Source organism: Battus philenor, unplaced genomic scaffold, assembly GCF_028537555.1.
Source record: "Battus philenor isolate CCGP_79_NKW_IND1 unplaced genomic scaffold, ilBatPhil1.0.hap1 SCAF_20, whole genome shotgun sequence".
NCBI classification, from domain to species: Eukaryota; Metazoa; Arthropoda; class Insecta; order Lepidoptera; family Papilionidae; genus Battus; species Battus philenor.
In genome coordinates, this window is record NW_027181683.1 from 1687955 (window position 1) to 1972323 (window position 284369).

General features: G+C 35.6%; 7 protein-coding genes and 1 non-coding gene across 9 annotated transcripts; 5 read left to right on the forward strand and 3 right to left on the reverse strand.

Moving 5' to 3' along the window:
* Positions 1-501: 501 nt before the first annotated feature.
* Positions 502-82349, reverse strand: LOC137922831 (homeobox protein PKNOX2-like). 2 transcript variants are annotated; one of them, XM_068765918.1, is made up of 11 exons: positions 82051-82349; positions 13834-13941; positions 11498-11687; positions 10259-10388; positions 8671-8747; positions 7034-7127; positions 5593-5667; positions 3434-3597; positions 1600-1735; positions 1391-1471; positions 502-875 (listed from the first exon to the last, which is right to left on the reverse strand). In XM_068765918.1, exons 2-11 carry the CDS (start codon positions 13908-13910, stop codon positions 751-753), a joined length of 1149 nt encoding a protein of 382 aa, XP_068622019.1. In that variant the 5' UTR covers positions 13911-13941; positions 82051-82349; the 3' UTR covers positions 502-750. The 2 variants fall into 2 exon arrangements, with proteins under 2 accessions (XP_068622019.1, XP_068622018.1); XM_068765917.1 differs by having other exon boundaries at positions 8662-8747.
* Positions 82350-83702: 1353 nt separating this feature from the next.
* LOC137922743 (importin subunit alpha-1-like) lies at positions 83703-99722 on the forward strand. Its single transcript, XM_068765793.1, has 11 exons — positions 83703-83880; positions 88411-88564; positions 89763-89910; positions 90883-90964; positions 91686-91903; positions 93233-93324; positions 93884-94062; positions 95871-96064; positions 96468-96639; positions 98245-98346; positions 99262-99722. The coding sequence occupies exons 1-11, from the start codon at positions 83818-83820 to the stop codon at positions 99388-99390; spliced, it is 1533 nt and encodes a 510-aa protein (XP_068621894.1). The 5' UTR covers positions 83703-83817; the 3' UTR covers positions 99391-99722.
* Positions 99723-109213: 9491 nt separating this feature from the next.
* Positions 109214-118231, reverse strand: LOC137922775 (putative ankyrin repeat protein RF_0381). Its single transcript, XM_068765838.1, has 9 exons — positions 118121-118231; positions 117509-117663; positions 116120-116252; positions 114225-114407; positions 114037-114142; positions 112548-112688; positions 111980-112071; positions 110825-110974; positions 109214-109847 (listed from the first exon to the last, which is right to left on the reverse strand). Exons 1-9 carry the CDS (start codon positions 118229-118231, stop codon positions 109527-109529), a joined length of 1392 nt encoding a protein of 463 aa, XP_068621939.1. The 3' UTR covers positions 109214-109526.
* A 7663-nt stretch (positions 118232-125894) lies between these two features.
* TRNAK-CUU (transfer RNA lysine (anticodon CUU)) lies at positions 125895-125967 on the reverse strand. Its single transcript has one exon. It is a non-coding gene; the product is annotated as a tRNA-Lys (tRNA).
* Positions 125968-139268: 13301 nt separating this feature from the next.
* On the forward strand, positions 139269-147274 carry LOC137923077 (arylalkylamine N-acetyltransferase-like 2). Its single transcript, XM_068766209.1, has 4 exons — positions 139269-139449; positions 139835-140007; positions 141050-141216; positions 147073-147274. Exons 1-4 carry the CDS (start codon positions 139269-139271, stop codon positions 147272-147274), a joined length of 723 nt encoding a protein of 240 aa, XP_068622310.1.
* On the forward strand, positions 144231-145607 carry LOC137922931 (leucine-rich repeat-containing protein 34-like). The gene has a single exon (XM_068766042.1). It carries the CDS (start codon positions 144231-144233, stop codon positions 145605-145607), a length of 1377 nt encoding a protein of 458 aa, XP_068622143.1.
* A 93644-nt stretch (positions 147275-240918) lies between the features above and the next one.
* Positions 240919-281027, forward strand: CdGAPr (GTPase-activating protein CdGAPr). The gene is made up of 26 exons (XM_068766039.1): positions 240919-241560; positions 247475-247572; positions 248484-248560; positions 249877-249980; positions 251676-251817; positions 252733-252925; positions 253378-253556; positions 255028-255119; positions 255263-255320; positions 257536-257680; positions 259250-259428; positions 264650-264851; positions 265984-266115; positions 266975-267125; positions 267445-267534; positions 267709-267800; positions 268462-268621; positions 269076-269136; positions 270499-270623; positions 271441-271568; positions 272528-272663; positions 273100-273206; positions 274106-274225; positions 275149-275220; positions 276517-278613; positions 279475-281027. Exons 1-26 carry the CDS (start codon positions 241507-241509, stop codon positions 279554-279556), a joined length of 5076 nt encoding a protein of 1691 aa, XP_068622140.1. The 5' UTR covers positions 240919-241506; the 3' UTR covers positions 279557-281027.
* Positions 261665-263535, forward strand: LOC137922858 (uncharacterized). The gene is made up of 2 exons (XM_068765948.1): positions 261665-261849; positions 262494-263535. Exons 1-2 carry the CDS (start codon positions 261717-261719, stop codon positions 263159-263161), a joined length of 801 nt encoding a protein of 266 aa, XP_068622049.1. The 5' UTR covers positions 261665-261716; the 3' UTR covers positions 263162-263535.
* Positions 281028-284369: the final 3342 nt, after the last annotated feature.

The following is a 284369-nucleotide window of genomic DNA, read 5'->3' on the forward strand; positions in this document are numbered from 1 at the left end:
GGTAGAAGGGGTAAGCTCCCCACTAGATGGATCGAAGACAATCAAAAGGAAGTAACTGAATGCTGGCAGCAGAATTATGTTTACAGTTTTTGACCAATTTTAATTTTAAACAAAACGAATTGAGAGCCCAGATATCGAACCCACAACCACGAGGAAGTCGCAATCTTTAGCCATAGGCTATTACAGGCTTGCTTGGATTGCTTGTCTGAAATGGCAAGTGGCATATCGCTCATGCAACTGATGGGTGTTCTGGTCGAATGCTTCTCGAGTGGCGACCACGAGTTGGTGGAAACAATATGTTTTGACGCCGGTCTAGTTGAGCCGACTAAAGAGTCAAGATCACGGGATGCGATCAGCGCTAGTCCGGAACTTTTGGAGAACCCTATGCTTTGCAATGTGAGCATATCATCTGTTGTGATGATGATGACAATAACTGTGTAAATTAAGACATTAATTAAAAACATAAAGCCTCCATGGTGACAATGAAACCTGTAAAACTTATTGTCCCTGGTCAAACTATATTTTCATTAATTCATTTCAGCTGATAGACGTTCATTGCAAGACATAGGTCTCCCCCATAGTTCGCCGCTATGGTCCTGGGCATCGATTTCCCGTGACCTTGATTATAAATATTAACCAATTTTTTTTTTATATAAAATCAGGCGCCATTTTAATCAAACGGTATATACTTACATTATCTGTGATTTTACACTTCTTTATACAATTTCGGTAAAGCCTTTGCGGCAGAACCTAGTGCATCGGCTGCTGGATGGGAGGGTAGTTGGTGTGTTCACTGGTGTCCTCACTCTGAGTCTCTTGTTCTTCGCCTGATTGTTCTCCATCTTGTTCTTCATCCTCCGACGAGGATAGCAAGCCTGGAATTATAAACATATAATTAAAAAAGGTCAAAAAGAATTGTCCGTTCAGTTTAATAACTTATATCATCATTAATTAAACCATTAATTATGATAAGTTAACTTAAGTGAGGTTTAACTTTAACCACAAGTAACACCGGAACTGGAAGACTTCATAAACATTTAGAGGATTTTAATGTGTTTATATTTCCTATACATTACAAATCATATCATCTGCATTTCAACCATAAGACATCAACAGCTGGACATAAAAAATACAAAATATGAATAAAAAGTGAAAACTGAGAGGATTATCGTAACGCCCCTCCCCCTCCACCTTCCATTTTTTTCTACCAGCTACCACACCCATAAAAAACTTATGCTTCCACCAGTGGGATATATCTCCTTAGCTCATCAGTGTCCAATATCCTGCGGTGAACACCTCGTGTAGAAGGCCCAAGCAGTGAAGAGACATCTAGTGAACAAATGAGGTCCTACTATATATTCACTCAGAAAGAAGTTGATCAGTTCCTTACCAGCAGTGAACTGCGGGTTTGTGAGGGCGTCCGGCCAGTACCTCTTGCTTATGGAGGAGCCGTTTTTACTCTTTTTGCCTCCTGGAAGTAATAAATGAACATATAGAACATATATAGGATTTACTGTATATTAATTGACAGTAAATGAGCTATTAGTTAATTTGTTGTTGTTTTTTTTTTAAATAAAATGTAACAGAGTAGCGACTGACCCGGCTTGTCGGCGCACTCGAGCATGGGCTGAAGAATGCGGCGTCGCGCGTTGATGAACCAGTTGTTGACCTGCAGCAGCGTCAGCCGCGTCTGTGCTGCCAGGGTTCTCTTCTCTTCCTCCGTGGGGTACGGATGCTGGGAACGCAGACCATAGTATTGTATACACCAATACCTCGCTTTTTTTCGAAGTTTCATCGCTGGTTAATTAGTACTAATTTTCACTGTGCGTCGTTAGATTTTCGAGGTTGCGTGGTTTTGGGTTCGAATCTTTAATTTTTAATTTATTTTGGAAATTATCTTTTATTTCTAAATGATGGCAACACTAGTTTCTAATTGCGCCATGCCATCAAAACTCGGGGATTCCCATTCTAACTAAAAATCAACGCAATTTGAATACAGTTATATTTTCACTTTGTTTAGCTAATTTTAGAGTTCAGTTTCAAAGTTGTAAATATTATTCCAATATATTTATTGGCAGAGTTATATTATTTTTATTTTTTAAATGTTTACTTTGATCAAGTTTCTTTTTAAAAAGTAGTATTTTCGTAACCCTGAAACCTATCTTCGATCTTTACATGGTTTGCTACAAAAAATCTTAATTCACTTTGCGGCGTTTCAATTTGCGTCGTGTTTTTTTGGAACGTAACCACAACGCAAAGTGAGGTATTGATGTATATCTGAACACTGTTACTTCGGATGCTAATAGATGGCGCTAGGAGCGGATTGCCTCGCGCTACCGTGTAACCAATATCGCTTATGCGTCTTTTTGTCAAAAGGTCTAATTATCCCCGAGTTACGTGTAAGCAGTGTATCTTGAACACCTATAAGATCCCACGCCTGTGACATAAAGATAACTAATCTATGGGGCCGCGTGAGTCTGGACTCGGACAGTTGTATTACTTATTCTGTTGGATTTAGAAGACGATGAGCTTGGGTCTCTTATTTAATGGAATCAGGCGTTACCTTGCGGAAGTCCATTCTAAATAAGAAAAGGACCAATATTTAGCCACTTCCGCACTTGCACATGCAGAAGTAGTCGTGCAATAAAGTGCACCGCCCGCCAGCCTGCTAATAAATGCGTATGCGGCAAACAACGACAACAAACAAACACCGATTAATGCCAACTAGTCACTCTGTGTTTGACACTAATCGGTGTAACATAACTCCTGAAGATGCCCCGTGTAAGGGTGAAACACGTGTTGAGTGATTTAACGGTGGCAGTTGTGTAATTCGCATTGTTTGCCGCATACGCATTTATCAACGGGCTGGCGGGCCGTGCATTTTATTGCAAGACTACCACTGCATGTGCAGAAGTGGATAAATATTGGTCCTTTTCTTACTTGGGTCTCTTTGTTAGATGCTCAATAGAGTGAAATAACGGAGTCGACGTGGCCGGGTTTCGTGTTCCACACAAAGCGTTTGGAAAGACGACAACACGAAGTTGTCTCGTGTTGCTGCAAGACAGAAATGTTACCAAGTAGAGTTTAGCTCCTCCGTAAGATACTCTGATATCAATCCAAAAGTACGTATAACGACCATCGAAGGGGTCTCAGTGGGTAAGAATTCCATATAACCTTGCCCCATTCCCAAAGAATAGAGCATCTTGTATGTATCGACCTCGACGACTGCATTTTTGATGAGAGGAATCTCAACACACTCAAAAGAGCTACTGGACGCAAAGAACCTTCGACAGAAGTCTTAACGTTGAGGAAATCTCAGAAGCCTTGGATCAAGCTGATCGATGTTGGAGTATGTGCATATGTACATATATATGGGCACGTGTGCGCGTGTGTGTGTGTGTGTGTGTGTGTGTGCATGTTCTCGTCTGCTCACCACGAGGTGCTGGAAGAGCCAGGCGCGCATGGCCTGCGTGGCGTGTCTCGGCAGCACGCCGCGCTTGCCGCCCTCCTCCTCGTCGTCGGGCGGCGGCGAGCCCGACACGGAGGAGCACGACTGCGTCGACAGCCCCGACTGGTTGGACGTGCTTGAGTTCGTGCCTACGGGCAGACGACATGCTCACTTATAATATTTCTCTTTATCAACATATAATTTTATCTTTACTTAAAAAATCTCACGGAGTTTGTCACGGGCTTTTAACGAGCACATATAATTTCATGATCATAAACAAAAAAGTACAATGGGCCGTCTTATCACACGAGGTAATCTCTTATAGACGACCATAGTATGGGATAGGTAGAAGTATATATAACGGGTAGTTAACGTGTACAAAATCATATGTATATACACCAACACCTCGCTTTGCGTCGTTTCGTTTTGCGTATTTTCAAAGTTGCGTCGCTGCTTAATTAGTACTAATTTTCACTGTGCGTCGTTAGATTTTCAAGGTTGCGTTGCTATGGGTTCGTGTCTTTAATTTTTTTTTTATTTTCTTTTTTTTTCTAAAAGATGGCAACACTTATTTCTAATTGCGCCATGCCTAGAAAACTTTGGGATTCTCTTTCTAACTAAAATCAACGCAATTTAAATACAGTTTTATTTTCCCTTTGTTTTGCTAATTTTAAGGGTTCAGTTTCAATAACATATTGTGTTGTAATGTAGTGTGTTGTGCTTTTTTAAAGGAGAATTATAAATGTATATAAATTTTTATGTGTTGTTTCTGGTTACAAAAAATGTTAATATTATTCCAATTTATTTATTGGCAGAGTTATATTATTTTTGTTTTTTAAATGTTGGTCCAATTTTCTTTTTTAAAAGTAGTATTTTCGTGACCCTGGAACCTATTTTCGATGTTTACATATTTTGCTACAGAAAATCTTACTTCACTTTGAGGCGTTTCAATTTGTGTCGTGTTTTTTTTGGAACGCATCTACGACGCAAAGTGAGGTATTGGTGTAACATATATATTTATTAATATTAGAAGTATAAATCCGCAATAAGCCATTTGCTGTGTTTATAACTACCTAAATAAATAATGTGCAATCTATCGATGTGCAAGCTAATAAAGAGATAACATATATTGTTTCGCGAAGCTGTCAGAAGATTGAGTAAACATCCGATTTCCTCTTCGAGAAAAATAACTGATCATCGGAAGAGATTTCGTATGGTAATAGAGACAGTTCTCAGTTAGGTACCATGGGAAATTATTTAAATGTATCCTAGGGTGTACAATAAAGAATATTAAATAAATAAACTTATTTGTACTTTTAAAATCCCAATTCCCTGCGTACTTAAGAACACAAATCAAGCTTTTCTTTTATTTTTAAACACTTTTGAAATACATGTTATTATTTATCAGACTTAAAGGTTTTAATGTGGTATAAATAGCCAATTTATTGACTAATAACTTAAAAGTTTTTACACCCTGTTTCAACCGTATATATTATAATTATTTTAGATAATGCCTGTGGTGTATTAGGTTTTAGGTACATATAAAGATGTACTTTGGATATATAAATAAAAACATTTGGGACGGTTAAGTATAATTAAAAAAATAAATACATTTAAAAAACTTTTAAGTTAAACGGTTTTTTGATACCCATATTGTGGTGGTTGTGTAAAAATATGTACCTAGTCCGCCATACTGGAACGGCGTCCATCTTGAATATTAAATTTTGACATAATCATCGTGTTTTATTAGTGTAGCTCTTTTATTTGATGCCCATATTGAGGGGGTTAAGGAAAAATATGTAATCCGCCATTTTGTATCGGCGGCCATCTTAGATTTATAATGTTATTGATTTTATTATATTGTATTGTCATCTAAATTAAATGTTTGTACCAAATTTCGAATCAATCTGACAACGGAAAGGTGCTTAAATTTCAATTTCTAATTTTGACCCAAATAAATAAATAAACAAATTCCGTACGGGTCAAACTAAATAAAACCGTTTAATAATTAAGAATGGGATCAATATATAGCTACTTCCGTTATGCATAGAGGAAGTAGCTATATATTGGTCCCTTACTTAGTTAGGATGGACTTCCGCAAGGTGACGCCTGAATCTATTAGATAACAAAATAATGTTACTGACCTGTAAAAGAGTCCGCGGTGATGAGACCGGCTCCGATCTGGCTGATTGGAGTCGAACCTTGCACAACCATGGACGCTGGAAGTCATCACACACTTACCATCAATCACTATTCAAAATAGAGCAAATAAATATTGGCTTTGCTTCTCAATTAGTCATCTTAAAATCCAATTTATGGAAAATTTATTACATCACACAATCAATTTATTACCCACAGTTGCAATTATTGTATTTTTAAAAATACAATAATTGCAACTGTGGGTATTTCATAGACATCAAAAATAGGCTATTATTGTTTTACTTGCGCATATGAAATTGTCTATAGGTTGAGCAATTGCAAAACGTATGTATGTACAACTGTATGCATAGGTTACAGCGCGATACAAAATAGGCTTTTACAGCTTCATCAAATATAATTTACAGAAATCAAGGATCACAGATGATAAATAGAAGAAATAAAAATAAAATCGAAAAGCATAAATTTCCTTTTCATAAAGTTAACAAATACTTCATGACTGAAAACTGAAGAAACTTCTTCAGCTCGGTACATTTAGGATCATTTGGTGACAGTATGCCTAGAAATATCCAATAAAAAAGCATTATTATCTTAGTTTTGAATCTAAATTTAAAACTTACGGTTACTTACGAACGCTAATGTCTGTGGACGATGCCCAACATCCTTATAATAAAAAATAAAGTCTAGAATGCTATGATAAGATTCAATAACATACATTTTAAATTTTGATTTAAAACTAAGAAAATAATGCTTTGTCTTTTGGATATTTTTAGGCACACTAGCACGGAATAACCTTAAACTTTTCAAAAAAGTAAAAAAAGGACCAATATTTAGCCACTTCCGCACATGCAGTGGTAGTCGTGCAACAAAGCGCACCGCCCGCCAGCCCGCTGATAAATGCGTATGCGGCAAACAATGCGAATCACACAACCGCCACCGCCAAATTACACAACACGTGTTTCATCCCTCCACGGGGCATCTTCAGGAGTTTATTTTTATGTTACACCGATTAGTGCCCAACACAGAGAATGACTCTGGTGGCTAAATATTGGTCCTTTACTTACTTAGGATGGACTTCCGCGAGGTAACGCCTGATTCCATTGAATATTGAAAAAAGTTTATGAGTACCAAGCAGGAGTTTCTTCAGTTTTCAGTAAAGAGGTTTTATCGGCAATGAAGGACGTCCACCTACAAGCATGATTGTGAACAGGTAGACCTAACTTGAAGTCAACGGGAGATGTCGCATCGTATGTGTATTTTTTATGTTGATGCTGAATGTACATGATGCGCGTATATTTTACTTACAATAGTTTTGCGGTTACGTTCCCGTGTGCATGTGTTAGTGCCACTTGCGTATGCTGCAACATATGTGTGTGTCGAAGTGAAGCGTTAGACGTGTGTGTGCGTGATGCGCGTGCGCATACTTACGGGTATCGCGGTGCGGCGGAGGGTAGTGCAGGTCGGCGGCGTGTGGCGGGAACACCGGCGGGTAGGCGGGCGCAGCTAGCGGCGCCGGCGGGGACTGTACAAGCGAAACAACGATTTTATAACGAGAAATCAATTGACGTTTTGCGAAATGGTAATAGTGCAATTACCCTGGTAATACAGGAATGTAATGTAGCATTCTTAATTTAAATTTACACGTCAACATTCTTAACAAGTTTTTAATTTAACAATATATTCAGCCTCGTTATCAACAACCTTTTACCATCTAGCTTACAACGTCTTCCAAGTATGTAATAAGCTATCAAATGACAATCAAATATCGACATGCGCAAAAACGAAATTACTTTCCTATTCCCCTAATAGAAACCGATGAAGTCGAAGAAGGCTGTATTGTTAAAAACCATACAGTACCCGGCGATAATTTGCACATCGACTTTTGGAAAGAGATAATCGGTTAATTTCTTCTTCGTAGAGCATGGATGCACAGACCGCGGCCCGCCGGTCGAATACTGGTGGCCCGCCGACAGCAAAAATAATACTCTCGTACATTCGAAAAATATTGAATTCTATTCCAGAATAAAACCAAAAAAAAATAATTACCTATACTTCTGGCGGCCGGCCCGCCATCAGTTCATGATTTGCCCGAGTGGCCCCTAGTCTTAATAAGTCTGTGAAACCATGTCGTAGAGCATAATCTCTGTCTCACACTATCTACCTATCTGACGTTTTGTAAGTCGTATTTCGTGCGACAGAGATAACGCTCTACGAAGCCGAAATTAGCCAATTGTCTCTTTCCAAAGGTCGATGTGCAAATTATCGCCGGGTATTCTACATTATTAGGGCGTATTGAATAAAATAGTTTAGTTTGATTTAGTTTAAAATAGTTTAAGTTTTAAATTAGAAAATTATTAAAAAAATGGAAAATAGAGGCACGGACTCTGATATCTATGGAATATAGATCCTAACAATTCGCATTGTTTGCCGCACGCGCATTTATCAGCGGGCTGGCGGGCGGTGCACTTTATTGCACGACTACTGCCGCATAGCGGAAGTAGCTATATATTAGTCCCTTTCTTACTTACTTTTGTTCGTTTAAAGATTTCATTTGAATGTATCTTGTAAGACAAATTCCCGTGTATACATTCCTGAACATTAGGACATGCTGTAAAGGCAGGAGTTTGTGAGTGGTACACTGTTAGGAAATCAGACCAACAATAATTGACCATTGTTTGGCTTAATTAGTAACAGAACATTATTATTTAGTAAATAGTTGCAACCTCTTTTCGTCCAAAATATCGCAATGTCTGAGAATGAAGGTCTTTGACCATTATGAGTTGCTGGTGATGCCACCTTATAAGAAGGCTCAGTCATCCAGAAAGCAATGGACTATGCTAGGTGTTTCGCTGCGAGATTTAATCAGAAATGAAGCTCGAAGAATTGTTCGTTTATAGTGGCAGTGAACGGGGAACATTACTCGTACAATCGGCTGTTAGTGGCGAAAGGTCCTCGAGTGACAACCATCAGCTGGTAGACGCGAGGTAGGTAGAAAAAAAGAAAAGAAGAAATAGAAGGAAACGCTATTATTCAATCTGTTATCGGTGTGGACATACTTTTGGTACCTGATACTGTGGTGAGTTGGAGGTGCTGGAGTGGTCGTCCATCGTGCCGGACAGGTTGTTATTGCTTTCTATTCCACCTGGAACACACACACAAATAGTTGTCACTATTAATACATAAGAGAAAAGAAAATCATTTTTTTGATCAATATATTACCCGTTTGTCAGAACTAAGTTATATTTTTGTTTCATTTTAAAATGACATGGCCTACAACTTCCGGCAGTACTAACTCTGAAGAGACAAATAGTAAACAATAATCAATGTTAATATGTATTAATATGAATTCTGAAATCGCTTTTCCTTACTATATTATCATTACGCTACTTATTATTTCTTTTTTATTTTTGGATAAAGTGTACCATAAATTAATAGACCCAAATGTGCTATACATTCACTGTATGTATGTATGTATATATATATGTGTATATATATACATATATATATGTATATATATATCTATACATATATATATATATATATATATATATATGTATATATATATATATTTATATATATATAGCCAATCACTCTGTAAATAAAGATCTAAGTAGAGAAAATAATACGTCATTGTCTGTAAAGTCGCACAACTGACAAAACGTCACACAGGTAGTGTGGGACAGAGATAATGCTCTACGAAGCTAAAATTAGCCGAATGTCTCTTTCCAAAGGCCGATGTGTAATATTTATCGTCAGGTACTGTATGTAAGTTTTTTATCTTAGTGACTATTTTCCTTTTGAATCTTGATTTTACTTTTTTAATTTTTTGGTGTATTTTATTAATTTATCTTGTTACAACTGCCTTCATTAATTTATCTCTGCGCCGCCTAACGGTCAATCGGTAGAGAATGCCTTCGTCATTAACTTCGCCGTTAATAAGAAATATTAAATAAATAAACGCTTATTAAAGATTAATCGATAAATAAAGAACCACGCCCTCAAGTTATATGACCATGGCGTCTGAGCTCACGGCAGCAAGTGTGTCGTGGAAAGGTACACGTGGAAATTTCCGACAGTCGCGCGTGCGCATTTAAAATGATCGTGTATGCCTTAGCAGTTTTAAATAATCAGACGAGTTGAGGGTAAATGGAGTATAGTCAACATATTAATAGTAAATCTATTTCAACAATTTATTTTTCTTTAATATATAACAACATTACAATATTATCAATGTTCATCGTCATATATTCGTTTTGTAAACTCATGGCTTTGGCGATTGGATGCGAAATTGTTTTTTTAGTCGTTCCCCCTTCTTTATTTGAGGTAGGAATTTTAAAATGCAGATGTAAATCATTTTTCATTTTCATTATAATCCTTGCTCTCGTACCAAGCAATGATCTGCATGTGAATATGAAAAATTTTTGATGGTTGTCGATGTAGGATTGTAATGCCCTGTCCCATAAATATGATAGGGGTGAACGTGAGGCCCCGGATAGCGGGGGCCATTTAAAAAAAAGCAATAGTCTGCTGTACTAGATCAGAAATATAGGACAACATTTGTCATTGCCCATGACAGGGAGGCAACACTTTCCTCTTCCACTTTCTTACTTATCTCAACCACGAAATCACTTTTGTCCTATCAAACATTCTCACCTGAAGTGTAATCGGTTCTCAATAGATTCTCGCTTTGCATCTTGGTCTTCAAACATGCGATGTAGCGGCCGCAGAAGTCACGGCACAACTCCTGCACCTTCTCCAGTTCAAGCAGATGAATCCTGAGCACCTGTAAAATCAAAAATAGCTAGGATCTATACGCATGCTTTTTAATAGCAACAAACAGAAGATCCAGGAACTGAGAAATGAATTACTCGACTCCGAATAACATACCTTACAGTACCTGGCGATAAATATTGCACATCGACCTTTGGAAAGAGACAATCGGTTAATTTCGGCTTAGTAGAGCACTATCTCTGTCCCACACTACCTATGTGACGTTTTATCAGTCGTTGTATTTCGTGCGACAGAGATAACGCTTTACGAAGCCGTAATTAGCCGATTGCGTCTTTCCAAAGGTTGATGTGCAATATATATCGCCGGGTACTTTACAATTTTTTGGCCTAACGATAATGCAATTGTTATTTAAGACGACAGAAGACGACGAAATTCTGCAGTTCGATGCCCGACTATAAAACTAGGGTTTTTGTATTTAAATTTATATAGAAAATTGTAGAAAGTTCTGGATCAAAAATAAAGGTTAAGCAGAAAGGAAGATTTAGTGGTTTAAACACCATCCATTATGCATTAGAATAAAACTATTGCGTTCACAGCGTCATGTATCACCATTTACAATTGTCAAAGAAAGCAAAAACTATCCAGAAGTTTTTGTAATAATAACAATATATATTTATTGCGCACAATAATTTCAATAATTTAATTTATGGAAGTAGACACACACAAAAAACGATACTAATTATAAATAGACACACACATGTAAATATGAAATCGGATCTTAGAGGTCGGAAATCTTCTAGATTGACACAAGATACTCTTCCATGTGAGGGAGGACATGGTAATGTGGAATTTCTGCCCACTAAAAACCTCCTTGGTATTCCTCGTCTACATTGGTGTGAGGGGTCACAGTAACTATTTTGGACAGTGCGCTGTTTTAAACAGTCTATCCCAGGGCATACGTTTTTATCTCAGATTGTGCTACCACGATGGTTCAAAACCATGTCGAACTATCGTCCTCGGAATCACTGAAGCATTCCACATAATCCTATCCTAATATAACAAGTTATATTGTGTTCTCGAAGGTTTCTTTCCAAAACAAAAAAAAGACAAGATCGCATATGAATTTATTAACTAAGATGTTGTAACCCTGGTAGTCGATACCTGTATACTTTTGATCATGAGGCCGTCAATTTCTGGATCGTCGACGAGGAAGGGTCGCCGGTCGCGGCGCTGGTGCTGCACGAAGGCCTGCAGGTCTGCCCCGAACGCGTCCGCGGCTGGAGGCTCCGCCCCCGCCGTGGCCTGCTCGCATCTCTCCAGCAGTAATGCCAGCAGGGGGAACAGGGGATGTCTGCAATACAATCGCACATTTAACTTACCAAGAGTAACTTAGCTAATTTCACTTAATCGATAATATAGTCCACTTACAAGGTGGAACAGATATAAGATTTTGCTAAGGTCTTTTAATGCAACCTGCTCTAGCTCTGCTGCTCTCTCCTATTGGAAATCTACTGGGAAGTCTCATGTCCAAAAGTGAACGTTCTACCGCTTAAAGTGATGATGAAAATGAGCTTTAAAATGTTTCGATAGTAATGTATTATATCCTTATTGTCAAGCATTACATATCAGCGCGATCGCATTGTACAATCGTGTAATTGTTGAAAACTAATTATTATAGGATTATAAACCATTTTACACATATAAACACCTGATTATTAACAAGTAATTTTTGATGTTAAACTTAACCCTTTCCACTCCAATGTCGAGTGTCACTCGACACTGATTTTGTTCCACAAGCTCCACTGTCGAGTGATACTCGACATGGTGTAATACTTCTTTTTGCGGAAAATTTTAAAACAGGAAAGGTTTTTGTTACTAAAATATTTGAATCACGAATAAATGAAACATATTCTAGAATCGCAAGATACTATAATTCAATTTAATTTTATCGATGCGACTTAACTGCCTTGGAATGGAAAGGGTTAAGCACTGTTAAAAGGCACTGTACCCCTAGTGTCATTACATACTCATCGTGGGTTCGAATCTGTAAGTACGAGGGAGTATTTTTTAATATAGTCCCCGCTTTGGAGACCATTCATGCTCCACTGCCATGTGTAAGCAAGGACATTATGTACAAAAGACTTTTCACAAATTTCCACTCTTCTTTCATACATTTCTCTATTGTTCTTCTCACTCTCTTCCATTTCTTTTCATACCTTGTTACCTTTCATACATTGCCTCACTTCTTTCGCTTTCCTTCTATAATAAATACTATAAAAATTCTAAATTTTTATTTTTTATCTTTATGTTCCTATTTTCATATTTACTTGAGTTTTATTTTGTATTCATTATTATTTTAAATACTTTTATATACAAAGTTTTCTCTAACGTAGTCAGAGTATATATTTCTAATTACAGTTTCTAGACGAAGGGGGAAAATCCTACCTAGGACGCCTGGGAATGGAGGGCCCAGGCAGTGTCAGACTCTTACTGTATCCATTATTTTATTATCCTTTACTATTACACATTTCTATACAATACATATCATTTAGGTTTTTCACAGTTTGTTCGCAATAAGTTGTAAGGGGTATGTAATGGAATTAGGCGTTACCTTGCGGAAGTCCATCCTAAGCAAGAAAAGGACCAATATTTCCCCCCTTCCACGGGGCATCTTCAGGAGTTATGTTACACCGATTAGTGCCAAACACGTGTTGAGTGATTTGACGGTGGCGGTTGTGTAATTCGCATTGTTTGCCGCATACGCATTTATCAGCAGGCTGGCGGGCGGTACACTTTGTTGCACGACTACCACTAAATGTGCGGAAGTGGCTAAATATTGGTCCTTTTCTTGTAAGGGGTATGACGATGTCGAAGGCTTTTATCTTTAAACCTCTTTTAAGACAACGAAAGTCGAAACCTCCCTAGCGAGCTTTGGCTCGGGCCGTTACATACTGCAGGTATGCATCGAAATGGAGAATTGTCGAGCGCTTAGATCGCTTAGATGGATGCTTCATGGCTGATTAGGTTTAAGAGATCTAAGAAGGTACTTCGAATCCAGCTGTCACTCGATATCCGTGTGTGTTTCACACACGTGTTGAGTGATTTGACGGTGGCAGTTGTGTAATTCGCATTATTTGCCGCATACACATTTGTCAGCGGGCTGGCGGGCGGTGCACTTTGTTGCACGACTACCACTGCATGTGCGGAAGTGGCTAAATATTGGTCCTTTTCTTACTTAGGATGGACTTCCGCAAGGTAACGCCTGATTCCATTAAATACTCGATATCCATTTAACATTCTGATTCAAGTGCGCCCGAGGGGACTGAAGCTGGATGCGGTCGGTTGCTATTGCCTGGCTATCACTGACAATTCTACAAGCGTTACCCTGGGAGATATGACGGAAGAAAATCCAACAACGCTTCATTCTAGAACTATCAAGAGTTAGGAAGATATTCCAGCAGACGGTAAGTGGTCGATCGTGAAGACAAGAGACTTACTTGTAGACGGCGCGCTTGTCGGCCTCGAATTGCGCCTGATCGGCGTCCGCGGCGGGCGCTCCCCCGCCGCCCTGCATCCCGCCGCGATCACCAGCTGCGCCGGCGCATCTGAAATAGCACCAAGCTAAAGTCACATGCACCGAATGGCAAAGATCCCGAGGTCATGCAGCTTTAAGACGTAAGGAAGACCTTTACGGTATTGTCCCTGAATTAGTGCGCATCCCAATAACAAATATATTACCGTAAAACATTCATATGATCGATCCAGAAACTTTTTTGTGAAAATTATTATTATATAAGTCCACGTTCAGATTACTGCAGAAGTCACACGGGCGTATGATGAGCGTCGTATTGAGTAAGATTTAAATAAATTATTATTTTAAATAATTGTTTTATTATTATTTCAAACGCACTGCATCTTCAAGTACCTTTACCTATATTAAAATGCCAGTCATATAACAGGTTTTAAAATCTATATATACTAAGAACCAGAAGTTATTTATGTAAACAATTTTAATATAAATACCACAATATCAATTCTTTCTTAGAACATATTTTTGTTGATTATAAATTCGTCCACGTTTCAGTCCATAGACGCCCGCTGCAAAGTTTAGACCTCCACCAAAGATATCCATAGGCAGGTTGACGATCGCAGTATGATATTATGATACGCAGAAGACGCTGCTGCCCATCTTCTGGAAACTCCTTTTTAAGCAGTGACAATCCTATATAATTAATAAACAAAATGTGAATTATATAAGATTGTATCCCGGGAATTGAACCTACGACTTACAATCGCAGGTCTCATCTTTTTGTCGTCGATTATAAGAAAGTCAAACTGTCTAAAACAGTGATTCCCAAAGTGGTCTATATCGACCACTAGGGGTCTATGACAACCTGCAAGGGGTCTACGTCAGCGAAAAAAAAATCTCAACACATACACTGATAGTACCTATTTACTTACATCATACTATCTTATAATATCAAAACATTTACATTATTTATAAAAATACCTATGAAGTAAAAAAAAAATTATATATGTTTATTAAAATTGTGTAAGTCGTATGATGTTGGTATTCTCTTTGTGGTCGCAATACATTTTCATAACATAACATGTGTTTTTACTTTGTTTTTAACACTAAACTTCACTACAGTATGAAATTTACAGGAAATCAATATCAGGTAAGTAGGGGGTCTACTCAAAACGGAAAACATGCCAAGAGGGGTCTACGACACAAAAAAGTTTGGGTCTGAACTCTGGTCTAAAACATAACGGTTATAAGTCATGTATGTGCTTTCATATAATTCTGTTTTTAAAAAAAGAACTGCCAGCCATGAAAGGAATATTCCAATCTTAAATTAATAAATCAACGTAATGCTTCAATTGAAAGTCAATTCGTTGCAAGACCGGAGCGACCTCAGAGTGCAATAACGTTGAATTCATCGGGCACTCACGTGTCCCTCCGCGCGCGTCCTGCACCTGTGTGCGTTGAGACACATTCAATGAAGCTTTATCACATGCTGGTGATTAGTTATAATGATCACTATATACAGGTTGATTTAAAATAGACACAACAGATTTTGAGTTATCGCTTTAAAGCATGGATACACAGACCGCGGCCCGACGGTCGAATACTGGTGGCCCGCCGACAGCAAAAATAATACTATTGTACATTTGAAAAATATTGAATTCTATTCCAGAATAAAACCAAAAAAATTTAATTACCCATACTTCTGGCGGCCGGCCCGCCATCAGTTCATGATTTGCCCAAGTGGCCCCTAGTCCTAATAAGTCTGTACAACCATGCTCTAAAGCACATTTGCTTGGTTTCGGTTGAAGTTGATGCTGTTAGCCCAGATCTTTTACAGCTTCACGGAGCGGAAGAGTCCGTGAACTTAAAAATAAAACAGAAGCTAGACAGACGCATTCCAGTTGTACGATGAAGTTCGCACGTAGTAAACCGCTCTACCCGAGTAGAGCTGTGTAGTGTTGATGTTGTGTATATGCTTGGGACGGCAGCGTGGATCACAGACGAGCCAAGGATGGATCCGAAACCTCGGTTCACCCACGCTGTAGTTTTTACACATATTTCCAATCAAACTGTATAAAGTTATCACTCAGATATATCATAGAAATTGAATACCACAATAAAGCACTGTGGAGAAGAATGATAATAATAAAAAATATGAATAAATTACTAGAATTAAAAAGTCCCTGTCCCACACGAGATAGCGGAACGAGAGGTCCCCAACAGCGAGGACCATTAAAAAAAAATAAAGCACTGTGATCGCCAAACCGTCTGCCGAGCATAGCTACTATGGTATATTCTTCAATAGATATCTTTGGTAGAGTCATATACTTTGCAATGTGCTGAGAGGACGATATGTTAGCGCCAAACACCGAGAACCTGTAAAAGACCAGCTCGCCGTGACTTACCGTGGTCCCATACTGAAGGTCCATTTTCACACATATACAAAACATAATGTAATACACATATAAACATACACGAATGCCATTCCATTCGGAACAATTATAAAATGTTTCGTGTCTATTTATTATCACTATAGTTTTTTTTAAGTGTTTGTATCTTGTATTTTAACCCTTAATAGCCTGATTTACAAAAGTGTTTTTTTTAATATTACTGTGTTTGCTCGAGGGTCTAGATGAAGGGAAAAATAGATATTTTTTTAATTTCGTTGGAAAGAATATTATACAACAGTAAAATACGTACAGCCATTCTATAAAAAAAACTAATAGTAATGTGAACATTCGGTTTAAAAGATTGGTATCAAAATTGAAACTCTAGGCTATTAAGGGTTAATATGTTAAATTACTGTCATTATTTAGTCCAATAAATATATATATTGAAAAAATTATTATGAATGATTTTTTTTCATGAACTTAGCAATTCGCAAATGTATCCAACCAATCCGGCTCAAACAAATCCATCCAACAAAACAAACTATCATAACAACGCAATAAAACATTGCCAAACGCGAAACAACACCCGTAAACAGGGTATAAACACAACATGGCAACTCCGACTCGACCCCGCAACGACAGGGTTGCCAACTCGGTGAAAAAAATATTTTTTTCAAATTAAACTATAATATCTTTAATAATTATTATTAAACGTTTTTAAATAAAGTATTATACGCATTATATCTTCTCTAATAATAACAATGCTATGTTGGACAGTCTTTTTTTTTTGGACAATACAAATAAATATTTCTTGGTAGATACATTTACATTCACTTTAATGGATATCATAGTTACGATAAAATTGTAAAATATTAAACTCTCGTTAACCTGCCTTGTTTCTTGTGTCTGTTTAATCTATGTTTAAAATACGATCTCAAATCCGTGTCAAAGTCCACGTAAAAATCATAATTTCACTCAAATATTGTCACATTACGAATTTAGATGACCAAAAAAAACTTTACAGGATGAAAAAAAAAACTTTTAACTTAAATAAGCACGTGTGTTTAATTATCGATAATTATTTAAATAAGCTGTTTAATTGTATTTATTATAAAGCAAACAAATTACAGACGACGTAAAGATTAAGTTTTTTCTTTTTTATTTTTTTTTATTTAATATGATATCTACTTTCAATTAGTGTAGGGTATCTACAGAACTTACAATCTAGCTTTTTAAGCATATAAGTAATTTAAATATAATTTAATTTTCAAGACATATTAATAACACCTCCATTAACACTTTTCTTATTTTCTCTATTAAAGGTAAGTCACTTTTTATTGTGTTCTTTTACAGTTCATAAATACACTACACCTTCACTATACTAACTCACACGGCTTTGTCTGTTTCAGCCTGCACACGGCATCTGTATGTTCAAGGAGCTGAATAGCTTCTACATTTTTCATTACAGCATTAGTGAAGCCATCTGGTAAAACATCCCAATATAAGAAAAACTGCTATGTTTGTCCATTATCATATATAATAAAATACCATTGCATATAAGGAAACTACCGCAAATGCTATTTTTACATAATTTAAGGATATGGTTAGTAGATAAATGCTACTATACTGTTAAGGATTTTTTAGATGATATTGAATAAATACGTAATGTAATTTAGTAGTTATAAGTAGAATTGTTTTAAAACAGATATAATACATACTTTTGCATGCCGATACTGGCTAAAAATATGATACTAATGTTTATAAAATTGTAACAAACTTTTAACCATGTTTACTAAACAAAAAATAATTCATTTCAGCAAGTAAGAAAGGGACTAATATATATATATATATATATATATATCAGTCCCTTTCTTACTTAGGATGGACTTCCGCAAGTTAGCGCCTGAATCTATTAGATATATTTCATTTCACGCACATGATTGTAAAGTCTTCCTTCACGAGCTTCTGCGCACTTCTTAATAATATTACAGACGGGTTCCACCTTATTTTTTATTAATAAAATAATGTTTAATCGTGGATTAATCAGTCTAGATTACGGAATCAAAGAAATGATCAATAAAAAACACTTCGGAAAACCATATTTTCTATTGATCGTCTGATAATCGGTAATCGATTGCAAATTTGATTCAGTGTTGCTTCAACAACTCAAATCAACATTGTTTGACAACGCAAAACAATCGTAAACTAAAATTCATCGTGTTTGTGTGTCATATTAACACGCAACAGTCAAAATAACATAGTTTTTAAGTTTTTATTTCTCTAATTGTTATTAAGTATGATCAAACTGACTGTAAAATAAATAGTCTTTGGTATTTTATCTTTCAGCAATCGTTTTAAAATAATTTTCAATGTCTATCTTCCTAAATCATTTCCTCGTTTAAAAATAAATAAAAGTATGTTCCTAATTTGAATAAGAACTCTTACACTTACCTATGCAAAAGAATGACGAGTTCTTTCTACCTTTACATCTTCACCGCATGTTGGAGTTCGGATGAAGCTTAGCTTGTACCTTTAAATAAGCACGAAGGCCCACCCTACCTATGTGACGTATTGTAAGTCGTCATATTTCGTGCGATGGAGATAACGCTCTACAAAACCGAAATTAGCCGATGGCCTCTTTCCAAAAGTCGATGAGCAATATTTATCGCCGGGAACCGTATGTTGTCACGCAAGCTGTATATTATAAATATTTTCATTCATTTCATCACCAAGAAGTAAGAATATGTTTCTTGCACAGATCGTGCGCTCACGTTTAATTGAAATGCGATACAGTAGCGAATCTGTCGAAGAAACCTGTTAACCTCTTCGGTGTAGCGTCAGATGAATATTTAAAAAAAAAAACGTCATAAACTTTTTAAATTTAGAATTACGTTGACTATAAAACAGCACTGTGGCATGATTAATCCATTTCTTATATTATACTTCTACCATAAGCATGCTCCTCCTCAAAACAAATCTACGGGAGATACGTACAATGCTTACACTTGAACATGATCGTATGTATGAAAGATATTTTCAGCAGAAATCTTTTGCACACGTCACTCGTATATAAAATATTCAGGTAAATTGCGAAACGATATTTTTGATTCACATTTCAGTTGCGAGCTTCGAAAGAAAAAATGAATACGGGATTAAAATTGGTTCACAAATTTCCGCTTAATACGTGACAGGAATACTAATAAACGTTTACATTTTAAAACAGTGTACAAAATGTGAGAAAGCTTCGCACATACGACACTGTCCGCACAGATGGAAATGGTACCTAACTTTAATCGTGTTCATTTGAAATAAATTTACTTTACTTTATTTACTTGGAGATAGACAGTAACAAAAGGCAGTAACATAGTACAAACTTAGAAGCTTAGAAATATAAAATTAGTTACAGTTGTTACCTTAAAACTATCTCACTGAGAACATATAATTATTTATAGTCAAACAATGAAAAAACAAATAAAAACAAAAACATTACTAAACAGGGATCAAAGACTATGTTTTATATATTTATATTATTTTGTTAACTATAGAATTACGTGAATATTTATTTTAAATTAAAATATTTTTATTACGTCATATTTTTATTCAGAACCATATTTACATGTTGAGCGATTTTAAATGTCTCGGCTGATATTTGAGAACTTAAGGTTTTTTTAAAAAAAAATCATTCAGAGATTCTAAGCACACATACAATAGACGCTTACACAGGCCTATGCTGATCTTTTTGCTTCAAATTAAATATTTCGCTCTCTGTATCATGTAACTGACGTAAATCAATGCTACATAAATTTAAAATATCATTGAGACAAATATCATTGGCGAATATAAAGCTCACGAATCCGCTGGCTTGGTCATTTGGAGCGAATGGGATCGGATCGGAGCGTGAAGGTAGCGTACCTAGAAAAACCGAGGGGTCGAAGACCAGTGGGTATACCCAGGTATCGCTGGATCGATCGCGTTGAGGCAGACTTGCGCGAATTGAATGTCAACCAATGGCAGACGATGGCGCAAGATAGAGGAAAGTGGAAGTCTATCGCTTCGTAGGCCAAGACTTTGGGTCACTGAGCCAGAGGAGTAAGTAAGTATTGAGACAAATAAAATTTTAATATATTTGTGAGGATGCAGAATAAAAGTCACAACGCAATAAAACAACCTACCATAAAGACTACGTTTCATGTAAAAATAAGCCCTCAAATATTTATTTGTCTGGCACTGGTGCATGTTAAAAACATAATTTGAAAAAAGAACAGTGACAAATATACATTTAACTACGCGAATCGCCTAGCTACGGACAGTGCTATCCTAGTGGTAGAGAACGGAGAATTGCGATAGATGGTCGCGGAATCCATTCCCAGTATACAGTTTTATATAATTCACACTTTGTACGTTTATTGTACCGTATTGCCACTGCTCACATACAAGTTTCCAGAGGATGAGCAGAAGCGTCTCCTGCGCATCATAATATCGCATTGCTAACGCCAAACAGCTCATATATATATTTAATGGTATCAGGCGTTACCTCGCGGAAGTCCATCTTAAGTAAGAAAAGGACCAGTATTTAACCACTTCCGCACATGCAGTGGTAGTCGAGCAATGAAATGCACCGCCCGCCAGCCCGCTGATAAATGCGTATGCGGAAAACAATGCGAATCACACAACCGCCACTGCCAAATTACTCAACACGTGTTTCACCCCTCCACGGGGCATCTTCAGGAGTTATGTTAAACTGATTAGTGTAATTCACTCTGTGTTTGGCACTGCATGTGCGGAAGTGGCTAAATATTGATCCTTTTCTTTCTTAGCTCATATATATCGGCGTCTATAGGCTGAGAGACGATGCTATAATGAATAAAAATATGCACATTGATAAGTTTGCAGAAAATTCCAAATTATACCACTTTGCTATCGCCAACACGCATGCCAAGCATGGCGATTTTGGTATATCCTCCCTTAGATATATTTTTCTATGCCTTGCAGTGGTCGTCTATGGGCTGAAAAGATGAATTACATACTTCAAAAGTCTTTAGTTAATTACCCGAATATCTGCGAATATCAGCAAACAATATAATAGACATTTTATATTCAAAAAGGTATTTCTAAACTAGACATTGTCATGTTATCCTAGTACCGGATTGGTTCATTAAACCTGATTCAAAATATTATTAAAGCAATGATAAATTAAGACGTGTTTTAAGGTAAATAATATTGTTGATCTAGCAACCCTGGCGTCTATGAAACTTGTAGGAGGCAATAAAAAGAGATATTAAAAGCGCAGAGAGCGCATTCATCACAAGTGTTGCCCGTTAGATTGATATAAGATACCGCCGCCGGCCTGCCGCTACTGTATCGTTTAGCTCAGCTTTAAAAGGGGGAGCCATCTTTATTTAATAACTCCTCCGAAGGTCGACTTCAGCGTTTTGATCGCCTCGCTTTGTTGTAATTGACGTATCTTCGTTCTTTCAAACATATTTTTCACTCGTAGCAATGTAAACGTTATGAGTTAATATTTCATTGAATGCATAGTTTCTTTTATATTTACCAGTAACGAAGAAAAAACCTCTTCAGTCGAAATTATATGTAAATGTTTCACAACCTTTTTGCAAAGCACATAGTCACTTAACGGGCCATAAAAAGGTTGTATGTTTGAACCTAAACCTATACCACCTGTAGATACCTCAGAAAATCCCCCGTGCCCCGTGAACATCTGGACAAGACACGTGTCCAGCTGAATTTTCCAGGATATGCGATAAGCTGATTCGGCCATCGTAACTTCCGATTTGTTTTGCGGTTAAGTGCCTATTTAACCCTTAACTTAGCAGATTTTTTTAATATTACATTAATATTCATACCACTTGACTTTTAAGACCTAAGGATGCCAACAGAAAAAAACTGAACAAGCGTTCGAAAATTAAGAAATTACCTAAACATTCACATACAAATGATTACTTTGCGTTTAAAATTGATGCCACTATTTTTTTTTAATTCTGTTGTATCTCTATAGATATGTTATCAAGAAAAGGGTTAAAGTGAATAAATAAAATTGAACATATTATTCGACGGCGTCACGAAAAGTCAGGACATATATTAAACTAGCTGATCCCGCAAACGTTATTTTGCAAAAAAAATTAAAGTTTTTAATTAACAAATGTAAGATAAGGGTTGATCGTAGAGGGGTGAAAATTTAGGGTTATATGTATTTTTGTATGCTGTATCATAATAAAATAAAAACCAAAAAAAATTGTCTAAAAAATTAAAAATAAAATTTAGGGGTGGACCACCCTTATCACTTAGGGGTATGGAAAATAGATAGTAGCCGATTCTCAGACATACTGAATACGCATGTAAAATTCGGTCAAGCCGTTTCTGAGGAGTTCAAGTTCGAACACCGTGACACGAGAATTTTATATATAAGATATAAACATTCTTTACACCTCAACATTTTGTAAAAATAATTCACGATAACATTCTAGATAAATTCTCCGGGTACGAGCGTTCAACAAAATCGGATCGAACGCGACCGCTCGCAAAATTGTCTCCCTCCAATGTGACTTGGGCGCACGTCAGGTGCCCGATATTGGATTAAGTTAAAACTTATCAGCCCCGATGTCTGTTATTACCTTTAATCAAGACTGATTAAGAAAATGTATGATTTATGTGATACTTGTGTAAATTCTCTCGTTTCTCTGAAATTCTAACCAATCGTGGGAATATTGCGACATGATATAACAACATTAGTAAGAAAAGGACTATTATATAGCTACTTCCGCTATGTAGCAGTAGTCGTGCAATAAAGTGCATCGCCCGCTAGCTCGTCAACGGGCCATAAGTGAATGCGGACAGCCGTCTGATGAGAATGTTTTGCATAAGTGGACAATGTTTGTAATTAAGACAGCGTTTGTTTTTATTTCGATGTTTCATTATGTTGAAATTGATCTTTATAAATGTAAAATATGATAATTGAACTTGAAGTGATTGATTTATTCTACTTACATTTCAAGATCATCTTAAAGAGTATTACAATGAATGTTATTATTTGATTTCAAACCAAACACATCCTGATCAACGCATTACCTTCACGTAATGTAATTATAATAAAATGTTATTGAAGAGATAAGTTCGTTTCTTAGTTCACTACTAAAGTCCACTCTCTGATGTGGGCACACCTTTGTGGTCGACGAGCACCGTATCGAAGTAGTGAAGAAGGTTCCAAACGCAACCTGGTCTTCAAAAATATTTTACACTTACTTGCCAATTATCAAATTGCACGTAATTATTTCAACTTAACCAGGTGAACGCCCTGAACTTTCCGTATAGTGTCTCAGTCTAGACTGCCTTTAAAATACTGTCCCGGCAATGTTTATAAAGTTTTATTAAAAACTTATTATTTTTCAACAGCGTTACTGTATACAAGTCCCTGTCTATCTTTTGGGATTAGTATAACAATGTGCAGTAAGTATGGCGTATGATACTCATCAAAAGTTTTATAAAGAATTACGTGAAAGAAAATATTGTAAAATACTAGAAAAGTAACAGAAATGTCTATAATAAAATAAACCTTGAAAAATAACTTTTAGATTTGTAATATCTACAATGATACAATCTCCAATAGAGAGGTTTTGGATACACATTGTGAAATTTATTTATTTATTTATATTATCCTACTACTGTGTACGTCAATCTATTAGAGCCCAATTTTTTTATTTTGTTCCATTTTGTTGGAACCAAGGTTTTGTTGGGGCAATAATTTTTTCAGCTCTCTTTTTTTTACATTTCTTTTCTCTTCTTTCAGTCTTTAACAATTACATTTTTCAACAGTTACATTTTTCACTTATGTTTATTCCTTTTATTCGTCACCTTCCACCCTACCCTCAGTTACTACAGTTTAGGTGTATTTTATTATTACAATGCATTACATTTTAATTTTGATTATTTATATATACATTTCTACAGTTTTTCTTCACTTTCTTTCATTTAGTAGTTTATTTAAATTTTGTTTTGTTTCCTTATTTTAATATTACACATTTACAATATTATTGATTATTACTATTTACTATTAGCCGAACGTTTTAACCCAAGTTTTATTTCTTTCTATGATATTTTCTACGACCCTCTAGCAGAAATTGAGGAAGGATGTTCTGCTTTTTTCATCTGCTATTATGGAGGCAATTCTCACCTCCTGAATCTTTATACCTACTCGGCATTCGATCTCGATTCAGGCCCTCCTGAATGCAGGACAGTCAGCAACTAGGTGAATCACGGTCTGGCTCACACCCGGTTCACAGAAGCACGAGGGGTCCTGAGCTTGAACCGTTGAAGGAATTCAGAGAACAGAGCCCAATTTAATAGAAAGTTGAATCAAAGTAATCTCACTTATACACCTATAAAAATGTTTCCCAATCTGTGTCCCGTGCCCAACAAAGGTGCAATTTGATTGGATTGGCGTAGAAATTTTAGAAAGACTTAGGTGGTGCATGGCGTTATAAAATGTTGGGAAACACTGTACTATACGGGCACGAGCGATACAGGCGTACTTACAACTGAAAATAACCTCTTAAAAATATCCCTAATCTAATTGAGGTTTTTTGTTATGAGAATTATTTAAAGTTTAAAAAGAAATGCTCTACGAAGGTTTTGTCCCAGTAATATGACTGCCATCATCATCACCTTATCATTTGCTATGACATCACCTTTAACCCTTAAAGGCATGGCTTATATTTATACTTTAAAAAAATATTTACCTTGCAGATAAGTACACTAAAATGCAGGGAAAATAGAAAAAAATGTATATTACTACTTACTACTACTTATTTTTTTAAAAACTTTAAGTTGTAGATATACAACACTGGGCATTTACTTTTAAGTTTAGTACTCATTTTACGTTTAAGTGGTATTTTGCAGTTTTACATCATTATGCATTTAAGGGTTAATATGATGGGCCACATGGCGCGTATAAAAATTACAAATTCCACATTCTATATGTTTTTAAATCTTTATTCAAGTAGGATATACACGCAGTTTTGAATCAACAATTATTATTTTAACAAGTAGTAATCTACATTCGGAATGCTTTGGAACTCGACAATTGCAAATCTTTTTAACCCTTAAATGCATGACTTTTATTTAGACTTAAAAAACTATTTACCTTGCAGATAAGTACACTAAAATGCAGGGAAAAACAGAAAAAAATATGTATATAACATTTTTATACTCATTTTTTAAAAAAACCTTATGTTGCAGATATACAACACTATGCATTAACTTTTAAGTGTAGTACTTATTTTATATTTCAAGTGGTATGCTACAGTTTTACATCATTATGCATTTAAGGGTTAAATGAAAAACATTCGTTCATAGCATAACAAAAACATTTCCATTAGGTATTATTATCGATAGCACGCATCGTACGACGTTATCTAAACTCTGAGATTATCCTGCCAAATTAAAACAACCCAAGTTGTTAAGTGAGTCCGCCTTCGCCCTCGGCGCTCCTAGGTCGGACGGTAAGCACCCCTGATGGGTTAAGTTCGGCGAATTCAAGACAAAGCGCGCCGCCCGTGGGTTTAGCCGGCGAATCGCTTCAACTAGCTAAATTAACTAATTAAGATATATTTGATTAGTACTCGTTGTTTGCTTTATCTTCATCTTATATTATAAAGATATACGTGAAATGTTTAAGTTTTGCTATTCGCTGGAATAACCACCGTTCCCTTATGGTACGATAATAAATATCAAGGCAATTACTTTACACCGATGTTTCTTATTCTTCAAACCTCATGTACTTTACTAAGGTTGTTGAACGTAAAATACATGAGGTTGATGTATTTTACGTTCTAAAAATTCAATTTGCCCCGCGATTACATTACAGATTGCAGATTATTTTTCTAAGCAACAACAGGTTTAAAAGCCTTTAAATGGTTGAATGTATAGCTCGTTTACTATCAATTAATGTACAGTACCCGACGATAAATATTGCACATCGATCTTTGGAAAGAGATAATCGGCTAATTTTGGCTTCGTAGAGCGTTATCTCTGTCACATACCACCTATGTGACGTTTTGCCAGTCGTAATATGTGCGACCGAAATAACGATCTACGAAGCCGAAATTACGGAAGGTAAGTAATTTTTTCTAGGTTGGTAGAACTGTCTATAACATTTGCCAAGCATCTACTTATCAAAAGGTTTAATCAACTCCGATTTACACGTGTTTTCATCAAATGTTTCAATTTTATCAAATGCATCAAGTCTCGATTGCCAAGATCGCTCAATTTTTTAATCAAAAAGTGTCAAAAACTCGACTCATATCGTTCCGGAACCACATTATTCGCCTGATTTGTCTCCGTACGACTTCTGGCTATTCAGCAAACTCAAAACGCCAATGCGGAGACATCATTTTGACACGGTTGAGCCGATTCGAAGGTCTACTTATTTATTTATTTACTTTATTGGAGATAGACAGTAACAAAAGGCAGTAAGAAAGTACAAACTTAGAAATATAAAATTAGTTACAGTTGTTACCTTATAACTATCTCACTGAGAACATATAATGATTTATAATCAAACAATTAAAAAACAAATAAAAACATTACTATACAGGGATCATACTATGGTGTATATATATATATATATTATGTTTGTTTATATATTTATATTATGGTTTAAATTGCATTGTATGTGCTCAATAATTTCGAACGAAATTGTTTTTTAAAAGATACGACAGAGCACGAGAATATATCAATATCACTAACATATGATTTGTCTAGTAGGTTATACCCGAAAAAGACTCTTCTGACTGTTTCCAGGACTGGACTTTTTAGGGGACGAAATTGATTTGTAAGAATAAATAAAGAATTAACAAAAACAAATTCACTATACTTTTTGATTACAGTACTATATCGACCTTATACATCATATAAACATATGATACGAATTTCTGGATTCAATGATTAATTTCTATAAATCTTTTTACAAAAATAGTAGAAATAAAAATCGATATGAACGGGCCAGTCATAAGTGAATATCTGTGCGCGGTCCCTCGCGTAATGTCGCCGCCATCGATCGTTCCGCTATTATATTTTAGTGCACTATTAAATCGCATAGTTGTGATAATGACTGAGAAAATTGTACATCACATCATGAGGGTAGATAATGTATGTCAATAGCGTTTAGCACGTGGTAGATATGTAATTAAAGGTAATAACTTGCATGTATAGCGCATTCCACTCTAGATATATATATATATATATATATACAGATAACACTAAATAAATTAAAAGTTAAGGTTCACAAGAATTGTTCATCAGAAGTGACAAAGGGCGGGACTAATCGCTAGTGTAACCGTTGAGGCTAAAGGTTCCGCAACCACAAGACGGTAGACGCGTATCAGCTTCACCTTCTACTGGGCTGACGTATGAAACAGTAAAGGTGATGGGAAGTCGATAAACGCAGGCAGCGCAAGAGCTATCATCGTGACGATCTTCAGGAGAAGCTTACGTCTATCAGCTGACGTGAATAGGCCTCCTAGTAGGTTGATATAACAATGAAGTTGGTTGTCGTTGGACCCGGGCAACGCTAGTCCGGTCATCCATCCATCTTTGGATGAGGATCTTGCGTCCATCTTTACATGATGATGATGATGAAATCGGTACAAAATAAGCACAGAAATAATATTCGATATCATATCATATGTTTTCTATTTCGTTCACTGCTAAGCTAACAATAATAACAATATTCACTGTAATACTTTATATGCGATGATGACATTATACGTTTGTTTACATACTATATTTATATATATATATATATATATATATATATATATATATATATATATATATATATATATATATATATATATATATAGCTTCCCTCACTAACAACGATAAATAGTCGTTATATGTGCCCTAAACTGTTGACTATCTGCTAATCTTACTCCTCCCCTCTCCTTATATAGTTAAGACATCTATTTTTCTAACGTCATGACAGGCTGTGCGATTTCGGTCCTTATCCGCATCATAGATTTTATAAAGGTAGTTAGACTATATTGTTTTTATCTTGAGCGTATATTCAACGATAATCTTAAAATAAATTAAAATAAATAAACATTCTTTTATAAAAAGGTGTTTTATGAATTAACACAACAAAAAAAATAACCTAACGTACCCAAATTTATAAGTAGTTTTAGTAATCACTTTTATAGATGAAAGCAGAATACCGGATAAAACCAAATCGATATAAAATAGAAATAATTCACATCTGCCGCGGGAGAGATTCAACATCAATATTACAAAAAAAAAAGTATATTATTTTACTTAAAAATACTATACTTCTGTTAATGCATGGAATTAAATGTTGTTGATGGTCACTTAAAAGCTAATTATTGTCGCGAACTCTTTATAAAACTATATTTGTAAAGAGCAACTGTTGAGTTTCTCGCCGGCTTTAGCAGAACTGCCTTCCGAGCCGCGGCAGCCTCCTTTAGGGACAACAATGTCGATATTTTATGTTGATTGACGATACTAAAGTGCTTATAATGCTAATTCTAATAAAGAATATTTTGATTTTTCATTGATTTTGATAATTTTAGTTCCTCCATCTTGATATGTCCCTATAAGTCAAGCCACAAGGGTTCCAAACACGCTCCGATTTAAAAAGAGTCTATAACTATGTTGTTAATTTATATAAAAAATCATTAACACTATAGTTTCATTTTGTAAATAATTTTAATTTGTCGAACACTTTACATTTGTCGTATGATAACATTTAATATTACCTGTAATACTTAAATAAAGACATCGTTTTTAAACAAGGGAGAGTAATTTAAGAAGCTCTTCTACCAAAGGATTGCATCGTAGGTTAAGTCGATGAGGAAAAAGAGAAACTACATGTGGAAGAAATTGGTAGAGATTTAGCAGTGAAAGTATATGGAATGGTAAATATAAAACTTTTATAATATTTTCTGTAAAAGAATACTAGATGGCGCTACCCGATAAGCTTTATAGACGTAGTACTGATTTACCGACGTTTTGATCTCTTTAAAACCACTCTGTATGCGTGTATTACGTGCTCCAAAATTAAATAATTATATTAGGAGAACCGGAAAGTAATGTCGCTTTTTTAAGTTAAATTCACTCGACTACATTATTAACAAGTTTCTGTTTCTAATCAACAATATATTCACCGGTCACCAATTTTCGGTTAGATCGGTTTCTCTGTAAAATATGTCGACAGAAATGACATTACTTTCCGGTCCCCCTAATATATAAAACATCTCTGATCTTGAACACAAATTTTTATTTTAGTGCGTACTTGTATGTAATGTTAAAAATATTTTATATTGGGATATTTTAAATTTTATTGAAACAAAATTATACAACAGTTCCACCTACAACCATAGAATCGACATATAAAGTATATTGTAAACTTACTTCTGTTTTTTTATAACCAAATAAGAAGAAGTTATATGATAAATCAAAATAATGACAGTCTTGTCATTGACTTGATATATATACATATATATATATATATATATATATATATATATATATATATATATATACATAGATATATATCAATAATCTGAGCGCAGTACTGAAAAGATTAGAATGTTTTTACACAAAAAACTAAAAGGCCCCAAAAAACACAACATCGTTTACGTAAATAAAAAAAAAACAAATATATTTAGTTTTACGTTATCTGTGCCTTCATCGACACGGAGGCGGGATGGACGCCAAAAGCGCGGGAAAACTACGCGCTCTTACTCAGCAATTTGTATGCTCGGTTCTGAACTATAAACACGGCCTAATTCGCTCCCTTTCCACTCATTTCCGGTGGAGCGTGAGGGAATAATTATCTTCCGCTTATTCCTTGCCGCCATGAAAAAAGAGAACGAAACATTTGCTTGTTTGTACCGAATCCTTACTAAAGGCAATGGCACACATAACATCTTATACATTAATTAAAACAAGGTGTTGATTTACAGGTGTAAAAGGCTAAAATCTACCTGTAGTATTGTTAGAACAAATTTACCACCCAGGTATTCCTTCAGCAATTACAACCAGTGGCAATATTTTGTAATTTACCAATTGTTTTAGTCTAACGTGGATCGACCCCGCTATAGATAGAGATCTCTCGGTCGATCCTTTGAAGTATTGTTGGACATTAATGCTCTACACATATTCCAAAGCATTTACTTGGAACATTCAAAAAAATTACTGAACTCTTTATATATAAAACTCTCGATAAATTATATCACATGATGATTTACATGTATTTAATGGAATCAGGCGTTATTTTGCGGAAGTCCATCCTAAGTAAAAAAAGGACCAATATTTAGCCTCTTCCGCACATGCAGCGGTAGTCGTGCAACAAAGTGCACCGCCCGCCAGCCCGCTGATAAATGCGTATGCGGCAAACAATGCGAAACACAACTACCACCGTTAATTTACTCAACACGTGTTTCACTCCTCTACGGGGCATCTTCAGGAGTTATGTTACACCGATTAGTTCCAAACACAGAGTGACAAAAAAAGAAGATTTACAGGTGTAAAACTTTTAAAATGGTAGAGCGCATTTTTCAACAAAAAGCGTTAAAACTTTTATACCAAAATCCAATCATAGTGTATAAGTTGATGGCTCTGAAATATTTTTTTTGCATGGACCCATTGTAAAAAAAATAATTTTAATTATATTAAGTAATTCGAATTTTGAAAATGCTTTATCTTACTAAAACATTACATTGTTTATTATTTCTAAAACCATCGATTTTTAGGGTAGGGTGTACATAATTAGCTATGAATTCACCCCTTTTACTAATCACTCTATAAAACCGCTTTTGTAGTTTTTTTGTTAAGGTGCCTTCGGAGCAGAAAATGTTACAAAATATCATTAACAAGTGTGAACGCTGTCTTTGTACACATTCTGTATTTTAATTAACTAATTGTGCTCGGTGTGCCCCCGCCCCGTTACGCAATATTTACCTAGCGGAGAGCGGAGGGCGAATGGGATGAACGAAGGCAAGCGGCATTGTTAATAACGAAATATAATCTTTCGGCATAGATCGGCAACAACGGGGTGTTTCTCTACCCACTATTCGTGATGCGATCTGCTCCCAACTCGGAATAAGTCCCGTTTTGAATTCTCTTGTATTGAATAGTTATATTAAACACCGCATTATCTGAAGACGATGATCTTTGAACAGTGCGTTTCCGGTGATGATTATGGTCGCTAAGATGAGCCTTATAAAAGAGAACACTCAAAGTCACCTGCATTGGAAAAGGCTGTACTCGGAGTTGACTAAAAAATGAGTAGATCCGCGGAAGAACTAATCCATCGATGTAACTCAAAGGATTGCACGTCTAAATTGAATGAAGACATCTCTGGTGTGGTCGCATCTAGTTCACGAACCCATTCGCTCCGTGAACTCATTACCGATGAAACTGTAGTAGCCTTAAGGCTAACAGCATTAACATCTTCAGAAACAATACAAACAATACATGGTGTGGTCGAACGATGATAGGAACGAAAAGGTCAAAGTCAAAGAGGAAGTGGCCAGTAGACGTGCCAGTGGCCAATAATATGAGCCAGTAGACGTGGCGCGAATAGGCCTCCCAACTAAGTAGCCTCACGACATTGTCAAAGTCGTGGATAGTTGATATAAAATAAAATTGCATTAGGCGTTTATCAGCTGACATTATGATGAAACAGTTATAATATATCGCTGTACAATGCTGACGGAACATGATTTCTCGTGTATTATGTCAATGTTCAGTGATGTTGTATGTTAAGGCTTTAAAATACTAAGTTAAACTTGTAATTATAACTTACTTTGATTCAAGCATCTGCCAATGTAGCTCTGCTTATTGTTATATACGTCGAATTTTATACAAAGATTTAAAAACAAAAAATTTTCGTTACTGTTTGTCATGTCAACACACAATTCACTATATTCCCTCGATTTGATTTTAATATCTATCAAATTAAACTAATTTGACATTGTCCTTAAGACGTATACTATAAATCACAATATTTTTAAATGCATCCTGAGTAACATACATAATATTTTTTAATTAAAAATTGAATTGTACCTTTTACAAACTTAGATGATAGGTTTTAGGAAGAAATCAATAGGAAATTGTTAACGATACGCGGTGAGTAAATTTTCAAAACTCATATTCAATTTTTAAATAATTTTAGTGAAGATTTATTTATTTATTTTAAGTAGATCCTTGCGTTTGATGCTGGCTGCTCATAGATTTTAAATTAGGTTCCTATTACTTTTTTTTTTTGTTAAACTCGATACGACTCCATATTCAAAATGCCCTCCTGTGGAACGTGGGCTCCACGTTGGGAAACACCACTATAAATTATCTTAAACGTATTATAATACATGAAGTAATGCAATTTTTACAAACTCTAGTTTATAGCCGTATAAAATCGCCGTTAACTTCTTGGATAAACGTCATCGGAACAGGAAACCTTTCACCTGAATTCGAAACTGGTAAAATGCACTAAATTTACCCGGCTATTAACGTCAATTTAACAAAAAAAGATTAAACACTCACCTTTTAAAGCCGGTTCTTAAACTCGATTGAGATTATAATTGGCCCTTAGTAAACCATAATTTAGAACTGTGTAATAAAGTTATTACTCTCTGAAATACATCTCAAAAATTCATGTACCTCTAACGTGTCTTTCTTTGGCGGTTAGGTATTATACTGTGATCAAAGAGTAAAATGAAATTCTTTATCAAATGCAATAAAATTCTTTCAAATTAATCCCCGTCTGATATAACGCACTTTTGCCAATGCTTTTTCCAGTCCTGGAAACAGTCCGAATAATCTTTTCCAGGTACAGCCTTCAAAAATCTTCTTCGATTCGGTTTTTATCTCCTCAATTGTGTGCCAACGTCACAGGCCTTTTAAGTTTGCTGAATAGTCAGAAATCGCACGGAGCCAAATCAGGCGAATACGTTTGTTGAGGAACGACACGAGTCGAGTTTTTGAAAAAGTCGCGAAGAACCAATGCAGTATGACAACGGCCAATTGAGACGTTGTCGCAATGATATTGCAAAACATCATTAAAAATAGTTTGAGCTGAATCAAATGATGTTCCAACTTTCGACAAATAAATAAACGTTCGGCAAATGTTGAAGTCAGTCCTACCACTTAAGAAAAATAAATGACAATTTCACTTATGTTTTGGTACACCAAAAATTGGTCAGCACCTTGATAACCTTAGTAGTTCTAATTTTCAAAATTTAATTTAATTTTCGCGTGCAAAACGTAATTAAAATTTACTGACAACATTTAAGTAAAAAAATAAAACATGTATTACTTTTAAATATTAAAATTAAACACATGTATTTTACTTCTGTTAATAATTCTTTAAAACTTGCTGAATAATTGCCATCGATCAATCATCTTCTCAGTATATTCTTTCATACACTTGTTAGTTAATACTGATCGGTTCTTCTTGACGATACAGTACATATATAATAAATACATTTAAAAAACTTTTAAGTTAAACGGTTTTTTGATACCCATATTGTGGTGGTTGTGAAAAAATATGTACCTAGTCTATATTGGAACGGCGTCCATCTTGAATTTTAAATTTTGACATAATCATCGTGTTTTACTCTTTTTACTTTTACTTTCATTCAATCTTTACTTTCATTGTAGCTCTTTCATTTGATACCCATATTGAGGGGGTTAAGGAAAAATATGTAATCCGCCATTTTGGATCGGCGGCCATCTTAGACTTATAACGTTATTGATTTTTTTATATTGTATTGTCATCTAAATTAAATGTGTGTACCAAATTTCGGATCAATCTGACAACGGGAAGGTGCTTAAATTTCAATTTCTAATTTTGACCCAAATAAACAAATTCCGTACGGGTCGAACTAAATAAAACCGTTTAAAAATGGAAGGTTCTGGAGTTACCAGGAGCAGGTAGACGCGGCGCTGGCTGAAGGTACCGCAACACCGGTCTGTTGCAATCTTTGATTAAGGTAACCTTGGCATAGGTGTCCACTGGCTTACTCTGGTACTTACAGCGTAAGTTTAAAAAATAATCCTTCAAAAATCCCCATGTTTCGCTCCCCGTTTCCTCCGGTATACATGCTCAACAAAAACAGACGACAAATAAAAACACAAGTCCCGAGTTAATTATGCAAATTAAACTTCTATTGCAAGCGGACAGAGGAAGCGAATGACCCCTGCACTCAAATTGGACCGAATTTACATGTTAGGTATTTTTAGAATAAAACGGGAAAAAAATAAAATATTTCAAATAACTTCTTACTAATTCAAATGCTTACATAATTAAGCAAATTTGGAATTTTAGTTGCACGACTGACAAAACGTCACATAGGTAGTGTGGGACAGGGATAATGCTCAACGAAGCCGAAATTAACCGATTGTCTCTTTCCAAAGGTCGCTGTGCAATATTTATCGGCGTGTACTGTAACTGCGTTAAATACCTTGGCATTTATTTGGAAAGGCGTAAAAAAGATCTTGTGAAGCAATCAGAAGTCTTAATTGGATGCTCGGTAGAAAGTGAGTGAGTATTTAATAAAATCTTGAAGCCTATATCAACTACGGCATCCGGATTCGACGAGACACCGGCAAAGGTCTGAGATTAAGATTCAATGTATGAAAAGGACCAATATTTAGCCACTTCCGCACATGCAGTGGTAGTCGTGCAACAAAGTGCACCGCCCGCCAGCCCGCTGATAAATGCGTATGCGGCAAACAATGCGAATCACACAACTGCCACCGCTAAATCACTTAACACGTGTTTCACCCCTCCACGGGGCATCTTCAGGAGTTACGATACACAGATTAGTGCCATCACAGAGTGAGCTCACTCCGTCTCAACCACTCAGAGTCACGTGACCGATCACATGGGCTATTTTTATTGTACCCTCTCTTACGCGTAAGTTATATTTGCGATTTAAATAATAGACGAGTGCATTAAATAATAAAGAGTCAAATAAGGTAAGTCCGATTTGAAGAAAGAGTTCGATCGTAAAAATAAAATTCGTCAATTATAAAAATAAAAATATATAAAAATAAGCGAGTCGCCTACACAAAATTATCAATACATAGTACGGGTTAAATTGTACTGTAGGTAGCCGAGTAAGGGTTCCAAAAGTGTTGGTACCTGTGATCGGTATGTGTGACAGGGTGATTGAAATGAATCACACAAAGCTATTTCATCATTTAAAATCACACTACATTAGGATTTACTCACGTTAGTTTAAACAACATTATTAAACTAACTCAAGTTAGTTTAATAATGTTTCGCAGACGTTCCACTGTAGCAATAGTATGTCTGCTTCTAGGCTCGATTCCTGGGATACAATGTTACATAATTCAAACTTTGTACTTTAATTATGTAGAAATGCCACTGCTCACAAACAAGTTTCCAGGGGATTGTCAACATCCACTGCATACCACAATATCACACGCGTTCGTCAATCCGCTTGATAAGCGAGACGATTATGATATATCCCAAGATGGAGGTCTTTGACGACACTATTGTAAAAGCTTACACAGATACCTAAAAATTTTTAGAGCCTAGTGAAAAGTATAACAAACTTATCTTTATTTCTAGATTTTACGTTATGTGCATCGCTACATTTTTATTGTTTTATTGCAAGGATACAATTTGTCATTTGACCATAAATCATTAAATGTTCTCAGTGAGATAGTTATAAGGTAACAATTGTAACTAATTTTATGTCTAAGCTTCTAAGTTTGTACTTTCTTACTTCCTATTGTTACTGTTTATTTCCAATAAAGTAAGGGATCTACATTTCACATGCGTTATTGTTCGTGCATCTATTCTAACATGTACGTTTAATTTGTTTTTGTTATCGTTTTTGCGTTTTAGTGTTTACTAAGTCTCTTTATCTATCTTAGCGACGCCCTAACAATGTCCAGTTTTTAAAATTAGGTTTTGGTTCGACCACTTCCTCATCCCTACTCCGTATTGGCATCCTCAGGTTGTGCGCCGGTGTGCGGCGGTTGCCGTATTCGATACATCGATGAATATCGCATTCCCGTCTTGAGTCTGGACATGTAAACACACGTACGAGTTACTGTGACGTGATGTCGCCACCACCGCACGATGGACACTGTTATATAGCTCCAGGTTACCTGTTTTCTTTTCATGCCTTCCTACCCTGTGATCACCACTCGCCATCGATTGCACGAGCAATATAGCCATTTCAGGCTAGCAATTCTTTAAACAACGTCGATGATTCCTCTGCGGATCTCTTCATTCAATCCTGCACCGAAACTCCCAGCTAGTTAGATATCTAATATATAAAATTCTCGTGTCACGGTGTTCGAACTTGAACTCCTCTGAAACGGCTTGACCGATTTTTACCAAATTTTATATGCGTATTTAGTAGGTCTGAGAATCGGCTACTATCTATTTTTCATACCCCTAAGTGATAAGGGTTGTTTACCCTTAACATTTTTTTTTATTTTTTTGACGAAATTTTTTGTTTTTATTTTTTTATGATACAACATACAAAAATACATACAACCCTAAATTTTCACCCCTCTACGATCAACCCTTATTTTTATTTGTAAAAAAAAAACTTTAATTTTTTTTTGCAAAACAACGTTTGCGGGATCAGCTAGTATTATATAAAGTCCATATTTTTTGTATTAATGTGTATTTTTCATACAACATAAACCTTTCACAAGCTTCACTAATTCAGTTAACTCCACCTCGTGTCTCATTTTTGAACCAAAAAAGTATAGATCTCATTTCATTAATACGAAAACTTTTTGTTTACACTTACAATTTATAAATTTGAGTAGAAAACTTCTAAAATCCACTCTTTATCTTTTTCTAGCCGAGGATGGCAAGACACAATCTTATTAAAAGGCGCAAATGACAACATAATTTACTCGAGAGAGAATTCAGATGGTAATGTTATAAAAAGGTATCACTTGATCATTCACGGTCGAAGAACCTTCGAGAATATTCTTAGTTTTTGCTGAAAATGCGCGCACTAAGTGAAACTAAAATATTCGCGCCGCTCTGCGAATTCTTCGACTAGACGTCCGTTTTGACTTTGATGAACATGTACGAAATTTCAAGGATAATATTCTAGAAGTTTCTTTTACAAAAACTTTATAATGTCGTATTTATCTTCAAGATATTTTAGTAACTTTGTAAATTTATCTACAGTTTATTCGTTGGACGTAAATATTAACTACTCCATATTCACTGTGCGTGTCAACAACTCTATATAATTTAAAGATGTGTTCACATATGACTACTTTTTTTGAATGTATGCAAGTAACTATGCCTGGTATTTCTCTAAGAGAACAACAGTAACCGAGATAACCCAGCTGATTGTCAACTTGAAGTGACAGGTTACATAGCACGCAGAACAGATGGCTGCTAAGATTTTTAAGTTCTAGAATCGTATACTATTTATAATTGAATTAAAATCAAATGTAGGAGATAGGTCGTTGAGTAAAAGTTCGTCAAACGTATAAGATATACTGGATTTAATATTGTTATTGATTTGGTACTTCATTCTCCTCTGGCTTGTAGGTTACAAACGTACGTACGCTTCTTTGTTCTTTGCTTTTCTTGGCTTTTTTATTTTGCCGCTATATACTTTTTGCGTAGTACAACTAGTGGGTGATTGAACCCGTACAGGTCTGCGTATGGGTAGGTACTGTGCGGTAGAGACAGCACTAGATGTTAACGTTTGACGTACTATTGCTTGATTAGGTGATCCCCATATAAACATTTTTTAAAACATTTGTGTCTTGTTTACTCTAAACAACGCCCTAACAATGTCCAGTTTCTAAAATTACAGTTCTTGCGTCCACTTCATCCATACTCCATTTTGCTATCCTCGGGTTGTGGGTCAGTCAGTATCTGTGCGGTTGCCGTATTCACCACATCGGTGAATCTTGCGATCGTGACTTTAATTTCGTCCGTGCAATACACGCACGAGTTCGTGTGACGTGATATTGCTACCACAACACGACGAACACTTATACAGCCCGAGAGTGTCTTGTTTTTTTTTCATCCGTCCTTACCTCTACCGTCAAGTGACAGAGACTTTTTATATGTAAGGTTTTTCATATTTATACTTATTTTTTTTACTAGACTAACCAACCCTCTAAGCTTTACTTTGTTATTTTACATTATACCTTCTCTTGGTCTAATTTTAATTTCTGATTACTAAGTATTTATGTCAACCTATCTTATACATTATTTATCTTCTTCTCTTTGTCTGCTTTTGTATCTGTTGTTCAACGAACAACGATGACCGCCTCGCTCCTTAGCTAAGCTTTGTGGATACCTGTCTTTGTACCATAGTCGTAACTAATAAGAACTTGTTTGTCTGCCTGGATGTGACGCTTAACATGTTCCAATCGCTGAGAATAGCCCATAAAGTCTTTAGAGTTATTTTGTGATCAGAAACATCCTTTATACAGTAATTAAAAACATTATATTAACAGCAATCAAACTTAACGGACACAATTAAATTCATATCGATAAGTCAATGAAGCGTAAACAAGACAAGGCAACTGTAGCATCGAAAGTGAAATCGAAAAAAAGTTTCGCGTCCATCCGCCATTTTGTATCAGGCAACGAACACCACTCGCAATTATATGACGATAATGTAACAATGTGTATGTAACAGACATGATGTACAACAAAATATTACAGATATCTAAATTGGAACTTAAAAAAAACCTTCTGGGTACAAAGAAATATCTGAATTGAAACCCGAGTTTATTTTCATCGTTTTAGCAATAGGAGTTCCACTTTTTTAAAATAATTGTAATTTGTTTTGCTAGGGTTTTTTTTTTTAATTTGCTTTTATTAAACGCAGACAGTTGGGAGAGGGTTGTCGCTATTTGATACGGATCTTTCGTCTCCCAGCTGCGAGGCACGATGCGGTTAATTATTATTTACAATTTTTCTTATAAAATCCACCCATCCATAAGAGAACATGGATAAATACAGCTAAAATTTATACATATTAACAATACAATTTGGAAGTTTTACTCAATTATACATTAATTGGCACATTATTTTATTTCAAGTAGCTGCCAAAGCGCTACAGACCGTTAAATGCCTTGAGGTTTAGGACAATGTGCTGGGCCAACTCATCGAAAGATTCTGCCTCAGATTTTTTCTTGAGGTCATGTAAGTTGTACGGAGGTATATTAAGGTTTTCACATAAGGTCACGTGGTGGTAGAACGTGCACTACAGTACATCGCCCTCTTCCATAGTTTATCAAAAGCCCCTATTGAAACAGCAAGCATCTAGCACCTTTCGACGAACTAAGTTCAAGATTGTCAATCATACGTAGACATCTATACAGCCAAAGTTATTCTTTACTACACTATACACCTACACGGGTATAGTCCCCTTTCGTATGTCTTCGATGTAACTAAAATGCGATTATCCAGTGTAATTTTTTTAGTCCGCGGGCCACCTGTATATGCAGACTTAATTTAAATGAAGCTGCACAAAGCCTAAATCGACTAGCAGCATAATTTAAAATACTTTAAATACAAATACAAAGTTATAAAGTTTAGAATTTAACTTTTGACTTAAGTAAGCGACGAAACCTACCAATGATTAAAATAATAATGATAATTAGTTTACTTCAATTTACTTTAAAATAGTTTAAGACACTAGAGCAGTATTTTTCAAATCATTTTGTGCCATGCCTAACCTTAGCTTTTCTAAAATTCTTCGCCTTCCCATGTAACATACGTAATTTTTATATTAAAGCGAAAGAGTTAAACTCGTGTCGAGTTCACTTTCAAATCGCCCCTTTAACAATTAAAATGCCCCCTGTGAAACATTAGTATAACTTAGCTTACTAAACACTATGACATTCAGATGGTTGTGCAAAAAACTATGAAAATATTAAATGTAATTGTAAAAAGAAGGGCACGGACGCTAATCTTAGTTGAAATATAGATTCATTAATTTAAAAGAAAGCGAAAAAGCCTAGCAGAATTACTGCCTTAGGTCGCGGAGAACAGAGCAGCTGAGACCTTAATGGTCTAGAGTAGATACAACGCAGTGTAGAACGTCCACTCACAAGGTGGACATTCAACTTTGTTAAGGTCCTCAGAAGACGCTGGAGGTAGACCGCTTCTTTTTTATGACCCCCGCTATTGGGGGCCTCTCGTACCCCTATTTATGGTGGGACAGGGACTTTATTTGCAATTTAATTTTTCACATAATTTATTTTCTTTCTCTTCTTTCGAACTTTACTTTCTCTTTCGGTCTATTATCTATCTTTCATGCTACAGTTCTTCTATCTTTCCCTTTTGCTCTGTTCAATCTTTCATATTTTCCTCTTTTCTTATTACATTTTTATTTTACGTTTTTATTACTTATCCTATAATTATTTTCTATCACAATTTTTATGTATCACTTTGGTTCTATTTTATCATTTTTTATCTATTTTCTATTTATTTACTGTGTTTGCGTTTTGTTCATTTCAATGGCACATTTTGCGATTTTTTTGCAGAGGGATATGAATGAATTTTTATCTATTCCGCTTATCAGGGAGGCTTAGAGGTAGACCGCTTTCAACCAGTCCTATTGTTAATCCACGTGGGAGGTCTATGACCAGTAACAGACATATTTCGGTTGGAATGATGATGACAGTAGTACAACTATAGCATGTTTTCGAGAAGTCGTTTTCGAATTTTTGTGCTCTCTACGGACCCCACAATCGCACGTAGGCGAGTGAGTAACACGGCCGTTTGGGTTCAACGTGGCACGCGTTCGTTGCGTTAATACCCGCCGTGAATATGCCGTGGAAGCGGAGGCGCCAACGGCATCCGAATTGCTAACTTATCTACATTCCTATAGTGATGCGACGCCGATCCCTGTATCGATACGCGACGCATCGACTCATCTCTGCCTAGCGTTTGAATACTAAGCAATCACTACATTTGTATTAGTACAGGGGAGTTTTACTTGCAACAAAGTTCAGCCCAGTTCAGTTTATACAACGACATCTTTATCACACATTTCTGACAACTAAACTGAAATTTTTGTTAAGGATTATGACTAGCTTTTTCAGCTATTGAAGGCCACATACTACAGACGTCATTTTCAAATAGCAATAAATTAGTTGGTCTACTTTCTTTCTTAGGTGTTAGTTTTTTACAATTTTGGATAATAATTTATATTTAATTTGTATTGAGTCCTTCAGGGTAAAAGTCTCCTCAAAAGCTTTCCATTTTTCTCTATGTTTGGCAACCCTCTAATGGAACAGATAATAAATAAAATGTAACTGAACTTCCCTTTCAAAGCTAATATATATATATATATATATATATATATATATATTATTAGAGTTTCCTTACACCAACGTCTAAAGTATTTCCAAAAAAAATAGGATATCTACTCACAAAGCTAACAAACCATATTGTTAAAGTCGTGGAAATCTATGAAGGAACCCTGTGTCTATTACATCTACCTTTATAATTCTTTTTAGTATTACTCAAGAACTTCGCCCTCTGCTTAATCGGCATATTTAAATTCGAAAACCAAAACAGAGAGCCTATCAAACAACTAACATCTAAGGAAGAAAGTAGACAAACTTATTTATCGCAATTCTACATTCTACAATTTTCCCAGTCTTTCTCTTTCATTCCATTAGCCATACATCCATCCTCAACCACTACATTTTAGGATTCCTTACTAAGCCGGAAAGTGGGCCATAAGGTGGACCACGGTCTGGACGTCTCCAGTCAGAGACATGTAATCTGGGAGTAAATTTTGATAAGGAACATGGGTTAATAAGAAACTCTGGCCAGCAAGTCCAATTTTTAGTTAAATTTTTTCATCATATCAAACGATACACGCTAAACACAGTATGTTGTCGGCCCACGTAGTGGCAGGCCTAACCAAGCCAGGTCTACAGGCGCGTGGACGCTAAGAGAGCCTGTCGGCCCTAACAGCCTTCGGTTGCGTGAGCAATGTGCTCCGCTCCTGCCAATTTAGACTAGTAATTATTCGTGCTACCTCGATTCAATTACTTGCCTGAAATTGTTTATTTCTTTAACTAGTTCTCGTTTTACTTTTTGATTACATTTTAATTTCATATTAAACAAAATATTAATGTTTTTTTAATCACTTTCCAATACAGATCCCTGAAAAATATTCTCAAAAAAAAACATATTTTTAATTAATCATTAACATAGTGTGCACAAAAGTGCTTATCATCTTAGTTATATATGAAACGAATAAAAGACGCACAATATATTATTAGAACACACAGCCTAACGTTCCTCAACATCCCACGTCTTATAACAAGGTAATGATTTTTATCTTTCAAACTATTATATTTCCGATTAAACTTAGATCAACCCCAATCAATGCATTTATTTTTTAATATCGATCGCGAACATCACTAATAGTTCTGGTGTTTAATGCAATATGATTCAAAGAAACAAATTAACATATAACATTATATAATGAATTAGATATTACGCATTTAAATAATTTACGCCGTGCCGTGGCTCATGCATAAATCTTTTGAAACGCGATGAGGAATCATTTAGAAACTATAATAGTGAACCGGAAGTTTTTAACTTCGAAATAAAACCTGGTCATTTCTTATCCATGCCAATTAAAATGTTAAAATTTCATTACCAATTTTTCCATTCATTAACTAAAATTTGTAGTGTTTACAGTATCTATAAAGATTATTACAGTACCCAGCGATATATATTGCACATCGACCTTAGGAAAGAGACAATCGACTAATTTCGACTTCGTAGAGCGTTATCTCTATCGCACGACTGACAAAACGTCACATAAGTAGTGTGGGACAGAGATAGTGCTCTACGAAACCGAAATCAGTCCGATTGTCTCTTTCCAAAGGTCGATGTGCAATACATATCGCCCGGTACTGTATGTTACATTGGTTATTTAAACTAGTTATTTACATCTTAGTTATAGATGTAAAACGTTTAAGAGATGAATATAGCTAATCTTAAATTTTATTTAATGTCGCAATACTTTCAGTATTCTATATACACATCCAGTAATTGCTTCAGCAGTGTTTTTAAAAGCATGTCAGCAACATATACATCTGTAGAGTAGTTGGTTATAGGTTTAAATAATTTAAAAGGAAGAATGTATATCATCTAGCTCACTTGCTGTCAACTAATGTATGGTACACCCTATCCAAAGACCTACGGTTTCAGAAACAATAAACAGCAGTGTGATATTTTAGTAGGAAAAAACGTTTTAAAAATTATAATTACTATACAATAAAATAAAATATTGTTAGCTTATTAAATTCGTACTGCCATAAGTGAGTGGCCTGTACCACCAGTAAAAAAAAAATAATGGAAATAGGAGTAAAAGATTCAAAGCTTTTTCGTGACAAATGTGCTGATGACAATGTCTGGTAAAAAAAACCGTTACCGACTTGAATACTTCACTACACTGTCTTGGTATGTAATTTTGCCACATAACATTCTCCGTTGATTTTCTTTAAAGTTTATGGCACCTGGCAATATGTTTTGTCAGGTACCGTAAATATACCATAAGCACCGAGTAGTGTGATTCGCTTTGTTTGCCGCATACGCATTTATCAGCGGGCTGGCGGGCGGTGCACTTTGTTGCACGACTACTACTGCATTTGCGGAAGTGACTAAATACTGATCCTTTTCTTACTTAGAATGGACTTCCGCAAGGTAACGCCTGATTCCATTAAATACCGTAAGCATCATTACAGCTTCACTGTCAGCAAGTTAGATTGTTACTTCACGCGATGCCAGCCCCGTACTGGCTTATAAAAGTTGATCGGAAGGTATCTCTCGCCGGCGCGAGACAGGCCCCTCTCGGTATACCTCGCGAGACCGCCAGTTAAGTTATTAAAATACATTAGATTTGTCATTTGAATGTTGTTTACATTTATATACATAAACTATTATAATGTTTCGGGTCTCATTTTGTCAATGAAACACAGTTTTACTATTGTAATAAATAATAATGCAGACGGAATATCAAACACGTCCGCACGCCGTCACGGTCGGTGCGCGAGTGTCGTAGTCGAGTTGCGCATACACTACAACTACCATGAAGTTTATATATTTATATGTATAAATTTAAATTACCTGTAACTTCTTAATTACATTATATAAGAGACAAACATACCTGATATTATGCTGATTTTCATGTGACAAAATGAGGGATTTTTAAAATAAGAACATTCTAAAATGCTTTTAAAAGAATAACGCGTTTCTTTGCAGGTTCTTATTCATATAACCAACACTCTAAATCTAACAGTAGTATATACAGAAAATGGGGACCCTAATGGTATGTAACCGCCCTCAACAAATAAAATGTTTAGTCTGAAAATGCAACTTTTCAGGAAAAGCCAAAAACTAAATAATGCTTATATCTCAAATATTTTGGCTACATTAAGCGGTGAAAATATTTATAAGAACATACTTGTTTGTATTCTTAGCTTGCCGAATAGGAGTAGAGTTTTTATTTATATCATGTTTGTACTTTACCTTGTTTATTTAAAAAAAAATAACTGCCTATCTCCGCCATTTTTAGCCAAAAAAATTATGAAAAAAATTAACAAGGTATATTGTAACTCGTAGATTGCAAATATTTAAAAACTCGATGAAAATGAAAAGGGCGATTGTATTTTATTCTGTAGAAACTGCGACATACAAAAAGGTACGTAATATCATTGTCTTGGGTTTTTGAAAGTACTAAGCAAAGTCTACTAAGCCTTATAATTATTCTTGCACATCAAAATTCAAACACAAGTGATAAATACAAATCGACCCGACAAGCGAAGGCTACTTCGAAAACGTATTCAAAAAACAAAACCGACAGCCGCTCCATTCGTTTTTTGTTCCCTCTCTAAATTCGAGCGCACTCGAATTAAAAGCTCTCTTAAATGCAGCGAATACGATAATTAAAAAAAAAATCATTGGACGCCATCGTTCTTTCGGGGAGTCCGTACGTTCGAAAACCCTCCACGCTCGATGTTGCCTTCGCAATTAGTTCAATTTCTGAACGGACGTCTGTTTTGCGAAAGCGAAATTCATTTTCGACGAGTAGTGTTCGAGTGGCGATTAGGCTTTTATATCGGAGGAACCGAGTATTTGTTTCGCCTTATATACAATTGAGATTTTAATTTTTCAAAGTGAATAAACATTCTCAAATCTTAGTAAAATATTGAAACTATAAAAACTAACAAAACTTATATACCAGACCAATTGGCAAGGATTATTTTTCTAAATTTTTGTTACTAATTATTAATTGTGCTGATATTACTATTTTAACCTAGGGTATCCATTATTATCGTCATCTCCGCAAATGGACACCCACTGCTAGGCATACCAAAGAACGCACTATGACTGGTCTAGTGTTGCCCGCATTCAGCGACTTTCCGCGACCTTGGCAATGTTGTTTTGCTAGGTTTTCTCTAGAACATGAGTCTTCGCCCGAACTTTTCTCCTTCCATCAACATTCTTCTCTAACCACAAAGTTAACTTACCTTGTGGTTAGAGAATCCTTGCTTCCATATTTTAACTTGCCCTTTCACGTCGTAGGTACCGACGGTAAACCTAATGGGCTTATAGATAGGGCTTATACACGCTGGTACCAATGACACAAATTTATTTTTACCATAGATATGGGGGAGACTATTTCGAAAATAATTTGTAGTATTATTTGTTTTTGTCTTATGAAATTCAATAAAAATTATGGAAAAAGATGATCAGTGTTTATAAAATGGCGATGTATGGGCATGTGCTTTAGAACTCCGACAACCATTCATCAAAACAAGCTCTAGTCACAACCGGCCAGCAAGTGATAGCACGGTTGACCTGTGCCAGTGACGATCAGCCTAGAAGGTGGCCTCGGCGTGTCTGAGCTGGCAAGAGCTAGAGCGTACGACATTGTGCATCACTAGTAATGGGCGACTGCATAATTTCATCACCATCATTCTGGCTAAGTATTGTAAGAGCTATAGCTTGAAAATATAACGTTATTTTAATGAACACCCCTTACATAACTCTTAGAGAGTTGAATTTATCATTTGTTAACTGATCTATACTCAATTAAAGGAATATTCCTACTAAATTACAAATCTCTAAACCTTATGGTTCCAGAGAAATCGTGATATGTCAGTACATAGGTGGATATCTCTTTCCGTTTGTTTTAATACAGATAAATAATACAGGAGGTTTATCTAAAATTAATGGTTACAAAAATATTAAATGAAGTTAAGGTAATAAAGTAAGAAAAAGCATTTAAAAATTCCGAATCAATGCATATTAAAACTAATTGGTGTTTGCTATCTGTCGCTGCAGACCGTACTGTCAGAAATTATTAGTTTGTCGCATTACAATACAAAAAATAAATTCATCATTTATTTCTACGTCGTCAAGATGGGGGGCAGACGGCATCCACGTCGCCATCCAAAGCAATCTTGAGCCTCGCGCTTGACTTCGCTCCACGTCATTCCAACTGCCTTCTCTTCTGCAATGATCGTCCGCCGCCACGTTTGCATGTTTATATCTCATAGTAATCACTTTATATAGATTGATTTTAAATACGTATACAAGCTTTAAACAACTGATAAATCAGCTATACATTCACCGCTTTAAAGTTTTTACATCTATAACCAATCAACCTGTATCGTATATAATCTTTTTACACAAAATAAAATGTAATTTGTGGATTATCTAATAAAAAAAACATCCGCCATTTTGTCTGTCAAAATGCGCGGGAAAGCGTCCGCCATCGCGCGTAAAGCGATGCAGGCGTGCCGATCAAGCGCTTAGCATAAATCGACAATAAAGCGACTTAGTGCAGAGGTCGCGCGTGAGCTAAATACTGTTCGCTCGTTTTACGACACGCCGCTCATAGATACGTGCACAATTTTTAGTTTTTCCTTTAAACAGCTATCGATCTCATCGGCAATTGACATTTAATAGCATTACAGTACCCGGCGATAAATTTTTCACATCGACCTTTGGAATGAAACAATCGGCTAATTTGAGCTTTGTAGAGCATTATCTCTATCCCACACTACCTTTGTGACGTTTTGTCAGTCGTGCGACAGAGATAACGCTCAACGAAGCCGAAACTCGCCGACTGTCTCTTTTCCAAGGTCGATGTGCAATATTAATTGCCGGGTACTGTAGTTAATTATTAATGCATTGTCCTAGAAAATAAATCTAAAATATTAGTAAAGATCTCGGGGAATGTATCGCGTCAGATGAAATTTATAATAATTCGAACTGCTAATTGCGCCGCAACGGTTTTAGACTACCCGCGTGCTGTGAATGTTAATTGAAAAGCGGCGGCGAGTGACGTCAATGCTCAAACAGAGGCATTTTAATAAGTTTTTTCTATTATATATGAATATTATAGCAATTAATGTCCTTGTTTATCACACAATATCGTTCAAAAATTAATAAAATCCGCATTGTAATTTTTTTAACATAAGTTTTAATTATTTTCACCATTTTTAAGTGTGAATATATCTAATATATTACTCAATGTAATCTTTAATTTCTTTAGAATTTTCAAAACAATCATTCTAGTAGAAGCTAAAGAATTGGAGAACATATGAAATCTTACGCAGTTAAATAAAGATTTAAAAGATATAGAAAAGTGTATTAAAAAAATACCCAAATTATATCTCGTCGTTTCAGCTCACAAACGCCAAAGGTATCTATGGTTGGGTTATGGGTATGGTTGGGTTAGGTTAAGTTATGGGTTATACCATAATCGCCACGCTTGGCAGGCGGGTTGGCGATCACAGCGTAGTATTATTGTACGCAGAGGACGCTGCTGTCCATCCTCTAGAAATTTTTTTGTGAGCGGCAACCCTATACAATGAGTGCTAAGTGTGAATCAAGTGTCATCTCGGGAATTGAACCCGCGACCTACCATCGCAAGTTTCAATCGCTTCTACTGCAAATTATATTTATTGACAACATATAAACGAAGTATAAAATGTATGTATACCATTTCACTATTAATTTTTAAACACATATATTTACCTATTTTCTACATATTGTGTCATGGCGGACTTAATGCCTTATAGACATTTTCTGCCAGTCAACCCAAACGCAGATAAACCCATAAAGAGATGGAAAATCCAGCATTTATTCACATTTATTGATAATTGTTTAAAATTATGTCAAATCACTTCACAGTAATGCTTCTACCCGCTGGTTGCTTAACACCGATATCGTTATATAAATTTTTACTATCAAAAATTACTACTGTAATTTCTATAAGCGAGTACATAGTATATTTATTTATCACTTGTTTGTCAAAAATAAATAAATAACACAAAAATGAACTCTGTTGCATTTAGAACAACAAATAATCCTTTAAAAAGCCGCAGGTTTGCACCCCTTATAAATACTTTATAATCTAATTCACTATTACCTGGATTAGAACTTTAAGAGAGTAGTTTTCTTCGTAGCTGAAACCAGAGCTTATCCTCATCAAACGCTAACTGTACTGTTTTAATGATGTAAGTGCTGCTAGCCCTAAGGCTTTTACAGCTTCATCTGACATGAGTTCACGGAGCAGAAGGGTCCATGAACTATACTAAAAACTATAGCATTCGTGTTTCAGAGACTACATTTGACACTGCGATGGAGGTGGAAGCGGTGAAGACAAGGGTTACCTGCTCGTGTCAATGTTGATGTTGGTGTAGTGCGTGTGGAGTGAGAATTAGTAGGCAGCGTGGACTACTCGGCAATCTAAGGTAGGAATCTAATCCTACCTCGGATTGCCCACGCTGTTCGCAAATACATGGTCAGGCGGCCGACATCGTTTTCGTTTCGGTCGTTGGAATTCAAACGCTGTTTGGGCATAGCTGGTTGACGTCGTTACGTTTCTCCTCCTTAAGCCAAGCTTACCAGAGGCTTGATGTTTCTCCCGTTTTTATGACGCACCTGCTTCCAGGTGCTGGTGATGGATTTGAGCATTCTTTATCTTGCACACAATTAGGTGATCCATTTTTATAGCATCAAGTTAACATGCTGAAGAGGGAAGTCTTTTGCAATATGGAAATCCGCAGACAAACTAAGGTCAATGCCGTATCTCGAAGAATCACACTGAAGTAGCAGTGGGCGGGAGGATATTGCTGGAAACCGACAGCTATTGGAGCTGAAAGGTTGCATTGCGACCACAAGCTGTTAAACGCGACGCCGTCACCCCCCCCCCTCCCCAGGTCAACAGTCTACATAGTTTTCTGCCTTGCAGTGTGCATCTATCGGCTGACATCATGATGAATGAGAAAGTCTAGTAAATTTCTAGTGTATAAACAGAAGTAGACATTTGATGCTGCTAGCTGGTGTAAGCTTTGTGCAGCTTCATCGATATTAAGCTATGTAATTGTATCTCAATTACATCGAGGTGTACGCAGAAAGAGGGACTTTACCCGTGTGTGGGACTATTCAGCAATCGGGAGCGACGCCGGCCTATATATATATATATATATATGTGTGTGTCCGGTGCAGAGTGCCCGATAGGTGATCAATGTGTGGTGAGGTTGAGATAGCAGAAGTATAATTACACATACAGCAGTACAAACCAGTGCGCCGACAGCCGTGACTGTAGAGTGCTAATTGCTGCCGCCAACAAGCACAACGAGCAACCGCCCACACGCACCAACGTATTTACGGACCCGTACACTTATAACCGAACTAGCTCATACGATCGCGGACCTCTGTTAATTTATAAGAAACATCGCTATGTGTGTTCCGAGCTATAAGCGGAAGCGATTTAAAAAAAAAGATTTTTTCAATCAGAATCAAAGTATCGGAAAAGGAACGCGATTATTATTTAAAAAATCGGTGCTGATTTCCCTTGGAACCTTGGAAAACTTGTCTATGTTTCCTGACTTAACCTACAACAAAACACTGTAACTTAAACACGAGCATATATTTAATTGGATAACAAATCAAATTTCACTTATCACGCAAAAAGAATTAGGAATTATTATTAAAAACTCAAGACAATTTTTTTCTAAACAAAAACAGATCTGAGTTTAGTTTCTATAAACTTTGTAAACGACTCAAAAATATTGCATTTCATGTAGCGTTCAGATTGAAGTAATTTAACAATACGAAAGAAAAGCAGTGTCATGAAGCCGAACCTCTTTTGTCTACATAGATAATCTTATTCAGAACACAATAAGAGTTGGCGGCAACTTTCAGTCGCTAATGGCACGACTTGAGCTGTGCCAGACGTCGACCGGGAGACCTGGACGCCTTCCATCTTTAACATTTCAATCGACACGGTCATTAGCGCGAACATGTTTTTAATGGAATCAATAGTGGCCAAAAACATACGCATTTTTATATATTAATCGGAACTCTGTTGTATCAACCGGCGTCAAGAGATGGCGCTAGTTGTTCGTAAACGTATAAAAGAGGCCACCGCGCGGTAGAATCGACATTAACGAAGAAGACTCGACAATGAAATGACGTTCAATACCACGTTCCACGAAAATCGAATAGGTAAGAAACACGTTGTGGGCCTAGGTCCTGATAGAATTGTACGCTCTCGTACTACTAAGGGGTTTATTACACTAATGGGATATTAATTCGAATGAAAGGTACTTGGCTTGTTAAGCGGAACGGCGTTAAGCGGAGCGGCTTGTTAGAAGATAAAGTAATTTCTAATAGATCCAGGCGTTACCTCGCGGAAGTCCACCCTAACTAAGAAAGGGACTAATATATATCTACTTCCGCTATGCAGCAGTAGTCGTGCAATGAAGTGCACCGTCCGCCAGGCCGCTGCTAAATGCGCGTGCGGTAAACAATGCGAAAAATAACTACCACCGTCATCTACCGGTCTAACATCAACCCCGTGGAGGGGTGAAACACGTGTACACGTTTTTTAAGCACGCAATTAGCTTAACATGGTTCGTTTGTTTTAATCCATACGCCATACTACAAGGATTTGGCCTTTTTTTTATCCCAAAGATATCTATATGGTGATATACCATTATCGCCATGATTTGCAGGTGAGATGGCGATCGCAGTGTTGTACTATGGTACGAACATAACGCTTCTGCTCATCTGGGAAATCTCTATGATCGCGAGTCTTTGTCCTCTACCGATAAGTATTCTACTACTTTAATTAGTTATAAGTTTAAAATTAACAAAATGGAGGATCGGAAAGGGATTCGGAGTTATTACTTATAAAATTGTATTTAGGGAATCGAACCTACGATCACTAGCCTCAATTCTACCGCTAACAGCGAATGCATACATTCACCCTGTATAGTTTTGTGTTTTATTTTAACCCTTAATAGCCTAGAGTTTCAATTTTGATACCGATCTTTTAAACCGAATGTTCACATTACTATTAGTTTTTTTATAGGTTGGCTGTACGAATTTTACTGTTGTATAATATTCTTTCCAACGAAATTAAAAAAAAATCTATTTTTCCCTTCATATAGACCCTCAAACAAACACAGTAATATTAAAAAAAATCACTTTCGTAAATCATGCTATTAAAGGTTAAACTACAAGACTGTCACTCGCTTGTAGTTTGTAGTTTGTAATTCATTGACTTCCTTCGATCGACCACACACCGCAGCAATTGACTTCCAATTAGCGAGCCAAAACTCACTGATGGAAGTTTTAAAAGGTGTAAACCTGTGTTAATTACCGCCAACAATGTTTGCTAAGCATCCAGTTTGGAAGACGTGCGCGCTACGCAATTGCCGTACCAGAATTTCGACCAGTTTAATCATCGCCCGATTGTTTCGAGGTCGGCTTTACGTTAAAACTTTTTGCTCGAAGCAATCCTTAAGCGCAAACAGCGGCATTTTCTGTGCTAATCTATAAGAAGATATTTTAGACATCGAATTATACATGATGATTATATAAAGTTGTAATTTATTTAAAGGGATGAATGTACACCAATTAGATTTAGAGACAAATGAACTATATATTCATCAACTTATTGCTCTTACATTTATTTCCAATCAACCTGTATAAAGTGACCACTAATTAGAGTTACAGATGTGATCAGTCCAATATCTTAAACAATAATCAATTTTAACATGTAGTATCCAAATTTTCAAAAAATACATTTAAAAAACTTTTAAGTTAAACGGTTTTTTAATACCCATATTGTGGTGGTTGTGGAAAAATATGTACCTAGTCCGCCATTTTAGAACGGCGTCCATCTTGAATTTTAAATTTTGACATAATCATCGTGTTTTACTAGTGTAGCCCTTTCATTTGATACCCATATTGAAGGGGGTTAAGGAAAAATATGAAATCCGCTATTTTGTATCGGCGGCCATTTTATATTTATAATTTTATTGATTTTATTATATTGTATTGTCATCTAAATTAAATGTGTGTACCAAATTTCAGATCAATCTGACGACGGGAAGGTGTTTAAATTTCAATTTCTAATTTTGACCCAAATAAACAAATTCCGTATGGGTCGAACTAAATAAAACCGTTTAAAAACAATTGTTTTTGTGCTTTTCTATCTTTACGTTATTTATTACTTCCTGCAAATGAGTATGCATTCTAACTTGAAGGCACACGGGCACCCCGGAAGGGTTAACCACAGCTCGGTTGATTGCTGTTATCTAATATAACTTCTGCATCTAGACTAACGGAAGAAGTAGAATTGCCTGATCATACAAAACTGTACTTATTCACGCATTTCAACATTACAATGTAAATTTAAAAATAATCTAAAGCTACGAGGTTAATGCAATGGGTCAATAATTACGTGTAAGAAAATTCGTCTTATGTGACACGGCCTTTAAACCGCTCTGACATTTTCCATCCAGTGTGTCATCGCTTCAAATATCGACACGAGGTAAATGAACAATAAATTCATTATATAACCTACATTAATAATTGAAATTGATGTGTGATTAAAAATTTCCATCAGAAAATGGATTAACATCTGTGTAACCCAAACACTCAGTATTATACTGCAACTGGTACAGTTAGCTGTATTTCCTATAAAAGAAATCAATTTCTATTACAACTGAATTAAATTTTTAAATACAGAATAGCCAGAAAGGCTATTGATAAAATCTTTTTTTTTTCTTGAGAATTATTCTAAATTCACATCTCTACATGATAATGATATAGCAGTGGTAGCCCGGTGGTAAGGCATCGAAAATTTCTATCTTGTCTTGGGTTAAATTCCCAAAATACAATCTAATAACATTTATATTTTGTCCCTATGTTGCCCACGAATAAGTTTTCAAAGATGGGCAGCAGCGTTCTCTGCGTTCCATAATATCATACTGTGATCTCCAAACCTTCTGCCAGGCGTGATGATTATGGTATATCCCACCATATATATCTTTGGGGGAGGCCTAAGACATGAACTATAGACTCCCTATGGGTCTAAAAGACGACTATGTATATATTTTTACTTTCTGTTTGAGTGGCCAAGTGTGGTATGTTCGATTCGACCAGCTTCTGGATCTTGTCCACAGAGATTTCTAGTACGAAGCGAGGAATCTTGCGGTGTTGGAAGGTCACCGTATATTACGTAACATTCTCATACCTTAACTGCATAATTATGAACCTAGTTTTAGGAAGTCGGCGCCACATCACATATAACCCACCCATGCGTATTTTGCAATTGTTAACACAATTTTTAATAAAAAACTGGGGGTACCTCATAAGCTATGTGAACGACATTATTTAAATTAAATTTAGATCTAGATTCGAGGAGTCAGTTTGTTTGAAGAAGAACACATCATACATTTTGAGATTTTTAGATTAGATTACCAATCTCAACTTTATAGCCGTGTCTTCTTCTTCTTCTTCCTTCCCTTTTCCCTTTATTTAGGGTCGGGTCTCCTTATCAATTTGCGCCAGGCCACTCTATCCTGGGTCGTCTCTGCATCAAGTTGAAGGGTTTCCAGTTCCTTTCCGATATTAGACCACCACGTAGCTTTTGGACCCCCTCTTGGGAATTAGCGTCAGGCGGCAGCCGGCTGTAAAAACCCAATTGCCATAACAAATTCTCCTTAACTTTATAGCCGTGTATTTTATTAAAAAAAAAACAGTGTCCTTATAAATACTCAAGTGTGTTTGTACATGTTAGTATAATTTACATTTTCATATATTATTTCATTTACCCGTCTTATATCATTTATCGTGAACGTACGCATACTTCTAGAGAAGAATTCCAGAAGAATACGATTTGATAGAAACTAGTTTCAAATAATTCTCCTCTATGACATACCCCAATCTAAAATGAACATATGATGAGCACCAAACGCGTTCTGTTTTCAAATCCTAGAGGCACATCAACCATCGACACACCTGAATCGTGCCCACAACAAAGTATTCCGTTCGGAATTTATTTGAATCAAAATTAGAAATTGAAATTTAAGCACCTTCCCGTTGTCAGATTGATCTGAAATTTGGTACACACGTTTAATTTAGATGACAATACTATATAATAAAATCAATAACATTATAAATCTAAGATGGCCGCCGATACAAAATGGCGGATTACGTATTTTTCCTTAACCCCCTTCAATATGGGTATCAAATAAAAGGGCTACACTAAACACGATGATTATGTCAAAATTTTGAAATTCAAGATGGATGCCGTTTCAATATGGCGGACTAGGTACATATTTTTCTACAACCACCACAATATGGGTATCAAAAAACCGTTTAACTTAAAAGTTTTTTAAATGTATTTATTTTACTAAAACAAATAATGTCTTTAATTTATTTATTATATAAGATTTTTACAGACATTTTAATAATGAAATACATCGGATATAAATCTTGCATGATTTTATAATAGGAAGAACTCATAAATGTCTAGGCGCACGTGTTGAGACTTGTGGATGCGTCTGGCATTTAAACTATGCGTTACCCGTCATTATAATGAACGGAATAACTTGTCGGCGACACTGTACCCGGTCGAGTATAACGTGGATCTGTTCAATGCACAAATACAATTGCTTTTCAGAAATCAATTTTTTCAAAGATAATATCTAATAGATTCAGGCGTTACTTTGCGGAAGTCCATCCTAAGTAAGAAAATCAATAATATACAACTACTTCTGCTATGTAGCAGTAGTCGTGCAATAAAGCCAAACTCTGTGTTTGGCACTAATCGGTGTAACATTACTCCTGAGGATGCCCCGTGGGTGAAACACGTGTTGAGTGATTTAACGGTGGTAGTTGTGTAACGCATTGTTTACCGCACGCGCATTTATCAGCGGGCTGGCGGGCGGTGCACTTTATTGCACGACTACTGCTACATAGCGGAAGTAGCTATATATTAGTCCTTTTCTTACTCAGAGATAATAGGTAAAGTAATAATTTATAGTAACAAAAGGCGTTTTTAAAATTGGATTGTCCTTCTTTTTAACCTATAGACGCCCACTGCAAGGCGTAAGCCTTCCTCAAAGACATGGATGCACAGACCGCAGCCCGCCAGTCTAATACTGGTGGCCCGCCGACAGCAAAAATAATACTCTCGTACATTCGAAAAATATTCAATTCTATTCCAGAATAAAACCAAAAAAATTTAATTACCTATACTTCTGGCGGCCGGCCCGCCATCAGTTCATGATTTGCCCGAGTGGCCCCTAGTCTTAATAAGTCTGTGCAACCATGCTCAAAGACATCTATGAAGGAACATACCATAATCACCACGTTTGGTACAGTGTGATATTATGGTGCGCAGAGGACGCTGCTGGTCATCATCTGGAAACTTGTCTGTGCACAGCGGCAATCCTATATAATTAATGCATTCTGAATTATATAAGTTTAAATCCCAGGAATCGAACTCGTGACAAACCATCGCAAAATTCAGTCTTCTACCACTGAACTACCCGCTGCTATAAAATCCGATTACTACATGTTAAAACTAATTAAGTTAACCATACTTCGGCATACTAGGTCTCTTAAAAATACATACATCAGAAATTTCACAAATATTACAATCTCTAATATATATACTAATCTAATATAATATATATCTAATATATATAATATAATATATATCTAATATATATAATAATAATTACAATATCTAATATATAAAATTCTCGTGTCACGGTGTTCGAACTTGAACTCCTCCGAAACGGCTTGACCGATTTTTACCAAATTTTACATGCGTATTCAGTATGTCTGAGAATCGCTTACTATCTATTTTCCATACCCATAAGTGATAAGGGTGGTCCACCCCTAAATTTTATTTTTAATTTTTTAGACAATTTTTTTGGTTTTTATTTTATTATGATACAGCATACAAAAATACATACAAACCTAAATTTTCACCCCTCTACGATCAACCCTTATCTTACATTTGTTAATTAAAAACTTTAATTTTTTTTGCAAAACAACGTTTGCGGGATCAGCTGGTATATATATATATATTTAAAAAAAAACTTTTGACACAAATCAGCTATAATTTCAACAACACGATGGTCACCTGAACGACCTTCTTCAAAGTGAAACTCGGCGAAAGTAATTTTTAATTATAATTAAAATTGAATTTTTAATCTTTCGCATAATTTAAAGTTTCACATCGATAATAAAATCATTACATTAAAGAAACATAATGGTAACGCATTAGCGGCAAACTCTGTAATTACGCAACACTTAATTTGCGCAATTACCCGCCTAAAATAATTACTTCCGGCCAATAAATATGTTTGAAAATAAATTACATTTTGAACGCAGCCACCGACGTTTCATAACTTGGCGTTCCAAAGAAACGCGAATCGCTCCGCTCACTGATTTCTATCGACGGCATATAACATATGTACTTCAACGTGCATACAGGATGATACTTACTGCTAATAAATCATGCAGGGTTCATCTTCATTAAAAATCTTTAAACCTTTTACAACTATTTTCAATCAGCCTGTATCAAGTGATATCTCTGAAACGTGTAACATAAATTTATTATTTCCATTAAAACTTGAAAGACAGTACGATCTATAGGAGCAGATAATAATAATAATAATAATAATAAAGCTTTATTTTATTCCACAAAAATAAATATAAATCAACTATTTACAATTTTAGATATTAATTTTAATAATGGCAACCCTCTATAGGAACAGATAATAAATAATAATAAATTTTAATAAGGAATAAAACGAATTTTATAAAACGAAACTTGCCATATTATCGTTATGTTATTCATTATTTCTGAAACCATTAATATTTATATAGGGTGTACCACACATAAATTAACAGTATACAAATATATATATATATATATATATATATATATATATATATATATATATATATATATACACATATATATATATATATAATAGGTTGTCAAATATCTCCCTTCCGGCTTTTTGTCTTTTGAATTTCGCGGCTATGTACTAAGCGCTACAGAGCTAGTATCTGGCAATACTATACATAATTTGAAAGGTCTTGACATAACCTACAAAACGACGCTATGCATGATTAGTTTGGATATTGCGTTCAACAATTATAGACGTGTAAACATGGAGTTCACTAACGCCGAAATTCGCGCTATTTTAAAGTTTTCCTTCGTTAAAGGCAAATCCGCTAGAGAAACGTTCCGTGAGATTAATGGTGTTTTGGGGGATGGTACTCTATCACTTCGAACCGCGGAGGAATGGTTTCGACGATTCAGAGCCGGCGAAAACGACACCATGGATAAGCCAGCCGGCGGAAGACCTGTGACAACAAATACCGATCAAATCATGGATTACATCGAGTTAGACCGGCATGTGGCATCTCGTGACATCGCCCAGGAGATGGGAGTTAGTCACCAAACCATTTTAAACCATCTGCAGAAGGCTGGATACAAAAAAAAACTTTGTGTTTGGGTGCCGCATGATTTGACGCAAAAAAACCTTCTGGACCGAATCAACGCCTGCGATATGCTGCTGAAACGGAACGAACTCGACCCATTCTTGAAGCGGATGGTGACTGGCGACGAAAAATGGATCACATACGACAATATCAAGCGAAAACGGTCGTGGTCGAAGGCCGGTGAATCGTCCCAAACAGTGGCCAAGCCGGGATTGACGGCCAGGAAGGTTTTGCTGTGTGTTTGGTGGGATTGGAAGGGAATTATCCACTATGAGCTGCTCCCATATGGCCAGACGCTTAATTCTACCATCTACTGCGAACAACTGAACCGCTTGAAGCAGGCGATCGCCCAGAAGCGTCCAGAATTGGCCAACAGGAAGGGTGTAGTGTTCCACCAGGACAACGCCAGACCACACACTTCGTTGATGACTCGTCAGATGGGAGGTTTTATCACATCCACCATATAGCCCGAACATAGCGCCAAGTGATTACCACCTGTTCCTGTCCATGGCGAACGCCCTTCGTAGTGTAAAGTTAAACTCAAAAGAGGTTTGTGAAAAGTTGCTGTCCGAGTTCTTCGCAAATAAGGAGGGGGGCTTCTACGAGGGAGGTATTATGAAGTTGCCGTCTAGATGGAAACAGATTATCGAACAAAACGGCGCATATTTGAACTAAATCCGATCACTGTAACACTTTTTATAAAGCATTGAATAAAGAGCAAAAAAGCAGAAGGGAGATATTTGACAACCTATTATATATATATAGCTATAACCTATCATCCTGTATATTAGTCAAATTAAATCGGCCGATGAGGGGCCTTATTACACAACCAATACGTTCTTCGCAAATTACGGTATGTTAAATAACTTTTGTTGTCTGTTAACAGGTATTTTTCTCTTACTTAGGTAAAGCATTTATTACCGCGGTAGTAAGTAGTATATAATCGGCATTAATTACCGCTGTATCTGATATTTTATTATACCAATTCACTGCTGTATCTCTCATTGAGCCTTTTCTTATCCTTTATAAATGAAGTATTTGACCTCTGTCTCGTCTTAATGTTATGTTGAGGTCTACAATTGGTACATGCTTGCCTAGAAGGAACGCATTCACTCTTCCCTAGAAGGAACGTATTCACTCTTGCCTAGAAGGAACGCATTCACTCTTGCCTAGAAGGAACGCATTCACTCTTGCCTAGAAGGAACGCATTCACTCTTGCCTAGAAGGAACGCATTCACTCTTGCCTAGAAGGAACGCATTTACTCTTGCCTAGAAGGAACGCATTCACTCTTGCCTAGAAGGAACGCATTCACTCTTGCCTAGAAGGAACGCATTCACTCTTGCCTAGAAGGAACGCATTCACTCTTGCCTAGAAGGAACGCATTCACTCTTGCCTAGAAGGAACGCATTCACTCTTGCCTAGAAGGAACGCATTCACTCTTGCCTAGAAGGAACGCATTCACTCTTGCCTAGAAGGAACGCATTCACTCTTGCCTAGAAGGAACGCATTCACTTTTTTTGTCTGGAAACAATGACGTCGGTAGGTTGTTTCACTCTTTGGCTGTTCGAAATATAAAAGTATTAGCAAAACGCTTAGTGCGAGTGAAAGGAATTTCAACCGTGTACGGATGTCGTGAATCCGTACGTCTTGTCCGATGAGAGAAAGGATATGGGGGAATTATTTGGTGTAATACCGCTGCACACTTTTCAAAATGCAGTCTGTAGAACACCAATAAACTGGCAACTTTTACGCTTAGCGCTAACCAAAGCGTCGTTACCAATCAGCCTCTTCGCTCTTCTCCGTATGGAGTCCAAACCTTCGCTGGTACTTCGTTCATCCATCCTACAGGTGGCAGTAATGAATCTCACATATGGCCAACTGCTTAATGTGTCATGGACAGGACTATGATCGGAATTTCTCTACGACGTCGAAGTGGGAATTTGGAGATCTGTAGACGGGCTTATTTCTAGAAAACATTAAAAAAGAAATAAAAAATAAGGGTTGATCGATAGAGGGATGAAAGTTTAGGGCTGTATGTATTTTTGTATGCTGTATCATAAAACATAAAAACAATTTTGTTTAAAAAAAAAATTTAGGGGTGGACCGGACCACCTTTAACATTTAGGGGGATGAAAAATAGATGTTTTCCGATTCTCCACCCTGGCTGATATACACATTAAAATTCACTAAAATCGGTCGAGCCGTTTCGGAGGTGTTTAATCACGCACACCGTGACACGAGAATTTTACACAAATATATACACACACATACATATATGTTTTTGTTCATATACTTATTTTTAAGAAAAAAATTTATTGTCACCCTTGTCATCACCACACTCGTGCGCTCGTAACAGTTCAACGCCTACGGTGTCCAAAATGTAGTCGTGTCCTCGGGCAATAAAATTATAATGTTCAAAATAATTTTATTTCTATATAATTTTAATAATTAAATTATTCATTACCGACTTAATGACATGTTAGTGTTTGACCTCGTCGCGGGTCCACAATATTGCCCTCGAGCTGTATAATTGGTGAGGTCAAAGTTAAAGAAAAACGTAGTTTTACGATTACGAAAATTTAAAAATAAAATTGCTAAAGATATTTTTATATATATTCTGTGAATGAATATGACTGGAAAAATAATTTATAGAAGAAGTCCATGTATAATAAAAGATAAGAGTAGCGAGAGATCCCAAGAGGTCATGAAAAAAAGGATCCTATCGAAAATTTCCGAAGGAGAACTGTGTCATACAGCGGACTTTCTACAACTTAAATGGTGATGACAATTCACCAATATATTTTGTAAGATTATATCTATTAACACAAGATCCTTGAGTAAAGTTCGATATAATCTGTATAACTACGCAAAAAAAAATTCCAACACTAAAACTTTTGTTGTCGACTGTACCCGATTAGATTTACGAGGCTGTTTTGACTCAGGGCAAAGGATTGAACGACCCTGTCGCCGTTAATCTTACACGAGTAACGCCGAGAGTAATTATTTGCTGAAGAAAACATTTTTATGATAATAAAGTTGGACGCCTTCATGACAAATGTAAGGATAGGGAAAGATATAAAAGTGAGGAACTAGCAAAGATGGCGTACGGATATCCCCGAAGATTATATACGAATCTCTGCTATAGATTATAATTAACTGCTAATTTATTATCTCAGTAAAAATGTATTTTATTATACGAGGAAATGAGTTATAGGTAAAAGCTTCAAAGGGTTAAATGTATCGCTCATTCGTTGTCAATAATTGCATGGTTAACCACATCCAAAAGGATGCAGCAGGGAAGGTACGGAGTCCTAGAGGCAGAGAACTGTCAATAATATGCCACCAATGTAATAACAAAGAGGATACAGCTCAGCACACGCTTGAGGAGTGTACAGCTTGGGATAAGCTGCACCAAGCACTCCTCGACACAGTTGTGAATGACCTATTGTTAATAAGTTTCGTTAAGACGTTGGTACAGAATTGACAGTGATGAAGCGCTTATATAAACTTCTACGAAAAAGTGATGTTGCAGAAAGAAGCAGCGGAAAGAGAGAAAGAACATCTGAGGTCCCCATCCGCATTCGGAGACCTGGACGTTGGAGGTTGTTATACCGCGTCCTTCTCCAAACCCCTTATCATGTCCTTGGCGACGGATTCGGGGTGATATGCCGCAAGTAAGGAGTTGAGGAACTAAGCCACCGCCGTTTAAACTACGGTAGTATATGAAAGCGTTCCCCTAGTTTTAAGAAAAGGCGTTCAAGAAGATTGTGGGGTTATAGGCGGTAGGAATCCGGCATAACCCTTTCGTGACCCCCGCAACGGAGGGCATCCCATGAAGGATTTCCCCATGAGAAAAAAAAATTAGAGAAATCAGTCGGGGTTGACTGGTAACAAATGTCACTCAACCACCAAAGCGAAAAACTTAAAATAAACCCTAAATCGACTGGACTATTTTTTTATAATTCTCACGATGATCTAGATTTAATTAGAAAATAAATAGATATATTAACAGAATCGTAACTAAATGATCATCCTTTAATTTTTAATAGGATATTCAGGATTATCTCAACTTTTGAATCAATCAGACTTAAAACTGCGTCAGACGTACGCGGATCCGCGAGGTGAAGAAATCAAATCAAGGGGGGGCGTGAGGGATTTAAAATATAATCACTCCCGAGGGGGCCGCCCGACTAATCAACTCCCCTTTCTTCTATTTGACAGTTACATACAGTTATAACGCATGTTATCCACGTTTATACACGTGTACGAATTACCTGGGAATCCCCGTATTGAGTCGCATGATTATTTTGCATTACATTTACAATATGACAACCTTATGACTTCAGAGTTTCTCTGTTCTAAATATTTATAATGAAATACGATTGAGGTTAGTAAACTGCATAGTTCGATACGAATTGCTTGCAACCGACAGCTGTTGCAGGCGAAAGTGGCGCCCACGAGTTGGTAGACCAGGTGTTAGTGGACCTCCCCAATTAATTAGACCGATGATAAATATTCAAGATCGCGAGAAGTACATACGGACAACGCTAGGCCGGTCATGGTGGTGATCTTTTGGGAAAGAAATGCGTTGCAGTTTACATGATGATGATATATCATATATTGGATTGCAAGCGAGCACGGGTATCTTACATGTACCGGTTTCTCACATTATTTTCCTTCTCCGTATGACGAACTATTGAAAATCGCGAATATCTATACCGAAGAAAAAAATTATACATTATTTCTGAACTATACATACTTTCCTTATATTCCTTATACCGTCATACCTTACTTAAATATACGATCGCCGGCAAGTAGAGACGGTTCATAGTTTTATAAGTGGACTTAGGCTCCACACCAGCTCATATCTAGTGCAGCTGCACTAAACAACATTCGTTCACGACAAAAGAATATTATTCCTTACATTTCGGTAACCTTTGTACCCAAGTAGTTGAGGACCAAGATTTGCAATCGTTGGTCGCAGGTTCGATTACCGGGATATAATCTTATATAATTAACACTTTATACTTTGATTAAATAGTTTTACCACTGTGTCCTCTGTGTATCATAGTACCACATAGCGTTCCTCCTGCAAAGCGTGGAGACTATTTTATATCCTAAAAATATTTTGGGGGTGGCCTATGCCTTGCAGTGATCGTCTTTGGGTTGAAACAACGACGAAGATGAATGCCATTTGCTGGCCTTTTAAGTTCTGGAAACCACGGACCAGTAAGCGCTGCCTTGGATACCTCCCCTGACTTCAACATGACCATCTGTCCAGTCGGAGAGATCGAAGTCCAGCAGTTGATGCTCTACGGCTGAAATAATGATGATGACCATATTTTAATAGATCATCATGTAGTTTTAAGATTCAATAGTGTATCGTATGCGTGCTGCATCACAAACTAAAAAGAAATAGACAAAAACTTTTTTAACAAACAAGATGAAAATACTTTTGCGCGATTCTTTCGCCGGGTAACCCTTTCAAAATTTATGGTAATATTCGTTAAATAATAGAGAAGGATCGTATTAAGAAACAAATTCTTGTTTCGGTTCGCGGAGGGGCCGAGGGGGGGCGCAGCGCTCGGACGAGGCGTGGAAAGGGTAATTTTTGGCGAAGGGACGTTCATATATCGATATCGTATCGACAACACTTTTAAATTTACGTCATCAAACAGTTCATCAACGTTAATCAACATCAACGTTATCATCAAACAGAAAAATAAATATTTAAAAAACACTATTTAATGTCTCAATTAATAATTTTCACTATGAATGAATTGCCTTCTAATTCCAAGAAAGTGTGTAGAAGGGACCAATTTTCTTTTTAAAATGACCGCTTCAAGCTAATACGCAATACGAGATCCATTAACGCAGTGATTCCCAAAGTGGTCTATATCGACCCTTAGGGGTCTATGATAACCTGCAAGGGGTCTACTATTGGATTCGGCGAATGATCACTTTCTTGAAGTGCGACATACCATATATCTTTCTCAAAGTTAATCTTAATCAATATAAAAGAAATAAATGAAAGAAAAGTTTGCCATATTTGTATGCACCTGAATTTAGTCGGATAATTAAAATAACGACTAATTGTATCAAAGTGTTAATATTAACTTAAGTTGGTTGGGGCTCTATATTCTTTACATTATATAAATGAGATTATTTACAATAGTTCATGAGAAGAATTCTATAAGAAATCGTTTGACTTAACAATACGTGTACTAGTCAACAAGTGTCCCATAAATCAACGTCAAGGTAAAATCGTTTCCTAAACAACGCACAGGCTAATTACAGGGAGGGGAGCTACATCTGTAAATTATCTAAAAGTGAACGTCTTAAGACTGATGTGATGATAATTGTATCGATAAACAAAAATCGATATCAGAACATGGACCATCACTAGAGAGGGTAGCGTCGGCATTTCCATGTAGGTCGCATAAAAATAACATTTTCGCCTGCCCCCTCCCCGGCAGCACATCTGCTCAAATATTGAGTTGCGCTCGCCGCCTGCGGAATAACAGATCGACTCCACTGTCTTAAGATTGGCCCCTCGTATTTACAAATAACGAATAGCATCGAAACAACAAACCGAAGCTTACCAAGTGCACACACACGGTGCGATCAAAAAGTAGCTCTTTCTCAATTTTCTTTTAATATAAGGGCTTCTACAATACGACGGAAGCCTCTCTTTCTTTGCGAAATAACTTAATTCATATCTATCATTCATCATTTCAAGCATAAGATGTCCTTAAGAGCATAGGCTTTTCCCATAGATTTTTAATAGCATCTACTGGAAGCGACCAGCACAAGTTCTATGTTGTGAGTGGAAGTCCACGCTGTGGCGATCCATGATCATGAACGGCTACATGACTATGGTACAGAGACAGGTTCGAGAACGCTCACCATCCTCGAGGATCAGGGGCTAAAGAACGAGGCAGTTATCGCTGTCCAAACGGTGTGGTGAATATCACGTCACACAAATTCGTGCGTGTATTGTACGCACAGAGACTCAAGATGCGATCGCAAGGTTCATCGATGTGACGAATACGGCAACCGCCGCACAGACACTGGCGCACAACCTGAGGATGCCAATATGGAGCAGGTATGAGGAACTGGTCGCAGGAAACGTAATCTTAAAAAATTGGATATTGTTAGGACGTCGTTAAGATTTTTAATAACACTGTAATATGCAAAAACGTGAGCCAAAAAAAATGGAAATATTAATCGTAATTGTAAAACAAAGGCACTGACGCTAATGTGTGTTGAACGTCAATCCTAATAGGATAGCCTGTAGTTTTGTTTTTACAGTCTTATTTTAATACTACCAATCCAATTCTGAAGGTAGACAAATAAAAAATACAAAAATCAATAAAATCAATTAAGCTGTTCTCGAGTTAAAAATCACAAACGAGAAATGAATCACAAAGTCAAGTGAACACTTTATAAACAGAAGTAAAGTCACAGTATTATCATAAAGTGGATGCTATTTCGTATGCTCCTTTGCAATATATATGAAATGTATTGCACTTGGCGGGTAACGAATACAAAAATATGGATACTTAATATTTTAATATACACAACAGGGGCACGCGCGGAGTACAGAGTTTGTTCGTTAAAATTTTGAAAGGTTTTTCAACGAATTCTTAATAAGAATTTTTAACGAACATTCTATATTCTATTGTCTCACATTTGACGTTATATAACCACTGTTTTTTTTTAAATGGTCGCCATTTTTGGGGTCTTTTCGTACATTCCCCCGTCGTTACACAGGGACAATTTATTTGCTCACTCTTCTCATATACTTCTTTCTTCTGTTCTTACTCACATTATCATTCATTCCCTTTCATTCTTTTACATTTCATACAAATCCTCTATTCCTTCACCATTCCTTCTGCTACTTTACAATATTTATTTTATTTTCTATATATATATATTTATATATATATATTTTTTTGCTATCTATTTACTATCTTTAATTGCATTTTATTATTTTTAATTCATATCCTTATAATCTTTCGACAGTGATTCAGAAAGATCTGGCTGTTCTCCCTTTTGTTCACCAACGAACTGATGTTCCATTCTTCCAACTTTCGTGCAACCAAGACTGACATTCAACTCTTAACGCGACAAATACGAAATATAATCACTGCTAGCAATGGCGTAGTCTTAGACCTTGTGGTCGTCTGAAGATCCTGGACGCAGGTCCTTTCCAACAGGTAATACATGAAGAACCATGTCCAACGGTGGACATATTGATGATAAACTAAATCGTCATGCTTTTATAAACGTTCTCAAATATTTTTATTAAACATTTTTTATTCGAATAAAGAAAAGAAAAACTCGGCCGAGTGATAAATCGTCCCGAACTAAAACTATAACTTAAGCGGAAAGTCGGCGAAGTTAACATTTGAGAAGATAAAACTTGATGAACTGGTGCCGTTTTAGCTTACAGCTCATAGCTATTTTCGAAGCTATCTTTTTCCGTTTTATTTTTGTGAGTAACAAGTTGAATTTTATGACTCAATATTTGGTGGAAGGTATAAAGGTAAGTGGTAACGTGTAGTACATAAGACTGTAATATCACTATCATAGCATAGTGGAAGCATGATATACATTACAGTCATTATCAGTGAGTGCAAGGCATCACTGATATTCCTTATGGATAAAGCTTAGCCAAACTGAAATAGCTGATGATTAGATTCCCTCATTATTTTCACCGGTATTATATACAATACATAAGTGTCAAGTATTATATACAATATATAGAACTTTGTCTCTAACAACTATAAAAAAGTAAACCAAAAATTTACACGCAATAGACATTTCGCAATCAGTCATGGCGTCTGATTAGCCGGCGAAATATAAAATCGTTTGACTTGAATTCTCCGCAATACTATCATACTACTTAATTATATCACATTCTCTGTCAATTTTTTTTTAAATATTTTATATTTATGTGGACTTGTTTAAAGGCCTCTCGTTCATCCCCTAAAAGTATAGACAGAGACTTTATTATGTTTTAAGATTTAAAGAGCTTTTCCGTTCTTACTTTTCACTTCTGCTATCTTCCTTTCATTCTTAACACTTCTTACATTCATCGCCTCCAACTTCTCCACGATTCTTTTGATATCATAGATGCAATGCATGTCTTATTTGTTATGTTTGGTTTTTCCTTTAAATAAAATTATACACATATTTTTTTAATTTTTTGTTCCGATATGACTTATACTTTTCTCCCTTATTAGTTTTCTTACTTGCTCTGCATCGTTTTTCAGACTATGTCTTACCCGGGCTTACTTAAGTTTATTGCTAATCATTCTTTTCTTAAACATTTGTTGTGTTGAAGTCGTTCATCATGTAAGCCGGTAGACGACACCCGCTGCAAGGCATGGACATTCCTCAAAGGTCACTACAATGACCGCTCTACTGCCCGTATCCATCATTCATTAATAATATATTAAGTACAGTTAATAATAAATTATTCTTGCTTACATTAAGTTAAATACTTTAGTTACTATGAGTACAATGATAAATATCAACAAATGCAATCAGGCAATAGAAATACATGAATTATTTTAAAAGATTTTTCACCTTCATTAGACATGTGTTAATAAAAAAAAAATACAAATCAACTAAAGATGTTCCAACATTTAAATGCAAGTATACATCAATTCTTATATCCGCTTGGCAAAATTAATCAATATATAAAATTTCCGTTACAAGTCAGCCCGGGAGGTTAAACGGCAAAGTGAAATCGTCCGAAAAACAAAGCTCCAAATCTACCCTCAGAAAGTCGACTCAGCATCCCTTCCGATCCAATTTCAAATTTGAATTCGAAGCTGCGCTTCCGGTAACGGAAGGGAGAAAAAAAAAACAGCAACCGTACTCTGCCATTTTCGATCTTTTATATTCCTACTGCGTCGTACGGCATGTCATTTTAATTTTGAACGAACGTTATATATTCCTAAAACTAAACTTGACTTCTTTATTGTCTGAGAAGATCAGCTCAACCAAATCAGCTGTTTATTTTCAGTTACCACAGTTGTTTTTTTTTTCACACACAAACCACAAGGACTAACACACCTTATCTTCTCTGTGACATAAAGTTTGTGGACGATTTCGCATTGTCCGAGCCACTAGCAAAGTGATGGTGGATATAAGCAAGTCCCTGAACACATGGGCACTCGCGGCTGCGAGATGTAAGCGTTACATCGTACACAGGCTTTAGTGCGTGTGCGTGCGTACCTGCAGAAGGCGCCGCGCCTGCTCGCGCGCGCTCTTCGCAAGTTTTTATTACAATGAAAATATAATCATGTACAAACTGCCTTATTCTTATATATGTACCATTGGCACTTGAAGGTGCACTGCATGACACAGGCCTCTCTCTGAGATATATATATATGGGAGAATATGCCATAATTGCCACGCTTGGCAGGTGTGTTGGCGATTGCGATATGATACTATGGTACGCAGAAGACATTGCTGCCCATGTTCTGGAAACTTGTCTATCGGCATTGCCATCGTATACAATTAATGCACAAAGTGTGAATATATAGAATTGTATCCTGGGAGTCAAACCATACGAGACCTAATATAACCTGCTCACAGTATAAAAGGTGACCTGTAAATTTACACCTGTTTCAAATTCTTCATGATTCTTTAGGCAGTATCATCGAGAGAGTATTGCCAAAACTTCTTGTTACTTTTTTTAATTACAAATTCCAAAATTACTCACACACGTCATCGAACAAAACGATACGTATATATCATAACTATGATATATACGTATCGTTTTGTTATTATATATAACTATATATTATATATAACTATATATAAACTTCAAATTAAAAAATCACGTCTCAAATTTTCATATAAAATACGAAGAAATTTTTTACCCCGCCCTTTTACGTTGTATTCTTTTACTTATTATAACATTTCTTTAACTATTAACCTTTAACTAGTATCTTAACTTTATATACAATTTACTTAACAACAATAAAATCGGGTCATGTCCGACAGTCAGTTTCACGGGCATAATTTTGTACACAGTAAATTTTGACTTTACTTTTGTTTTAACTTATATGTACTGCTGGTGTTAGTGAATAAATCTAATATATAAAATTCTCGTGTCACGGTGTTCGAACTTGAACTCCTCCGAAACGGCTTGACCGATTTTTACCAAATTTTACATGCGTATTCAGTTCAGACAATTTTTTTGGTTTTTATTTTATTATGATACAGCATACAAAAATACATACAAACCTAAATTTTCACCCCTCTACGATCAACCCTTATCTTACATTTGTTAATTAAAAACTTTAATTTTTTTTGCAAAACAACGTTTGCGGGATCAGCTAGTAAATAGATAATAATTCAGAGCTAAATAGAAGCTAACATTTTGTATAGGCTCTCTCATTAAGAGTGTATTCTGGTGCGAACTTAAGTCTCCAGTCCGTCCGGCTCTGTTTTAATGATGTACATTTTGTCATTTTGTTTTACATCCGCCTTTGAGCTGTCCAGCCGCTTTGCTCCTGGACAAAGGTCTTTTTCATTAGTCACTCTAGTTCACGGTGCTGTCGCCCCTGCAGCTTCTTAATAACGATCTGTGTCGCTTCGCGGGACGCATTCAGAAATAACAAGCTCAACTTTTTTTTTTGCCGCAAACTTGGAATTAGAAAATTTTCTCGTTTCGCGAAAATATAACTACAAAAACGCTAGCTACAAAGGCAGGTGGAGGGTCAATGAAATAGTTGTTTACTAGAAAACAAATAATAGTAGGAGATTAGATTTGGTTCATGCAACACAACTCAATATTCAAAGAGTTTTTTTGACTCAAGAGTCAAAAAAACTGTTTCTAAAATAAAAGTTTCATTTTCGTTAATACTGTACAGCAGACAAATTTAATACTTCTGTACAAACTATAGATAATTACCTGAAAGGAAAAAAACATTCAATGCATTAACACCTATTAATTAGTTTTAACGTTAATTCTCGCGATTAAAGATTATCAAAAAAAAACAAAGTTTCTTTCGCACAAGTCATTGACACATTGACACTTTGACATTGATAGGTAAGAAGTTATGAAATTATAGATAATTGAAATAAATTAATTATTATGGAAAGTATGTTTGCCTTATATCTACTTATAGAGATAGTTCGACTGATTTATTGTACTCACGAAATCTCTGGAGCCATAAGACATTTCAAGACCTCACATACATTCCCCTGTCTTGGGTACGCAGGGATAATTTTTGACTTTTTTATTTTTGTTCACTCTCTTTCTTTTTCCTCACATTATCTCTTATTTCTATTCATTCCTTTACCTTTCATACATCGCCTCTTTTTATTCACCATTCGCTCCTGACTGCCACTTTACATTTTTGATTTTTTTCTCTATATTTATTTAACATTTTACAATTCATTTATTATTTATATAACATATTTTACTATTATTGCGTTTCATTATTTTTGGTTACATTCCCTATAATATTTCAGCAGTAATCCAAAAAGATCTGGCTTTCCTCTTTGTTCACCAATAAAACGATGTTCCTTTCTTCTATCAACCGAGACTCGCATTCAACCCTTAACGCGTCTGCTATAAAGCTGATATATTATATATTTTATATTTTTCGCCAGTTTTACCAAAGCAAATAAAGTCAAAAAATGTATATATTCAAACTATAGCTCTCCTATAGGTATAAAAACGAATTCCGACATTTTGTTAAAGATGACAATCCGAAACATGTCAAGCGGGCGCAATACCAGCTGCGTATTAGTATTGGAGATGGCTGAGGGTAGATGGTGACATGAATAAACCTGGAACCCAAGGGAGTCTAGCCTCGGGTAGTTGCATAGATATTTTACTAACTTTTAAGGAGATACAGCACTCGTTCTAAAGGTAAAATAACGATGATGATTAACCCTTTCGTTACCAGCGCCGGAGTTAGCCGGCGTCCACTGGACGACCCGTGTGTACCAGCGCTGGAGTTAGACGGCATCCACCTTGTAATGTGGGCTTATGTGCAGATCCATGTTTTAAGATTTATTACAGCCAAATAAATTACTAACAATTATCCTAACTTCTATTTTCAATTAATGTACCAGTAAAATATTTAAATATGTAACACAAATGAGAAAATTCGAACATCAGCTTACCGCCATACAATGTGCGCACTTAGCGGCAATCATGCCCGGTTCAGTAGCGTCAATTCGGCGGAACGGACTGCCGTAAGGAAAGGCTTAATACAAAAGTAAAATAGATCACACTTAATTAGCACTAGTTAAATACACGATTACATAACACGTAACGTTCATAAAACATTATTAAACATTAAAAAACACACGACACTTGTTTCGTCTGCACAGATAAATGAGAGCACAGAGCATAACTTGCGGTATGGCGTTTATTAAATCTGTCCATAACTCGCGCGCTCCAATTATACCGGCGGCCGAGGCGTCACTTGTCTATAATGGTCTCCGTTCCCGCCTTTTTCGCTGTCAAAGCATCTTTTTTCCGCAACAGAGCTGTGGAAAAATCCACCGCAAGGTTTCTTGCACTCGTGACAAAAACCTAGATGCATGTATATTTAAATTAAAGTTTTATTATGAATTCCTTTAACATGTGTATAGAAGGAAGTATGGTTTCGAAGAAATCCATATTTATATTATACTAGCAGATCCCGCAAACGTTGTTTTGCAAAAAAAATTAAAGTTTTTAATTAACAAATGTAAGATAAGGGTTGATCGTAGAGAGGTGAAAATTTAGGTTTGTATGTATTTTTATATATATCATATAAATCATAATAAATAAAATAAAATATATCATAATAAAATAAAAACCAAAAAAATTGTCTAAAAAATTAAAATTAAAATTTTGGGGTGGACCACCCTTATCACTTAGGGGTACGGAAAATAGATAGTAGCCGATTCTCAGACCTACTGAATACGCTTATAAAATTTGGTAAAAGTCGGTCAAGCCGTTTCAGAGGAGTTCAAGTTCGAACACCGTGACACGAGAATTTTATATATTAGATAAATATTTTAGTAAAAAAAAAATTGAAAATTACATTCATGGACAACTATGAGAATAGGTATATTATGGGTAATAGTAACATCCTTTAATATTATAGGTATGTGGATGATATTCTTACATGCTGGACAGGTACAAGGCAAGACTTGGACATTTTTGTAAGTAATTTAAATACATTTCATCAAAAAATTAAGTTTAAAAAGTGAACTTGAAAATAAAAATTCAATTAACTTTCTTGATATCACGATCACCAGTAAAGATTGTCAGCATGTTTTTGAGGTCCTTGATCCTCTTCCTGTCACCCTTGGCAACATAAACTAGCGGCTTTTAATTCATACATAAATAGATTAATGACATACCCATTAAATGTAAAAGCTTATAACAAAAAAAAAATATTGGTCCTTTTCTTACTTAGGATTGACTTCGGCAAGGTAACGTCTGATTCTATTAAATATTATATTTTACATTTATTACGAGCAAGATAATAACTTTTGAAATGGCAGTTGACGGCACATCGCTCGTGCAACCGATGGAGGTTGGAGCCGAAAGGTTCTAGAGTGACGACCACGAACTGGTAGACTTGTCGAAGGTACCTGCCCATTATGTGGACCGACTACATAGATAAAGTCACGAGAAACTTCTTAATGCTGGCAGTGCAGGACCAGTCGCTTCATCGTCACGATTTTTGAATTACGCCTATGCCTGTGAATCGTCGACTATTTTAAGTAAGAAAAGGACCAAAGTCGTGCAACAAAGTGCACCGCCCGCCAGCCCGCTGATAAATGCGTATGCGGAAAACAATGCGAATCACACAACTGCCACCGCCAAATCACTCAACACGCGTTTCACCCCTCCACGGGGCATCCTCAGGAGTTATGTTACACCACATTGTTATATTTGGTGTACTGCTGCTGCATGTGCGGAGGTGGCTAAATATTGGTCCTTTACTTAGGATGGACTTCCGCAAGGTAACGCCTGATTCCATTAAATAGTAGACTATTTTAACATTGTAAGCAGCAAGCTATCACAAGCTCGGAACGCTGATCCGTTGAGAAGAAGACAGAAACTCAACAGTTGCTCTATTAAGTGATGTTTTACAATTATTTGATGTTTTCATTATATTAATCATATAAATACATTTAAAAAACTTTTAAATTAAACGGTTTTTTGATACCCATATTGTGGTGGTTGTGGAAAAATATGTACCCAGTCCGCCATATTGGAACGGCGTCCGTCTTGAATTTTAAATTTTGACATAATCATCGTGTTTTACTAGTGTAGCCCTTTCATTTGATACCAATATTGAGGGGGTTAAGGAAAAATATGTAATCCGCTATTTTGTATCGGCGACCATCTTAGATTTATAATGTTATTGATTTTATTATATTGTATTGTCATCTAAATTAAATGTGTGTACCAAATTTCAGATCAATCTGACAACGGGGAGGTGCTTAAATTTCAATTTCTAATTTTGACCCAAATTAACAAATTCCGTACGGGTCGAACTAAATAAAAGCGTTTAATAAATGAGTCAACAAGTTAATACAATTGCTATTTTTTCTTAAAACAAATAGTCGCTATTATTATTTGCGTACAATACATAGATAAATCCAAGAGTCGTCTCATCGTCGAGGACGACAGGCGGGTAGATATAATACAGAGGGTGGGCGACATTCTATTGTGTGAAACTTTGCTCCGTGGCTGCCAACATCGCTCCCTTATAACAATGATTGTTATAGTTCAATACAAAAATCGCTTAACTTTGTTTATAATACGTTTATTACACTACATATTAAAAGTGTTACACTAGAGGTCCATTATTAAATATATAAAAGTTAAGTTTTTTTAACATCCTACTCTTCAATGTATTTTAGACTCTCAAAATTATCAACACAGATTATCGTATCAAAAATAAAAAAGATTTTTTTTTTTTTTTTAACGGAAGAATCGGTGTTTATTATTATTTTTTATACTCATTTAATTTTACTTTTATTAGACTAGTGACTGGCCAGTACCTTACGGTATGGAATACAGTACGAAGTATAATAAGTACATCATTTACTGTCAATTAATGTACAGTATACACTGCCTTAAACTCAATGCTTTCTGACATTAATAACGTAATGAAAATAAAGTCTGAAAAAGCGTTTTCAAAATTAGAACATTAAAATTATGGTTTACTACCTGTCCCCGCACAAGACCGCAGACTTTGCACAACTACTTGCCAGAAGTTATTTGCCTCTCGCGTTCGTAATGTATATATTATGTATATACTTATCGTAACGAAGGCATCTCCTTTTTTACATCTGCGCGTTATTTATCTATTTTAAATGCAGTGATAATTTTACCATTTAACAAAAAGCTGTCCGGACAGACTTCGTACAGCCAAAATTAATTGGCCTGTCGTACTTCAATAGAAATCAATTAATGTTAGAGATATTCTTAAACCACAACACCCGTTCTTGGAGTCGCTCGCTCCCTAACCGCGAACAGCATATATATATATATATATATATATATATATATATATATATATATATTAACGAACTTGTCAAATAATAATAGAATATAAGACAAGTCTAGCAATGTATTAAAAAGTTTAAATCCAAACAAATCTGTGATAACAAAAAATAAAGATAAAAATTGGAAAATAAAAATGTACCTAGCCACCTAAGAGTAAAAAGATGTGGAAAGGAAGGCGATGAAAGCAAGAAGGATGAAAGATATAGTGAAGGATAAAAGGAAAGAATAAAAGAAATTGAGAAGTATGAAAGTGAGTGTCGAATAAAGATAAAACTGTGAAAAAATTATGTGTAAATAAAGTCCCTATCCCAAGCTAGATAGGGGGTACGAGAGGCTCCCAATAGCGGGGGCCATAAAAAAAACCGCGAACAGCGTGGGCGAGTCGAAGTTGGATCCGGATCCATCCTTGGCTCGCCTGTGGTCCACGCTGCCGTCCCAAGCATATATACAACATCAACACTACACAGCTCTACTCGGATAAAGCGGTTTACTAAGTGAGAACGTCATCGTACAACTGGAATGAGTTTGTCCAAATCAAGCAAGATATTCCATCTGCCTTCTCCTTCAAGTCCTTGTATACTTGTACAACTCTAACCAGACTAAATAATACAAACTCACCTTTCAGTGATCTTTGATTTGACGTTCAAAGTTCGTCAGTCAGTTGAGTCTAATTGACCAACGTGCTCCGTCGCATGAACAATCAAACAATAATAGAAATCGTTTTATTAACTCGCATACAAATCATTTCAGTTTCCTTCACTTATTGCGTGTTACACTGCAGCTGTGTGAAATTATATTTCATTTATTTTTACATTTCTTCATATTATATAAGTTAAAATTCATTTATTGAACATTGGAAATTTTAACAAATCTTTTTTTTTTCTATTACTTCGCAAACAGGAAGAATCTCCACAACACGTTTCACTTGTGAACGTAAATAAAAATACCAGAAAAGCCAATTTTGATATAACATAATAATAAACCGAGGTTCCTTTTGCGTTTGAGGGTATGCTGGGATCTCTCGAGGAGCTGGGTTGGCTTGATAAAGACCACGACGCAAAATGAACACTGTACCCCATGGTTGCGGAAACTATCCTGCTGAGACATGATAAGAGGTCCATTTTAATGACATCCTTCAACCTTAAATCAGGTCAATTTCAACTAGTCTTACTGGAAAGTCTACGAAGGAGACCTTTGTCCAAATTTATCTTTAGACATTCGATTAAAATATGAAACAAGTGTCTAATCTTATCGTTATAAGCGTTTATCTGAGGTCATAATTATAAAGGTTTATATAGGGTGGTCCAAAATTTTTTGCAAATAGCACCACTTGATTTCTCCAAAACCGTGAGAGAAAGGGGCGCGCGGGTGGCAGGGAATTATGCGTCGTTTAATGCAATTTTAGTCACGATGGAGCGCTTCACGGGGGACAACAGCGTGCTTTTTGCGTAAAACCATTTTACAAAAACAACGATTCCTACGTTGCAAAAATTTATGGCCCACCCTATATTTCTTCAAGAGACCTTCATTTCCAGAAATTTCTCTCCCACTCCAATCAGAGTGTATATATGAAAGTATTTTATAATCGATGATAATTTATATTAGGATGCGGGCGATGCCACGTACCGATCCGCCCGGTTGACTCTAGCCCCGATATCTAATACAGCATAGCGGTTGCGCATTGCATCATCTGACACTAGCACACTTGTACCATTTTAAAATTTCATTAAAACTCTTCAAGAAAAATCGATTTTAACAATAGCTTACGCTACACTCTAGCAAAAAGAGTAACTAACCTTTAAACTTTTTTTCGGTCTAGATTGTTTTTTAATAAAGAAAATGAAAGTGGTCATACTTTTTTTTTAATGTAATTACCAGTATAGACTCTTCGCGGGCCAGTTTACTGTTCTTAGCTCTGTCTCTTCTCATGACACTGGATCGAAACCACGATAGGGCGGGTTTTGGAATTTTTTTTTACTTTTTAATGCCAATCGATAGACCTAGTAAAGCTTATTCGAAGTAATATGAAATATTTTTTTATATACCTGGTAGTTTAGGCAAAAAAAATTTTTGTTTTTCTTGTATGCGCACAAATAATACTTTGATCAATTTGAAAATAATTATTTCACATAGAATAACTATTTTTACAGTGCTCTCCGAAGCGTGTCAAAAACTACTACCACACTGCGTAATTGTAGTAGCAGCAAATGTGACGTTGGACCTCTAAATAAGAGGTCAAATATATTATTTAATCGAAAGTGCAACACGACTGAGGGTAGTGGTGAAAATGTGAACTGTTTCTGCTCCTGGTCATGGTACTTCCCGCAATCCGTGGTCCAATACTGCACGAGCGTGTGGCACGAAGAAGTCCCGCTCATTGGTAAGATGTGCACGAGATTTATGTTGGTTTCCTAATTCTTTTGGTCACGGCTATATGTAAGCGGTGAAATGGAGAAGAACACACAGGTTTTATAGTTCTTATAAGAATTTGCTGACATCGAGTGTTCCAATTGTTTCTGATAAGAACTTAGTAAAAAATATACAATACGATACATACGGAGGCAAGGCAGAAATATAAGATCGTAAGATCCAGTTGTCCTGTAGATGAACGGTGCGATGAACCACCGATGTCGGTATAACCAATCCTTGACGGAACTGAACGGTAGGTATGTCCCTCCTCGATCATGGTCACTGCCCTAACAACTGAAATAGCTGGTAAATCAATCATTTTGTATCAGAACAATATGCGCTATTGAAAGCAAACAGTTAAATGTACCACTCTCACCACACACAGCATTCAAAGTTCTTATCAGAAACAAATAGAGCACTCTATGTCAGCAAATTCTTAAAAGAACCATAAAACCTGTCAGCGCACTTGAAAAGTTAGATTTTGTTATCGTATGTTATTTCTTAAGAGGGTACTTACACGTTAATAAAAACTAGATCTCATGATTTACAAAATATTTAAAAAAAATCTAACTTTGTTTTGTGTTCCCCTAATTGTGCAAGTGTGTACTTAAATATCACAAAAAAAACTCTCTGAGTTTATTATGTACCACTCTCAGACCACGGGTTGCAGCTAATTTAATTCTTATCCAATTGTTCTCTACCCGCATTATTCTCAAGATGTACCATGTAGTCACTGTAAACCTATCTCTGTAGATATCATTAATAAATATCTTAGTTCAAACGCGCCATTGTTATATCAACTAAGAGATATATCTCATTTATCGTGTTCGAGATTTTGTATTTCAAAAATATTCATCTACCCACATATTCGTGCCGGTATTCACACGAACATTTCTTAACCTCTAACATACGTAAAATCACATTAACATTCAACTACGCGATTCATTAAGAAATCGATTACCATCTATAAAGTATCGATACATATAATTTTTATCCATTAAACACATCGCCGCCCGTGCACCGAGCCTTTTAGACCGTCGCGCGTTGTCGCAATTGCTTTCATAACGTGAACGTTAAATATAGCTTTTCAAATTTCACATCTCCATTGATCGACATGTATATTTCCCAGTTTATTTATTTCATGGCAACAATGAAATTGTTAAAGACTTTTTTTTTATAGTTGCATATACGTGGTAAAGATTAAAACAGGTGAAGGTATTTTCATTTTCTGTTAATAAAAATACGGTAAAACCTATGCAGACTGGTCATGGTGGCTTTCATTGGTTGTGCGACGGGAAAGATTCCAGGGTTCGGCAGGAGCCAAAAGACTACATAACTTAGGTGAACAAATACTACGATCTAGTTAATGAAAATTCTAGGAATAAATTCATAGTTAATTTGTACATGGTTGAAGTAGAATTATGAGGAATATGTATCAACTCATTTCTGGAACAATCTTCTAAAGCAGCATTGATTATTTACAATTTTGAAGAATCTGATTGGTGAATGTGAACGCCAATTGGATCGTATCCGACCGCTCTCCCAACAATACGTACATATGATAGAAAAATGGACACGAAAGGGAAAGTTAGAAGAACTGTAGAAAAAAATAAAACAAAGGAATAATAGATCATAGGAGAAACGATAGAAAAGCGCGAAAAAAAAAATTAAATAAAAACAATAGATAGGAGTACAAGGGATCCCCATAGCGGGTGCCATAAAAATTACATACATCCGTGAATTGCAAAGTAATTACATATCTAGATTATAAAACCTGCCGGCATGACATATCACCGTTTGACGTAAATCACCCTACTTACAGCAATCACTGTACTTATCACACTACTTACATTTGATACGATAACATACCATGATTTTCGTATCGGATAATAAATTTACAAAACCTACGTCATCGAATTACAGTTCCGTCTCCGTACTAGGTTTAGGTGCTAAGTAAATGTAAACAAAATTCAAATGTCAGGCTTGATATCATCATCATACCAGCAACGGTCACCCGCTGCCCGCGTCAAACTTAATATATTTATTAACAATCTAAATAGAAATAAATGTTATATGACAAAATGTATATAGCACGATAGTATATTGAGAATAATTCAGGTCGGCAACTGTTATACGTATGTTATGTTTTAATGTCTTCTTTGCATATATTTTCGTTTTTACTAACTACTTTCAATTTTCTTGTTAGTTAAGCTGAATCACAATATTAACACCAAATATAGATTTTAACGCTAATTTTTTTCAAATGCGTAATATTTTTCTTTAAAAAATCGATTTCGGAAGCTATAATTATTTTTTAAAAATCTTATAATCTATACAGTTTAAACGTAAAACCAAATATAGGTTTTCACGATAATCGTTTTAAAAATACGTCATATTTTTCTTTTCAAATTGATTACGGAACCCATAATTATTTTAAAAACATCTTCAAATGTATATAGTATAAACAAAACTTAACGAACTCAACCTATGGCACAGAAATGGCAGTAATTATGGTACTTCTCAATCTGGAACTCCATAATACTTGAACAATCTTGCTAAATATAAGCAACTCTAACAATAATCACTTCGACAATTTCTTCACTCTGCCATCAACTTTTTTATACTGTGGTCATGTTCAAAATGTCAGAGTGACAGCTGTAACTTTGCTGATCACTCAAGATGTCAATAAATGCTATCAAAACTACATGCTTGTAGCCTTCTAGCATATATAGTATAGAGTAACAAAGGACATTAAAAACTATTTTAGTATTATTTGATATTATAACTATACCTAAACACATAACATTATTTATTGTATTAAAATTCTTATTTACTTAATATGTTTATTTATTTTAAAAAGTACTTATTAATCAAAACAATATCACACAGATATCAAGATGGATAACTATAACTACATATGCAAGTGATTAGACAAACCACATCTGCATGTGCACAGATAAAATAATACCTTTTATCTCAAAAATTGCTAAGATTGAAATTTCATATGAATTTTTCGACAAAGATTCCTATAACCATAGTAAAAAGTGTATTCCATTTAAGATAATCAAGATCAGTATTAGCACATTATTACATTATTTAATGAGATATCATAACATTGAAAGAGTTTCATCTTCAAAAACCAACACTAGCTGATCAATCAATTTTATTAAAGCCTAGCTAACTATAATTTGGAGTCAAATCCACAATTTTCAAGACTAAAAATAACTAAATAAATATCCATTCAATTATACTTACTCTATAACATATAAATGCAATAAGTACTCCAAAGAATACTTATTTTATTGTTAAAACTCCTTTAAAGACAGCACAGATCAAAACATTCTGTCTTAGGCTATATATGTAGATTAAAAAATCTAAAAATATTTATTCTGCAGACAACTTATGGTATCTTATCAATATGATAAATTAATGATATGTTGTAATACCTAGCACTTGTTTATTGTATTTCTACATAATATTGTTTTAAATTGGTATTAACAACCGTTACTTATGCTAAATTTATGTCACACCTGCCTTTTCAATTAAAATGATTATTTACATTTTTCAAAGGGTAACATACCATATTTGGCCTTATTTTAATAATGGACACCTTGTTGATGGTCAAATAAAATACCTGATGGGTTTTTTGCATTTATGATAGGAACTTGTGTTTTAATATAATAAAATAAAGATTTTAAACCATATACACATCAACAAGTTTTGAATTTTATACTTCTGAATTTTAACAATGATTATCCGTAAAAGGTTACCCTCATGTGATAAGAAAGAAAAGTACAAAAGTATTAATATTATCTCTCTCATACTCAAATTAATAACTTTTGCAATCATCTAACTTTATTATCACTTAAATTTATTATCACTTAAAACTAATTAATGTAAATTATAAAAGAAAATTTTACTTTTTAAGTATATTTTACACTAAAACAGTATATATTTCATTGTTTTTGCATTAAATGAGTAAATAATTGTTAAATAATGTCCACCTTAATTTTAAACTAGATTAAATTTATTTTTCTTTCTATGCATTTATTTATTATCTATGCAATTTTACAGGTTTTTCCAAAACCAGTCAATTACATTTATTAACAAGATATGACTATTATTGTTTTGGTGTAATATAACAAATCATACAACCATTATTATTATTTTTAAAAAAAAAAAACTATCAGAGTATGTATAGGACCAAAAATATTATTGATGGTTTTTAAAGCAAAAGTAACGCATTTTTGTTTTTTCCCCTATATAAATTAAAGAATTGAATAATTATCTATTTAAATTAACAATATTAAAATTAAAGTATTATTTTTATTTTAAGCATACAACCACTGTCCATAAAACGATTATAAATTCATTTTCAACAAAAGAACATTAAATTTTAGGAATTTAAAATATTTATAAAAACGACGAATCGTCGTATCTTGCGTAGTGATGCGAAATAATTAACTCATTTAAATAGCACTGCTTAAAAAAAAACTCAAAAAGCTATTTTAATCGACATAACAAACGTCGCATAAAAAGAAAGCTCAACGACTCCAAGCCACGTGGGGCGCCAAGGTCGAATTTATGTTTTCAACTTGTCAAGCGCGGAGTGTGATAAATTAATTCCACTGCCTGTTATCGCCCACAGCATCTTTCTATTTTGAACCTTAGTGACTCTGCTTTAAGATATATATTTCATTGCGCAACGAATCCACGCATAGTCGCCAACCCAGGCAATATATCTTAGGCCGTGTACTGCCAGTGACAGTTCGTAAACAAACTGGAGCTACCGCAACAATGGATTAACGTCTATTGTACACAAAAAATGCAATGATTAGAATACTGAACAATATCCCTACAATCAAATTTCCAAAAATAAATAATGTATTTAATTAAAATGTTAAGACATTAAAAAAACAAAAGCATATTTGGTTATTACTCACCAGAAAAACAATGCACAGCGAAATATATTGCAGAGTCATCTGTGATACGTCTTGCACATATCGATTCACAGTCTTGCAGTTCTCTTAAAAAGCACAAGTAAAAAAAAAACGAAGGTTAGCACCAAAAATCGAAGTCCATACACCCGCCTATCACTCGTCACGTAATTAATACAATAATTGGTGTTAATTTAATACAAAATTACACTACGAGGTGAAATGATCAAGTCGCTGAATCACAATAAAAATAAAAATAATACAGCAGACGCGGTGTCCCCGGCCGCGATGCTGTCTACTGTCAATATTCGTCAAAACGAAAATGGCGACACCCTCGACAGAATACGATCAACGCCGGCCTGTTATACGTATCTCTCTTTCCTACTCGTTCATTAGACAGGGACAGACAGTCAACATGTTATCTTCTGACTGATTTGTGATGTCACGCCCAACGGCGTATCGTTCGCGTAATTATAAGTCCACGATTATTCGTAAGCTTGTTTTAATAACGTTAATTTACAATCGTTTCGTATATCAGGTCGCTGGCGGAAAATATCGGTAGAGGTATTGGTTAATTATGGTGTAATCCGCGATTTATTTGCGGTAATACGTCTTTGCGCATGTAGGCCCGTCCCACCACTCAATATCTGTCGTAAGAGCGCCTCCTACTTCTTCTTATTTTATTCGCTATTTCTTTTTTTAGGTGATCCTCTCGGCTGCATTAATGCGATGCCCCTAGTTCAGTCGCAATGCAGTTTGATTAATAATGAAGTTTCATTGATTGGCTTTCAGAAATCTAGTTTAACATGTCTAATATTATATGTCTTCGCTTATACGTAACATCGTATCGTCGTTGTTAAAACAATGCATAATAAGTGTACTTTCTGGATATATTGTTAATTATATACTAGTTCACTATATAAATTTAAGTACATATATCGTAAGTACTCTAACGTCACTCTGAAAAAATATGTTATGTACTTAATTTTTTTTTCTATTATTAGACAAGGGGTGTTAGACATTACTAAAGTATACTCTTTTTATGAAAAAGATAGTAGACAGCGGTGTTATATGGCCTACATTGATATAAAACCAACATTTCCAACCATATATTTAATAACTATGTAAGGTTGCTATTATTGTGAAAAGAAAAGTTACATATGTTATAATTACTTATCATATGTTAGCTTTAGGAACGACAGCTGCTTTTTTATATTTATCAGCCTGGGGTAACTTTAAGGGGACAATCTCTAATTTATAAGACAGACTAATAAATCTTTAATTTATTAGTCTGTCTAAAATTATCAGTTATGTTTCAAACTACAAGTTACTTAGCTTTTGTTATATTATAAAAATGTTATTTATCTCCATGACACAAAGTTACATTTACCTTACGAAGCTGTTTACGTCAGAATTTTTTTAAACCAGATGACCGTAGAGCAAGACTTCATGGACTTAAAATGTTTATTACAATATTTGTAATTTTGATTCAATAATTTTTGATACCTAACTAAGTTTTATTAATTGTAATAATTATTAGCCATGTTCAAATAAATTGAAAATAATTATTAAGAACATACAAAAAAAATCATCTTTTCTTTTATTAAGTCGAAGTATGTGAACACCAGATCGAGTGTAATACACTGGCAACACCAATTTCAAATTTTATACGTTGTCCAGTTTTCATTGTTACATTTTACAAAATTAGTTATCGTTAGTTTTAGTAGCAAACATTTTTATATCTGTCGATTAATTTAATAACTAAGATTAAACATGGGTGATAAAACACATAACTCAAGGCTGACGTCGTATAAAAATGCCGGCCATGGTACTACTGTAAGTTTTAATTTTATAACATGTGGTTCAGATTTAGTAGATATATATTTTATATACCAAAAATATAATAACTATAATCATTACATATTAACAATTAACTTAATCACACATAGGTATACTGTATAGTTTATCTACCCTCTTAACTCGAATTTTTATTTATTATTAGTCGTTGATTTTATATTTTTTATAAAAATAAACCAGTCTTCGAAATAATTCTACTTTTTATTGTTAATTCACACAAAGGCGCATTCACGTATCATCTTACTGTGTATCAGCATCCTGATATTACAGATATCCATTGTTCACAATCTTGCCTAAGATCTAAGTCTGCAGTTTACATAAGCTCGCACAGGTTTACAACCCTATCCAGGTCTAAATATGCCCCATAACGTATATTTGTGTTGCCAAGGAAGAGAAATCAAACTGCAGTATTTAGTTCTAAAAGCGGTGTAGAGTAATTCCAGGACTAACATGTCCTACAATGCCACAAGATAAATGCCTATATAGTGTTACACAGAATGCCGTATATCAAAATCTTGAAGGCTACAGTTTTGTGATAGACTATATATCAATTTTGCTAACTCAAATACTTGAATCACCAATTTCAAGTGTAAAAATTAAAGTATATTCCATTTATTTTATCTTTAATTCCTTAATAAATGTATTGGTACAAAAATTGAGAATAATTTCTTCAACCAACATAAAATATGGATACACTTTTTTTCAAACTACCTTTTTGTTTTATTGCAATTAAGTATATATTAGTGAGACCTGAAAGTAATGTTGTTCAATTTAAATCTACTTGATTACATTTTAACAAGTTTTTATTTCTAATCAACAATATTCACCTTTGTTATCAACAACCTTTTGCTATCTAATATACAAATTTTTAATGCCAGAGCAGTTAAAATCATCTATTATTTGTATAAAATATGTCAACAGAAACAATATTACTTTCCAGTTCCCCTAATATATATATTGTTAACAAAAATGCCATAGATATAACAATAAAACCATGAAACTGTTTAGCACATAAAAATAGCCTTCTTTGAGTCTGATCATAATCATAGCTTAAAAAAGGGTTAGTAGGTGAATTAAAAAAATGTACGTAATGTTAGTTCCATTATTTCTCTTAAACATTTACCCAAAGTTACAGTCATTTGAAATTTAAGGCCAAGACATGCTTTGGTTTATAATATATATTAGTTTTAATTATTCAAAAAAAACTTTTTAGACGCATCTACATAGATATCAAAAGCAAAATATTTTAGCCCTAGGCCTACCATATAAGTGTCCCCAATGAATTATCAATAGGATGTGAAGCGGCCTGTATCCAGTACCTCCAGGCTACATTAACAAGGTTGTCTATCCATCAGTACCTAAAGGTCTAGTCTTGTGTCTACAGGCTGGTTTCCGCAACTATGCAGCTAGCTATGCTTATATTGCATTGGGGTTAGCCTTACCCAAGCCAAACCAACTCCCATGAAATTCCAGTAGACCCTTGATGTTGCCAGCAATTTCGGGGAGGTACCTCGGTGACCTGAGATGGATAGCCCTGAAGAGTGCTACCCCAGTTTCTAAGGGATATATATGGACATTTTTTTTATTTTTACCCCTCTCCCAGATAACTGCATACTTACCTTCCTTCTTATTAAAACTTATCTCTGAGTTTATCTCCATCTCTACCTCCTGTAAATCTTTAATTTCAAATACACTTATTATTAATCCCAAGTTTTATGAATCCCTTTATGTAGTAGAATAAAATTTTAGGATTTATAATTGTGGTTTTGCAGTGAATTTCAACAACTTTATTTTAACACAGCATTGGAAAGTTGCTAGTATATAAAGATTTTAATGTTATGCTATCTTTTGTTTACTTTTTATATAAAAGGCCAACAACAAAACAACAATAAGTTCCAACTTTAGTCAATATGTTGATTGTGACAATAAACTTACAATTTCATCATCCATAAATATTGGATGTGTTTTAAATCAAAGTTGTCATTGCTAAATAATTATGGAGGTGGCTTTGATAAGACACTGTTTATATTAACAAAGGAAACTATTTTAGAATTTTCTGCATATTAATGGATATAAATGACGATGAATATTTTCTCCATTAGAATCAGGAAGCAAACTTAACTATGGTGTGTCAACTGTTAAAAATGTGTAAGTTGCTGTGCAGTTATAAATCTGGGTGCACCAAATTGTATTATCATATCCCGTTAGCCCATTCTTTATAGTAAATTGTATTTGATTTAGAACAATGGAAATAGTTATCTTTTATATACACAATTGGTTTTGAGGACTTCATATAAATACCAGTTGCATGTTTATAGTAGTTTGATTTGACAACATAAGACAGTACTACAAATAAGGTTTAAATTTTTCACATTCCTTTGCTTTAAAACCACATGTGGCTCTTTTATTTTTTTCAGCCCTGCCTACTTCCTCTTAAAATGTTTGCGGTAGACTAAAAAAATAATTTAGTAACATAACTTAAAATAAGGTGTAAACTGATTTTTAATTACCCTCAACTATATTTTTGAAAAATGTAAGGACAATGTTTCATTTATTTTTGTTATAGAAAAGATAAAACAAAATTATCTAAGGCAACCAAAGTTCTTCTATGACATCTTAAGCATTCTACCTCACCCTCTTGACTCAGTTGATATTGATATAACAGCCACATGTTAATCTTTATCTGGTCCATTGATAGGAACATAACATAAGAAACTGTTTAAATCAGGGGTGTCAAACTGAAAAGGTAACATGGACCAAATAAAGTTGAAATTTAGTTGGGTCACAAAAAAAATATTAGAATCAAATATTCTTATTTTCACAATAAAAGTTAAGTTTAATTATTGTTGAAATCTTGATACATTACATCCCTTCTCTGATACAGCCCTTCCAATTTCTAAAGAAATTTAATGTGCAGACAAATTAACAATGATGCACAGATTAATAATAAAGTATATCATAATTTGATGCCCTGGTTTAGTTTCTGATTCTCATTTCTACTTTACCTGGGATATATTGACTAGGCTGTAAAAATGTTTATCTTTGGGTCTGCAGGCCGCATGTTTGACACCCCTGGTAGGGAAGATGCTATAGTAGATTGCCGAGGTAAATCTTAATTTTAAATCTTGAAATCTTATTTCTTACAATTGTGGACTCACATGCCTCCTGTATGTGATCTTCTATTACAAATTCCTGAATGGCAACTCATAGGTAGGACACATACTAGCATACATATACTGATCAGCCAACAATGATCATGATTGAAGATCAGTATTTCGCTCACAGGATGATTCTCGTCACTCAACAGTGTACGCTACTGCAACACACATCAATTAAACCTGCGGATATATTTTAATTAATCATCAGTCATATTATATACCTTTAATGCCTTTTTTTCTTCATGTTTAATTTTTTGATATTGTTTTGTGTAGTCAAATTAAAATCTATTAAATTTTACAATTTCAATGTGTTTAATTGAGAACTGATTAGTGTGCTTTTTAAATTTGGACGGTGATTCTCTGGGAGATGCTTTTACAACTCTGTAAGCCTTACAAAGTTCTCTGGTGAAAAGCAATTCTTCGGGAACCTAAGTTACGATTGATTAAACCCTCATCCATTGTACTTCAAGTGGTCAACTTGTTATTCTCATGATATTGGATGTTTATATGACACTTAATATAGCTTACTTGCTAAAGTATATTTGTAAGAAATGTATGTTATCACTTATTTAGTGTGCATTGTGCAAATGTGCATTGATTTATAGCAACAAGTATGTTGCATTTATAACTACAGTAAAAGCTTTTTATGCCGCAAATACTGAAACCGTGAATACGGAATGGTAATATATATGGGATTATATGGAATAGATTCCTAGGTAACAAAATTAAAAAAATGGAAAAAGATGAAAAATTAAGTTAATTTTTAACATTTTTAATTAAAAAAATCCAAAGGCTTAACAGTGGTTTGAAGAATTTTGTGATTTTCTCTTGTTTGACGGTTTTTAAAAGCTCCTTCAATTCAAACTAACACACAGCAGTGACCTTAGCAATTTTTCTCTTAAAAATAACAGTTGATGGAACAGTTATTTTTTAGACGAGTCAATGTTCGTAAAGAAATCGCAAAACTCATTTGCCATTCTTCAACCTTCACTAAAAATTTTCAGATTTAATGACGTTTTTCCAGTCCTTGTTGAATCCTCTTCTTCAATGTGCTGTTAATTTAACATAACTTTTTTTATTAGTCCATTTGACGGCATTTGCAAAGGAGATTGGATACCTATAGGATTTTTTTTTATTATGTATGTACTTATTAGATAAGGAAATATTAGCGAATAAAGGAATAAAGGAATTTGTAGTAAAAACGTGAATGAGAAGCTTCTGTACATGTAAACAATGTATAAATTGAATGTATTAGATATATACATTGTTGGTCTATACATTTAATAATAATTGAAAGTAGTATTTTAGAGTAAAATTATCTTGTAAAATAATATCTACTTTTTTAAACCAGGACCTGCGCCGCAAGAGGGCGGAACTGAGCGTATCTCTGAGGAAACAGGCCCGAGATGAGCAACTCCTGAAGCGCAGAGCGATGTCTCCAGAGGCAACTGATGAAATACAGAAGGATATTGAACTTACTACTAATCCAGAGGAAATTGTGCAAGGTAATTTTGGTTCATAGAGTTTTATGAGCAGTGGTAGTTCAGCGGTAGAGGACTGCAACTTAATATTGTAGGTGGCAGGTTCGATTTCTAGGGCAGGTACCCTACAAGGTAGACCGACGACATAGTTAAGATAGCGAAAAGTCTCTTAATGCGGGCGTGGCAGGTCCTGTCATCTTGGCGACTCTTGGGTTAGGCCTGTGCCTTACAACCCCCTTATCATGTCCTTGGCGACGGATTCGGAGTGATCAGCTGCAAGTAAGGAGTTGAGGCACTAGGTCACCGCCGTTGAAACTACGGTAGTATGCGAAAGCGTTCCCCTAGTTTTAACAAAAGCCGTTTAAGGAGACTGTGGGGTTACAGCCGGTAGGAGTCATAACCCTTGCATTCCCCCCTGCAGCGGAGAGGTATCCTATGCATGTTTTCCTTACAAGTAAAAGAAAGGCCTGTGCCTTACAGTGAGCGTTCATCGACTGATATGATAATAAAGTATATGTTACCTTATCATTGCAGTGAAAAATGGTTAAAAGAAAGGTTGAAAATATATATGGCTGGACAATATATTTGCTTTTAAATAACACTTGCATATGTACTATAAAAGGATATGCTTACGTAGCATCAACGCGCCATGCAACCCGATCTCAATATTCAAGGCATGGGAATGTAAGATACTAATCGCTGATGCAGCGCTACACGATCAGAAGTATTGTTATAAGGAATAGTTATTAAGGAAGACACTCCATCTTTACACTTTGAAGTGGACAGTTAGATTAGTTAGCATATATGTTTAATTTGTAATTTGTTCTTACAATAAATAATTGTAAGAAAATTATTTTTTTTTGGTCCTTCGGCTGAAGTAATAATTCACTTAAATAACAAATATCTTAATAGAGTTGTGGGATTCTAACTAGTGCATATAGGTTTTGGAGGTAAAAACAACACTAAGTTCACAGAAGAAGTATGTGTGTATATTGATCAAACTTAGTCCATATTCATGGAGATTTCTAAAACGTCGTCAGTCAATTAAAAGACTAAAAGTTATTGTAGAGTTCTCTCTTTGGTCCCAAGTAAATATAGAACGCTCTAACGTGGAATTCTCATGTTTAATTAGCTGAAAGTCTTCAATTTTTGATTAATATGTAAAAATAACATGCATTCTCAGGTATTAGTCAATGTAACTGAAAATAAATTTATTTTACAGGTCTCAAAAGCAGCAATCTTCAGGTCCAGATCAAGTGTGCTCGAAGTGCCCGACGCATACTGTCCCAGGAGAAGAACCCACCGATTACAATGATGGTGACTGCGGGAGTTATCAAGCCCCTGGTACAGGCGTTGGATCGGGATGATTGGTAACTATTGCAATTCTTCTATTCCTGGTTTACATATAGTTATATTCCATATAGTTATACCCCTTCATAAATGTCTTTATTTATAAATACCCCTCCACTGACAACTTCTTATCCACCGAGGATTCCTAATACAAATACTTAGATATATTCCTATAACAAACTGTCATTTCATGTACATTAGTAACTACTATATGATATATTATTACTTGTTAAAACTTGACCCGGCGAACTTTGTTTCTTATGGATAATGAATGAGGGCTTCGGATTTTCAAATTTACTCAAAATTATTAAGTTCAAATTTGTTGCACGGCCAGACATTTTGGTGATAAATATTGTATTATAAGCCTATTCTAAATAAGTTAATGAAGTCGGATATGGGCAAGACTGATCATGGTGTCGATCTTTGGGGGAGACCAATGTCATGTAATGGGCATACTATTCTGGAAGAAAGGAAATCCATGTAATAAAAAAATTATATTTCTTCTTATATCCATTGCAATGTTGGTCATATGAAAAATCAGTGGTTCACAGGCTGTTTTGTAATGCATATATATATATATATATATATATATATATATATATAAAAGTAGGAGTAAAATATATACTACAACATATAATAAAAATAGAAAATAAATAACTAGTGCCCAGGCATACATTTAGATGTCACATTCAAAATATAATAAAAATATGTGTGTCTATTTTAAAGTAAATACACTCGGTTTTTGGCGCAGACTTATGGGCCTCAGAAGATAGTACTTCATCACCCAATGATCTTTTAGGTGCTTCCATCGGCTGAAGAAAATAAGATATATTTTCTAGGACTCCTCGTCTGACTTCCTGAAATTTTTTCTATATTCACTTTACCTTTCCTTATTTTTACTATTTATTGTTTTTATCTTCTAAAACAGGAGACTCTCATTTTTTACTTTCACTGATTTATTCTGGATTTTTAAAAATTTACTTTATTTTCAGTCAAGACCTGCAGTTTGAAGCGGCATGGGCTATTACCAACATTGCATCCGGTTCCCATGACCACACTATGTCAGTGGTTGATGTGAGTATATAGTATATCATAAAAATAAGCAAGCGATCGAAGAAACCAAAACTTGAATCAGTATGATCTCCCTGATAATGGCATCTTTCATCTTAAAGATGTGAAGGTTTCTAAACACATCCAGAGTCCTGGGAAGAGCCCACAATAAATTCTCTATAGTAGTTGGAATCACGTTTCTGTCTGTAACTGTGGGCACATTTACCCATTTACCTTAATGTGCAAGATTCAGTCACTTAAATTTCAAGTAAGGTTTATAAAGTTATTAATCCACATGGCAAGTGAATCTTTAAAATATAATAATACAGGGTGATTGGTTATAGGTGTAATAGCATGAAAGGGGTGAATTTATAGCTCACTTGCTGTCACTGTTATGATATGTTTTGTCCAAAGTTTAGAATAATAATTACATTTTGATAATATAGTAAGAAAAAGCTTGTTCAACATCTATTACTACACATTAAAATTAATTGTTTACTATTTTTCTCTGCAGACTTTGGATTTCCAGAAGTTATTGGCCCATTGCCTTCCAATAGAGAACACAATTTAATGTAACACATTTCATGAGTGATCACTTTATACAGAGTGATTGGAAATAAGTGTTAAACTTTATGCTGACAGCTTAACATTCATCGATTTACACCTAAAACCAATCATCCTGTATATAAATTTATTTAAATATTTATATATATGTCTCTTAACATTTTGATTTGTATTTGTACAGGGTGGTGCGATACCTAAGTTGGTGTATCTCCTCGGACGTGGTGGTATAGTTGGGGAGCAGAGTGCGTGGGCCCTGGGCAACATCGCTGGCGATGGTGCTATGACTCGGGATGCAGTCCTCACGGCAGGAGCACTACCAGCTCTGCTACCACTACTCACCCCCACTACAACGACGTCGCAGCTGAGGACTGCGGTTTGGACATACAGTAATTTTTGCAGGTACCTTGTATCACTATGTTTGATAATTTCAATTTTTTTGTTCTCAAAAAATGGCAATGTCACAAAAATATTTTTTTTATTGTAAACATAAAAATCAACTAAACTAAAAGATCACGATCACTCAAAAGAGAGCAAAATTTTGCTGCGAGATCGAATTAAAAAAAGAGAAAACTGTAGAAGAACAAAGGTCACCTACATCACTGAGATGAATTGCTTGTCTGAAGAGCAATGGGTGAGACATGTCACTTATACAACTGACAGACATTGAGGTAGAAAGGTTCTCGAGTAGTTACCACTAGCTGATATAGTAGGCTATCCCCTAAAATAGACTGACGACTTTGTCAAGTTCAGAGGATTTCATTGGATGCGGGCAACAAGACCTCATTGGTCATGGTGATGATCTTTAAGGGACACCTGTACTTTGTAGTGAGCATTTATTACCTGATATGATGATGATTTTACCAATTTTAAATAGTAAAGAATGAGTTCTACACATTTAAAGTTGAATATAAAACTTCTGTCAATCTTCTCTAGTTGAAAAGACTGAATGAGAAAAAAGTCAATGCTATAATTTTAACATATATATATTTTATATAAAATATGTTTATAATGAAAGTAAATATTGATATTCAACTATAAAAATAAATGACTTCTAGACTTAAAACACCTTGTCCCATTTGAGATTGGATATACTCAATTGAATATTTCTCTCTCGTTCAAAGCAATCACTTTTGTATGTCAAGATAAGAAAGAGCCCAATTTGATTGGCTTTGAATAGATCACCTTGTAAGGTCGTCGAAAATCACTGACTGCTTCCAGCTAGTTTTGTTGTAAATCTTTTCAGAGAGACGTATGTCCAACTGTGGGCATCCAATTACTGTTAGACTACTGGTGCAGAACCGGTTCTAATTCCCAAAACTACTGTGGTGACTTAAGAAGGAACCTCAAACCAAGAGTATTTTACACTTTACCCGCAAGTGTTTAAACATCAATTACTTCTCTATAGATATAGCATGCTTCTTCAGTACTCTGATCTGGTGGGGCTAAAATAAAATTAAGAAGCGTCTGAACAAGATAAGGTGTCATCCCTAATCCTAAAATAAAGCTATGAGCGTCATCATTATCATGTCAGCCGGAGACCTTCCACTCCCGACAAAAACCTCCCTCTAGGATTCCCAATGTCTAGATAGTTTGTACACCTTCTGAATGGCCTTCTTATTCTATGCTTGGCTATTTGCAGTCTCCATTCTAAAAAACTAGTAAACAAGAAACTTTAAGCAGAAATTGCAGAAATATATTAACAAAATTAATATTTATTGGTTGTTACAGGAACAAAAATCCACTGGTGAAGTTCGAAATGGTCGCTCCAGCACTTACATACGTGTCGGAACTCCTGACTGTATCGGATCAAGATGTGCTGGGTATGTGATTCTTTATGGCACATGGTAATATACACAAATTTCGACACAATTAACACTTAATTATAGATAAACCTTTTAAATTATTCTTTCTTAGGAAGTGTGATTTTAAGTATATATGCTATGTACATACATATGTATGTTTATATATATGTATATTTTGTACATATAGTCTATAGTCTCGTGTGAAGTTTGTGCTCATAGCCTTGCGGCTTTTACAGCTTCATCGGAAATGAGTTCACGGAACGGAGGGGTCCGTGAACTATACTTTTTTGTACATGTTAACTACCCATTATTTATACTTCTACTGTTTCCATACTATGGTTGTCTGAAAGTGATTACCTTGTGTGATAAGACTGCCCATTGTAATTTTTTCTATCTTATTATGAAACTATTTATATCTCAGCTCTAGGATGTTGAACTGATGAACTGATGAACTGTTGGACATATGCCTCCGCAATAGATTGTTTCATATAATATCCAGCTAATTTAACTGACCCCATTATGTTCTGGCTCTTGCTTTTCATCTGCACAGTCCACTTATCAAAGATTTTTTTTTCAGCGGACGCGTGCTGGGCCCTGTCGTACCTGACCGATGGGCCCAATGAACGAATTGAAGCCGTGCAGATCACCCCCCAGCTGCTGAAACGGCTGACTAAGCTGCTTGACCACAAATCTCCGGCAGTTAAGACACCAGCACTGCGAGCTATCGGCAATATGCTTACTGGATCTGATGAACAGGTACAATGGAATATCAAAGACATTTTTACCCTACAAGCATGCATGTCCATTGAACCATGTCACTCCAAGGAGCTCAATTGACTTCTAATCAAGAGAAATAATAGTATATAACTCAAGCTAAGTTCAAGCTTCGCTACCTAAAAATAGTTTTGCAATCTGCAAATACGACTTGATTAAAATTTAAGACAATTGGCGTTTGAGTACCTGCTACTTGTTTTGTTTATTTTATATTGGTATTGGACAGTGAAACATCAACTGAGGCAATCTTTATTGATAAATTTGTTGTAGGTAAAAGTATAACAACCTGCAAGTTTTAAAGTGCTCCTTCTGGAAGGTTCAAATCGTCTTTGGAGATATGTGTAGCATACACTAGATCAGAGTTCCCCAAACTTTTTATTGTCGTAGATCCCTTGCAATGTTTTTCCGTGTTTGGTAGACTCCCTACTTACCTGATATTGATCTCTTGTAAATTTCTAGCTGTAGTAAAGTTTAATGTTAAAAACTTAAAGTAATAACACATGTTAATTTATACATTTATTTATTGAATTTAACTTATTTTTAATTTCACAAGTTCAAAATGTATTGCAACCAAAAAGCGAATACCAACATCCTACAACTTACACACTTTTATAAACATATATAATATTTTTTTTACTCCATAGGTACTTTTATAAATAATGTAAATGTTTTGATATTATAAGATAGTATGATGTAAGTAAATAGGTACTATCAGTGTATGTGTTGAGATGCACTATTGTGGACTCCCATTTTCATGTCATGGACCCCCCAATTTTTTTTTCGCTGTAGTAGACCCCTTGCAGGTTGTCATAGACTCCTAGGGGTCGATATAGACCACTTTGGGAATCACTGCACTAGATTCACAGATAAAAACAAAATTTTGTTTTAATAGTGATATCGCTTCTCCCGTACATTCCAGAGCAAAACAATGATCCGAGTAATAACCTGATGTTCAAGCATATCAAGTATGGTCACCTTGATCGCCTTGATGAAATTTACTACATACTAGACAGAAGTCGCACATTTCAATTTACATCACTAGACTAGGAGTCTTGAAGATGCTTAATTTAGACCTCTTTACAGTAACTAAGCATGGGGAGGTTCTTTGGAGGCCTTGGCATGTGCCGTTACATTAAATTTTACACGGGTTATTTAACTTCTCTAAACTCCTTTCTCCATCAAACCACGTCACACATTTTGCCACCGCCCTTCAATGCCTATCCTGAATGTAATGGATAATCATTCCAAATTTTAGATTTTTTAATAATAATGAAATTAAAATAATGATGCAACATACGATATAGTGTTTACACTATATATTGCATGCCAACTATGGCTATACTTTTATCTTAAATTTTTACTGTTAGTTCAAATTTAATTCCGGAGTTGAATTCAGATGCCCTCAGTGATGTGTTAAAATTGTATTCTTTGTATACGTGTGAATATACATTCGCGATGCAACCTCTGATGCTACATTTTCCTCACCTTTAAAAACTGACACATGCTCAAGTGGTAATTAGCTTCCACCCACTAAACACATATATTGGTGACTCCAAAAAGATACCTACAATATCAATACTCGGCATTGAAGTATTTTAATGGGTGATTGTCAATCTTTCTCAGATCCTTCCATTATCCCATGTCACCTCTTGTCTCACTGTGCCTCCCTTCACTTCCCTGTTAGAGCAGCCGTATTTTATGGAAAGATAGAGGCTGTGAGGAAGCAAGCATAGACAGTTTTAAGCTCGGATTATTGACATGTGTAAATATTATGACACTCTTTCTTACAGACGGACCGCTGCCTCGACGCCGGTTGCCTAGATTACCTCGCAACCCTGCTGCGCTGTGGAAAGTTCTCTCTGGTGAAGGAAGCCGCGTGGGCGGTAAGCAACGTGCTGGCCGGCACCCAGCCGCAAATCCAGCGCGCCGTGGACATGGGCATCCTCGCACACCTGCTCCAGGTCTTGTCCTGCGAGGATATCAAGTGAGTCAATTTATGATTAGCAAATTTGCGCATCACATTTCCAATTGACTTACTTATTGGAGGTGTTTTTTAACCTCTACCACCATTTCTAAATAATAGTAATATTATGTAATTTAAAGATTTATTCATGTATATGTATATATATATATATAGGTAGTAAATAAAGTAAATATATATATAAATAGGTATAAAAGCTCATATACAAAAAGCTTAAAAGTTTTAATAGAATGTACTCATACATTAATTGATAGCAAATGCATTCATCCTTTTGAAGCATTTATACCTATGACCTATCATCCTATATATGAACACGCATTTAATGTTATTTATACAAGTAGTCAATTACAATATAGACAATGTTAACTTAGTTCATAGTTTCTTATTTAAAAAAAAATGTCACCAGATGCCAAAAGGAGGCGGCGTGGGCGATCACTAATTTGCTGCTGGGTGGCACACCGTCCCAGCTAGACGCGCTGATGAGCCTTGGCTTCTTGGAGCCCTACTGCGCTTTACTGGGCTCTCCCGACCAGAGAGCCATCACCGTTGTGTTAGATGGAATCAATAATCTCATGCAGGTAAATTTGCATATGTGAGAGTGATCCCCTTTGAGCCTAAGTTCGAACCCTGGTTAAAAACCTCTTCCTTCGGATCCAAAGGAAAGAATTGAAGCAATCATCATCTGATATCCTTCAAGCTGTTAACTTGTTCTCAGATAGGATGTCCGATGTTTACACAATGCTACAGACAGCTTACTCACTAAAGAAAAGCAGAAGAATTCCAGGTTACTTCGGTAACGACAATGTGGACATAAAAATATTTTTGAAAACTTTTCATAAAAACAGACAGTATATCCCTATGGGAAACATTTGTAAAAATTAAGGCACATTCACATTATGACATTACTTTTGCGCCTCTTTTTACTTCTTATTATTATTACTAATACACATGTTCTCGAAATAAGTCTAGTATGGAAGCGTCTTTGTCATATCCAATATGTTATGATTTTTTATTTAGTTGATTTCATTTATAATATTACAAGGACCTTAAAAACTAGTTATAACAAAATATCAACTCAAAATAATGTCTAATTCATTTTGAATTAGATTCACATTTATTCATAAAATTCTGCATAATATTATTAAACTGCCATTTATTACATTTAAAACACATAATGAAAATAAATGGACAAATATTATATATTGTTCAATAAATGAGTTTATGATAAGAATCCTTGGCAATGATGGTTTTATTACTGTCACTGCTGCCCGAAAAGTATTTGAAAATTCCATGGGTTTGATGTGGCAGTACAGTGTGCTTAGTCCAAAACATCTTTAAAAGTAGTGAAGCTTGAGGGTCCCTGAGGAAGCCTGGGCTCAGGCGGCTGTTTATTACTATTTTACCAAATTAGGAGACCATCGAGCTCTTAGATGGCTTTGGTAAATGTTCCATGAAATGCCCAGGCTCAAGGGTCATTTCTCGATAATACCTGCATAGCATCCCAACAAAGTTGTTACTTCCTGGCAAATATAAATACTACTGCTTTGCAAAGGGTTACTACTGGGAGTAGTGGCTGAAGATACACCAGCAACGCTTCTACCTAATATGATCAGGGGTTGGCTGTCTCCGTTGATATAATATCAGACTTCATTTCCTATTAGACCAGTAGGTTATCAAATGTGACAATAATTTTGTTTGTTAAGCTATATCTTACATAAAGTGTATATATTAGGGTAACTGGAAAATAGTGACGTTATCTCAAGTTAAATTCACACGACTGTATTTTTAAGAAATTTTTATTCCTAATAAACAATATATTCACCAAACTTTTGCCATCTAGTATACAAAATCAATGCCGGAGCGGTAACAAATCAATCACTTTTTCTGTAAAAATGTCGATACAAACAACATTACTTCCCGGTCCCCCTAATACATAAATCTTAAATGTTAAACGTTTTTTTTTAAAAGATGTGTTATAGTAGTCTTTCTTCTTGCTTCTTTTCTACAACTACAACATCTTGTGAAACAGCATAGAGTCAATGATAGTTATACATAAAAGTTCAATTTGGTGTTAATAAATAAATCCCATAACTATTAAAATTATAAAGTACATGAGATCATATATTATTGATAATGTTGGTTAATTTCTAGCTATAAGAAATAATTTTGTTCTTGTCTGATAGGCTGCTGCGAAGTATGGCCAATTGGAACCAATGTGCATCAAACTGGAGGAGATTGGTGCCCTGGACCGCATCGAAGTGTTGCAGGAACATGAAAATGAACAGGTATGGCCCACGCTAGCCCAATTATTAAAACAGTTAGAGATTTGAATCAACAGTTGATCCTCATAGTTAACTTTGATTTAAGGATAAAGCAATTATTAATACTCGGCATTTAATTTGGCATGCCGAGTGTCCTTTGTGATTGTCAAATTTCTCTGAATGGAGTAACAGCTGGATGGAGCAAATTTAGCTTTTCAGAGTTGCTTCTCCCTTATAGATTTAAAGCAAACATATGGGTATTAGAAAACACAGAATTTGTTAAAACAGATTCATCATCATCTTCACTCTTCTCCAAGCCACTGTCAATTCTTGTTACATTCAGTCTCTTAGAAGTAACTATGTAATTGTCACTTTCATTGTTCATATTTTTATTGTGTACTTCAATTTCAATCTAATTCAATTCTAATTCATCATCACTACTCTCATTATCTTCACAATCATTTCTAAACTCATCCATTTTTGGTAATTACACTGTTTAAATTTAAATTTTGAACACAAAATTTGTGATATACACAGTTTTTTAATTTTGAAATACAGATGACATACAGAGTGGCTAACTTTCTATTGATTTCAACTCTACTGATCCAGAAATCTTTTATTACTTCTTAATGACTTCTTTCCGCCTAACTGCACCCGACTGGCGAGGCATCGACCGCTAAGGGTTTGGCACATCTGGCCAACGCGGACGCAGCCAGGATTTCCACGCACTAGTGGGACAGATGATCCTGTTATGGTTGTATGAGGACACTGGATGCATGCCACTTCTGTCTCCTCTTCTTTGAATCTAATGGGAGTAGCTCATGTCCAGTGGTAGACATCCAATGACTGAAATAATCATGAAGATTGAAATTTAAAATTTATTTAATAAGAACTTATAGAGAACAAAACATATTTTAATAGCCTAAAATTATTCTACAGATATATAAGAAATGTCTCCACCTGCTCGACGCATATTTTGCGGATCAAGATGACTTAGCTCAGCCAGAGGAGACTCCAGATCAGTTCCAGTTTGGTACCGGGCAGGACACTCCGAACATTAACTTCTAAGCAATTTAGATTTAAGTATAAGTAATAAATGTCATAATTAGCCATAGTTTTATGAAACAAATCAACAGGACTGAATTTGTAACATTAAGTAAGAAATATCAGTGAAATAATAGAATAGGCTAATTTTTGAAACATGATTGAAATTTAATAATTCAATTGATTATGTTTTTTTAAATAGTTATGTCTAACAAAATAGCATAATATTCATGTTTAGTTATAAATTTTGATCTATTTTGATCTAGTAATTATTTCGAACCAATTCTTTAATAATACTTCCAAAATGTGATAATTTGTTGATATCTACTGTTTAATAATGAATCTTTTAATTTGTGTATGACTTTATTTATTACAACATTTTCAGAATGATCCTAGATTAGTTGGACTACCAGAGATAGATGTTGTAGGCATTCTCTTATTCCACTCACTGATCTAACCATAGGGAGGGTTATAGTCTAGATCAGGGGTGTGCAACCTTTTTAATCAACGGGTCAATTTAATTTTTTTTGGCGTGTCGCACATATTTTTACACATTATTAATTATTAAAACTTTATTTATAATAAATATTAAAATTAATAAATATCATCTTTAAATTTAAAAGAACAAAACAATTTAAATATTTAATGAAAAATTAGTCACTATTTTTTCGATACAGGTGATTTATACTTAGTCTGGCCATAAATACTGTTACTATTCAAAAAAAGAAAATATTACGTTTGAATTTGGAATCTGTCATTTTTATATGATTGCTTGATGTGTTTTCTTATTTTCGCGCCATTATATTGTTAAATATTTTGTTATATTAAAATGGAGTGGGGTGATAAAGAGAACCGAATCGCTGTGATTGCCTTACATAAAGTAGGTATGGAGAAAAGTGCAATTTTTAAAACCCTCCACCCGCTTGGTATTAGTCAAATGTTTGTTTACCGGGCTATTGATAGGTACAATGATACCTCCTCTGTTTGTGACAGAAAAAGATCTGGCCGTCCACGTACCGTTCGTGTGAAAAAGGTGATTAAAGCAGTTAGGGAAAGAATTCGAAGAAATCCTGTCCGTAAGCAAAAGATTTTATCTCGGGAGATGAAGATAGCTCCTAGAACCATGTCGCGTATATTAAAAGATGACTTAGGACTTGCAGCCTATAAGAGACGTACTGGTCACTTCTTAACTGATAATTTAAAGAAGAATAGGGTGGTAAAATCCAAACAACTACTTAAGCGGTACGCAAAGGGAGGTCACAAAAAAATTTTGTTTACGGATGAGAAAATTTTTACAATTGAGCAGTATTTTAATAAACAAAATGACCGTATTTATGCTGGAAGCTCTAAAGAAGCTTCGCAATTAGTAAACAGAGTACAACGTGGGCATTATCCCACTTCAGTGATGGTTTGGTGGGGTGTTAGCTATGAAGGGGTGACTGAGCCATATTTTTGTGAAAAAGGTATTAAAACGTCGGCACAAGTTTATCAAAATACCATTCTTGAGACGGCCTTTAACTAACACCATGTTCAATAACAAAGAATGGTGCTTTCAACAAGACTCGGCACCGGGTCATAGAGCTCGATCCACCCAATCTTGGTTGAAAACTAACGTTCCGGACTTTATCAGCACTGAAAACTGGCCGTCGTCAAGTCCTGACCTAAATCCATTGGATTATGATTTATGGTCAGTTTTAGAGAGTAAGGCTTGCTCTAAACGCCATGATAATTTGGAGTCCCTAAAACGATCCATTCGGTTGGCAGTGAAGAATTTTCCTCTAGAAAGAGTTCGTGCTGCTATTGATAACTGGCCTCAACGTTTAAAAGACTGTATTGCAGCCAATGGAGACCACTTCGAATAAACATTGTATATTTTTAATAGTTATATATTGATGTATTAAACTAACTCACTATGAAAGGAATAAATGTTACGTATAAAAAAAAAATCGTGCTTTTCTTTATAACAATATTTATGGCAAGACTAAGTATAAGCCGAAATTGATAAGGTAGCTACACGTAGGCTTTCTAATGGTACACTCAGTCTTAATAGATGACTATTTTTGATTGTTTCGGTTTGGTACGTACTGCAATTTTCCTTAATTTTATAACAATACACCAATACCTCACTGCGTCGTGGTTAAGTTCCAAAAAACAACTCTAATTAAATCATAATTTTCTATAACAAACTATGTTAAGATAAAAGGTTCCAAGGCTAAGAAAAATTAAGTTTAAAAAGGATAATTTAACAAAGTAAACATTTAAAAATTAAAAGAATAAAATTTAAATAATCACTGTCTAAAGAGTCAAAAAATTTGGTGCAATGTTGCCTGAACAGCTTTTTTTTTTCAACGTAAAAGAAATTAAAAAAAATACGTAATTGAAACTGATCTCCAAAATGTAGTGATAAATAATGAAAGTATTAAAATTGCGTTGCTATTTAGTTCGAAAGGGGATTCCCGAGTTTTGATCGTATGGAATAATTGGAAACAAGTGCTGCCAACATTTAGAAAAGAAAGAAAATTAAAAACGAACCGACGCACTGAGTATTAGTATTATACAGCGACGAAATTATGAAAAACTAAAACAACGCAAAGCGATGTATTTGTATATACATTCGCAGAAAATTGGTAAAATAAATTCGATTTTAGAAATATTAGCGAAAGCGGAAAGTAATGTCGTTTCTGTCGACTTATTTTACAGAAACACCGATTGATTTGTTACCGCTCCGGCATTGATTTGCATGCTAGATGGCAAAAGGTTATCGATAACGAAGGTGAATATATTGTTGATTAGAAATAAAAACTTGTTAAAAATGTAGTCGTGTGAATTTAACTTAAGAAATCGATATAACTTTCCGGTGCGTCTAATACTTGTGCTCATGCCTGCTAAAGATTTGTATACGAATTAGGAAGGAGAAGCTTAGTAGACTAAGAAAAGCAAAAAATTTTGCGGATTGGTAAGTAAAGTGGCAGGCCACACAGCGGGCATAAATGATGGCAGCTAGGACCCTTAAACTCCTGGCGTAGAGACCAAGGATTAGCAAATGCAGTGTCAATAGATCAACTACAAAGAAGACGCTGAGTGCATGGCAATTCCAACTGGTCCTAATGAAAATCTTACGGAAAGGCCTATATCCAGTGGATATCCCTCTGCTGTAGTAATCAGAGATAACATGTTTTAGTTTCATCTAGTTTAAGGTAGAGAGGTGAAAGCGCTTAGGCTAGTCTTTTTTATGATAATAGACACTATCTCGCAACACTAAATGTGAATGGGGTAAAATATTTAATGGCAACACTAACGCACAGTGGAGACACTGCTTAAGAAGAAAGGAAGAGTCTGTCCTTCTATGAGCATTATTTCACCGGTTTTATAATTTACCTAAATGTCATCGCACTTGACCCACTGGCCGCATTCACAAAAATACTGATGCAGCCTTTTGTAGTCTGTTTTGGTTACTTTTTATACTTTTCATACCAATAATAATAAATATAATAGGTAACTACAACTAGCAACATCTCATATCAAATGTGTAAACTAATATTTTCTATGTACTTGTAAAATGTTGTTCATATGTAGTTCATGGACCCTTCCGCTCCGTGAACTCTTGTTCGATGAAGCTGTAAAAACCTTAGGGCCAACAGCACTAACTTCTCGCGATACAATACAATGTTATTCATTCGGAAAGAAATTAAATTAAATTGTAAATTAAAATATTGAAATAAGTGAATTAAAAGATTAAACTGTGATAAACAGATATAAAGGAATGTAAAGGTGTTAAAAAACGACGGATGGATAAATGGTAAATAGAACGGAAGAAAAATAAAATTGTGGAGTGAATGAACAGAAATATAGATCCTGTGATGAATGAAGGAGTATGATTATAAAAAAGAGCGTGAAAATTTTAAGAAAGAAATAAAACGACCCTGTCTCACCAATAGATGGAAGATATAGGCCCCACAAAAAGGTCATTTAAAAAAAATGTAATTCATTCATCTGTCAAGGGTTATTTTATTGTAGGTTATGTGCCCAGCACGCTTCTTCTACGCTCAGATTAGTAATATATAAATAGAAAGGCTTTTGTCTCAACAGGTTTAAACATTACAATTTATATTTTTGTTAGCGATAAATCACTAAAAATTCACTTTAAATGGTAGAAATGATTTTAATTATAAAAATAAATTAGTCATTCAAATAATCACTTCAGGATTTGAATTTGCGTTCGGTCATCGGCTCCTTGAGTCTAAATTTGAACTTCGAATTCCTAGAAATAGAACAGTCAATATTTATGTCTTATTCGAATGATAAATTTTTAAAGATTTTTATTACATTCTGTGTTTGTTGTCCAATGATTTATTATTTTGTATTTGATTTATTAAATAAATATTAACAATAAAAATTAGGTGTAAAAGATTATTGAATGATATATAGAATGATAGCTCGGTCCTTAACAACTTTTTTTTGAACCGGATTGTCACTGCTACCCAAATGGCATTTGCAGATTCCTTGGGTTTAAGATGTCAGGGCGAGTCCAAGACCGGGCCGCTAGATACAACTATTTAAGCGGATTCAGAGGTCACGGACCTCTTAAATCGCTTCAGTGAACTCCACGATGCAAATTAATTATTTACTAGTATAGTACACGGCAATTGATTTGGCACATCAGGAAGATGAAAAATAGCATAAATGGTGAAATTGCCATTTAAAACTCCTGGGGAGGCATGTGAATTACTTTTCTTAGGATAGTAGGATTGTTGTTGTTAACTAAGCGTCTGTTTATCAAAAGCTGGAATATTACTTGGCGCAGCCCGTACCATTTTGAAGAATCTTTGGTGTCTCAAAGGCGTCAAGTCTCGATTGGTCGATGTCATACTGTATTGGTTCTTCAGAACTTTTTCGCTAAAGACTCGACTCATATCTTTCCGCAACCTTGTTATTCACCTGATCTGGCTCCGCGTGACTTCTGCGAGGTCGCTGTTTAGACACGATTGAAAGAGATTAAAACCAAATTGAAGAAGGACTGTTTCGAGGACTGGATAAAGTGTAGGCAAGAGTGCGTTTTATCAGACGGAGATGAAATTGATTTGGAAGAAAAAATAAAGAATTTATATTCTAGAAACAAATTCACTTTACGTTTTGATCACAGTATTACATACGTGATCAATATAAATGATGCTAAGTGGAAAATAATATTTATAAAAAAAAATAACATGTAGGGAATATTTACTCTACTTCACGAGGCTGTTCTATGAGACAAGATACCGCAAAGTCTTAACTTTTCTGGCGGAGATACTTCAATATTATCCTCCCAATCATCATCTAACGCCTTGGGATCCACGTCGGGAATTTTTGCGCTTTTGTTGACTGAAAACAATGTTTATAACATATGAACAAGTCGAAAACTAAATTAGACTTCCAAGGAAGGTTTATTTTCATTTAAATGCTTACTAGATAATTCCATAAAAACCTGGAATTTCCAATCGATTGTTTCGTCTGGACTGTTGCAAACTTGTTTTGGCATTTACAAATTTCGTATAGAAGGCATTTAGCATAAAATTCTGCGGAACTTAGTTTAAGGACACTCTCGGGAACTCATGATTTTCCTTACTGGATTGGAACTATGATGCAATTAAAATTAAAGACTTTTTCACATTAGGACGAAATGACATTTATTCCCATTAAAACGTCAAATTTTAATGTTTTAACCTGATTCCGTGGAATCGAAAGGATTTATTAGTACTGCATTGGAAAAAAGCATCTTTGTGGTTATGCACATTCTCTTGGGTTCTTCATGGTTGCAATTGCATGATTTTACATTACTACCACTTTAGAAAGAATTAGCCCTGGGAGAAGTGGCGCAAGATACTTTTAACAACACTTATCGATGTAAATTTTAAAATATTACTCATCTAAAAGGATGTAACAACGAAGAGAATAATAAATTTGCATTTAACTGTATACACGCTTGTGTATAGGATAATTATTTAAGCTTAAACTAATTTTTTAATAAATTCCGGTGACAAGAACGTATACTTGCAATAAAAAATACAGATTGTCTTACTCTCTGCTATATATTCATTTTCTTCTTTATCGTCTAAAATGCTTAGGTCTATTTTATCAGACATTACTATTTTACATGTTTTAAAATAACTTATTTGACTGAAATATTTACAATTTTTTTAGGTTATAAAATCAAACGTCACAACTATTTTTTTTAATTCTTGCAATAAGTTAAAGATATCGGTAACCATAAATCAGTAACGTAAATAAGCTTTGAGTTTGTTACCTTCCATTGTATATATAAACAAATATTATAATAAATAAATAATTGTTTATCAATTTTTTTCTCATATAGTAATTTGTTGATAGAATTCTTGCTCAGAGGGTTAAACTTGTATATTGAATATATTGTATTATTTTGTAGTCTATATGTATGTCTTGTAGTTATAATTAAATCAAAGATTCCAATAAAATACCAGACTTGAACAGTTTTAAAACCTGTTATAATTATTGTCCACCTACTATATACTCTGCTAAAATTTTAAGATATTTTTTTCCTCAATCCTTAAAAGTCATCTATTTATTTGCTTCTTTAATAATGTGTATGAAAAGTGCATATGAAGGCAGGATTATTAAACCTGGGCACCTTTTATAGCCTTTTATTTGGACCTTTACTGTAATTGTAGAATTTTGTATCTTGGGTTAGACACCCACATAATTCCAGCAATTTGTCCAATAATACACTGTTAATGATCAATAATTAATTATTTTGTTCCAGTTTCCTTATACGGTGTAACCATTTCAATCTTTTTGCATTGCTCAATTTGTGTATTGACTCTGATAGTGTGGATTTTCAAGCCTCTTTTACATCATTTGTTGATAGGCTGTGTCAATGTATATATTTGGCAACCATAAGTTTAATTAACTGGTAACTTGCAGATTTTAAACAATTCGGCTTTAATGTTTTGAAGTTTTTATGATTTTCATCACCTTAGGGAGATCTCCTAAAGATTAAGTAAGTTCCTCTGGGAGGCATCAAATGGATAAAAATAAAAAGATTAATACAAATCAAAGATATTTATTAGAAAATTGGTATATGGATGTTTTCTGGAGGTTAATGGAAAATTAGTTTTCTTCCTTCATTTTTGTGTTTTATGTATATTACTATTTTATTATTATTATATTTAAATTTATCCTAAAATATAACGAGATTTACGATTTATTCTTGTCCTTTAGCTTTTCCAATTGTTGCCTGAAAAAATAAATGAAATGTTTTAAAAAGATTGGTAACTAGTAATGCATTCTTAATATTACATATACAATATACAACTTATCTTACTTTAACAAAAATATACAATTTATCTTACTGTTAAGCTATTGAGGATTTAGAAATAAACTTAAATGCTCATTGGGCATAATGAATTTTGGATTAAAATTAAAATTTTATTTTTCACCAGTTTGCCAGGACGAAACAATAACAGAAAAGACATAATTTATCCCAATGTTTAATGATAACGATATAAGAATGTTATACATTTGTTATTTTGTGTGGCATTGACAGCATTTATTGTCTTTAGAGTTGCGAAAGTCAAGCTATTTGATGAGTTTCTCAGACAATGGTAGTAAATACATAAACCATGCAAACCAAAATTGGCATTTTTGTCAATTAATAAAGATACTGAAAGAATAAACTAAATAATTAATTTGATAATTCATATAAAAGTGCATGTGAAAACATCTTTTATTACATTATAACTTTTATTTCACCCTGTTATTATCTATCCTTTTAACTTATATAGTTTCAAGAGTGCTACTAACTTTTGTCTGGAAGATAACCCAGGCCCATGCATATTATACATTGTTTCTATTGTCCAAGATGGGACACTGACATCTTCTTAGAATTTGTAATTGAATAATAGTATAAATTATGATTTTACAGTTAAAAGACGAGTTTTAATGTCGAAACTCTAGCACTTTATCTTTAATAACTATCCCCGGTCGTTTGAATGTTGTTAGAACTTTTAATATAGACGACACATGAGATTAGCCATAACCAAAAACAACTTACTTCAACTGTTGGTTAAAGTCATCCTGTACAATGTCGTCCTCCCAGTTATCTTCCCAGACGGACACGTCTTCATCATCGGCGTCCTCCGTTCCCCAATCTGACAAAAGACAATTGGTTATTCAAAGAAAATAACAAATATTTGTACATGTTCGTAATAAATATATACTTTCGGCGGGGAATTCTTCGAATTCATCATCCTCTTCCAATAGACCGAGGTCTACCTTTTGTTTGTCTGTCATTGTTTAGATTTTTATATTTAAAATCAAGTCGGCAAACAAAATAACAATTTGCGAGTTCGAATAAAGATGTGTGAAATGACAATAGCAATTTTGACAGATGCAGATGAAAACCGATAGTCATTACCATCAGTGCTGCCATTATGTAACTTGTATTGCCATTGTTAAAAATTCTTTCTAATTTCTGATTTTTAGCAGCGTTTCAAAAGATAACCTTTTAAATCAGTCTAGTTAAATTTAACAAAAATAGGGTATTTTAATATTGTTGTAATATATAGTGTAGTAAAAATGGATTTATTGTGACTTGGAGTTACCCGCATAATTATACTCATCATAGTGTTTTAAATGCGCATAAAAGGTCATAAGCTACGCCCAAGAAAGAGGGCCGATCAAAAGATATTCAAAAGCATCCACGTTGTCAATGACAAAAAAGAGAAGACCTCCGGAAGAAGAAACAATTATGCCTCACACAGCTACCAGCGCTAACTTCATTTTGAATAAAGAGAACATCATAACTTCATATTTCTATTAAAAATATGAATTGCGCTCTATTGTAATACAATCGGTAATTTAAAGCACCAGAATTTAACATTATTTTAAAATATTAATAAGTTATTTTCATGTTGAGCTCGGTTTTATCTTTGTGTAGTTGCAAATAAGCTAAAAGGACGGTACCTAAGTAACAATTAGCAGAATTAAATAAATTTTAAATCCATCCAGTAATGTAGTGAAAATTACTAAAGTTATTTTAAAAATTCTTGATTAAAATCGAAACGTTGTTATGATTAACACAAAAAAGTAAAACTATTACTATAAAGTTTAAGGTTCATGTAATACATTATATAGATATAGATTTGGGAAGAAACTTTCTATAAAAGAAAAGAATTTTAGGAAAAATGTGATGTTTGGGGGAGATCGATGCAATTGCAGTGGGCGTCTATCGGCTGATAAGAAAAAGAAGGAAGATCTTGAAAGAAATAAATACGTTTGCATTTTTAATAGTAAAGTTTTCTCATGAAAATGAAAAAAAATTAATGTCACACATTTATTAAACTTAAAATAATACAGTCATAGTATTTGCTGGATACATAACTCTTTATATTTCAGTCATAGGTAAATATCTTATTTCTAAAATTTATCACAAAATATCACATAATATGTATGCAATCAGAATACTAAAAGCATTAAAATATTTTGTCATAATCGTAAATACACACGTTTTTATAAATAAATAATAATTTTTAAAGTAATATATTCGCCAAGATTGCCCGCATATTGAGTATTAAAAATATTTTTAGAGGTTTTTTTGAACAATATAAGCATTATTCGTTAAAGTACACAATTTTAGTAAAGTAAGTAACTTTACCATGTTTTAAGTCCTATAAAATCTTAAATTTCCAAGTTTGTGTGTACAAATAGATATATTCTATAATTAAAAATATATAAATATATTAATTGTATACTATTTTTAAAAATAAATATTTTTTCTTTCAAAAATCGAAATTTTAAATATGATTTGTCATTAAAGTTTCATATAATTACTCACAGCTTGATATTTTTTACTATAATAAAAAATGCAGGTATGCGGGTCATAGATAAATACTAACTTTATATGAAATGTAATAATACTTCAATTACAGTTTTAAAACTAATCGTTTATAAAAATATAGACACATAAACTCCTAACGAGTTTAAAGCAACGCTGTATGTTCACAACATCGATACTTAAAAAATCCCTTAATCTTCGGGATAATGTTTAAAAATCTGGCAACACTGAAAGCCAAATTTCAAAAATTGACAAAAGAAGTAATTTCTTATGTCAAACGAAAAGAGTAAACCCAGAAAGTGATAGAAATCTTTTAACTGCATTCAAAGAGCAGGTAATGATGGAGGGTAATCGGAATTTCCAAATTTTTGACGACGTCGATCAAATCGGTGCCGAAATACCGGCGTAAAAATATTCTAGTTTGGGCTAACAAGGTAATGGGATTCTTAGCGCGATCTATTAAGGCCTGTTTTTGAATGGCTGTGAGTGTCGAGTTTCTTTTTATCATGCACAAATCAAATGCTTCGGCTGCTTCTAGAAGAAGATAGAAGACGTGCTGGTGCTCTTCGGAGGTAACGTTCTGCAAGTGGTTCAAAATACCGTCAGGATCACGAAACTGTGTTTTCATAATTACCTGCAAAAATAAATATAGTTACATATTTGAATTGATTTATATGTGATTAAATCAGGGATGCGCAACATGCGGACGCAGGTCGGTAACTGCAGGCGGCCTTTTTAAATTTTGATGCCCGCCGAGCCTTTCAAAAATTTAAATAATTTTATAGACTTTCTTCCCTGAATACATTATTATAATACAACGGTATTACATAATAAACCAAAAGCATTGTTTGTGTCGACTTACACAGCGACTTGTTCGCGCTACCAACGCGACGTGACACATGTTCGCGACTTTTTTGTAATATATATAAAAACTTTTTTTAAATTTCATTTTTTCTATTCTAATGTTTATAATAAATAAGATTTTGTAGATTATTAACAACCGTTACAATATGTTCGGCCCGGCAAATGCTTTTTAAATTTAAATTGCGCCGTGGATTAAAAAGATTACTCATACCTGGATTAAACGGTTCAATCGAAAACTATTTTAAATTCAATAAGAAAAAAAGTGATTACATGCGTAAATCAAAATGGCGCCCTGACATTATACCGGCCAAAAGTTGGACGACAAATCCAAGACCAAAGTGATGATAAATTGTCTCTCCGGAGAATCATAAGTACATTATATCGAAGTTCAAAGCAGCAATTACAACACGAGGTAGACAGAGGATCTTAGGTCTTTGAAAAGTGCTGCATACAAGCCGTTTCCAATCGTTCTTATTGGAAAAACAAATGGAGGCTTTTTGTCTAGCAGTTGATGTTATATAGCTCAGGCGATGATAATTTAAAAAAATGGCCAAGGCTTAAGTCTTGGACAAAGGAAAACACTAAAACTGGTCTTTCGTTGCCCGTATTCACTGATAGTTTACTCCAGACAAGCAATTCTTTTAGTTACATATGTGACCCGGGTTCTTCTGCGAATCTAGCAGCGAATCTTCACACATAGTCTTTTGTCTCATCTGGTCCGAAAAAAATATAGAAGTTAATTATTACCCGTGCCCCATATCGAAGAAGTAACGCCACGATCGCGCCGCTAGGTTGCTCGTTGCTAGCCAGGTACTCTGCCAGCGCGGGTCTCAGTTGAGCACCGTCTTCCTCGTTGAGGACCTTCAGATTCGGGTCTGCTCCACTCTCCAGCAGCAGCTGAGGTTTTCATTTATTAATACTTTTATTTATTTATTTATCTACAGCGATCACATGATCGTGAGTAGATACGAATTGAGTTCCATTCTATATAAAGGATTCTTCAGATTAAAAAATATATATTTCTCCCTACTTATTTTAACAGATTGTAAAGCCATTACATAATTGCACTTAACCCTTAAATGCGTGACTTTTATTTATACTTTAAAAAATATATCATTATAATGCAGAAAAAACGCGTATATGTTCTATTTTTTTATACTTATTTATTGATAAACCTCAAGCAGATATGCGAGACTGTGCATTATTAAATGCATTAAAAGAAAAACTTACGAAAAACGTACTTAGTAGTACTAGTAAAGTAGTTAAGTACTTTTCTGAGATGATTTTCGGCTTCGTTGGTGTTTACGACTCCATCACAAAGGCCGAACCTCGACTTGGTGCTGTGCCATTGCCCGGCTAACATTACTACGACTTAGGATCTTTAACGCCGGCAGATGAAGCGGTGGAGGAAACTTCAGCAATGATTTTTTCTATCATCACCATTGTATAAGTCAATGAACGCTAACTGGAAGGCATAGACTTTCCCCAAAGATCGCAACGGTGATGAATTTTGAGCTGCTCGCATCCTATCTTGTTATAAAAATTAAGGATTGCCGTTCAATTTCTAAGCTAACTGATTTATTCAGGAAATTGAATCAAGAAATAAGGCATTCGTACACAAACAAAAGCATCCGACATAGCACAGCATTAGTAAGTTCTAAAGGAATTGGTCAGAATAGCCGCTGAGGTTTGAAGGTTCTGGGGATGAGGTCTTAAACTGGCAAGTTCATTGTGCCAAGAAAACCTAATTAAGTTCGTGAAAAAGCCCTGATTGCTTTCTTCCTTATTGAAGTACTATGGGGGAGCCCTATGTCAAGCATTAGAGGTATATTGTGTGTCGGTATCACGACGGTGAGAGACTAAGAACAAAAAAAAATATTATTTTTAGTAATAATGACTAACTTTAACAATCTCCTTCCTGTTATCAATGTTGTCGGAGCAGGCCACGTGCAGAGGAGATCCTATCACCGAGCTCGAAGCATTCACCTGCGCACCTGAAAAAAATGATAGTGTTGCTAGGTTCAAATATAAAAATTGCCTATAACATTGCAGCATGACAGTGCAGTTATTATAATTATAAATTTAATAGCAGATTATTTGTTAAAAAAACTATTACACGTATTTGCAATTACTCCGTATAAAGTATAAAGTCTGGAATAAATATAAATGATTTATAAATTTTATAAATTCAACAGCAGTTTGTTTGGCAAAAAACTTTCACCTATTTGCAATCACTCTATATAAAGTGATTATTCTAGAATATGTTACATTATTTTTTTTAAAGGCTACTGGTTAATAACATCTTGCAACACATGTTCTATGGGTACAGATAATAATCAATTATTAATTTATATGTGTTGTCATCTTAATTATGTTTTTTATTATTAATGAAAACTTTTGTTTTTTTTTTGATAGAAAAGTGTTGATATATATAACTATTAATCGTGTACAGTATCCTGTGTGGTTTTACCTGCAGCCATCAGCATCTGTACCATGGTAACGTCTCCCTTCAGTATTGCCAGGTCGAGCGCACTGGGCTTGTTTAGATCCGGACCCTCGTAGTTTACACGTCCACCCTGTTTGATCAGCAGGTTAACCATATCCGGGTTGCCTGTTGAGAAGCATGTTTAATGTCATCAACTATCTTCAAACGTTGCTTTGTTATACTATAATTTAGCTCTTAAGAATTTAAATTAACGTTGCATGGATTAATCGTGTTATGACTTGACTATCGCGTTGTAGGGGGAGGCACCGTGTATGGTGCTTGGGGCTGACGACAAAGGAGACCTAAGCATTGGCATTTACTTTCACCGATCTGACTCCATTCCCTACCTAAATTGAAATAATTCTACAAATGCCCCGTGTACGTTCCAGATGAAACCTGATGTTCTCTCTTGACAGGCTTTAAACCTTCATCAGGGTGACAAATAGCTGTGCAATTTTTAACAATTGTGACTAACAAATATAATTATAAAACTACAAATGTAAATAATGAAAAGAAAATAATAGATATGTAATATATCAAAGATATTGATGATGAAGAAAGAAGAGACAGTGCGAATTCATGTGACGGATGTAAGAAGAAAAATGAAGGACAAAATACTGAAAAAAATAGTATTTCGTAAGTCAAGTCTTTCATAGATTAAGATAGGGGAGCGATGCCCCGAAAAAAGGGATGCCATTATAAAAAAAAAATCTTTCAGCAGGTTATGTACAGTTGTACCATTTCCTCTTATCATCATCATGTCAGCTGATAGACGCCCACTGCAAGGAATAGGTTCTTTCATCCGTCTACCAGCTCGGAGCCACTACTCAAGAACCACAACAAAATTCCTAGTCATTTAATTGACTTAGTCGAAGTATTTGTTCATATTAGTTGAGCGGAATTCGGGTATATTTCTTTTCTAAAGTACAGAAGGTTCTAAAGCATAAGTATACTAGAAAACGGCACCGGTATCGAGATAAAAATCCATAGGAAAAAAGACAATACCCGAAGCGTGGCCGCCATCTTGAATTTCGCAAACGTCAAATTTTTTACTTTTTATTGATACGTAGCGAACTTCCATTTAGACTACTTCCGGGTGAACGAAAGCGTGGATCAGTCGTGGGAAATTACAGGTATCTATTAGATTCAGACTTTACTTTGCGGAAGTCCATCCTAAGTGAGAAAAGGACTAATATATAGCTACTTCCGCTATGTAGCAGTATAGCCAAATACAGATAGACAATAATCGGTGTAACATTACTCCTGAGGAGGCCCCGTGGAGGGGTGAAACATGAGTCGAGTGATTTAACGGTGGTAGTTGTGTAATTCGCATTGTTTGCCGCATGCGCATTTATCAGCGCGCGGTGCACTTTATTGTACGAATACTGCTACATAGCGGAAGTAGCTATATATTAATCCTTTTCTTACTTAGGAAGTTTTATATTTAATAATTGTACATTTAGCTTGATCTTACCACTTAAAACTGCGTAGTGCATGACGGTTCTATAGTCATTCCTGGCGTCGGTCATGGCATTGACGTTAGCACCATAGCTTATCAGCAAAAGCACGGCTTCGATACCCTAATAACATAATAAAACTGTAGAGAGGAATTAAACATAAAGCCAAATTAAAAATTTTGATGAAGTAAAAGTGCTTTCTTACCCGTCTTTGTCTAGCCGCCTTCATCAAAGGCGTAAGTCCAGCTCGATCCCTGGAGTCAGGATTGGCTCCGAATGTGAGCAACAACTCGAGGTACTCAGGGTCGGAGACCAGGTTGATCTCGGCACCGAAGAAGTATCGTTTGTTTGGATCGGCGCCATGTTCCAGCAATAAACGTGCTACTTCCTGATGATTAAAGAATTGTGTTTTTAGCTGCAAACTTTCACGTGTATCTGTTCAATGAGCTAGCAAATTATTACTCCTGGGCTGATAGACGGTGACCTTATTCGCTTCACTGTCACCTTAAGTACGCGTACTTTAAAATTCAACAAGTTAATCAGCGATCTAACAGGTTTAATATTAGGGTGACCTGAAAGTAAAGTCGTTTCTGTCGACATATTTTACAGAAAAACCCGATTGATTTGTTACCGCTCCGGCATTGGTTGTATACTAGATGGCAAAAGGTTGTTGATAACAAAGATGAATATTATAGTATATATTATATTTATAGTATAGTATTATAGTATATATTACATATATTTATAGTATATTGTTGATCAGAAATAAAGGCTTGTTAAAAATGTCGTCGTGTGAATTTAACTAAAGAAAGCGACAATACTTTCCGGTCCCTCTAATACATGGTGATTGGTGTAAAAGCTGTAAAGAGGTGAATGTATTAACTATATATTTGTTGTATAAATAATTTATGTATACTCTATCCTAAAATCAATGATTTAAAAAATAATATAAACAGATTAAATATTTTCAAAATTTGAATTACTGCACATTGAAACCAACTAATACAGGATGATTAGAAATTAATCTGTTTATTTTCGTCGTTTCAATACATACACCCACTGCAAAGTATATGCGTGCCCCTATGTATATCTTTGGGTAAATATACCATAATCGCCACCCTTGGCAGGCAAGTTGGCGATCGCTGTGTGGTATTATAGAACGCAGAGGACGCTGTTTCTCCATACTCTAGAAAACTTTTTTGTAAGTAATGGTGGCAATTTTATGTAATTAATGCCCAAAGTATGAATTACCTAAGATTTTATCCCGGTATTCGAACTTACGACCTTCGATTGCAAGTCACAGTCTTCTAACAGGGTTCTGGGTTGTCATTGTTTATATATAAAGGCAAACAAGTAATGAAATACACTAGAAGAATACCTAAGATGAATAGAGATGTTAGGAACTCATTTCCATGGATGTTTTAGTGAAGGTCAATGATAGATACCACAGAGTATAAATGACAAGTATTACTTATATAATAATTATAATAGTAATAATGTGCCATTGCTATTAGTGGCAGTGACTGTTGTGCTAAGAGAGGCGAGGTGTGAACGGAATATAAATACGATGAATGAAAATGAAAGAAAATATGAAGAGTAGAAGAATAATAACAGAGATTTTGAAGAACGGAAGAGAAGAGAGGGAATAAATCACAACACTCATGACTTTTTCTATTGTTACAAAGCACGAGTTACAGAACACTCTAAACAATAAACACGGAACCCTAGTATCAAGAAGTGCCGTGAATACTCGTGACTTGGAAGCCATTTATAAATTTATGTGTATTGTTCTCGGAAATTCTAACCGAGTACTATCTCTAACTTACTAGAACCTTATCCGTAGTATAAATAGGTATACTCAGACATAGTTCAGCGACAGTTCAGTGTTGTTTTTTGAGTTACAAGATTAAGATCTACGATCAGTGATACAAAGTGATGATTCTTAGGGTGACCATCTGGTTTATGAATAAAGGACTCCTTGTGAAACAGTGGTGTTTCATTCCGAGTCAAAACCCACAGTGCGTAACAATATTAATTGTTATTTCGAACAAAGTCTCATACCACTTAATAGTACCAAAAATAAGTAATTGTGGTACTTACGTAGTGTTTATTCCTGATGGCGAGACGCAGTGGTTCATCGCAGAGGGTGGTGCGTGGGAATTGCTCCCCGCTGTCCGCGCGGTAGTCCACCGCTGCACCGCTCTGCAGAAGCAGGCGTACCAGCTCCGTATACCTGGAGAATGGTAAATAATCCAGATGTAAGTTCTGTTACGATGGGAGGCAATGAAGAAGGCTGTGCTCGGAGCTTCGTTAAAAATCGAATCAGGAATCGATTCAACGAAGAATCGATTTCACCGACATAGTTCAAATAATTTCTCGTATGAAGTTGCAGAGCACATTGTTCGAGCAATCGATATTCGTTGAGGCCTTCGAAAAACGAACACGTGAATTTTTGGTATGAGAGTGTATGAGTGTACACAAGAGATACACATTATTACACATTATATAGATAAACATTTTTTTTTTAAGATAGACATGTATATGTCCATAGCTGGGAATGTTTATTATATTTACTGGACGATTAGTTGAAAGTTGTCTCACTTGGGAATAGATATAGCTCATTTGCAGTCAATTAGTGAATTGTACACCTCATCCAAGTATCTAGTATCCTAGTATCGGTTTCAGAAATAATAATTAACGTAATGATGATATAACAAGAAAAATCGTTCACAAAATCAGGATATTTATTATATGTCTCTTTAAAGATAAAGATACAAAAAGATAAAATATTAAACGGTTTTATTTAGTTCGACCCGTACGGAATTTATTTGTTTATTTGGGTCAAAATTAGAAATTGAAATTTAAGCACCTTCCCGCTGAAATTTAGTACAGACATTTAATTTAGATAACAATACAATATAATAAAATCAATAACATTATAAATCTAAGATGGCCACCGATACAAAATGGCGGATTACATATTTTTTCTTAACTCCCTCAATATGTGTATCAAATGAAAGGGCTACACTAGTAAAACACGATGATTATGTCAAAATTTAAAATTCAAGATGGACGCCTTTCCAATATGGCGGACTAGGTACATATTTTTCCACAACCACCACAATATGGGTATCAAAAAACCGTTTAACTTAAAAGTTTTTTAAGTGTATTTATTTTTATTACACATAGGAACCTTTAATCTATTTTATTTTTGATTATACTCTGCTTTTCAAGTAGTTATAGTAGTGGAGAAGAAATAGGAAGAAACGACACGACTACTCTAGACTTTGTACTGCCAGATGTTACTGCAACAGTATTCTAATGAAAAAATAAGTAATGTCACGTATTTTCGAGTGATAGTGTTATAGAGAATGAATAGAAATAAAAGCTTTAAAGCTTTTGCTGATAAATAAAGTATACATTGATCTATTTAAAGGTTTTACAACTAAAATCAACCAGGTATCAGATATAATTTCCAGGACTACAGACCCATGCTCAGCAGCGAGATGCAGAGCGCTGTAGCCACAGTCATCTCGAGCGTTCACATCACAGCCTCTGACCAGCAGTAGCCGAGTGGCTTCCAGGTGCCGCTGCCAGATCGCGTAGTGCAGGGGCCGAAGACCTTGTGTCACCGGCTCGTTCACCTGGACAAGCAATCCATATATAAACACCCTTCTCTAGGTACTTCCATCTTTAAATATTATGACCTTGAATAATGATAGCTGGAGTCTCGCATATAGTGATCAAATATTTTTTGACTTTACTTTCTGAAATCTGACCATCCCAGGATTTAGTAAACTTGTTATCAAAGAGACGCATTCCTCATTGACCCTTCTTCCTATTTAACTAAATTTGAATTTCAATTAAAGAAATACTCGGGCCTCTCAACCTATTTTATTAAAATCGGAAGTCGTCGGAAGTCGGAAGATGCTGAGTTCAAGCTTCTCCCGACTTGTTCATTTAAAAAACTAAGAGAAGGCTTTGTCCAGTGATGGATGCCTTCGGCTGAAATGAAGATGAACCACTACACCAAGAGCAATGAGGTCTTACCTGTCAAGTTTGTAGTGAAAAGTAAAACTTTATTGATCGCTTAAAACTTACCTTAGCACCACATGCCAAGAGAATGCGTATCTCATCCAGAGGCACCATGCGGATAATGGAGTCCGCAAGCTCACGCTGCAGGGACTTCCCCGTGATCACTTCTGACGGCATTTTGCTGAGGGTAAAAAGTAAATTACTATATTTTCCTTACGCTTAAAATACGGTTCTAATTTAGCCATATTAATTCTTTCGTCCACCTATGTAACATATATATATTTTTATATTAAGTTGAAATGGTTAAACTCGTGGCGAATCCACTTTCAAATTGCTCCTTTAACAATTAAATTGTTTGATTGTGGGGCGTCGCCCCAACGCTGGAAAACACTGGGTGGAAGCTTTTAAAGAGGTAAATTTATAGCTCATTTGTGAACAAAATCCTTCAGAGCTTTTACAATTTCTAATCACTTTGCATGAAGTGATTACTTTAAAATATGTTACATTAATTTTTTTATTAAAATGCGTTAGTTAGGCCAATAAATTAAAGTTATTACAATATAACGAAGTCTGCAGGTACATATTCGTATAGTAAACAATAATAAATTTTAAAAGGTAGTTTACCGAATTTTAAAAAAGCTTTTTCTTAATATAATACCATTACGACACATTATAACCCATTACTCTGTATATGACACAAATATTAATTGGTTAAGGCTTGCGATTTATAATGAATAAGTTTCTTAAGATATCTTAGCCCGTTTCTTAGTTTTAAATCTAAAATAAATAGTATGTTATTAAATAAATCTTATTATAGCATTCAAGAGTTTTTAGTTGATCTAAATGGGTGGAACTTGGTTTATTGAATTCTTTACATAGTTGAAATAAAAAATTTCATTTAAAAGAGCGACTATTGAGTTTCTAGCTGTTCTTAAAGGATCAGCGTTCATAATAAGCCCTATTTGAATAGAAACATTTTGAATTTGGAATATGAATTTGAATTTGAGTCGAAAGTCTCGGATTCGGTGAGGTCACGTTACTGCTGCCTATGGCAGAGAAGGAAAACAATGAGAAGACACACAACAAGAACTGACACAACCTATTCCCATAAGTGTAATTCAAAAATGTACAAAAATTCCAAAATTAATAGACAAATTTACTGAATTCTTATAACATATGTTTATTCTTCATTATTATATACATACGTAGGTACTTCGAGAAAACATATGATGATACAATACCCGGCGATAAATATTCCACATCGACCTTTGGAAAGAGACAATCGGCTAATTTCGGTTTCGTAGAACGTTATCTCTGTCGCACGAAGTACGACTGACAAAACGTCACATAGGTAGTGTGGGACAGAGATAGTGCTCTACAAAGTCGAAATTAGCCGATTGTCTCTTTCCAAAGGTCGATGTGTAATATTTATCGCCGGGTACTGTACTTCTAGATATTCATCAAGATGGCGACAAATGATGGTATTTAATGCTAGCGGTATATCTGAGTAATATGGCATTGCTTTACTGATATTTTGAAATAATTACAAAAAATACATTTAAAAAACTTTTAAGTTAAACGGTTTTTTGATACCCATATTGTGGTGTTTGTGAAAAAATATGTACCTAGTCCGCCATATTGGAATGGCGTCCATCTTGAATTTTAAATTTTGACATAATCATCGTGTTTTACTAGTGTAGCCCTTTCATTTGATACCCATATTGAGGGGGTTAAGGAAAAATATGTAATCCGCCATTTTGTATCGGCAGCCATCTTAGATTTATAATGTTATTGATTTTATTATATTGTTTTGTCATCTAAATTAAATGTGTGTACCAAATTTCAGATCAATCTGACAACGGGAAGGTGCTTAAATTTCAATTTCTAATTTTGATCCAAATAATTTCCGTACGGGTCGAACTAAATAAAACCGTTTAAAAACAATAAATAAAATTAAAGTGAAATGATTTTATAATGAAGTTTAGTATATATGTGCCAATAATAATATTGGAAAGATCTCTGAAATATCCGACACCCATGAGTACGCTGGAAACAAAGATATAAAACAATGGGTATAAGCAAAGACCAAATTTAAAATCTATCAGCGGTATCATCATAAAACGAAACATAGCTTTATTATTGTAAATTTAAAAATATATAGCAAAGATCTTATTGATCATCTTTATTTAATTCATTTATGATATTTACTTGTTATATTAAATAGATTTACAATACTGGTGGAATTAATCCAAGATATTCCGAAATTGAATTCAGATGAAACAGTTTTTAATCGATTAGGCATTACACTAATTAATCTGTTCTCGGATCAAAATAGTCGTGATAATATACACAGTAGTGTTGACAATAAATAACCGGTTGCGCGCGTATCGTGGGCGAATCGATAATTTAAGCGGTCAGCTGATATTCGGCAGAACTTCACTACGCAGAAATACTCCACGTGTTCAACACGCGTGTTGCCAGAACTAAAAACAATGCTGTCAACGCCGCGCTTGTATATACGTAATAATCAATCCTAATTATATACATACTTAACACGTTCACTGCGGGCCCAATTTTGAAGAACTTTCAGCTGGTGCGGCTGAGGTCGAATCAGCCTCAAGCTGAACTTCCTAGTAGTGCGGTTGAGGCCTTTTCTGCCTCATGTTTATCAATATTTTTTTACAATATTGAGTCAATGCTTCGCAGACATAAAGAAAGCTATATTTGTCTTTGTCATACCTCATACGGTTGAGTGTAAACAGCCGCCGTACTAGAGAGAAAACACGTGTTTTACGCGCCGCACCACTGCAAAGTCTACCATGAGGCTTAATCGACCTCAAGCCGCAGTGAACGTGTTAATTAGGTTAAAACAGCCATGTACACTGTACACTGTCATCTTCACCATTCAATTACCAACCCGTCTCGTCTGAATCTATATAGAAGCGTTGTAGAAGTATCTTCCGTCACTTCTCCCTGCGCTTTGCTTTTGCTTTCCGAAGTGGCAGTGGTGATATTAGCCAGGAAACAGCAACCAGGTTAGCCAAGGTTCGGCTATCTCGAGCGCTCTGATGTCAGAATGCTAAGTGGGTATTATCAACGAGTGATAGCCCAAGTTGAAGTCCCCTTGTGGAGGTCCTGGAGTTTGGTCATTCACCGAAGGGATCTAAGACCTCGGCATCCTCCAAATCCAGTAATACAGTAACATGTGGTCCGAACCGAGGCTCTTCCGGGAGCCTTCGAGGTTTGCTACTTTATAAGAGGTCCTACAGCTAGGCGCACCCTGAACTACCATCTCAAACTAGTGGAATTTGCAAAGTCCATTTGGGCGGCAATGAAAGTACTTTTAAAAATCCTAAAAACCTTGTATATCTCAAATTGTTAAAATTGCGTTACACAGGCTGATTGGTTATAGGTGTATTAGCTTTAAAAGTGTTAATGATATCAATATATATAATTATTATTTGTCAATAGCTTTTACACCAAATTCCCTGGATAAAGTGATCACTATAAAATATGTTACATTAATTTTTTTTTCTATTAAAATGCGTTAGGCTGAAAACTTAGACAGTACAAACTTTGCAGGGACAGATAGTAAACTATAATTAATTTTAATATGTATTAGGTGGACTGGGAAGTAATGTCGTTCCTAAGTTAAAGTCACACGACTACATTTTTAACAAGTATTTATTTCTAATCAACAATATATTCACCTGCGTTGTCAACAACCTTTTGCAATTTAGTATACAAAATCAATGTCGGAGCGGTAACAAATCAATCGGTTTTTCTGTAAAATATGTCGACAGAAACGACATTATTTGCCGGCGCCCCTCATATTTATCAAATATTTGAATAAGCTTTTTCTTACTACCTTATCAGCAGGTTACAAACCATTGGTTTTTGGATAGGGTGTATCATACATTGTAATTGATAGCATTAAGCATTAAGCTCAACATTCAGTTCTTTAAAGCTTGTATATCTATCTACAATCTTGTATGTAATTCAACATAGTGTTGTATTTACAGCAAACAACATTCACACGCGTACTGTCTACGCAGTAAAACAACTTCTATTATTGTTACTTGTTTGATCTCTGAACGCGTTGCTATAGATTGGAGTCGGGCGCCTTGCCTAATGTGTTACGTTCGTGGCCTGAACTCAATTTTACTAACCACTTATCGTCATATCAGCCAATACATCCTCTGCGAGACATAAGCCTCCCCTAAAGATGGTATTGATCACCGTTCTTTCATTGCCCGTATAGGACTTCCCGCGACCTGGACAATGTCCTCGATCTATCTAAAGGAGGGTCTACCTACGCCATGTTTACCAGCTCATGTTACCACTCCAAAACCTTTAGGCTTTAACAGCTGTTGCACGAGCTATGTGCTACCGCTCACTGCACTCCAGACGAGTAATTCTCCGAGCGACTAATCAGTAATATTACTAAAAAGATTAGGACAAATAAACTTTGATATCGGACCTGTTTTTAAATTAATTACTAGATCCTCGAACTGCTTTCCGCCTAGACGTGGAAACTGGTTCAATTGCTGTCATCTACTCACTTACCGAGTAATCTCCATCGCTGGGTAAGTAATACAGCTGTGATCAGCTGAAATATTGAACTTGACGGTGATAATGAACTTCTTGGTTCATGTCATAGGCGATTTCCTTCCCCACTGTACCTTGGCTACTCAACGGCTTTATAATCTATTCTTGTGAACTGCTTAATATCATCTTAAACCTAATATTCACCTTTCTCACATTATCATAAATGTAATAGCTATGTCCTGATTCGTGAAACTTACGGTTGGCTACTTTTGTTATCGCCCAAATTACTAAGACGCGTGTCAAATCTCACAAGATATAGGCGCCATTTTGAACACACCGCTTTGAAGTGTTTGTATATAAACAAAAAGTTATATTTGGCATAAATAATGCATCGTTGTTGACATTGGCTGAATTTAGATACGATCTTTGCTTTTACATTAGATAATATTTACGATTTAAATGTAATAAATAAAATTTTTTGTTTTTTTATTGTATTAAAACCGTTTTGTAGTTACATAAAATTAAAAGTTATTAATATAAACCAATTTCGTAAAAGGCAGAATACGATTTATAACGCGTGATCCTTTAATAATTTAATACAAAGATGGCGGACTTCCAACGCGTTCGCGCGAACACCGGAATATAATTCGCGCCAAAAGATGCTTACGTCAGAAAGATTCGTAGTGATTACATTGTCTTGGACTCTTATTAAATTATTTTCCTTGTTTCTCTAGATTTTGAAATGCGGCTTTTCCTTGTGCTAATAAACATTGAGCTTAATATTTAAAGTTATATTGGAGGCATTGTTGCTAAATATACAAGATGATTGGTTATAAGTATAAAATCTTTAAAGGAGTAAATGTAAAAACACTATAAAGAGAAATAAAACTTCATTATAGGCTCAAATATTGTCAGATAGGAAATTAAACACTTAGTAAGCACTAGAGTAAAGAAAGATATTAAATCAAAATATAAATAAAAATATTGCAATAGGTAGAATAAAAGATAAAAGCTGTGATAAATATAAATAAATAATAGAATATAAAGCTGTATAAATCTGTGATTTAAAGAAAATTGTAAATAAAGATACCTGGAATGTAGTAGTTGAAGATGGATGAATGGCGAAAAGAACGGAAGAGAAAGACTGAGAAAATAATAAAAAAGAGCGTGAAAAAAATTATTAAATAAAATAAATGACCCTGTCCTTCTCAAAGATACGGTACAAGAGGCCTCCAATAGCATGGTTCATTAAAAAAATAATAAAAAAGCAGTAAATGTACAGCTCATTGACTGTCAATTAATGTACATAAAATAGTCAATGGTTTCATAAATAATTGCGTAATAATTAAATACTAAGAAAAAGCGTTTTAAAATTCGAATTACATATCAAAATTATTTATTGTTTACTATTTATCCCTGCAGACATATAATTATTATAACAAAGGCATCTCCTTTATACGTGTGCATATCGTTTATGTATTTTTAAATGAATTAATTATTCAATTAAAAAAAAAGTAGTTCGGACAGACTGTACTGTCAGAAATTGTTGATCTGTCGTATTCCAGTAGAATATATTATATATATTAATGTAACATATTTCAAAGTGATCATTTTGTACATAGCGATTGAAAATAGGTGTAATATCTTTTTTTAAGATTTTACATTTATAAGCAATTAACTAGTATATAGAAAAAAGAACATCTTTAAAAACAACACATATATAAAGGTGACAGGAGTCAATGAGTCGACCATGTTTATTTTAGTATGTCATTATTTTACATCTTTGTTCTACGAAAAGAAGAGGACATGCGTTTGCGTTGTAATTACGCCTAAAGTTAAAGTTTTATAACGACGTCATCACTTTATTTCTAAAAATGATTTTTAGACATTAAACGAATTTATATTTCCGACTATAAAAATCACCATGTTATTGATTTTAATATTGAGACGCAAATAAAAATGTTATAAAACTAGTTCGTAAATGATAGGAAACCGCCAAAAATAAATATTGCTTTTGAAAACTTTTTTAACAGATAAAAGTTCAGTATATAATGAACTTTTAATATTCAAATACTTTGTGAATCCATGTTGTAAATAAACAATTAAATATGTAGTAGCTATTTTGAAAATTTTATTATTAATTTTAATACGATTTTTTTGGTTTTATATATAATTATTAGTAACTTGTCAATATATATTTTTGTTAATTTATCAAGCAATCTACTGTATTGTCCAAAATATATATACACGTACTGGACCGAAGACAGTATGATAGGTCGCTGGAAGGAGTTGGATACCGGCAGCGAGGGTATGGTCGTCGTGGTGACTTTTGGGGAAAGCTTATGCCTTGCAGTGGGCGACCATCAGCTGGCATGATGGTCATTATTTAATTGAGTAATATAAAAATTAAACAGTTTTACTTTATTTATAATAAAAGAACAGCACTTTTAATGTACACCTTGTACATTAAAAGTGCGGTGCCTCTGTGAGCATAATTTGATAATTGTGACAAAATAAACTTTAGATGTGTTTATACGCATTAGCGAGTGGAGTTGAACTACCACCATTGCACGTAATTTTCTTAATTTCTACCCAAACGCAATGACAGCGATTATATCACAGATGGCGTCGGAATTCAAATCCGTGTTCTATTTTCAATTCGAACGCGCTGGAATAATTTGATTTAAAAAAAGTATTGGCCTGTATATAAGGCTGTAATGGCCAGTAACACAGTGCGTTCATATGTAAAAGTATATAAAAAAAAAAGTTTGGATCAGCTCTAAATTTATGTTTGTTTACAAAGAGTGAACACGTGGTTTCTGCGTATTACTTCTGTTGCGTCTTATTTTTTTTTTCGAATACGAAATGCGTCCAATGCTCGCTGGTGTGAGCTGCCAATGCGAAATAATGACAAATACACCTCTTTGGTTTTTGATCTCATTTTAAAGGTGACGTTTATTTGACAGGATGTATTTCTTTTGTGGCAAATTAAGTGCTAATGACAAAAATATTTCTTTCGTAATAAATGAACTGTTTATTTTATTTTAAATAAATTACTGTCTTGGTTATGAACATCGTATAGTGTGTATATATAAACAAAAAAGTTATGAAATCCAAATATTTATGGAATAAATGTGTTTATCTTTATGATTTGTTTATTTACACGTGTATTAAAAATAATGTTAATCGTTTATTTAAGAATAAGTAGTCTAAACCATTATTGAAATTATGTTCTGTATCAACTTTTTTTGGAATAGTAGTATTTAAAGTATTTTTAAAAAGAAAAATAATTCGCCCAACGTGGGGCTCGAACCCACGACCCTGAGATTAAGAGTCTCATGCTCTACCGACTGAGCTAGCCGGGCTGATACTAATCGTATCTAATTTTTGATATAGTTAGCCACATTATATTATAAAAACTAAAAAAAATTGTACTGTAATAAAATATTAAATGTAAAACTATTTCGTGTTTTTTTTAATTTTTATATTCAAAGAAAATTACCTCATAGATTTCCAATACGACCGTCTATAGGAAGCCTGCATCCTATGTTATGGTCGTCATAAGACATTGCAGAATCTTAAATACCCAGTTAATAGCTCTGTGCGTTATGTGGCCTGACCACTGCTTTTTCAGCTTATCAATCTGCTATATCGTTTAATTTCGTTCGTCTACGATCATTGTATAAATTGGCCCTTCAGGAATATCTGGGCCTCGCGTTTCAGGCTAACGGTGATTAAAAAATAGAATCTTTGTAATCACACCACGAAGGTTCCGGGGGTAGTCTGAATGAGGCATACCCTGGAACAGGATTTTCAAAATACTACAGCACTAATGGATGCGGTAAAAAAAGATTCTACATGGGTGACCGAAATTCTTCACACAGTGCAGAATGCAACTACCGAGTAGTTTTAAGTGGGTAGATCTTCCTCTTAACCCTGTTCCCAGAAGCGGAGAGAAGATATCTTGAAAATCTAGAAGATTTACTCTCCGAGACCAAAAATCGACCTTCTGAAAGTATGGACGCGTAACACACGCAATTGTAAGAATGAATGAACTGATGATGGAATGAATGAATGAACCTCACCTATTGGTCAAGTAGTTTGACTAAGTTGTGTCACTGTTCTCTCTTTATTATGTTCCGTCTCTGTTTACTTTGTTTTAACAAAAATCATCGAAACATCATGTATTTACTTGTCTTTTTGGCGTATGTACAATCATCGAATTGGAAATTAGATCCGTAGTAGAACCAAAGTTACCGACGTAGCTTGATGAAGCTCTTATGAAGTGACATTGGGTGGTATATCGCTCGTGAAACCAGCAGCTATTGGGGCAGAAAGATTCTGGAGTCGCAAGAGCTGGTGGTTGCGGGAGGTTGCTGGATGCTGGCAGCGCAGGACCGGCCATCGTGGCGAAATTTGGGGGAGGCCTAGGCCTTTAAGATATCTATACTAATGTACATATTTCTTCATATAACAAGACGCCAGAATGTCTATATTGTTTGCCAACACCATGCACGCTGTCGTCATGGCTACATAGAGAATATATCTATGACATACCTTTGAAAATTATGACGCAATCTAATAACAGTGCCAAACAGGTGTCATTGGAATTGACTAGTTACTAACACATAGACACTAATTCTAAAAACAATTTATAGAATATATTTGTATGTATGTTGTATATTTGTATGTTCTTACAGTTCGGGTCGCAATCCACCATGCGAGGATTGATTGATGAGAAATATCGTATCTTTGGGCGCCAAAAAATCAGTAACCATTTGCAGGCATTTATTTTATTTTACAATAAGCTAACAATGCCTTTGGATAATCATGCAATATACTTAATAAACCTCATCACATCTAGTGTATACAAATACATTTTAAAGGTGATGTTAAATTTGAAACTAAAATCTGAGTTGAAAATTTTTGGAAAACCTAAAAAACATTAAAAAAATTAGATGCTTAAATTATCTTGTTGGTTTTTAACGACGTTATATCAATGTCCCGTTTTTAAAATTACAATTCGTACGACCACTTCATCCCTGCTCCATAATGGCATCCTCAGGTTGTGCGCCAGTGTCTGCGCGGCGGTTACCGTATTCGCCATGTCGATGAATCTGGTGATCGCACTCTAGTCTAGTCCATGTAATACACGCACGAGTTCGTGTGACGTGATATTGCTGCCACCACATGATGAACACTGAACATGTTATACAGGATGTCTGTTGTTCGACGGACAAAGATGACCGCCTCAATCTTTAGCCAATGTCTCTGTAGCGTAGACATGGTTAATGAGAACTTGTTTATTGGCTTGGGTGTGACTTAAGTACAGGGTGTTTCTCTTCGGGATATTCTCCCCAGAGTAATGACGACTTCTCGGGGAGAGTACCACCTTTATTATCATCGACATTTCAGCCGTAAAACGTTAACTGCTAGACATATCCCCCCCCCCCCTTCATAAATTTTCTTTAGAACCGGTTGAAATCTGCCTGCATACAGTCTGCGACGACCATGACAATATCGTCTATCAACCTTTTGATCGGACGCCAACCCGTAATCTCCACTCAGAAACAGAAAAATAGATGGCGACAGCTTCCAAAAGCACACATTTTGAAAAACGACGAGCAAAAAAAGCAAACAAAGCAGCGTTAAATGAAAAAGATATTTATTTTACCTAACGCAAAAGAATACCATATGCATCTATGGATCTGAAACGTGGTCATATACGACGGTGTTTGTAAAAAGGCTTCTGGTCACTTATGGAACGATAGCTAGGGTTTTGACAGGAGCTGTGCTAAGAGATCGAATGAAACAGAAATAAGATCCGTAAAAACTTGAAAACTTAGTCGTCTGAAGTGGCAGTGGGTGAGGTAGGAATATCACTTGTGTAACCAAAGACCGTTGGGTGCGGAAAACTCTCGAGTGCCAACCATAAGTCATAGGTGGACCAATGACGCAGTCAGGGTTAGAAGAAGTCGCTGGATGAGGGCCGCGGAAGACCGGTCCTCGAGGTGTTCTTGTAGTGAAGACTTCGTCTTCTAGTAGGCCTTTATCACCTGACATGATTGTGATAAGGATAATAAACCTCTGCTTAGGGTAAAATCATCAATTTCATGATTTTCAATTCTCAATACTATAATGTTTCTAGTTTTCAAAAAAATGTAAATATCATATAGATAAATTACTTGTAGATTATAACTACATGCTTTGGGTATTTATAGCCATAGAAGAGATGAGATGATAGTAGGACAATGGTAAAGTAACTTGTCACGGATCCTGTGTTATAAAAAATACAATGAATACTTAAACATGTGTATAATAAATCAAAATAATAAAATAAATCATTAGAATTATTTAGACAATCTAATGATAAATAAATCAACTTATTACGCTTTACGAATTCGACCATTCGAAAAACAATATTAAAAAAACGCAATATAATCCTGTTATATTTTATATCAACAATTCATATTCAAGCATTTTTCACGAATTTTTATAAAATAAAACTAATTTCGTAGCATACTTTTTTAAATTCCATTATATTTCTTAAATACCAAACCTTTAGAATATTTATATTATTATCATTAATTACGGAATGGAAATGTTCAAATATTTATAAACTGTACTTCCAGACGCCGGAATACGGCGCGAAGTTAAACAAAATGGCGGCTAAAAATACGCGCGCGTCCGTCGGAGCTTTGCCCCCGGCCTTGAGATTGGGAGAAGCAAATTATTTGTACATTTTTGTCCTCATTAGGCATTAAAAATAAAGGTAGTCACTTACATTTACACACACAAACATTTACAACACTTTATAATTATATACTTTATAAGATAACAATGATATAATCTATTATAACACATAACATACGATTTGTTTACAAATTTAAAACTTAAAAATCAAACGCAATAAATTAAAAATCATTATATGCCATGAACATGTCAAATCACAGATAATAGTAAATTTATAGAAATGTTGTCATCGCTAAAAGGAAATGAACAATAATTAAAAATAAATATTGATTAATAAAACCTTATTGACATATAGTTTTTTTGGTTAAAAATTTATTAAATATAATTTTAAAGAAAAATAATAATATGAAAATAAAACAATTTGCGATGAATAAGATCTTTGGGTACCGTGTGTTGCCGGTGATGACATAGGGATCCGAAACAAAGACATTCACGATGGGCATTATAAGAGTCAAGGTAACCCAGAGAGCAATGGAGAGAGCTATCTTTGGATCTTAGCTGCGAAATAAAATATAAATGAGGATATCAGAAGAAGGAAAAAAAGTTATTCTTCAAGCTACATTAGTGTTCGAAGAATAGGTCGTCTTAAGTGAAACTGGACAAAGCACATCGCTTGATCAGCCGATGACTGTTAGGGCTGAAAGAATCTAGAGTGGCAAGCACGACGCTTCACTAGCCACTAGATGTGAGTAGTGCCAGACTAGTCACCATGGCAATTTAAGGGGGTGATTGCTGTGGGATTTTACATATAGATGATGATGATATTATAAATATCAAACATTCAAGCAAGGCCAGCAATATTCATCTATTCCAAAAATATCTAAAAACCGACGCCATTGTACTTTTAATGAGAACAAAAACAGTAAGACAATGTTTTTTTTAATTAGGTCATTGATATTAGAAACAAACATGGCGCATGTTTGACGGGCAATGCGCATTTTGGTTTACAAACACGCGCCCACGCTGCCATGTTTTGTTTTCCTGCGCTCTTGGCCTCCAACTACGATTTATTTGGGCGCCATTTTTATCTCAGCGGATTAAGGAACTGCGAATGAGTTTATTTGCAGTATACTGACATAAATACAATATTTTTGTTAGTATTCAATGATCATTTCACTAATTCACTTTGGATTAAGGATATTTCTATTGGCTTGTCGCATAGTAATAGAAAAATATAAATTAGTGTATCATATTTCAGAGTGATCATTTTATACATGATGATTGGAAATAGTTCCCAACCTTCAAAGGTTTTTGATGACAAATAAAGTATATATTCACCACTTTAAAGCATTTATTACTTATATCTGTATCCGATCACCTGTATGGGCGGTGACTAAAGGAATTCCGTATACACTATTTGACTGTCTATATTCCTTTGATTATAAATCAATTTTATTATTAATATTCAATTTGATTTAAATTTAAACATAAATGTTAATATTTACTTGTAATATTGTAACGTATCGTTTAAAGCATAATATATTGGTCTATAAAAGAAAACATGCAATCTGATGTTTTCCATGTTTCAGCTTATAAACGCCCACCGCATGGCATACGTTTCCACAAAAGATATCTATGCGAGGATATACCATAATCGCTATGTATGTAAGTTATGGTATTATGGTACGCAGAAGACGCTGTTGCTCATCCTCTGTAAACTTCTTTGTGAGCAGTGGCAATCCTATATGCACATATTGTGAATCAAACCCACGGCCTTCGATCGCAAGTCTCAGCTCTCACCGATGGGCTATCATTGTTTACTACGTAATAAATCCAAATAAAGGACCTATTAAGAAAACAAATGAATGCACCAATACTGAAATAGTTATATGCACATGCACATATCATAATTCATATTATATTAATAATATAAATCAGATACAATTTTGATATTGCGCCAAATAAACATGTCTAAACAAAACATTTTTTTTAATAAAACGATATGACATTCTGCCTATAAATTTAATAAGACAATTTTTACACGGTTACCTTAAAATTAAATATGCACTATATCTACAGGTACACAGTAAATAAAAATAGTAAAGGATTTTTATTATTGGTAATGTATTTAACTAATTTTATTATCATCTAATAAAGGCATCTATGTAGTTTTATTTTTAAATATTTTGTTACTGAATAAAATATTTCAAAATATTACACATCCAATTAATATTGTCAAAAATTAACGTAAATTAAATAAATATTTATACGAAAATTAATAATAATAATGATTAAATAAAATAATTTTGTTAAATAAGCTTACCTTGTTTTATTAGCAAAATCTGAAGCTCGAAGCGATTGCACAAGGCAGAACGGTACACAATGCCTTTGTCTTCACGGCCGCCTGTAAAAGCCGACTTCCAATTTTTCCCGCGCAAAACAAAACAATAGAAATCCTGACTGTTAACTATCGCTGGCAATTGTAATTGTTATATTATTTATTTTTATTGTTTTAAATAACCGAAAACTCTAACGTCTGTTCAGTTTTCTAGTTACAAGCGAACTGTTTTCAGTTCGGACTGTATAACAGACGTCCTGGAGTGACGCCAATATGGCAGTGTGCCAAATACGAAGTACGAACCATCCGTTGATTTTTAGGGTAAGGGTACCCGTAGTGGACACAAAAGAAATAAAACGTAACATTTTAAATATTTACAAAATGTTTTTAAGAAATGTATCTTGTTACAAAGTTTTTTTTTATAAAAATAGATATTAGACAATAAACGCTTAAACTTTGTTCATTTAAGGATAATAAACTAATTTGAATTATTAAATAAGCAAAGATATTAAAATTTCATTGACGTACAATATTCATTATTTCCAAGAGTTTTATGATTTTGTTTTACATCCGTATACTAAATGAAATATGAATGAATTTTTCGTAGACGCTTCCTGCAAGGCATAGGGCTCTCCCAAACATACCTATGGGGTGATAAATCATAATCGCCACACTTGGAAGGCAGGTTGGCGATCGCAGTGTGGTATTATGGTACGCAGAGTACGCTACTGCCCATCCTCTGGATAATTATTTGTGAACAGGAACAAACATTTCTTGGTGCTTAAATTGTGATTTATTTAAGATTATATCCCGGGAATCGAATCCGAAGCCTGCGATAGCAAATCACAGTCCTCAACCGCTGAGCTATCACCGTTCTATAAATATGTCTATTTCTTTAAAATAAATAACCTGATTACACAAGACGATGCTACAGTTGTACAGGGTGTTTGGTTACAAATGAAAAATCTTTAGGGGTGAATGTATAGTTTCATTTGCTGTCCACTAATATGTGATACACCCTATCAAAAAATCAATGTTTACAGAAATAATAATTAGCATAAAGATAACAATAAAAAGTGTAATTTCGGTTACCGGTACTGTTCCTGCAGATTACGCACTGCTAGAAGATATTAACTAGTGGCATCGAAACAGAGAAAATAAATTAATATATTATTTTTTTAGAGTGATCACTTTATTCGGTGTAACTAGAAAAAAGTGTAAAAGATTAAAAGCTTTTACTTTTTCATTTGTAGTATTCACGTCTCATATTGCTACCCACTACGGTCACAATAATTTTATTTCAAATTATTCTAGCGCATTTGAATTCAAATTTGAATGCTAATTTGATTTTGGAAGCCGTCATTGCGTCATGATCGAAATAGTAAATTGTTAATATTTTTTTATATAAATGGTAATATCATCTTTGTCATTCTTGACTAACATCTTCTTCGCAATGAAGAAGGAGCAGATACAGGAACAGCAGGACCTTATGTACTCGGATAATAATTCTCTCTTTTATAACCTATAATATGAAAATTTAAAATACGAATTAAACGTACAAACTTGAATACGAAAATAATATTTGAATATGGATATTATGGGTGCTTTTACCCTATACAATAAAACGCACGTGAAAATCAACAAGCGCACTTTGTGTACACCTTTAGGGAACAAAGATATAGTGCTGACGACATGCGGCCGCCGGTCGATCTCACGTGAGACAGGGAAACCTACCGCCCCACCGCCATCAAAGATAATTACTTCGCAGAAATTTGTTTACATTCAACAATAATTAATTGTTATATTTTTTTATCGTATTTTATTGTTATTTAAATTGTTTAACATACGATCAACTAAGAATCGATTTTCACAAAAAGGCTAATCGTGAATGTCTTTTTTTTTCCAAATTTGAAAATTTTGATTCATTGTTCAATTTTGCCGATTAATAATTAAATATACATTACTTTTTATAAATAAAATAAAGTCGTAATTTATTTTAATGTTATTTTATAACATTCCTTATACAGGATGATTTAACAGTGTGAAAACTTTTAAGAAGTGAATCTATAGCTTATTTACGTTCAATATATGTTAGACCCTATTCAAAAATCAATGGTTTCAGAAATAATTAACAACGTAATGATGATATAGTAAGAAAAAGCGTTTTCAAAACTCTGAATACTACATATTAGAATCAATTATTGTTTACTATGTTTCGGCAGACTTTATACTGCCAGAACTAATTGGCATATCTCATTTTAATAGAAAGATGCTATAACATAGGTAATTGTAAAACCATTAAAGATTTTAATGACAAATAACATTCAGTCCTTTAATTCTTCTCACACATATTACCAATCATTCCGTAATTCTTCGAAATTGTTAACATAAACACGATACATATGAAACGTGAAATATCATTCACCTTTGTTACGAAAAGGTGTAAACAAAGACATGTTTTTCGAAAACAATACGCACACACATATAAGAAGTTATACATATAAAGACGGATTAAACGGAAAACAAAATATTACACTAATTATTGTTTTAGCAGAATGAGCATCAGTTGTTTTTCAATAACAACTATGCCAGGAAGGGCAGCCAAAATATCAAACAGCTGATGGTGACAAGAAGATTCGAGAAAAAATGTCTGAAAGCCTTGATAGGTTGTTTTCTCCAATCCTAATCCAGCGCTTTACGATGCCAAGAACATAAACCGCGTAATAAGATTACTTCGCATCCTGGGCATTATCACCATCAGCTATAAGGAAACCAATGCGTGGTGAAAGAACTTTACAATATTGTGACGATTGTCGGCTGGGGATAAGGAAACGCAGAGTCAATAAAGATACGCCTTTTAATGTTCTAGAGTTCGGGCAAAGAAACTGGCAACGATTCTGCCCACAGCTGCACTTTCCCTGCAGTTGCCATTATTTTAAGTGTTCTTATTTTTCACTTCTCTTCAGGATATAGACTGAACTAGAATGCCGTTCTAAAATGATAAGATAAACCGTACAATGCAAAAATGTATCTTAGAACTAAATATAATAGAAATGAATTAAATATATAAATACTGATATTGAATATAAGAGAAACAAGTGTACTGTGATATATGGGTATAAGATGTAAAATTAAATAAAAAAAGCTGTGATATATATAAATTGTGTAAATAAACTAAACTGCAATAATTGAAGATGGACAAAAGGATATTAGAGCGAAAGAGAAAAATAGACTGAACTATTGAATAAAGAACTGAAAGATAAAGATTGAGAATGGAAGAACAGTATGGAAATAATAAAAAGGAAGTGAGAAATTTAATAAAGAATGTTAATCCATGTTCCCAACAAAATAGGGGGTGGAACGAAAGGTCCCCAATAGCGAGGGCCATTAAAAAAAAGAATGCCGTTCTAGAATGTAATAATTTTGGTATTTTGGATACTCGTTCTAATGGATTTTAGTCATACCTATTTAATGGAATCAGGCGTTATTTTGCGGAAGTCCATCCTAAGTAAGAAAAGGACCTATATGTAGCCACTTCCGCACATGCAGTGGTAGTCGTGCAACAAAGTGCACCGCCCGCCAGCCCGCTGATAAATGCGTATACGGCAAACAATGCGAATTACACAACTACCTGTGAGACTAGTCTGTGAGACTCTGTGTTTAGCACTAATCTGTGTAACATTACTCCAAGTGGAAGTGGCTAAATATTGGTCCTTTTCTTACTTAGTCATAACAACTTCTTGAAACTTTTCTAAACATTTTGTGTGTTACAGCTATATTGACGTTTCCTGCCTTCATGACAATAAGAAGGTTTAATAGGTATACGTTACTTTAGAATTTTTGTTTATTATAAATAAGCTAGTATCTATAACAAAGCTTACATTGCCTGTTATATGAGAATAAAAATTAGGTTTTTGTGAAACACGCAATTAGAATAAGTTATATGTCCATCCGTTGATGTTGTTCGTCATCTCTGTTGATGTTGTTGCTGTTAGTCCGAGAGCTTTTACAGCTTCATCGGAACTGAGTTCACGGAGCGGAAGGGTCCGTGAACTTAAAAACCAAAAAGCTGGTCTAACGCGTACAAGTTACATGAAAACGTTTGCGCGTAACAAAGCGCTCTACCCGAATAGAGCTGTGTATTGTTTGTGTTGGTGTTTGCGACTTGGGACGGCAGCGTGGACCACAGGCGAGCCGAGGAGGGATCCGGATCCAACTAGGGCTCTCCCACGCTGGCGGTCGCTCTGTAAAAACGGGTATTGTGGTTGTGGTGTGGTGATCCTCCGTATGTTACTACTTGTAAGCTCATCGAGGAAGGTCCTCGTTCTATTTTTTCCTAATATAAATGTTTCATAGAACTGTGTATATATATATGAGACATATATTGTAGAATAACCAATTCTACCATCACAAATTATTATTATTGCAAATTTTATGGTTGCAATGCTTCAGGGTGGGCCTTTTATGTACTACCTGAAAACCCCAAACCCATTATGATGAGTACACTAGTAAGTAGGTCTCGAAAATTATAGAGAATTGATAGAAGTGTTGATGGAATTGATAGAAGAATTAATTCTGATTTCACCCGAAATGTCTTCACCAGTGTCATCGAAGGTAAGGCGGATTTAAATACGGTTTACGGGCCTATATTAACTCACGACGGGATTCGTTAAAGTTAGTGACACACTAAGTGTAATATTAGAAAATGCATGACATAAATTTAACATTTTTCACTTATATACAAGATTATAAGTGTAAAGGCTTCACAGGGGTGAAAGTGATAGCACATTTGCTGTCATTTAATGTATGTATACATATATAAAAATCATTAGTTTCAGATATAATAAATTACGTAATGATAATATGATAAGAAAATATTTATAAAATTCAGATTAATACACCAATACCTCGCTTTGCGTCGTTTCGTTTTGCGTTTTTTCCAAGTTGCGTCGCTGCTTAATTAGTACTAATTTTCGCTGTGCGTCGTTAGATTTTCGAGGTTGCGTTGTTTTGGGTTCGAGTCTTTAATTTTTTTTTGAAATTTTCTTTTTTTTCTAAAAGATGCCAATACTTGTTTCTAATTGCGCCATGCCATCAAAACTCGGGGATTCCCTTTCTAACTAAAAACAACGAAATTTTAATACAGTTTTATTTTCACTTTGTTTTGTTAATTTTAGAGTTCAGTTTCAATTACGTAGTGTGTTGTGATTTTTTTAAAAGAGAATAATAAATTTATATAAATTTTTTCGTGTTGTTTCTGGTTACAAAAAGGTAAATATTATTCCAATTTATTTATTGGCAGAGTTATATTATTTTTGTTTTTTAAACGTTTACTTTGTTCAATTTTCTTTTTAAAAAGTAGTACTTTCGTAACTCTGGAACCTATCTTCGATCTTTACATGGCTTGCTTTAGAAAATCTTAATTCACTTTGCGGCGTTTCAATTTGCGTCGTGTTTTTTGGAACGTAACCACGACGCAAAAAACGTAAGAAATAAATTAATATAACATATTTCAGTGTGATCAATTCAAATAGGGAGATTGGAAGCAGGTGTAAAAACTTCAAAGCTTTTTACACTTGTATCAAACCTTTTTTCTTAAATATTATTATAAAATTTCCACTTAAAAAATTCCATATGAATCAAAGAGTAAAATAAATCAGTTTTTTTTAAAAGATTGATTTATTGTAAACAGTAATATATGTATTACTATATGTATATAGCCGACATTGCTCTGATTGATAAGTTGAGATGGTAATAGGTAAGTAACACAGTGTAGACACATGGCCGATGAGATCTTTACGTTCTGGAGAAAGTTCCGCTTTTAGATGGTCCTATTGTATATCCATGAGTATGGTTTGTGTCCAGCTGTGGACATCCTATAGCTGTAATAATGATGATGATAATGAAACCGTCATAGAACACTTTTAAAATAAAATGATGTTGAAAGGGAGATATTTGAGCTACGGTTAACGAACGTGTGGATTAATGTTAGATTTGTAATTGACTATCGTTCCTATTATTACGTCCTGTGGGTTCTGACTCGGAATGAAACACCACTGGTTAACAAGAAGTCCTTTATTCACAAATCAGATGGTCACCCTACTTTAACACAAAGTATACTTTCGCTTAATCCAAACTAGGCTTCCAATTCGCTCAAGAATTCCCTGTCCAAATAACTTACTAAATAGTCACTTTGTATTGCTGATCGTAGATCTTAATCTTATAACTTGAAAACAACACTGAACTGTCGACATGGGGAGTACACCTATTTATACTACGGAGAAGGTTTTAGTAAGTTCCTCCTAGATCTTGATCTACCGTTGATTCTAGAGGGGTCCTATTTCCGAGGGTTCCGTGTTTATTGTGTAGATGGTTCTGCAATTCGTGGTATGTTACACTATTTAAACTCACTCTGAATGTAAGTTTTATAAAAAATTGGAAATAGTTGGAATCGATAAGAAAATGCATTAGTATATAGCCTTACTTGATTAGCCTATAATGGTATGTTGTGTATTTGTAATATGTGTACACTAAATCTTATTTCGACACTTGACAGCAAAACTTATTTTTTTATTTCAGAGTTCTAGTTGAAATTAGGCAGTTAAGGATGGCAAGGACAAGTAACTTACGTATCGTAATGTTATTAAAATCAACCCCCTTCTCCTTGTGTGTCACCAACTCAATTCTACCCCGGGAAAATTGTCACCGACAGCCGCCGGGTACAGTCAGCTATCGGCGTAGTCCACAAATTGACGGCTTAGCGGCAAGAACGAAAGTACACCGATCACCAACGTCTCAAGTTCGAATCCATTGTAAGTAATAGTATGTTATAAACCTGTTTTACATCTATAACAATCAGTGAAACAAGTGATAATTTCAAATATATATGTTAATATGAAAAAGGTTCATTATTACAGAATTCCATTGATTTATGGAAAGGATGTACCGTACCATATTTATTTACTTTATTTAGGCTATATCTAATAAAGTGTATATACATAAATCTGTCTTGTTAAACTATATTATAAGGTGTGTTGCTGTGGAGTTTCTTCCTGTTTCTTCTCCGCAACTATAATATCTTGCGATGCAGAATAGAATCTAATGTAAAACAGATTAAAAAATTATAAGTTGACGATCAATAAGAGTTTTAATGTTAAATGAATTTTATTTTTATCTTCATCATATTTTAATTGACAGCAAATGATCTATATCTTCATCACCTTTAAGCATTTAAACGCATTAGCAATCTTAACATATATAATCTATCTTTACATATATACTACAGACTTACCTATAGAATTATTTATTCTGAAACATATATTTAAACGATTTAATAAATTCTCATTACATTTTGATTTAAGTATATGTGTATGTAAGTATATGTGTATATACATACATACAAGTATTTTGTATATATGTATGTGTATAGTAATATACGTATTTGTATGCATGTATACCTTAAACTGCCCTCTCCTTCATGTGTCTCATCCAAGGATTATCTGGTAGTGATCGCCTCAAGCGATAAGACCGCGTCTCTTACTTCTATATAAATAGTTTCTTTTTTTTTTAGTCATTATCTATGGTGTACAATAAAATGTAAATAAATAATTTTTTTTTATATTCTTCTGTCAGACAATGGTGTTTACGAGACCCTCGTCCGTTCCGTACCCGACGGTCTGGCACCGCTTCACCGTGCGCCGGAACTCAACCACCATTAGCCTTCGAGTCCAGGACCTCACCGAGGACAAGTTCGACGAGGCCCTCGCTCTCCTCTCCAAACACTTCACGAGGGATGAGCCGCCTTGCAAGTATATAGGTTCGTATACTTACCATCCAAAACACTGGAATGTTTGATAACGGTTGTCATTGTCCAGAATGCTGATGATGACTTCTAGAATCTAGATTTGGTAGTTTAGAACGGTAGATTACTCGTAGATCAATGGACAACTCATAGGATCGGAAATGAGAAGATCCGTTGACGAAAAAAGGTCACGTCTTAAGTGGCAGCGAGCGGGGAACATCGCTTGATCAACTAACAGCCGTTGGAGCTGAAAAGGTCTCGAGTGGCAACCATGAGTTGGCAGACGCTTCGTAGGTAGGCAATGGGGAGGCCTATGCCTTGCAGAGGGCGTCCATCGGCTGGCATGACGATGAAGATGTTCTATAAATAAACCAATGCATGACGTTAATTGTTCTATCAGGTATCAACAATTATCCAACGGCAGTGGCTGAGCTGGAGAATCTGTGGCGGAAGACGATGAAGGATAAGCTTTCCGTGATCTGCGTAGAGGACAAGGATGATGGGTCCTCGGTTCTCGTTGGTGTCAACGTACTAACTGTTGCCTCCAAGGACGATAAGGAGGAACCGTTCAAGGTCAGTCATAATAACATCAACAAAACCTTTGCTGTACTGTTTCTAAGATGCTTGTGCTGTTAGTCCTAAAACTTTCACAGCTTCGTCTGACATGAGTTCAGAGCGGAAGAGTCCGTGAACTATAGCAAAATCTTTATTTTATATCACTTTATTCCCAGTATTAGTATGGTTAGTCAATTAGGTTATGTGATATTATGATCTCGGTCAGAGAAAAGAGTCCCGATTTCTTATTCTAAAAGAGTCTGTAACAGAGTTAATCATTTCAACCACTGCATCACCCTTAGTAATTTCCTCATGACTGAGGGTCATAGTCAATCATATCAAGTACAAGTACAAGTTTTCTCCGGCTTTTTCTTTTATCTGAAATATTTAGGTAGCCGTGTAAGATGGTTTCGCAAGCATTTGTAACTGCGTCAATACTGAATAGGCGATCTTCTTCTATCAGATTGCCGACAATTACATCTCTAGATTTTATGTAATAATATTATAACTATACATTTACCTGTAAATATATTACATCTGCGACCAAATACTATGTATAACCACTAAAAACGGAGCGCAGCCGACTTTAGCGTCTCCTTGAGTATCCTGACTATTTATTTTAAAGTAATAACACATATATTTACAGAATAGTGATAGCCCAGTGGTTGAGGAATGTGACTTGCGATCGTTGGTCGCGAGTTCAATCCCCGGGATACAATCTTAAATAATTCACACTTTGTGCACCAATATAGAATTGCCATAGTTCACAAATAAGTTTCCAGAGGATGGGTAGCAGTGTCCTCTGGGTACCATAACACCACACTGCTATCAACAACCAGTCTGCCAAGCGAGGCGATTATAGTATATCGCCCCATAGATATCTTATGAGAGACCTAGGGTCTTCGATAGACGCCATGGGTTGAAAGGTTGAATTTTAGAAACGTATTTTCTTACTCTATTATCGTTACATTATTTTTGGAGTGTATAATACATTCACACTTTTAAACCATTTACACCTATGGCCAATTTACCTGTATACAGTTAGTAAACTATATATCAGACGGAGGACAAGATATGGGCGAAGCTATTTGGCGCGGTCGACCTGGTGGGGCGAAGCGTCAACATCTTCGAACGTTACGGAGTGGACAAGTACTTGAATGCTTACGGTCTCGTGGTGGCTCCAGAGTGGAGAGGCTGTCATATCGGGAAAGAGATCCTTAAAGCCCGGTGAGTGGATAGTTTATGGTAGATAATTACCTATTTTTTTTTGGTTTCGGTGGGGGAAATCTTCCGGTGTTCAAGATGCCGCGCCTCTGGGGGAAGGACAGGGGTATATTGGATTCCTATCCACTAAACCTCCCCCCTCGGTGGTGGCCCTTTGCGCTATACGGGAAACCGCGGTATCTCCCGGTCAGGGATCGCCACGCGGTCTTCCCTCGTGCTGTGCTATTGTTTCTATAACCCGTCCCGGGGTATGCGTGTATACGCTACCCCCGAAACCCTCGTGGTGCTATCACGATGGTTCGAGACCACGTCGAACCATCGTCCGCCTCAGAGTCGCCGAAGCTAGTGGGAGTTTAGGGCCCCCACCCTAAACTCCCGCGACTCCGTTTTTGGTAGAGGATAGATAATAACCTAACCTAACCTAACCTCAAAATTTATAGTAACCAATTTTCCACAGTTAAATAATAAACTTATACTATTTCTGGATTATCGATTATGATAATATATTTTAAAAGTTTATTTAATAATAACTTGTAAGAAAATACATATCTTTATCTCGTAATTTTGTAAAATTAGTAACTTATTCAGACATATTCACAACCTACATACACAGATGTCAATTTAAAAAAAATCTGTTGCACATTCGAAAAATGAACAACAAATATTTATAACTGGTGTTGCAAAAGTAATATCATAATTTGTACAGACAGCCATTTTATAGTAAATTAAAAAAAGGAGCTTTGTTGTTGAAAAAAGTTTATTTGAAAGCGTAAGGTTGATGATGTTCATTAAAAAAAAGGATATCTCTCAAGTGACCACCTCCCGAGATTATGCACTAAGTTCGTTTTACGGAATTTCCAATTGTTGCGCGCAAAACACCTGACTCCTCCCTGTCATACGAGGCCACTTCTTGCGACATCTCTAGGAGACCCAGTTTGTATGAGTCTCTTGGCCAAATTCTTGATTGGTCGAACAATCAAGAAACAAATCGAACACGTCAACGAAATTCTCGTTGCGTTAAATTACACACTGAAAATTTGTCAAAAAAGCTGTGACAATAACTCACGTTCTTGAAGTGTATATCTCTATCGCTTTTCAACAACTAATTCCCTATATATCTACATCGCAAATGTCAAACCGCAGTGACATTTGACGCCATTTGAAAAAATTATGTCGCGTTCACATTATGACATTACATTTGCGCCACCGGTTACAGATATATTAAAACGCATTATAGGTACATATAAATCTCAAAGTTAATAAATGTGAAAATTTTTAAATTTTTTCATATCATTGTCCACACAGATCACTACTTGTACTCTTTTATAATGGAATCCTTTGGACTTGACAGGAGTCCACAAGATACCCTGGCTTTTTTGTGATATACTTCGCAACATCCTTAATACAGTTAGAGTAATTCATATCTATGCTTTAAAATCATGTAGCATTTAAGTATACTTCGTATAACTGGCCACTATGGCCTCAATAATTTGTTTAGAATAATTATTGCGCGTTAGAATTCAAATTCAAATTTAACGGATTATTGGAAACTGTCATCAGGGTACGTATTTGCTGCTCCAAAATGAGACCAAATGCAAAGATTACTGACGGCGTTCGAATTCAAATTCGAATAAGAATTTGTTTACGAACGCGGTAGAATCATTTTAAAATAAAAAAGAGTATTGTGGTCGTTGTGGCCAGCAATATGGAGCGTTCTTAAATAAAAGCTACAAACTTTTTAAACTTATTTCATGACAAAACAGAAACAGTACACGGGAGTGTATTTTGATTCCGTCACACAAGAGGGTTGCTAATTATATAAAGCCTAAGTAACGGTATAACAAGCCTGCTTTTATTTCTATAGCTAACCACGCTATGTACTAAACGCTATTTACTGCTATTTTTAATAAATTAATTAACGTTCGTACGCACATAGACTAGATTGTTGTGACGGCTTTAAAATTATTGCAATAACAATAATATAGAACAAAAAAAAAACAACTTTTTAAAATTTAAAACTGACATGTCATATATTTTTCTGCACGAAAACTTTCCCTTAGAAAATTCATCGTTATATATATATATGTACAATAATATTGTAAAGAGAATTTAATCAGAATAAATGAAATTCTTCATTATGAAATGCAGCTATTTTCTCAAACATTTCCAATATATTTAATAAAGAGATGACAGGGCGGGAATTTTTCTACGGCGTTTGAAATTCCAAAGATTCCCGCCAATGCGACGAAAGTACGATATTAACGCTTGGCATCCTGCGAATGCATCCCAGTACTCTCCTAATATACAGCCTCTATATCCATTAACGTTTTATTGATTCATCTATTTATGGGCATGTAACATGTATATATTAAAAGACAATATTTATGTAGGAACTAGGTAAAATTTAAAATAGGGTAATTAATTTTATCTTACTTAAAATATCGAAGTCATTTATATTTTATTTCAGTGCCATTATAGATAAACGTAAACGTTATTATCGATGAAAAAGTTTGTATATCTCCCAAAGAGGTCGCCACATTATAGAATATTTATAGAATCTGTTGTGTATTTGTACAAGAATATTTAGTTTTTTTGTGTATTTCTAATTTTTTTATTAATTATTAGTATTTTAAAAAAAAATTTGATTACTAGTGAATATTATATAACATACTTACCTTACCTTTCCCTACTTTCCAGTTATATGAAGATTTTTTCCCCATCTAAATGTAAAACTTTTAACGATTTTCATTTTTCCTTAATTATTTTAATAGAACTCTCTTTCCAAATATTTTTTTTTTTGTTTACTTTTTTATTACTATTTATACTATTTATCTTGTTTTTTGTATAACATACCGCTCTTATATTATGTATTCTTTTTCCGCCATATTTTATCTGTGGTAAACAATATTAAATGTAATACGTCATTTTGAAAAATGTCAACTTAATGACACATTGATTAAACTAAATATTTACGTATTTTCTAATAATTTATATTTTGTTAAAAAAAATTTCCAGACATGGTCAGTAAAACACCGGGAAAAAAGAAATGTATTTGTAATAAAATTGAATTACTGAAGCAGATAACTGGTGATCCTCAACCTTTACCGGTGGCTGAAATAAATAAAATACGTTTAAATTTGTTCACCGAAAGAAATTCTGATTATACAAGACATTTAGTGCTCCGAGGTAAAGATATATATGATAGATATCACAGAAGGATTCAAGATACGGATATAACGGCAATAATTCTTTACGTCAGAGAATCGCCGCATAGAATAACAAAGATCGATTTATGCTATAACAAAATAACAGATAACGGTTTTTTTAATCTGCTAAAACGTTTACTCATAAAAGGAAGATCGAGTGTTACAGATCTGAATATAATGAATAACAATCTTACGTACAAATCCATTGAGCACCTATCTCATTACGCTAAATATATTAAACTGAAGAAACTAAGAATAAACGGCAATGAATTGGGAACTGAAAGTGGAAAATTTTTAGCAAAACTTTTAATGGAAAACGATACTTTAGAATTCTTCGACATAGGCGAGACTTGTCAAACATTGACTAGCGTAGCACAGATTATAGGAGGCTTTAGAAGCGATAACGAAGGTAATACGAACATCAAAGTGCTCGATTTAAGCCGAATAATACCTTTGTTCAACCGTTATCCATACGAAAGCAAATGGCTCGCGTATCACATAGAATTTTTACTCGAAAGAAATTCAATTATCACGGAATTACATTTACAGAAAAATCAATTCATCGCACACGATGTTGAATATATAATTAGAGGTTTAAAAAACAATAAAACAATTCTATATCTAGATATTGGATATAACAGAATAGGAAATTACGGCGCGGAACTATTAGCTAAATATCTGTCTGAAAGTCCACAGTTAATATTTTTAAATATAGCAGGTAACGGTATTCAGGATATCGGTGCTAAATCGCTGAGTTATGGGTTGCCATATTCGAAAATAAGAGCGCTCGATATGTCAAATAATAAGTTGACTGATCAGGGAGTAATCGATTTTTTAAACACAATCAAGAAAAAATTCTTTTTACGATTTTTAAATATTTGGGGAAATGAATTGGGATATGGAAGTTGTGAAGTCATACAAAGAATGTTGATGAGTGGAACCTTATTTCAGGATACATTTGATGTAAAAATTTACGAAGTTGACGAACTGTTGTATGCTGCTTATTATCCCAATCCGGCAGACAGGAGCAAACATTTTTATTACTGCGAATTAGAATTTGGATACGCTCAGCCTATATACCACATCAAAAGAAATGTATTGCCAGAAAATGAAACTAAATCACATATATCATATACCATTCGCAAAGACAGCGAACCAGTAAATGTAGAATTTGAATCAACTTTATAGCTCAATTTATTTAGTTGTTACATATTTTTATAATAATAATAGTTATGATTTTTGCCTTGTTATTGTGTTTTATTTCTCTTTAAACTATTTTTTTATTTGGCGTTTTTTTTTAAATATTATGCGACTTTTGTATGTATTTATTTATGGGAATTACGCCTTTTGTAAAAATCTTTATGTATCCTTATAGACCCAAATTTTTTTATGTAACTAGCTGTACTTGTGACTTAGTCTGCGTGGAATTTAATAAAACATACTTTTTACTTTTTCGTTCAAGAATTTGTATTTTATTTTATTAAAAGTTGCCTAAATTATTCCTTATTACATCAGCTATCTGCTAGTATGTATCGTCAATATCAGTCCAGCCACTTCAGAGATAAGCCGGAACAATCAGGCAGACAGAAATGCATTGCATGTAGTAAAGAACTGTTATTTTAATATCATAAACAGACACACCAAATTAATTTACTTGTATTTATTGCAAAAGAACAATCACCACTTGTGATAAATGTCAAACGCACTTTCACACACTACAGTTCGAGACGGTTCTAAAGACGGTCCTTGAGATTTGACTAACATGTGAACGCGGTATTAGAAAGTCACAGGTTAGTTTCTAGATCTTTATACATGGCAATACTGAATTGATTTTTATAAGGTGATGGACCAATAGGAATAGAGATTTTCTCTATTGTAATTTAATTTAAATAAATGTTGTGAGAAGTAAAACGAATGATAGATTTTCTAATGCCGTTGGAACCGAAAGGTGTGAATGGCGACCCCAAACTTATAGACACATCGTGATACGGCTACCAATTAGGTGGATCAACGTGGTAATCCTATGAACATAGCCCAAGTGGCTATCCCTTCTGATACTATGTAACCTATCCACTGTCACTTGCCAGGTACTTTTGTTCGTCTACTAATGTCCTCATTCGACTTCATCGAGCGAATGTAAACTTAAAAGAAGCCAGAAGTAAAACCACGTATCAAAATTAAATATTGTTAATACGAGATATGTTGCTAGTCACAGCCTGAGGCGAGTAGACAGTTAGAAGCGGTAGGAAGTGATTGACAAGACGCACACGAGATATTTAATAACAGACGGCTTGACGTTTATCTATTTTTTGCGTTTCAATGAATTGTGTTTACAAAAAATGTTCGATACGTAATTAAAGTTTCGTATCCCTTATACATGGGACCAATTTAATTCTGTTGTTTATTAAGAATTGTGTTTTTTTGACATTTTTTTGGCGTACACAAATAATCACTATAGATGACCTAAACAGTAATATATGATTAATAATATAATTTAACAATTAATTTTTTTTGATACGGAAGCAGCTGTATATTTTGCTATTTCATTTCATAAATTTTAAGAGAGCATTGTAGACTGGTGCGCCTTATAATGAAATAAATATATGGTATATTATGATGATGATTCTTATTAAAAAATATGTTTTTTTTCCAGTATTCCAATCTGCAAGGCTTTGGGCATAAAAGTGACCGCCACAGTATTCACAGCGGCCGCATCTCAAGCTGTCGCCAAAAAGGCAGGATTCGTCGACCTCTTCGAGATAACTTACGAAGAGCTGGCCCAAAAGGGCTTCGTTTTCCCTGGCGTGGAGAAAGATACAAAGTCATCTAAACTAATGGCTTTGACAATTAACTAAACGCTATATAGTTTTCAAGAAAATTATTCAGTGCTGCCATTATGTTCCTCCCAGCTTCCAATTTAATTTATATATTACCGTAATTGCTAATATTACAATTTAACTTGATTATTCTAATATTTATGTTATATTTGACAATATTATAGCTGTGTGATATTAATTAATTTTAAGGTTATACAAATGTCATTTGTTATATTGATCTCATTAAATTATATTCCAAGCATAATTTACTTAAGTTCCTACACGAAGTTCAAAACGTCTAGTCATGTATACAATTGTAATCATTTATTATTCTTAATTTATTAACATTCTGTGTTTGTATTAAAAAAGACCATGTATAATTTGTACCTGTTAATTTGTACCTGTTGTTGTGTTAAATATTTATTATCAAAACATAAACATTTTTATTTAAAAAATTTACACATCATGACTTGACACGGTTATCAGAATATAAATCCCTCTGATAAAATTTATTTAAATTCATAATCATCATGAATAAATGAAAATTGTGATATAAATTTTAACATTTTAAAATATCAAATTAAAAAAAATACCATAACAACTATTCTAAGCTACAGGATTTTTTAAATTGATTATATTATAAAGTTAGAAAGCTTTCTAATAACCAAAAATTTTTAATTAAAAACCTGATGCCATCTCATGTTTCAATAGAGAATACTATGCTGCTAGTAAACAGTAATGTTTGCTACATTTATACCATTGACTGATTGAAATATCTATCTATATTAGTCATTATGACATGCTGTTATAAGTGCCATCTTGTTATGTATCTGTAGAAAAGTCATGATTTTTGTTAAAACTACTTAATAGTTCTTTATTCATTCAAGAGATGGCTCTTAGAACAGTTTAACTATTTTCTATTTAAGGCATTAATTATTGATACTATGTAATACTGTGTTTTTGAAATTAATTTTTTTATGTTTTAAAATTTCCTATAAAAGAACAATTTTTATCTTTGTATTTAATTAAATTGGATAAGGTAACACATGTTACAAATGGCGTCGCGTCCATGGGCCAAGGCTACTACGAGCTGTCAAACGGTTGTTGACTCTCGCGAGTGTTCGTTCAGTGCAGTGGCGGTTGTAAAAATTAGTGTCAATAATTTGTTTATGCGAATTTAGCGTAAACTGTGAGTATAAAATATAGGAAAATCCAATTTATATTAATATCAGTGAGATCATATAACGATTTTATTTAGTTATTATAACATTTTTCCTGTTATACATTTAGTTTAAGAGTTCTGCTTGCTATTTCTCAGTGTTCGATTTCGAGTAATTACGTGTTGTTGTTTAAAATAATATTGTGAGACGTAATTACGGTTTTTATTTATTACGAATTAAAAATTACGTGTTTTGTGTGTCATTGATAATGGAATGTGACAAGAATGGATGCTCCTCCATCTAGTGGAAACACATACCCCCTACTTTGAAGGTAAGTTTATAAATAATCATCTAATTACGTTCATAAGTAAACGTTACGACTTGACTTTAATCATATTTGTTATTTTCATTACGTAAACATTGTTTCTTTTACTTTTGATGCAGACGTGTTAATTCTATTACACATTTGTTAATGTGATTTCAAAATGATATTATTTACCTCTGTTTACAATAGTTACGGGTAGTATTTAAATAACAAGAAGCGTAATTACCATTTTAATTGCTAACTACTATAAGATACACCGACTAATATAATTGGAATAATTATTACAATGGATCTTAATAAGGCTTGAAAACTAATCTGAAGAGATTTTCTTAAATTTTTGTTTTATATTTTTCGTAAAATCTATCGTAATATTTCTTGAAATCCTTGTGTTGAGGATGACAAATTTCTGCTTAGTCCTTGTGTAGTTTGTACTCGAGATTTTTTTTCACGATGTTTATAAATTGTTTTCAGTTGTATTATGGTATCGAAATATCATATAACTAAAGCTCTTATATATACAAGGCTTCAAGGATTAGTAACAGATTATCTCATTAACAGACGTATTATAGCTAATTGTCTTATTGTGAAATGTATACCTTGCAGTAAACGTATGTCGTCTGATGTGATGATTGTGAGGTACACTTGTTAATTTTAATTTATCTTGACATATCGCAAATATTTTCGTATGTCGTAATATCGCCATTTTACTTTTATTTTCTGGTGGGGAATCCTACAAGGGATACCCTCGTTTTGTTCGTATAGTGGAATGGTTTTCAAATGACATTCAGACTATAGCACTAAGGTGAACTATAGAGTAATTTTCGTATGCTGTTGTAGTGACTAACTATTCCTTTTCTACGTGTAATAAAATAAAAAAATAAGTTATTTTAACGATATAATTTTATGTTAATAAGAAAAAAATTAGTTGTAATTTTTAAAAATTATTATTAACTGAATGTTTTTATTCAATGTCTTATAGCAATTTTTTAAAAATATCTTATAACTAACATTGTCGACATTTATTAAGATTTACGAAGAAGAAAAATAGGTTATGTTGTAAAATCATTTGTTATATGTGTAACAAGAAAAAATCAACAATTATACAATTGTAGATGCAGTAATTAAGTCTTGCGGATTCGACCTTCGCTGCGCATTGTACTCGAGCCGTTTTTTTTTTTCTCGGAAGATCTCGGGTTACGGGCGCGGTCGAGAATTGCGCCATTCGCGGCGCTCTCGGGTTGCCGCTTGAAGCGGACTGTAGGGTTGCCATGATTTGGGAATTTATAATTATTCCCGTTTCATCCACGAAAAAATTTCAATCTTATGTTAGAGCAAAATTGTATAATAAAACCTATGTGTATATTATATAATTTACAATTAAGTAAATATTAGTGCGTTTTCATTAAGTCTAAGAATAGATAGGTGATAAACTAGTTTTTATACAAAAAAAAATAATTATTTTTTGGCATTAAAATGCACTTAACCGCGCAATAAAAAAATCAATACGTCATTCATAAAGTTATTCTCACGACTGTCACAAACATTCATCACCATTATGTCAGCCGATACGACGCCCACTGTAAGGCATAAATCTCCATAGCTATGGCTATATTGAGACGATGACCTGGCTTGCGCTGCCCTGCCCCGTATCGTTGTTCCACTTAATGGGGGTGGGGGAGGGAACCCATTCCGCGTATACGGAGCTTACGGCAATCGGTTGCATGAGCGACATGCCCTACGAGGTCACTTGAGATGAGCAGTTCACCTTAGTTCTTCTGCAAATTTCCTAAATTTTTTCAACTTCCATTGCCCTCTGATGCATTTGTCATCATCGGCAATACACTGGTAAAATGCCTTCGTCTTCATATATTGGTACTTGGGAAGGTACTTGGAAAAATTTATAGGACAATATAAAGTTGGCTAGTAACTAGTAGACTATAGGAGAGAGCCTCTTAATATAGACGGAAAAACCATTAGGTTACAATAGTAAGGAGGAGTACCAATGTCATGCTTTTTCATTTATCCGTATTGTTATCTACATGGAATAATTAACAGTAATCATTTGTCTAGATCATGAGAAGAATTTCTACTTCATTTTTAACAAAAATTACAATTACATAGATTAATAAAGGCATCCATCAAGTTAGAGCTATGAAGGTTCTTTACTGAGGATCACCTCCTCTATCGGATAATTTTGCATGATGCGTCCAACTTCTTACCGTTAAACGTTTAGTAATTCCAAGATGATGCGTTTGATGTTCTTCTTCTTTGCAAGGCTATGCCTCCCTCAAAGATAGCCACGATGAACGGTCCTGTTGTGTCCGCATCCAGCCATCCAGACGTCCCGAGACCATTAACTATGTCGTCGGTGCACCTAGTGGAGACAACACCCACGCCACATCTGGATAATCTTGATCGCGAAACTTTACGCTGCAATGGTTTCACGAGCCATTTGAGCCGCCTACTTCCACTTCAGACGAACAGTTCTTCAAGCAACACGGTTACTTTGGTTCTTCTGCATGTTTCATCATTCCTGATTCTTTTTCCCAGCGAAAATATGATTATTCACAGTATAAGTTACATTATTCATTGTGAGAAAGAAAGCCAAAAGAGCCGAAATTAATGGAAACTAGAAGGTATTCTTCAAAGCCGCGAGGGTTAAAAACAGGTCTATATCCAACAGTTTTTCATAGCAGAAGATTTTTATTTTTGCGGTCATCCACAAAAACATGGACACCCTATCGATTCACGCTCCCCTGGGCCCGCGGCATCTCGTCCACCTCCGAACTGCGAGTCGGCTGCGTATCTCTCGGTATTACTTTCCAAATTAGATCCCCCCGCTAATTGCATCGAACGTTACTGGGTTACTTAAAGGGAAAGTCTACACAAATTGCTTTAATTGGCCCGAATTGAGCGCAATTCGCGTTTGCTACGCGTTCAGAATCTCTGGGTGTTAATTATGGAAAGCCTATTTTATTTTAATTGGATTATAACGTGAAGAATAAACTAGGTTTTGTAAACATTACAATACTATCAAAACTGTAAATATCAAATGGTAGTCTATTGAATGAGAAATATTGATCGAAAGTCGCTGGAACAACCCAAAAACAAGCGAAGCAAGGCACAGTCCTCTCCCCCCCAAAGATATCTGTGGGGATATATATGATTATCGCAACGCTTGACAAGCTGGTTTGCGATCGCAGTGTGGTATTATAGCACACAGAAGACGCTCCTGCCAATCTTCTGGAAATTTATTTATTTTATTTAACACTTTACACCAAAGGACTAAATGATGTCGCGGCCATTTCTAGACTAGACTGGAAGGTGTTGCACCCATATCTTGACTGGACTAGAAGATGTTGCCGCCATATCTAGAATGGCATAGATGTTGCTGCTATATCAAGATTGGAGTAGATATTGTTGCCCTATCTAGACTAGACAAGATGTTTTCGCCATATCTAGATTGACTTAGATGATGCCACCATATCTAGACTGAAATAAATGATGTCGCGGCCATTTCTAGACTAGACTTGAAGTTGTTGCACTCATATCTTGAATGAACTAGAAGATGCTGCTGCTATATCAAGATTGGACTAGAAGATGTTTTCGCTGGGACTCTATTTATCTATTTGTTTCTCATACGCGTCGTGCAGGTTTGCTTCCAGCTGGTGCTATAAGAATCTTAAGGGGCAGGTCTATATATGATATGACAATGTGCTGATGATGACGTGTCTCCTCTTATAAGAATAAAGAATTATAAAGGCGTGTGAATACATTGCAATACTTTCTTTACATGTAACGTTACGTAAACGGTTACGTGACGATACGATAGTTCCGATATCGCAAATTGCTTAATGATTCCCGCGTCCGCACCGTGATGATAGATCGATGCCGTGACGCGCACGTTTAGATAATAGTGTCTCGACTGACTCGTCGATCACATCGCAGTGGTTCCCAAACTGTTCACTGCAGACATCTGATCATCGGTGTTAATTACTTTAACCCTTAATAGTCTAGAGTTTCAATTTTGTTACCAATCTTTTAAACCGAATGTTCACATTACTATAAGTTTTTTTATAGGTTGGCTGTACGTATTTTACTGTTGTATAGTATTCTTTTCAACGAAATTAAAAAAAAAACTTTTTTCCTTCATCTAGACCCTCAAGCAAACACAGTAATATTAAAAAAATTCACTTTCGTAAATCAGGCTATTAAGGGTTATCAGTGGAAAATTTTAATTAATACGACTGGAGATAAAGTCATGATTTTATAGTGAATTTATAAATATATATTATAAGCTGTTCAGGATGTCACTAAATTTATTTATCAATTTTGGATTTTTTGTATATTTTTGGATTACACTTTGGGAATAGGTTGTTTCAGTTCTTGTTGTGTGTTTTTTCACAGTTTTATTTGTCAAAGTCCAAAAAATAAACGTTTTGCTTATACAGGTCGTAGAGAAGGAAATCTTACCGTGATATAAAAGATTAGCAGCTAGACTAGTGTTATGGTCTAATTACACTAATCTAATATATTGACAACTAAATTTAGAATCTATTTAAACAAGTTAGTTTTGAACAATTATTTTTTTTTTCAGAACGTCAGTTTGTTTATTGATAAAAATAAAATTATTAGTTATTACTGAATTATATAGATAACTAACATTGACAAAAATATTATCTTTACCGCACATTTCAATATTAATATGACTAAATCAATGCAATGCGTTGTATAATTAATATTTTTTGTTATATTACGTTCTAACACTAGTTTTGATTTTGATTGACGTATGTTTGACTGGTTACGATTTTATTTGCTCTGTGGTTTTAATGTTCTTTTTTCTCTTCATTAGTAACTTGTTCGGTTCTTATTCTTATTCGATAATACACATTAAAATCGATATTTTAACGTAATTATCGAATTTTTGAACTGAGCAAAAAATTTAATCCTTATAATTTCATACGTAGCATCCCTCGCTGGATATGTATCTCTCATAGATTCTCAATATAACCGCTTTGAACCGGATAGAAATTAACGATTTTAATGCGAGTGGACAGGACGCCCTGCGCTGCGGTTTTTCGGTCAGTAATCTTCTCTCTCTCTCTCTCTCTCTCTCTCTCAGAACTTTAAGACTGTTCTACGGGCATGGTATGTCGGGTTATTTCTCGTAAACAAATCTAGAGTATAGGTCTCTCCGGTGTCTCTTGTTGAACGATTGAGAGCTTGTGTTTATTTACATATATGAAATATATCGAATGTATAAGAAATTTAAAATCGTGACTGGCCACAAAGTGCTGGTACAAAAGTGAAGGTGGTTCGCGAACTCGAAGCGAGGCGGCTTGTCGGCCTGTCCTTGGTGCGTTCTCCGACGTTGTTACCGATTGGAAGCGGCCGCACGTAGAGAGATTCCAGCGACCATAATGAGCTACCATTGTTCGAGGTTCGACACCCGGCCCAACATGGTGCGACACTACCGCTGAGCGTGTGGGACATATTAACCTATTCGAATCTGACACTTTTATTGTTATATATATAAAAAATATTTTGGTTAATATATCAAAACTGTCTTGAATCAGGATCGCTGATGTCCTCGAAATGTGACGCTGGGGTGAAATTGTTTCAGAGTTCGTTCTATGTGATCTAAAAATCAAAACCAGATTTTTTATCTGTCCGCTCCGAAAAATATAGTTTATTTATTTAATGTTCTTTATTGAACACGATAAGATGCATTTAATAAGTTTTATAATAATATACAGAAAAGTACAATGGGCGGTCTTATCACACAAGGCAATCTCTTACAGACAACCATAGTACGGAAAATATAAAAGTACTTATAAAGGGTAGTTCACGTGTACAAAAAAAAATACATATTCACAAAGAAATGAACACAAATATACATAAACATACATAGACATACATACTTAAACATACATACATACGTATATAACATATACACTATATAGTTTTTAGGTTATATGTAACAGACGGACGTAAAACCGAGGGAAAACATCGGAGAAGTGTTCCCCTCAGTCGGAACAAACCGTCTTGATACTTGACACCAAATTTTATGTAGCACTCGACAGAGCTTAAGATAATAAGTAGCGCAGCGTAATTAAGATAAATATTAGGTCCGTGTTAAAGTAGATGGTTCGTATCGGAAGATCTCGACCAGCGATAGAAATACAAGAAGGGGAATTTTGTGGTAAAGTGAAATATTTATTTAGTACGCACTAAGTGTTGTGCGTGACGACTACGAGGCAATAGACGTGGCGTGGGTAGATCTCCCACTGAGTGGACAGATACCAAAGTAAACGTCGCAGGAAGTCTCTGGATTTGGGCGGAAAGTATAAGATCGGACATCGCGGCGATCTTTGGCCGACGTCTATTGCAGCGTGCGTCCATCTGCTAAAAAGAGAGAGAGAGAAGACATCATTCAAAGTCACGACGGATCCAATAGTACGCAGATCTTTCAGCTGCCCGTAACAAAAATACGATTTTTTTCTTAAGATGCCCCGTGGAGGGATGAAATACGTGTAGAGTAAATTAACGGTGGTAGTTGTGTTTCGCATTGTTTGCCGCACGCGCATTTATCAGCGGGCTGGCCGGCGGTGTACTTCATTGCACGACTACTGCTGCATAGCGGAAGTAGATATATATTAGTCCCTTTTTTTAGATGATGTAGGCAGTGATAAAATAAAAAAAAACATCAGTATTAAATAAGATTTTTTCTATTACACTGCAATAGGCTTATTTTAATACTTTCGAAAGTATGATGTCTGTGGAGACAGACAGTTAAAAATATAATTTCACACTTTTGTCATCAACTGTACAATAGGCACCATTGAATACATAACGCATCAAAATCGTCACATTTCCCCGCTCGAAAGTGGAAAGCGTGAGCTTACAGTGAAACTGGCCGACGCGTTTCGAATACAGTCGCATCCACATTATTTTAAATAAATTAAAATCACTATCCGTAGGCACGACCTTTGGATAACCTAATATGGAAATCAGGTGAACTAACGTATCTATTCCGTTTTCAATGTTAAATTATTTCCATAATAATGTATAATGTGACGTCCCAGGTCGATGAGAACTTGTATATTCTGATACATTATTATATAGAGTGGCCAAACTGCTTCATAGTTCGGGACTTTTTTTTTTAAAATATGTAATGTTTCGTGTGAAGTAGCTAGATGTGGGCATTTGCAACAGGCATCCATTGGCTGAAAAGAAAAAAATCTTTCGCGGGGGTTGTAACTGAATAAACATTCAATAGCGCGTAAGTAAAAGTTTACACGAAGTATATTTATTAATAATACGTAATAAAAAGTTTAACAAAACTAAACACATTTATTTTGTTTTTAATTGACGTTGGATTATATCGCATTGAAATATATACGATAACATTAGGTACTTCATGTATATTGCGATCAAATTTTAACAATGTATAGATCCAACCAACAAATTGGTGATAATATTTATAAACTAAATAATTATTTCAGATGCGAGATGTTTAATACTGATCGGAGTTGAAATTTTATTATATTACATATTTTTTAATTTAATAACAGAAATGAAAAGAGAAATCAAGAGCTTAAATTAATCCTCCCATGAACCGCATGTGGCTTGCAAGTTAGGCTGCTTATATTTATATGAATTGTCTAACATTGATCGTTCACAAAGTGTCCTCCTAATGTTTAGGTGCTAAATGTATTGTTGTATTATTACGAAAGAAGCTAATTCTGTTCTGTAGGCTTTTACAGTTTCATCGGGCTCACGGAGCGTAAGGGTTCCAGAACTATAAACACAAGAGCTCACGGAGGCTAAGGTTCCCAGAACATTATGTTCTGCGGGTTACATGTCTGGGGTAATGCTGCAGATATCGATACAATTTTGGTTATATAGTTGAGCTGTTCGTGTCGTACGAGATGGGAGATAAAGATACATAGGTAAAAGTTTCGTGACTACAATTTTATAATAATACATTGTATTTTATTATTATATTTATTACTTCTACAGAAGATTTTGAGATACATATATATACTAGCTGATCCCGCAAACGTTGTTTAGCAAAAAAATTAAAGTTTCTAATTAACAAATTAAAAATAAGGGTTGATCGTAGAGGGGTGAAAATTTAGGGTTGTATGTATTTTTGTATGCTGTATCATAAAGAAATAAAAACAAAAAATTTTGTCCGAAAAAAAAAATTAGGGGTGGACCATCCTTAACATTTAGGGGGATGAAAAATAGATGTCGACCGATTCTTCATCCTGGCCGATATGCACGATAAGATTCACGAAAATCGGTCGAGTCGTTTCGGAGGAGTTCAATCACGCAATCCGTGACAAGAGAATTTTATATATTAGATACACATATATATCAAAATCTTCCGTAGAAGTAATTGGACCTCTCACACACACAATTCTCTCTTTCTTTAGATGCCCATTTGTATTTTTTTTCTACAAATTTAGTAAGTCTTTGAGCATAGTAGTTATTACAAGTACCTTTGGTGCACTAAATGAGAAGGTTAGTAATTATCTATTTGTCTACGGATAAGTCTATGCGTTCTGTACAGTCCATACGTATACATATGTTAAGGCTTACGCCTTTTTTTTGGTTTTGGTGGGGGAAATCTTCCGATGTTCAAGATGCCCTGCCCCTGGGAAGAGGAGAGGGGTATTTGGGATTCCTACCCACTAACCCCCCTCCCCCCGGGTGGTCGCCCTCTGCGCTATACGGGGGACCGCGCTGCCCCCGAAACCGTCGTGGTGCTATCACGATGGTTCGAGACTACGTCGCACCATCAGAATCAGCCCTAGAGTCGCCGAAGCTAGTGGGAGTTTAGGGCCCTTACCCTAAACTCCTGCAGGCTTACGCCTCCCTCAACATTGCATCCAGCAACTTCTGCGACCTAGATTATGCCTTCGGTTTACCTAGTTAAAAAAAAAAGTTTTAAAATCAAATTGGACATTTTGTTATTAAACAAGACGGGCGCGACCTCGTGATTTTACTGCTGTTAACCCGAATACAAACAAAGTACGAGCAGTTTACTTTTAATGTCCCTAATGATCCTCACGTTGTTATCTTAATAACCCGACTGATGTCATAGCTGGGTGGGTTACGTCACGTCAACTGTATACATCGCAGTGTCACGCGCGGGAACGATTTTTGATGTTTTTTTTTATATTCTTTTATGTGTAGTACATTAAAGAAAATATACACATAGTTGTTTTACTGTTTTAGTAAAGAAAAAAGTCTTATCACACGAGACAATCTCTTACAGACAACCGAAGTATGGTAACTGTAGATGTATATATAACGGGTACTTAAATGGTACAAAACATACAAACATACTTACACGTACAGATCCATATGGTACTTATAAGATACGGTATAATACATTTTATAAAATTTAAGCGGGACAGGAAAGTAATGTCGCTTTCTCAAGTTAAATTCACACGACTACATTTTAAACGAGTTTTTATTTCTAATCAACAATATATTCACCTTCGTTATTAACAACCTTTTGTCATATAGTATACAAAATCAATGCTGGAGCGGTAACAAATCAATAGGTTTTTCTGTAAAATATGTTAACAGAAACGATATTACTTTCCGGTCACCCATAGTCCATACCCATAGTACGAGTATAGACGTCTCCCAAAGATTTCCACGACGAATGATCTTGCCTGAACAAGTAATATAATTCCTAGGTAGTACTAACAGGCAAGTATAAAGTAATCGAGCAAGTCGAGGTTTTATGGCCTAGCACAGTGATTCCCAAAGTGGTCTATATCGACCCCAAGGGGTCTATGACAACCTGCAAGGGGTTTACGTCAGCGAAAAAAAAATTGTGGGTCCATGAAATGAAAATGGAGGTCCACGATAGTGGATCTCAACACATACACTGATAGTACCTATTTACTTACATCATACTATCTTATAATATCAAAATATTTACATTATTTATAAAAGTACCTATGAAGTAAAAAAATTGTTATATATGTTTATAAAATTGTGTAAGTTGTAGGATGTTGGCATTCGCTTTGTGGTCGCAATACATTTTGAACATACACTAAACTTCATTACAGTAAGAAATTTACAGAAAATCAATATCAGGTAAGTGGGGGGTCTACCCAACACGGAAAAACATGGCAAGGGGTCTACGACACAAAAAAGCTTGGGGTACTCTGGTCTAGCACATCTAGACGGAATGTTAAACGGATATCAACAAATGCGTGCTGTCCAAGTCAAGCGGCTGCTGACCCTAATTTCGAAACGCACGCGAACGCTTGGCTCGCAGCCGCCCCAACTGCAGCCAACATACGACCGTCGACTGTGAAATTCAATAGATAGTTTTCTCCTATTTGTTATGCTCGTTCGATTTCTGAACGCTACCGGTGATTGAGGTTTTATATATACTTACATATGATTTACTTATTTACATTTGTGTTAATAAATAATCGTCCCCTTACTCTACGAAGCAAGAAAAGACAAACTAAAATCAGAAATGAGAGTTTCGCAGAAAGATCGAATCAGAAATGACAAGATCTAGAGAAGAACCAAAATCACCAACGTAGTTCGAAGAATATCTCGTCCAAAGCTGCAATGGACGGAGCACATTGCTCATGCAATCGGTGGCCGTTGGCGCCGAAAGGTTCTTTTGGCGACCAAAAGCAGGTAGACGCGGTGTGAGCAAGCCCCTCACTTGGTAGACCGATGATATAAGATGTCGCTGGATGCGAGTAGCGCTGTAATAGCATCCTTCAACTTAAAGCTACAAGGGTTCCAAACGCGACCTGATCAGAGGAGCACACAAAAAAGTTAGGTTTTTTTAAGTTCATTTTGACAATATTCTTAATATAGGTGAGCAATTCATTCCATAGCTCTATTAGCACTTAAAATCATACACAATGCCATATGATTTTTAGAAGTTTTTGATTTATGAACTTTTTAGATTTACTATAATAAAATTTAACGACATTACATGGTATTGTTATATCGTATGTTACAGATCCAATGTTCACTGTCGTGTGGCTTTAATAGTAGAGAACGCCATCTAGTTTCAATTTAATACTTTTTTTGTTTACAAATAGATATGTATTCGTTACATTTAAATAACTTTCATATTAGATGGCTCGTGTTTCAGTACAAGAGGCGATCAGTTAGTTCCTTTAATCCTAGTGTAGTTGCACTAATTGCCCTCAATTGGGTAACATTGCAACACGGGCCCTTCGTCAATCCCTCCCCTCCTCCCCCGTGCCCCAGAGTAGTGGTAAAGCTAATTGTAACTGCTGCAATTAACGTCGCAAGCGAATTAATTACAAGCAGTTATTTCTGACAAGTGATACATTAGTGCACATTCGTTCCTCGATATTGGTGATAAATTAGATCACAGAAAGTAGTCAAGTGAGGGACGAAAGGTTCGCATGTGATCACGAACAAGGTCGCCGAAATCCGGTGGATCTTTGAGCTGACATGATAATGCTGATAAAAAAGAAAGCCGTGTTCACATTCACCAGATAAAGTAATGCGTGGTCGTGTATTAAGTCAATTTTACTAATGAAAAGCTTACAGAGGACAAGGTAGATTGAGTAACATAAAATCTCTATTTTCACAATCTGTTACTTGGAAATCCAAATGCATCTGGAAATACTCAAAAATCAGGTTGACCTGATCCACTCGACTTTATGAACAACACAAAACAAACCGAATGGAAACATTTCAGACGAGATACGAAGGCCGCTATGAACATCAGCCAGAACAATTTAGGAAGCTGAAAAGCAGAGCTGTACTGCACAAGTAGAAGCATCACTTGTGGGGACTCTTTTTGGAAAGTTTCAGACGCACTTGACCATCTGTGCCGGTGGTATAGTTCTGTGATCGGAGCAGAGCATGGGGTTGCCGCCTTGTGGTCATTGTAAATCTACCTTTCAATTGATCACAAATTTTTCCAACTTATCAAAGCTATGTGACTGAATAACTAAAATATCCACTTTGAGCATATAGCGAAAAGGCTAAAAAAATTCACATCACTGTTAAAAAGTTTCGTAAAAAAAGAAAGTCGTCGATCTGTCTTCATTCAGCGAAGAGGTATTCTATAATCACAGGAAGCGATGCTTTCGATATTTATTAAAGGCTAGTTAGGCACCTTTCCAAAGGCTAATGTCTCGCGTTTCCCGCTATTACAGACGATACGAGAACATAAAAATATGTTCATCCGTCGTTTGATTTGCCTTTTCTTCATAAGAATGGTATAATCTACAATATTGGAACTATAATAACAGAGTAACTTTCAATATACTGTACAACGAACTAATAATGGATACCATACGCCGATGTATGTGTAAACTTTATATTTATATATAATATATATATACTAGCTGATCCCGCAAAAGTTGTTTTGCCATGTATGTTATATCTAGGAAATATTAAAAAACAAATAAAAAATAAGAGAAGATCGTAGAGAGATGAAAATTTTGGGTTGTAATAATTTTTGTATGCTGTATCATAAAAAAATAAAAACAAAATATTTTGTATAAAAAATAAAAACAAAAATTTTGTCTAAAAATAAATAAAAACTTAGGGGTGGACCAACCTTTAACTTTTAGGAGGATAAAAATAGATGTCCGATTCTCTGCCCTGGCCGATATGCACGCTAACATTCACGAAAATCGGTCGAGCCGTTTCGGAGTTCAATCGCGCACACCGTGACAAGAGAATTTTATATATTAGATTAGATTAATTTATATACCACTGCATGTGCGGAAGTGGCTAAATATTGGTCCCTTTCTTACTTAGGATGGACTTCCGCAAGGTAGCGCCTGATTCCATTAAATATTAGTTTTGTTTTACTATAGTGCATTTTTATATGTCCTTCTTTAAAAATATGTTATAATTAGAGGTACGGAATTTTCGCAAAAAAAAATCACCAATTTCGCATTTATACCTTAAAATTATAAAATTTAAGTAAATTTAAGATTTAGCAACAAAAATTTCTGTTTAGTAATCTTATTTCCAAATTTAAAAGTAAAATTTTACAAAATTTTAAAGTACAAGTCGCGACATCAACAGTTTTAATTTTTTAAAAGATAACTCTTTAAAAAAGGAAGATTCGACTTTTTAAACGTCGTTTTTGGTCTAAACGTCAAGATTTCATATGTAGAAGAAGCGTTGAGCGTGACGCTGTTTATTGAACTTTTAACACTGTAATGCTTCAGCAAAAAAAAAAAAAACAAAACGTTGCATTTAACGGCCAACAATATGTCCTGTACATTGAGGTTTTTATTAATTTTAAAAACCCGAAGAATTAGCCTATGACAGTGTGCATATGTATCAATTAAATCAATTTAAGGAAGACTTTGGAAAAAAGAAGTATACCACACATTTCGCATTTATTCGCATTAAAAAGTTATTTTCGCATTTATTCGCATCTATTTCGTAAATACGAAATTTCCGTGCCCCTAGTTATAATTAAGTCCCTAAACATACGTGACCTGGATATAAATAAAGGTCAAGGACTCTTGTTTTAGACGAACGTAGTGGCCAATCCCTTATACGAGATACAATTACATTGTCAGTTTGAACTTTGACAAGAATAAAGACATGGGTGATTTAAGCGACTTAATGTATTTGACGGTAGTCATTTTTGCCGTATGACATTTACCAGTTGGCATTTACGATTTACTATGGCATTTGATGCAATCATATATACGTTATTTTGGCTACGTCGATAAAATGTTATTTGCTTTGAATTTATGATAGATAATAACAAATTCGAATATAGTATGTGTGTTTGTGATGTTTTGGATATAATATATATTTTAACTATAATACATAATTTAGCAGTTAAATATTCGTTTTTTAAAAAGGACTTGAAATTAATTGAAAATGCCTCTAAAGATATACGAGTAGGAGAGGGTAAATACAGCAAAAATTTATACATATTAAAAATACAATTTGGAAGATTTACTCAATTATACGTTAGTTGGTACATTATTTTATTTCAAGTCGCTGCACAAGCGCTACAGACCGTTAAATGGCTTGAGGTTTAGGACAGTTTGCCGGGCCGACTCATCAAAAGATTCTGCTGTAGATTTTTTCTTGTGAAGGTCCGGTAAGTTGAACGGAGGTATATTAAGGTTTTCACATAAGGTCACGTGGTTACGTCTTTTGGATTCGAATCGGGAGCAGTGTCTGAGTAAGTGATGAAAAGTCTGTTCTGTGGAGTCGTCACATGGGCAAGTATCGTTGTCAATTGTTTTAAAACTGTGGCAGGTATTGCTTTTAACTCTATACTTAATGCACAAAATTTGAACTAAACCTGTCTATCTTACAGGCGGACGTCCTACACTGCTTCTGCCAATTATAATAATTATAATGATTGAATATTTTTAATCTGTTAAATATCTGTCACAATAGTGGAAAATTAACAAGTCTGTTGTAATATAAGAGGGTAGGTAGATATGTAATACGTGTGAGCGATAGAAATTGATACTGTTGCGTCATGCGAATCGATCTCAAGGAAACGTATCAGAGGGCTTACGAAACGCAGCGGAACCGAGACGCGACAGACGTTACGGTTTCTTTGACATGTTTAAAATACTCTTATATTTGATTTTTTTATTAAACACATCGAGGACCGCTGAGGAGTTTTTTCGTGTTTCGCGTTAAGTCTGTTGCGGACCGCTGACGAATTTTTTCGTGTTTCGCGTTAAGTCTGTTGCGGACCGCTGAGAAGATTTTTCGTGTTTCGCGTTAAATTCTGTTGCGGACCGCTGACGAGTTTTTTCGTGTTTCGCGTTAAGTCTGTTGCGGACCGCTGAGAAGATTTTTCGTGTTTCGCGTTAAATTCTGTTGCGGACCGCTGACGAGTTTTTTCGTGTTTCGCGTTAAGTCTGTTGCGGACCGCTGAGGAGTTTTTTCGTGTTTCGCGTTAAGTCTGTTGCGGACCGCTGACGAATTTTTTCGTGATTCGCGTTAAGTCTGTTGCGGACCGCTGACGAATTTTTTCGTGTTTCGCGTTAAGTCTGTTGCGGACCGCTGAGAAGATTTTTCGTGTTTCGCGTTAAATTCTGTTGCGGACCGCTGACGAGTTTTTTCGTGTTTTGCGTTAAATTCTGTTGCGGGCCGCTGACGAATTTTTTCGTGTTTCGCGTTAAGTCTGTTGCGGACCGCTGAGAAGATTTTTCGTGTTTCGCGTTAAATTCTGTTGCGGACCGCTGACGAGTTTTTTCGTGTTTTGCGTTAAATTCTGTTGCGGGCCGCTGACGAATTTTTTCGTGTTTCGCGTTAAGTCTGTTGCGGACCGCTGAGAAGATTTTTCGTGTTTCGCGTTAAATTCTGTTGCGGACCGCTGACGAGTTTTTTCGTGTTTTGCGTTAAATTCTGTTGCGGGCCGCTGACGAGTTTTTTCGTGTTTCACGTTAAGTCTGTTGCGGACCGCTGACGAGTTTTTTCGTGTTTCACGTTAAGTCTGTTGCGGACCGCTGAGGAGTTTTTTCGTGTTTTGCGTTAAATTCTGTTGCGGACCGCTGACGAGTTTTTTCGTGTTGCACGTTAAGTCTGTTGCGGACCGCTGACGAGTTTTTTCGTGTTTCACGTTAAGTCTGTTGCGGACCGCTGAGGAGTTTTTTCGTGTTTTGCGTTAAATTCTGTTGCGGACCGCTGACGAGTTTTTTCGTGTTTTGCGTTAAATTCTGTTGCGGACCGCTGACGAGTTTTTTCGTGTTTCACGTTAAGTCTGTTGCGGACCGCTGACGAGTTTTTTCGTGTTTCACGTTAAGTCTGTTGCGGACCGCTGAGGAGTTTTTTCGTGTTTCGCGTTAAGTCTGTTGCGGACCGCTGACGAATTTTTTCGTGATTCGCGTTAAGTCTGTTGCGGACCGCTGACGAATTTTTTCGTGTTTCGCGTTAAGTCTGTTGCGGACCGCTGAGAAGATTTTTCGTGTTTCGCGTTAAATTCTGTTGCGGACCGCTGACGAGTTTTTTCGTGTTTTGCGTTAAGTCTGTTGCGGACCGCTGACGAGTTTTTTTGTTTCGCGTTAAGTCTGTTGCGGACCGCTGACGAGTTTTTTAGTGTTTTGCGATCTGTCTGTTGCGGACCGCTGACGAGTTTTTTTGTTTCGCGTTAAGTCTGTAGCGGACCGCTGACGAGTTTTTTTGTTTCGCGTTAAGTCTGTTGCGGACCGTTGACGAGTTTTTTCGTGTTTCGCGTTATATTCTGTTGGGGACCGCTAATAAGTTTTTTTGTGTTTCGCGTTAAATCTGTTGCGGACCGCAATCTCAGAAAAAAGTAAAGATATGTATTGTTTTATAATGAACTATTTGAACTACAATATTAAAGACATTTTGTTTAAAAGTGATTAGATATAATAAAAGACAGATTTTTTTGTGTGTGTTGAAGGGAGTTCAAACGTAGATGGATGTCGGGAATCTGTGCCCTTTATTGTTCAATAGAAGATAAGAGACGGAGAAATTAATTTATGAAATTCTTACTTCTTACAATTTAATTCAAGCTACAGTCTAATTGATTGTGATCGGTCTGTATGACATGAATAAATGCGTAAATATGTAAAATAAATTACGTACATAATGATTAGATACACAATGATACTATTATCAGATTCTGCAAGTCACATAGGCTCAGATGGGCAGGCTACGTGGAAAGAAGAAATCACATCAGGGCTGTTAATACCATCACCTAGTGGATCCCGCAACAAAAAAGACTCAGGAAGCTGGTATGTGTAGAGAAAATTCTTAGGAGTATCAGAAGGAAGATATCTCGACAAACAACGGCGAAAGATAGAGCAAGATGAAAGAGAATCTTTGAGACGGCCAAGACTTATAAAAGATTCTAGCACCACAGGATGAGGAAGAATTTAAAATAAATTGACAGTAGGTGTCTTCGTAAAACAGCCTGGTATGGCCAACATGGTATATTGATGACATTCGTGTTTAAATGTACTTTAATAGCCTAACAAAAGTATTATAAATATATATATATATGTTGTTGAAAATCCCGTATCGCGAATATAATTAGACATATATCATAAAATAAAGTCAATGCCTTGTTCATCTTGTATTTATTTAAAAAATAACATGTAAAAAGTATTCATATTTATTGAAAACAATTTAGAAATCAATTATTCTCTGACCGTCCATCAAATAGCGAGATAACGGTCACCATCCGTCAAAACTTACCGTCTGAATAAATATGCAAATTTTGTAACAACTAACTGGCACATTCATACATCTAACTGTTATTCGACTTGAATTTGACCATTGTGAACATTAATAGGTTACGAAAAGTGAATAGAGACGTATTAACAGAATATAGAAGCTGGTGTTAATATGTTAAGAGAGGACACTTGTCAGGTTCAGATGTTCACGGGGCACCGGGAACTCTCTAAGTATGTGTATAGGTATTTCATGGAATCAGGCGTTACCTTGCGGAAGTCCATCCTAAGTAAGAAAAGGACCAATATTTAGCCACTTCCTCACACACAAATCTGTGTTTGGCACTAATCGGTGTAACATAACTCCTGAAGATGCCTAGTGGAGGGGTGAAACACGTGTTGAGTAATTTGGCGGTGGCGGTTGTGTGATTCGCATTGTTTGCCGCATACGCATTTATCAGCGGGCTGGCGGGCGGTGCACTTTGTTGCACGACTTCCACTGCATGTGCGGAAGTGGCTAAATATTGGTCTTTTTCTTACGTAAGAATATCTCTCACATTAATTTATTTCTATTGAAAGGCGACTGGACAATAACTTCTAGCTGTACGATGTACATTTATAATCAATCATTCTGTTTATAACACAACAGGCGATTTGACTCGCAAAATAATACACGCTTAAATAGCAAATTATTGTAAGTCTAATAATATAATAAAAAAATATTATGAGAGATGTAACTTCTCTGAATTGTTCTTCATATTGGATTCACCGTGAGGTTGTCGGAGTCCATCGCGTTGTAGAGAGAAGCCAGATAGGGTGATCGAGGGTGATCGGAGCTGACGACCCACGTATCAAATTTAGTACAATTCCCTTGCAATTAATAGGCGTTCAGTTTCACTGATTAGACTGCTCTCTATCTGCTGGACAACCCCACTCCCTTGTATATATATCTAGAAGGACTGGATGAAAGATTTCTGCATCCGGCATCTTCCGAAAACCTTGTAGTTGCACTTATCACCGGGCCATAAAGAAATAACCTGATATTATTTTGCTGGGTTTAAATTTTTATATCAGTTAGAATATACAAACGGATCTCAGTAATTAAAAATAAATAAACTTTGTCAATTGTTTTAATAAAACCTATTTATTATTATCATAATAGAGAATTCAATCAGTATTCCATTAATAACCGCATAGTGGTGTCAGCTCGTCCGGATGTCGATACCGCATTTGGATTCCGATTCAACGTATATAGTCAACGATTTAGTGATGTGACACATCGTTTCTAGAATGTTATCGATATTTATTTTAAACTAATCGACCCGACAGACGGGTGTCTTAACTATGAGTAATGGGTTGTTATTGAAATTTAATTGTATTTTTAGATGCGTAGTTGAAATGTTTGGGTTGGTTAGATCAGTGGTAGAGGACTGACGCTTGTTGATCATAAGTCGCGAGTTCTATTCTCGGGATACAATGACATAATTCAAACTTTGTGGTTTAATTATATAGCATTGCCACTCCACATAAACAAGTTTCCAGAGGATGAGCAGCAGCGTCCTCTGTATACCATAATACCACTGCGATTTTGTAATAGAATCAGGCGTTACCTTGCGGAAGTCCGTCATAAATAAGAAAAGTAGTTTGACTCTGTGTTTGGCACTAATCGGTGTAACATAACTCCTGAAGATGCCCCGTGGAGGGGTGAAACACGTGTTGAGTGATTTAACGGTGGCAGTTGTGTAATTCGCATTGTTTGCCGCATGCGCATTTATCAGCGGGCTAGCGGGCGGTGCACTTTGTTGCACGACTACCACTGCATGTGCGGAAGTGGCTAAATATTGGTCCTTTTCTTACCAATGCGATTGCTTATACAACTGCCAAGTGTGGCGTGGTGGTTATGGTATATTCCCCCATAGATACCGGCAGACGTTCAGTACTAGACGTACACATTAGGTTCGTATGGAAGCGTCTTCCGATGAACTAAACGAAACCGGTTTACGTTTTAAAAGCGCACTCGACATGTTTTTTACAAGATCCTAAATATTTGTGTTTGGGGATTCCCCGCATTCACATTAGTCAGGAGTTATAAAGTGAATTCTTGTAACGCGATATCTTATCGGCGGGCTATTCCAGTCTAGACTTCAGACTTATCTGTCTCACGCGTGCATTGCAGGTTTAGATTTATGTATTTACATGTACTTCTTTATCTATTTATGTTTATTGAAAGACTATGTTACGTTATCAGAATCGATATGTTTCACGGCTCTTATAGAGGTTTTTAGAAATTATCTTAATAATTCACTGTATGCATAACAGATTTTAAATTTTAATTGAGTATTTTTAACACACAGCCTTGAAGGTTGTGCGCCGAATGAAGCACTTTAAATTGAGATATCTTTATGTGTCTAAAGTCCTAAGTCAAATCTTTTATCATCAATTTCTTTTCAATCTTTTTTTTTAATTTCATGTGGTCTGATCTATCTTTAATGTCGTGTCACCTATAAAGGAACATAAGGGAAGCGTAATAGATACGGTAACATTTAATGTAATTTTAATTTGTTTGTGTTGCGGGTGTATCTAAATAAATAAATCAGAACGGTGTGTTTGTTTCATAAAATATATTTACAATGTAGAAATATACGTGGTGATTGATTAATTTGATAAAAATAATAATAATCTTGTTATACATTTTTGTGCGATGCATAAAATAAGTAATATTTGTGTGGGTACTATAATACTCAAATGTAATGTCTTTAAATTATCATTCCTATCGTTTGCTCGCAGGGTGATGAGTGATACTGTCAAAAGAAATAAAACAGTATAGATAAGTAGGTACAAAATAAACTGCACAAATAACTAGTCATTTAATAATAGGAAAAATAAACTAAAAATAGAATAAGAACAAAGTAGTATTGTATTAAAAAAGTCAAACCAAAAAAAAAGAAAACTGTGATATAAAAAATGGGAAAGTAATAAAATAAAGAATAAAACAAATGTAACTAGCAACCTAAGAGTAATAAGATGATGGAAGGAAGGCGATGAAAGCAAGAAGGAATGAAAGAACAAAATGAAAGATATTGTGAAGGGAAAAAGGTAAGTGAGGTGAGGTAAGGAAAGTAAGTGAATAAAGATAAAAATTTGAAGAAATTATTTGTAAACAAAGACCCTGATCCTAACAAATTAGGGGTACGAGAGGCCTCCAATAGCGGGGGCCATTAAAAAAAAATGTCTTTAAATTATCGTGTAATAAATTTAAGAAGTTCATTAAATAAAAATAAAAAATCCTATCTTTATGTGAAGGATTTTTAATTGTAAATAGAACCTGGAGATGATGAATTACTCTATTAATGTACTTAGGATATTGCACCACAAAAAAAAGTTATCTCGAGTTTGTTGTTGCCTCTTCCCAAATCAGAGAAAGTTTGGAACCTTTGTAGCTTTATGTTAAAGATAATTAGCATGCAATTAGCTTCTGATGATACTACTTATGTTGGAGCAACAAATGGAGTCAAAAAATATAGCACGTGTCAATAGCGTTTATGAACTAACATAGTTTATTTCAATAACCATAATGTCCTTAACTTTTAACTTGAAAAAAGTAAGCGTTAAAAGTTTCTTTCGATTGCGTATAACTTTAAAGGTGAACGTGAAATGGTCCCACCTTGTAGCTTGACGAATTATATAAATAGGTCAAAGGGACGGCCGTGTAGAGATAAAGACATGCGTACTCTTAAAGCTAAGATATATTAAGCGATTAAATTGTAATTGACATTTCAATAATGTATAGTTAAACTGTGTTATTAAATGTAGTTGTTAGTTAGCGTGTGGACTGTATAATTGATTAAATATATCAAAATGATAGTGGTAATTATAGTGCGTAATAAAAATAAACAACAAAAAGTAATGCTATGGTAGTTTTTGTTCTGACAGTAAGCGAAAATGCAATATGTGTTAAAAAAGTACTTTGAACATAAACATACTAAACGTAATAATTATGAAATAATTACTATCTAAATTAAATTTAAAATATTTAATCTTATTAAGAGCAGTAGTTTCCCGGTGGTAAATACTGATATTTACGATCGTAGGTAGCGGGTTCATTACCGATATTCTATCTTATATAAGAAAAGGACCAATATTTTTTTTTTTTTTTGTATATGGCCCCCGCTATTGGGGGCCTCTCGTACCCCTATCTGATTTTTGGGACAGGGACCTTTTTTACAATTATTTTTTTTTTCACATAATTTTTTTTTTATTTTCATGATCTTCTCTTGTTCATCTTATCATCCGTTCTTTTCTGTCTATCATGTTACATTTCTGTTCTTTTATGCCCTTATACTCTATTCCTCTTTCTTTCGTCCTCTTATTTTTTTACAGTTCTTATTTACTAGGTACATTTATCACAGTTGTTTTCTTATACAATTAATTATTTATTTTACATCAGTCTTGTTTTTATTTTGTTTTGTTTTTACCTAGTTTTATTTTTATTAATTGCTTGTATTATGATTATTTTACAGTACTCGAGGAAGTCATTTCTAGTTTCAATTTCGCCTATCAGGGAGGCTATTGATTCCTCCTTGATTTGCACACCAAAGGACCAATATTTAGCCATTTAGCCGATTAGTACCAAACACAGAGTATAGCACTAATCGGTGTAACATAACTCCTGAAGATGCCCTGTGTAGGGGCGAAACACGTGTTGAGTGATTTGACGGTGGCAGTTGTGTAATTCGCATTGTTTGCCGCAAACGCATTTATCAGTAGGCTGGCGAGCGGTGCACTTTGTTGCACGACTACCACTGCATGTGCGGAAGTGACTAAATATTGGTCCTTTTCTTACTTAGGATGGACTTTCGCAACGTAACGCCTGATTCCATTAAATATCTATCTTATATATTTCACACTTAGCGCGTTAACTATATAATATTGCCACAGCTCACAAAGTTTACAAAGGATGGGCAGCAGCATCATCTGCGTTGCGATAGATATCTCTGGTGCCTTGTGGTTGTCTCCTTGCAGTGGGCGTCTTTGGGCTGGAATGACGATGTAACCTTGTTAAGTTGAGAAACGCTGGATACAAGCCGCTTCCATCTGGTCTTATTCGAAATATATGGGAGTATGCCCAGTAGTGGGAACATCATTATTTCCGCAGTTTTTCTGCTATATATATATATTTATATATATATATATATATATATATATATATATATATATATATATATATATATATATATAAATGCACAATCGTATTTACAATTATACGTATGATTAAAATTACTATGACAATTTTAAAGTATAATGAAACCAATCATCTGCTGAGGAACATATCTTTGATATCATTATTTATTAAACTTACCATCTGTGCATTTGTTAAATAGTGCAAGACTTTCTGTACATACACGTCATACGTCAACTGGCTCATTATTGATATTATTGTTTAATAAATCAATCAAGGAATACGCGATATATCTCATTCTATATATTATACATATATTATAGCTTTAAGTGTGTAATTGCAAGGTGGCCTGTTGCAAAGCCATAAAGATACGATGACTCATCGAGTGAAGTAATCGACTTTTACCCTTTGCTGCCTTTGGGAAGGGGACGCCGAGTTACTTTGCACTGTACGTCATTGCGGACGGCCTCTGTGCGGCAAGGTTTTGTTGTGAATAATTGACCTAGTGATTTTAACTAACACACAGTATAGCGCACTGAAATATAGTCTCTCACTCTGTATCTCATTCGAAAGTTCATAGTAACACAAGGAGGACTATTCTTGGTATTTCTTTATGTGATCCGTATATGAAAGTTAGTAGTAGAAAGTAGCAGATGGTAATTGGGACGGAAAGGTTCTCGAGCGGTGACAACGAGTTGGTAGACGCCAATGACCTAGACAACATCGAGGGAATCTGCTAGATGTAGACGGGTAGCGTATGATTGTTCATAGTGGCTATATTCGAGTAAGGGGCCTTGTAGTGGAAGTCTATCGATTAGTTTGATGATGGTGATGATCACTAATTATAATTAAATATTTTTAAGCATACAGTTTTAAAGAAGATCCCGCGCCGGAGGGAATATTTTCAAATTAAGAACTGTTTCGGTGTCTAAAGTCGGATGTTTCCACTTAAGTGCGATTACTTTATTTTTCAATCCAGTTTTATTTTATGTGATCTTTCTGTAATGTCGTATAAAGTAAATTATTAATGCATTGTCACCAGTAGGAACACAACAGAATAATTATTGCGGTAGGTTTTAATGTAATTTTAATTTGTGTATTGCTAGTGTACCTAAATAAATAAATGTCATAAATCGTAACACGGACATGATTATTTAACATTTTGTAATTAGATCAAAAATTCGATGTTGGTATCCATTAATCTAAATATATATCACGTTTGTCTTGCGAGGTATATATGTATAAATATATATATATATATTTACTATACTGGACTCTCTCGTGACCCAAAATGGCATTTGGAGTTACCGCGGGCTTGCTTAAGGCCGCCTAGCTTTTTGATCACTTCGGCAGATGCTCCATGGGTGTCACTAGACGACAATATCCGCGGCGAATTGCGTGCTGTATTACGCTATGTATTGTTTCTCTAACACACACGAATTATCTAGGATTACGTAACAAGACTGTATGTTCAAGATTACAGACTTTTTAAAAAGAATGAAGTAATATGTAACAGTTTTACTATATGATGCATATCGAACGGCGTTAAATCGGAGATTTGGCAAGTGGCGCCTGTACGAATTTATATATTCACGGCCCGGTGATATGGCTTTATTAACGAGTTGCGGAGGCCGCGCCCACTCGGCAGTACGCAGTGCGGCTGGGTCAAGGATGAGAACCAATATTTTATGCGGGTAGTTCGATAAATTTCATATACGTCTTTATATAACTTTGTGTATCTTATTTATAGGCAGAATACTATAAGATAGGTCAGCCTTATGGAATATAGTGTAGAAATTCCAAAAGAGTTCAATTTAATATAGTAATAAATCGCACGAAAGGAAAAATATACAAAAATTATAATAGCAACAGATTTCTGTAGATAATTTACATACGTTATAATCCTTAATTATATTTAAAGTTTTCTATAAATATTCTTCTTCTGAATGAATGAAAACCAGATGGTGTTAACTACCATTCAATCCACACGACTGAATGTTGTAATGTCTGTTATTTATATGCTATAAATTTAATTAGTTTATAATACAAAAAGTTATACAAAATCGTATTGCAGTGTGAAGGATATTTAAGTGTTAATAGAGCTTGGAGAATGAATGAAAATGAATTGCTCTCTTTAAAGAATATTATAAGAGTGACCACAAAAAAACTCGTCTGAGTTTTATGTGGGCTCTTTTGATCAGGTTGCGTTTGAAATGCTCGTAGCTTTAATTTGAATGGTGCCATTATACAGTAGTTCATACTGATTTTTTTCTTCTATTCAGCCAATGATCGGCGCGATGAACATCGTTAGTCTACCTAGTGGAAGTCACACCCGTCTCTGTGCTGAAATGACGATGATCATATTTAAAAAAACTGCGTCGAAAGCTTTACTAAAGGTTGAAGTCATATAACTGAAAAAAATAATCCTATTTTTTAAATTTATTACGTAGTTTGTGTTTAGATATACGCATATATACGCGTATGTATACATTATCAAGTAAAATATGCTAGAATCAGCTAATAACAAGACACAGTGAAATGAATTTTCGTCTCCATATTTGAAAGTATAAGTGAAGGTAGTCCAACAAATGAGTTGCTTACAGGATGTTACGTTATAACAATGTAACTGATATAAACAAGATAATTGACGTAACATTAGCTGGCGTTTGGTAGGTGTTTATACATGGTGATAGCTTATAGATATAAAAAACTTTAAATATGATAAATGTATAGATCATTTGTCAGCTTTGAACTTTTTACACCTATTTTCAATTACTTTGTATAAATTGATCTTTCTGTAATATGTTACATTAATAATTATTGTCTGTTGGAATGCGACTGGCCAAAAACTTTTAAAATCCACAGGCACAGATTGTAAACAATAATGAATTTTATATTTAGAAATTATAATATAATTTTTTTTTGTTACGTTATCATTGCGCTATGTATTATTTCTGAAACCATATTGTTTTTAAACGGTTTTATTTAGTTCGACCCGTACGGAATTTATTTATTTATTTGCGTCAAAATTAGAAATTGAAATTTAAGCACCTTCCCGTTGTCAGATTGATCTGAAATTTGGTACACACATTTAATTTAGATGACAATACAATATAATAAAATCAATAACATTATAAATCTAAGATGGCCGCCGATACAAAATGGCGGATTACATATTTTTCCTTAACCCCTTCAATATGGGTATCAAATGAAAGGGCTACACTAGTAAAACACGATGATTTTGTCAAAATTTTAAATTCAAGATGGACGCCGTTCCAATATGACGGAGTAGGTACATATATTTCCACAACCACCACAATATGGATATCAAAAAACCGTTTAACTTAAAAGTTTTTTAAATGTATTTATTTAAATAGGCTATATGATACGTTAATTGTCAGCCAATAAGCTATACATTTACCCCTTAAAACATTTTCATCTACTTCCCAATCACCCTGTATATTGTATGTACTTGTATATTACCCCTATTGTTTTCAGCTTGGCGCACGACCCGTGCCTTTGTTATTTGCATTGCGTCAGTTTGTATAAGTTGTGCTACAGGAGGTCAAGGTTTTATTTGCATTTTTTTTAATTAATCTGTGTTTCTGTTTAGATTAATTAAAAAAATGTATTTGTTATTTCTAAAGATTCTGGCAAGCTCAGAGAACCTGCGCCCTAAAGATGGATAGGTCACTTCATCTGAACACCCTGAATGCATACCAATCCAACTGATTTTATTGGATATTTATGAGGGAGGCCCATGTCCAGATGTGGACTATTGCTGAAGTGATGATGATGGTGGAACACCTTAAATTGAAAGTGTAATCACATATCGTGGAAACACATTTAACCCTTAGTATCCTAATTTACGAAAGTGATTTTTTTTTAATATTACTGTGTTTGCTTGAGGGTCTAGATGGAGGGAAAAATAGATTTTTTTTAATTTCGTTGGAAAGAATATTATACAACAGTAAAATACGTTCAGCCTACCTATATAAAAAAAAAAAAACTAATAGTAATGTGAACATTCGGTTTAAAAGATTTTTATCAAAATTGAAAATCTATGTTATTAAGGGTTAAATGATATAGATGTGTGTGTATGTAATGGAATAGTTCACCAATACATTGCCTACATACAGGATGATTGTTTATAGTTGAAGAATCTTTAAAGACAACTCTTTAGAAGGATAGGGTCTACTGCCGTACTACACTATCCAAAAATCACTGATTTTAGAAATAAAAAATAACGGAAGGATAATATAGCAAAAAAACACGTTTTCAAAATTAGAATTGGTATATATTAAATAAATTATTGTTTATTACCTGTCCCTGTTAAAAGTTATGTAACATATTACAGAATGATCACTTTATTTAGGTTGAATGTAAATATGTGTAAAAACTTTGAAGGTTTTTGCTAACAAATGAGCTATACATTCACCCCGTTAAGGCATTTAAACCTATTTATAATCATCCTGTATATAAATATACCTCAACATGTATATGTTTGAGGTATATTTAACTTCTTGCTCTACTTTTCGGACCATTTGATATAACGAGAAGTGATAGACTGTTAATGGCAAAAGCGATGAAGTCAATTTTCAAGTTGGCAAGTTGGTACGCAATTCTCGGAACAGGATGAGTTAAACTTTGGGAGATGTGCCAACGGGGGTGGCGCGTATGAATGTGGGGGTTGATGTGAATTTAGGCGGCGTGACGTCACCCGACGTCTGGGAGCCAAGACGCCGCAGACGTCGCAAGTGGGACAGAGATATACCAGCATGATAACGACAACGTGAAGACAGTCATTTTGGCCATCCCACTTATTTTGATTTGAAAATTTTTTCTTGTTTTACATCATGGAAATGCTTTCGAGTACTCATCAATAATGGGTTCATGATTAAATTTAACATTATTACAGTAGAATAACGTCCTCTACAGGCCATGGACCTCTCTGATACGTTCAGATTTGGATTTTCTGTAATCCTTACCAAAGTCATTTGTCCACCTTCTGGGTGGACATTTCATACTGCGTTTTTTGTAGCCCGAGTTTTTGAGGACCTCTTTTTCTCCTTTACCTTTACAGTAGAAGTACCTTTATAGTAGAAAAGAGAATATTTATGCAATTAATATTTTTTTTTCATCCTTTCCTTTCGTACATCGCCTCTCTTCCATCGCCTTCTCTACAGGATCCTATATTCACATTTTCTTTTATTTTTGTTTCTTTAGTTTTGCTTTTTACATTAATTTTTTATTATTAGGATCGATGTTATATATATATTATGTTGTATTTCTATACAAAATAGTATTAAAAGGCAATGAGTAATTACATGTCAACCTCCAGTCTCGTCCTATTCCAGGATTTCCTAGAATACTTGGCGAAACTTGTACCTAGCATGACTCACAACCGTGTATACTAGAGCTGAGTCAAAATACAACTGTTAAGGGTGAATGTACATTATTTAACTACTTATTTATTTAATACGGCGTTAGTTCTTCGTTAATTAGAGATACATAGCCTGAAAATACCAGTCTCCGTTAGTAGAGAGAATAGAGTAGGAGAACATCGCCAGCCACAGCTTCTTCGGACCCCGAGTCCGTCACTCGTGGATCCGAAACCCGCGGGCAATTAAATTAAAAATAAATAACGTCAGATGGGTCGTCTTACGTATTGTATTGACTAACTGATATTTACCCTGTCTTCAGAGGAAGGTGTGAACCTTTTCTCTGAAGACATTTTAACTGCATCGATATCGGAGTTAGGAGAGCGGAAACAAGGGCGGAGCGTTTTGAAACCGATTCGGTTGTCTTTCGCGCGCTTGCTCAAGTGTATATTCGTCAAGCCTATTCCATATTTATACCGATTTAAAACCATTAAAACAATATTTAAATAATAAAAATCATCAGCCAATCACAAGTCAAGAAATATTTTAGAGCGCTCTCTTTCGCCCGATGTATATAAAGAATTAAATTTTTGTGGGATTCCTCCTTTCGATGCGCCTTTGACGTTGACGTAATATAGCACCTAAACACGTTACAACAATACGTTATTGCTCGATTCTAGTGCCGACCAAAGCTGAACAGACCTGCTTCTCCGTCTCGTATGGTTACCCTAAGTGAACAGTGGCATATGGAGCGACAGAAATAATTTCGACCGTTACTTTCCCAGCGGTGACCACATGACGACGAAAGGTCAACAAACAAAAACCTGACCTTTTCTCTTAACAATAGAGTCGCGATTCCCCCACTTCTTAAGTACATTGAATTATGCACGTTTTTATAATTATAGTCTTCTCTCGATTTTAAGGTCTAAAATCGCTTGACGTGAATATTCAGTTGATGCTTCCCACGGGTGGTGTTCCTTGCGAAGTAATCTCATTTGGGGAGTAAACTGGTATATGCGTTTGCATCTGAGTATATATGCGGACGTTCCCTGAGGATACCATTAGTGTTAATATTCAAATAGGGTTAAATGTAACTTGATAGCATTTGGTAAGTGCAAATAAGTAACGCATAATTTATAAGTAACTAGCTGATCCCGCAAACGTTGTTTTGCAAAAAAAATTAAAGTTTTTAATTAACAAATGTAAGATAAGGGTTGATCGTAGAGGGGTGAAAATTTAGGTTTGTAAGTATTTTTGTATGCTGTATCATAATAAAATAAAAACCAAAAAATTGTCTAAAAAATTAAAAATAAAATTTAGGGGTGGACCACCCTTATCACTTAGGGGTATAGAAAATAGATATTAGTCGATTCTCAGACCTACTAAATACGCATATAAAATTTGGTAAAAGTCGGTCAAGCCGTTTAGGGGGAGTTCAAGTTCGAACACCGTGACACGAGAATTTTATATATTAGATATAGTTGACAGTTAACATAGTCTAGTTTCCACACTATGTGGATCGACAATAAAGCGCTGGTCACGGGAATTAGCTGAGGAAACAGGAAATTTGATAAAGAGTCTATTCATATAATGCAAATACAACATATAATATTGATAATGCGATATCTGAGATTGATATTTAAAAATCTAATTGAAAAATCAATTAAAAATGATATAACAAAGACTTACAATATTGACAATAGACGCCCAAGCGCAGGCTATACTTAAAGATCGTCAGGACAACCTGTTTTGCGCTGGTCGCATCGGCCGACTTCCCACGGCTGGGACGTCAATCCACCTAGTAATTCCAGATAAAGCAATTATTTATTTGATTTATTTGAGCAATCGTAGGTTGAGAGTTCAACTCCCGATATACAAGCTGATATAATTTACACTTTGTGCATTAATTATATATGATCATAAACAAGTTTCTAAAGGATTGGCAGTAGTGTCATTTGCGTAGTTTAATACTGCACTACGATCGCGAACCCGTCTGCCATTCGTGGCGATTGATTTACGACGACAGATATTTTTGGTTTTGATTGATCAAATATATATTTGACTTATTATTTACAACTTTTACTATATTTTAACAATGTCACATGGGCTTTAGTGAAAGTATAAAATTTTTTTCTGTATTAGTGGGAACCGTACTCGTATTTTGCGGTTAAACAACGCATATGGTGTTTCACATGTATATACTTTAAGGTTGTGACATTGTTAGGTTTCTTTTGCAAGAGGCCGTCTAGTGTGAAACAGGATTTTGAAATTATGTATACGCTAGTGAAATAATTATATATGATCTGACTATAATTATGTCTGGATGAATGTAAAATGTGAAAGTCGCCGGAAGTTGCTGAATTGTCTTTGGGTGAGGATATGATATGAATGATATATTAATGAATAATTATAAAAGGAAAATGGTATACAAGATCGGGTTTATGATTGAGCAGTCTGTAGTTTGCGACGACGAAAGGAAAACTGAAGACGGAGTTAAAACACATAGTGTTGTAACGCGTGCATACGTAGAAAAATAATTTTATAATAGGCCGGCTTTGAAATTTAATTCCCATTCGTAGACGTAAATAATGTAATTTACATTATCTGCAAACATTTTGTATTTATATAAATGATTTAAAGGCGATTCAATTAAAATCTGAGAAGTATTTTTTATTGGACTATTTCTTTATGTTCGGTTGAGAATTGAAGTTGAATGAATATAATTTACAATAAATTTTGCAGTGAACAGTTTTTTTTATGTTTTATGGACCCCGCTATTGGGGTTCTCTCGTTCTCCTATATTATTTATGGGACAGAGACGTTTTTATCTTTTAATGATTCACTTTCTTTTCTTTTTTGTTTCTATGCTCTTCTGTCATACTTCACATGATCTATCTTTCTTCTACTTACGTTCTACAATTTCTATATTTCTTTTACTTACTTTCTACCGTTCATTCATCGTCTAACTTCCTTCGCCTCGTTCCTTACTATCACAGCTTTTGGTTATCACATTATTTTACAGTGAATAATTTGATAACACACTGGATTCGGTGAAACTGGAGTATGTGGCTATCCGAAGCTAGGCTATGAAACTCACGAGGTTAACAAAGGGAGGTTTTAGGTTAAGCGCTCTCTGCGCCCTGTTCCACTGAACCCGCGGACCAAATGTTACTTTGGTAGAAGGGTAAACTAGATCAAAAAATTGATTAAGGAATTCCTGGTAATAATAGACTCGCCATAATCCAGCACCAAGAGGACTAAGATAAAGTCTACTTAGATCTGGTCTTTGGCTCCGAAGCTAAACATAATTCGGTCTAGAGAGATCATTATCCATCAGAGTTCGAGGAAGAGGTACACCGTATTACCCTCACTCTTGTCTCTTCGCAACTCCACCTTTGACTCGGAAGCGGAGTAAGACGCTTCCACCTCTGCTCGCAGTTCAGCTCCTCGTCTCTGATATGGCCTCGTCAAGTTTACCCAGAACGATCTCTTTGAGCCTTTCATGTAAGTACCTTATAGTTTAACCATGGATATCCAGACCACAGCTACTGAACTTTACAAAGCTTATACCAGGTGATGGCTAAAGTAGTATAGTCGTTATGATGATGAAGGGCCAGACCCTTTCTTCATCATTTCTTGCTTTGATCTTATAACTAGTAGACAGCGGATGTCCGAAAAGATGGGTCTGATCAGCGGTTAAAGCTCATAATAAATGACTCCCCTGCAATACCACCCTGCATACATTATCACCTTATTGCGAGAAACCAGGGTTTTGTCATAGTCTGTGAAGCTTGACCAATCTTTGTCCATCTTTGTCATCAAATTTCTCAAATTTTAATGTGTCTTAATGTCCCTGCTATTGAATAAAAACATTTTAGATTTTTATTCGTTCCAAATGTTTAATTTTGCAATAAAACATGTTTTAGTTCTCTTGTTAGATTTGAATAAATGTGTAATGCTGTGGTTTCTTTGGGTGCTTTGTTGTACTCGTTTATTGCTTGTCGTGTTATGAGAGTGAGAGGGAAGCCTTGCATTTTGTCATGTATTTCAGGTGTTTAACAGTCACATACGGCCCGAGTCCTACAGATCAAAGGTTTATATCAATTTAGATCGTTGGCATGTGTAGTTCTATGTAACTTACAACTAATTGTCCATCTTATTCGGACATTTCTATTGCAGCTTGCTCCACTGCTGGGCATAAACTTCCCCATTGATTTCAAATTCAACGACTTTTTTTATTTAATGGAATCAGGCGTTACCTTGCGGAAGTCCATCCTAAGTAAGAAAAGAACCAATATTTAGTCACTTCCGCACATGCAGTGGTAGTCGTGCAACAAAGTGCACCGCCCGCCGGCCCGCTGATAAATGCGTATGCGGCAAACAATGCGAATCACACAACCGCCACCGCCAAATTACTCAACACGTGTTTCACCCCTCCACGGGGCATCTTTAGGAGTTATGCTACACCGATTAGTGTAACTCTGTGTTTGGCACTGCATGGCACCACTGCATGTGCGGAAGTGGCTAAATATTGGTCCTTTTCTTATTTCAACGACTTTAACAAGGTCTTTTGTGGACCTTATAGCAAGTGTTAGGCTGCGCATAGCAGACCACATAGGCATGCCCTTTGAACATACCAACGATATTCTCACAAACAGTACACAGTGCGCGCGGTAAATATCTACAACAAAGTTTTCGAATAATTGAGTTCAGTATGTTTACAGATAACCATTCGTTATGTCACATATCCGTAACACTCGAACAATGTGATTGTTTGCTTCCTACATTACGGTTTAAATGTAACATCTCGGTGCGGTGACTAGCTAAGTAAATATTTACACAGCTATCTGCCGACGGCGCGGCCGACACGAATAATGCGATCGCAATTTTTGTGTTTAAAGACCTATTCACACCGACGTCACCTGCAGCGCGTTTTACATAAAAGGAATAACAAGATTTTCTTAAATTAATAAATGTTGTGTAACTTATCGTAAGGTGGACAAAACCCAGTGGATTAACAAGATAAAATGGTAGTAACCAAGCCACATAACTCGCAGTACAGACGGCCGTTGGGACCATGAGATTCTGGAGTGGTGACCGGCAAGTACTGCGTAAGACGTCCATTCACAGAATAGACAGACGACCTTGTTAAAGTCTTCTGTCCACCGAGAGGTCCAACAGTGGATAAAAATATGTTATATGTAATGCAAAATTTTGATCGAAAGAATGTAGATGAAGCAAGAAAGGCGATGCAAATGAAGAAAGATTGAATATGCGAAGGACGAAAGGGGCGCATAAAATATTTTTGAAGGAAGGAAGGAGTAGGTAAATGAAAATTAAAGGGAACCAGAGGTCCCGAAAAATGAGGACCATTAAAAAAAACAGTGGACCTCTTACGGGAAAAAAGTGAACGTTATTATCTTATATCTTTAAGTTATGTTTAATAATACATCTTTCTTACATCATATATATATATATATATATATATATATATATATGGTGTACTTAACTTTTAATTATCTGTTCGTGTAGGCACCTACGAGTAACTATGTATGTATTCATTTGCAATTTGCACGAGAATTGTAACATTTTTTTATTCGTGTGTATCTTGACGTCCAATATAGACTTGAACAGGTAATAAATCAAATATTCCAAAAGATGAAGGACGTGTGAGTGGGTATTTATATTATAGACAATATATACGTGACGAAGCGGCGTATGTCTCCGGCGATAAGCACGTGGTTGTCAAAGCGTTATCGGACCGTCGCGTCGGCAGTGATTAGAGTTTGGGACTTTCTCAATAGTTTGTGTTAGTTAAGTCTTGACCCTAATCTATTCGGCGTAACAGCCTCTTTGTGCCTGTTCACATGAAGCCTTCGCACAAGAGCTTGATGGTTTTCTAATCCTCTAAGGAGCACTTGTTTGGCACTAATCGGTGTAACATAACTCCTCAAGCTGCCCCGTGGAGTGGTGAAACACATGTTGAGTTGTTTAACGGTGGCAGTTGTGTAATTCGCATTGTTTGCTGCATACGCATTTATCTGGCTGGCGGGCGGTGCACTTTGTTGCACGACTACCACTGCGTGGAAGTGGCTAAACATTGGTCCTTTTCTTACTGTGGATGGACTTCCGCAAGGTACTGCCTGATTTAATTAAAAGAGAAATTCTACGATCAGCGTCGATGATCTTAGTTCTTTAGACCTCATTTCAGATTCCTTTCAAACCAAATGCCACAAGTATAATTAACCTACAATTTAAGATATCTATTTATAAACATTTAAACTAACTACATTTTATTAGAGCCACTATTTTAAATTGCCTCTAATGTATGTATTTAGACCGGACCCTAGCTCTGCCACATATGGAAACATTCTCTATTATGTTGACCAATTAGAGTTACCTAGAAAAACAGTATATCGATGTCAAGATTTAGCAAACGAATGTCTAAATTTATAAAAATTTCGACTGCACGGTCTCTAATTCGTTTGTAATAAACTGAATCATATTTTCTAATGTAATTCAAAAAAAACATTATTGAATTACATTAACAAAATTCAAAACGCAAATTAAAAGCAAATTGACGGAAACAGCTTATTATTCAATAAACGAATATTTATATGACAAGAGACCTTGGTAGTGATGTCACCTGATTGTTTTCATTTCATTTAGGCTATATCTGATAGTGTATATGGATATATCTGTGTTGTTAAACTCTATTAAAAGGTGTGTTGTTGAGGAGTTTCTTCCTGTTACTTCTCCACAACTATGACACCTTGCGAAGCAGAGTAGAGTCAAAAATGAAATAGATTAAAAACAATAATCAATTGACAATTAATAAGTTCTGGTAAAAGTGCAAATGTTGAAAAAAAATATATCTTTTTAGATATATCCATCCTATAGTACGGTATATTAGCTTCCAATTATAGAAACGGGGAAATGTAAAGTATATACAAGGAGAGTATGTTTCAGAAATAAATAATAACGTAATAATAATGACTGCGATTGCTGTCATATATTATTGTTAAGATATACCATTAACAGATGCTGCAGTACAATATAAGCGGTGGTAGTGAAGCGGTAGATGATTGAATGGCGATAGCAGGTCGCGGGTTCGAACCTATATGCGTTAATTATATAGGTTGGAACAATTCACAAACAAGTTTTCAAAGTATAGGCAGCAGTTACCTGGAAAGCAATGAAAGACATTTATAAGGGCGAAAGTTATGAATGGGATATTTAATCGAATCAGGCGTTACCTTGCGGAAGTCCATCCTAAGTAAGAAAAAGACAACACAGACTCTGTGTTTGGCACTAATCGGTGTAACATAACTCCTGAAGATGCCCCGTGGAGGGGTGAAACACGTGTTGAGTGATTTGACGGTGGCGGTTGTGTGATTCGCGTTGTTTGCCGCATACACATTTACCAGCGGGCTGGCGGGCGGGTGCACTTTATTGCACGACTACCACTGCATGTACGGAAGTGGCTAAATATTGGTCTTTTTCTTACTTGTGTATGGGACCCGACTAAAATTAGGTGAAAAATTCTAGTGTAAATAAAGACCCTGTCGACCCATGATAGGGGTAGAAAGAGAGGACCAAAAAACGGGGCCATATAAAAACAAGGGTTTTACTCGCTATTGTTTTACCGTTGGAATGTGTGAAGGTGGTATATTAAATCTAAAATGTCAATTTGACTGTTAGTGAGTGTATTTGGGGCAATTACCCTGTTAATTATTTTATTATCAACTTCATCATCATTATTTTAGTCATAAGACTTCTACTTCTTGATATTGGCCTCCTCCGTAGATTTCTGAGCAATGGTATCCCAGCGGTAGAGGACTGGAACTTGCAATCGATAGTCGCGGGTTCGATTAGATGTTATATAATTCACACTTGTGCATTAAATGTCACTGCTCAATAATAAATTTTCATAGGATTAGCAGTACCGTCCTCTGCTTACCATAGTATCACACTTAGGTTGCCAAACCGCCTGCCAAGCGTGGCGATAATGGTATATCAAACCATATATCTTTTGAGGAAGCCTATGTCTTGCAATGAGCATCTTAAGGCTGAAACAACGGATTAATGTAATGTATAAATTACCAGCTGAAAGTTAAAAGCATACTTTTTAATCACCCAAGTGTTCGCCACAAAGGTGCGTGCGAAGTGTATTGCGGAGAGGGTGCAATATCCCGCAAACCGTTGGCTATAAAAAAGCACTTCTCTTAGGCGAAAAACAGACAAAAGGTGTCGAGAGGCGATTGGATGGGAGGGGAAGAACTGGAGCGTGCGATTCTAACGCACACATCCAAGCACACGCACACACCTTTATTTCTGAATCGTAATTATTTTGCTTACTGTTGTATTTAAACCTTTAATTGTTATTGTATGATATTTCATACGCTGCAGTCATTGAGATATTTCAATGCAGAAGATATTCTTATGCTATACAGGATGATTTGTTATAGGTGTAAATATTTTGAGGTAAATGTAAAGCTTATTAGGCAGAAAAATGTGATGAAATTTAAACTATAATTGAATGCGAGAGAATTTTGACTTTTGGCCATAGGAAGTTGGCGAAGACAGATTAATACAAGCCGTGCCTCGGGACTTCGTCCTAGTGGAATTACAAAAAATATTTTTTTTCTTATTTATTTTAATTCTAATGTCACCCACAATTCGAAACGTCATCATTGGTTCGCAGTTTTCGTTTCATTTCAAATCAACCTGAACTGTCTCGGCGATAAATGAAATCTATTGGAATGACAGTGCCGTCATCTGTCGAAAATTAGTCATATGTGCTTAGAAACCTTCCTAGGCTCATGTGCAACAACTTTGCCGAAGATAATCACATTATTAGATGCATATATTACGATTATATAAAGGACATATAGACAAATATTTATTTTTATATATATGGAAGATACTCCGAATTTTTATATTTTTCTTAATATTTTATCGTGATTTCTAAAACGATTGATATTTGAATGGTTTCTGGTTTACTATAATACAGACTTACATTCGATTGTGGAATGATTTACCGCTGAATATAAGACGTGCTAACTCACTACCTATTTTTAAGAAAATGGTTAATGATGATGATGATTATCTATTTACTAGACCTATGATTATTTATCCATTAATTCATTTCTGTTTCTTCCTCTGTTTTTTTATTCGCTCTGAGGCAAGCGCGATTGAAATCAGTTTGATGTTTATTATTTATTATTGTATTGTATTGATAATATGTATTATACCTTACTTATTATAAATATATATGCTATATAGATATGTATGTGTGTTTTGTACACGTTAACCACCCATTATTTATACTTTTACCTTTTCCATACTATGATTGTCTTGGGTGATAAGACCGCCTATTGTACGTTTTTGTTAAAACTTGAAAGAAAACTATTTAAATGTATCTTAGCGTGTGCAATAAAGAATATTAAATAAAATAAATACATTATTTGACAGCACATGAGTTCTATTTTGTCTTACTTTTCGGTTTTATTTCTCACAAATTCTAACACGAAGTGGTTGGTTGCTTGTTGATAGAACCTATTCACTATTGAATGATCCTTTGCCATGCTTTATCCGTATACCTCTAAGTTCATTACTTACCGCTCGATAGGAACTTATCGCGATATCCTAGCAGTTAAAGTTTGCGTTATATTTCGTTGTTCAAGTAAAGAAAGAAGTTCTAGAATATTCGATAACCTTGAGAGTATTTGATCAGTGTTTATAACATAATGACGGGACAAGCGGGACGTTACACTCATGTCAAGTGATATGTCCCGTGCAACAAAGCGATGTCATTCGAAATATCGAATGAGTGTCGCTATTGAAGTCATTTCAAGGTTCTTTAGAGAATATGTTATACAATCACTTGCTGTCTCGTGTACGGGGACAGCAAGTGTGTTCGGAATGTTTGTAGAAATGAATATGGGTAGAGATGCATTAACTACAAGAATATCGCTACCGTTTTGGAAGACGAGGAGAGTTGCTACTTTTTTCTGTGGTTTAATAAAAAGTTCGTGAATGAGGAAATAAAGAAACAAAACCGAGTTAGAAGTCTGAATTGTTACATAAAAAACTAGGAAAATTACAGAAAATGTATTGTATAATATTATATTAATAAAGAAATATTGAAGGAAAATAAGATTTAGAATGAAAATCTGTAAGATATGAGGCGAAAGATCGAAATAAATAATAGGGAGAAAGAGAAATTGTGAAGGATGAAAGGGAGTGCGTGGAAATAAAAATATAAAATGAAAAAAACTATTGACAATAATGGCCCCGTCATTAAATAAAATAAGGTAGAGAAACGAAGAAAAAATATGTTACACAGGATGCTTTAAAGAAGTGAATGTATAGCTTATTTGACAGGGAAGATTTTATACCTTTACACTTATTTTGTATTACCCTGCATAAAATATTTAGTCTGAAATGTGTTAATAATTGAAATATGTTGATAACTTTTATATTCAAGAAAAATACCAATATTTAGCCACTTCCACTTTGATAAATGCCTTAATCAGCGGGCTGGCGGGCGGTGCACTTTGTTGCACGACTACCACTATATGTGCGGAATTGGCTAAATATTGGTCCTTTTCTTACTTTGGATGGACTTCCGCAAAATAACGCCTGATTTCATTAAAAACTTTTATATTGTTTGAAAGCAATAACGATTTTCACCATAGAATCAACATATATTAATGTCTTGTCTTTTCAAAGGTGCTTAGTGTAGCCGTTTTGAAAGATAAAATATTTAAATATTTATAATTTAAAAGAATAGAAACTTAATTAGAAAAGGGTGCATTCCAAATTTAAATACAGGGATTTTGCACAAAATTACAGATAAATAATATTGAAATACGATTTTATTTTTCTTTCTAAAATTTGTATAAATGCGGACATAATGCTTTTAAGAATTCACTGCCAGTCAACCAATGATAATCCAGAGATATAATAGCCAGATGTTTAAATCCAAATTATTATTTTTTCCTATCTATAATTTTAAACTAAAAAATATTAGTGATTTTGGTATGTTTGATACAAATGATGCAAACGGGTTAAGTTGAATAGTTTTGCTTTTTTTAAACTGTTTTATTTAGTTCGACCCGTACGGAATTGATTTGGGTCAAAATTAGAAATTAAAATTTAAGCACCTTCCCGTTGTCAGATTGATCTGAAATTTAGTACACACATTTAATTTAGATGACAATACTATATAATAAAATCAATAACATTATAAATCTAAAATGGCAGCCGATACAAAATGGCGGATTACATATTTTTCCTTAACCCCCTCAATATGGGTATCAAATGAAAGGGCTACACTAGTAAAACACGATAATTATGTCAAAATTTAAAATTCAAGATGGCCGCCGTTCCGATATAGCGGACTAGGTACATATTTTACCACAACCAACACAATATGGGTATCAAATAAAACCGTTTAAAAAACAGTTTAACTTAAAAGTTTTTTTACCGATTTTATTTTTAATTTTCTGAACTCAACGCTGTTGCCGTGTTAAAAATTTTTCATAATCCCATAACCCTAATTGATATTGGAATCCGGTGAATTATTCGCAACTTATTTCTAACGGTTTGGACGAAAAAAAAAAGGATTTAGTTCCGCATCTTTAATCAGACCCAATTTAAGCCGGGACGTCGTTGAATGTCTAGGAGGTTTGCGCTCAAAATAGAAAACGTAGGCTTGTACCGTTCGCTGTAGGCATTTCTTTTTACGCGCCGTACTTTTTGTAAACCGTCTTATTCTATTTTGTACCTTACGTTTACATGAATAGAGCTCATAATCAAAGGTGAGAATATCAGACACGGAATCGCTTTAGATGCGATGGACCGAAAACTCTCGCTCAGTTGATTTCGCTGTGTAAAAGGGCCGGAAGAAAATTGACTTCCGTTGGGAGGTGGAAAATAGCAGATATTTATCTGCTATAGCTATCTGCTATTTCTTTTCATAGCGCGCAACGTTAGCGTTATTATTATCTTGTATTTCGCTATATATAAATACATTGCATAGTCATCACATATAGATATATAAGATAGTCGGATTTGTCAGTTTGTTATGTTAGAGCTTTTGAAATCAGAATACAAATGTATCCACCTAGAATACTCCCAAAGGGATATTTCACTAATAAACAGGAAATTGAAATTCACACTACTAGTCTAACAGTAGTTTTTTTTATTATTAATTCTAATTTGTATCGTTAGTGTTTTTTACAATATCTATTTTTCGCTTAAACTAAAAGCAGACAGTTGGGAGAGGGTTGCCGCTATTTGATACGGTGCTTTCTTCTCCCAGCTGCGAGGCACGAGAGCGCTTTATAATTTTTTACAATTTTTCTTACACAATTTTTTTCTTATGGATAATTAGGCGTAGTTTTTTGTCGCTTGCACCCATATTTGAAACCGATTTTTGCCTTACTATATGGTACTGCACTTCCAAATTTTCACGAATTTCTTGCGAATTTTGCGTAACTAAAAAAGTAGTAAAATTCATCATCATCTATAATTAATGTTAATACGCACTAGCGTTGATATATATATATATATATATATATATATACACACACACATATATATATTTTTTTTTATTAAAATTTCAAGGTGATTTTTACTACGGATAGGAATTGAGTCACAAACCATTGACTAGTTTTTATATTATCTCGTTGATTAGCATACGCATTAGATGATATCATAAGTGACGTGTTCACTCGCTTTATAGTATTGTTTGCATCGTTGTGCTCACGTGACTCGGCGTGACACTTACACTAATTAGATAATGATGATTTTTTTATACAGTGATAATGTTTGCAAATATATGCAGCGGTTTAGAACTGTCGCAGATATTAAATGCGATGAGCAACCTTCAGATCGCAACACAATACCCTTGCACGTGTTTAGGAGGAGATAGATAGAGGAGGAGAACCATACCTTTGACTGTCATATTTAATGGAATCAGGCGTTACCTCGCGGAAGTCCATCCTAAGTAAGAAAAGGACTAATATTTAGCCACTTCCGCACATGCAGTGGCAGTCGCGTAATAAAGGTTTGGCACTAATCGGTGTAACATAACTCCTGAAGATGCCCCGTGGAGGGGTGAAACACGTGTTGAGTAATTTGGCGGTGGCGGTTGTGTGATTCGCATTGTTTGCCGCATACACATTTATCAGCGGGCTAGCGGGCGGTGCATTTCATTGCAAGACTACCACTGCATGTGCGGAGGTGGCTAAATATTGGTCCCTTTCTTACTTTGACTGTAACTCTATTTGTATTTAAAACAAAGCAACACCTTTCATCATCTCGAATCCGTCGTTAATTAAGGCGCCTCAAAATTGAATCTTTATGACGCTGTGTCTGTTTGGCTATAAAACAACTATTTTAAATAACTAAAAACTAACCTAAACTTTAAATAACTAAGAAGCTACAGGAGCTAAATGACCGTCAAAGTCTGAGTGTAAGTAAGCGAAAACCCAACCCAATTAGGGGTAAGAGGAGTGGGTTTACGATTCTCTGCAATGAAGATATCGACCCGAAGAGACATTATCCATGATTTCTACTACTTTTTGGTTTGGATGGGAAAACCTTGATATACACAAAATGTTCTGCCCTCGGAGGGTAGAAGAGTGTTATGTTGGATACCAACAGTGATTAGAGGTAGCCCAACGGCTTAGGACTGAGACATCGTAGGTCACGGGTTTTGATATCTAGGATAATATATGTAATAGGATTGTCACTGTTAACGGACTAGTTTCCAGATGATGGGCAGCAGCGTCCTCTGCGTACCATAATACCACACTGCAACCGCCAACCCGTCTGCCTAGCGTGGCGTTTGTGATATATCACCGCTCAAGGAGGACCCCTCGTGCTTCTGTGAACCGGGCGTGGACCAGACCGTGATCCACCTTGTGGCCCGGTGTCCTGCATTCGGGGGACTCCGGCACGGCTTCGAGTGCCGGTCTGGCGTTGAAATCAGGGAGGAGACAATAGCCTTCCTGATAGGCGGCGATGACAAACAGGCGTTCATATCCCTTTGTAAAGAGATCGCCAAAAGGGCGATAGAAAGAAATAAAACAGAGTATAAAAAGATAAATAGATTAAAAACGTAAATAGAAACAAATAAATTGCCCAAAAAAGACCCTGTCCCACCACAGTATAGGGGTACGAGAGGCCCCCAATAGGGGGGGTCATAAAAATATATCACCTCATAGATATCTTTAGGCCTATGCCTTGCAGTGTGTGTCTATGAGCTGAAACGAACGACCAATTATTCTTCATAAGTTCTTTGTCAGCAGAGCTGTGACGTCACTTTGCTTGGCATCGACTGCTCAACATGCGCCACTTCCATGTATTTCCAATAGGACCCGTTGAAAGCCGCCCGCTTCCAGCGTTTAAGTTTTTTTTTTAATAATTACTTATTATTTCACTTCTATAACTTTTTTGTAATGTTTTTTTTTATCATTAGTTGTTAATTATTGTCATGGTGTTGTAAACAAAATGTTTTAGTATATCTAATATTAATCTCGTTAGTTTCTCATAGTGCCAAAGCATTTCCAGGGAAGTGGCTCGACCTCTCTCGTAATCCTAGCTTCTGTATTTTTCCACGAGTTAGAATTGGGGATGGATAAAAACAGCTTTTAGATGGAATCTTAGAAACTTGGCACCTTTTAAACCTGGGATGAACAATAGACCTACCATCATAACCATTGATATGTGCCGGTAAAGACGATATGGTACATTATTGCACTTATATATTTAGAAATACTATACCGGTATATTAAAATTTCGAAAGTACAAATCGTACGGTCACACAGTATTATTCAAAAGTCGCAGATAGAAACTCAACTCGTCAGCCTCGACAATAGAGCGGTGGTTGGACAAAAGAAGGGGAGAGAAAAAAACGTGCGACGTTCTCCGTCAAGTTCATTGGCGTTTCCGTTAGCTGCCAATTAAGTGTACTCGGACGACGGGCCCGCAATGATTGTGTATTGATTCTGCATTGTCGTTTCGGCGCGCATTGTCATGCCCTGACGTGGTATCAGCTACAGTTATGTGTTTATTTAGTGGTACGAGGTTCAATCGGTGTAGTCGTTTGATGATTTCAAAGATATTAAAGTGTAAATAATAAACTAGGGTACGTCTGTCAGGTACACGAGTAACTTAGAAAAGAAAACGTTGAATTAAAGCCTTCTAAGTAACGTATCATCATTTCAGTCAAATGACGTCCGGTGCTGGACACGCACTTAGCTAGAAGGATATGTCGGAAGTGAAATGTCCCTAGACGATCTTAAGGTCGTCGACCTTGTGGGCAGACGTATTAATCTCTTCTCCTAATCTTATGATACGATAATTGAGTTATTGTGGCAAATAAAATGATGGAATATACAGGATCAAGCGCAGGGAGGATCACTCGTGTTTCTGTGAACTGGGTGTGGACCAGACCATGATCAACCTGATTGCCGAGTGATCCGCATTCGGAGGGCTCCGAATTGAAACCGAATGCCGGTTGGGCGCAAAAATAAGTGAATGAAACATCGCCTCAATAATACAAGACAGCGATGGTAGGGAAACGTTTCACGATTTGTGTAAATCAATATTGAAATATGTTATAAAAATAAATAAGTAAATAAATAAAATATTGTTAAAATAGAGAAATGAGAAGACGATGTATGAATGAGAACTAGAACGAAATAGAACGATAGAATGAATTTGTGAAACAAAAGCACAGAACCATATATTATGTGAAGAATGACAGCAGAGAATGTAAATAAAAACGAGTGAGAAAAAAATCAGTAAAGATAATAAAAGAACCCTGTCTCACACATAAGCCTCGAAGCAGAGGTCTTCAATAACTGGAGCCCAAAAAAATACAGTATTGTTCGTTATAGGTTTTATAAGGCCTATACATATGTCCAATTAACTTGTATAAGTGGGACAAAGCAGTTTTAGGTTATCACCTTATAATGTTTTCGTTTACTGTTTATGTATATTACCGATATAAAGTTTATTACACAAGTTTGTAGACGGCTATGCGAGACCCGACGTCCCGGCACAAAGGATCGAGCACAATGCACGCAGCACGAGCGCACCGCCCCCCACCCGCTCGGGGTGGCATTGCTAGGTGCTCTGCTCTAGCATTAGTACTAACAAGGTACAGTCGCGTACGAAACACAATGCGTTATGTAATAATTTAATTTTTAGTTTTATCAGAGGGAAAATTACGACGGGCTTCATAAGTGGCTTAATGTCACCCAGAGTGCAATGGAGAGGGCTATGATCAGTTTTGCTGCGAGATCGAATCAGAAGTAAGGGGATCCGTAGAATAACCAAGATAACCGAAACTCGAAGAATTTCTTCTCTCAAGTGGCAGTGGTCGTGGCACTTACAACTGATGTCCTTTGGGACCGAAAGGTCCTCGAGTGGTGACCACCAGCAAGTAGCGTGGGTACAGCGTCCACTAGGTGGACAGTCGACATAGTTAAAGTCATGGGAAGTCGCTGGCAGGGCCGATCGTCGTTGCGATCTTTGGGGTGAGATCTATGTCTTGTAGCTGGCGTTCATCGGCTGAAATGAAGAGGAAGAATAATCAGAGGTGAGGAGGTCTGCTGATGAACGGAAGCAACTGACATAGTCCAGTGGATTTACAAGTAGGAATGGGAGCAGGCAGGCCACATGACAGCTGAGGCCTTGAGGATCTGGATTAGATCCTGACTAGACCAGCTGGTTCTGGAATGGCTACGATTTTTGGCTGTTGGAGACTATGAGGTTAGTTATTATAAACAGTTCTAGGATATGTATCGCCACCGCTTTTCCACCTAAAATCTAATGAAGTTATGTCGAATGCACATAAGTACGACAGCAAACCTAAAATATTTAACTAATTTATATGACAAACGAAGGCCGGACGCGTCATCACTTGTAAATGTTTAACAGCGATAGTAAGTCACTCGGACAGGAGATTGTTTTAGTCGTTAAATAGTAAAAGCGGAATTGAATAACTTATACAATAATTTGTAATGAAACATGCGGCATTATGTCAGTTGACGAACCGTACGTATGTACAGAATTTTATCGATTTCTGGATGCAAAGTTTTGGATTAAAAATCTTTTGGTTAACTGTCTATATGATTAGGAGACTGTCTTCTAGAATTAAACCTAAGACTTGACTGCAGAAACCAGACTGAATCATATTTGCCGATACTTCATATTTATATCTAATTATAAATCCCGTAGATAAATATTGGCAGCACCCGCAGATATTAAAGCGGAATTTAAATAAATTCCTCCCCCTCATCTCAACGCCAGGATAACAGAACAAATACTCTAAACACCTGCAAGCGAGAATGGTCAGGAGAGGCCTGTGTCGCTCCTCGCCTAGTACTTCTCGCTTCGCATCACTTAAACCACGCTACATTCACCACACTATACACCTGCACGGATATAGTCCCTCTTCGTATATACGTCTTCGATGTAACTGCGATGCAATCGCCGATCGTAAATTTTTGAGTCCACGTACCTTTTGTTTCCGAGGACTCAAAATCGATAAAGCTGCACAAAACCTATGCCGGCTAACAACAAAACATCTCTCCCATCATTCCTATCGTTTGCTCGCAGGGTGGTGAGGGATACTGTCAATAGAAACAAAACAGTATAGATAAGTAGGTACTAAATAAACTGTACATAAAAGAACTAGTCAATTAATAATAGGAAAAATAGACTAAAAATAGGATAAGTAATGTGTAGTATTGTATTAAAAAAGTAAAACCCAAAGAAAAAAAATTGTGATATAAAAATAGGATAAGTAATACAATAAAAAATAAATAGTGTACCTAGCCACCTAAGAGTATTAAGATGATGGAAGGAAGGCGATGAAAGCAAGAAGGAATGAAAGAACAAAATGAAAGATGTTGTGCAGGAAAAAAGGTAAGAATAAAAGAAATTGAAGTGTTAAAGTGAGTGACAATAAAGCAAATAATTGAAAAAAAAATCATTTTGTAAACAAAGACCCTGATCCCAACAAATTAGGGGTACGAGAGGCCTCCAATAGCGTCATATAAAAAAAATTGCAAAACATCATGTCACATACAAATATTGGCCGATAAAGAAATTTTACTATGATATTAATTTCGCATTGTGCATACGACTGTACCAGTTGCACTAGATCCTTTTTTCCTCGTTCCGTAACGTCGTTCGCACTTAACTGATACTGTTTTAATCCGCGGATTCGCCTTCTATCCTCCCTTTCCTATCCTCTCTTTTCAATCCCCCCCTTCTCATGACCGTCACTCCATTCTATGATCGCAACGATCTTTACTGTCCGCGATATCATGATTCCATGGACTTTCTAGAAACCAAAGCTTGTTACGTAATCTTACGCCTGAAATGTAGTTACGAGTACAAATCTAATTTTACGTTTTAAATTTTTTTAATTTTTTTTAATTTTACATTTTAAGTTGGTAATATAGAGCTGTGGTAGCTCAGCGGTAGAGGACTGATACTTGGGATCGTAGGTCGCGGATTCTATTCTTGGAATACAAACTTATATAATTCACACTTTGTGTATTAATTATATAGGATTGCCACTGCTCACAAAAAAGTTTCAGAGTATTGGGTAGCTGCATCCTCTGCGTATATTATATATTCAGTTGTCAAGGTCATACTAAAATTAAACATCCTGCAATTTTAAATAAATAAAATTGTGTATAGTACTATGTAGTACAGTGTGTAGAGTAATGTATGTATTTATATGTATGTACACCCTAAACTGCCATCTTCACGTCCCTCATTTCCATCCGAAGGTTGTCTGGTAGAGAGCGCCTCGAGCGATAAAACCGTCTCTTGTACCTCTATATAAATTGTTTCTTTTTAAACGGTTTTATTTAGTTCGACCCGTACGGAATTTATTTGGATCAAAATTAGAAATTGAAATTTAAGCACCTTCCCGTTGTCAGATTGATCTGAAATTTGGTACACACATTTAATTTAGATGACAATACAATATAATAAAATCAATAACATTATAAATCTAAGATGGCCGCCGATACAAAATGGCGGATTACGTATTTTTCCTTAACCACCTCAATATGGGTATCAAATGAAAGGGCTACACTAGTAAAAGACGATGATTATGTCAGAATTTAAAATTCAAGATGGACGCCGTTCCAATATGGCGGACTAGGTACATATTTTTTCACAACCACCACAATATGGGTATCAAAAAACCGTTTAACTTAAAAGTTTTTTAAATGTATTTATTTTAGTTATTATCTATGATGTACAAAATAGGTGTAAATAAATAAATAAATTTCTGATAACTTTTGTGTCGGTTGATATTATTTTTAGTTGTATATTATTATGTTTTACATAGAGACGTCGTTAGGCGTTGTATTTCGGTACTGTGGACTCGTTCATTATTCGGTACGAATACGGTAGCTTTGACTCGCGTTGAATGTTTTTTTCATAACGCGATGGCCAGATGTTTCGCAGTTTTTTCAATGTAGCTTCGTTAATTGTAAAATAGCATTGTGTTGTTCCCATTGTCGGTATGCAGAGCCTTATCCCAGAGAGATTTATGCGTAGGCATTGATAGATTAGTTATAGATGAAAAGGTTTATACGGGTGAATGTATAGCTCATTTTGTTGATGTAGTTTCAGCCGCTGAAAGGCATAGGTCTCCAACAAAGATATCTGTGGGGGGACATACCATAATCGCCACGCTTGACCTACGGGCGGGGTACGCTAAAAAAGTTGCTCTCCAACCTCCGTAAATTTTTGTTTTTTGTTTGTGATAAATGGTAATTCTATTATATAAATAAAGGACAAAATTTGAATTATATGTGATTGTATGTCGATATCGAAGCCCCGACCTACAACCGCAAGCCTCAGTTCTCTATCGCTGAGCTATCATAGCTCATTTGCTGTAAATAGGTACCATCCAAATGCCCGGTGTTCTGAATTTAAAAGAAAAAAAATACAAGAAATCTTGTTTTTCACAGCATACAACAGTATTAAAATAGCTTTTATTTTAAATGTGCTTGTTATGATATTCTATATGTTGCATTACTTGTAGGTAAATAATTATATTATTTTTTAAATGAGCAATCTATTTACAAATAATTTTTACAATTTTAATTTTGCGTAAATTTGTATATTTTTGTTTGTAAGGGAACTATGAATGCCAGTTAATCAGGCATTGACCATCCATCACCAATGAAGCAACAAACCCATGACTTGTGCTAGAGATAGTTGTTTACAGCGGTAGACTAGAGTAGTATATATTGAGGTTAAATGCCGAAAGCGTGTGCCTACAGGTCAGTAGCGATAGCATGAAGCGTACGCGGATGAAATCCCTTGAATATGAATAGTATCACACGTGCAGAGAAACGGAGGCCCCTCGTTAGCGCGTAGTGGCCTGTCGTAAATTTTAACGTTGCGTTAAAAATTCCGCCCTACCGACTCGCCGTCGCAGGGTTGTCGAAAGCAATAAAGTCAAATCTATTATTGTGTTTAATGGAATCAGGCGTTACCTTGCGGAAGTCCATTCTAAGTAAGAAAAGGACCAATATTTGACTCTGTGTTTGGCATTAATCGGTGTAACATAACTCCTGAAGATGCCCCGTGGAGGGGTGAAACACGCGTTGAGTGATTTAACGGTAGTTGTGTAATTCGCATTGTTTGCCGCATACGCATTTATCAGCGGGCTGGCGGGCGGTGCACTTTGTTGCACGACTACCACTGCATGTGCGGAAGTGGCTAAATATTGGTCCTTTTCTTACTATTATTGTGTAGATTTTTTGTGCGATCTATGGAAATTAAAATCAGACTATAATTGACGAAGTTAGTAGTTAGTTAGTAGGTAGGTTCTTATATATCTTGACTACGGAAATAAATTCAAGCGTTTAAGTCACGAAAGAGATTTTGAACCAGTGTACGAACAAAAAAGTTCATGTATTATATGATTGCGAAGAATAGTGCTTACAATGTTCAAGCAATTTCTAAATAAATTAGTTATAATAGATCGACGACGGCGCAGTAGTTGTTGCCCAGGAGATGTTTTCAAACATGCACTAAAAAAAATTACTAGAACTGGATTCCTTTTTGCAAGAAAAGATTAATATGTCGACCGGACAAAACATACAGTGATGGCATAATGAAAGTTACGGAAAAGGTTAACCAGAGAATGGGACCTCTGGAATAAGATGGAGGAAGCTTATGTCGCTTTAAAGTGACCCTTACATTAATAAAATGCATTAACATACATGAAAAGTAAAATAAAAAAAAATGAATAAAAAAATGATTAAAAAAATGAATAATAAAAATGAATAAAAAATTTTAAGTGATGAATATAGTTTATTCCTATACGTAAGAATTACTCAAAGGGCTAGATGGCACACCGTGATTCTGATATGTTACAAGAGGCTATGTTATAATAAAATAAATTATATGTTTATATAAAAAAATGTGCGTCGTTGACAACCCTATTGGGTTCGGTCGGCACAGCGTTCCGACTTCTGTTTGATGGCGAATCGTTTAGCGAAATGCAGGCCGGCCCTGTGCGGTGACGTCACAACTCCAAATTAATTGCTCTACCCGCGAATTAGAGTATTTCCAGCTAGAAGCTTCCATTAGTAAAATATGACATGCGGAAATAACTCGACCGAGTATGATGTTGCTTTTGAAGCAAAAAAACACTAACTGAAATGAAATAGTTTCACATTAGAGGGTTCGTTTCGGGATGTTCGTTATTCAATTAAAGCTTCGTTGATTTTTTATATATATAAGTGTGTGTGTGTGTGCGCGCGCGTGTGTGTGTTTGCGCGTGTGCGTGCGTCTCTCTCTCTCTCTCTCTCTCTCTCTCTCTCTCTTTCTCCCTCTCTCTCTGTGCGCTTGTGCGTGCGTGCGAACGTGTGTGTGTGTAATTATTGGACATTTTTATCAAATAAATAATAATCTTCTTAGTTATTAAAGGTTGTACTCGTTGGTTACTTTTCAAGGTTAGACAGACTTTTAATGGCTTCTGAATATATTGTAAAGTAATATCAGAAGCTGTTGTGAACAAGTCCACCTTTTATCTATATATTTTTACATAAACTTCTTATCTTTGTCAGATGCCAAAAGGTATAAGTCTTAACATTTTTAAGATGCTGTCATTATTTGAATAAATACTTATTTTTTTTTTTCTACTTTTATATACACATCCTGTACGATTCTTGCTTTTTTGCATATTTTAAACCTCGAAAAAAGACATTTAAAGACACATTTTTAATTAAATTGATCAAGCTAGAGTTTTAAAAACTGGTGTATCAAAAAATATTTTTTTCAATTTTTGTGTTTTGGTCTTAACATCATTGGCTTATATATATATAGAAAAGTTTTATTCTTTAGTACGAAAATTGGTTGAAGATTGAAACTGCTGCACCATCTTATCATCGACCACACCAGCTTGTGATCGACATTTTTAATATATTACTTGTATACCCAACACAATCCACACAATCGAGTCCGATAACGTAATTAAGCACGTAGTAACGTTATAATAACGTTGTGTTAATAAAAAAACCTTAACGTTTGCTCGGGAACGGTTTAATTGCTCGCTTACTGTTAGTTAAATTTAACTGGAGCACCGCGCCGTTATGTTTGCACTTGCTGGTCTCGCACGAACGTATATCGTAATGAATTAATTACACCCGACACTGTATCACGCGCTTCACTTGTAAATAGGGTAGGCAGCAATAGTGGCAACATCAACGAACGAGAGGTTATCTTTTGTGTACATATATAGCTCTCTGAGAGGAATGCTGGAATACTGAGTTTGTGACGGTCTACATCCAATATCTTCCGGTGAACTTCGTATGCTTGCTGACCCATGGACTCCTGAACCTTAACACGCAGGCGGCGTTCACTTCTGCGCGTTATATGGCCTTCCAACTGCCACTTCAAGTTGCCAATTCGCTATGAAGTTAGTTAGTTGGGATTTAAATTCTTCAAAGTTGAAGTGACTTTGCGCATAAATCACTCGACCTATACTTCCTTACTATAGCTTAAGTCGCAGGTTTTCTCAAGAACCTTATTTCAGTGGGTTGGGAAATCACCGAAAATTTTATTTGTATTTTCGTGTTTTAAGATATTGACTAGTGTCAACTACTTTCATTAATTTATCTCTGCACCGCCCCATACGGTTACCTGGTAGAAAATCCTCACACATTAAGGTCACCGTTATACATATAATGTATAAAGTGTTTAAATGAATAAATAATAACGCATGGGCGGTCGATCCAAGAAGCGAATGGACATGAGAAGTTCTTCCTGATACTCGGAAATGTATAGAGGAGGCCTATGTTCAGAAATGGATATACTACGGCTGAAAATATGATTATGAAAGCCTAGTAAGACAAAACTACCTACCTACTCTAGACGGTACATGAGATACAAAAACAGTTTGTCTAAATACTTGTTTAAATTTTAAAACACGCAACAGTTTTGAACTCCGGAAAGTCCTCCCACGCGGCATTGTTGTCCGCCACTCAGGATCCCAGAGGAAGTGAAGTCAGATCGTCTCAATTGAAGACTTATGTTCCACCTCATTATCGTATTAGAGCTACCAGGCTAATTGACAGCGGCCGACCAGTCGCCTCGGAAACGTCCAGTGTAATTGCGCGACCGTGGTGTTCTGCCCACACGTACGACTCGCACCTCAGTGCTGCCATCTATTGGGTGACAACTGGATATTTCTCTTAAATTTATATTCATTGTTTTTTTTTTAATTTACAGCGTCAAAGACATATATATATATATATATATATATATATATATATATATATATATATATATATATATATATATATATATACATGTCTTTGATATTTTTAAATTAAATAATCGGCTTTATTAACAAATTTATTAACTTATTTTTAAGATTGTTTAATTATGTTGAGCATTTATTTATCTTCTGATATTATCACGTTATAAAAAAACAAGTTTATACAATATTTGTCGCCCCTTTGAACTATGAAGTAATAAGGAAAAACCGTTAAGGGAAAATCCAGTTACACGTCACGATAGTACAATTATGTTATTTCCAAAAATTTACATTATATTTATGTGATTATATAATCCATGTACACCCCATTCAAAAAGGCAAGAAAAAGCGTTTTCAATATTGGATTAATACGTATTAAAATTAATTATTATCTGTCTCTGCACGTTGTACTGTCAGTATTTACTGGCCTGTTGCATTCCAATAAAAAAATATAAATTAATGTAAGATATATATCAGGTTGATCAAGAAAAGATATATATTCACTCCTTTAAAGTTTTTATACTTTGTAGGTACATCGAAAAACATACGTCAAAATTGTGACGAGAAAATATTTATTCTAATATAGTAATTTTGGGACGAAACTATATTCTCTTAGCAGAGGTAAAAATTACTTACGCTGCCAAAATTAAAATCCGAAAATGCGGAGGGTTGAAAACAAAAGGGTGGATTCATTGACCCGGAAGGCGCCCCAAATATTCACCACTCTGACAGCCGCTTAATTTAGACGCGCGATATATTCAAGTTTTTCGTTGGCATGCCATTTAAAGTGGTTCAAAAGGTCGAATTTAAAATTCGAATATTAATAAAATAATTTTTTACTTGGAAATAGTTGTAAAAGCTTTAAAACTATTTCTAATCATCCTGTATAAAGTGGTCGCTTTGAATTATGTTACGTCATGGTTGCACAAACTTATTAAGACTAGGGGCCACTCGGGCAAATCATGAACTGATGGCGGGCCAGCCGCCAAAAATATAGGTTAAATATTTTTGGTTTTATTCTAGAATAGAATTTAATATTTTTCGAATGTACGAGAGTATTATTTTTGCTATCGGTGGGCCACCACTATTCGACCGGCGGGCCGCGGTCTGTGCATCTATGTGTTACGTGTTTCTTTTCTATTGAATTGCGATAGGCCAATAATATCTGACAGACCAACATCTGTAGCGAAAACTAATTTTAACCCTTATCGGAAGCCACGTTTTGCATGCTTAATTATCACAAGGTTGTAGCTATTTTTAATGTTTTTTTTTTTAACTATTTCAATTTCATTTATTTCAATTTCAATTTAACAATTGTCTTTAAAAAAGATTAATTTTTTAAAGTGGTACTTTATAAATATATATTTTGATGCATGCTATGTTTTTGAAACCATCTCCAACATGAAGAAATGGTTTTCTTTGGCGCGTTTCACAATAGTATACTGTTGTTTTCCTTCCAATCTCTCCTCATTATCTGATGTTGAAGATCCTATTAAAATTCATAAAGTATTCTTTATTCATTCATTGTATAAAAAATGTTCATGTAAACATAAACTGAAAAGACAATCGTATGCACATTTAATAAGCAGCATGTTTTAATATGATCCAACTTGTCAATTCATATGTGCCATATGACCGCTGTTCAAAACTACTGTTGCCACGTCAGAGATGACTTATGATCGATAAGATCCAAATTATGAAAATATGGGTGTAACATTGATTAATTCACAGAAAATGAAAAAACAAATATATTTGTAATTTTTTTTTTTGTAAATGAATAACATAATTGTAGTACTGTGACTCTAACTATATATTATGTAGTTATATATATATATTGATTTTCGAAAACAGTGTATCATTGATACCAAATGAGGTATATATTAACACCTATTAAAGCATATATACCTATAATTAATAAGCGTATATATTGTGCAGCAGATCGGCGATGCGCGTGCGCATGTGTCCACGCACCGGAGTGCCACTGACCGACATTCTCACATTTACATAATCACTCGCGCTCATTTCCCTCTCGATTTGTTTTACCCGTACACTTCACTACACAGTTTTAGTTATTGTTTACAGGCTACTTATGTGTATATGTGGTACAAATCGTAATTTTGAGTTTTAAGTGATGTAATAAAGCGTAATAAAACCATGTAAGACGACACTAATATGTTTTGAGAAGAAATTGTTTAACATTAAAAGTAAGAAAAGGACCAATATTTAGCCACTTCCGCACATGCAGTGGTAGTCGTGCAACAAAGTGATATATGCGTATGCGGCAAACAATACGAATCACACAACTCACCGCCAAACCACTCAACACGTGTTTCACGCCTCCACGGGGCATCTTCAGGAGTTATGTTACACCGATTAGTGCCAAACACAGAGTCCTTAATATGTATAAATTATAATTAATATTATATATAAATAAAATTAAAATTTCAAGAAATGTGGCGAAGGATGGGAGGCGATGCGTGAATGCAATATAAATGAATGTTGTGAGAATGATAGAAAATATGAAGGATGAAAGAGGGAAGAAAGAGAGAAATTGTGAAGTATGGGAGAGAGAAGGTCAAAATATATCCCTGTCCCAAAAATAAGATAGGTCGCAAAAAAGTTATAAAAAAATCGAAAAGTATAAAAAACTGGTCATAGTTTAGTTTAAGATAATAAGTTATGGTATAATTTAGGAAGGACTAGACGAGCTATAGAACATCATAGGACATGAGCATAGACATTAGCCCTTCCCATTGATTTCCAGTTAGATCTTACGTTGAAAGTTAATTTAACAAAATAATATAACCACCACTTAAAGAAAAATTGTAAAAAGGTGTATTTTATACAAAGAATAAAAATAATTATCAAAAGAAGCAAATGATACTTGTTGTAACAGCTCCTAATAGATACCGGACTGTTTGTATTTCGTGCGACAGAGATAACGCTCTACGAAGACGAAATTAGCCGATTGTCTCTTTCCAATGGTCGATGTGCAATATTTATAGCCGGGTACTGTAATTTATTTTTGTGTTATGATAACCCACATTCGTTATTCGTAAGGTTAAGCCGAAGTCTGCCGCTTTGGCCCCTGATTTTAACCTTGATGGTCCACGAAAAAAGTTATCCAATGTTTATTATTCATACATATATATATTGCTATTATTTATTCATTGATTCGCATAAAAACTTGCAGAAGAGCTGACATGTATTACGCGTTCACCTATATTTATAGCACGCGAAAAAATGTCGTTTTGTGAGTTCTTATGCGTCGCAGATGTAGCCGGACATGTTTTTTTTTTTACGCATCACGATCTATATTCAGTCCACATGTTATAGTGATACGTAAAAATTGAATTCATTCATTAATACGATTTTTAAGTAGGTCTCATCTTGCAGATATGTTTACAAAGATTTACAATCAACCTGTATATATCAGATACCTATATACTGACGCATCACAATATCTATAGAAGCATTAGGCTTAGAGGTTTGAAATTTAAAAGAAATGTTCCTTTTGAAGAGTAGAATTGTTTTAACATCCTTTATATGCGAAACACTTTTCTTAAATCTTGCCTGATCTTAAGTAACAACAAAGCCTATTTTGCTACATATTTGCATAGAAAAAATCTGTTTACTCTTGTCTTGAAGAGTACTAAGTTATAATTGTCTGGAAACAATGACATCGGTAGGTTCTTCCCCTCCACGGCCGTTCGCATTATAAAATTATTAGCAAAACGCTTAGTGCGGGAATTTCAACCGTGTACGGATATAGTGAATCCGTACGTTTTGTTGTCCGACGGAAGAAAGTAGATAAATTATTTAGTGTAATTCCGATTCACACACTTCAAAATTTAGTCTGTGGAACACCGAAAAACTGACAACTTTTCGCCGATACCCCTTTGAAGCTTAGCGCTCACCAAAGTATTGTTATTATTCAATGGAATCAGGCGTTATTTTGCGGAAGTCCATCCTAAGTAAGAAAAGGACCAATATTTAGCCACTCCACTTGAAGACTGTATACATTAATTTCATAAAGCAGGCGTGGAACAACTGGTAATTATATATAAGCATTCTAGATAAGGTCATCTGAAGAGGCTGGATGTAGACTGCTTCATCTGGAACAATCGGAAATCTATGTGGAGGCCTATATACAGAATAGAATGAACCAGAATTATATCTGAATGATGAAGATGTTAATTCTAGTAAATACTACAATTACGGGCTTTACTTTTCAATCTGGTCTTTCACCGGTAAAAATTGTGATTCCTTCTGTCCAATAATTACCACTTTTTGTCTGTTTTCTTCTTTAATCACATTCTTCTGGTCTTGTATTGCAAAAAGACTTGCCTATAGTAACAAAAACTTGGTTTTAATACCCAACCAGATTTACCTTTTGGATATGTAAAGTTAATGCATCGATTGAATTTGTTACGGTAATGCCGGTGTTGATCCAGTTCCGTCGGAAAGTCGGTCTGTCGGATACGAGATTGTATCAACCGGTTGTTACGGTTCTTGAATTAATTTCCTGTCGCAGAGTAATTACTGACCTTTAGAATAAACTGATAGACTGGACAAATAAATGTCAGAAGTATAAATCAGACAACAATAAAAATATTTAATGGAATCAGGCGTTACCTTAAGGAAGTCCATCCTAAGTAAGAAAAGGACCAATATTTAACCACTTCCGCACATGCATTAGTAGTCATGCAACAAAGTGCACCGCCCGCCAGCCAGCTGATAAATGCGTATACGGCAAACAATGCGAATAACACAACTGCCACCGTTAATCCACTCAACACGTGCTTCACCCCTCCACGGGGCATCTTCAGGAGCCATGTTACACCGATTAGTGCCAACTCTCTCTGTTTGACAAGCAAGAAAGAAGATTCTGTGTTTGGCAGTGGTGTCTTGTGCGGAAGTGACTAAATATTGGTCTTTTTCTTACTTAACAATAAAAATGTCAATAGAAATCAATGCAGTGGAAATCCTTTATTAATCCACAATGCGTGAGTTATATAAGGTTGTCTTCTGGGAATTGAACCCGCGATCTACGATTGCAAGTTTCAGTTCTCTACTGCTGGGTCAATGTCCAGAAGTAGACGTCCGTTGACTGAAATGATGGTGATGAAGAGAACTCGGTGATTAACAGGGTTATCATCCCAAATAGACTAACAGTGAAATTGATATTTTAGATTTAATATACGACCTTCGCAAATTCCAACGGCAAAATAATAGAGTAAGACTCTTTATATGGCACCGTTTTTAAGGCCCCTCGTTCAACCCCTATGGTGGGTCATCTTTTTGTTCTTCTCAATGACTTTCTTCACAATATCTTTTATTCCTTTTAGACCAAAACCCTTTGGAAAGATATGTTACACATTTTATATAGTTAAATAAAGAATTGTATAAACGTTACGTGTGGCGCCGACTTCGCGTGGCGTGCATCGCCGCGGGCCCAATTTAGTGTCGAGTACTATCGATAGAAAGCTGTTGTGGACCGGTTTCGTCGGCTCCATGCTTAGAAGCTTCTCTACTTGATCCCTCACGCGATGTACCAACTTTTATCATGTCTGAAATATAAAAGTCCGTGGTACAAAAGATAAGAGTACGCTTTACTAACATGATGTAAATCTGGGTTTATATATTTATTTACAGAAAATGAGCTATGAATTCATCTCTTAGGGGCTATTACACCTATAAACAATTACCCTAGCGGCCGTCAATGGACCAAGTGATGTGTAAACAGACTTAACAAAACAAATAGATTTAAGATGTAGTTATAAGAATATATAAATGGATGGTAACATTATATTAGGAAGGAGAGATATAAGGAGGTACCTGTAACAAAAAATTATTAAAATATTTATGAATGTACGAGGAAAATAAGAAAAGAGACATGAATAGTACAATTATCTCAATTTTTAATGTCGAAGAACGGAGAGAAAAAATTATTACCAACCCTGATGCGATCAGTTCAACAAAGTACTTGGTAATTATCACCTAAAGAAACTAAGTCAATACCATTAAGGCTTTTATATCTACGATAAGCGCACAAATGGAACGAGATCTAGACAAGTAATCTTAATTGCATTTTAGTTTTTTTTTCGGCATATTTCTAGGTTAGCAAAATAGGTTTGCGGAACCTTCCGTTCCGTGAACTCAGTTCCGATGTAGCTGTAAAAGCTCCCGGGCTGATGGTATCAACTTCAACCGAAACCAAGCAAAGTAGGTTTAAATAAAATTAAATTTAGTAAATATTGTTTTATAAAATTCGAACTACAATTGTCCGTATGATGGAAGGGGATTTCAAGAGGCTTAAAATAAAAACAAACATCCTGTAAAAACTATAATAATATGTAATATGTTATTGGTTTGAACAGTGGCGTAGCTAGGGGGTGGCAAGAGGGGCGGTCGCCCTAGGGCACCACGGGCAAGGGGGGCACCCAAATTGAAAATATTTTTATTGATGAACAAAAAAATGTTAAAAGAAAAATGAAAACCACGATTTTAACTAGCGATGTCAGAGTTCAGATCTCCAGTGGGGCCTTTTTTGCCAAAAAAGACATTCAACAGATTAGTGGGGCCCTAAGAACATTTACAAATTTAATAAATGCCGAAACTGGTTCGGTTCGTTAATCAGAGATTTTTATTATTTAATTTTTTTTTTGGGAGTTGGTATCTTTTGTGGCCCCAAAATTAAAAATCAAGAATTTAATGAAATAGGCCAAGAATTTATTAAAATAGGGAACTAGCCGCATATTTTTATTGAAAACGAAACGGTTTGCAGCTATTTCAATAGACCTAAATCATTTGTTTTAACGCAAACAGTCTTGAAGACTTTCCATAAACATTCGATATTTTGTGTATGAATTATTAAATCGTTAGGGTCAACAAAGTGTAGATTGTGGTGACTGTTTCGCGACGTAAACGTTTGAACTTAATTGGTTGTATCACCTCTAATAATAAGTCACTATTTGGATATCGAAATAACATGTACTTTAACAAAATATACACAATCTACAGTACGATGTCTATGTGTTACTTTCAGAGCACTATTCTCAGTGTATATGCAAATTGCCCAAATTATCCATATTTTCTCGTTTTGTAAAATTCGTTTATTTTTTGCATGTAGGGGTTGGTCCACCTCCACAATCGTATCAAACGGCCCAAATTTATCGAAATAAGGATTAAAAAAACCATAATCAAATTTATTAAAAAATATATGGATTATACCAAGGCTTCTAAAACTGAGTTTCGGACCCTCTAGCGTGTCTCCTGAAAATTTTAGGGGGTCGCGAGATTTCGAAAATAAGAATTTCTATAAGACTTTTTTCTTTTTTATTTTTTTGGAGGGGGTCGCTAAGGAATCTTTTATTGAATGGGGTCGCGAAAAACTTATAAACCGAAAGGGTATCGTGAGTTAAATAATTTGAGAAGCCATGAATTATACCATAAATCGCAGACCTGCTAACATCTGTTTCATCCGAAATATACTTCATTTTCATGCCTAAACAATTTATATATAAAATGTGCATAGTGGCCGAAATCGCCATATGTTAATTTTCGAAATTGTGTTATAAAATAGAGAAGTCTTTTTTTACATGTTTTCTGTGAACACCTCATTCGTCCGTCAATAGCGTGGCGAATCTTCCCTTTTCAATATGCGTGGGTCAGCTGCATTCACAATATTTTACAGAAACATTTACTAGTCGGAGTTGGTCATCAGGTTCAAATGCATCCTGTTCGGTTTATGATATTTTTAAAATTTCGGCTAATTTCTTTTTACAAGGTAATTTTTTCGTTTTATTTTTGGGACCCTCTCCCCAAAGCTACCAACGCCCGTTTTTTTAATCCTTTAAGATAACTAAATATGAGTTTGTTAAAAGTTTTTCCTTCAAGATAGCACCTTATATTTTTTTTGTAAATTTTGACCTTCAAGATAGCACCATATGGCGTTTTCAGAAAAAAAGATTCATTTGAAGAGAACACCATATGAAGTTTTAAAAAAACACCCCATGAGAACACCATATGGCCTTATGTGCGTGAAAAGATAAGGCCATTGGTTTCTGAAATCTAAAAATTTTTAAACTCATTAAAAATGGGGGGGGGGGGGCACCTGACCACAATTTTGCCAGGGGCCCCAAATATTCTAGCTACGCCACTGGGTTTGAATTTAATAAATCTATGCGTAGGCGCACGCGTGGGACTCCTCTCTCCCCACGAACGCTTTGCTTTCCCTCATGCAAATCATTATATAACAATTGTAGTGCTTTATTTGCGTGTCATAAGTGATAGGCGACATAGTGAACATATATAATTGTTATGCTTGCAGCGAAAGTTAAGTATATGTTTACTGTTATGTATTTCATTTTAAATATATCGTTATGGAAAGTAGAAAGACGTTTACGTGATTTGTAATATGTTATGTGAACTGAAACGGCTTAACTCTGGTTGTTTAGATAGAAAAAGTCGTGTTGTGTAAGTTTTACAAGCACCCTTGTAATTTCGCATTCGGCATTTCTCGCCGCCCTTAAATCGGAATTTAAATATGTTCCGCTCCTCGGGCTAGATGCACAGAACAGTCATCACACTTATACACCTGACTCGGCGCCCGCCCAACCCGCGTTCACGCGAGGGCGGTCTGGGAAGGCCGGCGTCGTTCCCGACCACCGAGTAGTCCTCGCTTCGCACAACTTACACTACACCTCTACTATGCGCAGGCAAAAGTTTTATCTATATCTAAGTAAGAAAATGACCAATATTTAGCTACTTCCGCACATGCAGAGGTAGTCGTACAATAAAGTGCACCGCCAAAATACTCAACAGATGTTTCACCCCCCCACGGGGCATCTTCAGTGGAGGTGTGAAACACGTGTTGAGTAATTTGGCGGTGGCGGTTGTGTGATGCCGCATACGCATTTATCAGCGGGCTGGCGGGCGGTGCACTTTTTTGCACGACTACCACTGCAGGTGCGGAAGTGGCTAAATATTGGTCCTTTTCTTACTTAGGATGGACTTCCGCGAGGTAACGCCTGATTCCATTAAATAAATTATCTATACCTTGTTGACATACCCAAAAGTCGTACTAAACGGTTTGACAACTCGTTTTTGGCGAGAGTCGCCAAGATATGGAACGACCTGCCTGGGTCTATTTTTCCTGATGAGTTAAACTCTGCCTTTAAGAGTAAAGTGAACAGGTTTCTTTTGGATGAGCGTGTACCACCTTCGTCTTCATCAACACTTACCTATAATTACCTGTTATATATATTATAGTTAACTTGTATAATTGCAGGTATATTGGAAGGACGAGAGGTCCCCAAAAAAGATCAGGAGGGAGGAGGAATTTTTAAAAGTAAAAAGATTCCCATGATTTTCTACAAAGCGCTCAATATTTTAAACATTAACACCGAAATTTAAATAAGATAGGAATAAATCTTAGGACGAAGCTGAAGGATTAGTATTAGGGGGACCGGAAAGTAATGTCGTTTCTGTCGACATATTTTACATAAAAATCAATTGATTTTTACCGCTCCAGTATTGGATTTGTATGCTAGATAGCAGAAGGTTGTTGTCGAAGGTGAATATGTTGTTGATTAGTAATGAAAACTTATTAAAAATGTAATCGTGTGAAATTAACTTGAGAAAGCGACATTACTTTCCTATATATTGTATTTATAACACAAACACCTTGCGTATATTGTTATTGGATTTTGTATAAATGCCCTGATATCTATGGCAGTATAAATGCCACCGAATACAGTTAGAGAGGGTATCGTTGGAAAATTAGTAAGATACTTAAAAAATGTGGCAGATTTGTATTTTAAACTTCGAAATTGTTTTTCTGCACACTAATGACGTAATAGATACTGGCAGTCAAGTCATTATAATGCAGCAGATGGGAAAAACAAAAGGTTTAACCGCTCGCTACGGTAAAAGCGCTTGTTAGCTGAGGGGGCTTAGAATGCACACAGGAAGACGTGAGGAGCTCCGAGGACCGGCTCCCTTTGTGTCTTTTATTGTTAATTCAAGGTAAAGTCTTAGTTGGAGCAGGCAATGTCTTGCGTACAAAGAAAATATCTCTTTTTTGTGCACGTTTAGTGTTTTAGTGTAGAAAAAAGTTAATATTTAATACCGTCTTATATGGACGGGATAGACAGATTGTTGGAAGGTGCTGGATGCAGGTTACTTTTTACTACACTCGCGTGCAAATAAATCGACTCAAGTCTATTAAATGAACAAAGTTTTTTTTTTTTTAATTTACTCTGACTAAGTATTAGGGGGACCGGAAAGTAATGTCGCTTTCTTAAGTTAAATTCTCACGACTACATTTGTAACAAGTTTTTATTTCCGATCAATAATATATTCACCTTCGCTATCAACAACCTTTTGCCATCTAGTATACAATGTCTTATAAGTACGTAATAAGCTACCAAATGACAATCAAATGTCGACATCAAAAATGACATTACTTTCCGGTCCCCCTATTATTTGAAAATATATATTTTACTAGCTGATCCCGCAAACGTTATTTTGCAAGAAAAAGTTTTTAATTAACAAATAAAAAATAAGGGTTGATCGTAGAGGGATAAAAATTTAGAGTTGTATGTATTTTTGTACGCTATATCATAAAAAAATAGAAACAAAAAATTTCGTCAAAAATTAAAAAAAAATTTCAAGGGTTAGCCACCCTTATCACTTAGGAGTATGGAAAATAGATAGTAGCCGATTCTCAGACCTACTGAATACGGATATAAAATTTGGTAAAAATCGGTCGAGCCGTTTCGGAGGAGTTCAAGTTCGAACACCGTGACACGAGAATTTTATATATTAGATTAAACCGCCCTCTAGGACTCATAAAAACTTGTGCTCTTCTGACACAGTCATGCATACTTACTGCATTCGTCAGTGAACATAACCGAACTTGCGCGCGAATTCAAGGAGCGCTTGTCGGTGAGCTGTGGTTAATTTTGGGTCTCTTGCAGACTGTTTTTTGGTGTCAGGTTTCTCTCAGTCGTATTCTCACCATCCACTGACTAACATAACTCTTGCAAGGCGCAATTAGCGACTTTGTTACTGAGTGAATTTTGGATGTATATTTAAAAAAAATTCCAGTTGTATTTAAATGGTACTTATGTTATTTTAAAGGTTAAAGACTAGGCTTTTAGAAAATACACGGCCTGAGCTAATTAAAAAAAAATTCTTCGTACACTTTGTAGGTTTGAGTCGGTTTCGTTGCACGCAAGTGTAGTCCTGTTGAAATTATGTATAGTTTAAACTTATTCCTGTTGACGTCGTTGATGTTAGCCCGAGGGCTTTACAGCTTCATCGGAACTGAGTTCACGGAGTAGAAGTGTCCGTGAACTTAAATGTAGTTTAAAGAAATGTGGCTATATGTTCATACCTGCCATTAGTAACGTCGATAGTGGTAAAGTGATAGTGACATCTATTCAGCTTTTATCTTGACGCAACCAAAACAGTAAAAACACTCAACTTGTCGCCGCCCCCACCAAATAAAATGATAAGTTCGAAAATGCAACTTTTTAGGAGAGACGAAAAACTAAATATTGGTTATATTTCAAAAATTTTGGCTACATAAAGCAACTAAAATATTTACAAGAACATATTTGTATCTATTCTTAGCTTACCTAATTACAATTTTTACTTATATCGTATAGAGTTTTTATCGTTATTTTAAAAAAAAAAAACAGATAACTGTCTATGTCCGTCATTTTTAGTCAGAAAATTATGAAAAAAATTAACAAGGTGTATTGGAACTCGTAGATTGCAAATATTTAAAAACCTGTTATTGATAACGGCGATTATCATTTTATTCGGTGGGGGGTGGAAGGGTGCGATGTTGTATGTATTATATTATTATATAAGAACTGATGACCCAGCTGTGAGGGCACAGATAAAAGGATGTCGACTCCTTCATCTAACGTCATGCCGCGACGTTTGCGCTGTATTGTTTGCATGTAGATATTTTAATAACTGCCTCTAATACCTAGGTATGTATTCTTTGTTTGCCCCTCCTATTGGGGGCCTTCTGCTCTTCCCTATCATATTCATAGGACAGGGCATTACAATTAAATTGTAATATATAACAACCTTAATTAAAACACTTATTTAATTTCACAATTAAACAATTTTGACATATATACATAGGTTTCCGGTTTGATTATTATAGCTTTATTTATTTTACAATACCGAGGTATTGAAGTTCCCGTGAGATGTTACATTTGTATTTACATTTGATTAAATTGTTAGTTTCTATTTAATGTAATAATGTGACTTGTGTACATACAGGATGATTGGAAATAGGTGTGAAAGTTGTAAAAGCGTAAATATATAATAATAAAGAATATTTAAAGCTTTCACACTGTAGTATGTTACGATAATATATATATATATATACATATATATATGTATATATATATATATTTATGGGAATGCGGATAATAAGTGGCATTACAAAATAAAATAATTGAAATGCTAAGTAAATCCCAAATTTATCAACTTCCAATCTTATATCCGAGAAGCAATGTAATGTGTATTTAATACTACATTTTTATTGTTGCAGGTAAAATCGAGTTGGACCGAATCCATTGCTGGCTTTAGCAGTAAGATGAGAATATATTGTATTTTTATGTATTTATTGCAAATTTTTATGTTATATTTGTTTCACGTAGAAGTAATACCTTAGTAAGAAAAGGAATAATATATAGCGCATTTATCAGCGGACTGGCGGGCGGTGCACTTTATTGCACGACTACTGCTACATAGCGGAAGTAGCTGTATATTAGTCCCTTTCTTACTAAGGATGGATTTCCGCAAAGTAACGCCTGAATCTATTAAATATTGAAGTAATACCTTGTCTAAGGAAGCAAGATGCGCTGTTTGCCACCAGCAACTTCCTTCGATCTTGACCATGTCGTTAGTCCACCTAACCCACGCCACGTCTACCGGCTCGTGGTCCCCATAGAGCATGGATGCACAGACCGCGGCCCGCCGGTCGAATACTGGTGGCCCGCCGACAGCAAAAATAATACTCTCGTACATTCGAAAAATGTTGAATAGAATTCCAGAATAAAACCAAAAAAATTTAACTACCTATAATTCTGGCGGCCGGCCCGCCATCAGTTCATGATTTGCCCGAGTGGCCCATAGTCTTAATAAGTCTGTGCAATCATGCCATAGAGAACCTTTTGTCGCGTACAGCCGTCTTTGACACGAAAGATGTGACCGACCAATTGAGAAGAACAATTGTTTGAGCTACGTCAGTGACGTTAGTTCGAAGCGTATCTCAGAGCAATGTCACCTCCATTGCTCTTTGGGTGACCTTGAGCTTTATTAAATGTGATATAATAACAAAATTATTTTAGTGATTTCGACAAAACCAGACATCACCCTTTTAAGAAAACGCTACAGAATCTATATGATAAAAGTATTCATCTATTTAACTATAATGCAAGTCGTGTTTATCTATCATATCTAGGAAGTTGGTCATTTTGTATGGAAAAATTAACATCGTGAATTTTTAGTGAACTGACAAGAAAATGAATTCATTTAAAAAAAAACTTAAGTTAAACGGTTTTTTGATACCCATATTGCGGTGGTTGTGGAAAAATATGTACCTAGTCCGCCATATTGGAACGGCGTCCATCTTGAATTTTAAATTTTGACATAATCATCGTGTTTTACTGGTGTAGCCCTTTCATTTGATACCCATATTGAGAGGGTTAAGGAAAAATATGTAATCCGCATTTGTATCGGCCATCTTAGATTTATAATGTTATTGATTTTATTATATTGTATTGTCATCTAAATTAAATGTGTGTACCAAATTTCAGATCAATCTGACAACGGGAAGGTGCTTAAATTCAATTTCTAATTTTGATCCAAATAAATTCAGTACGGGTCGAACTAAATCAAACCGTTTAAAAAATAACTATAGGTGTCCCTACTGCGCACGCGTCTCCCGCGCAATCAAGGAAACAAACGTTGTCTATAAATAGACAGGCTTGGGTAGATGGCGCAAGTGGCGCACGAGGTTCTGATATAGCTTGTTTATTGTCTCACATGTGACGTCATCGGAGATCACAACCGTAGAAAGATCTCAATTTGAAATAAATGATATATATAACTATTCGTATTTAGAACTAAATTCCTTTTTTTATTTCATAAATCTTAAAATTTTAATATATCCATCATTATCAGTGACATCATGTCAGCCGATAGATGTCCACTAGAAGGCATTGGTCCCCCTTCACATATCGTCATGATAACCGATTTTGCGCTTCCTGTATCCAACGATTTCGCGTACTTATATATCTGTAAAAACAAAACAGAAAAATAATTTACTCGATCTTAAAAAAAATGTAACGAAATACAAGAATAAAAGGATTATTTTAAAAATACTGTGAATATCGTAAAGAATTAAAAAAATAAGAATAAAAGAAATCATAATCAAGTTGTTTCTCCGAGACCTCCAGGATCTATATCTATCAGAAAGAAATCTTACATCTTCCGTTTCTGTTTTAAATGTAAATTTAAAATTTAATTATTAAGTAAACTCTATTATTGCATTCAAGATTTATTAGTTGATGTGTGAAATTTTGTTTGTTGACTAATTTATATAGTTGATATTACAATGTACATTTCAGAAAATTTTTAAATTACATTTAAAAGAGCAATTGTTGAGTTTCTGGCCGTCTTTCTCAACAGATCATCATTTTGAGAAAACGATTCAAAAGCACATGTAAATGTCTATTTAAATAGAGATATTTTGAATGTGATACATGACATTTTGCTTCGAACTATCTTCTAATCCATATGTCTGAAAGCGAAGGTCTTTGACCAGTATGTCTTGTCGGTGATGACTAGTATGAAAAAGACCAGTATTTAGCCCCTTCCGCACATGCAGTGTCGTGCAACAAAGTGCACCGCCCGCCAGCCCGCTGATAAATGCGTATGCGGCAAACAATGCAAATTACACAACTGCCACCGTTAAATCACTCAACACGTGATTACCCCTCCACGGGGCAACTTCAGGAGTTATGTTACACCGATTAGTGACAAACACAGAGTGAAGACAAGGATCTGAGACGTGGTCTTTCTGAATCTTATAGATAACTCAAGCTCAAGGTCAATCGGAGATATATGGATAGGTTTATGCTCGGAGTTCAAGTAAAATATTAAATAAGAAATGAGGAAGATAGCCAAAGTTATCACAGTGGACAAATGTATAGTTAGTATGTTCGTCAGCGTGAGTAAACCCAGCCGTAATGAGAAGCACAGGTGGTGTTCGGCAGTATGCGATTTCTCTCTGCATTGTATGCAAATTCGGCCGCCATATGCGCTCGCATCGTTCGAACGTCGCGTTATCTTCACCGGAACCGTACCGACACTATTGAGGTACAGATTGAAAACATTCCATTGCGAATATTCAGTTATATTTGCTTAAGCTAATAGAAATCAGAAGTACTGCCACCTTACCTCGTTACCTCTAATACGTTGAACTAATAAATGCCAACAGACAAACAGCATTGCCCAAGTGGCACTAGACAAGGCACACAGCACAGAGAACCAAAGACCTGCAAGTACAGCTCAGAACGTGTCCACCCACAAAGTGGACAGACGTACCTCTTGACCCATATAGGTCGAACAAACAATGAGGAGATCCAGAGAGGAATGAAAGTAACCGAAAAAGTCCAGAGAATTGGCAATCAGAAGTTAGTGGACAAATCTCATAGCGCGCAGAACAGATTGCTGCTAATTCCTCAAGATGTTGAAGTAGATATCACACCAGTAAACGTAGCATAAGACGTTCAGTCACAAAGTGGATAGATATCCTTCTTGATCCATCTATAGATCAGATAAAGAATGAGGAGATCCAATGACGAATGAAAGTAATCGATATAGCCTAAGATCAGGAAGTGAAGTAGCAGTGGACAGGTCACATAGCGAGCAGAAGACAAGGCAGCTGTAGCTTTATAATTCTGGTGTAGATACCACTGATGAGCAACGTGGGATATCCGTCAACTGGTAGATGGCCTATGTCCAGCTGTGGACATCTCATAGATGAAATTATGATGATGAATTGGATAAAATAGACAAAAAATAAATTATTTGAAGCTGTCTTAGCACATACAACGAATCATCGCAGACAATCAATATAGAATAGATATAAAATAATAAATATATAGTGAAGTCAATGTTAGTTTAAATATAAATCGTGACGCTGCCAAAGTTTCGTGCGTCTACGGTTAGTTGAGAAAAATAACATCTACTACGCAAATCACATCTTCATCTGAAAATATCACATATAGACGTATATGTTATGCTATGTTTGGTTGTGTTTAGTGTCATATGTAGGTTAATTTACATTGGATTAATAACTCTCGTGGAAGCCACATAAAGACAATTAAATTTATTTTGCATGTGTGTATGGGACCGTCGGAGTTTTACAAGGCGTGACGTCATCAAATCTCTAAAAATTACTCTCTCTCCAATATAACATAGTATCGGAGAATCAGGTTATATTCGACTAATTGCGTAACAATTCAGAGATATCTCTGATTCTTGCGAGATTTCTTATGTGCCTCTAAGGCTTTATTTTAACCCCCCAACAAGATATTTGAGGACCTCTCGCTCCCCCTGCCATGTGTGGAAGGGGGACGTTACAACTCAGATATACTGTTTTTTTTTTTCATTTTATTCTTTTATTTTACTATTTCCTTTTATCCTTCACAATCTCTTATATTACGATGTCCTTTTGTCGTCTACAATCTTTATCTATCTTTATATTCAAATCGTCTCCCGTGCATCACCTTCCTTCCCTCATCTTCCTAGATCACAGTTTGCTACATTATCATAGTTTTGACTCAGTTTTTCTATTTTATTTACATTTAACCATTTGTTCTAATTTTTGTTTCTTATTTTATTTTTATACAATTATAACTGTTTTATTATCCATTTTTTCATTTATGACTAGCTTGGGATCTTGCTTGAATCTTTTTGACCTACTTTCGAGTCTTATTTTTCCTATTGTATATAGTACCAATTTTTTTGGGACTTCTAGGAATACATGGGCGACAATTGTTGTCGCCTATGAAGAGGCGATACTTTCTTTCTCTACCTCTTTCCTTAAATCAACTTCGACATCATGGCGGAGCCATCTAAATACAGGATACGCGGCGAAAAATTGCATTACAGTGTGGTCCACTTCCAGATCATAGATGCACGAGGGACTCTCTTTGAGCAACAGGTATTCAGAGAATCCCCCGTGCCTCTAGAACATCTAGATCAGATATTTTAAAGGTTTGTCATGTCTGGCAATTAGGGTTGTTTGAAAAAAAAAACAAACTCGTAGAGGCCAATGCCATGGGCGTTTCTCGGCTGACATGAATGAATGGATGAATGAAAAAAAAAACAAACCGAGCATAATAACTACGTAACAGCAGTTGACCCACACAGACAACCGGTAACAGAGTAATTATATAGGCTATTTAATGTTACCTCGGCACCCAGTTCACTCACCGCTCATAGGTAACTAATAACACATTACTAATATATTTATATTCTTTATACAATGGTTCAACGTTCGATTATTCTTGGTTGAATTTAAATATATATACAACAACGGTTGCTAAGGTATGTATTCTATAGACATCTATACACGTCTTATTTATTCATTCAAACTTTATATAAATTTTATAAAGGTAGACTTCATACCTTTAGGCATTCTTTACCAGTCAACGTCAACCCAAGGTGGCAAAAGGATAATTAGTGGGCAGGTGACCACGACAACCATTATTTCTAGAATTCGGCAGAAAAGTCGTGCAGACTGTAACAAAAGGAAAACAAACTCAGAAATAGAAAAAAGGATGAGAATTTCAATAGTCAGAAAAATTAATGAAAATATAATATATAAGGCATAGGAAACAGGTGTTAAGAATATGGTTTTGAGAAAATGCAGTAGCATGTGCCAAATAGAACAATAAAAAAAGAAATTTAAATATAAAAAGTGTGTTAATTAATGTAAAAAAAAAACTGTGATCTAGAAACGTAGATGAAGGAAGGAGATGCAAGGAAGAAGATCTGCAAGCAAAGAATGACAGATTATAGGAAGCGAAAAAGGAATTAATGAAACACATTGTGAAGGATGAAAGAGAATATAGAATAAAAATAAAATGACAACCGAAAAACTCATTTTACACGAATTAGTAACGAGAAGGCTCTCAAAAACAGGGATCATTGAATAAAACCTTTAAGAAAATCAAAAAATTCGAACATAAATTAGAATGAAATCGAGTGAATCAATTGATCATGGCATCCATAAACTTTCAAGGCTACCAAACATACAATATTCTGCAAGGTATTAACTGATTAAAGTCTTTTTAATAAACACCAGTTTACTTTAAGTTTCACGGACATAAGTAAGAATAGGACGAATATTTAGCCACTTCCGCTTAATAGCAGAGTCCACGCTGTGTTTGGCACTAATCGGTGTAACATAACTCCTGAAGATGCCCCGTGGAGGGGTGAAACACGTGTTGAGTGATTTGACGGTGGCAGTTGTGTAATTCGCATTGTTTGCCGCATACGCATTTATCAGCGGGCTGGCGGGTGGTGCACTTTGTTGCACGATTACCACTGCATGTGCGGGAGTGGCTAAATATTGGACCTTTTCTTACTTAGGACGTACTTCCGCGAAATAACGCCTGATTCCATAAAATATCACAAACATAAATTAATGCGCGTCGTGTCTCTAAAGTTAAAACACGACAAAAGTATCACAACGCGGAATAAGACGAAAAAAAAAAAACTAAGTCACTCTACAATAACTTGTGACTCAAACCCCAGAGTGAAAGGTTAAATGACACACGCAATGACTCGAAACACTTTTGTGTCGATTGTGGCGAATACGGTTTTTTTTAAAACTTTGACACACGTTTTTAATTTTATCGCATTTACAGTGTAAATTAAATCAAAAAGTCTTTACAGTAACGTGAGCTTATAACCTCGAGTTAGCTGTAAAAGCAAGAAAAGCTAAGTGTCCAACATCTGTCGAATATAGCAAATAGGGCCTCAGTTATTGTTATAGATACTTGTGCTTGAGTTCATGATTGGGAGATTGTTAACTTACGTTGCAAAACAAAAGATATTGTGAAGGACAAAAAAAAAAGAATGAAGAATGAAAGATATTGTGACGCGTGAAAGAGAGTGATAAATAAAGAAAAGACTGAAAAAAAATTATTGTAAAGTCCCTGATCCCAAAAAGTTAGGGGTACTAGAGGTCCCTAATAGCGGGGGCCCTAAAAAATAACTTACGTTGAGTTTAGGTTACGCTTAGAAGAGAAACTACCTATTAGCGTATTGTTAAAATATTCCATCCAGGAATATAAGTGAGTTAAATAGAGAATAAAGTAGAGAGTGAAGAAAATCGTAAAATATTCCTTATTCAACATAGAACTAGCATCTTTTATGGACGAACCGATTCTACTGTATGTTCGGAAAGTAAATTGCTTAGACGTGAGAAGTACGGGCGAAAAATATCAGCAGTGCTCATATATATTTTAATTTAAAATTACATATTCGATTAGCTTGAAGACGAAAACAACATTGCTAAGGTGTATGTATGTATATAACATACATATGTTCTGTAGTCATTTACAGCGAAGTAACCCTTAGTAAGTGGGGCTCTTGCGACCGATGGCCGTTGGGGCGGAAAGGTTCTCTAGTGTCTAAGCTCCCCACTAGTGGGACCGATGACATAGTTCAGATCGCAGGAAGTCGCTGCATGCAAGCGGCGCAGGATCAGTCATTGCAGCGATATTTGGGGCGTACGCCTTGAAGGGGGCGTGCAGTGACTGGAAAGAAGAAAACGTAGAACACTTAGCACACAAACTTTCGTTGACAATAGAATATGATAATAAATAGAAGCTTTCTTAACATCATCAGGGATTCTTTTGTAAAACTATACATCGCGCATACAAAGATTTGCAAACTAGATAAAATCAAATCGTTATTTTTACTAATTCATTGATTTGTAAAATTACTCTCTGTACTATTTAAAAGAAGAGACTATATATACTCGAAAATATTGTAACCCAGCCAGGAATAATCTTGGTTGAATGTTTAGCAGAAACTTTAAAACTAAATCTAACCTAGTTCAGTTTATTACAATTCATTACAGCGCAGTCGTGTTGCCGGCTGACGTTTCGACGTACTAATGTTGCAAGTTGATGAATCGATCGGTGCATTCGTCGCCGGATATCCGCGCATTGTGGCGCTCCGTAAACAAACATTACAAGTCGCGTAATTGACTTGCCAGTTTAACATTCGCCGACGATATACACGAGGTATAAATTCATAGTGAATTTATTTTTGAGGAACAAGCGAGATATCATCATTATGTCAGCTGTAATGTGATATGTGATATTAATGTGAAGCGAAAAAACAATCTAAATAAACAGAAATGAAATTACAGAATGTTAATGTGTAACGAGAGAGGAATGAAAGGTCACAGAGCGAAAGAGAATGAAAGAAGAAATGTGGAAGAAAACCGAATGAAAGATCTTTAGATGTATAAATGAAGAGTAAGTAAATAAAAGAGATTGTGAAAAACTAAATAAATTAAAACAAAAAGTCCCTGTACCACACCAGATAGGGGGTACGAGAGGCTCCCAATAGCGGAGGCCAAAAAAAAAATTATGTCAGCTGATAGATGCTCACTACAAGGGTTAAACCTCCGACGAAAATCGATATGATAACCGGTTTTTCCGCCAACAACAACGAACTTGACTTTCACAGTTACAGGCCTAAATTCTTGAGCAACCTGCCCTAGAATTGAGACCTGTCAAAGGTAAATATTAGTTTATTTCTGGAACGGGTTTCTAACGCATTAATAGATCATTTAAGTTAGGCAGGACGTGTGGTATTAGAGGGATAAGGCGAAGAAAGTGTGGCGATGAATGAACGAGAATAAGAATGAAAAAGAATGATAGAAAATTGTTAAATGAAAGAAAAGGAAAGATGGGAAGAAATAAAAGGGTTGAAACCCTGTCCTACAACAAGATAGAGAGTACGAGAGGTCCACAATAACGGCGGCATTTAAGAAAATAGATAGGGCTTAGAGTTTGGACGGTGTAGATCAACACTGAACCATTGTAAGGAAGTTTTTATTAAAGCTGCAACGCGGGCCGTCAGACCCGAGAGTTGCATTCGACTCCTCTACAACGATGAACGGCACTTGCGAGATAATCGATAAATTGCCTATAAGTTACGTCTCCAATGTTAGTATGTTTGAAAGTACTTAACTTTAAAAACTGGTTTTAACTACTATGAAATTTGGTATGCTATCTCTATTGTTTTAACACATAACTACACGGCGATACTGAAAATTAGTGCCTACATTTATTTTTATCTTAATGTTATTATAGTTAAACGCCCATAATACACGTGTCATTATTATTCTGTACATCATTTTGAATGTTACAAAGTATATAATCTTTATTTATTGATTCGCAAATAATGTCATGTCTACATAAAAATAGATTTTTTTAATTTAAAATTGTTTCGATGAATATACGATAATTATGAATTGGTTTTTATTATAGAAAATTCTTGATAATTAGCTATAACTAGTTTAGCCGAAAGATATGGGAACTGGACGATAGACTGCACCCAGTGGGTCCAGCAGTCATGTTCTGCGCGCTTTATGGCCTGACCAACTCCACTTCAATTGGCCAATTCGCGGGGCCATGTCTTCCATTCCTCTACTGATCTCTCGTCCAATTCCTGATACAGGAATAGAAAGATTAAGTATAATAGGAAACTATATAAGTGTAAAATATATTATATTTCAATCGTCGTTTTATTATTATAAATAAAATGATAATGTCTCCGTTTCAGCTAGTTGGGTGTAAATCAATAGAATTGCAGTGTTTCAGTGATAAGCGAAAGTAAAGTTAGCGAGTAATCGATATCAGGCGCGAAGGCCTTTTCGTGGTTTCGTCAGACTCGGAAGGTCAATTTTCACGGCTTGCGAAAACAACACGAATGTGCGATTAACACGCACGCGCAATATAATATCTCTCTTAGATTTCTCGTGATTTATTCTCCCGTGAAAATAAATAGATCTGTATTTCTGAAGTATCGTTACAGGCATTAAGGGGGGAGGATAGTCCATAAGTGGGACAAAGGGAGACACATACACAACATACAAGACATTGAAATACACAAAACGTATCTCAGAATCTTTTAAAATTCAGACATCTGAACAATAGAGAAATATATTTTAAATTTGTCAAAAAAAAAATCCAAATTTTTGTATATATGTCTATATGTCCAACATGGAGTCGCAGAAAGCAACATAGGATGTACCTGTGTTTTAATACTAAAATTTTGATAATAGAAATTTCGGGTGTAGTATGTTATAAACGGCATCTTTTGTTAGCCCGTGTACAATTTTCCAGAATAAAGAAGGTAGTGTAATGAGGAAAAAAAATCGTAAAAATGGCACGCACCCGTCGAATTTCCGAAAGTATGCAGTCGTGGTCTAGAGGGCCGCAGTGCCCTTATCGACGGAGGGCACGCGTCACGCAACCGATACTCATTGTAAAGAGGCCCTCTAGGCCGCCGACTCGACTCTTGAACACGTGGATGTGGTTTCTACCCTCCTAACGGGTGATAGGGCAGATACATATCCTTAAGATGACTTCAAATATTTTTTCATTACCACGAATGTATATTTTTTTATTCTAATTTGTATCGCGAATGTTTTTTTTACAATATATTTTACTAAACGCAGACAATTGGGACAAGGTTGCGCTGTTTAATACGGATCTTTCTTCTCCCAGCTGCAAGGCACGACAGCGTTTTATAATTATTTACAATTTTTCTTACACAATTTTCTCTTATGGGTAAATACATCTAAAATTTATACATATTAACAATACAATTTGGAAGTTTTACTCAATTATATATTAGTTGGTACAGTATTTTATTTCAAGTCGCTGTCCAAGCGCTACTGACCGTTAAATGCCTTTAGGTGTAGGACAATGCGCCGGGCCAACGCATCAAAAATTCTGTCGTAGATTTTTTCTTGAAAAGGTCCAGTAAGTCGAACTGAGGTATAATAAGGTTTTCACATAAGGTCACGTGGTTATGTCTTTTGGATTCGAATCGGAAGCAGTGTCTGAGTAAGTGATGAAAAGTCTGTACTGTGGAGTCGTCACATGGGCAAGTCTCGTTATCGATTATTATAAAACGGTGCAGGTACTGCGTGCAGTACCCGTGCCCGCTTAGTAGTTGTGTGAGATGGAAAGATGTCTTGAGTTATTATAGCAAAATTAAGTGAATACGTGTCCATTGAAAGAAAGGCTTTTGATTGAACACTTAAAATACAAGCACCATATTACATAAGTCAAAGCTCCAAAAATAGGAATCCACTCAACTTCATTCTACGGTATAACTTAAACCAGTGTTTCCCAAAGTGGAGCCCACGTCCCACAGGAGGGCAATTTGATCGTTATGGGAGGCAATTCGCAGGAGTCAGACAGACAGAGACACGAGTTTAACCATTTCGCTTTAAGATAAAAATTATGTATGTTACATAGGGGGCGTAAGTATTTTAGAATTTTAAGCTATGGTCGGGCATGGCGCAAAGAAGGTTGGAAAATACTGGCGTCTCCGTACTAAGACTTGTAATCGTATGTCGCAGGTTAGATTCCCGGGAAGCAATTATATATAATTTACATTTTCCGTAATAATCGCATTAATTGGGAAGCATCGTTCTCGGTGTACTATAACACCACGCCGCGATCGCCAAACCGCTTGCCAAGTTATTAAGATATATCTTTCCACAAATATCTATACGGTATCGTATACGCTTCTTTCCGCCCCTAAGAGAACGATATAGTCACAGGTCAAAAAAATTCCGAGTCGTTATACAGTACAATGAACTAAGAAAAGGACCAATAGTTAGCCACTTCCGCACATGCAGTGGTAGTCGTGCAACAAAGTGCACCGCCCGCCAGCCCGCTGATAAATGCGTATGCGGCAAACAATGCGAATTACACAACTGCCACCGTTAAATCACACAACACGTATTTCATCCCTCCACGAGGCATCTTCAACGAGTAGCAAGGTAACGCCTGATTCCATTAAATATAGCACTAGGACATTAGGGCCCATTTCCAAGATGTGAAAAGACATATACGAGTATATAAGACGTTAGAATATATATTCGAATATAATTGATCTTTTACCCAAAGGTGTTATAATCAATTTGCTGAGATCAATCATATCAGAATCCGTATTTGAATATAAAATGTAAGTTCTGGCGGGAATTCTCGTTTCTCTTTAAACTGGCGATCTCCGATCTTTATAGCAGTCAATTTAACCATTAGGTTAGTAATACGTTATGTACACTCCTCTCCGTTAACATTATTTCGAAACGGTAACTGCATTTAAAGAGAATCAAACTCGTTTCGTTTCAATTGATTAAATGTATAACACTTGTCACACTCTTTCATCCGACCAGCGGCGAAGCTGCGTAACAAACAGAAAGCAACACTAGTTTTTGTTATGACAGCGATCATGCGTGTACAGTCGATAGCAGAAGCGGTTTGTACTAGACAATTACTTAATATTTGCATGCATTACAACATTCCCCGTATTATGACTTGTTTGAAGATATACAAGTTGATTGGTAATAGATATAAAAGCTCTAAAGTGACAGCGAAAATCTTTTATGCTTTTACATGAAATTTCAATCATGCTGTATAAAATGATCGCTTTGAAATATCTTACGTAAATTATTTTTTTTTTCTTTGGAATGCAATAGGCATGCATCTTGCAGTTTAGATGGAGACATATAGTAAACAATTATTAATTTAGGAAATTTATACATATATAAATTATACTATATTATTGATCAATTATTATTACACATGTAATGCTACTATATATATATAGTCATGGCAATAATATTTTTAGTTGTTTTTAGGTTCATTAATATGGCAACTTTTTCTTCTTCACCTGTCATTGTACCTACGCACATCAAGTCCTGTAATTTTATATAAATTAAAAAAATAAATAGCCTTTTGTTAACATATACATGCGTGTTTTACTTAACAATTATTATTGTTATTTATTATTTCTGAAACCAATAACCTGAATTGTGGTAGGGAAATTTTTCTCGTTTTTTTTCTTCGACCTTTTTTCACCCCTTTTCCTGAATCTAATAATGTTAAGGTCTTCGAAAGACGCTGGATGCAGACCGCTTCCATCCAGTCGTATTTGAAGTCTATGGCATGGATGCACAGACCACGGCCCGCCGGTAGAATACTGGTGGCCCGCCGACAACAAAAATAATACTCTCGTACATTCGAAAAATATTGAATTCTATTCCAGAATAAAACCCAAAAAAAATAATTACCTGTACTTCTGGCGGCCGGCCCGCCATCAGTTCATGATTTACCCGAGTGGCCCCTAGTCTTGATAAGTCTGTGCAACCATGGTCTATGCCTTTTCCCATATGTCCAACATTAGATGTCCTCCGGGTGAAATGTTGATAATGAAATTTTTATCATCATCATCTCTTTATCGACGTAAGAGTTGATTAAAAGAGAATGCTAAATAATATTTGTTTGGCACTAATCGGTGTAACATAACTCCTGAAGATGCCCCGAGGAGGGGTGAAATACGTGTTGAGTGATTTGGCGGTGGCAGTTGTGTGATTCGCATTGTTTGCCGCATACGTATTTATCAGCAGGCTGGCGGGCGGTGCACTTTGTTGCACGACTACTACTGCATGTGCGGAAGTGGCTAAATATTGGTCCTTTTCTTATTGAATAATATTGATCACAATATAAATTTAAATTTTTCTATTAATTTTATTAAGTAAATAGAATTAAGCGTAACAAATATGTCAGCGACTGTACCGTAGTCGCGAGTGCTGGACGCTATATTATCTCATTGTACTTCACGAGCGCACGTTGGACCAGTCGATTTATTACTTTGCAACAGCGGATGTCCTATTTCCGGCGCCGAAGCTACGCAGGCTTTGTTTTTAAGTTTACGTAACTGTTCAAGCAGTTTTGTGGCAGATATATGACGTTAAGAACGTATGAAGTAAGTTGAAAGTTAAGCGAGGTGATTATTTTACACGATATAGCTTTTATTAATCATCCTGTATAAGGGAATAGCTCTAAAAAAAATTTATTGAAACTACGACAGGCCTATTACATCTGGCAGTGTAAAGTCTACAAGGACAGATAGTAAGAAATAATTAATTTTAATATGTAGTGATTAGAATTTTGAAAACGTTTCTTAATTATATCTATCATATATTTTTTATTTTTACTTATTTAACCTCCAATGTATATGGTGATTATATTAAAACCTTTATCGTATAAGGTTCTATAATAAAATCTCTGAATCAATTTTAAAATTATTTGCGAAAATTTCTAATCTTCTGTTAAGACAAGATTGATTAATGAAGCGCCGTACACAGGAGATAATTTCCTAGATAAGTTCCTAGGATTACTTCCTCCCTGATGTTCACGTGATAAATACAAGATTTATAACAAGAAAAATTTAAATTTGTTGGTCAATTCAAAAGAGTAACTATCGAGTTTCCAGATTTTTCTCGATAGGATGAACATTACAACAATACGTATTTATACCTACTTTATATCAAAGCCTTGACTTTTTGAAAGTGTTTCATTATTTTTGTTGACGAGCGCATGGACTGTATAAACAGATTGAATCAAATGATACTGGTAATTTAATTACAATTTTACAAAAGAAGATAACAGTGTAATAATACGTAACAATAGACTGACAGGGCAAACTAATAAGCAAAAATGAATCACGACAGTAACTGTCAATATGAAAGATATAAAAAAAAATGCAAAGAGGCTTTAAGCGGTCCAGATTATTGTAACTAGTTTGGCTTTCCTGCAATGATTCTTATAATATAAGCGGCAAAATGAATCACGACAGTAACTGTCAATATGTAAGATATTAAAAAAATGTAAAGAGGCTTTAAGTGGTCCAGTTTATTGTAACTAGTTTGGCTTTCCTGCAATGATTCTTATAATATAGGCGGCAAAATGAATCACGACAGTAACTGTCAGTATGAAAGATATAAAACAGAAATGTAAAGAGGCTTTAAGTGGTCCAGTTTATTGTAACTAGTTTGGCTTTCCTGCAAATGATTCTTATAATATAGGCGGCAAAATGAATCACGACAGTAACTGTCAATATGAAAGATATAAAAAAAAATGTAAAGAGGCTTTAAGTGGTCCAGTTTATTGTAACTAGTTTGGCTTTCCTGCAATGATTCTTATAATATAGGCGGCAAAATGAGTCACGATAGTAACTGTCAATATGAAAGATATAAAAAAAATGTAAAGAGGCTTTAAGTGGTCCAGTTTATTGTAACTAGTTTGGCTTTCCTGCAATGATTCTTATAATATAGGCGGCAAAATGAATCACGACAGTAACTGTCAATATGAAAGATATAAAAAAAAATATAAAGAGACTTTAAGTGGTCCAGTTTATTGTAACTAGTTTGGCTTTCCTGCAATGATTCTTATAATATAGGCGGCAAAATGAGTCACGATAGTAACTGTCAATATGAAAGATATAAAAAAAATGTAAAGAGGCTTTAAGTGGTCCAGTTTATTGTAACTAGTTTGGCTTTCCTGCAATGATTCTTATAATATAAGCGGCAAAATGAATCACGACAGTAACTGTCAATATGAAAGATATAAAAAAAAATGTAAAGAGGCTTTAAGTGGTCCAGTTTATTGTAACTAGTTTGGCTTTCCTGCAATGATTCTTATAATATAGGCGGCAAAATGAGTCACGATAGTAACTGTCAATATGAAAGATATAAAAAAAATGTAAAGAGGCTTTAAGTGGTCCAGATAATTGTAACTAGTTTGGCTTTTCTGCAATGATTCTTATAATATAGGCGGCAAAATGAATCACGACAGTAACTGTCAATATGAAAAGTATAAAAAAATGTAAAGAGGCTTTAAATGGTCCAGTTTATTGTAACTAATTTGGCTTTCCTGCAATGAATCTTATAATTGGTCTGTGTGTAACTAAGTGATGCTGTGTGGATGTATGAATAGATGGATGTACGTGACGCTACGCTTGCATACGCAATATACACAACATCGTCACGGACATTAGATCCGTTTTGTTTTCACTGACAGGCATCGCGTGCCTTCGTTCAATGCAACCGTTTAAGTGTAGCGATCGCGGTTATTACTCAATTAGTTGTGCTCCATTTGCTTGTAGATTATCATGATGCGTGTGCGAAGATGTATGATATTATGTTATTTATGTAAACATTGATTGATTTATTCTATATATCCTTATGGTCCCGTTTTTGTGACGTCTCTTACTTACCTCGTCATGGGCGAACAGGGACAATATTTACCTAATAATTTGTTTATATTGTAATTTTCATTTTCTCACTCTTATCTGCCTAAATATCTTTCATTCCTTTCATATCTTATCATCGATGTAAGAGCATCATTGCGTCATGGTTACCGGCGCATCGAAAAGGGGAATCCCACAGAAATATAATTTTTTATATACATCAGGCGAAAGAGAGCGCTCTACAACATTCTCGACTTGTGATTGGCTGACGATTTTTATTGGTTGAACACTGTTTTTGGTATAAATATGGGCTAAGCTTGATGAATACACATTGGTTATCATCTGCAACACTTTAGACGACCTGTGTGGTCGTCGCGTTCTACATAACAAAACATCACCCACCACGCCACAACACCCCTTTTTAGTGAGCGGCCGCTCGCTCTCTGACCGCGAACAGCGTGGGCGAACCGTGGTTGGATCCGGATCCCTCTTTGGCTCGCCTATGGTCCACGCTGCAGTCCTAAACCGGACGCCTACTCCAGCAACACACCCCGTCAAAGCTCTACCGCGAAGATCTTAACAACTTGCGAGCGTCCCCTTGCAACTGATAGGCGCCTGCCCCTTCAGCTTTTAGTTTCTAGTTTCAAATCAGTTCATGGACCCTTCCGCTCCGAGTACCGATGAAGCTGTAAAGGTCTTAGGGCTAACAGCAATAACATATTCAGAAACAATACGAATACACACTTCTACTTCAGACCTCGCGTTGTTATTACCTCCAAGACCCACCGGCCCTAGGAAGAATCCCATATCTTTAATATATCACCTCTCATCATTCACCATTCCTCCGGGATATTGATATTTTACAGTTTTTATTTTATTTTTATCTGCTTCGACTATTTGGTAATAGTAACATTATACACTAATTATATCTATCACATTCCTTTTCATCTTTATCGCTTTTATCACAGATTTCCTTCTTTATTTTATTACGTAACTATTTTGTTTTGTTACTTTTTATAGTTTTTTCATCACCTTTCGGAATTCATTTTGTAGAGTTTATGATCGTTCTGGGCGAAAGTTGAGTGGCGACCACAAGCCGGTAGACTTGACGTGGGTAGGCCCGTTACTAAGTAGATGGACCAATGACATAGTTAATGTTGTGAGCAGGGCAAGATCAGTCATGATTATGATTTTTGGGGAAGGCCATATCTTACAGTTGACGTCTATCTGCTGACGTTATATGTACGTTACTCTTGAAATATTACGTGTAGTAACACGTATAAGACGTGTTACAGTTTTGTTAAAAAGGATTATAATTTTTCATTACTTTTTAATAGTTTTCGTGGGGGAAATGTTCATGATAGTATGATACTGTGCCTTATGGAGGAAGACAGATCAGTTATGATTCCTGCCCAATAAAACATCTCACTCCAAGGAAAAGGCCTCTCCCAAAGATATTTATGGAGGGATATACCATAGTTACGCAGAGAACGCTGCTATCCCATATTCTGGAAACTTTTTTGTGAGCAGTGGCAATCCTATATAATTAATGCACGAAGTGCGAATTATGTAAGATTATGTCTTCTCCCTCTCGCGATCACTTCTTACTACTCTACCGCTGGGCTACCAATGCTCTGAGATATATAGTGCTACCGAAATTGCAGTACCGCGCCTAAGGTATACGAGCAAAGAGACGGGGAGGGGGGGTATCGTGGCGGCGCTCATGGCATCTTTTTCGCGTTTTTCTAAGACGTAGTATAGGTTTCGGTAGCATTATTGATGTATTAAATAGCATGAACTTGCAAGCTATTTAGTTGGCTTAACACGCTACTTAGTTTTGCGCCACGAACAAATAGAGAATGGCCGATAAGCGGTTGGACAATGGGTTTAGCTAGACGTAACAGCGGCCGCTGTGACGTCACCAGGTCAATGTTTGATTAGGAACACCCCGTCGGACAATGGAGGTATGGCTTCCCTGACGCGAGGGCATTGCGATCGCCGCTTAGTTAAATTGGCAGTGTTATCACTAGATCTCTTGTTATTATAGTGTAATTGAAACAACGGTAATACACTTTTGTTAACTATACGTACATGTACATCGAATAGTATTTCATATTAAAGATCTTTTTCAACCCCTCCACGGTATGTGGTATTACATTTTTAAGCTGTAGTGCCTTTTTGTTCGGGTTACGTGAGGATCTTTCATTTGTAAAATGTCTTCAGTAATTTAAGATCCAATAAACTACATCTATTTATACCCGAGATACCAATATATTTAAAATACTGCAATGTTTGAAGACGATGATCTTTGACCAATATGTGTTGTCGGTGGTGACATACGGATCAGATACGTAGTCACGACGGGCCTCATGAGAAAGCTCAAGGTTATCCGGAGAGCAATGGAGAGGGCAATGCTTGGAGTTTTGATGCGAGATCTATGAATTGTTCTTCTGAAGTGACAGTAGGGGAGTCACATCGATCATGAATGATGGCGTGGCCGCAGAGTGGGTAGGCTCCACAATAAGTGGACGACGTCATCGTGACGACCTTTGGGGCAGGCACGGGGCTTCCATCGGTTGTAAAGTAGAAGAAGAATATGTCTGGGATTTCTCCACGAGATCGAATCAGAAATGAGGAGATCCGTAGATGAACGAAAGTAACCGATATAGCCCAGCTGATTGGAAAGTAATGTGGCAATGTGCAGGCCACAAAGCGTGCAGAACAAATGGCCAATTTCCATGGCAAATGGCCATGTCAAGCATAAGACGATCACGTACAACATGGGTAAACGAACTATCTGTTCTATAGGATATCTGGGGTGAAACTTATAAAGCAATGAGCGTCTTTGGACAGAAATGATGATTGTAAGCAAAGTTAAATCAAAGGAAATAATGTTTGCCCTTCACTGAGGCGTCGCGTCGGTCGCGGAAGCAGAACGCATCGGTATGTAAGTAGCGCGCGAACTGCGCACGCGTCACCGCCGGCGGGGTTGCCAGTCCGATACAAATAAAATACCCGAGAAATAAATAAAAAAAAATTGCGATGACTCTGAAATATGTTACATTAAGTTATTTTTCCTTTTTAAAAGTAACAGGCGTGTGGCCTGTTATTTAAAGATTTTACATCTATAATTAATCACTCTATATATGGCGAAATGAGAAGTTGATGTATTCTTCTATTTATCATTAGATATATAATTCATATTGTAATATACTACATATATGAAAGTGAAAAGTAATGAAAAATAAAAATTAAAAAAAAGTTTTTGTTTAGAAAAGGTTTGTTATGTTTTATATATATATCAGGTTTTCGGTTGTATTATCTGTGTATGTCGTACAAACTATTAGCACAATAGTCAAAAATTATGTCTATGATTAAATACATAAAACATAGATAATTAATATTATTTCTAATGTTAGCAGCCCTGGTTGGCTTCCTCTAGCTAACATTACGTAGTCATAACCCCGAGAATTGGAGCGAGGGAATAATTGACTGGCAGGGAATCCACGCGGTTCGTTTTTCCCGTTGCATTTGGTTCTCTCTTTGTGCATAGGCATTAAATGACAAAACGTAAGACAAATAAGTGTGTATGTGTTTATGACTGACTAATTTTAGACACATTTTTCAATCTATAACACTGTTTCCCAAAGAACCCATGTCCCACAGGAGAGCAATTCGAAAGTGGACTCGACACGAGTTTAACCCTTTCGCTTTAATTTTAAAAAAAAATGTATGTTACATAGTGGTAAGTAAGCACTTTTGAAAGACTAAGGTGGGGCATGGTACATCTTTTCAGGTAATGGACGCCAATTGCAAGGCGTAACATACATTTTTCAGAGCACACATTTAAAGCTTTTACATCTATATTCAATCGCCCTACACCAATAACTAACTTTGCGTCGTGGTTACGTTCCGAAAAAACACGACGCAAATTGAAACGCCGCAAAGTGAATTAAGATTTTCTATAGCAAACCATGTAAAGATCGAAGATAGGTTCCCGGGTTACGAAAATATCACTTTTTTAAAAAAAATTTAACAAACTAAACATTTAAGAATAAAAATAATATAACTCTGCCAATAAATAAATTGGAAAAATATATACCTTTATTATTCTCTTTTAAAAAAAAGCACAACATACTACATTACAACACACTACGTAATTGAAAATGAACTCTAAAATTAACAAGACAAAGTGAAAATAAAACAGTATTCAAATTTAGTTGTTTTTAGTTAGAGATGAAATCCCCGAGTTTTTGTTGGCATGGCGCAATTAGAAACAAAAGTGTTGCCATCTTTTGGAAAATTAAAAAAAAATTAGACTCGAACCCAAAACAACGCAAACTCGAAAATCTAACGACGCACAGTGAAAATTAGTACTAATTAAGCAGCAACGCAACTTCGAAAAAACGGAAAAAAAACGACGCAAAGCGAGGTGTTGATGTATAGTCGTTTCCCTCCAAAAAGTTCATTTTTTTTTGGTCAGTGCTTTCATCCCGTTATATTAAATTGAAACGGATTATCAACATAGAAGTCTTAAATAAACAGTGTCTCTAAGGCATTTGTCTCAACCTCTCCTTACGAGTTATCCAGTACAAATATAAACAAAAAAAACTCCTGCGTTACTGGGTCAATGTGAACACGGCTTTCTAATTTGCTATGAAATTTTGATCCACTTCTATTTTTACGAATAGGTCAGTTATTCATTGTTTAAGATGACAACGCGTCCGTACTTGCTTCCACTGGTCATTGTGAACACAGCTTTCAAATTTATTGTTATAGATGAGGTGATTTTTTTATAGTATTTACTTTATATGTTTATTTGATAGCGAAATACTTAACAGTAATTAACATGTATACTCTTCATAAAAAAAGTTCGTAACCGGTTTTTAAATGTATTTATTATTTAATATTTATTCATATTAATATGTTAATTACAAATAAATGTTAGAACAGAGAGAGAAATTGTCTTTGTATATCAATTTTATCGGGTGGTATATTCGACCGGATTGTGAATAGAAAGTGAAACTTTACTCTTGACAACATTACCGCCATAGATGTTACGCAATAGTGATATCTGTTTGTTAGATGTCTAACTGCGTCTGGTCTGCTGGCTCTGCGCTTACGTAATTTAGATCACGATCTCATCTGGTGGTAAGAGATGTGTCATATTTATAAGGTTTATGATACCCGCTATTGGAGACTTCTCGTTCTTCCTCTCTCCCGGTTAAACAGAATTTCTTATTTTTATTCTGTTTCATTTTTTGTATTTCTTTTATACGTCGCCTACCCTCAACAAATAACTACAGTTAGTTGTAGTACATTTTCGAGTTTATACATTTTAAATTGTGTATATTTACTTCTTACTATTTATTTTCTTAACACTATATCAAAATTCTATCAAATGTTTTATAATGTATCAAACTATTACAGTACACGATGATAAATATTGCATATCGACATTTGGAAAGGGACATTCGGCTAATTTCGGCTTCGTAGAGCGTTATCTCTGTCTCACGATATACAAAACGTCACATAGGTAGTGTGGGATAGAGATAGTGTTCCACGAAGCCGAAATTAGTCGATTGTCTCTTTCCAAAGATTGATACTGTAGTTTGTTTCTATAACCATTCTGCAGCACTCTAGAAAGGTCGGCGACTATCTTGCCTGTCCACCGGCGAGGTGATGGTATCCTCACTGATTCTATCGTGCATCCTAGACTGATATTTTACCCTCAGTGCGCTAAATACTGGACAAACGGTGATTAGGTGCGCTAAAGTCTCGTCCACCGTAGTGTCAAAGAGGCAAGAGGGACTCTCTTTGAGTTTATTTATAAGAGGTTTGAAAGAGTTATGAAAAACTGTATGAAGCCCATAGAGACAGCTTCGGGCCGGTGCCATAGTAGTACATCGTTGCCGTGTCAACTGATAGATACTCATTGCAAGACATATGCCTCCCCCAAAAGGTCGTAACAATATCCGGTCTTGTACTACCCGCTGTCAGCGACTGGCTGCGACGCCAACCATGTTCTCGATCCACCCAGTGGGACACCTGCCCACGCCGCGTCTAATGGTTAGTTAGTTACACTACCGATGTGCCTCACCCACTGTCACTTCACACGAAGACGAATCAATTCTTTGAGGTGATTCAGGTTTTAGTACTTACATAATATGATACTGCAATCAAAAAGTAAGGTGAAAAATTAAGTCAATTTCACCCTCTTCAAAGTAATCCCCGTTTGGGGAAACAGTCGGAATAGTCTTTTTACGGTATAGCCTTAAAGACTTTCTTCGATTCGGTTTTCTGATCAATCGTGTCAAAACCATTCAGTTTTTTGCCTTTTGAGTTTACTGAATAGGCATAAGTCGTGCGGAGCCAAAACAGGCGAATACGGTGGTTGCGGAACGATATCGGTCGAATTTTTGACCAATTTTTCCAAACAGTTCAGCTATTTTAGCACCAATGGCGGTAGACAACATTGAAATATTTGATAAATATACTTGTATCTCGGAAATAACTAAATTTATCGACTAACAAATCCTGCCAACCTTGGAAATTCACTTATCTTTCTGCCGGAGCGTTTAAAATGATCGACATCCACCTACAAAATGGACAGATTGCTTTTTACAGTCGTCGGCAGACACTAGATGCAGGCCACTTGGTCCCCGTGAGAAATCAATGGGAAATGGGCTTATACTGCTGGAATGATGATAACGACCTTGATGTTTCAGAAAATTATGTTTTTCGTGACAGAAATAGATCAATGGTACAACGTTACGCAAGTCTACTTGATTTAACTATTTCAGAAATAGAATTCTTAACCTCTATTTACCGTTTGCAAGTAAGCCATCGTGACGTCGGATACAAAAAATGGCCATTGTTTGAGGCCAACAATGAACGCAAGACCCACTTCCGCATAAGAGACTCTTTTATTTTATTTCAACGCGATTTGAAACAAAAAACTTTTAAAATTTTAAATAACTTGCCATGACGTCGATCACTTTATGATATAGATAACGTATTCACACAGAACGACAACAATAAACAGCTTAACCTATATGAAAATACTTTACGGTATCTCCATTTGAGCGAAAGTAGCCCGCGATTGGAGATATCGCTCTTCCAAAATTAACAATTCTGTAATAATGTAAAGCTGTATGATACACAATTAAAGTAAAAAAAAAACTAAACTAAAAACAAAATTCGAAAGATTTCTCCAAACAAAATTGTTATACATTACATTGTCTGATAGGTTTACTTCATATGTGAATACAGCTTTCTAGTTTGCTAAGAATTATTGACATAATTCTATTTTAAAGGAATCGGTGAAGTATTCTTTTTTAAATTGGCATTAAATGCGCATGTGCTTTGTGAAAGGCTTACTTGAACTGGTCGTTGTGAACACGGCTTTCTGTTTTACTATGATCTACCAATTCAATTCTGAGGTATTTTTAAAATTAACAAAAAGCAGCTTGAAATTCTAAATAAGTGTTAGATCCAACGATCCTCTGGTTAAATCTGTTGTTTCTCGGTCGGATAGTCTTGATTAAGATGCTAATAGGACGAGGAAAAAAGACAACATCGTATACGCAGCGAATGCCAAGGTCGATATTCATTAAACTATAGTAATCATGTGATTAAATTAGCATTTTGCGGCAACGTGAGGTTTGGATGCGCGTGCGCGGCTGGACTAGACCGGAACGTGACTGGAGCGAAACCAAAACGAGACAGGAATTACGGCCTCACCGCTCTGACGTGCAATTTAGTTCCTTCAGACTTTAAGTACGTTTAGTTTTATTAAAAGTAATTGATTTTTAATGCAACACAATAGTTTCTAATATCATTCGAATTTAGAAGCATAAAAGAACAATCTGGAATGGACTAAAGTAAAGAAATAAATTAAAATAAATTTAGAATGTAGAATTGTAGAATAAAAGGTAAAAACTGTGATAAATATATGTAAATAATAGAATGTAAAGCAGTATAATACTGAGATTAAAGAAAATAGAGATACATAGAATGTAGTAGTTGAGGATGGATGTATGGCGAATAGAACGGAAGAGAAAATTGTGGAATGAAAGAAGTGAAAGATAATAAAAAAGAGCGTAAAAAAGTCATACACAGATTGAGTACGATTTTTTCACGGGAGAGCTATTATAAAATTTAAAAAAATACTACACACGTTCGTAGACTACTTGAATAGAGTTCAAATGTACATTACTACTCACAAATAGAGGGTATTCAACGAAAATTTGCCAATATTCTGGGGATATGATGCGAATGCCACTATTTTGTACTCTTGTACGAAATATCTTTGATATTTTAAATTTATATCAATACACTAAGAGGCCATATGAAATACCTCGTAAAGTCTATTTAAGAAAACCGAACATGTCGACGAGGAAGCCAGTGGTTTTTTAATTAATTATTTTATTCATATTAATGTTCACTTAGGATCATTATTCTTTTCTTGACTTATATATCAAGAGAAGGATATCGGAAGTGCCCAGAAGAAAGTAGAATCAGAATGAACTCTTAATGGCTCATGCTCCAACGGCCGGAAGGTGCATTACAAGGTAGGCAAAAGTTTACACAGCAGTTACCACAAAAGTTACTAAATTTAGGAACCCTAAAGAGAAATAGAAAAGTTTTAACAAAAATCTTAACTATATTTCTAGTGCTAATATTGTATGTCGCTATGAAAAGATATATACACATATACGTATATATTCATACGTACAGATATTAAAAAAGTCGTTTACACCGAACAATCGGTTATAAATTAAATATAGCAGTGAAATTTGCGTAAATGACTATTAATAGCATTTTTAATTTAATTTGTTGCTATAAAATGTAGATACGTTGTTAGTTAATTAATATTCATTCTTTATAATTCGCGAAAGTGTCATGTGTTATGGCGCCGCCATTTATACAGATTATATAATGTTGCATTAGTTACGTGAGAATGTTAAGATGCTATGCTATATTTGTGGACAGTTAATATAGCGCTTTCTAACGCACTTTTGTAAGCAAGTGAAAGAGACAGGTAGTATTAGTCTTAACAATTATACAGATTAAATATGTGTTTACATGTGACTATTTTTTTTATAAGTTATCCAAGTAAATAGATATTTAATGATTTTTTATTTCAATTTTTTTTTCATCGTTTTCTCGATTGAGGAAAAATGTCTTTTCAATCTTTATTGCTGGGTTATTGCTCTGTACTTGTCATCGTTTTATAAATAAATCGCTTACTTTTTAAACATGAATCAATGCTGGAACTCTCAAAATTAAGTAAATACCCGATCTTTGACCGCCATTAAACAAAAAACACTAAATAAATATTGCACATCGACTTTTGGAAAGAGACAATCGGCTAATTTCGGCTTCGTAAAGCGTTATCTCTTTCGCAGGTTTGGCAAATAGTCACATAGGTAGTTTAGGACAGAGGTAGTTTCTTTCCAAAGGTTGATGTGCAATATTTATCGCCGGGTGATGCAAGAAAACGAGTCCGCATCCAACAAACAACAGATACATGTAAAGGCATTGTTATCTCGGTAATAATAATCAAAAAGTTGTAGATTCGGTACACACAAATTATATTATGCTTAAATATAACTAGCATACACATGGTGTTCCTTGGGAGTTAGAGTTGTGTTATATTGCCATCTGTTGAACGTCTGGTCTGTTTCGTCGCTGAAATAAACCGCCGCATTTAGAAATTTATGTCGGAAAAATAATTCCAGTTGTGTTATTAGTTAATAAAATCCATGACCTTAAGGTCTTAGCGGTTAACTGCCACTACATCATGACATTGAATCCGGATCCGAAAGTATCATTCGTCTACGCAACTACTTGTTTCTGATTCTATTTCTCCACGGCTCTTTGACGCCAGTGAGCAGAGACCGCGTTCCTATGCAGTATGTGATTATTATTGACAAACAATAGTAGTAGATCTTCATCTTAACGCCCTGAGATATATTGGACTTAAAACATTTTATTGAGCCGAGTTGGATTTGGCGATGAATCTCTGTAAATTTTGACTTAATTAGTTTAAATGTTTGCCACAGGTTAATATATGGGAGACACGATATGGACCTTTGAATAGATTTCTAATTTCATCATCAACATGTCAACTGATAGACGCCCCTGTAAGGACAACCAGCGACTCCCTGCAATCTTCACTTTATTATCGGTCTACCTAGTGAGGGGCGTGCTCTTACCGCGTCTGACAACTCCTGATTGTCACTCGAGAACCTTTCAGCTCCCACAGCCGTCGGTTGCACGAGCGATGTGGCCAGTCGACTCCTACTTTAGAAGAGCAATTCTTCAACCTACACCGGTGGTTTTTGTCTTTCTAGGTCAGAGTTCCCCAAACTTTTTTGTGTCGTAGACCCCTTGCCATGTTTTTCCGTGTTAGGTAGACCCCCTACTTTCCTGATATTGATTTCCTCCAAATTTCTAACTGTAGTGAAGTCTAGTGTTAAAAACTTAAAGTAAAAACACATGTTAATTTATACATTTATTAATTGAATTTAAATTAAAACTACTCAAAATAAAATTTTGTATCTGTTATTTAAAATATACGTAACATATTAATAATTTTTAACTTCATATGTACTTTTATAAATAATGTAAATGTATTATGAGATAGTATGATGTAAGTAAATAGGAACTATCAGTGTATGTGTTGAGATCCACTATCGTGGACCCCCATTTTCATTTCATGGACTCCCAAATTTTTTTTCGCTGACGTAGACCCCTTGCAGGTTGTCATAGACCCCTAGGGGTCGATATAGACCGCTTTGGGAATCACTGTTCTAGGTGAATCCATGTATGATAGTTGGTAATGATGAGTTACTGTTTTTTAGCGAGTGTACATTGTTGGAACGCTCTCTCGAATCATTCGTACATTCGGGTTGATCTCCGCAAGGACTGTGGGACAAGATGACGTCACCACTGATGCCCGGTGCTGTACACGTGTGGCATTTGCTTCGCATCCGCTCGACAGTCGCCTTCAGCCACCAAGACGTATAATAGACGTAGTATAAACCTAGTTTAGTTCATCAATTTAACGAGAAAGCTTTTTAATTAACACGGGGTGATTAGTTATTGATTAAAAGCTTTTATTAAAAATGTACAGCTCATTTGCTGTCAATTAAAGTATGGAGGGTACCTAAAACACATTGGTTTCAGAAATAATATATAACGTAATAACATGGTAACAAAATTCGTATTATTCAAATTAATTATTGTTTGCTTACTATCTACCCCTGCAGACGATTTTATTTGTAAATTAGAAGTATTAATACGAGAAAAGATTTTATAGTGTATTTCTTGAGGCCCACTTTAGAAATATAACGACTGTTGAAACTTCAGACATTCCTACATGTGTTGATAATTCTACTAATATAGATAATTTTTTTTCATGTCATCTATAAAACTAATAATAGAAGGCATTAAGTTAAATTCGACCTTGGGGAATAAACAGGAAAACATATGCGGATAGGAAGACAAGATATAGAATAAATCTATCTAAATCTAACATAATAAATCTAAATAAAACATACTTGAATTTATGAAATCATGGTAAGAGATAAAAAATTAAACTATATATGACATTACTGTGACGCCGTGTTTTACGAACAATGAATCATGGAATGGATACTCTCTTATAACGATTCCATGGTTTGGCCAATAGGTATTCTAAATTCAAAAGTAATTCTAATATTTTTTAATATTCTTGAAAATATTAGAATTACTTGTCTCTTGCAATAATTAAAAAAAAATTGAATTAATTTTTTACATTAGCTCATAGAAAATATTACGTCATATTTTTATGTGCGACTAATTTCGCCAATATTCCCTAATTTTTATTACATAAATAGACAAGTTCAGTTTAAAAATTTAAAATTAAGTTTTTTTTTAAATTATTAATAATTTATTAATTAATAATAATAACAGCAGAATAAAACATGTGTATATTTATTAAAAGATCAATAGAATTCTTTTACGGAACTCTCATAATACATTTTTACATGCTACATGTACAATAAAGATAAATAAAAAATTATTATAAATATGATTTATATGGATTCGCCGTATGATAAATATAGGATTCGAAAATGAACCAACTTTTAAAAAATTACCCCAAATTTATTTTCTGCGATATTTTTATTTTCCTACGCTGGCAATACTAACATCGACCGGATGGCAAACCGTCGGAATGAGTGCGGTGCGGGGTGCAGACGAGCGCGCGCCGCTGTCAAATCGAATTACTTCCTGAGCTACGATTCGCTTTTATTTAAATGGAAAAGCTTTTCCTGACTTAATTATACCGTAATTTAGCGAATCAGGCGGCAGACTAATGTTTTGCTGGCACGAAGAAGTCTAGTAGAGTATCATTCGACTCCAAGCTTCCCGTGCGCCGCAGCGGAGGGCAATTGCTATTTTTGTTTTGTAGCCCAGTTACACAGTAAATATTGTTTTTAGTGACGAAACGAGTTGTTGCAGCGGTTTATTTTTTCGTTCTACTCTCGTCTCGGTTGCAGTTTTTGGTCCGTGAAGCGATTACAATATAGTGTACAAATGCAGAAACATTTCGAAATCGCCTGTTTCGATCTTACGTTCGGTGCCAATGTTCAAAAACATAAGATCTGTTCTCGTGTGCTAAATACTGTGCCAAATTCATTGTTTTATGTGTAAAATAAAAGTTCAAATGAATATAAGCTATGTGTAATGTAGAACTCCCAATCGGTTAGTGTCGGAGTGTGCGAAATGAAAAATGGTAGTTTAAGTTGTGAGCAATAACTGTGCCAGTGATGAGGCGGGTGTTTGGTGTGTGCTCCGATGGCTGGGTGCTCTGCGGACAGAATGTGAGCCGCCAAATGTAGCTGGCTGTCTAGATGTTGCCTGTATGTTTATTTCTTTCATGTTCCATTTTTATTTTTCATCATCACATATAATGTTTACTTCTATCTACGTCTCGCAAGTTAACAAGTATTAACAACTGGCCGAGATAAAAATTTAATTTAACTAAATTTCATGCTTATTTCTTGTATTGTGTGTTTGTATGAAAACATTTCACTGGTTTTAATCAATTATTCCGTTTTTCATAAATATTAACCGATTTTTGTATTTCAATAAATCCTTTTGTTAAAGATAAAAATAATTATCCCTAGTCATTGGGTATTTTTAACCAACAAATATGGTTTGACTTGGTTTTCATGTAAAATCAATAACACAATTAACTATAGTAATACATTATTCTTTCATAATACTAAAATCAAGTGACACAAATTCGTTAATGTTTGTATGTTTCTACTACAGAAACAGTTTTAAGTTGACTGACATTATTTTTCTCAAAATCAATGTATTCTAAAAAGTGAATCTAGTTACAGTAATAAAAAGAACATCGCAGGGTGTATAAAACTCTTTCACTTGGGCAAGAAATTTAAAATAGGTGACCTAGATTTTTTTAATTATTTTGCTTGGGTAATTATTAACTCCTCTTTCTCTGAATTTGGCTAGATGTTGATTTATAGGATAAAAGCTAAAAGTAATAATGATATTTTATAGGTATAATATAGCATTCTTGGACAAACTATTTGAGTTATCAAAACCAAGTTAGTAATTTTACATCTTTTTTTTAAATCTTTGTATCTACATCTGTATTCATATATGAAATAGATTTCCACCTGTGATTTTACTTAACACAATGTCTCTGGAACCAAAAGGCTTAGGACATAAAATTTGATAGCAAAATCCCTTTCACAAGAAATCAGCCTAAGAATAGATTTTACAAAATTGTAAATGTGTTTAAAAACGGCATTTATCAAAAATATATTTTCTATAGCTCTTATAGGTATATAACTTAAATTATCAACTATAATGTTATATGAAATAACAAAATAAATACAAATAAAAGGAAATTTGGGCAATGTATATGAGAGACAGCTTTTCAATGTTTGTGTTAAAGTTAAATATGTCAGCCAAGTTACATCCACGTCTCTGTCATAGTATATATTTTGTATTAACATTAAAGACGAGGCAAAAACATTTATAAATAAACTGCATGGATTAAATTCTTGTTACATTTTCCTTAAACATTATATGTTACGGTCTTTTGAACATTGACAAGGAAACACCATTTCTTAAATGCACAATTACAGAATTATCATGTTATTTTGAAATTAATTAGACAAGCTATATTAAACATTTGTTGAGAATTCATACTCCATATTACAAAATATATTTATACTCTTCTTAAAGTGCCAAAAAAAATTCTTTCTCTTTTATTCATAAACTTTATGCATCTGCTTACAAAATTGAACCCTTGCAAACATTTGTACTAAAAATGATTACCACATGCAACATTTGAAATTATTAGACATTGACTTTTTTAATTAATGCTCTCGGGTGTGGCTTACCCTGTCCAGTTGTCTAATTTCAGTTGGACTTTGATTTATAATACGCTGTTAAAGTCAATATTAATTCAGAGCACCAGTAAATTGACAAAATTCAAATAAGATTTGATTAACATTATGTTAAAAGTTTGGTTGTTTATTTATTTCTCTATTTCACTTAAATAAATTTATAGGATGCATACAAAACAGTGTTTATGCCTATTACTAGTAAGAAAGTACACTTTCAACTTTCCTAGGATATGCAGTTATGTCCTCGAGATTATTAGGATTTTATTTATGAAACAACTATTATATAAATAGTATTATTGTTATTCATATCCCATATATAATGTATAGATAATTTAAACTTTTAATGACTAAATCAATGTATGTAACAAATTGTCACTAACTATTGCATGGTTTATTTCTTCATTATTTGAATAGATAGAGCATGAATAGGATTTTGTAATTTCTTTGTTATTTGAATTTGTTGTTGGAATATATTAAATTAACTGTTTTTTTTTCATATTTCTTCAATTTGATGCATGATCAACTTTATAAACATGGATAGATTGAGTACATGTGTGTGTATGTTTATTTGTGTGATTTTAGGTTTAAATTTAGAAAGTCAATTTAAAACGAGTATTTATTAAAAATTATAGTGTAAGAATCAATGTCAGATCTTTTTTATTTTATAAAACCAGAAGGTATCTTATCCGTGCTACCAATAAAAGTAAAAGCTTTCTATAAAGATTTTTTTTAATAGTTATTCAAGTAATATATAATTCAGACTTATAGTTAATTACAGTTCAGGATTTAGCATTTATGTTCTAGTACCTCAATAGTCAAATAGTAATAATTTTAGCTCCTAGACTATCTCATACATGTGTTACATGCCGAAGCCACCATGACTCAACCTTCATAAGCCATGACTTTTGATTGTGTTGGCATGCATGGATGGACTTATCTTTAATAACAAATGACTTGGATAGGCCGTTAGATGATTGCAAGTGAAATATGTAGAAGTAAAGCTTAGGGAAATGTTTAAGTATAAATATAAAGTTTCATTATATATTTAGAGGATAGGCAGCAGCAACCTTTGCATACCACAATACCACACTGGTTGCCAACCCGCCTGTTAAACAATTTTGGTATTTTCCTCCATAGATATGTTTAGGGCATAGGCTTATGCCTTGCAGTAGGCATCTATGGGCTGTAACAACAAAGGAAATGATTTATTTTAACTAAATTTATGGGTGTTATTGAAATTAAATATTTTTGTTAACAATATTGTAATGCTGAATGTTACTTTGTTTGTCTAGTGTTTAATAGTAACTTTGTTATACCTTATGTTTATGCATTGCTATTGAGGAAGTTAAAAAGTATTTTAATGTTAATTGACTAAATGTAAACTTAATCACTAGTTATTTTTATATATCTGGACCCTTAAGGAGTGGAAACTTTACATTCGAAAAAGCAGTGCATGTACAACGCACCATAAAGTAGAATAAGGACCTGGTTAAGGTTTTTTGAGGAAGTTGAGTGCCGGCTGTGCTAGCTGTTTCTGACATCTCTGTAACACAATAAGAGATTATTGGAAATATATGGATAATGTCATTGTATGGCCGATCATTGGATGACCTGCTGAAATGATGTTGATGATGATAAATAGATAGATACTGGTGATGGTAAAATATATGTTTAAAATACCTAATATATTTCAAATATATTGAAGGTTTTAAAATTTCACCAGCTATAATCGTTATATATTCAGAACACATATTTTAACATGGCTCAAATATTATTTTAAGTACAATCATATAAAGGCCCGATATAATCTCGTAGGAGAAAACAGGAAAAGCTCAATGTATGTTATTTCAACATAAATAAATTGGTATGGTATGCAGTATTGTACACATAACATGTCCAGTAAGACGCGGATCGGAGTTTTTACGACTGCGTGGATCCTACGAAATGGGTTTATGTTTTTACGTCCGGAAAGGATCGCATGTAACGTATCTACGTATTTACATTACGAAAGGCTCGCGATCGTAGTGCATGGATTAGGGGGAGGGCTGTGTAAGATTGTTTTTAGGTTTAATTATTAGTCGAATTATTTCAATATTTTGAACAGCGTATTCATGAATTATTTTTATCATCATCATGTAAGCTGATAGACTCCCACTGGAAGGCATATTCCTCTCCTAAAGGCTATGATAAGCGGTCTTTCGGTTGTGTCTTGCGTCTTCCGCGACTTGAACTACATTGTCCATTCATTTAGTAAGGGAGTCTACATACACCGCGTCTACTGGCTCATAGCCATCACTCAAGAACCTGTCAGCTAGTTACACGAGTGATGTGTGAGGGGTCTTAGGGTAAATCCAGTCTGGCCAAGCTGATCTAAATTGGCGTCATGTCCAATACACGAGTGATATGCTCCAATGTCCAATCCTTTGAATCTGTAAGTGCCTGTGAGATGAACATTGACCTAAAATGGTAGCCCCCCACCCAATAGTCTACCTAGTGGCGCTACCCACACCGCGTTTACTGGCTCTTATTGGTCATTCAAAAACGGTTCGGCCCCAATGACCGTCGATTGCACTTTTACTTTATAGTAATAAAATTGTTTTTTTTTTTCGTCTTGTTACAGAAACAGATGTTGGTATATTTGTGATAGAATAGTAACGAAAGGCGTTTCAGCTTGCGCTGGGTTTGACAGTCCTAGCTTCCTATTGTACATTTAGTATGTATATTGTTTGAGGTAGTCTAGTACTGCAATGGCTATCATTGTAACCATTTTAGACGCAGAAGTTCCACTGGTAGATATAGGCCTCTGTCATTCTCCGAACTTACACAGATAAGAGATATTCGTGTATAGGAGAATGCTGGCGCCAATTTCACTGCTGACCTCAATTTTTTTTAATTCGCGCCATCGCTTTGTACTGGATATCTGTGACCTGAACGCTGATCGTTCCACATCGGTTTTCATGCAGTTTTCTACTAATTATACAGGGTGATTGGTTATAGGTGCAAAAGGTATATATAGTAAAGTTTTTAAACCTATTTTTTAGATCACCTGTATAAAGTTCTCTGATCTTTTATTGAAATCCGATACGCCCATATTTTATACAGCTCTCTAGTAATTTTGTTCATCCGCGTATAAATAAATAATGGCACCCTAAAGCAATATATCATGTTATGTTTGTCCGTAAAGACATACAAAATTATTTAAAACGCAGTGACAGACAGTATTAATATAATGAATAAATATAAGCTGTGTACTCCTAGTTTACGTGTTCAAAAATTAAATAAATCATTCATGGTACTACATATACGTATATATAATAAAATTCCACAATCAATTTTATATCTGGCATTGGAGAGATGTAAAGTCGATATGAAAAAAAATATCGTAAAAATTATATTATTTTATCCAAGAATACTATACTGATTTTAATGCATGGAATGAAATGTTGTCGATGCTTCAGGAAGCTAATTATTGTCGCGCGCTCTTTATAAAACTATATTTGTATAGAGCAACTGTTGAGTTTATCGCTAGCTCTTCTCGGCAGAACTGCCTTCCGAGACGTGGCGTCCTACAGGGATAACAATGCCGACATTTTATGTTGTTTGAAGTTTCGGAAGTGCTTGTAACAGGCTATTTAAATAAATAGAAAAGATTTCGATAGGATAATGACAGGTAACAACAATAAGCCTGAATTTATTTTGTATTATCGAGTTATAATAGAGAAATATTATCTATTTATTTATATTCTTATCTGCATAGTATTATTTACAGTGATCAGTTATGTACATCATGGAAGGGAATTTGATAGAAATAAGATATGATATTTTATAGAAATAACAATCAAACTGTACTACCTTATAATAGCACCCTTAAAGATAGGAGCGTCCCAAACACACTTGATCCTGGAAAAAGCATCATCCCAGCCTATACGGAAGGCTAGTAAATAAGTTTGGGATGATGTAAAGGATGATAGAACAGAAAATTTAGTAAAAATTTTGACAACCAAAAATTATTGAATTTTTAAAGAAAGTAAAGTTCAATTTTGACCGCAATCTTTTAAACCGAATGTTCACGTTACTATTAGTTTTTTTTTATAGGTTGGCTGTACGAATTTTACTGTTGTATAATATTCTTTCCAACGAAATTTAAAAAAAAAATTCCCTTCAATTAGACCCTCAAGCAAACAGAGTAATATTAAAATAAAAATCATTTTCGTAAATCAGGCTATTAAGGGTTAAAAGTGATTTTAGCACGTCAAACACGCGGTGTCTGCGAATGCTACTTGGGCAGCAGTTTGTAAGGTCCAAAAAGAAATGAAGTGGTATTGCCCACTAAGCAAAGTGTGTTTGGTTCCAGGGCTCGCCGCACGGGTCGGTGATGTCGTGCCAGTCGCTGGCGGCGCGTGCCTTCGCCGAGCCCGACAAGGACCCCTCGCAGTGCGTCGCCTTCCATCGGTAAGTGTGCTAAGTCATGCATATTGCCAACAAGCTACATGGTTATATGTATGAAGGCTTTAACCTTCTAACTGCCAAGCTGTTTTGGCCATGACTTCCCCAGGTGCCAAATGGAAATTTGGGATCTTTACATTCTATGAATGAATATAACACATTATGTATATCATTATGCACTGAGACCGCCGGCGACCTTCATAGCACTTAAAGGCAACAGAGTACTCGGTGTGCCATGAGGTCGCCGGAGGGTCACGTTTTTGTAACACAGAAAACACGATAGGTTTTCAAAGCCAGCTTTGAAATATGGATAAATTGTGAATTCAATACAAAGAAAGGTTTCTTTATACATATTCTAATGTAAATTTTATATAAAAAGTGAGGCCGCCCGCGGTCTCATTGGCACCCATGGTAACCGCTTCTAAAACATGCTGCAAATCGTATACCATCCCGTGATCCAGTCGCTAGGTGCCTAATGTAGCTAATAATTACCGGAGGGTCAGAAAAAAATAATATTCCTTAGATGTACAGATGAAAAGTTGTGAGGTAGCCGGCGGCCCTCACGGCACCTATTGTTGAATATCGTGAGGTAGCCGGCGGTCCTCATGGCACTTAAAAGGTTAAAGGGGTGAACGTATGTCAAAAATCAATAGTTTAAAAAAATTAAAATTTAAGTAATAATAATATTATAAGTAAAAGCATTTACGAAGTTCATATTACTAAATATTAAAATTCATTAATGTCCCTGCAGACAATACTGCCAGAAGTTATTGGCCCATAGCCTTCGAGTAGAAAAAATATATTAATGTAAAACTTTAAAGATGGCGATTGAAATAAGTGTAAAGCTATAAATCTTTTACACCTATAATCAAGATACAAGTTGCATTTCATGTTATCTACGAGGCCGTTGTCCACAGATCGGTTCGCTTCAGCTCAGAGTCGCGCAGCTCGACCAGGGTGACCAATGATTCGGACTGCAAGAGAGACACTCCTGGTCAGTATGTTCACACAGTTTTAATTCATTTTTTAAAGGAAGGACCACTGTTAATCCTACCTGTATGTACTAATTCGAAGGATTGGAGGGACTAAAAGGTTTAAGAGTCCCCACAAGATATATGGTCAATGTCTCGGGAAGACGTTGGACGCAAGCAGTGCAAGGCCAGATACAGTGGAAATCTTAGAAGAGGCCCAATGACTCACAATAGGCGTGCATTGCTCACATGATGCTGAAGGATTGATTAGCTCGGTTGTTAAGGGTGGATGAGCAAGGCTACCACAAAATACGCATTTAGAATATTTGTTCACAGATGCCTGACAGAGCCGAACTTCAAATTTATCGTTACTATATACTGGGCTACCATTCTTACCACTTATATAAAATGATGGAAGCAGTAGCTGAAAAATTCTATTCGTTCCATTAACGCATTCGATGTAAACTAAATTTAGTTTGATTGTTACATAATAATTAATATTTTTAGAACGAAAGTGTTAGAGAAAACAAAAATAATAATGTTTAAAATTATAATCAGTAAGTGGTATTGAAACCGCTATACTGCGCTTGTTAACACCGGACTGCGGCCGTTACACCCCCTCCCCACGTCTCTGTGCGCAAATACCCACCCTCGGCGCGGTATAGCTATTTCGGTAGTACTAGTCTAAGATTCTGCCTAATACGTTCGTCGATTTAAGATTTTTGATTATCAAGATACATTAACCCTAATAGTTTTTTAATGGTTTGAAGAAAAAAATTATATTTAAAAAGTTATATTTAGAAAAATTTTGTCTCAAACTTTTTAAAATGTTTATACAGCAATAAATATTACGATTGCATTATACACAAGGTATTCAGTTAGTTTGTGACATAAAATCGCGAGCGTAGAAGTAATAGTAACAGTAAAAATATATCATAAAGTTCACCTGAAAAAATCATAAATTCTCAAACACAAGTCGAACTATTGAAAATTACTGAACAAACATAGGCGTGAAATGGATAGAAATGTTTGTCGCCCAATCCTGCTTCACGTTTGATCCATTGGTCTCCTCTCACATCATGTATAGAGAAGCGTCTGTACTTTAAGAAAGTTTTACTGCAACTGGTCAATGTGAACGCTACTTTCTAATTCACTGTGATCTAATTGGTCAATAAGTGTGGGTAAGCACAGCAATATAGATGAGATATGGCTACTGCCTCTGTTTTGTACAATATCGTTTGACGGCAATGTTCGTTTATATCTACCTAGATGTATTGTAGCAAGGAGAGTTTCGAGTACAGTGGTGTTGGGTGTTGATAAATGTTTGTATGCACGGTAGGTGGCATGTCGATGTCGACGCTGGCGGTCACCCCGCTGCCACCAGCGGTCGCCATGAGCCAGTCGGCGCCGCCCGCTTCCATCTCCTTCGATCTCAACGACGAGGTAAGCATATTTAAATTATAAACCCTCTTTAATGTACAAGATGTCTCAAAAGTAAGCTTATATTTATTTATAAGATAATCTATCAATCACCAGAGTACCACTGATACGTACGATCAAGTTTCATTTGCGATAAAACATGTAGCGATCGGAAAATCATTCATTAAAACATAGGTAATATCCCTTAAAGGAAAAATGACCTAAAGCTTAGTATAAAATAGTTTCTCCCAATATTGGCTACGGTAGAGATCCAGGGTCAAGGACCCTCACCCTAAACGAGGCTCAGGGGCTAATAAGCGAAGCCATCATCATTGTTCGTTGAACAACAGACACTCTTTGGCTGTCTAAGTGTCTATATTATATATGTGAAAAAAAATGTAAAATAAAAATATAAATCAAAAAATGTAAAAAGAAAAAGGGAAGAATGATAGACGAACAGAGCAAAAGGGTAAGAAAGAAGAAATGTGGTATAAAAGAATGAAATGAAAGATAATGTGAAGAATGGAGGCAGAGAACGGAAATAAAAAAAAAACTAAGTGAAAAAAAAAAAAATTGCCCAAAAAAGACCCTGTCCCACCACTAGATAGGGGTACGATTGTGGTGCGTGTATTACACGTTCTACACTCAAGAGAGATCGCAAGGTTCATAAATGTGACGAATATGGCAACCGCCGCACAGACATTGGCGCACAATCTGAGGATGCCAATATGGAGCAGGAATGAGGAACTGGTCGCACGAAACGTAATGTTAAAAACTGGACATTGTTATGGGGTCGTTAAGATAGATTAAGAGATTTACTTTTTACTTAAACACTGGTTACATGTTACTGATGGCATGTTAATGCCAAAACGCGAGCAAATAAAATTGGAAATAATAAATGTGATCGTAAAACAAATACAAGGATAATGTCTGTGGAACATCGATCCTAATCTTCAAGTAGTTTTTACTAATTGCAGAATTACCACACCCCATGCACCTGCCAATATTGATATTGTGTTTTGATTATTTTTTATTAGGTACTAATTGGAAGAATGAGTTTTTGCATCATAGACCCTTTGTTCATTTAGGTCTTCGGTTTAAATTTAAGGTTTGCATCGTTGTGACTTCTCTAAAGCATTATAAATGTCATCATGATCATCATCACCAGCGGTAGGATGTCCATTGCTGAAACTGGAATAGTTTTACATTTGGTTAATGTAACGTTGAGAAATAAATACGTAATTTATATATTTTAAACAGAAATATATATTCTTTGTATATACGGTTTACACCTTATAATAAAATGAAAATTAACTTTAATTTCCGTCTTAGAGCTCTGGTAAAGTCGTGCTCCCACGAAGGTTTCATCTAAACTTCGACTTATAATGTGTGTTAATATAATAATTACATGAAAACTTTAAAAAAATAATAGTTTACGGATCCCCGTTTCGTTTTCATGTCAGATGATGCTGCAGAAGACTTATGGCTAATAGCATAAACTGCATCAGAAACAATATAGGCGTAAAATTTACAGATCAATATAATACTTTTTGTTTATATTTAATGTGTTTCCTATTGTTGGTTGTATGAATGGTTTTACTAACATTACGAAGTTTTTAAATTAAGCACAATGCGTGTTTTTCTTCTGTAATTTTTACTCGTCAATGGTGAAAAAACCATACAGTTATTTACGATTAACTGATCACTTTGCTTCCGCAGACACCTCCTCCGCTGCCGTCATGCAGGTTCCCGAAACTGGAGGAGTGCGCTCACTTCCACTACGAGAGGGTCTCTCTCGGAGGGCTCAACATCGAGACCGTGCCCTGTGAGGAACAGTGCGAGGACAATGACCCTAGTGAAGGTTGTTATTGGTTTTATTTTAACAGTACAATGTACAAAGTACATGATCCAACATGACCAGAGCTTCAATGAATTTACTCCGGGAACCTTTTTTTTTTTACTTAAGTTCGAAATTATAAATCTGCCACCAGAATTACAGCTGCATTTTGGATTAATGGGATCAGACCTGACACTCCTTGATCACAGATGACCTCAGTATAAATCACAGATCAGATAATTTAGACTGACACAGCAAATTAGCAAGTAATAGACCAAAATTATTGTAGGGTAAACAAGCAGGCTTTCACTTCTCAAAGTCGCACAACGAGTTATGCTCGGGATTTCTCTGCGAAATGAAATTAGAGATGAACAGATCCTTAGACAAATGTAAATAATCGATATAGTCCAGCTAATTGCTGAATTGAAGGGCCTTTGGGCAGGCTACATAACATGCAAAATATATGGCTGGGCCTTAAGATCCAGGAAGCCACAAGCGCAGAGCTGGACGTCCACTCACAAGATGGACAGACGATATGGTTAAACATTGTCTGATGACCCTGGATCAGACTCCCTCCCGACCAATCTTATTAAAATTGTCCAGCTGGTGGACGTCTTACGGCTGAAATAATGATGATAGCTTTATATATGTTTACTGTATAAGAAAAGGACCAATATTTAGCCACTTCCGCACATGCAGTGGTAGTCGTGCAATGAAATGCACCGCCCGCCAGCCCGCTGATAAATGCGTATGCGGCAAACAATGCAAATCACACAACCGCCACCACCAAATTACTCAACACGTGTTTCACCCCTCCATGGGGCATCTTCAGAAGTTATGTTACACCGATTAGTGCCAAACACAGAGTCACTTTACTGTTTACTTAGAATGGACTTCCGTGAGGTAACGCCTGTTAAATGTTTACTGTATGTTTGAAAGGTTGGATATGCCTGAGGGTGAGATCACACGTGAGCGCGGGCGAGCCGGAGGAGGTGAGCGGAGGGACAGGACCGGGAGGAGGAGCTGTGGACGCGCACACGCACTCGGGATGGAGCGAGCCGGGCGCCCTGCGAGAGTGGACACTGACGCGCAGCCGTGACAACTTCCTGCAGCTCGACGACATGCTGCACAGGTAAGCACGATCACTACTGAAAGGGAGCTTGTCATTCAGATCAATACCTAGATGACGGGTTTAAATCACCCATGACACTAGACTGTCCAAGAGTGTCGATCGCAGCCGCTAGAGGGCGCTTTTAGAGGTATTATTATCTATCCTCTATTTCCGGAAACAACGTTCTAGGTTACGTTGGCTGCGGCCAGGAGTCGTCTGCAAGGATTTGCGGCAAACCCCCATCAATAGAAAATAGAGACCTCTGTACAGATGTCTACATAATATTGATAATATTTATTATTTACATTTAAATCTTGATAACATCAGATTTAAAAAAATACTTACTGTGTGACAAATCGTTGCACAAGGCATAAACTGTATACAATGTACTGAAAGAAGAATAGGTAAAGATAAAGATGTAAAAGAATGGGCTATGGGTATTTAATGAATGGCTTCCTAATTTAACAATACAGATGCATCTATGACCGCAAAGTGTCCGGCCTGCCCAACCTGTCGGAGGAGCTGCAGACGTGCTGCGACGACAGCCGCTACCACCAGCTCATCGGCGACTACGTGCACCACCTGTCCATCATCGCGGACGACTCCATCAACTGCGGGCCCGTTCTCAACTGGCTTCAGATGGACAATAAAGGTAAACTATGAAATTTAATCATTTTTAAAGAAAGGTTGCAGACTGATTAAAATTTGGCAATTCACCTTTGTCATATCAGCTGATCGTCCACTGTAAAGTATATGTCTCCCCCAAAGATAGCCTCTATGAACAGTCTTCCGCATCCAGCAACTTTTTGCGAACTTAATTATGTCGTCACTTCATCTGGTGGAAGGCAGACCTTACACCAGACATGCAGCGTCTATTGGCACGTTGTTGCTACCCGAGAAGAGAAAGAAGGAAAAGAGAAAAAGAAGAGGTCTTACAACGGAACTTGTTGCGAAAACGTACACAGTAATTAACAATGACAAAGTTACAACATTTATGAAGTCTAGAGAGAAATACAGCAAGTTGTAACAAATATAGCCATGTTGTAAGTCTACCTAAAGGGAGTCAACCGAAGAAGTGTCGTGTTCTATGGACTTGTGTTTCCACAAGAGAATCTTTCATCCTCAACAGCCATTGGCATGATCTAGGTGCCCCACCTACTGGCTGCCTTGGAACAAAAAATAAAATGTAATAAGTTTCTACAGATACAATCAAAAATATAAATTAAGAGTTAAAAAATACTGTAAAATTGAAATTGGAATAACTATAGTAGAACAACTGTACGTCTAGATTCTTTCAAGCTCAAGTATTATTTAAAAATTTACATATAGATACTATAGAGAAGCACCGATGCATTTCTTTGAAAATCCCAATTTGCCAAAGCGACAAATTGAGATATTTTTTAAAAAAAATCCCAATATTCTTGAAAGCTCTACAATTTTCTCAATAAGATTTTATGCATACAGCCTTTAACTACAGATGCTTGCCAGTAGTGAGAATGGTGTTTGTTTTAAGTGCGGCCTCTTAATCCTGTAATAGAATATATTGTATAAGAGTGTGTAGCGCCTGGAACCGAGCCTCTGATAGAGACTTAGAGAGAGATTCGCTACAAGATGTTTAGTCTAAGTGCCTTCTGCACTTTGTCTTATAGAACCTGATGATACTGAACGCTAATAGAGAAGAAATGTGTATCCAGTTTTAGTGGACAGGCCACATAGAAAAACATTCATGTTATTTTCCATTTTGGACCATATCATCAATGTCAGGAGAGGTCCATTTTTATAAGAGTCCAGAATGAAATGGAGTAAGCCTAGTGAAATGACTAGTTGAAGTGGCTCTGGATATATCATGTGGCCCTCAAAAGAGATGGCCGGTGGGACTTTATCATTCTGGAGTGGATATCATGGTCCAGCAAGCGAAAAATAGGAGATTCGACCATAATGTCGACAGACAACCTTTGTTGAGGTCCTTGGAAGACGCTGGATGTAGACTGCTTTTACCCGGTTCTATTGGAATTCTAATTGGGTCTTAGTGGATGTTTTAAAGGAATATTTTAAAAGTAAATACTAATTAAAGAAGTATGTATTATAACTATAGTCAGTTTTAAGTGATGATGTGTTGGCAGGCCATAAGCTGCTGGTCGCAAACGAAGATTCCAGCTCGATCAACACACCGGCAGTCGCAGCCGCGTACTCCGTGAGGAAATATGTCTCACAGGCAAGTTGATCAATTATGTCATAATTTTTATCCTGTTCAAAGGACTAAAAGTTATATTAAATATGTGCTATGAAATTGTTTATATTTTAAGTCAGTGATAAAATTTATGGCTAGTAGTATAAATGGCTTGTGTTTATCCGCAGGCGCGAGACGAAATCAGCTTCGAAGTTGGCGACATGATATCAATTATAGACATGCCCGGTAAGATTATTTCTGTCTTATAAACATTCGTTAATAGATTTATTTAATTAAATATATTTTTCATAAAACTTACTTATCCTTGTTACAATATTACTTTTGAACTGACAATGCAAAGTAATTAAAAAGACTTAAATATGTTTAGCTCGTTTGCCAAAACCTTTTCTGCGTGTTATCCAATTTATCTAACGTAAAATCAGTATTGTCTTAACCCTTAATTAGGCGCATTAAGAAAATCACTCAATTAGGCGCATGGGGTCTTAAATGACCCCAAAAAAATATTGGGAAAAGAGTATCAAAAAGGAATAAAACTTAATGGATTTCTATAGTAATTAATAAAGTTCTTTAATATACTTAACTTTAAGAAACAAATACTTACTATGACATTAAAAATATAAAAAAAAAAACAAAAACAGTAAACCTCTCTTTAAACTAATTTTTTTGGCATAGCCAAGATCAACTTAAGAAATAAAGTTTATTCAGCCTCATCAGCGGAATCTTCTGTTCTGCATCCGACACAATAAATCCTTGAGTGTTGCTGACAAATAAATTTACGACACTTGAAACATTTTGGTGGCACTTTTTTGTCGTCCTTTCTAGGACATGATGAACAGCGCCCGCGCTTAGCTGTCGATTGATAAACCGCCTTGTTCACATTATGAACTTCATGGAGCCGTTTTTTTGTTGTCGCTGGTACAGCACGTAGTTGTATGCGACGTTTTTGGTGATCTTCCACAAGTGCCGCAGCCATTTTCTTATAGAAAATCCGTCTTGTATATGTAAAAGTCTTCTCAGTATTCGCTTTGTGTATGACAAATGGGTTGATGCCAGATATGTTTATACTCCAGGTAAATGTAAAATAATATTTTGTGCTCGGGTCCTTACTGCGTTCGACGGTGGTACTTTACACCATTTCACTGTCGGGCCATTTCTCTGAGTATGTCGAGATAAAAAATAATTATCTTCCATTGATACAGGGATGTCTTGGATATGTTCAGACTCCTCAATTTCGCTTTCTGAATTATGAGCACTATCAATGACAGCATCGTTTAAAGTTTCGTCTTGCGAATCCAAACCAGCAACATCTTGCTCTTCATCAAGCACTTCATCCAGCCATTGCAATACTTGTTTGTCGTTAAGCATTTCAATTAAAAAAAAAGAAAAAGCATAGAAAAAAACTCAAAAATACATAAAGAAATCATACCGTATCAAAATACACACATACAAAGATAAACAGTAGACAATATAATAATATAAACTCAAAAAAATCACAAAAGTAAAAACTTACCTTTGCCAAAAAATGAAACGTAACTGGGCGCATGGGGTCAGCTCTCTAAAGGACAGCGATGTGTGGGCAAGAGTTAATGTTCTGGATGCGACTAATTTGCGTACCCCGGGGGGAATGAGGAAGCTAGAAAGAGCGTTAGTACGCTCTGAAGACTGTAAGCCATTATTTTTTGAATTTCAAGCGGCCCTGACCCCATGCGCCTAATTAAGGGTTAAAACATTGTCAGACTGATTTTAGTTTTTTTTTACTTACATAATTATGTAACATATGTAATAATGTATATCATATACTATATTTACTAGTCATTTCCGGATCACAGAAAGACTTGACTTAACCGTGGCTCCAGAGTAATTCTTTTAATGAAGTCATCAAAGAAATCCTAGTCCTACCATCTGATGAAGTGTCTGTTATAATAAGACAATAGTTTAAAATTATTCAGATTAAACTATCAAAGGCATCTTTCAATATACAGTAATACCCCGCTTTACGCGAGGGATACGTTCCAAAAAAAATCGCGTTAACTGAAATTCGCGTATAACGAGGTTTATGATTAAACATAGTCAAAAATTATTACAAAAAAATACAAATCATTTTAATCAATGACTTTAATTCTAGGAACACTATGAAATACATACTCCTATTTTTTTTACGGAAAAATACATCTATTGTCTTTTGGGTAACGTTTTGTTTACGTTCTTGTAAAATACGTTCATAACACCCAACACTGTTTTTAATTGTTTGACAGATAGTCAAGACACCATAGAGAAGTTGATGACTACATTATATTTATATGCACTCTTTCGCGTAATTCGAGGCATTTGAGCGCGAAATTTGCAATTCGCGTTGTAGTTAAACCGCGTATAACGGGGTCGCGTAAAGCGGGATATTACTGTAGTTGCAATGAAGTTGTGATATTATTTTGTATTAAAGCAGTGTGTGTGGTGGCAGGGCCGCAGGAGTCGGTTTGGTGGCGTGGGAAACGAGGCTTCCGCGTGGGATTCTTCCCACGTCACTGCGTCGCCGTCATCGGGGATAAGGTGCCGCGCCATATGACCCAGCCGCCGCCTATCGTGGGGTATGTACTGGGCATCCTTTCCAACTTCTATATCTATGTCCTGAAATATGACTGGTGTCTCGAAGTAAGTTAGTCAAGTTAAAGTGATTTAAGTTAGTTACTGGTGATAATAATGTGATAATCTATACCTTATATCCTCATTTTGTAGATGGTAAATAGGTTGACATAAATGAGCCATGATTTAACCAAGAGAAATATCGGAACCGAAAGACTGCAACATGATAGTGTCGTTTTGATTCATATATATAATTAAATTTAATTTTTTTTTATTATTTATCTAATTAAATATTAAAAAGCAGTCGGTGTTTAGCACTGGTCGGTGTAACATTACTCCTGAGGATGTCCCGTGGAGGGGTGAAACAAGTGTTGAGTGAATTAACGAGTGATAGTTGTGTTTCGCATTGTTTGCCGCATGCGCATTTATCAGCGGGCTGGCGGGCGGTGTACTTCATTGCATGAACACTGCTGCATAGCGGAAGTAGCTATATATTAGTCCCCTTCTAACTTAGGATGGACTTCTACAAAGTAACGCCTGAATCTATTAGATACATCGTCATATCGACCTGCCCTCAAGATCGATACATGAGTGGTCTTGCGACTTATCACAATCTTGACTATATCGTCGGTCTCCCTATTGGGTGCCTAACTACGCCGTTTTAATCGGCACGTGGTCACCGTTTGACTATTCTTCTTTTCAGCCGATGGATGCCCACTGCAAGGCATATGCTTGCCCCAAATATCGACACTGTGATAGGCTTTACACAGCCCGCATCCAGCGACTTCCAGCGTCTTTAGCTATGGCCGCCAGTCAGCACCAACGGCCATCAGTTGCATGTGCGATGTGCCTCTCCTATTGCCATAGACGAGCAATTATTCGAGCTGACTCGGTGATCTCGGTTCTTCTGCGGACCGATCTGGTAGTTGAAACTCCGAGCATAACCCTCTCCATTGCACTCTGGGTGACCATTATTATGAGGTCCATCGTAACTGACCACGTCTGGGATCCGTTTTTGACTATTATTATTACAGTAGAAAAGGATGTTTTAATACAACATAGTAGATATAACTAACATTTTATTACATTTGGACTCCGTCAATGTGCAACAAAACAAATAAACTCGCACGAACACCGCATTGAATAAACGCAATTTCTATCATCGGGGCGTACTGCAGTTAGTTGTCGCACCAACTGGATACACCCAGAACAAGTGGTCACCGCCGTTGCCTCACACACTCTCAAGACATACATTCTATTGCTTATCAATACATATATTCCAAAAAACCAAAATATCTACACTTACGCCCCCAAGAGAGTATAATTATAAATCCAACACGCAAACTTGTGCTCAGAATTTGAGATTGATAGGTTGAGGTAGAAACAAAATAAAAGCTCTCTATCCCTTTCTCTCTCTGACCTCTAAAGTTCCTACTATCTCTATTCTCAATTCCATCTTCTTATCACTCTCTCTGTTTCACTTCAATCAATAGCAATTTTTTTTCGCGTGTATATATAATGAGACAATAAAATTTAATCCAGAACCTGTTAATAAAGTTAAGTTGTTCGAAAAGGTCAGTAGCGGTGGCGCCAATAAAACTGGTGCTGAGGAAACACGGCAAGCTGATCTCCCTGTTCCGGAGCTTCATTCTCTCGCGACCTTCGCGTCGCAGCTTGAAGCAGCAGGGCATATTGAAGGAGCGTGTCTTCGGCTGCGACCTTGGCGAGCACCTGCTAAACTGTGGACACGACGGTGAGTTATACATCTAGGATATCGATGTCTTAGAACCAGTTGGACCTGGAGATTATATATAATGTTTCCTTTTATGATTTATTTTCTCAGATCAAACAACAATATATACATTTATTGATAAAAATCTTTATATTATATATATTATATATTTATAAGACGTCCACTGTTCTCATGTAAATTAGAAATAGGACTAATTTAAAACGGACTGCTTGCAGTATCTTGTGACGACCTTGACAAGGTCGTCTATTCACTTTTTATGGTCTGTGGTCTCTATGCGTTCTATGGTCTGACAACTGCCATTTAAAGTACCAAAACCACTTGGTTCGGTTATTTTCGTTTATGGTTCACCTCATGAATCCATCTCGTAGAGAAATCCCGAGCAGAATCTATGACTCGTTCAGCTACAGTGAACTTGTCAATTAGATGCGAAGTGTGAATATATTAACAGGGGTGGCCAAACTGCGGCCCGCGAGCCACATGCGGCTCTTTGTACTATTATTTTTGGTTTCGATTGATTGTGGAATTATTTCAATATTTACATTTATATAACCTATGTCAGCTCCTGGGAAATCGAAACACCACTGGTGTGAATAATGATTATTATTATTGTTACACCACAAAATTAGCGAAATCCAAACACTGGTCATGATTAACTAACCGGCATCCTGAGTATTATTAGGAGTGCTGTCATATACGTGTGCCTTTATATCTAACTTCAATGCACATATTATGTACTTTTGTTTTAATAATTTCAATGAATATGATAAAAAAAAAAAACATTCTTCTGCCTATTCAATTGCGGCTATCAAAAAATTTCAAATTTCGAAAATGGCTCTCACTATCAAAGAACTTGCCTATCCCTGTTATATCATATGTTAGAAAAGATTTTAAAAGAGATAAGACTTGAAATCATTACAGGTTAACATGTACAAAAAGGCGTCTAATTATTAAAGACAAACATTGAACATAATTAATTGATATAAAACAAAAACAAATTATTAACAACACACTACAAAAACTAATACCCAACCATGGCATACCTCAATACTTTCGATAATGTGTCATATAAATTTTAATAAACTTTTCTGCTTCAAAAAGGACTATTTCTGTATTGTGAGATAAAATTTCCAATAGCACACTTGTTATTGGAAATAAATTATAATGTTCAATTTTATATTTGAAACTTCTCACGTTTAAAAATTTTATTATACAATAACTTATGTAATTGAAAACTGTTTTTGAACGCTCCATAGATACCGTATAAAAAATCTCACGTAGAAAATAAATTAAAACTTTACGGAACAAAAGGAATCGCTAAAACCTACTATAGTACCCGGCGATAAATATTGCACGTCGACCTTTGGAAAGAGACAATCGACTAATTTCGGCTTCGTAGAGCACTATCTCTGTCCCACACTACCTACGTGACATTTTGTCAGCCGTGCGACAGAGATAACGCTCTACGAAGCCGAAATTAGTCGATTGTCTCTTTCCAAAGGTCGACGTGCAATATTTATCGCCAGGTACTGTATATAACCATTATTCTTCCTAGTCTAACAATACGCGAATTTCTGGTAAACTGGTTCAAAATTACTTTTTCAATATAGTACACAAGAAGTACAAGATCCTACCTATTAATTTTTTTGTATCGATGGCTTCGTCTTTTATGTCCCAATTTTCAAAAATTACACAAAAATAGATCACTCAAATCAGATTCGAGTAGAAAAGACAATTAAAAAAAAAATCCTAAAATTTTGAAATAATTCGATTGTATGGAAAGTGAAAAAATCGGAAAGTAATGTCGCTTTCTTAAGTTGAATGCACGCGATTATATTTTTAACAAATTTTTATTTCTTATCAACAATATTTACCTTCGTTATAACACACCTTTTGCGTCTAGTATACAAATTAATGCCGAAGCGGTAAAAATTAATCGGTTTTTCTGTAACATATGTCGACAGAAACGACATTACTTTCCGGTCCCCCAGTATATTTATTTAAAATTGTATATAAATATAAAAAATGACATACGTTGTTTAGGGACTACCCAACGTATTATATCATGACCGTGATAGGAACGGAATAAAAATGTATTCTTTATTTAAAAACTTATGGAACCGTGAACATGGAGGCCGTTATGAACCGTCGCCGTCTCGTACCGTGCACGGAGCGGCAACGTACACGGGCATCCGTTGCCGACACGCTCCGTGCATGACACGCGACGTTGTCAAACCGTTGCGTGGCGTTTCCTCATTCGAGCGCGCGCCGCGACCGCGATAACACGTAGCATGGATGAAGAGAAATTAATTAAATGTGTTCGGAAATATGAGTTTTTATATAATCTGCAACATCCGAAGTACATGGATAAAGCAAGGAGCGATATGGCGTGGAGGGAAATTGCGAAGCAAGTCAATCAACCAGGTATGCATAGCAAATAATATATATTTATATACACCCAACTGTTTTCTTTAATGTTTCACAACTTTATAAAAGTCGAGCAATATGAGGAAATTTAAATTATTTTCCAAATAAGTGTTTAATTTTGAAGAAGTATGAAAATCATACATTCATCGCTACTTGATAAGCCAGTTATTATGAACTGGATCAAATATGTTAACATTCTACTGATGTTAGATATGCGCACGTATATATATCTACATAGATGTCTAACACAACTAGTTTAACTTAGTTTCAAGAACTTCCTACCCCTCTAATTACATTTTGTTGTTATATATGTATATATATATATATATATATATATATATATTTAAAGGGGATGATATTGATTTGTAAGAATATATCAAAAATACATTTTATAAACGATTTCTCTTTATTTTTTTTATCTTAGTATTATACCATATTTTAAAATAGCCAACTTCACAGGATAAATCCATTGATTACAAAAAGATCTTTGATTTATTTCTCATTTTTTTTGTTCAGGCATGTAACATACTTTTTATATTTGCGTTACAAGCTTCCTAAACAAGACGTTTAAGGTATTTAGTCCTATAAGATATTTTAGAGCAGTGTTAACGAAATATTAAAGTTTTATATATTTTTTGCAGCTACAGCTTGTAAACAAAGATGGCAAAGACTGAGAGATGCATACAGAAGAGCATTAAATAAGAAAAAAAATAAAAGCGGATTGGCAGCTAAGAATATAAAGAAGTGGAAGTATGAAGAAGAAATGTCATTCGTTGCTTCGTTTTTCGTAGAGAGGAAAAGAGATTCCGTCGAACTGACAAGCGATGATGAAGTACTACAGAATAGTGATCAGATAAATGCAGCAGCTGAATTCCATGATCAAACTTCAGACAATGAAATTAATGATGATTTGGGTGTTTCCGCAGTAGAAAGTCAACATGAAGATGAAACGACTTTCTGCAGTATATCATCACAAGCACAAAGTGAAACAAAAATGCGAAACAAAACAAAAAAAGCTAAAATTGTACCAGTGCATTCGGCATCAAATGTGTTAATGTCTAGATTGTTAGACCAGCACAACATGTCACGGGAACACAACGAGTTGGATCGTTTCTTTTTAAACATATCGGAAACTGTAAAAAAGTTTTCACCTTACCAGCAAGCTTTGGCTAAGAACAAAATATTCCATCTCGTTTCCGAAATGGAGTTGCAACAGCTTGCACCATCTCAATATTCATATGTATCTCCCGCATTGGTATCTTCCAACGTTCAAGAAGTTTCAGCGTTGCCTAAACTTGAAAACGAGTGATGTCATTGGTTTCACTTTGGATCACTTTTCACACCTGAGCGCAATTGGAAACTAGTCAGGTTGATATCAAATAATGATATGTATAGCCTGACAAATTGATGAGGTTAGTCCACATGTGGACTACATATGGCCACATACTGATGAAGAGATCCAAGATGAACAGACGAGTTTGTTAAGGTTGTCAGAAGACAAGATGCAAACCGCTTCCAACGCGTCCTATTGAAAGGCCATAGAGGAAGCATGTGTCCAGAGAAATGATAATAAAATAATCAATTTTTTACATAGGAAGAGTTCACAAAAAAACTTACCCGCAGTTTTTAGCCGTGAATTTGTAAAAATGCCCTCTAACGGCGGACAGTTTATAAATATTTTTTTCTCCCTGAAATACAATTAAAAAGTACATTGAAAAGAGTAACAAATTGTTTTATTTACAATAAACATACAGTCAATTTGAATGATAACTTTTTATTAAGTTAGTATGTGTTCTTATGTTATTTACAAATATTATCAGAATTACATTAAATTGGTATGAATACATTTGGAATGTAAAAAGCTTCGACTAAGTGCCTGAATGTTCAATGTTCTTCTTCAAAGCTCAGAGGAACCTTCGACTTTTACTGAAGAGGTTAAATGCCATTTTCGACCTGCCTCCTAAAGTCACGGAAATGCTACCTGGGCGACAGTGTTATACAGTCCAAAAAATTTTTTTTGGTTCTGAAATTGCGGTAATTGTTGCCAGTTATTTTAGTTAGTTCTAAGAGCTCTGTATTATATTTAAAAAAATTATCACATAATGGAAAATCTTCAAGAATTGCCGCGGCACGGAAAGCTGAAATATTAAAACAGTGTTAGCTCAACGGTAGACGATGAAGACTTGCGATCGCAGGACCTTAGGTTCGATGTCCGAGATACATTCTTAAATAATTAACTCTTTTAAATTAAATAAGATAGCCATTGATCACATACAAATTTCCAGAGAATGGGCACCGGCGTCCTCTGAGTATTATCTACCAAATTGCGATTGCCAATCCACCTGCCATGCGTGACGATTACGGTATATCGTAACTAATAAGAGTGTACTGATAAATATGTAATTTGGTAACACGTCTCACCGCTGGGCAAACCTTTTTTTGGTATAACAAAACTGCCGAAGAATAATTACCTGTTTTATTGGGTTTTAATATATAGGTAGAAATATAATGAGAAATAATTTTTTGTCTGGCTTCAATTTTGTATAAGATTTCCCATAATCGCAAATTAGTGCCTAATGTGATCGCCAGGCAAGTGTGGCGATTATGGTATACATGGATATCTTTGAGTAGACCAATGTTTTGCAGAGTGCAGCAGATTAACGGTAGTGGGTAAGGAACTACATATACATTATTAGTAATAAGAAAATATTTATTATATTTAAGATCATGGTTAAAATATGTGAACAAAAACAGGTTTGTATGAGTGTCTTTGCTGCAATGTGTTAATTGTCGACAGTGCCACAAGTGCTAGCGGAGTGCGCTCGTGCGATTGAGCGTCGCGGCGCTGTCGACGGGATCTACCGGCTGTCCGGAGGCGCTGCTCTGACGCAGCGGCTGCGCGCAGCCTTCGACGCGGCGGGGGATGCGCCCCCTGACCTCGCGCCGCCCCTCCAGCGAGACCCGCACGCCCTCGCTAGCCTACTCAAGATGTATTTCCGGTAAGTGCGCTTTTTAAACCCTTAAATGTTATAGAACTTCACCGATTATTGTGTTCCTTCCTTACTCTCGCTCCGATGCGCCTACTTTTGTATAGTGGTTGTGTGTACAATAAATTAGGATTTTCTCAATTGCATCCGTTTATTTAATTTCACCACCACAGTCAACATTTATTTTACGTTTAGTTTAATTAAGAAACACTTTAAACACATCTCGATAACAATTTGTACAAGGTTGGGTAAGGATAAACTACAGGCAAGAAATAAACTGTGAAAATAATGTAGGATAAAATTTAGATTGTAAACTAAAAACCTGTATTTATTAAAATATTGGCCCTTTCGGGCGCCCTGGAGTCGGAATCCTAAACGGGTATTATTATCCACGAGTCTACAGCGAAGTTCCGTTGCGGGTACCCTTGAGTTTACTTTCTACATGAAGCATTCACTGTAGCGATCTAAGAACTCGGCGGCTTCTATTGGGGTAAAATTTTCCTAAGGTACCTTCGAGTTTTGCTACCTTTAAAGAGGTGTTAGGCTATGCGCCCTCAGCGCTCCTTCCCCTCGCACTCGCGGAATCTATAAATGCCATTTGGGGAGTAGAACAATTTAAACCAAAAAGAATATTTCCAAGCCGGGTCATGTGCCTTCAATTAGCGCGCGTGAAACAATGCTTTCAGGGACTTAAGAGATGTCGCCTTCAGTTTTTGCGTTTAGAAACGTTTAACATTGAGTGAGCGAGATTGTCGTGTTTTAATATTTATTTTCGACTAATTTCTATATCCTATTGCTTCATGACCGTTCTATTTTTCCTTGGTAAATAAATTTAATGATTGTATGAAATAAATCTTTTGCGATAAAACTGCTGTATGTACCTTTTCTTTTGCCTATTTCGGATGAAAAAAAAAAAAATATAGCTTAATGAAATGGAATTATTTGTTCAATCAAGTTTTTTTTCCCTTTTTTTACCGCATGTCAAGTGAAAACAGTAAGGAGCTACAAACGCAGCACAGAAGGTCTGCTTACAAGGTGGAAAGCCTTATCTTCCGCAGTGGATGTCCTTTGATTGAAATGATGATCAACTTTGGTTTACTCCATTAGCTTATTATTCTCATTAAGAAAGGTTCTATGTTTCCAGCGAGCTCCCAAACCCGCTGTGCACGTATCAGCTGTACGACAGTTTCGTCAGCGCGGTGCAGATCCCAGACGAAACAGCCAGACTCCGAGCGATGAGGGAGACAGTTGTCAAACTGCCACCCCCACATTACAGGTAAGTTAGGTTTCTTATAACTAAACTTTAAACTTGATTCAAATATTAACCCTTTCGTTACCAGCGCCGGAGTTAGACGGCATCCACCTTGTAATGTGGGCTTATGTGTAGATCCGTGTTTTAAGATTTATTACAGCCAAATAAATTACTAACAATTATCCTAACTTCTATTTTTAATTAATATACCAGTAAAATCTTTAAATAATTCGAATTTTATTATTTGTGTTACATCACAAATAATAAAATTCGAACATCAGCTTACCGCCATGCAATGTGCGCACTTCGCGGCGCACATGCCCGGTTCAGTAGCGTCAATTTGGCGGAACAGACTGCGGTAAGGAAAGGGTTAACTGTTCCCTTCGTCTCGTGGCTAGCATTGTCTTCGTGGGTGTAATTCCTGCAATAAAAACTTGTTGAACCCATTTTGGTTTTGTGCAGCTTTATCGAAATTGAGTTAGCGGAAACAGAAGTTCGCGAGTTAAAAATTTTACTCGGGCATATCGTATCCCAGTTACAACGGAGACGTTTGCATGAAGAGCGACTATACCTGTGTAGCTGTGTAGTGTTATGACTGTAGTGTAGTGTAGCGTAGCGAAGACTACTCGGCGCTCGGGAGCGACGCGTGCCGGTGTCTTGAGTGTTTGTGTTATGCCAATATCGTAGTTTTGGAATGAAGACGAGAATATATTTAAATTCCGTTTTAAGAGCAGGCGAGGATGCTGTATTATAGATACTGTAAAATGTTAGAAAAGATAGACGTTGATATAACTCAGATCTGGTCGCGTATGGAACCCACGTAGTTATAAGTTGAATAATGTCGTTATAGGAGTGATAGTTAATTGATAATGTCTTTGTCCAGAACCCTGGCGTATCTAATGCGTCACCTTCGTCGCGTGTCGCTGCTGAGTGATGCAACTGGTATGACAGCGCGGAACATGGCCATCGTGTGGGCGCCCAATCTTCTGCGCTCCCCTGCGCCGCAGCACGCTCTGCAGGGAGTCGCCGTGCAGGTGAGAAAATTCTGCTATCAACTATTTTTACACCACTATGGTATAAAAAGGAAGTTAGAGGAGAGAATGAAAGACATTTAAAAAGGAGAACGAAAGTTGGCCTTGGAATTAATTAAAATTATTTGAAAAATTATAATGTAAATAAAGACCATTTCACCCGTGATAGGGATCGAACGAGAGGCCCTAAAATTGGGCCATAAAAAGCTCCAAATTCAAGTATGCAATGATAAGGAAGCTGGTTCAACTAATCTGAGATGTTATAAAAAATCAAAAGTAATAATGTTATTAGATAGAAATAAAAAGTCTATCGTCATTACAGGCTGTCGTCACAGAGTTCCTGATCTGCTACGCCGAGGAATTATTCGCGCAGGAGCAGGGCGCGGACTCCGGACCGGATTCCCTGGAGCAGGTGGGTAGTTTTGTTTTTATTGTTCACGCAAATCTGGAAATTTTGGAACATTACTTCAATTACTTGCGAATGTTATTGAATACCTTATATACCTTTTTGATCCTCCTCGCAGAAAATTATTAAAGCCCTAACACCCCACCCCCCTCACCCTATTTATTACTCTCTTTGTTCCAGGACCGCTGTGAGTCTTTAGTAGAATTACGCGGCAACGAGTCATGCAGGAGACCAAAGAGTTTGCCCCTGAACCCGCCGACCAAGTTGCTCAGGTATGTAACTTGCTAAAACAATCCGGTAACAGAGCTGAAGGTATTTATTTCGTAAACTACTAAGTACACCAATTATTGGTATGGTAATATAACGTATAAGAATATTCGCTATAAGAATTATAGTCTTTAAATATTAGTAATATCAGTGACCCATCTGTTGTATATGAGAGTAAAATGAAATCATTAATATTAAAATTAACAATTTAATTTTATTCTTAATTACGCTGTACACTTTTTAATACACTGTATTTTCAAATAATAAAAGTAACTATAGAAGAAAATAAAATACAATTGTAATAAAAGTAGGCTCAAGATCACCAAGATAGCAATAGAGAGGGCTATGCTTAGAGATTCTCTGCGAAATGCAAATAAGAGATTAGAAGATCCGCAGAAGAATCAAGGTCACTGACGTAGCTCTAAGAATTGCTCGTCTGAAGGTAAGTGAAGGACGGACATCGCAATCGACGGCATTTGGGGCAGAAATATTCTCGTATGACAAGCTCTAGCCCGTAGACGCAGCTGAGGTAGAGACCCTCCCACAAGGTAGACTGTTGACCTAGTCAAGGTCATCGTGGCGACCTATGGACGAGACCTAATCCTTGATGTAGCGTCTGTCAGCTGGATGGAGGAATGATGATGATAAATGAAATATGTTGCATAGTCTGGAGGAAGCGCGGCGGCGCGGGCTGGGGGCAGGAGCAGGTACCGGGGCTCCGCCTGCGTCTGGAGCGATTGCCGCGGCCGCCGCCGCCACTAGCGCGCCTTCGCCCCACGACCGACAACTGCGCCCGGCGGGACACCTCAAGCCTAAGTACATAGAGGTAAAAAGATAACTTATTTTTCACATTCTGTAGTAAAGTTATGTCTCATGTTTTACACGCTTTTTTGTATCTTGACTGTCCTACAAAATGTTCTTATTTTATCTCGTCTTTCTAATAGACTTAGTGTGGGTGCTGTCAATTGCTGAGGTATATGAGCAGCAGGACGGAGAGGTAGATAAATTATAAGCAGTCCCCTGACAAGTTGTTCTAAAACATCTCGTGTGCGTTTTATCAATCGCGTCTTCCTTGTCTCACCTATCATATACTAAAACGGACGCGACAGACAAACGTCTCTCGTCTCTCTCGACAAATCTCGCGTGCGTCTTATCGATCGCTCCATACTCGTCTTACCGCTCATATATCTCAGGTGATTGAAATTCACTGCTATAAGTTTTACATCGGCAAAGGTTTTTTCATTAAAAAACATACATTACATATACATTATTTATTCCAGGTCGGTTCGGGACCGAACAACCTTCCTCAATATCATACAGTGCTGGATCTTCCTCTATCAGGTACGTTCATTTATATATCTTGCTATATGTTATTATAAAAATAAATATATATAAAGTGCACCGCCCGCCAGCCCGCTGATAAATGCGTATGCGGCAAACAATGCGAATCACACAACCGCCTCCGCCAAACTACTTAACACGTGTTACGCGACTACCACTGCATCTGCGGAAGTGGCTAAATATTGGTACTTTTCTTACTTATTTAGTTATTGTTATAAATGATGAGATATGCAAAGTGTTCACCTTATGTATAATGTCATGGCGGGTTTTGTAGTATCTAGTTTATAGTATTTTTAGAGTTATTTAAATATTTTTAGGTATTTTTTTAACGCTATGCACAATTACTGCGAATAGACCAGACCAATCATGGTTCTCCTCAGTAATGCCTCTTAATAGTCATATAACAAATAATAAAAGTTTATTATGACAAAGCTTCGGAATAAATTGCTAACTACTCTTCACTAAAGATATTTGTGAAAGTGAAAAAAGCCTGGTTAAGTTTGTTGTGGGATATATCCTGTGAAGTTCTGAATATTATTTTTTTGACATCTAATCTTAGCACAAATAAATAATCAATCAAATCAGGCTTTTTCGAAAACTATTATTTAGTGGTGGCAACCCAACCGCAACGCTAATTTAAATATGACTAATTTTCACATTTTTTTGCTCGAATTAAAATGCTACTTGTACTTAAAAGACCTATTCAGGACGCAGAATTTAATTAGTATCCATTGATTGATTTCGTAACTAAGTGATCACTCACCAATAACTCGGCGTATGAAAAAAACTAATATTTAGTTACTTCCGCACATGCAGTGGTTGCGGCAAACAATGCGAATTACACAACTGCCACCGTCAAATCACTCAACACGTGTTTCACCCCTCCACGGGGCATTTTCGGGAGTTATGTTACACCGATTAGTGCCAAACACAGAGTGATTCACGTATACGCATTTATCAGCGGGGCTGGCGGGCGGTGCACTTTGTTGCACGACTACCGCTGCATGTGCGGAAATGGCTAAATATTGGTCTTTTTACATAGAATGGACTTCCGCTAAGTAACGCCTGATTCCATTAAATAATAACTCGACGAACAACAAAAGCGTTCACGCAAACTCTAGTTTACTTCGACACCCGATAACGTGCAGACTGTACATTATCGTATTGTCCCGAGCCGTCAGACAAAAAACTCCTTCCTCGAGGCACTTTTTTTTGATGTCGCGCCGTCAGCCCCGACTAGTTCGATCATAGAATTCGTCCTTTGTTTCTGTTGGTCTTCACAAAAAAAAATTAGTTTCTTAATATCTAAATATTACATATAGATATTTCTCGTCGCGGATAACAATTCGGTTGACGTTGCAGGGAGTAAGCGAGGCTTGAAGCGGTCCCCGTCTGGTTGGCGAGGGTTGTTCTCGCGGAGCAAGCTGCAGCGTGCACGCGCGCCGCCGTTACCACCGCCAGCGCCTATGCCCGCCCCTACAAACCAGGTATGCTCTTGAAATAGAATCCACTTTAGTATTTAGAAATGGACATATATAAATTTCATATTAAAAATAATGATAAAGGCATATACTCTATTATATTAAGTATTCTCTACTAATCATCATGTGACAATTGATGACGGATGCAGTTGTGTACAGGATTTTATAATATATATATATATATATATACATAAATATATTTTCGTAGTTTTGAAAGGTACGCACCTTTTTAAACGGTTTTATTTAGTTCGACCCGTACGGAATTTGTTTGGGTCAAAATTAGAAATTGAAATTTAAGCACCTTCCCGTTGTCAGATTGATCTGAAATTTGGTACACACATTTAATTTAGATGACAATACAATATAATAAAATCAATAACATTATAAATTCAAGATGGCCGCCGATACAAAATGGCGGATTACGTATTTTTCCTTAACCCCCTCAATATGGGTATCAAATAAAAGGGCTACGCTAGTAAAACACGATGATTATGTCAAAATTTAAAATTCAAGATGGACGCTGTACCAATATGGCGGACTAGGTACATATTTTTCCACAACCACCACAATATGGGTATCAAAAAACCGTTCAACTTAAAAGTTTTTTAAACGTATTTATTCTTTTATCCTTCATATAATGAGATCTCATTTTTAAAGATCTTTATGTATATTTATTTACATATATATACACAAGGGAAGAGGGATTTTCTTGTACAATTTTATCACTGTAGCTATACCTCACTCTATCTTCCTCTCTATCCTTCTTCTTTTCATCTAGCACTTTCAATTTATCTCTATATTAATAATGCCGTTGTTTGTTAAGTTGTCGCAGGACGTGGTGATGGCGGGTGCGTTGCGGCCGGTCAAGTCATGCGAGTCCTTGGCCTCCGACACGGACACGCTGCCGCCGCTCGCAGACCGGGCTAGCGCGCCTCTGAAGCACCACACCAGGTGCCTGTCCATCATCACTATCTCCAATTCACTTTTAATTAGATATCTTCAGTCTAAAACGACCACAACTTTCAATATTAGCGATGTTGACAAGTTGCTCCGCGAAAGTAATTTCTATAAATGGAAAACTGGTTACCGAACTGAGCTTAAATCTCAAATTTATGTACCTAATAGATTCAGGCGTTACCTTGCGGAAGTCCATCCTAAGTAATAAAGGGACTAATATATACACCTGGTCGGTGTTTGGAACTGATCGGTGTAACATTACTCCTGAGGATGCCTCGTGGAGTGGTGAAACACGTGTTGAGTGAATTAACGGTGGTAGTTGTTTCGCATTATTTACCGCATGCGCATAAGCGGGCTTGCAGGCGGTGCACTTCATTGCATGACTACTGCTGCATAGCGGAAGTAGCTATATATTAATCCCTTTCTTACTCAAATTTATGATCATTTCCACTGTAGGATTTTCCATGCTGGACACGGCCTCCCCTAAAGATTTCCAATAATACCGATTGGAAGCTGTCATCCAATGTCTTACGAAGACCTTAACAAAGTCGTGTATCCACTTTGTCGGTGAACGTCTACGCTGTCATTGTCTGTTCGTGGTCTCCTCCCCAGAACCTTAACCTATCGTCCAGTCCTATTAGAAATCTATGATGAAGGAGGTTTCTGCCTACAATACGATGATGATGATGTGATACCCCGACCCCCGTTACGGCCAAAAGTTTCTCACGTGGTGTGGGTAGGTACCTCATTAGTGGACCAGCCGGATGTCGCTTGATGGTGGGCAATGAAAGACCAGTCATCATGGTGTATTTTGCAGGTAGTCTATTCATTGGCGACGTCTAATTGGTTGACATGATGATATGATTTCCTTTTATGTACTCTGTTCCAAAGAAGAGTAAATAAATAATTAGTAGCAGTATTATGTTTAAATAGATTAATTTGTCGGTCACCAGGTCGTCTTCGTGCGATTCTTACTTCGAGCCGTGGCAGGCGGAGCTGGCTCACATGCGCCTGCGCCTGTCGCCCCAAGAGCGCGACCACCACATGTTCAGCGAGGAGGACGATACGCACCAGCTGCCAAACCAACAGGTTATTTTTTTTTTAATAGGAGAATTATACTTCCCAATTTGTCGGTATTATTTATATCTCGCTGGTTTTAATTGTAAATAATTTTGATGAATTTAGGAATTTAGATCAATTTGTAATAATTCATCACTACTTGATGACAAGTGTACATATTTGTTACAGACGAGACTAAAAATGCATCGATATACTATATGTTAGTACATGTTATATCAGACATCAGATATGTCCAGCACAACTGGCTGGGTTTAAAGAATTTTGTTCATTTTTAATAGCTCTAGTTGATTTTTTTATTGTAAAGTCTTATTAACAGCTGTATTTTTGATTTCTCAAGTAGCTTACTTGATCCTTGATATTCTATATAGAAGGTATACAATATAAAGTTTTCAGAATATAAGAGTTGGTTGTATACGGAACAAGAAGGTGGTCTTATTGTACACAGGAGTCGCAGTGGTCGACGCCGGCTGGCTCCGGACCGTGCAGCGCCGCCGCCAGTCCCCGCAGGGCTCTGCGGGTGGACGTGCACGCCGCCAACGACTCCGCTGAAAGGTCACTTAATCCTCCTTTCATATCACTAAGCCTAAGTCTCAATTCTGGGGATCCTGCAGCCAGGTCATGAAGATATCCTACTGCCTCCTCCCTCCCCTCTAGTCGATGATACGACGACTTAACCTTTTAAGTGCCATGAGGACCGCCTGCTACCTCTCGATACCCAACAATAGGTGCCGTGAGGGCCGCCGGCTACCTCACAATTTTTCATCTGTACATCTAAGGAATATTATTTTTTTCCGACCCTCCGGTAATTATTAGCTTCATTAGGCACCTAGCGACTAGATCACGGGATGGTATACGATTTGCAGCATGTTTTAGAAGCGGTTACCATGGGTGCCAATGAGACCGCGGGCGGCCTCACTTTTTATATAAAATTTACATTAGAATATGTATATAGAAACCTTTCTTTGTATTGAATTCTCAATTTATTCATATTTCAAAGCTGGCTTTGAAAACCTATCGTGTTTTCTGTGTTACAAAAACGTGACCCGCCGGCGACCTTATGGCACACCGAGTACTCTGTTGCCTTTAAGTGCTATGAAGGTCGCCGGCGGTCTCAGTACATAATGATATACATAATGTGTTATATTCATTCATAGAATGTAAAGACCCCAAATTTTCACATAACGAAAAACTACACTTGATATTTCCATTTGGCACCTGGGGAAGTCATGGCCAAAACAGCTTGGCAGTTAGAAGGTTAACCGATGATATAGAGGAAATGTGAACAGCGCAAAAGCAGTCATTGTGGTGAAATTCGGGAGAGATCTATATATAGATTTAGTTCATGTCCCGGGGTTACCTAAACCACTTTGGGAATCATTTCTCTAGACTATGCACCCTTTTGTTTAGCAGTCCATTGCTGGGTATTTGTGTAACAAAGGGTTTATTTGCAGGCGGCGGGCGGCAATGGAGGAGCAAGTGGCGCAGATGGGTTACATCGACGGCGAGTCGCCTCGCGCTAAGCCCGCGCCCGAGAAACGTCACGGCACCACTGACCCGGACCCCGCTAAGAGGTATTACTTAATATTCGACCTTAATATCTATGGTTTAAGGTTCACATTGCAGTTTTCTGTGAGCAACTTTGTACGGTATTTTTTTTATTACGCCGCTATCTGAGCCTCTAATAATAGCTGTCTTTTTATCCAAGTTACATTGTTTCACATTTTTGTTCACTTATTAATCTTGTATTAAATTAGTATAGCACATATTTCATTTATATTACGTGCCTATTTATTACAATTTTTATATGTATTCTCTGAAATTTAATTTCCTGTGTACGGTTTTTTTTACATGGCATTTATTGGGGACCTTCCATCCCTACTTATTTGGGAACAGGGATTTTTTTTTCTTTATTAAGTTTTTCACTTTCCAGTTTTTATTTCTTTTCTATTCTTTAATTCTAAAATTTTTTCTTTATTTGTTTTCTATTTTGTTCTATTCATCTATTCTCAATCCCTGCAGTTAAGTATATTTATTTACATGTGTACGGTATTAAAATTCACTTTCATATAATATCTCTAAGTTGTCTTGTATTAAATTTAAGAAGTTTAACCCTTAAATGCATAATGATGTAAAACTACAACATACCACTTTAAATATAGTGTGCAGTAAATGCATAGTGTTGTATATCTTCTACATATGGTTTTTAAATAAATAAGTATAAGAAATTTATATACGAGTATATATTTCTAATGTATAAATAAAAGTCTTTTAATAATTTATAATTTAATTAATAATGTTATGTGTCCGGATAGGGCTTGAATTAAAATGCTACTTGTACTCAAAAGAAGTTTTCTTTCACGTCGCTGAACTTAAATGTAGGTATAAACGTGTAGTAAATAATTGTGTATAACATGTGAAAGCGAAACTATTTTTTTTTATTCTTTTAGGCTTGCAACAAATTTTCCTTCGATATTTTAAAATACCTTTGTTTCAGGCTGTGTAAAGACCGCGACAGTCCTCTTTCCTCCCTCCCGGACTTCCAGGCCACCGGCAACGTCAAACTGAGGTGAGATCATCACAAAACCCCCTCTCGCCTCACTTTGATAACACCCCTGCATCCTTCACACTTGACATCATCAATGTTAGTTAAAAGCATCCATACAGTAGGCAGTTTAACGAAGTTTGTAAATAAGCATTGTTGACTGGCTTTAGGTCAGATTTGATATATAGTTTAGTTGTATTGATTTTTACAATTTTATTAATATTCTTATAATAAATCAAACATTTCTAAATAGCATATAATGCAATATGCAAATACATTAAAATCTGTTTCTGTGCGGTTGATAGGAAATTTATAAAAAAAAAATACAGCAAAATAACTTCTGAAATAGCTATAAAAAAGGTTTCGCAGCACAAGTAAAAAGTTTTGATATATATCGTGTATTTATTTATTTAAATTTAAAAACTCTACATATTGAGGTATGAATAATGATTCTGTTATGTATTCCTTTAAAGGTAACAGAACATGTAAAATTTATTGTAACGGACATTATAAAAAAAATCAAATACCAAAAGACTAGAAGAATTTAATGTGAAAATGTTTTATCCGACATACAATATTTAAATAATATCTGTTATGGACACTGGTTTGATTGAAATGTTCATGTAAAGCACAAAATAAGTCGCACAAAAAACGCACAATAACAGTGTTATTATTATTATTTAATCGAATAATAATAAAATTTATTTAAATAATAAATAGTCGATTAAATAAATAATTATCAAACAAAACGTAAGATACAATGAGAACACAAAACAAACAAACAACTGGATTTGGTTGCATTTAATGTATTAAACCAAATACTACAATTCTTTTTTAAATGCAAATCTATATTGAACATTAAAAAAAATTACTTTCATTAACAACTTTTTTTAATATTATACAATCTTTTTTTACCTAAAAAACTCTTTATTCAAAATTACTAATAATGAGACGTAGTTATGCAAATAAAACTTCTGATAAGTAAGCTTAGTAAAAAGTTGGACGATTTTCTTTAAGATTAAGTGTAATATTGCCAGTTAGATTAAATGAGAATTAAAATAGTGAATGCGCCATACAAGGTATGATAGTCGGCTAAACGTTGTAAAAAAGGGACAATGGGTATTTGAGATTTTTAAACGCATAGTATCGAGTTGGCTTTGGAGATTAGAGTCTGTTGCATTAAAGTTTATATTAGATCTTGTTTGCATAACAACGTCCATTCGTTTTGTCTGTCCGAGAGCATGCTCGTGTTGAATAATGTAAATGTAAGCCACCCCCGTCGCATACCAGCAGCCCTTACGAAACCTATGACGCTTGCAGAGAGCGGAACTCGCCGCGGAAAACTAAAGCCGCGTCCCGGTATAGCGGCCTCCACCACCCGGTCGTGTCCGACCCAGATAAGAACAGCCGGCTCACGTGGCACGGGAAGGACGGACACTCCACCCTCATAAAGATCGACTGGCCCGCCGAGAACTCCGTCAGCAACCTCACCGCCAGCACACTCACCTCCAGCCCCATCACCCCGGCCACGCCCGCCTACGACCCGCTCGAGAGCGACTCCGAGCTCAGCGACACCAAACACACAATCAAAATCAAAACCATCGACTGCGACAGCTGCGTCCGCGAGAAGTGTCTCAAGTGCGAGCTCAAGGCGACTGATTACGAGAACCTGAAGCTCAGCCACGACTTCTCCGAGAACAATCTCCACGACAGCCTGGAGCCCAGTCCCGTGCACTCCAGCGACATCAGCTACCAGAACCTCAACCGGCTGTCGGCCGTCTCCACCTCCTCCAACTCCGATCACAACTCCGACAAGAGGAAGGACAACGACGCTCTCAAAGTCATGACGTCATCACACGAAAGCTCCTCCAGTTACTCCAACGCCAGCTTGACTAAACAAGGAGATGAATTATACGAATGTTTTAACTTCACGCGGCCTAATTACATTAATCTTCAATCGTCCAGCACCTCCAAAAGTTCTCCGGGCTCGCCCTTGAAGAGTCCGCTCAAGTCAACCATAAGTATTACATTCCGTTCGCCAACCAAGTCTAAAAATGTAGACTATGAACCTATCGACAACGTAGACACGCCTACGAACGAAAGAGATTCGGTCTATGAGGACATCGATCTAGAAAAGAATTTATCCATCGTTGAAGAGGCACCGGTTCCAGAAACAGACGCCAGCCTGCCCACCCAGCAAGCCTGCCAACCGGACGACTTTAACGACGATCTGATCATACTGGAGACGCCCACCGACGACGACAACGTCGATGTCTATAGTCAAGTGAAATTTTTTAGAAAGAGCATAGAAGAAGTCAACGCTATGATCTTAGAGTCTCCCGAGAAACAGAGGAATAGGAAAAGCATCGAAGAAGTCAACGCAATGATACTCGAATCTCCTGAAAAAGAACGACACTACGAAAATGTAGTGTTCATAGAGGCAAGGGACGGGGACTATGAAAACATAAACGTTGATACTCTCAAAATCTGTGATAAAGTAGATATAAGCGACGTAGAGGAGGATAAGAGTGATCCTGCGCAGGAGAATGAGAGCATAGAGCGCGAGAACGGGAACGTCATCAAACAGAAGACGTCAAAGAATCTCAACGTACGTGAGCTGGCCATACGCTTCGAAAGCCCTACCGAGCAAAAGGGACCATTTACATTTGATAAATTTAAAGCGGAAACTAAATACTCCACAGTGGAACGCAAGGATGACGACAAGAAATTGGAATCGAGAAAGAAAGATGGCAAGCAGGCGCCGCCCGTCTCGCCCAAAACGTACAAACTTTCCAAAAATTCCGCGCGCTCGCTGGACGAAAACGCATTCATCAAAGAATTCGGAAACGAAACAAACGACAGGCGCAAAAGCTTGGAAGTGAAGGATGCAAAGAAACAAACCAAAAATCTACCCGACCTGAACCTCAACACCGAAGAGCAAGACACTAAAGTCGACAGCATCACCCCAACCACGGAAAACAAAATATCACTCATTCAGAGGTTCGAACTAAAGAAACCAGATTTGAAAAATCTCATAGGCCTCGACACCGAGAAGAAATTGAGCCGCGAGAGAATAGAGAAGTACAAAGAGGAGCGCAGAAATTTCTTGCGGGAGAAATACAGCTCGCAGTCATTCAGAAGCAACCCCGAGCAGTTGACTCGGATCAAGATAAAGAGGGACCCGGAAGACAGGACGGAGATTTGCGAGAGGCTTCAAGACGATCTGCCGAAGTTTGAACGAAGGAACACAGTCGACCTGGGCCAGAGGATGCGGTTCTCTTTGGCCAGGAGCAGTAACAACTTGGACACTATACCGTCGCCTGGAAGCCCCGTTCAAGATCTAGACTGTTCTTCTAACCTAGAATATTCTAGAAAGGAAGAAAACAGTAAAAGAGACAGCGTACGGCGGGAAGAAAGGTATGTTACTTTGTACTTTACATGTGGTTGTGAATAACATTTACCGCTTGTACTGAGTAGTTGCGACTTGTGGTAAACGTTGTACAGATAATCACTTTGTGTTATTTTGGTTCGACTCTTTCATTATAATACTCTCTTCATCATAACGCATCCGCTATTACTAGTTTTGTACAATTTAACCTTTTAAAATTTCTATTTACATTTTTATATGTATTTTTTATAGTTACATAGTTTGTAATATTATTCCCATGTTCTGTTAAATTTAAAATTATTTCTGAAAACATTGCTTAAAGGGACATTATTTCTTAGTATTCCAAAGGACTTGCCTTTCTTGTCAGTACATAGGTACAGTGCTCGGGGCTCACAGCCTGCGTGTCAGGTTTAGGAAAGCCTCCATTCTACGGCATTCACCTTTTTTTGGTTTCGGGGGGGGGGGGGGGTCTTCCGGACGTTCAAGATGCCCCGCCTCTGGGGGGAGGACAGGGGTATGTGGGATTCCTACCCACTAACAACCCCCCGGTGTTCGCCTTCTGCGCTACACGGGGGACCACGGTATCTCCCGGTCAGTGATCGCCACGCAGTTTTCCCTCGCGCCGTGCTATTTTTTCGAAAGCCTGTCCCGGGGTATCAATGGCATTCACCTTCCCCAACCAGACTCCTATCAAATTTTAAATATTACCAATGTAGGTTTAGAAGTTTGTTTCATAAATGAGCATATGTTCGCTCTTGACAAGTCTAAATCCTTTAGCAGTTTATAGATATTACAACTACAAAATGGGTTTATATTCTATCATGAATAAATACATTAAATATAATTATTTAGTAGTTATTAAATAAATAAATAAAATGTGAATGTTACAGGAAAGAAAAGATCTCACCGTCGTTGAACATTCGAGATATGGCTGCCATGTTCGAGCAGAAGTCGCAGAACAGCAACGGCTGACGCTCGCGGGCCGACGAGCCGAGACCGCGTCCGTAGAAGATAACAGGCAGAGACGTAGCTAGAAATTCAGACTGGACGCTACAGCTCTTGAGATATCAATCCTAGTCTTCATGGTAACCTAAGTAAAGATTCGTGTCTTCGAGTTTAAATACGGGACCACTACGGTATTATGGTTTCAAGTTATATCATGTTTCATTCCGAAACGATAGCGGAGGTACAGATGTGCACCTAAAGGGACTCATATTGGCCCCGCACTGTTTACTTCAACTTTGTGTTTCTAGCTACGTGTTTGTAGACGCTTCGAATTTTATATCCGTGCTATCGATATATAAGCTTATCGCCCGGGAGCCGAGCTCCGGTTTAATACACGTGTTTCGTCCTTGTGGAATTGGTATGCGCTGCTATTCAATATTCGACTCTATTTGCGAACGTTTTTAAGCGCATAATGAATCTGTCTTCCCGTGCACCCTGGTTCAATAACTGAAGATCCATCGTGTTTTCGAATTCACTTCTAGATAGATTACTGAATGCATTCTCGTCTAATATTAAATATTTTGGAGCCTTAATAGGTAGGCGTGTTCAAATTTAACTAAAAACTTTGTAGAAAAGGCCATATTTAAAATTTTTCTCTATAATAACATTTAGATTGTAATAATTATTTTAGATCGTTGCAGAATATTTAGCGGGCGCGAATTGTGGCCTAATTGTTTTTTAAAGCTAGAAGCTTCTAGAACGCGGGTCCGGTCGTTGTTTTGTTGTTTGTATAGTACGCGGTGCGGCGAGGCATTGCTGTATTCCTAAGTTACGATTTAAAGTTGCAATGTAAATATGAAACGCATTTGTCGCACTCTAGGCTAGATATATTGAAACGTATAGCATTCGCTACTTTGTAAATAGCTGCGTCTTTCTTTCAAAAAAAGCGCTTGTCGACCACCTTCTTAATCTTAGAGGTAATCCCCTGTATAATTAAAAGTAAATTACCTCATCTACACTATCGTTAAAAATTTTAAAAAAATATATATTGGTCGACTGTCAGTGAATTATTACGTGACAGCTGTCATAATTCCCGCCAACGTTAGCTGTCATTTTGGCAGTGACTTTTTGTTTTCAGGGATTGCCCTGATATTGATTAAACAGGAATGGTGTTGCCAGTAAACGAAGTCTATATTGTCGTTTTACCAAACCTAGATATTTTCACTTGGCTTTCAAATCACCTCACGTCGTCAAGCGCTTCACTTCGGTTGTCATTGTCAAGTTGTTGTGTTTAACTTATTTATTAACTTAATCCCTCCCGTCTTATGAACAGACACATCACACACGTTTAGTATTATTATTATTATTATTTACTACGTTATTTTTATATACCAACGCACGTTTTACATTTTGTTGATTGTACCTATTTTTTGTTTGTTAAGAATCTCCTATTTTACATGGAATATATATAGACTTGCACTGCAAATATTAAATTCAATATGTTCAAAGAATAGCATTTTTATAAGCTTTTTTTATTAAATGCTTTGTCAATATAATTTACAAATAATATGTTGACAATAAAGAAAGTGTTGCCATAAACTATGTGCAACATTTTCATGCTGCATTTTTGAGGCATTTGGGGCGAAATAAAAAGGGGAAAAATGTAATTATCTACGGTTAAAATTTAGACAGCTCTGTAGAAGGCAATAGTTTTCTGCCACAGTTACTTTTTAGATGCAATTAGCAACATTGAAAAATCTTTAGCAATTTTTCTATAATCTGTAAAGGTTTGTAGTAAATATATAAATAAATCAAATTAAAAGGTTGATATAAAGTAAACCTCATACAATAAAATTATTGTTCAGTGGAAATGCACCTTTAGCGAATTTATGCGTAAAAACTACAAAAAAAAAATTAAATATTCTCTGTTGCCATATGTAAAAGGACAAACATAATATGCATTTATTACTATATTTTTGTAAGTGATATTGTATTGTTGGCGCGGGTATCGGCGGTTCGTTTTAACGTGTATAATCTGTGGCATTTAATGATGAGTTCCAATGTATGAAAAACAAACTATATGACGTTCGTAGAAGAAGGAAGAGCCGTTGTTCTGTTAAAATTTTCTATATAATTCTATATAAAATTATAAATCAACTTGTTTTGCTATTGAGCGTGTCTGTTCGCGTTAATCATCATAAGAAAGCTAAGTTCACAGTGACCAGTTGAAGACTTCCGAATTGATAATTAGGAATCACTAGATCAACAGATGTTTCACTCTATGATTAATGCAAACAGACAAGTATATAATCAGTAAGACAATTTTTAAATTTTGTAACAAGAAATTTGTTTTAAAATTATAGCGATTATGTTTAACAGAGCATCAAATGAATCTCTTCATTCTCCGAGCGCCATCTATACGTGACTTCAGGAATTTAATCTTACATAGAATCTGACGAACCGTATTCCCGAGCCAACATGGCGCCCGTATGCCTTATTGTAAATTAAGAATAGCAAGGACTTTCCAAACTTGTACTTCCAATAACGCATTTTAATATTATACATTGTAATGCCGAATGACGGGCGAGTGAAACACCCTGTATCATTGAATCCGAGCGTTATACAGTACTCTAACCCATTAATACATAATACAGACTGTGACTCTGCCAAATAAATATGTAGCCATATTACATTGAATTTTACGAGAACCCAATTTATAAAACGTATTTTCGTAGTGACAAGATATGAATATTCTTATGTAAGTACTTTTGTAACATACTCGCACAGACGGGACTGACTGACCTGGAATAAGAGAAAATGGGGAAAATTATACCAGAAATACATGTGGATTATCTGGTATAATTAATATAAAGGATTACCTTTCGATTTGTAATAACAAGTTCGGTCCCGTATTATTGTAAAAAGGAGCTCTAAGGCAGAGCGGCTTGTGACCCAGCGTAGCGCCGACAAAACTGATTATACACAATAAAAAGTATTATCGAAATTGACATAGACTTTTATATTTCTAACCTACGAAAATTCAATTCAGTATCCTGTTCTTTTCAGCCGAGAGACGTGTTGGAGTCTTGGAGTAGTTATATGTAAATCAACTATTTACATCTATTATTAACCCTTTCCACTCCAAGGCTGTTATGTAGCATCGATAAAATTTTATTGAATTATAGTATCTTGCGATTCTAGAATATGTTTCATTCATTCGTGATTCAAACATTTTAGTAACAAAAATCTATCCTGTTTTAAAATTTTCCGCAAAAAGAAGTATTACACCATGTCGAGTATCGCTCGACAGTGGATCTTGAGGAACAAAATCAGTGTCGAGTGACACTCGACATTGGAGTGGAAAGAGTTAACTTATTAGGAAGTAATAAAACTGACCACTCACGGTTTCTATGTCTTCGTTGTTAGAAATCGAAAGAAAGTGATAGCCGGCACAGTTTGCAGCAGTAGATGAGAAAAAGGAAAATGCAGCGAAGAAATATAGATAACAATATAGGAAACAAAGCAGCGCGCGCCGAGGTGCATAGCCGACAGCAGACTGAAGGCCGCTGGGTTCACGTGCGTGAAGTTGCGCACGAGTCGTCTATTGCTAATCATAACCTGGTAAGTGAGAGTTTGTTAAAGTAATGTGACCACAGAAGCTTACTGAAAGGCAGGTCTCTCCCAAAGAGTGCTATGGTGACCAAGCTGTCCGCGTCCAGTCACTTCCCCCGACCTTAGCTATTTTGTCTGTCCGTTTAAGGGGAGGGAGAGCTACCCCAGCCCTGTCTAATAACAAATAGGGCAAGAAAAGGACTAATATTTACCCACTTCCGCACATGCAGTGGTAGTCGTGCAACAAATTGCACCGCCCGCCAGCCCGCTGATAAATGCGCACGCGGCAAACAATGCGAATTACACAACCGCCACCGTTAAATCACTCAACACGTGTTTCACCCCTCCACTGGGCATCTGTAGGACTTATGTTACACTGATTAGTGCCAAACACAGAGCGAGCTCAATCCGTCACCGCTTTGTTGTTTATATGTCACCTCCTCCCCCAATAAAGCAGGTCATTGTTTCCCCCTCTCCATTATTACAAATTTACCAGGGGCGCTCAAAGCTTATTACATAAAATCGCAAATATAACTTACGCGTAAGAGAGGGTATAATAAAAATAGCTCACGTGACTGAGTGCTAGTGGGGGGATGTGCGGAAGTGGCTAAATATTGGTCCTTTTCTTACTTAAGATGGACTCCCTCAAAATAACGCCCGATTCCATTTAAAATAGGGTAATAATTACCTATATACATAGAATAACAACATGTAAAAAAGACTGCATACAATAAAAATATGAGGGTTGTTGGAAATTAATATCAACGTCTACTTACCTACAAATTGACGTAACCTTTCCGATATCACTAATATAATTTTGGTGATTATATACTCACTATCCAATCATCTTCCTGGATGAGATTTTAAATCGGATGTTTAGGGTGCTGTATTGGTAAACCCTGACGTTTCAACCGATATGGTTTAATAGTATATCTAACAATCCAAGCAAACTATTTAACCCTCTTGTCTCTATAACCGTGATTACATGAAAACTCCACCCAAATGTCAGGAGACTGCGGCCTCTTGGTCGCTGTCCATCTAAATATAAACGAAGATAGAAATCATCGATCCATTGGTTTCTCTGGTGGACATTTTCTTAAACCAGAGGTACCTTATTCAAAGATAAAAACATATTAGTCATTAAATAAAATCAACGCAGGCCGTATTTTTTTTTTAAGTTTTTACCATAAATACAAATTGAATCAAACCAGTCCACTACCTCAGAAAA

Excerpts from the sequence above, each read along its gene's own strand:
- LOC137922775 (XM_068765838.1), bottom strand. The coding sequence starts at position 118,231 with ATGCCGTCAGAAGTGATCACGGGGAAGTCCCTGCAGCGTGAGCTTGCG. Across the intron at positions 112,072-112,547 it reads ACAGATGCTGATGGCTGCAG|GTGCGCAGGTGAATGCTTCG; the intron begins GTAAAACCACAC and ends CATTTTTTTCAG. Across the intron at positions 110,975-111,979 it reads ACAGGAAGGAGATTGTTAAA|CTGCTGCTGGAGAGTGGAGC; the intron begins GTTAGTCATTAT and ends TGAAAACCTCAG.
- CdGAPr (XM_068766039.1), top strand. The coding sequence starts at position 241,507 with ATGAGGCGGGTGTTTGGTGTGTGCTCCGATGGCTGGGTGCTCTGCGGA. Across the intron at positions 255,321-257,535 it reads ATCAATTATAGACATGCCCG|CAGTGTGTGTGGTGGCAGGG; the intron begins GTAAGATTATTT and ends TTTGTATTAAAG. Across the intron at positions 267,535-267,708 it reads GACCGGATTCCCTGGAGCAG|GACCGCTGTGAGTCTTTAGT; the intron begins GTGGGTAGTTTT and ends TCTTTGTTCCAG.
- LOC137922858 (XM_068765948.1), top strand. The coding sequence starts at position 261,717 with ATGGATGAAGAGAAATTAATTAAATGTGTTCGGAAATATGAGTTTTTA. Across the intron at positions 261,850-262,493 it reads GAAGCAAGTCAATCAACCAG|CTACAGCTTGTAAACAAAGA; the intron begins GTATGCATAGCA and ends TATTTTTTGCAG.
- LOC137922743 (XM_068765793.1), top strand. The coding sequence starts at position 83,818 with ATGGGTGATAAAACACATAACTCAAGGCTGACGTCGTATAAAAATGCC. Across the intron at positions 91,904-93,232 it reads ACATACAGTAATTTTTGCAG|GAACAAAAATCCACTGGTGA; the intron begins GTACCTTGTATC and ends TGGTTGTTACAG. Across the intron at positions 96,640-98,244 it reads GAATCAATAATCTCATGCAG|GCTGCTGCGAAGTATGGCCA; the intron begins GTAAATTTGCAT and ends CTTGTCTGATAG.
- LOC137922931 (XM_068766042.1), top strand. The coding sequence starts at position 144,231 with ATGGTCAGTAAAACACCGGGAAAAAAGAAATGTATTTGTAATAAAATT.
- LOC137923077 (XM_068766209.1), top strand. The coding sequence starts at position 139,269 with ATGGTGTTTACGAGACCCTCGTCCGTTCCGTACCCGACGGTCTGGCAC. Across the intron at positions 140,008-141,049 it reads ATAAGGAGGAACCGTTCAAG|ACGGAGGACAAGATATGGGC; the intron begins GTCAGTCATAAT and ends ACTATATATCAG. Across the intron at positions 141,217-147,072 it reads AAAGAGATCCTTAAAGCCCG|TATTCCAATCTGCAAGGCTT; the intron begins GTGAGTGGATAG and ends TTTTTTTTCCAG.
- LOC137922831 (XM_068765917.1), bottom strand. The coding sequence starts at position 13,910 with ATGCAGGGCGGCGGGGGAGCGCCCGCCGCGGACGCCGATCAGGCGCAA. Across the intron at positions 1,736-3,433 it reads GGCTCTTCCAGCACCTCGTG|CATCCGTACCCCACGGAGGA; the intron begins GTGAGCAGACGA and ends CTGCGTTCCCAG. Across the intron at positions 1,472-1,599 it reads CGAGTGCGCCGACAAGCCGG|GAGGCAAAAAGAGTAAAAAC; the intron begins GTCAGTCGCTAC and ends TATTACTTCCAG.